The sequence below is a fragment of the Schistocerca gregaria genome, chromosome 6 (genome assembly GCF_023897955.1).
Source record: "Schistocerca gregaria isolate iqSchGreg1 chromosome 6, iqSchGreg1.2, whole genome shotgun sequence".
Lineage (NCBI taxonomy): Eukaryota > Metazoa > Arthropoda > Insecta > Orthoptera > Acrididae > Schistocerca > Schistocerca gregaria.
The window spans coordinates 285,051,390-285,254,510 of record NC_064925.1 but is presented as its reverse complement, the minus strand read 5'-3'; the positions used below and the strand labels follow the sequence as shown (position 1 = coordinate 285,254,510).

At 43.0% G+C, this 203,121-nt stretch overlaps 1 protein-coding gene and 1 pseudogene across 2 annotated transcripts; one reads left to right on the top strand and one right to left on the bottom strand.

The window, feature by feature from the left end:
* Positions 1–8,817: 8,817 nt before the first annotated feature.
* Positions 8,818–181,305, bottom strand: LOC126278407 (sodium-coupled monocarboxylate transporter 1-like). 2 transcript variants are annotated; one of them, XM_049978511.1, is made up of 15 exons: positions 181,141–181,305; positions 170,895–171,111; positions 161,593–161,752; positions 150,443–150,508; positions 146,523–146,574; positions 137,909–137,976; positions 117,491–117,645; positions 85,595–85,735; positions 76,548–76,656; positions 71,303–71,412; positions 55,682–55,871; positions 50,926–51,012; positions 31,721–31,905; positions 14,065–14,257; positions 8,818–9,491 (listed from the first exon to the last, which is right to left on the bottom strand). In XM_049978511.1, the coding sequence occupies exons 2-15, from the start codon at positions 171,086–171,088 to the stop codon at positions 9,429–9,431; spliced, it is 1,773 nt and encodes a 590-aa protein (XP_049834468.1). In that variant the 5' UTR covers positions 171,089–171,111; positions 181,141–181,305; the 3' UTR covers positions 8,818–9,428. The 2 variants fall into 2 exon arrangements, with proteins under 2 accessions (XP_049834468.1, XP_049834467.1); XM_049978510.1 differs by lacking the exon at positions 181,141–181,305 and adding an exon at positions 171,486–171,605 and having other exon boundaries at positions 8,821–9,491.
* Positions 102,889–103,006, top strand: LOC126279158 (5S ribosomal RNA; annotated as a pseudogene).
* Positions 181,306–203,121: the final 21,816 nt, after the last annotated feature.

The following is a 203,121-nucleotide window of genomic DNA, read 5'->3' as shown; positions in this document are numbered from 1 at the left end:
GATGAGAAAGCAAGATTATTCTCCTGATGTCACAGAGGAACAAGGTCACTTATCAAATCCAAGAATCAAGTTTGTAATGGTGGTAGCTTTGTTGTCACAAATTTAAACAATTTCCTCCATCTACCTGATGATACGATTCGCTGACACAGCTCGCATGTTTAAATAATCTTCCCCTACCCCACATGCCTATGGTAAGAGCCCAGTTGCCTTAAGTTTAAAATGGTGTGCTGCTTACGCATTTCCAGTTGGCAGAGACAGGAACAACAGTTTTTCTTAAACAAATGTGGGAGAGTCCCCATGCCACCAGGCCACCCTTGTGACTCACACACTGGCCCTGCACACCATCGTACAATTCTCAGCTACCATCACATATTCACAATCTTAGAATCTAATAGTTTACTCCTGCTGATTACAAATTAGCAGGAAATTCTAGTTTGAAATGTAAATGGGCTACCTACTTGTTGGAGGCTAAGCGACGAACCCCTGCCCCTCCCACCGCTCCTGTAGTGTCATAGACAACAGACAACAGGCATCATGCCACTGACTAGAGGCATCAAGGCTAGAGTTTAGAACCTGAACCCACTTGCCGTAAGTTAAAACTTTTGCGAATTTCAAAAATCCATGTTGGGGGTTCAAATTTTTGCAGTCACTGTGATATTTGTGATGGCGCTGCTGTGTCCTGCACAACCCCTCTGACATCACAGCCCGTGAGATCTAAGCCAAAATGGCGGGAAATTTTGAAAATGCAAGAAGCACACTTATGTTTTTACCCATATTGAAAATGGCGTGACATTCAACGTATACTAAGGTTAAAATTATGTCAATTGCACACTGGAGAACATAAACGTTCTTCAAAGAAATTCAAAAATTCTAGCACCCCTGTCCTCTGGGAGAAGTTGAGCTGCTGAATGTCAGCAGGGATTAAAGTACGGGATGTCTTAACAGCTATTAAACAAGCACCAACCGATATGGTCAGTAGTCTGCCACAAGATCGTCAAAACACGCGAGAGTTATGTGCACCAGGTATGTACCTCATCCATTAGTGAAAAAAAAAGTGTTTATATGAAGCGGACAGCTAAGTCATCACCGTCAAATAAGTTTCAAAAAGAGACGACGAAAAAAGAATGTGTTGCTATGAGAATAGCGGTCTGTAACCTAGCCTTCTGCAGCTTCCTAAGATTGAAATATATCAGTCACAAATGCAGGATCACAGCACATCCGAGCAGCCGATACCCAGACGCTGTCACCGGAAGAGCCACTGATAGGCTAACACTCAGAGGTATTCAGACAGTTGAGTATTTGCCATCTCACAGCAGAGGGTTACAGATTGTGAAGACCGTTAGACAGCTGGCCACTGGAACAACAGAGCATGCCACCGTAGACGCATTCCTCTGCATTCTTCCTCACACACCCAAATGTTGTATACCTTTTCATACTTAAATTCAACTAGCCGTACTGCAACGACCAACTCTTTCTGTTATATGACAATGTGTTTCTATAACCAATGGTGTTTTTTCTATAGGAAGGCTCTGGTGCGATAGAAATTTCTCAGTAGCCATATCAAGGAGAGGTTTATGTCCTACTCCTCTGTCGGCAAAAGATTTTCGATTCGTAATCGATCAGTGTGGAGTAAGGTCCTATTTGCTGGCATGTTCTCTTTTTGGTGAAATGGAAGCGTCCCGCGACTCTTATAAGAACATCGTGAAGTAAACACTGAAACGTGTGACACACTGGGAGGATACTTGGAAAGTGTGATGCATCTGTAAAGATAAGCCAATACCACCAGTTCCTGAACACACACCCAGAGGTTCGCTGTCATGATCAAAAATGTGTTATAGCATTTATCCAACGAATTTATAGACTGGCTGGAAATACAACAGGCCAGTATGTCTACATATAAGCGTATGATCTCAGAATTCAAATTTGTACTTTCAAGGAAAGTACATCATTTAAGATGAATGTTGGTGTGGTTCCCTCAACGAGATCACACTCATCCGTGTCACCTAGCATTTTGTCTCGAATGATCTTGTTGTAGACTATGTTAAACTCTGAATTTTAGTCCTACAAACAGAAAGCAATCTAGTGTTCGTCATAAATTTTAAGTGATTCCTACCATAAATTGTAACGAAAGACTTGGCTTCTGTCTAAGCTGCTTGCAGTTATAAAAGATGTGACAAGAAATGTTGTAGTTCACTTCATCCTCTGACAGAATCTCTCAACAGGATAATGGGCTGGTACAACTTGATTACTTTTTTTTTCAATTCTTAAATTAAATCATTGACTTAAGAATAGAAATCGGTGAAGTCAGTTTTACCTCGCTTTGAAAACATTTGTTATGAAATAAACAAATTTCATATCGAAAACAGAAAATTTCGTGGTGAAATACAAGAATTCTGCATAGAAATCACTCAATTTTGTGTCGAAATCAGTAAATTTTTCGTTGAAATCAGTGAATATTGTGCTGAAATAATTTCGTTTTGTGTCGCTGCAAATATTTTCATTCATACATAACTGCTGCACCCTATATACGATGGCACCCATTAACGTAGTGGGCTGCAGGATTGTCATGGCTGTAGTCCTTAGTATGCCATTAGTGAACTATGTACTTCCTCAAACCAATGTAGTAAGGCTAGTGCCATGTAATACAGCCACCCACCCTGCCAGAAGTATGGTAAATACGTACAGTGAATTTTTATTTTTTTTTCCTGTGCACGTTACTGATATTATATAACTTCACATAAAGAAACTTTTAAAATAAGCATTTTAATACGTATCTCACAGGCACACAATGAAAGAAACTGACATACGCAGAGCAGCATCATCTGAGGTCTTAATTTAAGTTTGGTTCAGATATACTATTAAAGTCATGAGCAAGATCAGAAAATAACATTACCTCATCCTGAAACTACCTGACAGATTAAAACTGCCTTTCGCGGGCAAGTGCTCTACCAACTGAGCTACCCAAGCACGACTCACGCCCCGTCCTCACAGCTTTACTTCCGCCAGCACCTCGTTTCCTACCTTCCAAACTTTACAGAAGCTCTCCAGCGAACCTTGCATAACTAACACTCCTGAAAGGAAGGATATTGCGGAGACATGGCTTAGCCACAGCCTGGGGGATGTTTCCGCAATGAGATTTTCACTCTTCAGCGGAGTGTGCGCTGATATGAAACTTCCTGACAGATTAAAACTGTGTGCCGGACCGAGACTCGAACTCGGGACCTTTACCTTTCGCGGGCAAGTGCTCTACCTCATCCTGTTCTCTCTATCACATAACAGTCACACAAGTGGCTAGCGAAATGTGTACATAGCGCTGACGGAGATGCATATCATGACATTTTATAAAATCTAAGACGCTACAGGAGTGGTGTACTTCACACCATCCATCACTTCTCCGTTTGACAAACTCGAAGATCATTATCGATTACAACTTGGTTTTTCAGTTTCATGCCGAACTCAAGGAAATTTCTATTGAAATAGGCTTCGGTGTTAACAAATTTTTCTTCTTCAAAAACGCTTTTCTTGCCATTGTCAATTTACATTTTATATCCTCTCTTCTTCGGCCATCATTAGTTATTTTGCTGCCCAAATAGTAAAACTTCACTACTACTTTTAGTGTTCCGTTTCCTAATCTAATTCCCTCATCGTTATCTGCCTTAATTCGACTACATTCCGTTAGCCTTGTTTATCTTTTGTTGATGTTCATCTTATATCCTCCTGCCAAGGCGCTGTCCATTTCGGTTAACCGCTTTTCCAAGCCTTCGCTATCTCTGACAAAATTATAACATCAGCAAGCCTCAGTGCTTTTATTTCCTGTCCCTGAACTTTAATTCCTATTCCCAATTTATCTTTGGTTCCATTTATTGCTTGCTTACTGTGCAGATTGAATAACATCGGCAATAGGCTACAACCTTGTCTGATTCCCTTTCCTACCACTGCTTCCTCTTCGTGGTCATGGAGCTGGCGTCTGGTTTCTGCACACATTGTAAATAGCCTATTGGCCAATATATTTTACTTTATATTCAGTTTGGTGACGAAATCAAAGAATTTTGCATTGGCGTTAGCAAATTTCTCTTCTTCAGAATCTCTTTTCTTGCCATTGTCAGTCTACATTTTATATCCTTATTATTTTTCTGCTGCCTTCAGAATTTCAGACATTGTATCCCAGTCAACATTGTCAAAAACTTTCTGCTACCTTACATGAGCTATAAATGTGGGTTTGCCTTTCCTTAACCCGTTTTCTCCTCCCGCCATGAACCATGGACCTTGCCGTTGGTGGGGAGGCTTGCGTGTCTCAGCGATACAGATGGCCGTACCGTAGGTGCAACCACAACGGAGGGGTATCTGTTAAGAGGCCAGACAAACGTGTGGTTCCTGAAGAGGGGCAGCAGCCTTTTCAGTAGTTGCAGGAGCAACAGTCTGGATGATTGACTGATCTGGCCTTGCAGCATTAACCAAAACGGCCTTGCTGTGCTGGTACTGCGAACGGCTGAAAGCAAGGGGAAACTACAGCCGTAATTTTTCCCGAGGACATGCAGCTTTACTGTATGATTAAATGATGATGGCATCCTCTTGGGTAAAATATTCCGGAGGTAAAATAGTCCCCCATTAGGATCTCCGGGAGGGGACTACTCAGGAGGATGTCGTTATCAGGAGAAAGAAAACTGGCGTTCTACGGATCGGAGCGTGGAATGTCAGATCCCTTAATCGGGCAGGTAGGTTAGAAAATTTAAAAAGGGAAATGGATAGGTTAAAGTTAGATATAGTGGGAATTAGTGAAGTTCGGTGGCAGGAGGAACAAGACTTCTGGTCAGGTGACTACAGGGTTATAAACACAAAATCAAATAGGGGTAATGCAGGAGTAGGTTTAATAATGAATAGGAAAATAGGAATGCGGGTAAGCTACTACAAACAGCATAGTGAACGCATTATTGTGGCCAAGATAGATACGAAGCCCACACCTACTACAGTAGTACAAGTTTATATGCCACCTAGCTCTGCAGATGATGAAGAAATTGAAGAAATGTACGATGAAATAAAAGAAATTATTCAGATAGTGAAGGGAGACGAAAATTTAATAGTAATGGGTGACTGGAATTCGAGTGTAGGAAAAGGGAGAGAAGGAAACATAGTAGGTGAATATGGATTGGGGCTAAGAAATGAAAGAGGAAGCCGCCTAGTAGAATTTTGCACAGAGCACAACTTAATCATAGCTAACACTTGGTTCAAGAATCATGAAAGAAGGTTGTATACGTGGAAGAACCCTGGAGATACTAAAAGGTATCAGATAGATTATATAATGGTAAGACAGAGATTTAGGAACCAGGATTTAAGTTGTAAGACATTTCCAGGGGCAGATGTGGACTCTGACCACAATCTATTGGTTATGACCTGTAGATTAAAACTGAAGAAACTGCAAAAATGTGGGAAATTAAGGAGATGGGACCTGGATAAACTGAAAGAACCAGAGGTTGTACAGAGTTTCAGGGAGAGCATAAGGGAACAATTGACAGGAATAGGGGAAAGAAATACAGTAGAAGAAGAATGGGTAGCTCTGAGGGATGTAGTAGTGAATGCAGCAGAGGATAAAGTAGGTACAAAGACGACGGCTGCTAGAAATCCTTGGGTAACAGAAGAAATATTGAATTTAATTGATGAAAGGAGAAAATATAAAAATGCAGGAAATAAAGCAGGCAAAAAGGAATACAAACGTCTCAAAAATGAGATTGACAGGAAGTGCAAAATGGCTAAACAGGGATGGCTAGAGGACAAATGTAAGGATGTAGTAGCTTATCTCACTAGGGGTAAGATAGATACCGCCTACAGGAAAATTAAAGAGACCTTTGGAGAGAAGAGAACCACATGTATGAATATCAAGAGCTCAGATGGCAGCACAGTTCTAAGCAAAGAAGGGAAGGCAGAAAGGTGGAAGGAGTATATAGAAGGTTTATACAAGGGCGATGTACTTGAGGACAATATTATGGAAATAGAAGAGGATTTAGATGAAGACGAAATGGGAGATACGATACTGCGTGAAGAGTTTGACAGAGCACTGAAAGACCTGAGTCGAAACAAGGCCCCCGGAGTAGACAACATTCCATTAGAACTACTGACGGCCTTGGGACAACCAGTCCTGACAAAACTCTACCAGCTGGTGAGCAAGATGTATGAGACAGGCGAAATACCCTCAGACTTCAAGAAGAATATAATAATCCCAATCCCAAAGAAAGCAGGTGCTGACAAATGTGAAAATTACCGAACTATCAGTTTAATAAGCCACGGCTGCAAAATACTAACGCGAATTCTTTACAGACGAATGGAAAAACTGGTAGGTGCAGACCTCGGGGAGGATCAGTTTGGATTCCGTCGAAACGTTGGAACACGTGAGGCAATACTGACCTTACGACTTATCTTAGAAGAAAGATTAAGAAAAGGCAAACCTACGTTTCTAGCATTTGTAGACTTAGAGAAAGCTTTTGACAATGTTGACTGGAATACTCTTTTTCAAATTCTAAAGGTGGCAGGGGTAAAATACAGGGAGCGAAAGGCTATTTATAATTTGTACAGAAACCAGATGGCAGTCATAAGAGTCGAGGGGCATGAAAGGGAAGCAGTGGTTGGGAAAGGAGTGAGACAGGGTTGTAGCCTCTCCCCGATGAGGAGAAAAACAAAAGCAAAACGAGGATAATGGAATGTAGTCAAATTAAATCGGGTGATGCTGAGGGAATTAGATTAGGAAATGAGACACTTAAAGTAGTAAAGGAGTTTTGCTATTTAGGAAGTAAAATAACTGATGATGGTCGAAGTAGAGAGGATCTAAAATGTAGACTGGCAATGGCAAGGAAAGCGTTTCTGAAGAAGAGAAATTTGTTAACATCGAATATAGATTTATGTATCAGGAAGTCGTTTCTGAAAGTATTTGTTTGGAGTGTAGCCATGTATGGAAGTGAAACATGGACGATAACTAGTTTGGACAAGAAGAGAATAGAAGCTTTCGAAATGTGGTGCTACAGAAGAATACTGAAGATAAGGTGGATAGAGCACGTAACTAATGAGGAGGTATTGAATAGGATTGGGGAGAAGAGAAGTTTGTGGCACAACTTGACTAGAAGAAGGGATCGGTTGGTAGGACATGTTTTGAGGCATCAAGGGATCACAAATTTAGCATTGGAGGGCAGCGTGGAGGGTAAAAATCGTAGAGGGAGACCGAGAGATGAGTACACTAAGCAGATTCAGAAGGATGTAGGTTGCAGTAGGTACTGGGAGATGAAGCAGCTTGCACAGGATAGAGTAGCATGGAGAGCTGCATCAAACCAGTCTCAGGACTGAAGACAACAACAACAACAACAACAACAACAACCCGTTTTCTAAGAGAAGCCGTAACATCGGTATTGCCTCTAGTGTTCCTACACTTCTCCCGAATCCAAACTGACCTTCCCCGACTTTTCCATTCTTCTGTAACATATTCGTGTAAGTACTTTGCAAGCATGACTTATTGAAGCGATAGTTCACTAATATTCACACCTTCCAGCACCTGCTTTCTTTGCAACTGAAATTATTACATTTTGCTTGAAGTCTGAAGGTATTTCACCTGTCTGATACATATTCCAAACCAGGTGGAATAGTTTTGTCACTGCTGTTTCCCCCAAGGCTATCAATAGTTCTAATGGAATGTCGTTTACTCCAGCGGCCTTGTTTCGATTTAGTTCTTTCCGTGCTCTGTCAATTTCTTTTCGTAGTGTCATAATTCCTATGGCATCTTCATCTAAATCATAATATCATTCTATAACATTGTCTTCATCTCCCCTCTGTGTACTCCTTCCACCTTTCAGCTTTTTCTTTTTTGCTGTGATAGCGCTGTAGATAGCCGAAAGGAACGCACCAGTTAGAAACTCAAACTTAATCGTCAGTTGACTTCATCCAATGAGCAGCTGTACGACAGTTCAGTGACCACTTACTCCATTTCTTCAAGCTGACCAATATACTCATCGATTCCAACGATACTACATGACACAAACAGAAGGAGCGCCATAGTCGCAAATTCTGACTTTCTTGTGTCAAATAGATGCGTTGACCTCCTTTCGGTCCTAAGAGAAAAAGTTCACACTGAAGGGGTTTAGTTCAGACGGTCTTGACTTCTGTTGTCCCCGTAGAAAAAGCAAGAACTGTAAGAATTTTATAGAATAATGCTGGGCTTTTTGAATATTTGACAGGACAGAGCGAATGACAGTATTTTTAACCAAGTGGTGTTGTACCCAGCGTAGATAACAGCGACTCCTACATTGATTGCGAAATGACGGAAGTTCACAAGATTTCCAGCATAAAGCGTCCAGTCCGAGATATCCACTGCAGCGGAACACTGATTGATACAACGGGGAAACTGGAGTGTCATAGCACAACCAGACGGAGCTCTATTCTTATCATGTGATTTGATCTCGTGGTAAAGGAGACATTGATGCAAGCTGAACCGCCTCATAGAACAGCAGTTCTGAATCGGTCTCTCTGTACCTTCATGCCGTGGACGAACGTGGCTTGTAGACAAGTGGAAACCTCTCGGGCCGTATTTTATGCTAGCATAAACCGATCAGGCCACTCCGCTGATTGCAGTCGTTTGTATGAGTCAACAATTCTTATTCTGTGTCAATAACGGCAACGTCCAGAAAGAAAATCAACAGCTTTACCAATGGCAAAGACAACAAGTCATTACTTGGGATGAAATTTATAAGTTTAATTTCATATGATGTTAATTAGTACTTATATTATGTAAGTACATTGCAGAAAGAATAAAAAAATTGACCAGAATAAGCAGACTACACCTTGCTTTTTCCAGTAACATGCACTTTGTTTATTTGTTCATCAAACTGGTCAGATACAAATTCATATTTACAATTTGTCACTGTCATTAGGAATACGGTTTATATAACGTTATATTTATATGATTATAAATAGCTTATTAAAATTAATTTATGATGAAAACAACTTCATACACACTCATCTGGAAAAATACATACATATAAAATTTTATATGTTATCAATGTTGCCAAGCCGTCGTGCGTATAAATAAATTTTGTTTTCATTGCCCATTTACATTTATCATATTCAGTGAAACAGAAAGTGATTGTTCTTCAAAAAGTTTATATTGCCACTCAATTAACTATGAAAGAAGATTACCTAATAGAGAAGAATGTTTAGTTCTTCTCCGAATGTTAGCTGCCTGCTGCTCTCCTGTACAAATTACGCACACACATACTCAGTGTCTCACTCATCAGTTATTTACAAAACAGCTACTGTAATTGAGGTCAATTGATTGATATAAGTTCCATCAGCATTCAGACGGTGATAATAGAATTTCAGTTCTTAAAGAAGATGATCTGAGCTCCGTAATACTGGTAAGAGGTGCATCTAACGCCAAGATAGATGCTGCTGTTTCAGTCTACGTCTTTCAACTTTCTTCTTTCCTCCTCTGTCGATATTATCCGCATTTCTACCGTCTGGAACAAACGTCATGTGTTATTAATACCCAACGGAAAGATTAACATCGGAAAGCTGACTCATAACAAAATGGGATTCAACGATGTATTTGATCATAGATTGTGTAAAACCAAGCATCTGATTTGTAGACAAGCTGTTCAATTATTCTTACGACTAGCAATAAGGTATTCCGACAATAAGCATGAAACGCTGGAAAAAACTGTAATGAACTTATTATATATGCCAGATAAAGATTTTGTGTTGTCTCGTATTTAAAATACGTGTGTTTTTAAATGAATGATACAGTATTATAAAAATATATCCACAATTATATTATCGGATACATACGTACGAATGCAATGTACAGATGAAATAGCTGGCAAAGAAAAAACGTTCTCAAAGACCTTCATATGTGGTAGCCTCTGAAAAATCCATCTGGAGAACCACCAACTGTCTGCGGGAATGTTGATATTCAAACGACCCTAAAGCTCTGGAGCATCTATTCGAAACTCTTCATCGTGTACCTTGCTGTAACGCCTGCACTTTCTAGAAAATGATCTAGACACGACCTGAGGGAAATCCATCTTCATGTACGAGCACCAAGACTTTCAACACTACTTGAACAGTATACACGAGACTATAAGCTTCCGCCCTAGAGATCAGTTTTAACGCCAAAGCGGGCATGATTCATTTTCTTCATAAATGCAAAGTTTCTTAATTTCTGACATTATGACTTCGCCAGAAATGCTGTAAAACTTATTTTTTCGGTTGATTTCTATCTTTATAAAGCTGACAGTAGTAAGTATAAGGATGGAATTTGGATCGGAAATGTCCTCAGAATTAATCACATTATGTAAAATGTATATATTGTAGATTAAACTTTATCTCGTATAAAGGTACAATGTGCCAAACGCAAATCACTTATTTCCTCAGTGACTGTCGGTCGCTGGCGAATTCGTCTGCAAACAAGGTGCATCTTTCACCATGTGGCATATCTTGCTCGCTCGTGTAAAACTACCATAGGCTACCATAGACTGTCATAAGTAAGTGTAGACAAGGTTAGTTTTCCTGGTAGTCTTCGTCAGTTAAGACGGTTACTACTTTACTTGTACGTTGGGTGCGTTGCATACTAATCGGACATCACCTCATTCCGATCGCTTTGTCTGCGTATGCGATCAGTATCTTACTAAATCACGCTAGAAACCAGAAGCTGTGAACCGTCTAAAAACTGTGCGAGGATATATAAAATGCCAGGTAACTTACGCAAAATTGTTGTTCTGCGCAGTTGTCCTCCTGTCTTTTATTACAAATAAACCGTATTTATAGCAAAACTGAAAGTGTAAATGTTTGTTTGTGGTTTTATTCGAAAATTGTTAATTTGTAACGTGAAACAGAGGGATGATGCACTAAAAATAAAAAAAATAAAAAATAACATTTGTCATTTAGTGCTAGAAAACGTAATTTCCTTTTACATGGTAAAATTGAAAGAAAACGCAAAACAAAAACGTATCAAACATTGCTTCAGTACTTCATTCAGGTTATATGAAACGCATTTCCCTCATTCGTGAACAAGTCTGTCAGTGGTCAACAATAACAGAAAACTCTTGCCTTGATCATGGTAAAGAATGTTCTATTGAGTAATTTCACCAAAAGTAATTGCTTTGATTACACAAAAGCGCAGTAGTTACGCTATCAACTAATTCTTTTAGTTATAAAATGCTATTCATATTTTTGTAAGGGTGAAAAATACACAATAGACTAACACTGAATGATGTACAGTAATAATGATGTGCAAAACAAGCAAATAAAAAAAAAAACCAAGTGAAGTTGTCAGCTGCCAGTTTCTCTCTCACACATTCACTTATGTGTCTTTCCCTACCAATGCTACCAACACTGCTGGAAAGCCAGCTATTTACTAAGTCATTTATGTGTCTCTATCTCCCTGTGTCTCGCACGGACAGAGCGTACATCGCAAGCACAGACTTACACACCAGTATGGCTGACGTTGTAGCACAGCCAAGTAGCAGACTCAATACTGAGGTCGACTTCCTGCGAGAAAAGGGTTCGATGACAGACTTCTGCCGGCCGCTGTGGCCGAGCGGTTCTAGGCGCTTCAGACCGGAAACGTGCGACTGTTACGGTCGCAGGTTCGAATCCTGCCTCGGGCATGGATATGTGTGATGTCCTTAGGTTAGTTAGCTTTAAGTAGTTATAAGCCTAGGGGACTGATGACCTCATATGTTAAGTCCCACAGTGCTCAGAGCCATTTGAATCATGTGAGAGGTCCCATATCACTCCAACTGCACACGCCCCACGCTATTACAGAGCCTCCACCAGCTTTAACAGTTCCCTGCTGACATGCAGGGTCCATGTATTCATGAGGTTTTCTCCGTACCCGTATACGTCCATCATCTCGATACGATCTGAAAAGAAACTCGTCCGGCCAAGCAGCAAGTTTCCAGTCATCAACAGTCCAATGTCGGTGATAACGAGTCCAGGTGAGGCGTGAAAGCTTTGTGTCGTCCAGTCATCAATGGTACACGAGTGCGCATTCGGCTCCGGAAGCCCATATCGATGGTGTTTCGTTGAATGATTCATGCCGCGTCTCTTGTTGATGACCCGGCATTGAAATCTGCAGCAATTTGCGGAAGGATTGTACTCCTTTCACGCTGAACGATTCTCTTCGGTCGTCGTTGGTGTCGTTCTTTTTCCGGCCGCAGAGACATCGGAGATTTGATGTTTTACCGGATTACTGACATTCACGGTGCACTCATGAAATGGTCGTACGGGGAAATCCCCACTTCATCGCTACCACGGAGATGCTGTGTCCCATCGCTCGTGCACCGACTATAACACCACGTTCAATCTCACTTAAATCTTGATAACCTGACACTCTAGCAGCACTAACCTATCTAACAACTGCACCAGACACTTGCTTGCTCAAATGGTTCAAATGACTCTGAGCACTATGGGACTTAACATCTAAGGTCATGCCGGCCGGGGTGGCCGAGCGGTTCTAGGCGCTACAGTCTGGAACCGCGCTACCGCTACGGTCGCAGGTTCGAATCCTGCGTCGGGCATGGATGTGTGTGCTGTCCTTAGGTTAGTTAGGTTTAAGTAGTTCTAAGTTCTAGGGGACTGATGACCTCAGAAGTTAAGTCCCATAGTGCTCAGAGCCATTTTAACCAATCTAAGGTCATCAGTCCCATAGACTTAGAACTACGTAAACCTAACCTAAGGACATCCACACATCCATGCGCGAGACAGGATTCGAACCTGCGACCATAGCAGCCGCGTGGTTCAGGACTGAAGCGCCTAAAACCGCTCGGCCACAACGGCCGACACTTGTTTGCATTTGTAGACGTTGCCAACCGCAGCGCCGTATTCTGCCTGTTTACATATCTCTGTATTTGAATACGCATGTCTATACCAGTATATGGCGCTTCAGTGTATTTTATCCTCCCTAGATTGTTGCCATTTCTATGTTTTGTTTATATAATTTCTCAATCCTTCATGTGTTATTCCTGTTTATTTAGATATACCTGAACATGCAACTCCATCACTGGGAAGCCGGTAGTACTATTAAACGATAATACAACAACTGTTTGCGGTTTATTGTTTCGAGGATCCACACCTTCAGCTGCGGATGCCCGAAGTTTGCTTCCTCATAATTCTGGTGAACAAGTACTGAGTGAAGAATCTAGAGATATTCTTCAGCTTCGTATTTGTCGGTCGTGTAGCGATCGTGAAGGCAAGATTAGACCAATTACAGCATTCAAGGATACCTGTAAGTTGTCATTCCTTCTGCACTCCAAACGTCATTGTAATGGGAAGACACTCTTAACATGTAGTACCATGTCCTGAACAGTAGTTAGAAGAGGTTTGTGATAAACCTTTTGCATTTCTTTTATGTTTTCGTCTTCTTTAAAGGCAAAGAGAAAGAGAAAAGATGAAGCGGTAGCCCATCATAGAGCCTATGCCTACCGTAAGGTATTTGTGATTTTCAGTTGTTAAAAAGCAGAGGAGATTTTCTAGTACTAGTATGAGGAAGGGAGTATTTGTGCTCAGCTAGTGAACGAGTGAGAAGCACGCCATTTCCAGCGAGTGATTGTAGACCGCCCTTTTGGTGACGCTATGAATAAGTGAGGAGTATGCATTTCATATGTGCACCGTTTAGAAAAATACAGTATTGTTTTATTAACAGAAAGGTCGTTTGAGTTGTTATTTCAAATAGTACAATAATTGCAAGAACGGAAGCCCACCTGTGTACTTTGGAAAATTACGATGATCCGATAAGCTTGATGGGGACACGGTCAAGACTTCAAAGGTGAACACGGAGAGAAAACGTAGAATTATAAAGAATGGTAAGCACAAATCTACAGCGGAGAAAGAAACTACTTCGCCCTGAAAAATAATATGAACTAATACGAACTTACTTCCAGGCATAGCTCAGCTTATTGTGCTTGTCATTCCTGCCGAAAAATTAATCTCATTAATTGAATACATTTTAAAAAGCTACGCATTTCAACATTTTATTGTCATCTATTCCATTATATTATAGGCTGTATGCACAAGAGTTGTGCAGGTGTGTACCTTGTAGCCCTTCTCGAGCGGATGTACGGGCAGCCAGCGGCGCACCAGCGGACTGAACAGCTTGGCCCCCGGCCGTGCCTCCTCCTCCCCCGGCGGCACCACGAGGCTCACCAGCAGGGACACCACCAGCATGATCGTCCAGCCCATCATCGTGTACCACATGGGAGACACCCGGTATCCAGACCACACGTCGCTGCGAGCAGTCCACAGCAAATGCTATACACTACGAGCACAAGTACCTTGTTTATTTATTTAACCTGATCAGATTAGGGCCAGAAGGCCCCCTCTTACATCGCACCAAAATTTCACTTTTTTTACATCACAGTTACCTAAGAAGTAACATTTTTGGTGTGACAAATAGTATTAAAATTATTTGAGTCCATAAAGTGGCAGTGTGAGTAAATAATACTGTCCTCTAACAAATAAAGTTAATACTGGCAGTACTTGTATTACAGCAGCTGCTACCAGTAACAGCGATAATATTAATAATAACAGTGCTAATAATAACAAAAATGATAGTACAAACAATTCTGTTGGCGAAACATCTGGAACTGAGCATTATAGCAGAGGTTGAAAATACCGCTTCAGTTGTAAATTACTTTATTTTCACACGACCGGGTTCGGACTCTTATAAGCCCATCCTCAGGTGTCGTAACTGTGCTGTGGCCCCCGATCGCCGCGTGTACCAGGCGCGATATGCTGCCTATGAGCGCTCATAAGCACCTGAGGATGGGCTTATAACAGCCCGAAACCGGTCGTGTGAAAATAAAGTAATTTACAACTGAAGCGGTATTTTCAACCCCTGCAATAATTATATTGGCAGATATAAGAAGAATTTATAGGTGGAAAATATAGATATATTGTGATATAGCGAGTTCTGGGAAAAGGAAATTTAAGGTGAGTACATCGACTAAGAATATTGGAAAATGACGAAGATCAGATTGGAAAGAGGGATGTACGGAGCAAAGAGTGTGTACAGGGACAATGTTCATCCTCATTGTTGTTTTAGCAGATATGCCATTAATTGTCTTCTGAAGTTGGAGGTACTGTTCAGTTCTCTAATATAGCGCGGGAGGTTATTTCAGAGTCGGGTTCCTGCAACTGAAAGGGTTTCGAGGAAGTGGCTCAAACGTGGAGTGAGCCAGAGAGGATTTTTATCTGATGGGAGTGGATTTTTCTGCGGTGTTGTTCTGACGAAAGCGTTATGGTCGAGAAGAGATACGAGGGTCAGTGTACGTTGAAAGGTCAGTAGAGAAGACACAGGGTATGGAAAGTTCTGCACTTGTTTCCATGCAGCCAGGATACCAGTGCATATGATGATGAAATATGGACAAGGAATCGAACATCACATATATAACGAGCACAGGCATTCATAGTTAGTTCCAGGTGCTATAGACTTTCCTAAGAAAGTCCTTGGCGGATAACATCACTGTAATCAATAACTGGAGGTATGTTTGCTCAAGTTTCCTTTTCGGGTCAAGAGCTTTTTATATTTTTGTAGGGCAAGGAGAGATAATGATGCATACTTGAACACTGTAATCACGTGATTAGTTCAATTTAGACTTTCATCTGTTATTACTCCTCGACTTGCTGCTGAAGAGGATAAGTTGATAGTAGGCCCATTTAGGATTAAAGATGGTAGGGATTCCCAATATTTCGGGCCAATGAGCCTAGACTGACTAAACAGCACCGCTTAGGTTTTGGATGGACCGAGTTGTGACCCCGTATTTTGCACCCATTTTCGTAGTGTATAAAGCCGGTAGTCAGATTCTTGAAAGCTGTCTTCAGTTTTGTGGTTTTTCACTTAGATACAGTTGGAGTTCATCTAGTAGATGTGGTATTTGCGATATGAAAAACCTAATACATCACTTACATACAATGAAAAGAGTATGGTACCCAATACCAAACCATGTGGACGCCTGATACTACCCGCCTCCGCTGTGACTGTAAAGTACCGGAAGTGACGCTTCGCAAAGAAGACGCAAGCTATCAGCGAAACCATTGCACTGGACTTGGCGAGTAATTTATACTGCTAAATGTCGTAGTCGGCCGTGTCAAACGCTTTGTAGAAGTCTAAGAAACCCATGATAGCTGCCTTTTGTGCATCCATGGCAATCTTCAGGTCACCTGTTACCTTCATTGTGGCATATTTTCTACTGCGATGTTTACGTAAATCTAGTAATTGTATGTACTTACGTAGTTTCTTAGCTGATCGTGGGCTACATATTCTAATCCCTTGGGCAGTGCAGGAAGAATGCAAATAAGTCTGTAAACAGAGGGTACTGTGGCAACGTCCTTACATCTAATTACATGACAGATTTTGTAGCTTAACCTTATAATGGGATGCAGTTTTTGGCTGGCTGTGTGAAGAACAACAATTACTTAAAAAATTAGGTTTCATTGAAACGATGGTGTAGCTAATAAATGGTTCAGGTCGAGCGGGATGTTACGCTATACAGGGGATCATAGGATGATGGTGATGATGATGAAGAGGGTTTCAAGGGCGCACGACGGCATGGCCTTCAGCGCCCGCTCAATAACAGATTGAGATTGGTGTCAAGAAAAGACTCAGGACAATAAGATAAAACATAACGTAAGACACAGGAACTAGCTTGATAAAATAGGTGTCTACCCACACGGAAACGTGGGACGAAGCATGCCGCCATCAGTAAAACATGGACAGTGCAGGAAGAAAGTGGTAGAGGGAGGTAAAACAATATAGCAGATGGTAGAGGCTGGCTGACAGCAAGGAAAAAAGGGCGGAGCCAGCCACTTTGCAATACACTAAAACCTCCAGCCTAAAAGTTTAGGCCAGAGTCCAGACACATCACAGAACTTTAAAACGCTAGACACACACAACTCACCTTTAGCTAAAACACAGGGCAGATTCCCATCAACTTGTGCTTCTGCCCTTGCATCACGGTATAAAATGCAGCCTGTTAAAATGTGACGGACACGGATGTGCACACCACAAGCATCACAAATCGGGGGATCCTCCCTCAGTAATAGGAAATTGTGTGTGAGAACACGGTACCCAATCCGAAGACGCGCGAGGGTCACTTCTTCCCGGCTGAACAACCGGCAGGAGGAACGCCACGGCCGAGTTGTTGACTTCACCAACCGCAGTTTATTGGCCATCACCGCCAGCCATTCTTCCTCCCACAACTCCGTGCACTTCTTGTGGAGTGCAGAAATGACAGGCTGCAAGGGAATAAGATACTGGACCACATCCTGCTCTCTGTAGGCCTCCTTGGCAGCCCGATCGGGCTGAAGTCACCGCATTTTATGATGGTCCGCTAGACATTACGAAAGGCGTTATATGGTTCTTAATAGGGTGTACGTCCACCACGGACGGCGATGCATGCTCTGCAACGTGCTGCCGAGCTGGCCACAAGGTTAGTGATGAGTTTTTGTGGTAGGGGGCTCCAACAGCCGCGGTTTCCATCTGCTGGATGGTCGTTTATTCATGTGCAATACGACCCACCAACATAACCCACACGTGCTCGATGGGATTTAAGGAGAGGTTTATCCGGAAAAAGCATGTTTTTTGAGAACTTTTTTCTCGGGATTTGTTATAGATACCAATGTCAAATTTGCTCAAAATGTTTTTTGATATTTCCTCTACAGGCTGGAATTTTTTCAACCGAAAATGTCGAAGAGCAAAGGCGGAACTAAATTTCGACGTAGACTTCCACGCGCGGTATGTCACAGGTCAGCCGGCTCGTCTGAAATCAAAATTGAGTTGATGTTAGCGAAGTATATAAGATTCTTTAGGAGCTGTAACTCGCTTAAGTTATTTGGACCATAGCAAACAAAATGGCGGTAATTTGAAAAAATTAGAGTTTCTTTCCTCGATTTTTCGACTTCATCGGCCAAGTAAAAATATTTATAGTTGATGGACCGGAATAAGAGTGGTATAACTCCGAGACAATTTACTTAGCTTCATCGGAAACAAAGAATCGTGCCAATCGGCTCAGTAGATTTGAAGTTACCATACCGCGCGATTAAAAAAAAGTCATTTCGAGAAAAACGCGTTTGAAGTTTTGACCACATATAAATGTAATATTATGCAACGTTCGACGCGCGGAATTATCCGAGCGGTCTGAGGCGCAGCAGTCATGGACTGTGCGGCTGGTCCCGGCGAAGTTGCGAGTCCTCCCTAGGGCTTGGGTGAGTGTGTTTGTCCTTACGATAATTTAGGTTAAGTAGTGTGTAAGCTTAGGGACTGATGACCTTAGCAGTTACGTCCCATAACATTTCACACACATTTGAACATTTTTTTGCAACGTTCAGTCTGCTATTCCGCGTCCATAAACTAGTCCTTCCTCTGCCTCATAGAGGGCGTTGTGCTCCATCTGGGCCATCCTGCACTGCACCAGAGCCACTCGTACTGCCGGTGACAAGCGGTTTTCGGCCGCTTGAATCCGGTGATCGTCCGAACGCCTGGCGAACTGCGTCGAATAGAGTCCCAGGGTGACGTCCATAGTTGTCATGGTCTTCAGAATTGCTGAATACCCGTCCCTGAAGCTACTCACTGCCAGAAAAGTCGCGATCTCTACAGTCATCGCACCAGAATGCAAATGTTTGGGGGCTAACTTCCAAACACACGCATTCAAACTTTCATTTGATTTCGTGTGTTTCCTTCCAAGCACCGGTACATTAACTCGTCCTCCGAAAGGAAAAAACTGGTGCGTGAGAAAGGCCGATTTCAGGTAGGTACATTTTTTTTTGTTCAACCGCGAATAACACACATTTCCGTTCCGTATTCGGTAAAACCGTTTCAGAGGTGGATTCGTAACACTTTCATGGATCCAAAAATGCAATTTTAAAAAAATCGAGTAAACCTCCCCTTCAATAGTGGGAACGGGCACACCGGTCCATTTGTCGAATATCCACCCCTTCCAAGTGCTCCTCCACCTTCATCGTTCAATGTGGTCGCACATAATGATCAGGTGCGAATGCACCACAGAGAAGGCACACATGGAGAAGGAGTACAGTGTCACAATGACGTTGACCGGTGAGTGTATCAGGTTCAAAGATTTGGAGATCAGTATGCGCATGGAACATTATCATTTGCGACCCCATAACACCTGAGCCGTCAAACGATCGTGTTTTACAGTAATGGAATCATCCTCATATGGCGAAAGGTAAGAACACGTAATACTCCCAGGAACATCATCGAATATGATCGTTTCCTTCGTTCAGGTGTTACGCTGTGAAGAAGCATAATATTCCATGCTCGTGCTGACCTCCAAATCTTTAAACACGTTAATGTGACACTGTACTTCTTCCGCATGTTTGTCTCTTCAGGGGTGCATTCGAACCTGATGATTTATGGATGATGTGCTACCGCATTCAACAGTGCAGGTGTAGGAGTTGTTGAAACGAGAGCATATTCGGGGAATGGGTTGGTCTCCGATTACCCCAATTTAAATCCCATAGCACGTTTGCATCTACCAACAACCATCCCTCAGTTATTAACCTCGCTGGTGACAAAAGATACCCCCTAGCACAAGAACTCCATAACAACCTAGTGGCGAGCATGTTACAGAATACGCATTGCCGCCCATGATGATCACACACCGCAGTAAGAAACATGTCTCGCGTTTTGTAATGTCCAAGGGAACATCATAAATCGCAGTCACTTATAATTACAGTATTGGGACAAAAATGTCATTTCTTTTTGCTGCATTGCGAATTTCTTTCAGTTACCTTCTTTACTACACTGTAGCCGTTCGTTCTATCTATGGAAAAGTTTCAGCGAGCTATGTTTCTTCGCAGTGGCACTTCATGCAACACTTACTTTCGTCCTTAAGTTTTGCGCAGAAGTGTAGTAAATATTTTATGAGTTAGTAGTACAGACATATATGGATAAAAAGTATCAAATAACGTGTCCAGTTTTCATTGGTCATAAACGTAGCTGATTGGAGGCAAGTCTTCATTTCAGGTACTGGTGCTCCAGGTGATATAAGTTTATTTGTCGATTGTCATTTTTGCTTCTAAGTTGTGCTTGAGTTGAAAAAGTGGGAGTTTACAACTGTGAGCGTGATTTGTTTGACAATTGTGCTGCATCGTTCAAGCACGCCGCACATATATACAGATTCTTACTATATGAATGTGGCATGTGTGTACGGGTTTTGTAAAGGGAACGCGGTTGCTCGTTGAAGAGAATATGGTAGACTATTCCCAAAGCATGGAGTACTAGCTTCAAGAATGTTTACTAGTGTTTTCACTAAACTGAAAGAGAATGGTGCAGCGAGCAGCAGTCATATTTCGCTGAACATGCAAATGAACAGTGTGTTTATGAAATACACTGATGGGGAAAAAATCATAACAACGCGAAATGATCAAAGCAGAGCAATGGAATTTCGGGAAGACATTCGTCTTGGCAACACATTTAAGCGATTAACATTCCAAGAACACAGGCTAATGTAAGCGCAACATAATCCACTTCAAATGTGAAATATTGGTACATTAATAACCGGTGTAACGGCCAGAATGTTGAATGCAAGAATGGAAACGTGCATCCGTGATGTTATACAGGTACCGGATGTCAGTTCGTGGGACAGAGTTCCGTGCCTGTTGCACTAGGTTGGTCAATGCCAAAATATCGACACTACCTAGGTTAGAACAGCAGTATGAAACTTCCTGGCAGACTAAATCTGTGTGCCGGACCGAGACTCGAACTCGAGACCTTTGCCTTTGGCGGGCAAGTGCTCTACCATCTGAGCTGCCCAAAAACGAGTCACGCCCCGTCCTCACAGCTTTACTTCTGCCAGTATCTCGACTCATTCTAGAATAGCAGTATGTGGACGAGCATTATGCTGACATTCTGGAGTAGTCGGGTGTTCTGCCGGATGTTCGTGTCAAAGTTGCACAATATTTCGACAGTGTGCCTCACTGTCTTCCTCAGGTGCTTCCTGGGACAGAACACCCGACTACTCCAGAATGTCAGCATTTCGCCGGGAAAGCATGAAATCGAGCATTATCCTGTTCGTAGAGATTTAGCTATTGCAGCCGGTCTTCGACGGCTCAGCTGAAGATGACTGGCAGGTGTTCAGCTTAAATATCGTGGAATGAGGTTTACGAGGACCGAATGCAATCCCGAAATTTCTTCTAACATTTAATTCACCGGAAAAATTTTAAACTTCACGTCAAGAGCGTTATCCTGTTGGAAAATACCCCCTCTAATGCTGTTCACGAATGGCGTCAGAACAGGTCGAATCACAAGACTGACGTACTAATCTGCACTCAGGGTGCTTGGGATAACTATTAGAGTGTACCTGCTGTCGTACGAAATCATACCATCGACCATAAATCCAGGTGTAGGTCCAGTGTGCATAACGCGCAAACAGATTGTAGGCCCTCAACTGGCTACCTTCTAACAAACAAACGGTCATAATTGATACCGAGGTAGAAGCAGCTTTTATCAGAAAACACAACAGACCGCCACCCGGGCCCCCAGTGAGCTCATAGTGGACGGCGTTGAAGTTGCAAATGGCGGTGGTTAGGGGTCAGTGGAACGCCTGCTACAGTGCGTCTGGCTCGGAGCTGCCCTCGAAGCAAGCGTATTGTAAATCAGTTCCTTGTGTCACTATGGTGCCGGCTGCTGCTCAGATTTCTGCTGCAGATGCAGTACGATGCGCCAGAGTCATTAGCCAAACGCTATGGTCTACCCTCTCGTTAGTGCCACGTGGACGTTCAGAGCCCAGACTTCTTGTGACCACACGTTCTCATGAGCACCACTCCCAGAAAACATGTACAGTGGCTACATGAGGCCAAGTCTTTCTGCTGTATCACAAAAGCAACAATCAGCTTCCCGTAACCCTATTACACGTCCGAATTCAATAAGGTGTTGATAATGGCGTCTTTGTTGCCTTAAGGGCATTCTTGACTAACATCATCTCACCACGTCCAGTCTCAGGAGTAACTAACTTTCACGACCGTTACAGCTTTTATTTACAGAAAACTTGATTTGCATCGTTATAAAGGCGATAGTAGCCTCACATCTTTCAGAATTAGAAACACGTCTACCAAGTTTCGTTTATGTAGCACAACTTCTTGGTATTCTGATTATTTTCCAACACTGTATTTCATATGTACGTGCAGATGAACAGTGCGTAGATGAAATAGAATTCATTACGCTGTTGGTACTACGTAGTTCTTCAACAAACAGACATTGACTTCTACACGAATACAGGGATATGGCGGACATTAAGTATACTACTGGCCATTATAATTGCTACACCAAGAAAAAATGCAGATGATAAACGGGCATTCATTGAACAAATATAATGGAACTGATATGTGATTACATTTTCACGTAATTAGGGTTCACAGACCCTGAGAAATCAGTACCCAGAGCAACAACCTCTGGCGGTGATAACGGCCTTGATACGCCTGGGCATTGAGTCAAACAGAGCTTGGATGGCGTGTACCATGCAGCTTCAACACGATACCACGGTTCATCAAGAGTAGGGACTGGCGTATTGTGACAAACCATTTGCTCGGCCACCATTGACCAGACGTTTTCAATTGGTCAGAGATCTGGAGAATGTGCTGGCCAGGGCACCAGTCGAACATTTTCTGTATTCAGAAAGGCCCCTACAGGACCTCCAACATGCGGTCGTGCATTATCCTGCTGAAATGTAGGGTTTCGTAGGCATCGAATGTAGGGTAGAGCCACGGGTCGTAACACATCTGAAATGTAACGTCCACTGTTCAAAGTGCCGTCAATGCGAACAAGAGGTGACCGACATGTGTAATCAACGGCACCCCACACCATCACGCTGGGTGATACTCAAGTATGGTGATGACGAATACATGCTTCCAATGTGCGTTCACCGCGATGACTCCAAACACGGATGCAGCCATCATGATGCTGAAAACAGAACCTGGATTCTTGCGAAGAAATGACGTTTTGCCATTCGTGCACCCAGCAGCAGGCGGCCCTGTCTGTGATGCAGCGTCAAGGGTAACCGCAGCCATGGTCGCCGAGCTGATAGTCCATGCTGCTGCAAACGTCGTCGAACTGTTCGTGCAGATGGTTGTTGTCTTGCAAACGTCCCCATCTGTCGACTCAGGGATCGAGACGTGGCTGCACGATCCGTTGCAGCCATGCGGATAAGAAGCCTGTCATCTCGACTGCTAGTGATACAAGGCCGCTGGGATCCAGCTCGGCGTTCCGTAGTACCCTCCTGAACCCACTGATTCCATATGCTGCTAACAGTCATTGGATCTCGACCAACGGGAACAGCAATGTCGCGTTACGATAAACCGCAATCGCAATAGGCTACAATCCGACCTTTATGAAAGTCGGAAACGTGATGGTACGCATTTCTCCTCCTTACACGAAGCATCACAACATTTCACCAGGCAACGCCGTTCAACTGCTGTTTTTATATGAGAAATCGGTTGGAAGCTTTCCTCGTGTCAGCACGTTGTAGGTGTCGCCACCGACGACAATCTTGTGTGAATGCTCTGGAAAGCTAATCATTTGCATATCACAGCTTCTTCTTCCTGTCGGTTCAATTTCGCGTCTGTAGCACGTCATCGTCGTGGTGTAGCAATTTTAATGACCAGTAGTGTATGTATTATCTCTATCATCGTTTACAGTCTTTTCATCACATTCGAGAAGGAGATGAAGGAGAACGACTGAAATTTTCTCGATAGCAAATTGCAGACATGAGAGTAATCCTATTAATAGTGTTTACTAATGAAGCCACTTCACTCTGCCGGCCGGGGTGACCGAGCGGTTCTAGGCGCTACAGTCTGGAATCGCGCGACTGCTACGGGCATGGATGTGTGTGATGTCCTTAGGTCAGTTAGGTTTAAGTAGTTCTAAGTTCTAGGTGACTGATGACCTCAGAAGTTAAGTCCCATAGTGCTCAGAGCTATTTGAACTCATCCTGGAGGAATTCTGCACTTGCTAACGAAGTTGATGTAATTCTTCATGAGACAAGTCACATACTCCCAGGGTGTCTAAGATCAACCCCCCCCCCCCCCCCCCCCCCAACAAGACCTTCATGGGTGCAACACCTCCGGATATAAGAAGTAGCAGCAGAGAATAAAAAGAAGAGGCAATAAATAGAGCCAAGGCGCTCATTGCGTGAAACTCACGCCTATCCACTTCGACTGAAATCGATATAGAGCTTCATACTTACAGCATCACCAATTCCAAGTTCAGCAGAAGCCTGCCAAACTGAGCTGCGGCGTACAAAGTCTCCTGGATGATTAAGAATAGGATGGCACATCCAGCACAGAAAGAGAAACACCCTCAATAGGTTCAGAACAGGGGTGATAACGTGCAAGACTAGCCTGAAGAAGTGGGATATCACTGATGATGAATTTTGCAAATGGCGGCAAGGCAGGGCTCTGAACATTTGCTGGTCGTTACAAACGTGAGCGAAATCTGTGACATTCAGTTGAAGCGTACGAGTGCTCCTTTCTGACTGCTGAAGTCATAAAGTGTACAATTATCTGTAATTAAACATGTAAAATCACGTATCTGAGAGACGTGCAGAAGGAGAATCAGTGAGGTTCTGGAAGGTACCTACAGGGACGTGGAACCATGCCAGCACCAGAGTCTTGGCTAGCAGCGCTAGATATCTCGGTTGAGGATCCATGATGGGAAAAGCCCGATCGAGATGGTCCCACATATTCTCGATTGGGCTTTAATCTGGGGAGTTTGGTGACCAGTTGCGTACAGTAAACCGGTCTTGATGAACATCGAACCACGTATGTACATTGAGAATAGTGTAACACGTTGCATATTCCTGGGGTAGATACCATCCTCCAGTGGAAAACAAACTGCATGTAGGAGTGGATATGATCCCCAAGTATAGATGCATACTTGTGTTGATCCACTGCGCTTTCCAGAATGAAGAAATCAACCAGGTAATGGTACCAAAATATTCCCGAGACCATGATGCTCCCTTCTCCAACAGCAAGAAATTAACTCCAGACAGAACGAGATTGTTCAAGCACATGGAAGTACCAATACGAGCCAGCTACTAATCGTAAACATTACGACGTGGTTAGTCGGTCAAAAAAGGTGCAACACACTTCTGTATGTGAGTGCGAGTGAGCTCATCAGAAAACTGTTAGATGAGTGCAGACCACCCTGCCTCCATTGCTCTCGAAACATGGTACAGCAAGTGCTAAGGAAAATGCAACAACACCCATCAAGGGTGCGACTAACCAGTTAAAACACTGATACAGAGTGGTTAAGCAAATGTAGCAGAACGGAAGAGCGCTAACAACTCGTAAAGAGCAGAATCGATTTGGTCATGAAGAATGATGTCAAGAAGCAGAGTCTCCCTCAGCGCCATAAACAGTCTACCTCGTTAGGCTAGAGTCCGCCAATCAGTAAAAATAAAGACATTCACGTCGTCCGCACTCGATTCTCTGATTGTTGTATGGTAATATATTGTGTCTGAGATTATTATAGTATCAGTCATATTCCTGCCAACTTACGAGATGACCACCGACTCGTAGCAACAAATGATAGAACCCATCCTGCAGAACCAGCCGCTACTGATGGGTAGAATAGGGGCTTACCGACACCTTTAGAGCTGGCAGCACAAACTGCTCTGAACTACAGCATAACTTTGGTCATATAGCCTATAGAAGGCCAGGATCAGCATTCAACACAAGGCATCCGACATCGCGGTCCATCCAATAGGACAACATGGGCAGGCTGTGGGACGTACAGTGTACTCCCAGAACGGCGTGTGAGAAACAACACACCTGCATTGTGGTCACCGCCATCTTCGATCAGAGCTTCCGACTGGATACACGCTCCACACCACAGGCCACAACCTACTTAACTAGAAGTCATTGCTATGGGCGCACGGTTGAGGCAGCGAGATACGTCAGCCTGAGGCAGCCACTGGGTTCAGTAGATTCCTCGTCGGCTTGCTAAGCCACCAGCCACTGCCGAAGACACGGAAACGAGCTGCATTCAGAGAAATAAATGAAGTAATTCTTAATCCTGTTTTACTGCGTCTGGCAACACCTCACAGCTTCCTCGGCCTGCATCCTGACAGACAGCGGAGAGTGGGCAACCTCTACAACACAATGAAGATACTAAAGGAGTGGAAAATATTTCTAGTTTTCATATGACTTCACTACTTCGGAAAGGGGCAGTATTTCAGAACAGGTTGTTAGGGGACTGACATATAATTTTCACATGACACTTGTCCATTGTTTTACATTGTCAGAGCCGTAGAAACAACGTTGTCCACTGTGCTACATTATTTAATCATTTTTCGTTTGATGTCGTTTCCTTCTGGCAGAGCGTGGCCGATCTTGTTTATCTTTAGTTCATCCTTAATTTGTAACTCCTTCTTTTTCGGTACTTTAATGAGGAAATATTGACTTTGAATGTCTATATTTCTGGAATTATTAGTCGTTATGAATCTGTAACGATCATGCTTCATTTAAGAGGCGATTAATTTTTTTCTGAATTTTACGTGTGTGACGAAAGAGTGCGTAATATGGTGGCACGTAGGACAATCTATGTTGTGCATTGCTTGGAGGCCAGAGTGAGAGAACGTCACAAGGAAACCATCTGAGTGGTGGGAGGCGGCAAGGAAGCCAAAATTTAAAGTTCACAGAAATTATAAAAAGGGCATAAAAGTATCAAACCGAAAGTCGATTAGAGAGTCTCTCTCTCTCTCTCTCTCTCTCTCTCTCCCTCCCTCTGGCTGATGGGGGTGTCTAAAGATGATTCCAAACGGTACAGAACGAAATCTATTCAAGGGAAGGAGCAGAAGCGAGACACATCCGCTGAGAAGCATATCCAATAGCCGGACGCCGTGTGGCATTGCGAACGGTAAGCGGGGGCAAGGACATCGAGAAACGGGGACAGGAGTGTGTAAAATAGTATCGGGGCATTAACTTGATTAAATGTCACAGACCACCGATGGATGAAATAATACAAGTGTATTAATTCTTGAAAATGTGTGTAACAAACTTTCTTAAACTTATGAGAAGACTAAAAACTGTGAGTCGGTAATGTGTACGCTGACACGATGTGCCAAAAGTGAAAACAATAGCTATCTTGACCGAGAACCATTTTGATTGATTTTGACTTTAATTGTGGGTGGTATGCGGTAGTTAGGGAGGTAACATTCACGCAGGAATATTCGCTAAAAAGAACGCGCAGATCCTTTCATCACATCATTCGATAGATATTCTTTCCGTACTGACGTGAAGCTGTGCAGTAGCCTCAATAAATTTGGTTCAAAGAGATGAAATTGTGTTGTCCTTGCCACAAACAATACTCCCTTGTCTTCGAAGAATATCCAAATGCTTTGCAGTCCAAAATCACATTTCTAGCACACAAGATAAAGACGAAAGGTAGGGATTACGAAGATGCCGTCTGCTGCGTCTGCCGACGTCCAGAAGGCGCCGCCTGCGAGATCTTAGAGCAGTGCTCTGAGCAACCACCAAATGCCTGTTGAGTGCCCTGTGAGACCGTACTGTGTCAACTCTGGAAGCATAAATAGTAAGCTTCACGTGACCTACGATTCGAAACTGCAGCTCTAGCTACATTCTGTGTCAGGTACTTTAGCCAACAAGCAGTTCACTCACTTTAGTTCCAGGTCCATTACAAAAGATATCCACTACTAATTCTGCCTCTTTTGAAAAGTCTTGACCACTGAAGCACTTTGTAGTTAGTTTTAGCACAGTAATTGTAATAGAAGTACGAAGGGAATCCAAATAAAAATTTGGAGTAACAATTAAAATTGAGGAACAGGAAATAGAAACTTTGAGGTTTGCCGATGACACTGTAATTCTGCCATAGACAGCAACGAACTTGGAGGAGCGGTTGAAGGGAATGTACAGTAGGACATAAGATCAACATTAACTAAAGGATAACAATGATAACCGAATCAGATTAGGAAACAAGACACTAAAGGCAGTAGATGAATTTTGCTGTTTGGACAGCAAAATAAATGATGATGTCCCAAGTAAAAAGGACATAAAATGAAGGCTGGCAACGGCAAGAAAATCGTTTCTAAAGAAGAGAAATTTGTTCACGTCGAATGTAGAGTTAGGCAGTTTGTTATGAAGACATTTTTATGGAGCGTAGCCATGTTTGGAAGCAACACTTTGACGATAAATAGTTTAGACAAAAAGAAGAATAGTAGCTTTTTAAATGTGTTACTACAGAATGACACTGAAAATTAGAGGGGTAGATTACGTAACTAACAAGGAGGTAGAGAACAGAATTGGGGAGACAAGAAATTTGTTGCACAATTTGGCTGTAGGACACATTCCGAAACATCAAGGGGTCACCAGTTTAGTATTGGAGGGAAGTGGATGGGGCGGGGGGTAAGAATCGTAGAGGACGACCAAGAGATGAATACAGCAAGCAGATTCAGAAGGACGTAGATTGCAGTAGTTATCCGGAAGTGAAAAGGCTTGCACAGTTTAGAGAGGCAAGCAGACCTGCATCAAACCGGTCTTCGAACTGATGACCGCAACAACAAAACACAATAGTAAAATAATAGCATACCTGTCGCTCCAAACTCTCCAAATTGGGAATCTGTCTTCTGGCGTAACAGGAACACTGTTACTTTTAACTTGCTCTACTTCATAAATAATCGTCATTTCCACCCAGTAAAAGCAAGTATTTTACGTCTTCGGTTCCCAAAAGTACTGCTAAACATTTGAACTTAGTTTTGACATTAAAAAGCGAAGTTGTCCTCACCTTGGCGGTTGGTTTGCACAGCACAGAACTTTAGTAAGGATCGTCATGTTGCCTATAGTATGCACCTACCTTCTTCCCATTTTAGAACTAACTTACTCACCTTAAGATGAAGTCCGTACCACGGAGAAGCTTCTTAACATTTTTCACACTAACATATCATTGCCAGAGGTGAACGAAAAGAATCCTAGAATCCACTTTGGACCGGAGCCTACCTTTTTGAATCTGAACCCTGGCATAAAATCACTGAGCCACAGAACCATAACTATGGCCTCTCTCTTCTATAGTCTTCTCACAAAAAATGCTATTCTAAGCAGCGCATAAAGTGTGCGACAACACCTACCGTAAAAGACCCTTTTCTTTTTTGTTAAATGACTTGGAACGTTTTTACTTTCATCTATAGATCTATAGTTATACCATACTTGAGAATCGAGTTTTCCAAGATTTTCTGTATGGTGTGGCATGTGGCAGTTGACGCTAAATAACGAAAAGTGTGAGGTGATCCACATGAGTTACAGAAGAAATCCGTTGGAATTCGATTACTCGATAAATAGTACAATTCTCGAGGTTGTCAATTCAACTAAGTACTTGGATGTTAAAATTACGAACAACTTCAGTTGGAAAGACCACATAGATAATATTCTGGAGAAGGCGAGCCAAAGGTTGCGTTTCATTGGCAGGACATTTAGAAGATGCAACAAGTCCACTAAAAAGACAGCTTACACTTCTCTCGTTCGTCCACCTTACCTGGTGGGATTGACAGAGGACATCGAAAGGGTGCAAAAAGGGGCAGCTCGTTTTGTATTATCACGTAATAGGGGAGAGAGTGTGGCAGATATGATACGCGAATTGGGATGGAAGTCATTACAGCAAAGACGTTTTTCGTCGCGGCGAGATCTGTTAACGAAATTTCGGTCACCAACTTTCTCTTCCGAATGCGAAAATATTTTGTTGAGCCCAACGTACATAGGTAGGAATGATCATCAAAATAAAATAAGAGAAATCAGAACTCGAACAGAAAGGTTTAGGTGTTCGTTTTTCCCGCGCGCTGTTCGGGAGTGGAATGGTAGAGAGATAGCATAATTGTGGTTCGATGAACCCACTGCCAAGCACTTAAATGTGAATTGCAGAGTAGTCATGTAGATGTAGATGTAGATGCAGATGCTTGTAATTCTCTTTATTACTATTGTCGGTTTCGGAAGACCTAAGCTGTCATCATCGGATCTCGTAACATTATTAGATGTACATTATTTCTACAACACTGCGAGTCACATATAGTGATGTTGCGTAAAATCGTAATAAAAAGTGGGAAGAGACACCAGCATGTCACAAATACAATACCGCACAATTAAATCATACAACATGTTGTGCCGATGTCCCAGTTGGGAGACAGGAATCACAAGCGATTTTTAATTATTGTAAGACCATACGTGGGGTATCACTATCAAGGATCTGATACATATAGCGTGTTTATTTTAACTGAAGACATTGGACTGTGTCGAAAACGACACATGAGATCACAAAAAAATTATAACATCTTGTTTCTGTTGGAGGGGGACATTCAACGATAACACAGTTGACCCGACCCCCTCCCCCCCCCCCCCCGATCGATTCGTCGTTGGCGAGGAGAGGGGTGGTGGAGGACAGCTTTAAAATCTTCAGTGCAAATCCCCGTTTTTTATTGCAGATTACGATTCTACTGTAAAATCTACATACGTTATGTCCGAAGCATTTTCTTCGTTTCGCCACAGATGGCGCTGTAATCGGAGGAATAGAAATGGGTACGTAATCGCAGTTTACGACATGCTACTCAATGGTCCTTGAATATCGAGTGGCACTTGGGACCCCACCTCCATGCTCCGAGGAGAGGACAGGTCAGTATTTCATATCGCGGAAATCACATCTGCAACACTGTAGTGTGTATTCCTACGACATCTCGAACATGGTACTACTCGACGCGCCATATACATTTTTACGAGATATTGAAAATAAAACAGTAAGTTTTAGACAGTTAAATAATACGCAGGTTTCTTTTGGGTCAGTTTCATACGTCCTTTACGTGCAGCACGGTGATTCCGGCGTTTTAACAGCTTTAGTTCGGCTGAAATTTTTTTCCGCCTGGCATTCCAAATAAAGCATTGTTTTGTTACGCTACGTTGTTCTTTCTGTACGTCTTGTAATATTTCAGATTGAGCGCCTACTTTGTCAGCCAATCCATCTTCGCTATCCTCGTTGTCTGCAGATGAACAAATGGCAATAATTTTGTCATCAGAAAACAATTACATCCAGAATCACTGTGATTTATTTCCTTAACGCCTATGTCTGAGCATTCTGGGCTGTTAAACTTCCCAATACCTTTGAAATTCCAACAGCAGCAATTTCTTTCAACAAATCTCCTTTATTCATTCCACATAGCGTATCTAACTTTTTGTGCACGAACGCTAGTGTCTTCTTTCACTTGATATCATTCCTCGCTCACAACAAACAGGGACATCACAGTACAGATAGTTCAGTGTTGGCTTGTTAACTGGTACAGTACCAGGATCAGTGTATGTCGGTCTGCTCATTTTCAAAGATTTTCATCGTCGACTGTTGCCGCTATTCCTTTCAGAGTATCAAATACTGTACTCTTGGTGACTCGGAAATCGTGATTAATGACAAGCGAGGTTTCTCAGTATTCTAAATCTTGTGCCACCCTTACGTGCAAAAAGATGATTCAGGCATTTTAACAGCTTTAATTCGGCTTAAATTTTTTCCGCCTGGCATTCCAAGTAAACCATTGTTTTGTCTAACAAGTGAATTAACTGATTACGTGCGCAATAGCTAGAGTATTTTTTGAGGATACAGTATTATTTAAGTTTTACATGGCACCCATCCTCGTTGTTAATCCCTAAATTAATTTCATACACTGAACCGTAAGGCACCTGCTGTTCCACTCACCTGTTCTGGTAGTCGACTGTGACGGCGACAGAGCCGTTGTGGACGCGGTCGAAAGCGTAGCGGCAGCCGTCAGTGGAGAGGGGCTTGGTGGCGAAGCGGATGTCGCCGCTCGCCTGGTACGCCTGACCGCCCAGGATCAGCCACGACATCACGGCTACGCTGGTCAAGCCGCCCGCCAGAGCTCCCTGCGCATACATCGCTAACTGAAGAAGTTGTTATTGCATGCCAACTACCCAAAAATACGTTCTTCGTCTCTTAAACTAAGATGAGCAAGACTGAAAAGAAAGCAGATCTTTATTCAAAAAACTTTCTAAGGTGTCAAAAAAGCCAGATGCTGACACGTGAATATTTGTGCCCTTGTAGGCTTTCGCGGTGGTAGGCGTGAATTAAATCTTTGGAGTTTTCAATCGGCGTCACTTGATTCTTGTAGAGAGGCGGGAGCGAAAGTTTCAAGCGTGGCGCTGGCCCTTGTCACCGGTCCTGCGGCATACTGGAGCTGCTACGAGCTGCCCAACTCGCCTTTCCGCGCATGTGTCGACCTTCACTGGAAGGTTCCAGACACTACAGTCCCGCTGTTATAAGCGCAAAACTGTGCCAGCCCCGGTAGTCAGTTGTCTTTTATTGCTGCGACGATGGCGGAGACAGGTCGAAAACTCGAGTATTTTATTTTAAGTTATTTGGCTTGTAAACTAGAAGATTTTATTCAGGTATGAATATTAACGAAATGTCAAATTAAAACATTGATGCAGAATACTAACAGGAATTATTTACAGTCGAATCAAAAGGTTGGTAAATGTCAATCTCAGGTCAGTTCACTTTGGATTCCGAGAAATGCAAGAACAAGAAAGCGATACTGGCACTACAGCTTATCTTAGAAGTCATTTATAGCGTCTGTAGATTTAGAGGACGTGTTTGATAATGTTGACTCTAAAACGAGGCTTGTCCAGAAAGTAAGTTCCAGTCTGTCGCGAAATGGACACCACAGTGAAAACCCGATGAAGCTTTGCACAGATGTGTTGGGTAGTGTCTGCTGTATGACCATCGACCGCATCAAGACGCTCTTTTCAGTTGTAAGCGCCCTGTGAGCGAGTAAAGGTTCCTAGAACAACGACGTCTCCCGCCGAACAGGAGGGCCCGCTGAGAGGCTTCGTCTTAACGAATGCAGCGCGCCTAACACAACCGCCACGCGCTTCCTTCTTCATGGTAATTCTCAGCCGCACACTACAGGGGCAGTGAAGACGCTCCTGCAGCCTTTTCGTTGCCAAGTGTTCGATCACCCACAACACACCCCTTATTGATTCGTCGTGAGTATCATCTCTGTTGACATGAAACGCTGGGTACGAAGACATCACTTGGGCGCAGGCTACGACCACCGTACAGAATAATCGGAAAGCACAAGAGGCTGCCTTCTATGACGATGGTGTTGGGAATTTGGTAAAACGCTCCGACAAAAGTCTAAATCGGTGTGGCGACTATGTAGTGAAGTATCAGGAAAGTGTAGGTAACTCTTGCAAATAAAATGTTTCTGATTTTCACTGTGGTTGCCATTTAGCGACCGATCGGAACTTACTTTCTGGACAACCCTCGTATTTCTTTTCCAGTTGCTGTTCCCGTTTCTTTACAAGTTCGGCATTGTAACACAGATTTTCTCACTGTAACTGCATTTGGTGGCCAGATGCCCTTCAAGAAGCCATCAATGCCCCAAGAAGAATTTCCTTATCCCTATCTATCTGTATCCAGTGTAGATCTCGTGTTTAAGTGTTTCAACGTTGTCTAAATGTTTGCGTAAGGTGCAACTGAGACAGAAAGTCGTTACCAGCCGAGCATTTACCTAGCTGGATGTGGCAAATCGCCTAAAAAAGAGATCCTGTCTGGCTGACTCACCAGCCCTCGTTATTAATCCATGAGATGTATTCGATCCAGGGCTGGTTTATGTCCTCATGTCACAACGGCAACGCGATTTGGCGCACTCAGCTACTCATGCAGGTAGATAACGTTGATAAAATCTTGGAAATTCTGAAGGCAACACATACTTCCCTCCACTACCCAATTAACTACTCCTCGATGCTTCAGGATGTTATGCCATATAACTCCTTTCTCTCCAATCTGATTTAATATGTTTCCGTTAGGGCAAGGAAACCTAAACATGATACAAAATTCATAAGTTTCTTTAAAAGAAAAAAGAGTAACTGTAAAGAAAAAACATAGATGTTAGTGAGTCTAAGCTGATTTGAAACAGCACTCTTTAACTTTTTATAGTTTCGAATGTAGACTAGGAAGTGCATCATTTTTCGAACTGAAATTCTTAAATATGATACACCTTGTCCAAAATTTGATACATATGTAATATTGTTATAACTGTACATAGTAGATCAAAGATTTGGGTCTTAAAAATGAGGTCGAGACCACACAAAACGATAAATACGTATAACTGATAACTGCGGGTGTTCTCTGGAGAGAACTATTGAAATTTCCTCGTTTTTCCTAGTTTTAATCGTATAAAGTTAACTATTTACAATTATACTTAATGTAGTGAGGCTAATGCAAAAATAAGTGATGCGCAAAGAGAATCACTATCTTATACTTTTTTCATGATCATCATCAGGTCTGCAAAGCAAATTCTTCGTTAGATACTTTCCACCCCTGTTGCAACTTGAGGTATAGGCAAGTGTCCTATCACATCTCTGTTATTAATAACAGAAATGTCTTTTTCATTTAATCTGTAGTGTATCGACCGTATTCAATCAGAAAGTATGCCAGAGCGGAAGTGAGTAGCAACATAGCCAGCCGCAGGCACGCAAGAGTGTTATGCGTTGCGAAGCGCAACACAGCCCTCAGGGGGTGCCAAGCACAACCAACTGAGTGCAGTACAGTACGCTAATCGAAGGACAGAAGCTTTTTCTCACTTGCCACCACAGAAGCGTTTAGAGCACGTGCCTAAGCCCTAAATGAACATAGTCTGGAGCGTGTAAGCACTCAGTTATTGGTGTACTAAAATATTCTCATCTCTCGATCACAGTCTGCACAACTACATTCACTGTTTGACCACAGGACAGGGGAGTCTGCCCTGTGTTACGAAAGCAGCCGCCAATAGAGTAGAGAGCTGCTCGCTCGCTGGAGGGAGGTCATGTAACCGTCAGCTGCACTATTGCACTGTCGTCACGGTCACAGCCAGAGACGTCGCTGGCAGTGGTATTCGAGTGACGCCACGCTTGGCCCCGCTCTTTGCACTGTCAGCAATGCTGGACGTCTATTGTTTCATATAAGATGCAACTGGCCGCCTTCACCAAGCTGTTCCTGACGTACTACAGCCGAAGGCTAGAAAGAAGACGTTAATTATCAAATCAACTGTTGTCCTGACATCTCATTTCGCTCTTCATGGGTGACAATCCCTGGATCATCTAACACTCTGAAAAAATCTTTCGTTTATTTACACAGAATGTAGAGGCATAATTTCTAAGTCATTTTGCAGTGTTTTGTTTGAGGTACAGACATATCTGTAGCTGTATGAATTCTTCCTTCATCCGATAAATTTAGCCAAGATGTAATCTCTTCCACCAACATACGATGGAATTGTCAAGACAATAGGATCTACTGTCGGTTCTTCAAAGAGATCGACAACATCCATACTACCGTCGCTCATCAAAGAGATGTCTGCATCTTTTTTGTGTGCTTGCACCAGCTTTGCTCACAGGTATCACCTTCTGACTCTCCTGCGTTTGGCCTACTCCTTTTCTGGTTGGAGGGTTTTCTTTTCCAGCAGTGAAATTACTAAAAATGTTGAAAACATTATCAGCGATCTTTTAAAATTAAAATTTAAAGATTACAAGCAGTCTTTATCGCAACTTTTTATTTCTTTTTTCTTTTTTTATTGGAATCGCAACCGGTCACTCCAATAAAAATAAAAAGTTGCAATCAAGACTGCTTTTAATCTTTAAATTTTAAGTGAAATTACTGCTGGAAATTTTGGCTGTGGCGGTTGGATTGCTGTCGTATGGTAAGGATGGTAACCCATGGTACACCACTGTGAGGCTGGGGGCTGTGACATAGCCGACAATCACTTCTGGGCATGGAGCGTATCATATTAAGGATTATATTGACTGATTAATAATTATCTCAATCCAGTAAATACGACAATAATGAATAATTCAACAAATAGCGCGAAGTTAGTTTTCTGTGCATGTAACACGAATTTGGCGGGTACAAAGTCAATACTTGCATTAGTGTGGCGAACGTTGTACAGCTGCTTGCACATTTATTTTCATTCTGAAAGTGCTGTTTGTCAAAATAATATCTTACTGCCAAATTGAAGCTGCTAAGAGAAAAAATTATGACAAACTATTTCTAACAGTAGGAACATTAATGATGGGTATGGTTGTCTTATGAATAGACTGGAGTATCATTTTCTGGAAAGTATTGCCTGCATCAGTTACAGAACACACTACCCTTCTTATCCAGTTTAGGCGTCTAATTTTCAGTATTCTTCTTTAGCACTATATTTCAAAGGCTATTATTCTCTTCAGGTCTGTACCATTTGTTGTCCACGTTTCTATAGCGTAGGCCGTTCAGTATCATAAATGATGTATTAGTGGTAGGCAGACTTTCAGGGAAGAAATATTTAGATACAAGGATGTTTGATAAATCAATTTTTGGGCTAGGCATCACTGTAGAATGGTGGTGTTTTTATAATATCATATGTTTTGTATATATGAATATAAAGAAATTTTGTTTGTTATATCCATCAGAACACATGGAACGCGTTCAAAGGGAAAAAAATTAAATCTTTAACTAATCTGCAGACAAATTTAATTCCAAGTACCAATAAAATATTTCTTATTGGGTGAAATATGGTAGTGTGAACTGGAGGAAAACAGAGAAAGTATTACGGCTTCAATCTCGCGTTTTTGAGTTATTGCTATTGCGCTCGTATGACAGATGATGTCAAGAGCTAGTAACATCCAATGGAAAGCAGAGAAGATGAGAAAGCTCTACAGTGGACAGCTACTACTTTTATATCATGTATTCTAAATGCTGATTGAGGGGATGAGATACACATGCACTAGACAGAATCAACGGATGCCACACTGCATATAGATAATTTGATTCTACGTACAGTACCTTCTGAAGCTTTAAAACTGTGAAAACCATGGTCAGTGTTTAATAATTCTGTATTTTGCAACTCATTGGTTGTTATTTTCAAACCATTGAAGCTAAGTAAGATCTACCATATCGTATTGGACGGAAGATGATCCGCAGCACAGCAGACCCTGTACTGTCCGACCAACAGAAATATGTGGCTGGGGATGAGGGCGCAGCTGCATCGTATTGTGCTTCAGCGAGAAACACACGTAGTTATTTCTGTATATGGTGGACATGAAAAACTGAGCAATAAGTATAATCTAGTACACATCCTGTACATTGACGAACGGAGCAGTGAAAGAAATAAAAGATAAGTTCAGAAGTGACACTAAAATTCAGTGCAAAAAGACATCACTGATGGTGTACTATCCTCGGTTGAAATGGCGTAGAATTATGATACCTGTTCAATGGAATGTACTATGAAACAAGAGCAGAATATGGTTTGGGAACAAACTAAAGAAAAAAGTTAACACTTACGAGATTAGCGATAAACTTAACAATAACATTGGGAACCACTTAGTACGAAAAAGTGGAGGAACTCTCTTTACTCGCAAGCAAAATAATACATGCCAAGCAGAGCATGGATGACATAAAAAGCAGATTAGCACAGGCAAAGAAGGCATTTGTCCCTAAAATAAATCAACTAGTATCAAACATAGGCCTCAATAGGACGAACAAAGTTCTGGTTATGTAAGGCTGGATCACACCATTGTATGAGAGCGAATCATAACCTGTGGAAAAATCGGAAAATAAGTGTCAAAGCGTTTGAGGTTTGGTGTTATAAAATAGTTAAGTACAGTGATAAGAATGGTCCTTCTCAGAAAAGGCAAGGAAAGGAATACATTAAATACACCGAGTAGAAGAAAATGGCTCTCAGCACTATGGGACTTAACATCTGAGGTCATCAGTCCCATAGAACTTAGAACTACTTAAACCTAACTAACCTAAGGACATTACACACATCCATGCCCGAGGCAGGATTCGAACCTGCGACCGTAGCGGTGGCGCGGTTCCAGACTTAAGCGCCTAGAACCGCTCGGCCGGCCTAAGACTAGAAGAAGAAGTGTGATAATGAGACATATAGATGAGAGAGCCACTGTGGGAAAAATCTCTAGGGTAAGACAGTGGAATGTAATAAATAATCGACGACATTGAATGTAACTCCTACTCTGCTGTGACAAGGTGCACACAGGGGAGGAATCTGTGTCAGACCACATGAAACCAGACAGAAGACTCGCGACGCAAAAGTTTTGTGGCAGTGTGGTTTCTGGAACGAAGGGTTCATTCTCCTAGTGCGCCAAGGTAACTGAGAAGACTTCGTGGAACCCTCGTCCCGTCTGACACATGATGATTTCACACATTTTAGGCCATTGCAAGTGAATGTCACCCATCCACTTCACTAGTTCTCGGACAGATAATGGCATTACATCCTTCAGTGCAATAGGAATCAAGTTCCTCTCCCCTTTGTTTTTATTCGAACTGTATGAGAACCGTCGTTAAAGGTCTGTACACCATAGTGAAAGGAACACAGTTGTTTGGGATCAGATAGTAGGTAATTATTTCACAAGTAATGATAAAAATTTTAGTAACAGGTTAATTAACAGTAATTTTTCTCAACCCCCTCGCCTCCTGCTTTTATTACTTTTTCATTCTTATTCCAAACCCTATAGTGAGAGGATGTAGCACGGCAATCCTACTTAGAAAGTGGCTGGCAATATTACTATGATTGTTGACATAAGACACTTTGGAATAAAACTATGTGACTGACATGAATGAGACCATGATATTTTCTGTAAGCACTCCCTTCTCCCAGTGCTATATACTACAATTTTTCCAATTTTCCGAAAATACCCAAGCTTCCATTCTAAGATATTGTAAAACAATTTCCGCAGTGATAAAATCTAAAAGCAACTGTTCAATGAGTTTCGTACCCATCATCTTCATGTGAAGGACACGTTTTAAATGTGTGTAACATAGTCCCGAGTATAGATCTATGACTCCAAAACTTCAAACAGCATGCCTGCATTCATAACATCCGAGTATCAGTATCATCAAGTAAACTTGAGGATTGTAGGGGGACATAGTATAAGATGGACCGACCTGGGAAGCTAGGACAGGCAGCTGACTAACCTCGTAAGTGCACAAGAAGAAAACGTTTTAAGTGAACCACCTAAGAATTTAAGCTCAAGTGTGTTGTCTCCCTTCAGCATCACATATTAACCGTTGTGTGGCTACCATGATATTGGCAGTTGCCTGGGTGAAACATAATGTACGCTGGGAGAGACATCTAACAGTAAAAAGACAGTGATGCTTATACTTTAATATATATATGCTTTAATAAATATAAGCTGCTAAATTTCCCCCATAAGTAGGTATTTTGGAGATATAGAGAAGTAGTATTTGTACAAAACAATATCAGATTGACTGTTGTAATATGCAGGTATGATTGCTGCTCTCAGACTGCGTTACAATATATTGGGGCTATGTATTAAGTTTTGCTTTAGGATATTATTCTCCACAATACCATAAAAAATAGTCATTACCAAGTTACCATTTTTCCCGCAAACAGCTTTATTCCATAGGTATCAGGAAAGAACATCAATGTGTCGAACAGATTTAAGCTGCATCATATTAAACAAAACTGGAAAACGGAGGAGAGAACTAAAACTTGAACACATGGTGAAAATAACTGCCTTAAAGGAAGGATATAGACTGCTACTGAAAAAGAGCAGGCCATTTATGCTAAGCAATGTACGAGGGTAATCCCAAAAGTTAGGTCTCCTATTTTTTTATAAGTACAGAACTCTGTTTGTGTGGCGGTTTGTCACACTGTTATGAAGAGTGCTTCATGCGCTCTGTGTAAACATGCACACGGCGCGCTGAGACGCGCTGTCTTGGCTTGGCAGCCATAGAGAATGGAGTTACCGTTCGATGTTACCGCCAAGCGCGAATTGCGCGCAGTTATTCGGTTTCTGAACGCAAAGGGCACTGCGCCGATTGAAATCCATCGCCAATTGACGGAAGCGTATGGTGAATCCTGCATGTAATGTCAAAAATGTTAGTAAATGGTGTACAGAGTTTGCAGTTGGTGGACCGAAATTCACGACGAACAAAGGAGCGGGAGACCACCAATTTCTGAGGAGACAGTGTTGAAGGTTGAGCAAAGCATGCGTGAAGATCGGCGGGTCACCCTGAATGATCTCTGTACTTTGGTTCCTGAGGTTTCCCGAAGCACCGCTCACAGAATGTTATCGGAAACACTGACCTACCGGAAGGTGTGCGCAAGATGGGTGCCACGCATGCTGACTGAGGACCACATGCGGCAACGAGTTGATGCTTCCCGCGCATTTCTTCACCGCCTTGCAGCCGAACAGGGCAGCTTTCTGGACTCAACTGTCACGAAACCTGGGCATACCACTTTACACCTGAGACCAAGCAACAATCACGCCAGTTCATAACTTTTTGAACAGAATGACTGCGAGCTGGTATGACATGGGCATACAAAAACTGCCACAGCGTCTACAAAAATGCATCAGCAGAAATGGTGATTATGTCAAAAAGTAGCTAAATGTTCGATCTGTAAACTGATGTAAACCATTGTAGAAAAAACAGGTCAACGTACTTATAAAAATAGGAGACCTTACTTTTGGGATTACCCTTGTAAAATTAGAGTTGCAGCTATAAGGCCTATTTGATCATTGCTCTGGAATGCTATTAATCCATCTTTTCTTATACTCTCGCCATTAACAAATGTATCATTAAAACTACAGTCATTGCGAATTTAATTCATCACACAATTTGTTTAAGTAACTGTACTGAGTGGGCCATTACCACCTAATTATGCCAGAAATATGTCGCATACTTGACATTCCGTAGGTCCTAAGAAAAAAGGTATGAATTGTTATTGTTCCTACAAACATTGTTATTCCTACCATCTTAACTTATAGAGCATATACAGGAGGAGAAATGCAGTACTATTTTATGACACTACTGGTGGAAACAGTAACTACCATAAAATGACTAGGAATAAGCATCTGGAGCAATCTACACTGGAAAGAATACACAAAGAAAAAGTAGGTGTCTTGCTGAGCTAAATCTTATCGAGACGGGACGACACGAGACGTGGTTTACAAACCTCAATTCGATTACTACTTCACAGAGTCTAAATAAAGGTAACATGTTGTGCATACATAGCAGAAGAAATCCAGTACTGTTCTATTACACGACCGGTGAGAACAGTAACTACCGTAAAACACGCAGGAGTAAGCATCCAGAGGGATCTAAAGTGGAATGGCTATATAATGCAACAGCAGATCCCTGGCACAAACAAATCTAAAGGAAATATATTCCATTCACGAAAGAAGTGATTAATAAAACCGATAATCCGTAAATGGTGTTAAGTGGCTTGTTGTGGCTGACCTGTGAAGCAGGAACATCAATATACATTGTCCGGTTACGTTGACGTGACCACCTGTAAAAAGCCTGAATAACCACGTTTTGCAGTATGGACCACCGCAACATGTACAGGAAGAGAGTCAATGGCATTGTGGAAAATACCGACAGGGGTTGTGGAGCCATGCCAACTTCAGTGCCACGGGCAGCTGTGCTACGTTTCTCAGTTGAGTGCCCATGGAATGAACAACATGACCGAGGTTGTCCCACACATCCTCAAAAAAATGGTTCGAATGGCTCTGAGCACTATGGGAACTCAGAACTACTTAAACCTAAGTAACCTAAGGGCATCAAACACACCCATTGCCCTAAGGTAGATGTCATTCTGGCGAGGAAAAACACACTGAATGTAGGGGTGTACACGTACCCTAAAGACAGATGCAAACATATTTGTGTTGGTCCACTGTGCATTTCAGGACGACGAGATCGCCCAGGTGGTGCTATGAAAACGTTCCCCAGACCATAACGCTATTCTCTCAGCCTGGATCGCCGGCCGCGGTGGCCGTGCGGTTCTAGGCGCTGCAGTCGGGAACCACGGGTCTGCTATGGGCGCAGGTTCGAATCCTGCCTCGGGCATGGATGTGTGTGATGTCCTTAGGCTAGTTAGGTTTAAGTAGTTCTAAGTTGTAGGGGATTGATGACCTAAGATGTTAAGTCCCATAGTGCTCAGACCCTTTTTTTTTCAGCCTGGATCCGTCTGATGATTGTTGCAGACTTTTTCTTCCATCTGGCTGATGAAGTATAAAACGTGCTTATTCTGAAAAGGCCGTTTGTCGCCACTCACTGGACGTCTAGTTGCGGTATTGCCGCGGAAATTCCAGCCTTCATCGCTGATGGACAGCAATTAGCGAGGGTGCATACACAAGGTACCTGCTGTGAATGCACATACACAGTAATATTCGCTGAACGGTCCTTGAGGAATCACTGTTGGTATCCCCGTGGTCAGTTGCTCATCAGCTGTCAAAAGTTGATTCTTATTGTAATGCTGATAGCGTTTACTTAAACTTATGAACTGACTTTTTTCAGGTTCATGAACATTTATTTTTATTTATTATGTTGTAATTTCATGTACTGACACGTTCCATGACCTTGGAGATTTGCTCCTCAATTTGGTCCTACGGAACTTGACGTGTAAATAAAATTTTAAAAACCAGTTGTACGTCTATTCGCTCCGTAACTCCATGGCCCATGGTTCACCACTATTTAATGGCTCCACTTTTGAATAGGACCATGTATAAATGTTGGAACACGTGAGGCAATACAGAGCTTACGACTTATCTTAGAAGAGAGATTAAGGAAAGACAAACCTACGTTTCTAGCATTTGTAGACTTAGAGAAAGCTTTTGACAACGCTGACTGGAATAATCTCTTTCAAATTCTAAAGATGGCAGGGGTAAAATACAGGGAGCGAAAGGCTATTTACAATTTGTACAGAAACCAGATGGCAGTTATAAGAGTCGAGGGACATGAAAGGGAGGCAGTGTTTGGGAAGGGAGTGAGACAGGGTTATAGCCTCTCCCCAATGTTATTCAATCTGTATATTGAGCAAGCAGTAAAGGAAACAAAAGAAAAATTCGGAGTAGGTATTAAAATCCAGGGAGAAGAAACTTTGAGGTTTGCCGATGACATTGTAATTCTGTCAGAGACAGCAAAGGACTTGGAAGAGCAGTTGAACGGAATGGACAGTGTCTTGAAAGGAGGATATAAGATGAACATTAACAAAAGCAAAACGAGAATAATGGAATGTAGTCGAATTAAGTCGGGCGATGCTGAGGGAATTAGATTAGGAAATGAGACACTTAAAGTAGTAAAGGAGTTTTGCTATTTGGGGAGCAAAATAACTGATGATGGTCGAAGTAGAGAGGATATAAAATGTAGACTGGCAATGGCAAGGAAAGCGTTTTTGAAGATGACAAATTTGTTAACATCGAGTATAGATTTAAGTGTCAGGAAGTCGTTTCTGAAAGTATTTGTATGGAGTGTAGCCATGTATGGAAGTGAAACATGGACTATAACTAGTTTGGACAAGAAGAGAATAGAAGCTTTCGCAATGTGGTGCTACCGAAGATCGGCTGGTAAGACATGTCCTGAGGCATGAAGGGATCACAAATTTAGCATTGAAGGGCAGTGTGGAGGGTAAAAATCGTAGAGGGAGACCAAGATATGAATACACTAAGCAGTTTCAGAAGAATGTAAGTTGCAGTAGGTACTGGGAGATGAAGAAGCTTGCACAGGATAGATTAGCATGGAGAGCTGCATCAAACCAGTCTCAGGACTCAATCTTCAGCATTCTTCTGTAACACTACATTTCGATAGCTTCTATTCTCTTCTTGTCTAAACTATTCATCGTCCATGTTTCACTTCCATACATGGCTACAATCCATAGAAATACTTTCAGAAACGACTTACTGACACTTATATTTATACTCGATGTTAACAAATTTCTCTTCTTCAGAAATACTTTCCTTGCCATTGCCAGTCTACATTTTATATCCTCTCTACTTCGACCATCATCAGTTATTTTGCTCCCCAAATAGCAAAACTCCTTTACTACTTTAAGTGTCTCATTTTCTAATTTAATTCCCTCAGCATTACCCGACTTAATTCGACTACATTCCATTATCCTTGTTTTGCTTTTGTTGATGTTCATCTTATACCCTCATTTCAAGGCACTGTCCATTCAGTTCAACGGCTCTTCCTAGTCCTTTGCTGTCTCTGACAGAATTACAATGTCATCGGCGAACCTCAAAGTTTCTTCTCCCTGGATTTTAATACCTACTCCAAACCTTTCTTTTGTTTCCTTTACTGCTTGCTCAATATACAGATTGAATAACATCAGGGAGAGGCTACAACCCTGTATTACTCCCTTCCCAACCACTGCTTCTCTTTCACGTCCCTCGATTCTTATAACTGCCACCTGCTTTCTGTACAAATTGTAAATAGCCTTTCGCTCCCTGTATTTTACCCTGCCACCTTCAGAATTTGAAAGAGTGTATTCCAGTCAACATTGTCAAAAGCTTTCTCTAAGTCTACAACTGCTAGAAAATGTAAGTTTGCCTTTCTTTAGTCTAGCTTCCAAGATAAGTCGTAAGATCAGTATTGCCTCACGTGTTCCAACATTTCTACGGAATCCAAACCGATCTTCCCCGAGGTCGGCTTCTACCAATTTTTCCATTCGTCTGTAAAGAATTCACGTTAGTGTTTTGCAGCTGTGACTTATTAAACTGATAGTTCGGTAATTTTCACATCTGTCAACACCTGCTTTCTTTGGGATTGGAATTATTAGACTCTTCTTGAAGTCTGTGGGTACTTCGCCTGTCTCATACATCTTGCTCACCAGATGGTAAAGTTTTGTCAGGACTGGCTCTCCCAAGGCTGTCAGTAGTTCTAATGGAATGTTGTCTACTCCCGGGGCCTTGTTTCGACTTAGGTCTTTCAGTGCTCTGTCAAACTCTTCACGCAGTATCATATCTCCCATTTAATCTTTATCTACATCCTCTTCCATTTCCATAATATTGTCGTCAAGAACACCGCCCCTGTATAGACCCTCTGTATACTCCTTCCACCATTCTGCTTTCCCTTCTATGCTTAGAACTGGGTTTCCATCTGAGCTCTTGATATTCATGCAAGCGGTTCTCTTTTCTCCAAAGGTCTCTTTAATTTTCCTGTAGTATCTACCTTACCCCTAGTGAGATTAGCCTCTACATCCTTACATTTGTCCTCTAGCCATCCCTCCTTAGCCATTTTGCACCACCTGTCGATTTCATTTTTGAGACGTTTGAATTCCTTTTTGCCTGCTTCACTTACTGCATTTTTGTATTTTCTGCTTTCATCAGTTAAATTCAGTATCTCTTCTGTTACCCATTGATTTCTACTAGCCCTCGTCTTTTTACCTACTTGATCCTCTGCTGCCTTTCCTATTTCATTCCTCAAAGCTACCCATTCTTCTTCTACTGTATTTCTTTCCCCCATTCCTGTAAATTGTTCCCTTATGGCTCTCTCTGAAACTCTGTACAACCTCTGGTTTAGTCAGTTTATCCAGGTCCCATATCCTTAAATTCCCACTTTTTTGCAGTTTCTTCAGTTTTAATCTACAGTTCATGACCAATAGACTGTGGTAGGAGTCCACATATGCCCCTGGAAATGTCTTACAATTTAAAACCTGGTTTCTAAATCTCTGTCTTACCATTATATAATCTATCTGAAACCTTCTCTTATTACCAGGGTTGTTCCATGTATACAAGCTTCTTTCATTGATTCTTGAACCAAGTGTTTGCCATGATTATGTTATGTTCTGTGCAACATTCTACCAGGCGGCTTCCTCTTTCATTTCTTAGCCCCAATCCATATTCACCTACTACGTTTCCTTCTCTCCCTTTTCCTACTCTCGAATTCCAGTCACCCATGACTATTACATTTTCGTCTCCATTCACTACCTGAATAATTTATTTTATCTCATCATACATTTCATCAATATCAATATCAATGTCAATAATGCGTTCACTATGCTGTTTGTAGTAGCATAGCCGCATTCCTATTTTTTATTCATTATTAAACCTACGCCTGTATTACCCCTATTTGATTTTGTATTTATAACCCTTCATTCACCTGACCAAAAGTCTTGTTCCTCCTTCCACCGAACTTCACTAATTCCCACTATATCTAACTTTAACCTATCCCTTTCCCTTTTTAAATTTTCTAGCATACCTGCCCGATGAAGGGATCTGACATTCCACGCTCCGATCCGTAGAATGCCAGTTTTCTTTCTCCTGATAACGACATCCTCTTGAGTAGTCCCCGGCCGGAGATTCGAATGGGGGACTATTTTACCTCCGAAATATTTTACCCAAGAGGACGCCATCATCATTTAATCATACAGTAAAGCTGCATGCCCTCGAGAAAATTTACGGCTGTAGTTTCCCCCTGCTTGCAGCCGTTCCCAGTACCACAACAGCAAAGCCGTTTTGGTTAGTGTTATAGAGCCACATCAGTCAATCGTCCAGACTGTTGCCCCTGCAACTACTGAAAAGTAGGTGAAAAGATCTGCTACTCGTGTTTTACGATACTGACGACAAATCACTAGAAATATGTGATGCTAAAGGAACACCAATGGCACACGCCGCAAGAGAGCCGTTATGCATCACTGGGAGGTTTACTGATGCAAAGACCGGAGGGAGCGTGTTGCTTGCAATATATTACTTCCCCACAGCAATGCCTTCTGAAATGTCACAATGTGAAATTATGCTACACACCGGGTAGTGGCAGGCAGCTGTTAGGTATCTGATTTTTGGCTGCTTACTAGAGATTCTAACATGCATCTTATTAAAGAATTATTCTAGCCGTTCAAAGCCTGTCAAATGAGCACCCGGGAAATAGAGAATGAAATTATGCCACTGAAGATGGACATAATTATTCTGTCAGAATAAAATGGGACAAGGGAATGAGAAATCTGGAAATTTCATTCATTTTTGGTCTGGAGTTGATAAACATAAACAAGCAATTCTAATTAACAAAGCACTGAGCTCTTACTGTGCAGGACTATGCATTTTTATGTCACTATTACCATAACTTCTAGGTCCCTGGAGGGTGCTTGGTACAGATTTTAGAATTGGCAGTAGAAGAATTATCGCACAGTCTTCTTCAAATACATATTGCCTACGCTATCAAGTCACCTGAAGTACTAGCTACTCTTTGTGTTTTGATGTCCATGTTAGTACACATCGATCAAACGAATATCGCACTAGACTAACTTGGGGACACTCTATCCAATGACCACGTAAAATTTAGCTTTGAAATCATTTTGTTCATAACAGGAAACAAAACAAGGCTTTGCGTCTACATTGGGCATAGCATTAAAGATGTTATGAACAGTATTTTTTGGGTTACTACTGCAAAAACGAGTTTGCAAATATGAACCGAAGCAGCAGATAAAATGTACCAGATGAGGGTACTCTGATCACTACGATAGTATTAGTATTTCGTATATAAAGGAGCGAAAGTTATCCAGGAGTGAGGTGATCAGATATGGTGTAAACATAACACACTAAACAATTTAATCACATGCTGTCAAAAACGATTACACTATAAGTGGGACGTCTCCCAGATCTATATTTTAATAGAGACAGTCTAGGAACACTCTAAGATACATATGTATATATGCCACATGGATAAATCACGTATCAAAGTAATTATCTGGTCATTGGAATCTCTATGTCCTTTAGTACCTAGAGTTTCTTACACTTCAAATCTGCAACCAAAGTGTGTACTACAGAGGAAGGAAATGTACGTCAGGATGCTTGAATGTCATTAATGCTTCATTTCGGGAAATGTCACCAACAACAGACAAATCAAAAAAAATTATTATGAGTTTATTTTAAGACTGGTGGCTCGCTGCCTGCCTACACAGCAGAGTACTAGCTGTCGCTCATTGTGGTGGCCTTCATGCTGGCGCGAAGAGGAAAGAGGTCTTATCTGGCTATGCGATGGGTGGGGGGAACGGGGGCACGCAGTTAATTGTTTACACACGTATGAGCGCCACCGCTTACGATCTGGCCATCCAAATGGTTGCGCATTACCCATGGCTCTCACTCTCCAGTAGTGTAACTAAATTTGTAATAGGGGAACCACAGCTGCACCAGCGGTTTGAGGCAGTGCGATCTGGTGTGGACAAGTGGCACAGTGGCAGTACGTAGTTTTGGAGTGTACCGCAGAAGAGTTGTTTTTTTTTGCTGTTTTTAAGTAAAGTGCATATTTGTACCACACCTATCCTATCAGAGTGGTGGGCGTAACAGCACAAGTTAAGGAAATCAGCGTAATTTATCAATATCTTTTGTGTGTACATACCTGCCTCTAGAAACACTACTACTTGGGTTTTTCTGATTTCTAGCCGTTATTTACAAATGTACTATAATCTTATAAAGTCAGACTGCTCTTAGGTGTTCTGATAATGACGCACCAGTGTGTAAGCGACTGTTTAAAGACCCTAATAATCCACAGATAAGTTGCTTACAATGAAACATACACTCCTGGAAATTGAAATAAGAACACCGTGAATTCATTGTCCCAGGAAGGGGAAACTTTATTGACACATTCCTGGGATCAGATACATCACATGATCACACTGACAGAACACAGGCACATAGACACAGGCAACAGAGCATGCACAATGTCGGCACTAGTACAGTGTATATCCAGCTTTCGCAGCAATGCAAGCTGCTATTCTCCCATGGAGACGATCGTAGAGATGCTGGATGTAGTCCTGTGGAACGGCTTGCCATGCCATTTCCACCTGGCGCCTCAGTTGGACCAGCGTTCGTGCTGGACTTGCAGACCGCGTGAGCCGACGCTTCATCCAGTCCCAAACATGCTCAATGGGGGACAGATCCGAAGATCTCGCTGGCCAGGGTAGTTGACTTACACCTTCTAGAGCACGTTGGGTGGCACGGGATACATGCGGACGTGCATTGTCCTGTTGGAACAGCAAGTTCCCTTGCCGGTCTAGGAAAGGTAGAACGATGGGTTCGATGACGGTTTGGATGTACCGGGCACTATTCAGTGTCCCCTCGACGATCACCAGAGGTGTACGGCCAGTGTAGGAGATCGCTCCCCACACCATGATGCCTGGTGTTGGCCCTGTGTGCCTCGGTCGTATGCAGTCCTGATTGTGGCGCTCACCTGCACGGCGCCAAACACGCATAAGACCATCATTGGCACCAAGGCAGAAACGACTCTCATCGCTGAAGACGACACGTCTCCATTCGTCCCTCCATTCACGCCTGTCGCGACACCACTGGAGGTGGGCTGCACGATGTTGGGGCGTGAGCGGAAGACGGCCTAACGGTGTGCGGGACCGTAGCCCAGCTTCATGGAGACGGTTGCGAATGGTCCTCGCCGATACCCCAGGAGCAAGTGTCCCTAATTTGCTGGGAAGTGGCGGTGCTTTCCCCTACGGCACTGCGTAGGATCCTACGGTCTTGGCGTGCATCCGTGCGTCGCTGCGGTCCGGTCCCAGGTCGACGGGCACGTGCACCTTCCGCCGACCACTGGCGACAACATCGATGTACTGTGGAGACCTCACGCCCCACGTGTTGAGCAATTCGGCGGTACGTGCACCCGGCCTCCCGCATGCCCACTATACGCCCTCGCTCAAAGTCCGTCAACTGCACATACGGTTCACGTCCACGCTGTCGCGGCATGCTACCAGTGTTAAAGACTGCGATGGAGCTTCGTATGCCATGGCAAACTGGCTGACACTGACGGCGGCGGTGCACAAATGCTGCGCAGCTAGCGCCATTCGACGGCCAACACCGCGGTTCCTGGTGTGCCCGCTGTGCCGTGCGTGTGATCATTGCTTGTACAGCCCTCTCGCATTGTCCGGAGCAAGTATGGTGGGTCTGACACACCGGTGTCAATGTGTTCTTTTTTCCATTTCCAGGAGTTTATATTTGGTATGTAGGAGGAGTGTATTTTTGAATAATGCATTGTAGTTACTGTTACAACAATTACATGTGTATCTTCGCATGGAGAACTTGAAAAGTGAATATTTGGAATACTGGAAGAAAATCTTCAAAACTGAAACAAAATTGCCGTTAACAGTAAAATGTTGCCTGAAAATGGTAAAAGCAATGGAAGGTGGTATTAAACTGAGGTTGTCATTGTCAAAGAGCCTGGCAGCCATGTCATTGTATTTGGGTTATAAATTACAGTAACTAATATAAGAGACATAAATATAGAGGGAGCCATATTTTGACAGTGATCATTGAATGATATTAATTAAGATAAGTGGAATAACATACTGGGTCATTAATTTATAGTAATTAAGATAGGGGTGAAATAAATTTAAGCGATAAGCTAGCTGGGTAATAAATTATAGGTGACATATACTACTATATGTTATCCCATAGAATAACACCCACTTTGAATTTTCTGTTATTTTTACACCACCCAAATGACCTACAGGAGTGGCGACAAAGAGGATATAAAAGGATAGAGGGGGCAGGTTGCAACTCACAAGGCGTCAGATGTATAGAAATCTGGACATAAATAAATAAATGTTAAGAGCATTAGTGCACAGTTTATTTACATTAGCGTTATAAATTACACTTCTGTAAAGATAACTTAAGGGACCATGTGCAGGGTTTGTTACAGTAGGGCCAAGATTAACTGACGTCTTTATTTATAGAGAGGCCACAGCGAAGTAGGTGATTTGTTTACATTAGAGTCTTAAATTACACTAGCATAAACATAACAGTGATATAACTGTTTACAAAAGGAGGTAAAGCCCATTTGTCTCATCTACTTCTGAAGCAAGAAAATTGCACGCCATTGGGGTCATATTCCCACAGCACCACTATTGTTTTATGTTCCTAGTTGGCCAATATGAAGATAAAAAAAATCTGAACTTAGGTTATTTTCTGGAAAAACCACTTTGGGCAATACAAGTTTGCTTTCCATTGGGATTTGCCTATTTATGAATTGTGTTTTATATGGTTTCCATTACTTTACCGTATGACAGCATCTGGTAATGGTGACTACTTCAGTGAATCTGTGAGTTAGTTACATAAGCAAGTGATCTTATTTTGTAAGGTTCTACACCATCATACACCATCTCTTACCTTTGTGTTGATCCACGGGAAGAACATTCCAGCTGTAAACAAGGCCAAGGATGGTCCATTGGTCATTGAACTAAGAGACATGGACATCTGAAAGAGGAGTGCCCAAAAATAAGTCAAATGTATTACACGCAATATATATATATAGTTAATATGAAAATCAGCTTCATAAGTACATAAATCGTAAATTGTTTTAAAGACAGTGTTGAGACTCATATAACACTTTGGCTTCCTTGTTTTCCACTAAGAGTGTTTAACTTAGTCTCACTGTGTAAAAGTATTAAAACAATACCTGTGACATTCAAAAGTATGACTTACGTATTTAGATACGATCACCTCTTATACAGTGAACCAAAAATTATTGATATGGTACGTCTATCGACGGTTTTTTATTATAAGTGGACTGTTTATGAGTGTAGGTGAAATTGGAAACACATGTAGACATTTAAAGTTTAATGAACAGTTATGAAGAAAATACGAAGGAAGGAAACGTTTTGCACTGTATTTTAGGAGACATGCATCAGAATCATTCTTGATGATGTGTGATCTGAGGCTTTCCCGGGCTATATGCTGCTTCCATGCACTCGGGTGTACTGCCAGATCCGATCGTCGAAATTCCATCAAATTTCGGTGGACAACCAATCCGCCATTATAAGGTGATGCTAACAGAATAAATTGTGTGCTGCAGGCTCCAGATATTTGCACCTGCCGGTTCAGAGTTCAGTTCTCGTAAGTCCTGCATCGTACTTGGTTTTGGAGAACAAGCTCGGCTACAACGGTGGAGGGGAGAGTCTCAGTTGCCTTCCGCCCGCCGTCCCTATCGCTTCTCACGTCTGGGTGTCACGTTTTGTTTTGATGGAAGATGAAGGATGGAGAAACAGAGTAGTTTGGAGAGGCTTTTGAGAATGCTACTACAATAATGTCTCAATAAATAGGTTGCCACAACATTTACTAATCCAAATCTAAATGAGGAAGATCTTTTTTACCACAGTAAGTCATATATGGGAGCCAGTCTAAACTTACTAACCACAACAACGATCGCGGAATGTGTTTATAACATAGAGTAGTACAATATTTAAAAATTCCAGAATCTGTTTCGTTGTTTAATTCAGTTCAAACTGCCATTTCCTTAATCAAAATTAAACTTTACATCAATTTCTTATTAAAATGAAGCACACGTCATTAATAAGTGTTTGGATCATGGACAGCATAGCTAAACTGCTTTACATAGTTGAAATACGATAGCCGTCCATATTTCATTTCTTATTCCACTTGCTTATCGTATTCTCTGTGTTGATTGAGCCGATACCTTGAAATATGCTGGTTGGTATCGTGGGTGTGATAGTGAATGTGAACATCGAGCAGGTAACACCCATCTCATTCAGTTTTTTATCTAACAGTCTAGCAGTGTCTTTCCTTAATTAATGAATTGTACATATCCACAGAAGACATGGGTGGTCCACGGAAGGGACTGTCTGGAAGGTCATTTTCAGTCATCAGCCATGTCGATAGGGATGAGGCGACTTCTAAGTAGGGCACACCCCAGTGGACTGCAGTGACCCGAACACATCAGCAGGTAACCCCTGTCGGCAACGCCGCTTCGTCATTGTGGCGCCGGGCAGTTGCATGTGATACCAGGTCTCCAGAATTGCGAATTAACACGGCGGGAGGCACTTGGTAAAAACGGCAGTTTGTGAACAATGCTGTGCATTCAGTCAGTGCAAAGATAATTCTCTTACAAGCCGCTATTCATACTAAAAACAACCTCTTGGCAAGGTCTCCGAAGGAAACTCGAGGAAGCCCTCGTACCAAAATATAGTGATGTCGCCGATTCACGAGGGAAAGTTATGTGGCAGTTACTACTAAACATTTCTTTCTCCCTTTTTGTTGGGATGAACAGCGCCGGCCAGACGAAAAACCACACAAACAATCAGTTTCTCTCTCGCAAAGTGGTGAAGCACCTCAATGCGTAGCTTAAAAAATATTTTCTAGGTTGGATATTGAAGCTCAATTTGTAAGAGCCGTGCGGCGTAGCCGCGTGGTCTATGGCGTCTTGCACAGTCCACGCGGCTTGCCCCGTCGGGGGTTCGACTCCTCCCTCGGGCATGAGTGTGTGTGCCGTCCTTAGCGTAAGTTACTTTAAGTTAGATTAAGTAGTGTGTATGCTTAGAAACCGATGACCTCAGTAGTTTGTTCCCATAAGACCTTACCACAAATTTCCAAAAAATTTTCAGTTTCTAAGAATTTCATTGTTGGACACTCTTCGATCGGCTTTCCCATAAGTGGAGCAGAGTTTGCGCAGGCTTTTGTGCGACACTCTGAAGCAATATGTAACAAAAGGAGAGACTTGTTCAGGGAACGCAAAGTAGCACACTCGATCAGAAGCTGGAGATGAGAGGCGCAGCCTGACAGTCTGAGACAGGGGTTGTTGCTGCCAGCAGGCAGTAGGGGACACAGCTTTCATCGATTCTGGTGAGGATAGTTTGTAGCGCGGACTGTCACGGCAAGAGAATCCTTAGGTGTTTTCGATCCGTTTCTTTTAAACTTGATTAGTCAAGGTGACTTGATGATTGGTCTTCTGACCATGTTCTGCTCCATGAGTGAGTAGGTTACGTATTGGCAGCGTCAGTATTGGGAATATTCTGGGCCTTGCTGTTTCTATTAACTCTGTATCCAGTAAGATGCTGATCTGCAGTTATATAAATAAAGTCTCTTGGGGATCAAACACTGCAGATGTCAACTGTTCGCGAGAAATAATATGTGGATTCTGTTAGGATATCAAGATGTTCTGTACAGTGTTCAATAAGGGTGTATGTCTTCTGTTCAGCAGTAAGTTCTGTTGTGTGATTTTTTAGGATCTTTAGGTCCTGCCGTATCGTTTTATGGTGCTTTGCTGCCTTCTCCGGAATAATCAAGGTTCAAAAATATGTATCTTTTACTTGATGTATGTATAATACATATCCTTGAAACATTTATGTATTCAAATTAGAACAGTTTCTAATAATCCATTTCATGTTAAGTAAGGAGTAAATTAGTTTATGTATGATTGTGGATGTGACTGCTTGACAAAGAAGAGCCCTTAGAGATGAGGCGAATTACGAGGGAAGTCTAGAGCAGAGGAGGGTAGTGCCCTGACCTTGTCCAGCAGGTAGCCTCTGCCTTGTCACTGTGGTGTCGTGCCGTTAGAATTGCGAGATGCGTCCTGCAAGATGTTTATGGTCCCAAGTAGGCAAAAGCGTCATCAAATTATCCTACAAGTTGGAGGTAGCTCCCAAAGTGGTATCAGGACTACTTTATTCGACATTTTGGAACAGCAGTCTGTTGGCACAAAATAACATTCAGGCTGCTATGGAGACAAGTTTAATATCGTTGTTGTTAAACTTGTAGTCTTGGCGGTAACTAGATACAAAGCATTACGAGAGGGGGGCGGGGCATTTATGTGACAGGGAATATGACACATCACTGTATCTTGTCATTTTCTAAACCATTATGTTCCTGAAGGGTTTTGCACTCTAATTACCGTTGATACAATTCGTTGGGCAGCGTAAACAAGACATCAGTTGACGCTGAGGTAGGACAGTGAAATGACGTAAGTTTTGTCACCGTTTCTTGTAATTTTTCTATTGTGATTTGTAAGCGGTATGACTATCTGTGTAATCTGTTATTAAACGCCCGTATAGTAGGAAGAACATATATTTCTACACCCAGAGATAACTGAATAGACTGAATTTGATACTTATTTTTAACGTATTTAGCAAAGAAATGCGCAGTGGGATAATACGGCGGGAAACAGACAAGAATGTGACATAACACCACAGTATTTTATAGTATACTGTTGTTAATAAAGTAATAGATGTAGAGCCACAAACAGAGTAAAGCAATAGTGCACAATTCTGTCAGCTACACGGTACAACCAAGGGTTGAAAATTAACGAACAGACGATCAAAGAAAATAAGAAGATCCAAGCGCAACAAATAATTAGTAATAAGAGAGCAGATCCTGATAAGACAGAACTCACAAATCATAAGAGAAAATTTGAATTTTTTGCCATCTGAATCTCGATCAGAGGTACCCTTAATCATCTCACATGACGACAGTGACTAGATGATATTGATGCAGTTTCGAAACATTGATGGGACAGACTACATAATTATTTATGTGATTCATGTTTACCACAAACAGTAATTAAACTTGGTCAAGACAGGACTTAATGATTAGTTTTCATAGTATACACTGATATGTTCTATTTTTTAGATTATGCTTTACTGGAATTATGAAGTATGCTAAAATATTATGTTACAAAAGAAACCACATAAGGCAAAAAATTTAACATCTCACAATGCCATGTCTGAGGTAAATGGCGGAATGCAAAAATTAGTATAGATGTGGTGTCGTATAAAAATGAGTCATTCAGTAATCATACTATCATAGCACTGAGTTATGGATAAGTGGATGAAAGCTTAGGGGAAAATTCCATGATTTTAAGAATACAATGAGTAGTTAAAATTCCCTAAATTACACCAAATTCCAACCATTCTCCCTCCATGACTCAGTTTACCAACTACTACCAACTTCTGCCAATTCAGAACTAAGCAGCCCAACGTTGCGAAAAAGTTCATCAAATTTGAATGTACCTATAAGTTATAGACTTATTACGTTATAATTCATGTTTTCATTGTGTATAAAGTTTAATATTATTATGCGCATATATACTTATTCTATGTTAATCATTATTGACTCTGGAAACTAGACAAGTTACCTGTAGAACAGCAGAGCCAAGCTTGTCCACCACGAAGACCAGCGCCGTGCAGATGGATCCCAAGACCACCACCACGGCCTTCATCAGGATGTCGGCCTGGCGCTCAGACAGCTGCCGTCGCGGGAAGAACGTTTTAAAGAAGTCCTCAAACACTACGGCCGCCATCGAGTTGAGCGCCGTAGACATTGAGCTGTGCAGCAAAAACAGACAGGCTGACGTGAGAGGTCTCTGATGCACAACGTGGCTTCTTATTTTGTCACGACGACAAGAAAATGAGCTGCTCATTAGTGTTGTTGTTATATGGCATATATTTTTTTCTTGGGTTCTCCTTCATTTTGGTTCTATTCCATTTTACAAAAGATGTCTGAAGTTTGGCCTGATTAACGAGAAAGAGCGCCCTCGGGCCTTCAAAATCGTAAAATCCAGAGAGGAAGCAAACCCATCACCTTCGCAACATATTACTTAAGCGTAACAAATGCATTCGTTATTTAATGTAGGTATGTCGTTTACGTCCGTCTCAAGTGAAAACGTTCTCGGTTATCACATCACGTTGTTCGAATGATGTGGCAGGCCAATGACCTCAATACAGTTGTGCGACTGGATTCGTGATTTCCTGTCAGGAAGGTCGCAGTTCGTAGTAATAGACGGCAAATCATCGAGTAAAACTGAAGTGATATCAGGTGTTCCCCAGGGAAGCGTCCTGGGACCTCTACTGTTCCTGATCTATATAAATGACCTGGGTGACAATCTGAGCAGTTCTCTTAGGTTGTTCGCAGATGATGCTGTAATTTACCGTCTAGTAAGGTCATCCGAAGACCAGTATCAGCTGCAAAGCGATTTAGAAAAGATTGCTGTATGGTGTGTCAGGTGGCAGTTGACGCTAAATAACGAAAAGTGTGAGATGATCCACATGAGTTCCAAAAGAAATCCGTTGGAATTCGATTACTCGATAAATAGTACAATTCTCAAGGCTGTCAATTCAACTAAGTACCTGGGTGTTAAAATTACAAACAACTTCAGTTGGAAGGACCACATAGATAATATTGTCGGGAAGGCGAGCCAAAGGTTGCGTTTCATTGGCAGGACACTTAGAAGATGCAACAAGTCCACTAAAGAGACAGCTTACACTACACTCGTTCGTCCTCTGTTAGAATATTGCTGCGCGGTGTGGGATCCTTACCAGGTGGGATTGACGGAGGACATCGAGAGGGTGCAAAGAAGGGCAGCTCGTTTTGTATTATCGCGTTATAGGGGAGAGAGTGTGGCAGATATGATACACGAGTTGGGATGGAAGTCATTACAGCATAGACGTTTTTCGTCGCGGCGAGACCTTTTTACGAAATTTCAGTCACCAACTTTCTCTTCCGAATGCGAAAATATTTTGTTGAGCCCAACCTACATAGGTAGGAATGATCATCAAAATAAAATAAGAGAAATCAGAGCTCGAACAGAAAGGTTTAGGTGTTCGTTTTTCCCGCTCGCTGTTCGGGAGTGGAATAGTAGAGAGATAGTATGATTGTGGTTCGATGAACCCTCTGCCAAGCACTTAAATGTGAATTGCAGAGTAGTCATGTAGATGTAGATGTAGATGTAGAGAGCTGGCGGTGCGAGCGAGCTGACAAGCTCCTTTTGACAACCTAACCTGGACCATTCCCACAAGTCATACCAGATACACTGTCTTGAGTTCGTTTATGGGAGATAATCTCTTATAAGAGGAGGATTTGGCAAGAGATTCACGGATTTCGATCAAATTAAAAAAAAAATGTGTGTGAAATCTTATGGGACTTAGCTGCTAAGGTCATCAGTCCCAAAGCTTACACACTACTTAACCTAAATTATCCTAAGGACAAACACACACACCCATGCCTGAGGTAGGACTCGAACCTCCGCCGGGACCAGCCGCACAGTCCATGACTGCAGCGCCTAAGACCGCTCGTTCGATCAAGTTTTGCAGGGGCGATCTATACTGAAAATAAAGAGACCCGTCTTTCGGCTTTTTACAAGATACTACTTAGTTTTTGAAAAAATCGAGTTCATAGTTCATGGTCGAAAATCGTATTTTCAACGGTATACATCGAACGTCATCTAAAACCAAACATTTTCATTGATACAACATAGGGTCAAAAGTTAATAATGTTCAAGTTATTAACGTTTTCGTGGTTTTCATGCTGTGGCTAGAGTATCCGTCTCTCTATGCGTCTAGAAGAGTGAAGCCGGCGGTCGAGCAGTGGAGGCCTTGGACTACCGAACCGCTGGTCCGTGTTCGATTCTTGGTCGTGGCTTTTTTTCATTCGATCTTTTTTCAATGTATCTGATCATATGAGTACCTTTCTCTGTTTTTTTAATTAAAACATACAGAGTTGTGATTAATAATCAAATAAGTATACTAATGTGCTGATAGTTATTTTCTTCCTGATACAACACGCGCTACAATATGACTTTGGTAGATGATGATGCTCAGCCGATTTGCACCGTTAATGTGACACCACTGAAAGGTACCTCTTTTTGTAAACCGTGTGACGTTTACATCTTGAGACAGGTAAAGAACTTCACCACACGACTTCAGAATCATGCGAAATCACTGTAGAGCAGAGAATTACAAGACAGAGAGGATTCTATCAAAATTCATACGTTCGTCCATAACCAAATGTCCGCGCCTGTCTTTCAAGATGTGCTTTTATGCGTTTGGCTTGCATAGAAATTGGTATCGGACAACTTTGTTTTTAACAATGTGAATCAGATATGTTTTCCACGAACAATGTACCAGAAAGCATTTCAGTGAGGGCAGACTTCATACGTCTGTTGGGCATGGTACGGAAAACATTTATGTTTTGCCTGTTGCTATGATCAGCTTCACTCCACTGATTGCGAGGACGCGCACAAATAGACGATAAGTTACAATTACCCAATGATATACTTTATATGTACTTTTGTACCATGTATACATGTAGTTATGTGAATATTAATCACAGTTCACGATGTTTTACTTCGAAAAAAGGCAAAGAAAAGTATTCCTATTATCAGAATATTGTCAGACACATCTAACAAAATACCAAATGAAAGAAAGAATACCATTAAAAATTTACCACAGACCAGCAGTTTGGCTGTCTAACGCTTCGATCGCTAGACCGCCAACGTCGCTCTGCTGACAGCGTAGAATGAAGGGCAGCCGAGCTACAGCATAAAACACAGAAAAGCAGCTTATTAAATACGGTTTTCCGTCGTCAACATTAACCCATATTTCTTTTAAGAAACTAGGGACTGTCTAGCAAAGTGCCGAAAAACGTATGTCTATTTTCATTATAGATCGTCCATCGTCCTTGCAAAACATGAATAAAATCGGAGCCCACAAGTCAGATCCTTTTCTTGTTAGCTCGAGTGCTAGCCAGTTAATATAACTTGAAACCAACGGCCACTGGAGGTTCGTAAGTGAAAAGAAACGAATTTTGCTTAAAAGCTTGACGTCATAGCACATGCTAATCCTCTATCATTAACGTTAAAGACTGTAGTTAGGTTTTGATCAATCAAAGCCTGAAAATACGGGCAAGATTCTTGCATGAAATGGACCACAAATTACTTATGAAGGAGAGAAGACCTTCTGAGCGGGCACAGGCTAACGTGAAGATGCAAGAGTGCGACGAATGTGACATTCAGTCATTTAATAAGTCATCTACTTGTGTACTTTCAGTGTATATTTTATAAACAAAAGTATCTGAAAGTGAAAGAAAACTATGCTACTCATGCAACGCAGGCATTTTATACATATGTCAAACACTGTATTTACTAATGAAATTAGCAGATAGATGTTGTATATTGAACTCTTGCTGAATTTTATTTTCAGTCCTATGTTAAAGCTTAGTGTTTGACAAAATAACATCAAATAGGGGCACTTCTGGAATTGCGTGTGTTTCGACTGAAAATTTTTGCAAAAATTCCCTTTGTAGTTACCTTCTAGGCATTAAATATACGAAATATACGAAATAATTCTCAACGGCGTTTTTGTCGAAGAGATTACCTTAGAAACACAGGTGCCACTCTGTAGCAGTCTTGACAATAAATTCAAACCACTTGGTTTGGAATTGCTTTCAATAAGGACCAGCCAACTTTGAAGACTAAGGAACATTTGATTTAAATCTATTTGCTTCAATTTCTATATTTTGATAAAGATACTTCGAGAAGCACAGTCTTATGGTGTATGTTTCCCTGCTCCAGAGGCTTTTTTTAAATTTATTTCTTGTAAATGTTTATCTTTCGTGATGAGTTTATATTTTCATGACACGAAGAAAATGCAGTTAGTGACATTTGAATTTTCTTTATAACTACGTAAGTAGAAACATGATTCTGTGGCTATTCTGAGTCCATGGTATTTGGATTTTAGTATTGTTTTGAAATAATTATACATATCAAATTGTCGTTCATGGTGTCTAGTGTGGTTTTACAGTAACGGCTAAACTGTTTATGGTACACATCTGATATTCTGCCCCAATTAGTCTTCTCGATGAAAGCTCAGAATAAAATGATAAATGTTTATGGTAGACATCTCTTACTCTTTACTTATTAGTCTTCTCAATGAATCTTCCAACTATTCAAAGCATTGAACCTGGGATGGAGGGGGGGGGGGGGGGGGGAGCATCAGATCCCAGACATTATCAGAAAGGGCTTGAACATTTTGTTCCTGCTAAAGTTGAGACTACTTTTGACCATACCTGACTTGAATAGAGAGTTCCTTAATAGAAGTTCTTCGCTGTAACATAAAACTAAAGGCATCATTAGTGCTCTACACAGAGATATTAAAATGACAGCAACAAGAATAATAAATTATTTCCAAACCATAAGAAACAGCAGCAGTGAGTGCTACGACCTGTATCTGAGTATCGTCACAAGTAGCGAGAGCATAAAATGTGACTTTATCAAAGTACATGAATGTTTAAAAGATAATGTGATTTTCTCATGATATGTGTGTCATAGAAGTTGTTAAGAGTAGCTTTATATTTTATGTTATCATAGTTAATACAGTAGCATTAATTATTAAGTTGAAAGTAGAAGTTATTGGTTAATCAGCTAATTTTGTGCAATATTTTATAGAGGAAAATAAACAAGTTTTATCCGATGTTCCCCACTTCAAAAGTAGGGGCTGAGGTACCGATACCCCTCTTCTGTTGAGCCCAAATTGCACACAACTAATTTTTTGTGTCATGGAACCAAAGTAGAGGGGGAAAAAATAATTCAAAATCGAAAAATAAGAACGGCCGTTGTGCTCATGTCACGTGTAGAGGGATCATGTGAACGTTACCAATCGGTGTAAAAATTTTGGGCAGCTTATCGATGAATCAAGAGTGGAACGCAAGTGAAGAAGCCGAAGAACAATGTCATTAGAAAGTCTGATCCATTTATATATCTCAGGCCAAATGAGTTCTAAAGGTGTTATCTGCGACAATTCACTAGCAATAACTTAAGAAGTGAAAACGTTATTGCGTAATCCTGCAACAGAGGCAACAGTTACGCATGCAAGTAATTATATTCTAAAGGACATCACCCAAGTCTGCCTTTGCATGTATTTTTGGAGAAGCAAAGTTCAAATTTTGGTCTAGCCACCATGACACTCCTGAATCACGTCTGTCCCTTCATTCCACGTGCTAAAACGAGGCGATGGTTGGTTTTCTCTCCCATCCTTACCCAATTGAGCTTGTAGGAAAGTTAGTCATAAAGATTTAATTATAACCTCTAAAACATATAATTGAGTGGTTAATTCTTTGTTCGGTTGTAGGTACATGTCTGTAGTCGTGGTATTCACTCAAATTTCTGTCCACAGTACCGTAGTAATCTGGCAGAGGAGACGAAGTGGCCCAATTCATTGATATACTGGAGTACCATGTACTCATTCGTTTTCCACAATTCAATTAATACGGATTTGATGGAAGTGTCCTACATCATAGGAAACCTTAGTGAGGTGGCGTAGAAGCTTCAAGTGTGGTGAAAGTCTGTATGACGAAATACGTAGCGGCGGACCACCTCTCTGAAGAACCGGTAGTCGCAAGAGATGCGAAGGTTCTAGTGCTCGTAGTTAGGCGATAGTGGAAAAAGTGAAAACCAGTCACGGAGGAGTTTTCAAAATCTTGCACTAATCTTTGAACATGACAATTATCGCCGCCCATTGGGTTCCGTAGCTAATCACCCTCATTCGAAAACTCTACCGAACATAAGCAGTACCGGAAATATTACAACTGCGGTTGACCAACCCAGATGACATCTTTACCCTCCTACTGACGGTGGACCAGCGTTTGATGTACCACTATGATCCCGATAGAAAAGAGGAAAGCGAGCAGTGGAAACACGTGGATTCACCACTGCCGAAAAAGGTGCGAAAGCCCGAGTATCTACGTGGGAAGCTAAGCTAACTGCACTAGACCTCGTCATAACTCAGACACATCCTTAAGACCCAGTTTGGGTAAAAATGATCGTAAAGGAATTAAAACGCTATGAGAGTTACGGCCCTAGCAGTGAACTTTAAGTTGGGGAATGACAATTTCATTAATCAATTAATGAATAATGGTGTGGCTATCTACGTTAATTGAAAAGCTAGTTAAATGAACTAATTGGTTTATTACAAAATGTGCACCAAATTACAAAATTTACAATCTTAATAACATTCGAGTGACGTCGATCTACAAAATCAAACATATTAAATCATTATTGAAGCTAACGATTGACAAAGTAATTGGAGGGGTCTGGAATCTTATTGCTCGTTACGCTGTGGGCATTATTGATGCTCGCTACACATTGAATACGGTTGTTGAAAGACGGCTATAAAATGTTATAAGCGAGCCAATGGACCTGAGTCTGTGCTGATAGATTGAAATTTTTCTGATGAAACTTTAAGTATCGACTTCCCAACCTGCCAAACCTTTCACTCCTGCGCAGCCTCATATTAATCGCCTTACGAGCACAGCACTGATGGAGACTGCAGTTGAAACAACAGCCAGTGCAGCCCAAGTCGGACTATTCTGCCCCAGCAATGAAGACGAAGCACTCTCCATCAGATCTGGAGATGAAGTCATTTCTGGCCCAGTGTCGAAGTCTTTTTCCTCATATGTCAAGACTGTAAGGCGCTCCCTCCCGCCAAAAACTACGAGAGTCCATCTCTTGTAAGCTAAAGGTGCTCATTAATGGTATGACTGTCTACCGTTAAACAAACTTCCCTCTATAAATGTAAGATCTTGAGTGCCAATCAAAGCCCCTCTTCCTGTCTTTCCGAAACTGTGTTTGCTACCTTATGTCTATCTGACGCCAGAGAGCTATTGATTAAACGTGGTCTACTGTTAAAAACAGCTAATGAAAGGCTGCGAGAAAGAAGTAGGACAGGATGTAAGGCTATTTCCCCGCTCCCTCTCTTCCACTCCAAACGAGCAACTTCTGTGGGCTTTCAAATAACTTCCGGGAATTCAGCCAGGTAACACTTTCAGCGACCACCGATATTTCAGCAGGAGAACACCCAGCCATTTTCAAGGCATACTGAAACGGACAGAAAACCTCGGTTCTCGGACTGAAGCAGGAAACACACACACACACACACACACACACACACACATACATACACACACACACACACACACACACACTGAACACTAGCGCCACCAAAGATGACCAAAGTCAGAGGTATTGATAGTGAGACTACGAATTCGCAGGTGAGGTAGCATTGAGTCTGACCATCTGTGTTTTGACAAGGGAGAGAGCCGGATTCCAAACAGAGTTTAAACAGAAACCTCCATCCCCGTTAACGAGGTTGCACGCTAATTTAATCTCAACTGCCTCCTTAATAACACTGTCCCAATAGCTGGACGTGCATGCCAATATCTCGGTGTTATTATATAACGTGGAGTGACCATTATCCAAGCAATGTTCCACAGTAGCAGATCTACTTGGCTGCTGTAATCCTGTGTGCCGTTTATGATCAGTACATCGGTCCTTCACGGTCCTGGTAGTTTGACCAATATAAGCAATGCCGCAGCTACAAGTAATACGATATACACCTGCCTTACGCAGACCAAGATCATCCTTAACGGAAATCAAAAGCGCTCTAATTTTAGATGGAGGTCGGAAAACACATTTCACATTTAATTTCCGTAAAATACGACCGATCTTGTTGTACGTGTTTCCTACGTAAGGCAAAAAGGCAATAGACTTAGGTGTTGACTCAGAATTATGTACAGCCGGTCGATAGCGCAATGCACGTTCAATCTGTCTATCACTATAACCATTTTGACGAAATTTACCCGTTTTCCCTTTTGATGAATATTGCGTGTTCTCGCCTCTTCCAATGCTGGACGCCAAGCTGGCGCGTCGTGCTAGAACCTAGAACTTTTGCACTGCTGGAGAATGGCGGAAGTAGCCAGCGTTCACTGCACTGCAAAGCAGCTAATTCCATAGTGGCAAACCTGTCCTCAACACACAGCGCAAGGCGTGAAGTGTCCTCCGTAGGGGGTAGCCAAGTAAACAGTTCAGGTATAAACAAGTAATTTTATTTGAATAGAGAGCAACGCAGTTCAACTTAGTAATGAAAAATCTTGGGATTCATGAAACAAACTGAATTCGTTTCGTTAAGCACAGTTTCTCAAACTACAGAAGGAGAAAATAAAATTTTTACGATTCTTAACTCTCTTAGTGTGATAATGAGGAAAACAAAGTGCTGTACTAAGCCTTCACCCTAAAAGATAGAAAAACGACTCTGATCATGAGTTCTTAACATACTTTAGATAAACACTGTCGGAGTAACATTCTTCTGTCTCCTTGAACAATAAGCCTGTTCAAAGTTCACTATACATTTAGGATAATTACAAGGTCCCACATAAATTCTAAATCAGACAACACTATCCGGTAGTGAATAGTTGGAGTCTAAGTTCAAAATAACAATGTTCTATGTCCGGCGAGGCCAAACAACAGGCACACACGCAGAAATATTACGAAATCAAGAATCAGTCTGCCTGTCGGGGCAGCGTCTCCTGCAAAGAGGCCATGCTGAAGGATTCAGAGAAACGAGGCTAGCTAGAAGGGCGATTGCAGCGTAGTGACGACCCCGGAGTGGGCTCCTGATTTTGAAAAATGTAGTAAGCATTCGGCGCCCGGCCCACGCAGCGAGTTCCCGCAGAACTCGTGCACCACCCTAAGTACAGCTGTCGGTGCCAGGATACATTCAGTCATGCTTCCTGTGACGTGGCCAGCGTAAAAAAAAAAAAGGTCCGTGGCGCCAGCGACCTCTACTAGCGCTTTACTTGCCGTCTTGTGCTCGACTGTGCCGCGACAGCCTTCTGACATCTTCTGCAGGGTAGCAGGCTGCCTGCTTAACTGGAATGTTGTTTGGGTTGCAGGCTTCGTAGGCGCAAGGCCTACCCATAACAAGCACTGCACTAGCCTCTAAAGCGAAAGAATGCCCCATACTAGGTTTTACTGTGTAAATTAAATTAAAATTAGAGCGCTCAATCACTGTACTGTGAGTAAACTATTTCTCTCTCATTTAAAAACAACGTCTATGTATCCTACTGCTTACTGGTTTCGCTATGAATCTGCATAATTACAAATATTTTATGAAATGAGACAGGACAGACGGCTTGCCGCCTTCCAAAAGTGAAGACTTAACGATCGTCAAGGAAGGTGATGACGAGTCTTTTTTGAGACTGGTGTGGTATGGTGCTAACAGATTACACTCGTACGGACGAACTGTCAAAACCATACTACCGAACACTTCCGGTGAAAAGACTGGAGGCATTCCAGACAAAACGCGCGGGAAGCTGTACAAGGGATTTTGTTCCTCTACAACGCCCAAGTTCATTCTGCACAGCACAAAGCCATACATACTACCTCTTTGGGCTATGAAATGCCCCCCTATTCATCTCATTATACTGATTTGGCCCTCCCAGAACTCTTCTTCTTTCTTCTTATGAAAAAATATTGCAGGAAAGAAATTTCCAGAACGACGAAATGGTGATTTTGCTAAACAGCCAAAATGCATACCTCTGAAAACAAAGCCTTCACCAAATCATCGATGGCTGGCAAAAATGGCACACTGAATGTTAATATGCAGAGAATAATTTACGTCAGCCAGTTTTATGTCCATAGTTTGATTTATTCGAGATTATAATTGTAACCGTATGACTAACTCTCGTAAATTCTTTTTAATGATATTGAAGCGCATCGGTACCACACGATCCGACCTGCTTCACAATTCACGGTCTGCACAAGCGTGCTCTTCGCGAGTCACTTGTTTGCAAAGTTAACGAGCCTCAAGCATCAATCGCGGAGGTTAAACTATAGGAGGACGCCCTTACGTCGGAAAAGCAAAGCCTGCCACCGCCATATTTTATGTCTTGCGAAGTACCCGTATTGCAATACTGCTCTTTCATTTCATTTAAAACAGGAACAAAACGTTCGGCAGTTTTGCCATGATGATGGACACCATGCTCGACGAGTGACAATTAACTTAATAAAATAAGTTTTCAACTGTCTTATGATGAGTATTTATCCACGAAAGTATATTGTTTCAAAGGACATACACAGAACGGACTGTTAATACAGTGCATTGACGCTAAGAGAGTAGGTTTAACAGGGGGCTTTAACGGACAAACAGACTTCTCACCAAGATGGTGGACAGGCTTCTGTGCTCGACGGAGATATGTCGTCTCCCGTTGTCAATAGGCAAGTGGGATAGATATATGCACTACCTCGTGAATAATATCTAATTTAGCTCTGGCACTTGGACTGTCGCTAGCCAAAGACAAGACAGGCCACCAAAATTCATTTTCCAACTTTCTGTGAACAAGGATGACAGCCGCTTGCAGTTGGGTTCTATTTCAGTGTAGTTATGGTGATGTTTCGGTGCCTCAGTACGTTGTTTGAGCATGGCTGCTGCTTGCTGTAAGTGCTAATCTCGTAGTTCACTCAAGATCCGTTCATAATCCTCATGTTTCGAGCATATATTTGGAATGATTTTGATTCAAAGCAATTTCTCCAACAGTGTGTTAGACAATTTGCTACAGGACTTAGTGATCCCCTTGTGAGCTATGAGTGTCCACGCGCACATACAGGGGCTGACATCTAGTTATAACTTTTTCCATCTGCGTGCACAACTGGCTTGAGACATCTCTTTCTAGCCCGTACAAGCTGTGTCAATATTTTGTAGGTTTTATTATTGTCTGACAGTTATATGATTTATGAATTTGTGCACCAACTGTGCTAGTGAACTATACTGTCCATGCAGAACTAAAAATTTTCTATTATTTACTCTCAAACATTATATCTTCATTTTCTCATATTTTTCTTTAGTACATTTATTGAAGTAGAGAATATTCCTTTGTTCTCCCATATAGCCAAGAGCCATTACTCTTCTTACTCATCCTAGGTGAGGTATCTATCGTTCAAAAATGTACCAAATTGTTCGTTCCGGCTTTCCCTACAGCATTGTAGTACATTGTAAATAATTAACGTTTGCGCGCTGTATATTCGAGCACCACTGACATGAACGTCGATACTGACTAGCCATGAATAGAAAGAATGAGTAAACTAACGTATCGATATATACACGGTGATTCAGTTGCTCCTACCACTGTCGTTTTATGCAACCAGGAACGTTATAGCTGACACGAGATTGTCACATTCTCTCCTTCACTACGCCCAATCTATTAGTCCCACGGAAAAAATGAACAGAAGCTTTTTGTAGAAAATTTAATGTAGTTAAATTTTGTACGTGGATACATTTTCGCTGGAGACCGTAATTTTCAATATAAACGTACGAAATTGACCTTCAAATGCACCCCATTCTCACACTAAACCCCCACCAGCCAGGATTTCTAGTGCTCCTATGTCGTTCATAGTACTTCCTCCTACCACTGTACAAATATTTGCGACTACGTGAACTATTACCCACATTCGGCCTTTTTTGATGTTCATTAACTGACCTTATTATGCCACCGGCTTACCCCTGCACTTCTTGTTGTTGTGGTCCTCAGGCCATAGACTGGTTTCATGCAGTTCTCCATGCTACTCTATCTTGTGCGATCCTCCTTATCTCCAAACAACTACTGCAATCTATATCTTTCTGAATATATTCACTGTATTCATCTCTTGGTCTCCCTCTACAATTTTACCCCCAACACTATCTTCCAACACTAGTGATCCCTTGATGTTTCAGAATGTCTTCTATTAACCGACCCCTTCTTTTCGTCAAGTTCTGTTACAAATTCTTTGGTCCCCAATCCTATTCAGCACCTGCTCTTTAGTTACATGATCGACCCATTTAATCTTCATCATTCTTCTGCAGCACCACATTTCGAAAGCTTCTACTCTCTTCTTATCTAAATTGTTTATCGTTCATGTTTCACTTCCTTACATGCCACACTGCAAGCAAAACCTCCAGAAAAAAACTTCCTAATACTTAAATCTATATTCGACGGTAACAAATTTCACTTCTTCAGAAACGCCTTTCTTGCCATTTCCAGTCTACTTTTTATATCCTCTTTACTTCGGCCATCATCGGTTACCTTGATACCCAAATAACAAAACTCATCTACAACTTTAAGTGTTTAGTTTCCTAACCTAATTCCCTTAGTATAACCTGATTTAATTCGACTACATTCCATTCCTCTTGTTTTTCTTTTGTTGATGTTTATCTCATATTCTCCTGTCAAGACACTGTCCATTCCGTTAGACTTCTCTTTCAAGTCCTTTACTGTCTTCGACAGAATTACAATGTTATCGGCAAACCTTAAAGTTTTTATTTCTCCTCCATGAACTTTAATTCCTATTCCAAATTTTGATTTCCTTTACTGCTTGTTAAATGTATATATTGAAGAACATAGAATATAGACTACAACCCTGACTCACCCCGTTCTCAACCACCGCTTTCCTTTCATGCCCTTCGACTATCAAACTGCCGTCTGGTTTCTGTAAAAGCTGTAAAAAGCGTTTCGCTACCTGTATTTTACCCCTGTTGCCTTCAGAATTTCAAATAGAGTATTCCAGTCCACATACTCAAAACCTTTCTCTAAGTCCACAAATGCTAAAAATGTAGGTTTGCTTTCCCTTAACCTGTCTTCTACGATAAGTCGTAGGGTCAGTATTGCCTCGAATCTTCCTACATTTCTCCGGAATCGAAACTGATCTTCCCCGAGGCCTACTTCTTCCGGTTTTTCCATTCTTCCGTAAAGAATTCGTGTTAGTATTTTGCAACCATGACTTATTAAACTTATCATTTGGTAATTTTCACATCTGGCAGCAACTGCTGTGTTGGGATTGGAATTATTATATTCGTCTTGAAGTCTGAGGGTATTTCGCCTGTCTCATACATCTTGCTCACCAGGTGGAAGAGTTTTGTCATGGCTGGCTCTCCCAAGGTTATCAGTAGCTCTGACGGAATATGTTCTACTCCCGGGGCCTTCCTTAGACTTAGATCTTTCAAAGCTTTGTCAAATTCTTCTCACAGATCTCCCATCTCATCTTCATCTACGTCCACTTTCCAAGTTCATCTCCCTTGTATAGACCTTCTATATACTCCTTCCTCCTTTGAGTTTTCCCCGCTTCTTTTCTCTCCAAAGGCCTCTTAAATTTTCCTGTAGAGGGCGTCTATCTTACCCATAATGTAATATGCTTCTGAATCCTTACAAATGTCCTCTAGCCATTCATACTTAGCCATTTTGTACTTCATGTCAATCTCAATTTCTAAGGCATTGTATTCACTTTGCCGAACGTTGTGGCCGAGCGGTTCGACCCTGCCTCGGGCATAGATGTGTGTGTTGTCCTTAGGTTAGCTAGGGTTAAGTAATTCTAAGTTCTAGGGGACCTATGACCTCAGATGTTAAGTCCCATAGTGCTCAGAGCCATTTTTTATTCACTTTATCCTGCTTCATTTTCTGTATTTTTAAATTTTCTTCTTTCATCAATTAAATTCAGTATCTCTATGTTATACCTACTTGATCCTCTGCTGATTTCACTATTTCAACCCATTAGTTTTCTACTGAACTCCTTTCCCCTACTCTCTCTGAAGTTCTCAACAATCTCTGGTTCTTTGAAATCATCCAGGTACGATCTCCTTAATTTCCTACCTTTTTCCAATTTCTTCAGTTTTAATATGCAGTTTATAACCCATAAATTGTGGTCAGAGTCCACATCTGTACGTGGAAATGTCTTAGAATTTAAAACCTGGTTCCTAAATCTCTGTCTAACCGTCATATGTATAATCAGTCTGAAACCTTTCGGTGTGTCCAGGTCTCTTCCACGTACACAACTTTCTTTTATGATTCTTAGACGAAGTTTTTGCGATGACAAAATTAGTCTGTGTGAAAAATTCAACTAGGCAGCCTGATCTATCATTCCTTCCCCCCAGTTCATATTCAATTACTATTTTTCCTTCTCTTCCTTTTCCTGCTATCGAATTCGAATCCCCCATCACGATTAAATTTTCGTCTCCTTTATGAATAATTTCTATTATCTCGTCATACATTTCTTCAATGTCTTCATCATCTGCGGATCTAGTTGGCATACAAACCTGTGCTGCTGTGGTAGGGGTGGGCTTCTTGTCTACCTAGGCTACTACAACGTGTTCACTATGCAGTTCATAGTAGCTTACCACCATTCCTGAGTTCCCATTTATTATTAAACCTAATAGTGCATTACCACTATTTTATTTTGTATTGAAATCCTGTATTCACCTGACCAGAAGTCCTGTTACTCGAAGTTCACTAATTCCCACTATATTTAACTTCAACCTATCTATTTCTCTTTTTAAATTTTCTAACCCGAGCACTTACAAATTGTAAAATTGACATTTGTGTAAATTTTACCTAACAATTTAGTGAATTGTAACAGCATAGAAAAGCTAATTACGCCGTTGTATTCGCAGGGACTCCTCACTGCGGAACTACTGTCATTGCAAAGGTTAATTTGGATCGACTTGTCAATGCATTTAGTTTTAGTGTAACGATTACAAAATTCGTTTTTTGTTCATTATCCTCAAGGGCACGTTTAGGTTAATAACATTAACGGTGGCGTAGTACCGTTGTCAACAGAGATCAAAGAAGGTCGAATACCTGGAAGAGATCGTGTAGTCTGAAATTTTTGTACCGTGGTTGGAGGGAGTGCCATGAATAACGAGTTAGGAATCCTGACTAGTGAGGGATGAGTGTGAAGCAAAAGTGCTTCACTTTTCTATGCTTTTCTTGAATAATTCAAAAATCGTAGCCTCTAAAGAAAACATATCCCAATACAAAATGTAACTACATTACATTTCCAACAAAAAGGTTTTGCTCACTTTTTTCTGTGGCACTAACTGTTTGAGAGTGGCAAGCGAGAAAACACGAAACTCTCGCAAGCGGTTTATGAAGGTCAGCTGTAACATCTTGGGTTGCATAAAACAATAGTGATAGGGGCAGCTGAATCACCGAGTGTGTTAGAAATATGGGAGGGCTGAAAGTGTAGCCCTGTGTATACCGTGGATACTGCAGGTGCTGGACTCAACAATTTCACAGAATACGGCGTACAAACAGTCGTATTCCCGCTGGCCAGAGCGACGACGCAGCGACACAAACCGCAGCAGTCCCTGTGTTCAGGTGTGCTGTATACCTCTGGAGCACGTACCTGAGGGCAGCGCTGAAGATGCCGGCCACGAAGACGCCCGTCATCCCGGGAAGACCGCCCAGCGACTCCGCCACCATCAGCGGCAGCAGCTGATCCTTGGCTCGCGCCACCTGTGATCGCAGTGAACCAAGAACAGACTCAAAATCGCCACACGTTCTCAAGTGATATTAAAGACAACAGTTAACTGCCAAATTCACAACAGGGTAATAAAAAGTTGTTGCGTAAATCTAGGACTATACTCGTCTTCATGACGAGTGAGAGTAGTTCATGTGGCTGATTAAATTTGGAGACTTGATGTAAATTATATCCAGATAGCCGCCATTAAAACTAGTTTCTTCAATTCACTTCTCATCCTCAAATGCAACAAAAATCACTTGTTGTAATTTTTTTCTTAATTTACAACAACTGATACTCGTGACATGTAGAAATGAGATGTGAACGCAAGAAACTAGTTATATCTAAATTAAATGACATAAATATAACTGTTTGGAGATAATTTATATGAACTTCCCACAATGGACGATTTCACAACAATAATAACCAATAACCACATCAACAACTGAAAACATCGATTACTTTAAGCTCCACAATAATTTGGGCTTATGTCGATCAGTGAGGCATGTATATATTGTGCACCATCCGTCAAAAAAGTTCCGAAACTGGTCGTATTCCTGACGAGAAACTGACGCCTTTGCAGTAACTACGATGGCAGCTTGAACTAACAATAGTAAAAAACAGATGTACGTTTGATCAGTCAGTTGTGAGCAGTCTAAAAGCGTGTTCCTTATATTTTGTCGAAAATATGTATGTTTACTAGCTGACACTTTTAACTGAGCAACCACGGCAGATCGGTGTTTGCCAAACTTATATATGATACCTGTTACCACCTGAAAGGCATACAAGAGGTTTCAAGTAATACATGTGGATAAGAAAAGAAACAATTTCGACCAAGCAGATCGACGTTAATAGCAACCCAGCCCGATCAGTTTGATAATGTATTTAATTAACAAATTGGCTAGAATCGTAATGCTTTGTTCAATAATAAAAACAGGTTGGCGTTATAACGATAAATGTGAACGATTTTGCACAGATAACCATTGGTGCATTGTCTCTCCACGCCCTCTGTAACAGTTTTGGTATGTTTTGGAACGGCTGTCCTGTTAATCACGGATTTTTTCGAATACTAGGTATATTGTAGAGCGACCAATCCTACGTGTCCTACCTGTAGTACCTGGCTACTGGATTTTCATGCGACGTCCCCTAGTTTCAGAGAAAATCTATTTTCAAGTTTTATACGTCCCCTATGTGATCAAAAGTATCCGGACACCTAGCTGAAAATGACTCACAAGTTCATGGCGCCCTCCATCGGTAATGCTGGAATTCGATATGGTGTTGGCCCACCTTTAGCCTTGATGACAACTCCCACTCTAGCAGGCATACATTCAATCAGGTGCTGGAAGGTTTCTTGGGGAATGGCAAGCCATTCTTCTTGGAGTGCTGCACTGAGGTATCGATGTCAGTCGGTGACACCTGGCGAGAAGTCGGCGTTCATAAACATACCAGAGGTGTTCTATAGGATTCAGATCAGGACTCGGTGCAGGCCAGTCCATTACAGGGATGTTATTGTCGTGTAACCACTCTGTCACAGGCCGCGCATTATGAACAGGTGCTCGATAGTGTTGAAAGATGCAGTCGCCATCTCCGAATTGCTCTTCAACAGTGGGAAGCATGAAGGTGCTTCAAACATCAGTGTAGGCCTGTCCTGTGATAGTGCCACGAAAAACAACAAGAGGTGCAAGCACCCTCCATGAAAAACACGACCACACAATAACACCTCCGCCTCCGAATTTTACTGTTATCACTACACACGCTGACAGATGACTTTCACCGGGCATTCGCCATACCAAACCTCTGCCATCGGATCGCCACATTGTGTACCGTGTGTCGTCACTCCATGCAACGTTTTTCTACTGTTGAATCGTGCAATGTTTACTCTCCTAACACCAAGTGAGGCGTCGTTGGCATTTACCGACGTGATGTGTGTCGTATGAGCAGCTGCTCGAGTATTAAATCCAAGTTTTCTCACCTTTCGCTTAACTGTCAGAATACTTGCAGTGGATCCTGATGCAGTTTGTAATTCCTGTGTGATGATCATACGTTTTGCATAGTATTATCCATGTGAAAGTGCCAGTACGTTTTTCGAAATTTTTGCGAATCGTGTAGCTTAAGCGAGTCCGGATGTGGGAAACCGCCTACAAATAACATCCAGGCTGGCCTACACACCGGTGCTCGTCATTAAGCCACCGTTGTGTAAATCATACTGTGGCATATTTTCGCAATGCTTCAGTGTCATGCCGGCCGGAATGGCCGTGCGGTTCTAGGCGCTACAGTCTGGAACCGAGCGACAGCTACGGTAGCAAGTTCGAATCCTGCCTCGGGCATGGATGTGCGTGATGTTCTTAGGTTAGTTAGGTTTAATTAGTTCTAAGTTCTAGGCGACTGATGACCTCAGAAGTTAAGTCGCATAGTGCTCAGAGCCATTTGAACCATTTTGCGGTGTCATTTCAGTCTACAGTCAATATGATACGTCCTGAGACTGTTGAGTCAATCGGGCAACGACACATCTTTCAGACATTCTTACTGTGGCCTGTTTACTGTATGACCGTTATCCTACCTAGTTGTCAGGATAAAATACGATGGGTAGCACTGCAGATGGTATGTTTATGACATTTTTAATCTGTGTAAATTTTAGTTTCTGCCGTCCGTCCAGGTGTTGAATCATTCCTTCCATTACAAGGGTGTGTTGAAAAGTGATGCCTCCGAATTTTTAATGTGAAAACTCAAAGAGTTTTAAATAAAACAAACACCATTAACATTCTGTAACTTTATTCTACACTTTGTGATCAAAAGTATCCGGACACCCCCAAAAACACACTTTTTTCATATTAGGCGCGTTGTGCTGCCGCCTACTGCCGGGTACTCCATATCAGTGACCTCAGTAGTCATTAGACATCGGGAGAGTGTAGAATGGGGCGCTACCCGGAACTTACAGACTTCGAAGGTGGTCAGGTGATTGGGTGTCACTTGCGTCACAGTCTGTACCTGAGATTTCCACACTCCTAAACATCCCTAGCTCACTGTTTCCGATGTGATAGAGAAGTGGAAACGTGAAGGGACACGTACAGCAGAAAAAAGTACAGGCCCACCTCGTCTGTTGACTGACACAGAACGCCGACAGTTGAAGAGTGTAATAGGCAGACATCTATCCAGACCATCACACAGGTATTCCAAACTGCATCAGGATCCACTGCAAGTATTCTGACAGTTAGACGGGAGGTGAGAAAACTTGTATTTCATGGTCGAGCGGCTGCTCATAGGCCACACATCACGCCGGTAAATGCCAAACGACACACATCACGCCGGTAAATGCCAAACGAAGCCTCGCTTGGTGTAAGGAGAGTAAACATTGGACGATTGAACAGTGGAAAAACGTTGTGTGAAGTAACGAATCACGGTACACAATGTGGCGATCCGATGGCAGGGGGTGGATATGGCGAATGCCCGGTGAACGTCATCTGCCAGCGTGTGTAATGATAACAGTTAAATTCGGAGGCGGAGGTGTTATTGTGTGGTCGTGATTTTCATGGACGGTCCTTGAACCTCTTGTTGTTTTCCGTGGCACTATCACAGGACAGGCCTACACTGATGTTTGAAGCAGCTTCATGCTTCCCACTGTTGAAGAGCAATTCTGAGATGGCGATTCATCTTTCAACACGATCGAGCACCTGTTCATAATGCACGGCATGTGGCCGAGTGGTTACATGACAATAACATCCCTGTAATGGACTGGCCTGCACAGAGTCCTGATCTGAATCTTATAGAACACATTAGGGATGTTTTGGAACGGCGACTTCGTGCCAGGCATCACCGACCGACATCGATACCTCTCCTCAGTGCAGCACTCCGCGAAGAATGGGCTGCCATTGCCCAAGAAACATGCCAGCACCTGATTGAACGTATGCCTGCGAGAGTGGAAGCTGTCATCAAGGCTAAGAATGGGCCAACACCATACTGAATTCCAGCATTACCGATGGATGGCGCGACGAACATCTAAGTCATTTTCAGCCAGGTGTCCCGATACTTTTGATCACATAGTTTATGTCTTTATTCTTCATGTCAAAATATTTGCTACTCTCTGCTGCCAGAGGGCTCCAGTGTGTAACATGGTGGTGAGTAACGTAACTATGTCTCGATGCGTGAGGAACACCGTACTCTAACCGACTATCAAATTCGTCCGCTCATGAAGCACCCTCTCTTTCAGCAAGACAATGCCGGGCCACCGACCAGCGATGCGATATCTGCAACAGTCCGGCGTCTTGTGTACACTGTCGCCAAACCTCCACCCGACGTGGCCCCACCTTATTTTCATCTGTTTCCAAAACTTAAAGAACAACTTCGAGAAAGGATCTCCGTTTGATAGTGATGAAGCGCTGCAAGCAGAGGTGAGTTTGTAACTCCGTCAACAAAGTCAAGCAGTTTGCAGTGACAGTACCAACAAACAGCTATCTCGTTGGGAGAAATGTATCCCGCGCAACGGTGACTATGTTGAGAAATATATACGTAGTCATGAAGAATAAAAGTGTAGACTATAAATACCGTTCATTTATTTAAAAGATTTAAGAGTTTTAAAGCCAAAAATTCGGAGACATTACCTTTCAGCACGCCCTCACGCATTAATTAAAAAAAGTATCGTGTGAGCAGGGAATGCCAATTAACGTCTCACGGTTTTCAAATAAAGTTAGTTTCCACATTCTGGCCCTATGTGGGCCAACCGGACCCGAGCGACCACCATGTCATCCTCTGTCAATGCCGACGTTCAATGCGGTATGGAGAGGCATGTCTCAGTACATCGCTCTCCTGGCCATTCTATTTCTTGACGCTGGAACCGCCACTAATCCGTCGTGTAGCTCCTGAGTTGGCCTCCTAAGGATGAGTGTACCCTGTAACACTACTCGCAACAAGGGAAAATCCTCGGCAGTGCCATGAATCGAACCCGGATCCTTCCCATGGCAGTCAGCCCTGCTGAGCATTCAGTTACAGAGGCCGACTCTTACAGTATTGCCTTAGTGGTATTACAACGCCTTTATTTTTTAAGTGCCGCTTTTTCACACCGTCTTACGGTCTGCAGTTCTACCCAAAGATTTAAATTTCCAGTAGCGCACTGCTTTGCGCTACAAACACGTACCTTGGTGGTGAGAGGATCGCAGTCGAAGTACCTGGCGAAGATTAGGAGGCCGCTGTAGGTGCTCAGCAGGATGAGGCTAGCAGCACCCGCAGTGAATATCCACACCGCTCTGCAAATAAAAGGCATGCGAGGTTCAGATTTCCACAGTTGTAAATTGTCATTTTAAAGAGAAGGTGTTAAGCTATAGTTCCGTAATGTACTTACTCAAAACGTAATTATCTTCACATTCGTAAATTTCTTTGTGAAGTTTGTTTTTCAGCATAATACAAGCGAACAAGCTTTTAATGGAGACGAGTTTTGTATGCACGTTACATGAATTACAAAAAAACAAAACGGGTGCTTCATTAACCTAACTATGGCACAGAAAGGCAAGAAATGTGAAGCTATAACACTCTTTCACATTCTACCCATGGAAATAAAATCTCTGACAGATAACACACGTGTTTTCAAATGTCAAAGACTTACACCATAGAGGAATTTTTAGGCATAGTTAATTATTCATTAAAAACTCTGTAAATGGCCAACACGTAGCCACGTAAATAATATTTTTTTTGTTTTTATTTTTTTATTTGTGTACAACTGTATAATATTTCTTATGGTGATACATTCCCCATTAAAACGTTTATCGTGATTGTGCTCTGTGGAACAAGAAACTAACTAACTAAGACCTCTTGTTTCCCTCACTTAGTTGTCACGTGATTTACTCACCATAGAATACAATACATGGGGCGAGAAGTTATCTGCAACTCATTCAGCAACCAGACAACGGTTTGCAAAACTCCTTATGCATGAAAATGTTTGCCTGAACTAGAAAATTAATTAAGCACCTTTAAACCAAAGCTGTAATTATTGTGCATAATGGAATGGATAATGGAAGAATTTACCGACCTAGCTATGGACCCTAAAGTGGAGAATTACGAATGAATAAATTTGATATGAATGGAAGGTGTTACAAAACAACTTTTGGTTTAACACACTCATTTATTCAATTAAAACATACATTAAACAGGTAATAGTACGAAAGAATGTCAGTTGACTTTACAAAGTCCTTTATGTGAATTCTACCAATTAACTTATCCACATCCACATCTACATTTACGTGGTTACTCTGCAATTCACGGCCGGCCGAAGTGGCCGAGTGGTTCTAGGCGCTACAGTCTGGAGCCGCGCGACCGCTACGGTCGCAGGTTCGAATCCTGCCTCGGGCATGGACGTGTGTGATGTCCTTAGGCTAGTTCGGTTTAAGTTGTTCTAAGTTCTTGGCGACTGATGACCACAGAAGTTAAGTCCCAAAGTGCTCAGAGCCATTTGAACCATTTTTTGCAATTCACACTGAGGTGCCTATCAGAGGGTTCATCGAACCATTTTCGTACTACTTCTCTACCATTCCACTCTCGGATGGCGCCTGGGAAAAAGGAAGATCTAAATCTTTCCGTTCGAGCTCTGATTTCTCGTATTTTAATGATGATCATTTCTCCCTACGTAGGTGGGTGTCAACAAAATATTTTTGCATTCTTAAGAGAAAGTTGGCGATTGAAATTTCGTAAGTAGATCTCGCCGCAAAGAAAACCGCGTTCGTTCGAGTGACTGCCACCCCAAATGCGGTTTCCCCGTAAATGACGTTCTGAAAATTACTCTCGAACTTTTATCTAAACGAACTATAGTAACTGTTGGCCTGATAGTTATTGAAAATATCATACCTCTACTAAAACAATAGATGTCGATGCATGTGTCAGGAAAGGATAGATTCAAAGACCTTGCTAAACACTGAAGTGAGGGAGACCGGGTTTCAGGAGGACTTATCAGTGGGAGATTTATGCAGTTTGAGAAAAAGTAGGATTTTGGAGGTTTTTGGAGGTTTTCCATAGTTGAGGATAGGAACCTGTGGAGTAGATAGTGGTGGAAAGTGTTGCAAAGATGACTAGAAAGGAAAGGGGTGTTCTTTGAGGTGTTGATAAATAACTGATTCGTAACTGCGGAAGTGTTGCGTTTGTTGTGGAGTACTTGTTTTTTTATCGTGCGCTGTAACTGGTGTATTTAAATCTGTTTATTGTTTGGAAGGTGGAATCTGGAAGCCAGGGGTGGTACAGCAGTGTTTGTACGTTCGTGGGTGGTAGGAACAATGAATAATCAAAATGGGAGTTATCAGTGACGGAGAAAATGTCAGAGTCATAGGATGCAAAGCTTTACTCAGGTTGTCAGGTAAGGGGTAGTTGATGTGAAGGAGTGGGTAGTGAGATATAGGATGATCCAGTACTTGCAAGAGTTAATGAGGAGTGCAGTATTGAGTTTGATTGAAGCATGTCTGGCACCAACCCCAGGCGGCTTTTCTTTTTTTTACTAAATTCCTGACTTGTCTCTGATCTTGACAGCGGCGTGTGAGTGCAAGTGTAACCCTGTCACGAGTGCCCAAGAAGGAGCAATGGAACGATACAAGCGACGGGATTCTTGGAGGAAGGACGGAGGATGGTGAGGGGGGGGGGGGGGGGGGATAGATGAAGGAATGAGGGTGGATGTAGCCTCTGAAAAGGTCTGCTGTAGGAAGGACGTGGCATGAGTGGTATCGTCAGGTTGCTGGAAGGTCAGGGGGTGGCTTTGAATCTGGGTTTCTATAAATTCCTCGCAGGCAATCCAGTTGGACTGCAAGTAATCTTGGATAACTTGCATGGAGATTGAGATGGGGTGCAGGGAGAAGAGATTGTGCGTAGGAGATGGTGAGGAGTACAGGTAGGTGGCCACTTCCAATCGGATCGTGGACATCTGCAGGGAGTCGTCCAACGAGATTGGAACACGCTGGGAAGACAGCTGGGGTCGTGTTGCTTTCAGGACGGTTATGGTGTTGGATGGGAACAATACAATCAACCTAGAGGACTCGTCACCATGTAGTAACGTTTGACAGTGTGCCACATGAGTACAAACTGTATAATTAAGAATCTAAGTCGTCTTTACAGTATTTACACATTGTACACTTTGTAATGTTGTTTTCAACATCGTTGTATGCTACTTATGTCTTCTGAAATCTGCTAACAAGCTTATAATAAACATTTTATTGTATTTCCCTTTCGCTTGGCAGCCGTGACACCGATTCAAAATTTCGTCAGTAGCGTCTACATATACACTACTGGCCATTAAAATTGCTACACCACGAAGATGACGTGCTACATACGCGAAATTTAACCGACAGGAAGAAGATGCTGTGATATGCAAATGATTAGCTTTTCAGAGCATTCACACTAGGTTGGCGCCCGTGGCGACACCTACAACGTGCTGACAAGAAGAAAGTTTCCAACCGATTATTCATACGCAAACAGCAGTTGACCGGCGTTGCCTGGTGAAACCTTGTTGTGATGCCTCGTGTAAGGAGGAGAATTGCGTACCATCACGTTACCGACTTTGATAAAGGTGTAATTGTAGCCTATCGCGATTGCAGTTTATCGTATCGTGACATTGCTGCTCGCGTTGGTCGAGATCCAATGACTATTAGCAGGATGGTAATACGGAACGCCGTGCTGGATCCCAACGGCCTCGTATCACTAGCAGTCGAGATGACAGTCATCTTATAAGCATGGCTGTAACGGATCGTGCAGCCACGTCTCGATCCCTGCGTCAACAGATGGGGACGTTTGCAAGAGAACAACATTCTCCACGAACAGGTCGACGACGTTTGGAGCTGCATGGACTATCAGCTTGGAGACCATGGCTGTTGTTAACCTTGACGCTGCATCATAGACAGGAGCGCCTGCGATGATGTACTCAACGACGAAGCTAGGTCCACGAATGGCAAATCGTCATTTTTTCGAATGAATCCAGGTTCTGTTTACAGCATCATGATGATCGCATCCGTGTTTGGCGACACTGCGGTGAACGCACATTGGAAGCGTGTATTCGTCATCGCCATATTGGCGTATCACCCGCCTCTTGTTCGCACTGACGGCACTTATTAAACAGTGGACGTTACATGTCAGATGTATTACGACGCGTGGCTCTACCCTTCATTCGATCCCTGCGAAACCCTACATTTCAGCAGGATAATGCACTACCGCATGTTGCAGGTCCTGTACGGGCCTTGCTGGATACAGAAAATGTTCGACTGCTGCCCTGGCCAGCACATTCTCCAGATCTCTCACCAATTGAAATAGTCTGGTCAATGGTGGCCGAGCAACTGAATCGTCACAATACGCCAATCACTACTCCTGATGAAATGTGGTATCGTGTTGAAGCTGCATGGGCAGCTTTATCTGTACACGCCATCCAAGCTCTGTTTGACTCAATGCCCAGGCGTATCAAGGCCTTTACTACAGCTAGAGGTGGTTGTTCGGGGTACTGATTTCTCAGGATCTATGCACCCAAACTGCGTGAAAATGTAATCACATGTCAGTGCTAGTATAATATATTTGTCCAATGAATACCCATTTATCATCTGCATTTCTTCTTAGTGTAGCAATTTTAATGTCCAGTAGTGTATTTGCACCGATAAGTACATTTTACAATTTTAGGTTATAAAATAAAGTAAGGAAAGATGGATTATAATTTTTGCGAAATTTGTTACTCCTGTTTTAATATTTTATGAAATTAAGTTTTTTAATAAGTTTTAATGTGCTCCACTGTAATGTACTTAACGTATAGGCTACAATTTGTTGCAATGTCTATTTCAATTTATATGCCTCCTGAGAAAATTGTACTTCACTCATCATCATCATCATCATTTAAGACTGATTATGCCTTTCAGCGTTCAGTCTGGAGCATAACCCGCTTATAAAATTCCTCCATGATCCCCTATTCAGTGCTAACATTGGTGCCTCTTCTGATGTTAAACCTATTACTTCAAAATCATTCTTAACCGAATCCAGGTACCTTCTCCTTGGTCTGCCCCGAATCCTCCTACCCTCTACTGCTGAACCCATGAGTCTCTTGGGTAACCTTGCTTCTCCCATGCGTGTAACATGACCCCACCATCTAAGCCTGTTCGCTCTGACTGCTACATCTATAGAGTTCATTCCCAGCTTTTCTTTGATTTCCTCATTGTGGACACCCTCCTGCCATTGTTCCTATCTAGTAGTACCTGCAATCATCGTTGCTACTTTCATATCCGTAACCTCAACCTTATTGATAAGGTAACCTGAAACTAACCAGCTTTCGCTCCCATACAACAAAGTTGGTCGAAAGATTGAACGGTGCACAGATAACTTAGTCTTGGTACTGACTTCCTTCTTGCAGAAGAGAGTAGATCGTAGCTGAGCGCTCACTGCATTAGCTTTGCTACACCACGCTTCCAGTTCTTTCACTATGTTGCCATCCTGTGAGAATATGCATCCTAAGTACTTGAAATTGTCCACCTGTTCTATCTTCGTTCCTCCTATTTGGCACTCAATCCGTTTATATTTCTTTCCCACTGACATTTCTTTCGTTTTGGAGATGATAATCTTCATACCATAGTCCTTACATTTCTGATCTAGCTCTGAAATATTACTTTGCAAACTTTCAATCGAATCTGCCATCACAACTAAGTCATCCGCATATGCAAGACTGCTTATTTTGTGTTCACATATCTTGATCTCACCCAGCTAGTCTATTGTTTTCAACATATGATCCATAAATAATATGAACAACAGTGGAGACAGGTTGCAGCCTTGTCTTACCCCTGAAACTACTCTGAACCATGAACTCAATTTACCGTCAACTCTAACTGCTGCCTGACTATCCATTTAAAGACCTTTAATTGCTTGCAAAAGTTTGCCTCCTATTCCATAATCTCGTAGAACAGACAATAACTTCCTCCTAGGAACCCGGTCATATGCCTTTTCTAGATCTATAAAGCGTAGATACAGTTCCCTGTTCCACTCATAACACTTCTCCATTATTTGCCGTAAGCTAAAGATCTGGTCCTGACAACCTCTAAGAGGCCTAAACCCACACTGATTTTCATCCAATTGGTCCTCAACTAATTCTCGCACTTTCCTTTCAACAATACCTGAGAAGATTTTACCCACAACGCTGATTAAAGAGATACCTCTGTAGTTGTTACAATCTTTTCTGTTTCCATGTTTAAAGATTGGTGTGATTACTGTTTTTGTCCAGTCTGATGGAACCTGCCCCGACTCCCAGGCCATTTCATTTATCCTGTGTAGCCATTTAAGACCTGACGCTCCACTGTATTTGATGAGTTCCGACTTAATTTCATCCACCCCAGCTGCTTTATTGCACTGCAATCTATTGATCATTTTCTCCACTTCCTCAAATGTGATCCTATTTGCATCATCATTCCTATCCCATTCTACCTCGAAATCTGAAACATTGCTGATCGTATTTTCACCTACATTGAGCAACTCTTCAAAATATTCCCTCCATCTGCCCAAGGCATCCACAGGATTCACCAGCAGTTTTCCTGACCTGTCCAAAATACTTGTCATTTCCTTCTTACCTCCCTTTCGAAGACTGCTAATTACACTCTAGAATGGTTTTCCAGCAGCTTGACCCATAGTCTCTAACCTGTTTCCAAAGTCTTCCCAAGATTTCTTCTTGGATGCTGCAATTATCTGTTTGGCTTTGTTTCTTTCTTCAACATAACTTTCTCTGTCTACCTGAGTTCTAGTATGTAGCCATTTTTGATACGTCTTCTTTTTCCTTTTACAGGCTGCCTTGACTGTGTCATTCCACCAAGCTGTTTGCTTCATCCTACTTTTACACACTACTGTTCCAAGACATTCTTTAGCCACTAACAGTACTGTGTCTTTGTACCTTGTCCATTCCTTTTCCAATGACTGTAATTGACTACATTCAACTAACTGGTACCTTTCTGAGATCGCTGTTATGTACTTGTGCCTGATTTCCTTATCCTGAAGTTTCTCCACTCTTATCCTCCTACATATGGACCTGACCTCCTGCACTTTAGGCCTCACAATCCCAATTTCACTGCAGATTAAATAATGATCAGTGTCATCAAACAATCCCCTGCATACACGTGTGTCCCTCACAGCCTTCCTGAATCCCTGATCTGTTATTATATAGTCAATGACAGATCTTGTTTCCCTGCCTTCCCAAGTATACCGGTGAATGTTCTTATGTTTAAAAAAGGAGTTTGTGATTACTAAGCCCATACTGGCACAGAAATCCAAGAGTTGTTTCCCGTTCCTGTTGGCCTCCATATCCTCTCCAAATTTACCCATAACCTTTTCATACCCTTCTGTTCGATTTCCAATCCTGGCATTAAAATCACCCTGAGCAGAACACTGTCCTTGTCCTTTACTCTAACAACTACATCACTGAGTGCCTCATAAAAACTATCCATCTTATCTTGATCTGTCCCTTCACAATGCGAATATACTGACACAATCCTAATTTTCTTGCTAGACACTGTCAAATCTATCCACATCATTCGTTCGTTTACATACCTTACTGTAACTACGCTGGGTTCCATTTCTTTCCATTGTGCTAATCCTGCTTTGACTCCTGACAGGTAGACCTTGTATTCTCCCACTTCCTCTTCTTTCTCACCGCTTACCCGAATGTCACTAACAGCTAAAACGTCCAGCCCCATCTTACTTGCAGCCTCTGTCAGCTCTACCTTCTTCCCAGAGTCGCCCCCATTGATATTAGTAGCTCCCCGTCTCATTACCATTTGTTTGCCAAGTCGTATCTTAGGAGTCCCTGGTTTGTCAGTTAGAGGTGGGACTCCGTCACCTCCAAAGGTCCGAGGCATTTTGCTCTGATTGTTGCCAGCATCATATTTAAAGTATCGGGGATGCAGGCTGCTAGCCTTACTTGCCCCGAGTCCCATTGGGTTTTACCCCTAACGGTTGAGTGACTAACCGCTGGATTTGGTAGTCTTTGCCGTATGAGCACAAAGGTGACCACGACTCAGAATATGTCCGAGATGCCCAGCCTTATTCCAAAGTAAGTGGTATCCCGACTGTCGGGACCACTTACTTGGCCACTCATACGTTGCCCGTGGTTCATGAACTAGGACATGACTACAGGAACCCACACCATGAACCACCAATTCACTATAATTATTATTTCCTTTTATTGCCAAACATAAATTTTACGTTAAGCCATTTTTTTAATATCTGGATAATGGAAATGTTTCAAAATGGTTGAACTGGCTCTAAGCACTATGGGACTTAACATCTGAGGTGATCAGTCAGACTAGAACTACTTAAACCTAACCAACCTAAGGACATCACACACATGCACGCTGGAGGCAGGATTCGAACCTGCGACCGTAGCAGCAGCGCGGTTCCGGACTGAAGCGCCTAATACCTCTCGGCCACAACGGCCGGCATGAAAATGGTTGGCGCTAGCCATCCAACATTGTGTAAACCGAGGCTATTCGTATGGAATCGTAAACAGTAGCCTCCGTTTGATTGATGCTTGTACATGTCTAGGTTATATTGTAACATGTGTCGTTACAGCTATGCCGAGTCTACATGAAAACGGTATGTAGTCGTGCTGTTGGCACTGTGTACAACTGTGATTTGGTTCTTGGTTGGTTCACTTTTTCAACGTCTGATACCTGTGTTATTTTATATTTGTAGCAATAATGGTTGCTGTGCTGTTAGCTTAAATCTAGATCTGTAATAATATAAAGGCTTTCTTTATGTCACGAATTACGTTTTGGTGGTGGTGTACAGTTGCTCCCATGGCATCAAACCTGATGAGTTGTAGGTTCGTTTACCTTTTTCGGCTCAATTTCAGCGTTCCGATTTGTTACATATTTTCTGTCTGTGGTCTGTTATCGCATGAATTCCTTAACATTGTCGTAGTCACTCCTCTTGAACTGCATAACTGCTTCCTACATTATTTCTAGGCCAAGTGGACAAGTTGGCATATTCAGAATATTACTTGAAGTTCTTCCATTGATACGGTGCCAAAATCTCCTGACAGCCTGAGGAGTACTCGTCGCTGCACGCTGTTTACTGCCTGTGCTGGCGTTACCGGTAGCATCCTGTCACCCAAGACGCTTGCACAACAACGCACAATGGCCGTTAACATTGCTTCGTGGTGCAACCTCACTATTGCCTTACGAGAGGTATGGGGTCGGTACTCACATGTTGGCCTTGGTGAGCGTGGGCAGCGCGAGGTACCGCTGGACCATTATCTGGTTGACGCCGGCGTTGTAGAGGTACTGCATGAGGCCGCCCAGCAGCAGGCTGGGCAGCGCCATCCGCACCCTGGGGTCCACATCCAGCCTGTGGGCGAAGCGTCAGCTCTGTCAGCGACACTGCTGCTCTCTGGCGGGCACAGTTTCCTCATTATCCAACACCAACACATGCAGTTCGCCATTAAAATTGCAACTCCAGGAAATACAGCAAATAACGAAATTGTACTTTTGTCTACGCAGTACACTAGTAGGAGTACATGAAAACAATCGTGAGATTACTCTTGAACAAAAACTACGACACGTGGTCGCCTGCAGCGGCTTCTCTGAAATGAGAAAACGTGGACACTTATTTTCTGGAAAGAATCGTCAAGGATGACGAGACTTGTGCTATCAATACGAACCGGTCATAAAATCACAATGTGCAGAATCTGACATGAAGCTCTGACAACGTAACCGAGACTCAATGTATACCGCGCGAGTTAAATAACATGCAAAAGAAAGTCATTTCTGATAGTTTAACCTAGTTGTGTGAACGTTCCATGCATTGTACTCAAGTGGGAGTAGACTCCGTAAAACACCTGATACATTAAATCCACCATTTTAAATTTCCTGTACGAGGGGCGTTTGAAAAGTCCGTGCAAAGTCCGAGAGATGGCACCACTGGCGCCTATCGAGGACATGTTTAGTTAGTAGCATCTTTGGAAAGAACGCACAACAAGTTTCAGCCATATTGGTCTATTTCTTTGTGTTTGGAATTCGTTTGACTGAAGGAAGTCGAGTGATTGTCAAAAAATGGACGAAAAAGAATTTCGTGTGGTGATTACACATTACTTTATGAAAGGCAAAACGCCTCAGGAAACTAAAGGGAAGCTTGATAAACATTACGGTGACTTTGCTCCTTCGATTAGAACAGCTTATAAGCGATTTCAAAATTTTCGGAGTGGGCACATTGGCACAAGTGATGCTGAACGTTCTGGACGCCCTTTGGAGGTTAGGACTCCAGAAATCATTGATAAAATCCGTGATATGGTAATAGATAACAGAAGAGTTAAGGTGCATGAAATTCCTAGTGCTATGGGCAGCTCGAATGAACGGGTACATAATTTTTTGCATAAATATTTGGACATGAGAAAGCTATCCGCAAGTTGGGTTCCGCGCCTGCTTATGCTTGACCAAAAATGGAATCGTGTGAAGTTTTGCAAGGATGGTTTCAGCTGTACAGGAAGAATACGTAGGACTGTGGATGAAACATGGATACATTACTGTACTTCTGAGACCAAAGAACAATCTAAACAATGGGTTACCAAGGGAGACTCTGCACCAAAAAAGGAGAAGACCATTCCTTCGACCGGAAAGGTTATGGCGACTGACTTTTGGGATTCGCAAGGGATAATCCTTATCGACTATCTGTAAAACGGTAAAACTATTAACGTCAATATTATTCATCGTCATCGGACCGTCTGAAAACCGAGCTCCAAGAAAAACGCCGACGATTCGACCGAAAAAAAGTTCTTTTCCGTCACTACAACGCACCAGCACACGCCTCAGCAGTTGTGGTCGCAAAATTAATGGAAATAGGTTTCCAACTCGTTTCACATCCGCCCTGTTCTCCAGACGTGACTCGCTCAGACTACTATTTGTTCCCCAATTTGAAGAAATGGCTGGCGGGACAAAGATTTTATTCAAACGAGGAGGTGATTGCAGCAACTAACAGCTATTTTGCAGACTTGGACAATTCCTATTATTCGGGAGGGATCAACAAATTAGATCAGCGTTGGACGAAGTGTATAAGTCTAAAAGGAGACTATGTCGAAATATAAAAAGGTTTACCCCAAAATGTTAGTAGTTTTTATTTTTGCACGGACTTTTCAAACGCACCTCGTATTTTTTATTAACCCATTCTCGAGGTCTCGAAAGTTCTGTTACCCAAAGAAACACCCTATTGTTATCTGGGAAGTGCGACAGGAACGAGACTATTTTCTTGGTTTGAGTTAGCTTCGGAACACGCACCCACTTAGCAGCTGCTTAGTTGCCGGCTTTTACAAATGTGCACTAGTTTCGTCTGGCGTCAGCATGTTGTAAACAGATTTTGTGTTTCCTCGGTCGAATTTTGCACTCAAGATTTCCCTGCACCAATATTAACAAGAGCCTCAGTTTCATCTCTGGTCACATTGCAAGGAATCCGTCGGTAAGAGATTTTTTTCCAACAAAAAAAAAAATGGTTCAAATGGCTCTGTGCACTATGGCACTTAACATCTATGGCCATCAGTACCCTATAACTTAGAACTACTTAAACCTAACTAACATAAGGACATCACACAACACCCAGTCATCACGAGGCAGAGAAAATCCCTGACTCCGACGGGAATCGAACCCGGGAAAAATCGAACGTTCTGCAGGCTTTGATACGCCTGCGGTGATCCTACGCCACAATAAGTCAAATGCCGAGCTCCTTCAGTAGTTTACGACAACAGCTTTTATTGTTAAAGCAGAGAAAGAGAGAGATGAAACCGGAAGCTCTAGCTGACAATGAGTTCCTACATTTTGAACGTAGATGCAACACGTCTCGGTTCCACGGGGTACAACTATCTCCTTAGAATTGAGTGTGTCTGTCGTCTAAAGAGCGCCGCAGAAGACAACAGTTAACCCTACATTGGGGAGGTCTGGTGATCACTTCTAGGTGTACGGTAACACATTTGTATCGCACCTGCCGTAAACACGTGACTGGCAACTTGTTCTTGTGCGAATTCGTAGCTCATCGTGTATCGTGTATCCTATGCACGAGAATGTTGAAAGAAGGCTGTTGAGCAGAAGGGGTTCACACTCCAGCTCAGCGCTCATCTCACCGCACCACACGCTGGTACAGGCGACAGTTGTTATTATTATTTATACAAAACAGGGCAACAACCGCACACAAAGAGAGACGAGTACACTTCGGTTAGGTTAGCGATTCTTTCGGAAATCTGTCAGCGGGATCGGTCGACTGTCCACACCATAGCAGAAGGTGGAGAGTAGAGACGCTATCCGTGTTTTCTAGAACATAGGATCTCTCGGCGTCAATCACACAGACGCCGAACTTGTTTCGACACGGAATGTTGGCGCGAGAGCATTACTGAGATGCTCAACTAACTACAGTGGCAGATGCTCCAAGAAAGGCGTTGTGCGTCAGGGGGAGAGTCACTATTGAAATTTACTATTGATTTTTACACAACTATTAACAAACTGCAGTTTGCGGTGCCTGACCTAGATGATATGCAACGCAAATCGGAACCTGTAGTCAGTAAATAAAAAGTTGTGACCCAGCCGATGTTATTTACTGTAACAAAAGGGGTACGATTCCTAAGACATGGAGTCATTTATGAAATATCGAAATTTTAGAGAGAGTACTTTCTGGGAAGCGTCGGACAACATGAAAGATTTACACATCGTTACAAATGACTTCTTTCGGAATATTTGCCATTTTGAGCGTTTTTGAATGCCTGACAACACGAGTGACACGCAATGCTTTGGCTACCGGAGTACCAGCAGTAGAGGATGACAGAGTGTGCTGAGCGGACGGTGCGTGAGGGACACTGATGGCCGACATACTGATTAGCAAAAGAATTTTATTTGAAGCGCTCGCTGACGTATTTATGTTTGCAGGTGGGGATATTCAGCCGCCAAATAATTGTTAAAATTCATGGTGAACCTTCAGCTGTCCTTTATTTTGCACAATGTGCTTCGCTACCAGTTTCGGTCAAATTACCGTTATCGGGCATAACTGGGGTGAACGGCTGATGTGACGTAGAATAGAGGATGATGTTGAGGAGATTCCACAGAGTACAGCACATTTGGAAAAAGGTAAGACGAGCAGAGTTTTTATTTGCTACAAGCGCTAGCCGAGTAATTATTGGAGAGATTATATTTTCCTCAACAATAGATTTTGGTATCCAGGGCGAGTCATCATTCACAATTTTACATACCCACCATTCTTAGTTAAAAACAATTTGTAGGGAAAGTAAACAGTAAATTGCAACTTAAACAATCTGGCTGAACCAATGTTTATTGTTTGTGATATTGGAAAGGAAGATAAGAGTCTCATGTTATTACGATTCGCTTCTGTGTCATTAAAAGGATGTTAATGCCACCTTAATTTAAGGCAAGCCCTTGCAATGAGGTGACAAAGGTCATGGGACACCTTCTAATTTCGTGTCGAGTCTCTTTTTGCCCATCGTAGTGCAGTACCTCGATGTGGCACGAACTCAGCAGGTCCTTGGAAGCCCCTGCAGGTGTATTGAGCCACGCTGCCTCCGTGGATGAACATAACTGTGCAAGTATTACGGGAGCAGGATTTTATGAACGAACTGATCTCCCGACAGTGTCCGATAAATGTTCGATGGGATTCATGTTGGGCGTTCAGGGTGGCCAAATCATTTGCTCTGAAATGGAGCATTGTATCCATGAAAATTCAATTGTTCGTTAGGAAAATGAAGTCCATGAATGGCTGCAAATGGTCTGCAAGTAGCTGAACATCAGCATTTCCAGTCAATGATCGGTTCAACTCGACCAGAGAACGCAGTCCATTCCATGTAAACAAAGCCCACACATTTATGGAGCTACCACCAGCTTGCACTATGCCTTGTTGACAATTTGGGTCCTCGAATTCTTAGGGTCTTCGCCACATTCGAACCCAGCCATCAGGTCTTATCAACTGTAATTGGGGCTCATCCGAGCAGGTCACGGTTTTCCAGTAGTCTGTGGGCCAACCGATACGGTCACGAGCCCAGCAGAGGCGCTGCAAGCGATGTCGTGCTTTTAGCAAAGGCACTCAAGTTGGTCGTCTGCTGACATAGCCCATTAATGCCAAATTTCGCCGGACTGTCCTGTCGGATACGTTCGTCGTACGTCGCACGTTCATTCCTGTGGGTATTTGACGCAGTGTTGCTTGTCGGTTAGCGCTGACAACTCTACTCAAACGCCACTGCACTGCTCTCGGTCGTTAAGTGGAGGCCGTCGGGCAATGCGTTATTCGTAGAAAGGTATTGAAATTTGCCAGTCTCAATATCTACATCTACATCTACATGGATACTCTACAAATCACATTTAAGTGCCTGGCAGAGGGTTCATCGAACCACCTTCACAATTCTCTATTATTCCAATCTCGTTTAGCGCGCGGGAAGAATGAACACATGTATCTTTAGGTAGCGAGCTCTGATTTCCCTTATTTTATCGTGGTGATCGTTCCTGCCTATGTAGGTTGGTGTCAACAAAATATTTTCGCATTCGGAGGAGAAAGTTGGTGATTGGAATTTCCTGAGAAGATTCCGTCGCAACGAAAAACACCTTTCTTTTAACTATTTCCAGCCCAAATCCTGTATCATTCCTGTGACACTCTCACCCACATTTCGCGATAATACAAAACGTGCTGCCTTTCCTTGAGCTTTTTCGATGTACTCCGTCAGTCCTATCTGGTAAGGATCCCACACCGCGCAGCAGTATTCTAAAAGAGCTCGAACACTCTTGACACTGTGGATCGCGGAATATTGAATTCCCTAACGATTTCAGAAATGGAATGCTTCATGCGTATAGCTCCAACAACAAAATAGTTCAAATGGCTCTGAGCACTATGGGACTTAACATCTATGGTCATCAGTCCCCTAGAACTTAGAATTACTTAAACCTAACTAACCTAAGGACAGCACACAACACCCAGTCATCACGAGGCAGACACAATCCCTGGACTCGCCGGGAATCGAACCCGGGAACCCGGGCGCGGGAAACGAGAACGCTACAGCACGACCACGAGCTGCGGACCCCTAGAACTTACAATTACGTAAACCTAACTAACCTAAGGACATCACACACATCAATACCCGAGGCAGGATTCGAACCTGCGACCGTAGCGGTCGCGCGGTTCCAGACTGAAGCGCCTAGAACCGCTCGGCCACACCGGCCGGCTCCAACTTCCATTCTGGGTTATAGTCTGTTAAATCCCGCCGTGCGGCCATAAACACGTCGGTAATCTTTTCAAATGAGGAGAAATGACAGCACCTCCAACGCAGGACCCTTTTACACCTTGTGTATTCGATGCTACCAGCATCTCTACATGTGCAGATCGCTATGTCATGACTTTTGTGACCTCAGTGTATTCATTTCGAAACATTTCATTTTCTCCTTTCAGTCTAAAAAGCAAATCTTGTCAGAATTGTACAATCACGTCTTGCACTATTTCGTTAACAGCTAGATTCATTTTTGGAAAGATAGCAAAATTATCATCTGGCTTAAAGTAAATAATAAGGCAATTAGCTGCACAGTGATTTATTTGAGGATCATGCAGTGCAGCACATCATATTTTTATAACTGAACAAGACAGAGCAGAGCTAGTTATCCGTTGCAGATGAAATCAATTTTAGGACCTAAAGGAACGTTTAGAGGCGAAATTAGGAACTGTTCTCATTTTCATATAATTCAGTTCATACGATTTTGTAACAGGACACAGTTCCAATACGCAACAGTTAGCCATTGTGTGTCATTTCATGAGGAAGCCATTCTGCTTATTACCGATAACCATTATTTGTATTCAGTTTCATTATAGATAGGCAGATTCACTTTAGATTAATTGGTACCGCACACCACTAGCAGAAAATTTGGGAAATAAGTCAGTGCAGAGGATTATCAACAGTCTTGCTCCTCATCGCCATTCGCTAGTAGACCAGGGAAAGGGTGGGGGGGGGGGGGGGGGGTGAGGGGTGGATACGTTAGTGGTATCAGCAGTAGCCTCCTCCACTCACCGCCACGTGAATTGCGGAGTATTGATTTAAATGATGTAGATAGATGACGGTCGATCTTCGATGTAGAACTTTGCACTTTCGTCTCTCGCCTCTTCGCAGTTACTGTGGCAGCTACTTTACCTACCGTAGGAGTATAATCTTTATAACGTTTCTCTACGCCTCCATTGCGTTTCTTGAATAGCTGCTCAAGGATAGAAAATGCATATACGTTAAATTTCAGTGTTACTTCATATAAATTTCCTTTCTTCGAAAGTTCATTTATAGCCGTATCCAATACAGCTGCTCATAGGACGCCTGGCCACGTCAGTCCTTGCTTTAATACGACAGGAGATAGAAACTGACTTCTCGTGACGCCTAAAAGTGACGCAGAGAACACGCGATCTCAACAAACCGGCTTTGACCGACCTTCACTGGATTCGCGGCGAACCGGAGCACAATGAAAACTAAATTCTGCAAAATAATTGCAACCAGTCTGTTCTCAGGGTGACTGATTATCCAAAGCCGAAGGAACCGATTCAGCGAGTTCTTACTAAGTTATGCCTTTACAAAAATTAATAAAAGAAAAAATTATCCAACGAATCTTAACTTGAAATTTAATATTTTCATAATCTTATTTCTCCCAAACATCACTGTATTCAAACCAGACGTCCATTTTCTGAGCTGTCATTGTTTTCACGATAACAAATTACAAATTTTAAAACATCAATTTCACATATCAGTATCTCTATCTAGTGATCGTTTGTGAACATCTAAGTGGTGAACATTGTATTTCAAAGTAACATAGGTTAGAAAAAAAAGCAGAGGAAACATATTTACATTAAAGTGCATAAAACCATAAATTATACTAAAATAGTACCCTGGAAATTAATATTATAACCGTGAAAAAATTTACCACAGGTTAGAGCAGTATAGAAGTATAGCAGGATGGCGACCACTTTGTGATGTGGCTTGAAATAATGCAGCCTCTGTCACTGTACCACTACGAGTTTTTCCGCGTCTATGATATATGCTGCAATATATTACGTAACATTGGTCCAGTGGATTTTTTTAAGGAACTATACTACACAGCCTTTATAGATTTCGATGCGCTAAACACAAATATCATGATTAAAATTGTCTCCTTGCTCAAGGTTAGAAGTAACTTGGGATTTTACGTTTCACCTAAACTGCTGCCGTAATCAACAGTATATATACATAAGTGAACTTAGGTTATTCGCTCCGTTTCTGTGCATCCCTCTTGTGTTTGGTGCCTGGAGCATCTTTCTGAAGCATCCAGCAAAAATCACCCAACGTGGCTGCAGACCACCCCCCTGTGTACCGCTGTTACATGAGAATGGCCGGCCGAGTGGCCGAGCGGTTCTAGGCGCTACAGACTGGAACCGCGATACCGTTACGGTAGCAGGTTCGAATCCTGCCTCAGGCATGGATGTGTGTGATGTCCTTAAGTTAGTTAGGTTTAAGTAGTTCTAAGTTCTAGGGGAGTGATGATCTCTGAAGTTAAGTAGCACAGTGTTCAGAGCTATTTGAACCATTTGAGAGGGACCGCTCGCCTTGCTCATCACTGAATGCACAACAGCTCTCTGGGAGCACATTGAGTGGGAATAAAGGAAGTACCTCTTCAGGGTCATGTTGCAGCCAATGACCTTCTAAGCATACATCATTTGGTCCACATGTACCCGTAATTTTAGGCTCACCTGTTTCAAGAGCAATGTTGTCACGTTACAAAAACAATGCCATGGATGCAGCTGATCAGGCGTTAGGATAGACTCAAGTGTGAATCCCCCTACAGATGGCGTATTTGTGCACCAATGAATATCCCGTTTGTGATCTCCTCCTGAATGAGTCATGGAAACTTGGCTTCTTATACAAATACTTAAATACTGCTTCAATCATGTGTAAGTCTTAAAAAATGCTGTCATGAGTCCCAACATAATGTGCAATGGTGGGAGAACTATTTTGTTCTGATTCAGAAGAGGTTCTTCGGCAATATTCGTTTACCCAGGCATGAGAAGTGTTCGTGGAGTCCACCTCTTGTGCGACTGTCCCAGTCACAGAGATAGCATCAGTACCCCCTCTAAAACCCAACAGCGTCGCAATGACTTTGAAATCTCCACATACAGCCATTCATGCATATAGTAATTAACATAACATACGGATTTCAACATTGTATAACTTTATTTAGCTTAGGCAGCGTATGCTACAGGCATGAATGGCCTTTCATTACTTTTGTGTAACAGTACTGCCTTCACACTTGTGTTTGAGCCATGTATAAAGAGTCTCCAATCGTCTTTGTTGTATTTAATGTTCAGATCTTCCAGCGAAACATCACTGTCACTGCAGAATGTACTGTTGCCGTCAGTTTTTTTTCTGATGCACCCGAAACACAGGTACACGTACTGCGTCAGCGAGGAGATTTCACTGCTGCAATCGAGACGTCACGAATCGGTATTACGCTTTGGAAGATCAAAATTCCTAACCGTATCACTGAGTTCATCCTATGGGTTTTGTGTGGTTTCCAGATATCGATGTTGGTGTAAACGTATGGTCGGTGCCACATGTTTTCGGCTGTGTGTGTCTGTTCAGCATCATCGCTATCACTGATTGATGGTGGTACATGTGGGGGAATATGGAATTGCAATCCTTCGCAATGAGCTACAAGGCGAACGACAGATGGGATGCCAGGGTACTGAATACTTCTCTTCCTCTTAATATTGACTCTTTTTCTCAAGAGAGGTACGTACAAAAATAGCAATCCGACGCATGATTTGTGGGTTCATGCCGAATAGCAAGCACACAAAAATTTGCAGACATTTCTCCCACGCATTCAAGCATTCACTGTAGATGAACACGAGGTGGAACACATGTGTGGAGCCTTGATTTGTCTCCAACTCGACAGCCGAAATACAAGGTGCAATCTTGTTTCACTCCTTTTGTCAATAGTCGCCTTCTTGAACCACAAATAACATCTGTACAAATGTAACAAAAGTTATTATGTTTGTTACAGCAAATGCGGACATTTGTGAAAGAGTAGACATGCAGTTCTTCAGTTTCACCTCACATAAATTCACTGCCAACAGCCACGACACTCGTTCCAGTAACAAGTGAACTAAGACAGAACAACACCTCACCACCGCTACAAATGACAATTAAAATTGCGTGCGGTTTCTTCTACATTCGACAATGCTCACGTGACTGGATGGGGCACACATGAGTCAGTGTGAAGCAGTGTTGTCAAATTATACTGAAATTGTCCACCTCACTCACGTATCGCAGAAGAACTTTCATGCCTTTGCATACAGTTTGTTTCCGTGTGTAAAGTACACCAGTGGCAAAAAAACAGTCAATACCGTCACTGCGCGTTAGTTATGGAAATGTTACCGAGGATGGTGTCACTAAAGCGGAGCTACTAAATACAGTTTTCCGTATTTCCTTCACGAAAGAAGACGAAGTAAATATTCTAGAATTCGAAACCAGAACATCTGTTAGCATGGGTGACATAATAGTAGATATCTTAGGTGTTGTGAAACAACTCAAATCACTTAAGAAAGGCAAGTCTTCCGGTCCAGATGGTATACCAGTCAGATTTCTTTCAGAGTATGCAGACACAATAACGCCTTTCTTAGCAATCATATACAACCGCTCTCTTGACGAAAGGTCTGTTCCTAAAGACTGGAAAGTAGCACAGGTCACACCAATATTCAAAAAAGGAAATAGGAGTAACCCACTAATTACAGATCCATATAACTGACTTCAATTTCAGTAAGATTTTGGAGCATATACTGTACTCGAACATTATGAATCACCTTTAAGAAAATGACTTATTGAGACATAACCAACACGGATTCAGAAAATGGCGTTCTTGTGCAACACAGCTAGCTCTTTATTCCCATGAAGTAACGAGTGCTGCCGATAAGGGATCTCAGAGCGATTCCATATTCCTAGATTTCCAGAAGGCTTTTGATACCGTTCCTCACAAGCGAATATTAATCAAATTGCGTGCATATGGAGTATCGCCTCAGTTGTTTGACTGGATTCATTATTTCCCCTGAAAGAGGCCACAGTTCGTAGTGATAGACGGTAAATCATCGAGTAGAACAAAAGTGATATCTGGCGTTCCGCAAAGAAGTTCAAATGGTTCAAATGGCTCTGAGCACTATGGGACTCAACTGCTGTGGTCATTAGTCCCCTAGAACTTAGAACTACTTAGACCTAACTAACCTAAGGACATCACACACATCCATGCCCGAGGCAGGATTCGAACCTGCGACCGTAGCAGTCGCACGGTTTCGGACTGCGAGCCTAGAACCGCGAGACCACCGCGGCCGGCTCCGCAAAGTAGTGTCATAGGCCCTCTGCTGATCGTGATTTACGTAAATGGCCTAGGTGATAATCTGAGCAGCCCCCTTAGATTGTTTGCAGATGACGCTGTAATTTACCGCCTAGTAAAATCATCAGACGATCAATTCCAATTACAAAATGATCTAGAGAGAATTTCTGTATGGTGCGAAAAGTAGCAACTGGCACTAAAGAAAGAAAAGTGAGAGGTCATCCACATGGGTACTAAAAGAAATCCGATAAATTTTGGGTATACGATCAATCGCACAAATCTAAGCGCTGTCAATTCCACTAAACACCTAGCACTTACAATTACGAGCAACTTAAATTGAAAAGACCACATAGATAATATTGTAGAGAAGGCGAAACAAAGACTGCGCTTTGTTGGCAGAACACTTCGAAGATGCGACAAATCCACCAAAGAGACAGCCTACATTACATCTGTCCGTCCTCTGCTGGAATATTGCTGCCCGGTATGGAATGCTTACCAAGTAGGTTTGACGGAGGACATCGAAAAAGTGCAGTGAAGGGCAGCTCTTTTCGTGTTACCGCGCAATAGAGGTGAGAATGTAACTGATATGATATGCAAGTTGAGGTGGCCGTCCTGAAACAAAGGCGGTTTTCTTGTCGACGAGATCTATTTAAGAAATTTCCACCGCCAACTTTTCTTCCGAATGCGAAAATATTTTGTTGTTCATCATCCCACGCGCCATTCGAGAGTGTAATGGTAGAAAAGTAGTATGAAAATGGTTCGATGAACCCTCTGCCAGCACTTAAGTGTGAATTGCAGAGTAACCATGTAGATGTAGAAGAACATGCAAAAAGTTAACAGGATATAGAGGATGCTCCACTGAACAATTTGAGCTAGGGTTCAAATGGTTCAAATGGCTCTGAGCACTATGGGACTCAACTGCTGTGGTCATCAGTCCCCTAGAACTTAGAACTACTTAAACCTAACTAACCTAAGGACATCACACACATCCATGCCCGAGGCAGGATTCGAACCTGCGACCGTAGCAGTCGCACGGTTCCGGACTGCGCGACTAGAACCGCGAGACCACCGCGGCCGGCTTGAGCTAGGGAACCTGGGCTCGGAGAAGCCAGTTTAAGGAGATAATAGGAATAAAATAACATTACTGCATACTTTTTTATTTGCATTAGTTAAGGTTAACTGCAAATCTTACAAAATATGCTGAAACTGGCGGCCATCAACCTCAATGCAAGCATGACATCGGAGAACAAGATGTAACGCACCTCGACAATTATCCCTGGTGAGTTTCGAATCACATCACAGGCAACTGCAAATCTGGCAGCTATCTCCGTATTCACTGGGGTCTCATATACAAGTGACTTTAGATATTCCCATAGGAAATAATCAAGGGGATTCAGTTCAGGTGTCCTCGCAGGCCATGAAACAGGGTTTCCCCTTTCAATCCAGTAAACAGAAAATGCAGCATTTAGGTGATTGCGAACGTCATATTGAATCCACATGGTCTCACAAACTGCCAAGGGTACGTTCTCCAACGTAAACACGATACATCAGAGCCACGTTATGGACAAGTAAAGCAAACAAAACCTGCATCAGGACCTCCTAGCAATCAGGCTCGTCCTGCTTGCATCCTTGCAGGAAATGAAGAAGTACATGTATGTAAACAGCACAGTATGTGTAAATTTGTACTCAAGTTAGTTGTAAATAAGCTGCAAAACAGTCTTGCTAGACGAAACGGTAGACAAGTTTACTTCCATATCTCCTTAAGCTGGCTTCTCCGACACCAGGTTATCAAATTGTTCAGTGGAGCATTTTCTATATCCTGTCACATTTTTGCACGCTCTCACGAAACACCCTGTATTGTCCTTATAATGTCCCACGACTATAAAACGTAAACACCTTACTTACTTGTAACCCTGACCTACGAGACAATTTTAACCTCGATATTCGTGTTTAGTACGTATAAATCTAAAAAGCAAGGTTAATATCGTTCCTGTAAAAGCTAAAAAGTGAAAATTTGTGGACCAGTGTAATTTATTTTTATGCTTGTTAATGAATTTTGTGTTATTAACTTTAGGAAAGACTATTAAATGTTTGTTGGTGTTTTCTGTTTGTCATAAGCTCATCGCGGAGACTTGGCATAAACAGCACGGCAGAATGTTTTCGAGTCGGTCCTCACAAGATGATAGCTGAGCCTTTGTCCAGTATTTCGTTGTCTCTTACTGGCATTCAAAACGATAAAAAAGTTCGTCTTACTTTTGAATCAGTTCTTATTTAGCCACGCTTGCTTTCACCCATACATTCTTTAGCAAAAAAATGGTTCAAATGGCTCTGAGCACTATGGGACTCAACTGCTGTGGTCATCAGTCCCCTAGAACTTAGAACTACTTAAACCTAACTAACCTAAGGACATCACACACATCCATGTGCGAGGCAGGATTCGAACCTGCGACCGTAGCAGTCTCACGGTTACGGACTGCGTGCCTAGAATTCTTTAACAAGTTTAAGTTTTTTATCACGTCGCAGTTCCATGTCTAGTGCTACGTGGAACAAATACGTTCTACTTTCCGGTAATAAAAAATACGTTTTGTGATGAATTAATTGAAGATGTTTAAAAGGAATTATTTTGCGCTACGTCTTTTTGTATGATATTTGCGGTAAATACAAAATCTGAACCAATATGATATGCAAATATTAAGAGAAACTACCTCAGTATGTCATCTGTGATTTTCCATGACATCAATTAAATGACTTTATAAAAAAGCACTTTACGCTTTCCTGAAGCCAAGAATCTACAAGCAGTCCATTAATGAAAAGTACACCGTTTGGTTATCTCAAAAGTAATCAGTGACTGGAAATAGTCAAAAACAAAGATCAAGTTCAATTCAGCTTGAATATCCATTCTACAGGGTGATTCAAAAGTCGTGTCTCGTACGACAAATTCGATATTAGTGGAAACAGCAGAAGTTAGAACGAGAGGCACGACCCACCACTATCACACTTCTGAAAAGACAAGCCGTGTGCAGACGTTGTACCACATGTGCCTGTCGTCCGGGATCCACCAACTAAGGTAGTCCGACAGAAGGATATTAACCCTGCATTGTTACTGTGTTCGTTCATATCTCCTCAGACCCAATTTGCTTTTCTCTCCTATTTTTAATGACTGACAAAAAGGTTGGACACTGATTTGAGTTATATATATAAAGTAAGCAAACACATTTTGTTTAGGATTTTAATAAATTTTTGTTTGTTTTAGTACTTAGTTGAAGTGATAGAGCTAGTTCGTAGCTCGTAAACCAGTTATCCGTGGTTATGGTTCTTGATGGTTTGGATATATGACTACACAATCTTTTCATTACGTCATCCCCATGGTTATTCAGGTTATATGGTGTCCATTTCGTTGCTTTCCTCAATAAACTTCCAAATTTGAGGTGTAAGCTGTTCTTGCACCAGCTAGACTGAACAAAATGGCTCTGAGCACTATGAGACTTAACATCTATGGTCATCAGTCCCCTTAGACCAAACACTTTCATTCCATATTTGCCAAGTTTGGAAGGAATTTTACAAGAATTTCATCTGCCGTCACATATTCTCCAAGAGAACAATGTGCCATGCAGTTTTTTGTGAACAAATCAAAGATATTTCGTATAGGTGCCAATTTATCCCGTATTCCTCTGTCGGACCTAGTTGACTTATTAATAAATCTTATACGCTATACTACCAACCTGAACCTCTGTAGAGTCATTGAACAATATAACATTTCTAATCCTGTACCACCTCTATCCCAGAGGTCTTCTAAATTTACCGTAAGCAGCCTAGTATACGTCACCCAAATACATCAGACCAATAACGCTTTCTATTTCAAGTCTATTTGTCTCATAAATAAAGGACTGAGAAGGAGAGTATCTAGGATTAGCAGAAGTGATATTATCCAGTATTTCATCAGTGAAAAACAACCGCCATATTTCTATTTATGTCTTTTTGTCCTTCGCAGTCCCCCTCTCTCCTGAAATATGTAGTAAAATATCACGTGACCTAGTCGTGATACTAGGACTAGGAGTGTCTTCCATCGCCGGCCGTTGTAGCCGAGCGGTTCTAGGCGCTTCAGTCCGGAACCGCGCTGTTGCTACGGTCGCAGGTTCGAATCCCGCCTGGGGCATGGATGTATGTGATGTCCTTCAAAGTTCTAGGGGACTGACGACCTCAGATGTTAAGTCCCATAGTGCTCAGATCCAGAGCCATTTGTCTTCCATTCATTTGGCATGGCTATCCTTACCAAAAAACGGTTATTATTATTATTCTGATTTGTATCATTGTCATCCCCACTTTCCGTATCGTGCTCACTATATAATTCGGAGTCTGAATCTGCACCTTCTTTACCTGATTCTTCACTAGCCATTTCATTTAGCAATGTATACTTACACAGATCTTCTTTCTCATTCATTTTAGCCCTTTTCTTAAATAAACAGGGTGATTCAGCGTACTGAACATGTGATAAAATCGTATTTGCGTCAGAAAAAAAAAGATGTCACAAGTGCTACTGTGTATCCTGCACACCCAAACAGTACTTTTCTGCTTACTACAGGTGGTTCTGGCAGACCCAGACACATCAAATGCACTCCTAGACAACAGACTTCAACCCATATTCAACAATCAGATTTCACAACGCCGAAAGATAAGAAGTTACACGAAATGTGGCACGGGCATAGTGTTCTAAACGATATAAAAACTAATCGCCAAGATAGTCCTGGGTCTGGGAGATACAACAGTAGCAATGGAAGGTTAAAGGGGCGCCAGTTACGACGGCTGTGTAGTGCTGTTCTGCTCTGCAGTGTAGTGACTCATAACAGCAACGCACAGGCGGAAACGGTGCTCATCCATGCGGCAGGGACGAGTCAGCGGAAAGCAGCAGCAGCGTACCACAGGTGACGTCCAAATCAGCCTAATCGCGGAATGACTGGGGGTTTAACAGGAACGTTCAAGTCTACAGGCAGTGCCCACGACAAAAGACGTTCCGGACGACCGCGCACAGCAACAGGGGACACACAATCATCAGCCACGCTAGCTAAAGCGAAAGAGAGCTCAAAGTCAGTCAGCCAGAAAGGAGGGACAGGAATGCGGCATCAGACAAGCCTCTGTGCCCAGGCTACTGCCCTCTAATCATTTCCATCCCTATCGAATCTACTTTGTTCCAGAACTCCATGGTAATGACGCTGACAGTGTGTTGCAGTTCTGTGAATGCTTGGAAGAAAGACGCACACACCAGCGGAACTTTGAAGCTGTCATTTTCATCGGTGTCAAAGCTAGTTTCCATTTGAATGGGAGGGCGTATCGACATAACGCCATCTATTGAGCAAACAACGATCCCCGTCTCACTGTCGAGTGGTATACATGGGGTATCCTCTTTGGTCTCATATTTTCTAATTTCGCCCTGTGAAGTTGCAGTCAAAAAACGACAGCCAATAAGTAACGAGCACATGGAAGTTTGTCCGCTAAATAACTGTCTTACTGCAGTGCTGTTTCTGTTAGTACAACTTATTATCTTAATAAATAAGTGCCATTACGGTACTCTCAGAGTAGTTGAACACGTGCTTTACCTAGTAAACATCACACAAAACCCGCTTCCAGCCTAACTCCATGGATAGGGTTTCCTTATCTGTCTAGTTACAATTATCTTCAGTTAAATAAATTAGTAACTCCGCTCTTTAGCATAAGAGGCATTAGCTGCGGCAAGATAGCTTAAACACACACACTTCCAGGCGCTCATCGCTGACTAGTATTTTATGGCTATAACTACATAACAGTGGATTTCAGACCTATGATTACCCAGAAAATTTTACCCGTTCGACATTCCTTATCTTAATCTGACCTTACCATGTTGTTTTTCTTCACCCTGTAAAATATGTACAAGAACCAAGAGCGAATAACAAGAATGTAAGACCTAGAGACAAAGGCTCAGATTAAAAATGTAAAAGCGTAAGGGAGGGACGCTATCTTTACACAGCGAGGGAGCAATTGACGAAATAGAAGAGTGACATTCAAGTTGAACGGATATCAGTCATAAAATTCGTTTATGTTGCTGTAAAAGTGAGGAAGAACTATTGGACCTTTTGAATTTAATAAACCCTCTACTAAGTACCGAATACGGCCAACGGCCTTGCCGCAGTGGAAACACCGGTTCCCGTAAGATCACCGAAGTTAAGCGCTGTCGAGCTGGGCTAGCACTTGGATGGGTGACCATCCGGTCTGCCGAGCACTGTTGGCAAGCGGGGTTCTCTCAGCCCCTGTGAGGCAAAACTGAGGAGCTACTTCATTGAGAAGTAGCGGCTCCAGTCTCGTAAACTGACAGATGGCCTGTAGAGCGGTGTGCTGACCATATCCCTCCCTATCCGTATCCGGTGACGCCCGTGGATTGAAGGACGACACGACGGCCGGTTCGTACCATTGGGCCTTCCAAGGCCTGTTCGGACGGAACTTAGTTTTTAAGTACAGAGTATGGTTTCAGTATAGACCAAAAATAGGCTAAAGTGTTAAGGAGCAGTAAAACTGAGATCAAAGAAAGGAGTAAAATTTCATTGGACACTGGATTTCGAAGCAGCCTTTGAGCTATTAACGTGTCTACTGTCCACTGGTCCCATCTTTCCACATTATCATGTGATTCTGGCACTCATGCATTAGGCTGAGTTTTAAGCCAAGAGGTAGATGGGATGGAACATCCAACAGTCTGTATTTCTACACAGCTCAGTAAGGTGAGGAATAATTATTCAGTTAACCACATTTTAATCTTCAGTATCACATATTTTGTTTCCTTTATGGGTGATGTTTTAAGGTCACAACAGATGATGCAGCATTGAAATGACTTTTAGGGCTAAAAGATATGACTAGTAGCTTCACCTGCTCAGCTTCATGGCTAAGCGAATTTGATCTCATGGTTGTACATCATCCAGGGAAATCTCGTGGTAAAATATAAACTTTAGAGTTTATTGGCGTAAGCGCAGCAGAATGGTGCAGAGGCCAAGCTGCTGACCCAGATAGAAGTTCACAAAGAGAGCACAGTTCAGCTGTGGCGCAGAAAACACGGTGTGATCGCTGCATAGTTGTACCAGCACGTTTACAGAATGGGGCACTGAGGCAGGTTTATGATTCAATTTTGGCAGGAAATAGTGGACAATATTCCACAGAGTGCCATGGTTTGTAAGTTATTGGTGAATGGGAAGGAAGCAAGACGTAAAGCGTTACATGAAGAACCGCATTCCTTGCACTCAAAGATTCCAATTACAAAGGTTACTTGTAGCAGACAGACCATTCCAAATGATTGGTGTGGATATTCTTGGTCCATCTGGACAAACACCAGCAGGGAATTGCTTGTATTAAGTATTATTGTTTATTTCTCAAGCTTTGTGGGCATGATCACTATACCAAATCGACAGACGCAGGCTATGGTTAATCAATTGCTACCGGAGTTTGGGACGACAGAATCTCTGATAAATGGCAAAGGCAATAACTTGAATTCTGTATAATTGAAGCAATTGCACTAAATCCACAATAAATGGAAGGACTGCGAGGGTACACAGAATGATAAGAAAAATGCTGATTTATTATGTGAGTAGTCACTATGGTGATAGGGACCATCTACTACCATGTGTAGTATCAGTATGTAGCTCGAAGATCCATGAGAACACTGGTTTATCCCCATACAAGGTTGTTTTTAACCGAAAACTGCCTTTCCTCTTCGAATTATGCAAACCACGCCAGGAGATGATATCTCCTTCATTTGATATTTATATAAAATTTTAAAAGTATCTGGCAGCAGGTTATAATTAGGTAATAGGTTACAGGAACATTCGAATGAAATTTTTATTTTTAATGTTAGTGCAATCTTAGTGTGTCTGATTTAGTTTGGTAGGGGAACATCGATGTTATCTCACACTGTACGTATATTGTTTTATGAAATATGAGGTTTCTGTAAAAGTGGTTGTGCAGATGTGCAACAAGAAATTGGTTGGCGGTAAATGAGATGAGTGGATGTACATGTGTTACACTCTATCTTTTAACTTTAAGGATAAAATTCTTTATAAATTATGTTTGCTAAGTTAATTTAGTCATTTAACATTATGGGGACCTGGGGAAGACCAGAACACTACTCTCCACCAAGGCATTAATACGGTGCCAAACTGGGAAAATCAAAGCCTGCCTCACAAACAGATTCGCACAGTCCCTGGATTATCTAACTTCACCCTCATCCATTGTGAAAAGCACAAGAGTGCCCTAGGGAGGTCATTATGAGTAAGTCCGAATTCTGTCAGGAGATAGGATCACATTGTCTATCTTCACTGGCAAAACTGGCACTCTTTATTTGCACCCTCTACAAGCAAGGTCTTCTGGTAACACACAGAGTGCAATGGTTGGCAATAAATGAGACTTTTAGGACCTACCTTCCGATTACCTGCCTCCAACACTGGAACGACAATCCTAAACATCGCCCAGTCATTTATCTACCTGCTGCACTTACCCTTCGACATCCTGCCCAAGGAAAAACTAACTTTCTGAAGTAGTATACTAGACCCAACCTTTTGCATCTCCTTGGAGTAGATGTTGGGCTCATAAAATGGTCGTTTGGCAATGGAACTCCTGTTCGACCATGTGAAAAAATTCGGATCCGGCATTGTCACCTATTCACCATAAAAGGAAACACTACATGCACTGTCTTGTGTAATTCTGGTGATAATGTGTGTTGTTTACCGCAGCCTCACACACAGAGTTGCCCAAATACCACCTTTATCGTTTAAACTACGGGTCAGTACTTGTCATGTTGGCACCATTGAAGTGTTGACTCAGCCTCAGAGGGTGACATAGAAGCTCCACGTTCGAGTACTGTAGGAGTGAGATGGGGTACATGATGTAATACGCGAAAGGGAAGAAGTGCACGCAACGGTGAAAGTTACTAGAGAAGATTCAAATGGCTCTGATCACTAGGTGACTTAACTTCTGAGGTCATCAGTCGCCTAGAACTTAGAACTACTTAAACCTAACTAGCCTAAAGACATCACGCACATCCATGCCCGAGGCAGGATTCGAACCTGCGACCGTAGCGGTCGCTCGGTTCCAGACTGTAGCGCCTGAAACCGCACGGCCACTCCGGCCGGCTACTAGAGAAGAGTTTTCACTGGAAACGTGCAGGATAATTAAAATGTGAGGACATTGGTTAATGTATTAATGTTCAGTTGCAACTAGTGTCAAGTAGATATCCAGCACGCTGGATTTTTCTAAGGAGGGAAGAAATGTAACAACACTGGCCAAGACAGGGGCCTAGAGCTACAACTAGAGTGTAGCCACCGCCATTTGCCACAGTCAATGACTTGCTGACAAAGCAACTCACTAGGAGCAGGCTGCTTCCATGGTTGAAGCTACTGCTACGTGGCAACTGTCGGGTCTAGGACACAGGCACAATTCGGGAAACTTCCGAATGACAGAGGAATGTGGCAGTGGTTCATCTTCGGTATAATCGGCTCCAGAGACCTGTATTTAAACGCCCACGCCATCCGAGCAGGTCATCAGTACGGCAGTGCTACTTTAAGAGACCCATCGTATGTTCATCACCCTCGGCAGTCCGCCGGATTCTGCTGAGCTGGCCTGCCTAACTCAAGCTGTCGCTCACTGTATCGCTACCCCTCTCCCAATCCCGAGCATGTGGCTGCTGACAATGACAGTGTAAAAGTACCAAAACTGTTCGCCACCTTCCGCCTGCACAGGAAACGCATGTGTCCATGCCAGTGTGCTTGGGTGCAATGCTCACCTCCTGTCATCTACCTGCTTCACGCACCCTGCTCTACACTTATTTGGAAGTAGAGAAATTTAACAACAAATTGGCTGTCTATATCGTCTGCACAATAACCCACCGCCAGCAGAGAGTCGCTCACCCACGTGTTTCTATCGACACCCTTTGCGTTAACTCGGGAACGAAACTTCTGAGAATATATGTCTTCTGTACGGCATTTATGGAAATAAATCATTGTAGGAAAACAGAAAAAAGAGAGAATCGAAGCAGATGAAATGTAGTGTCACAGAAGAATTCTGAAAAGTAATTAAAGTGTTAAAACAAGAAATGATGAGGTTCTCTCCAAAATAAACGAGGAATGAATTTGTAGATACTAACTAGAAAATAGAACAAGATCATCCGACAAGTGTCACCACACCACGGAATAACTGCTAAAGCAGTGATTCCCAACCTTTCTGAGGCCATTACCCGTAAGTGCAGTCGGACATTAGCTGAGGCCCATCCTTCCCTCAACAATCATTAACTTTAGCGGTTCACTAAACTTTCAAATGGAAAGAAATCCTTCAGCACTTTTGTTTCTAAAATGATGAAAGACCAGTTGTAATTAGCTTTTGTAGGTGTTTTATGAAACCATGAACTAATGGGTCAATGAGACAATTGGTACTGCTTATTTCTAATAGCCTTCATTTATAGAATGATGAAGCAATTCTCAGTTAATCGCAAGTACTATCTACAACTCTTACTCAGGAAAGATAACAGTCCATGGTGAGGGTAGACACTTGTTATAAGACACGCTTCGTGCCATCCCACAGTTCTCACATCATGATTACAGGAGATGGAAAAATTTGGAACTCGAGAATTTCCGCTTCCTGTGACCTTCACTACGTCGTCCACAGTTTTGTTTGTTTGTCAGTAACATGCTCCATTACAACTTTTCGTAATGCTAGATATATGTTTGTTTATAGAGTGTAGTGTAATGTTTGTGTTGTATGATTGCGATATGGTGTTGATGATGATGAGAGAAGGGAGACGGTGAAAGCCTACACCCCGCGAATAGCACGGAGAGGGCCGCCAAGCTTAACGCCCCCATCCGACGAACGGATCAAAAAATGGTTCAATTGGCTCTGAGCACTATGGAACTTCAACTTCTGAGGTTATCAGTCCCCTAGAACTTAGAACTACTTAAACCCAACTAACCTAAGGACATCACACACATCCATGCCCGAGGCAGGATTCGAACCTGCGACCGTAGCGATCGCGCGGTTCCAGACTGAAGCGCCTAGAAGGGCTCGGCCACTGCGGCCGGCACGAACGGATCACCATCAACCGTGTCACGTACCCTCACTTCATGAGACACTGCGAAGAGATTTGATAATTAAACCAGGACACTGGCACATGGTCTGGTGATCAGGAACTTAATATCACCAGCTCTCCTCCATTTGTCGACAAAATAGTGACAGTGAAAATGTTCCTCTATTCGCAGGATTCGAATCCACTGACCCCTGGATCGAGCGCCACCGCACTATTATGCGACCTCGGTGACGGAGATAAGTGGTCGTTTACCCCTACGCCGGCAATGTACACTTCTTACCCGGCAATGGAAGAAATTGGATGACTTCAGGATGCCATGCAATGCGTCTCACCACTGGCACTGATAACAAGAGGCACAGCAACAGTCCAGCAGTCATTAACTAGTTACTGTTGTGCTGCCACTTAATTCGTTTATTGTTCTAGAGTAAAAGATAAACCTATTTTTGGTCTATACCTATAATTCGGGGAAGGTATTTTCATGAGATGCTGACGCATATTAATATAGGTGTCTCAAATTTACTGTCATAGATGTATGTTACAAAGCATGCTTGTAGTGGGTAGGCTCTGTGAGGAAGTCTTTCGTACAAGCTGTAACTTGCATTGCATTTTGTTAATGCTATTATTTGAAATAAAAATTTTCATTAATGGGTACAGTTTTACGAAATACTAGTAACAGTAATGCTCTTTTAAAAATAATTTAACTTTGCGACCGAAAGAGAATGAACCCTTCTACTTCACCCCTCACAAAATTAAATTTTTACGCCTAAGGCGATAATAACCCCTCATGTTGGGAACCACAGTACTAGAGAGAACCTAAGAGCGCATAAATTGAAGGAGAAGACAGAGATTGCAATACGTACGGCAAATAAATCAGGGACATTGGGTTTAGACGCATATGTTTAAATCGTAGAAATCTTTCTGACGAGGAATGATCCCTTTTCATGTGCTCGTCTGCTTCTTTAGTCCTCTTTGCGTCTTTCCTTCGCCCATAGCGCATTATTTTGCTTGCAAGGTAGCAGAATTCTTTCACTTCGTCTTCTCTGTGGTCCACAACTGCGATGTTAAGTACGTCGCTAATCTACTCGATGTTACTTTTGTCTTTCTTTCGTTACTGCCCCTCCACATTCTGTGATTATTAAACTGGTCATTCCGTAATTCACTGAGGGTAGCAATGTCATCAGGTAATAATGTATCCGAGGGGATGAGAGTACAAGGGGTACAAGTGACATTTCACAAGAAAATGATCTAAATGCACACTTGGTAAGCTAAAGCGTGAATCCCTTGCGAGTAAAAGAAGTACACGCGATTTCCTGCATAGTGCCGCACTCTGTGACGATAAAGTTTAAGGTCTAAGTCAACGCCCGCACTGCATGTAGAATGCAACTAGTGCAAGAGAATTGACCGACAGAAGCATAAATGCTGCTCTCTTTAATGGAAGTTCAGATATGTGTATTTTAAAAGTACAGCAACAGCCCGACCTTTACGCTTTTAAGGATACTTGTACTAACATTAATGCATGTTTAAATAGATCATATTTTTAAATACTGCTTACACACCTTGAGGAAAATCAGCATATGGACACAATAGGTCATAAGGTCCTTGAACCCAGCCATACATATGTGGAATGTGAAACAGATTTTGGTCTCTCTAAAAGCCAAGGAAACAGCTCAGCCACGTAATTCTTTCGCAAGACAGGACGGAAGCACTGAAGCAGGTTATCCGAAGTTTTAAGTACTTGAAATGAAAACAGAAACCTGTCTTTCAGTTAAAGCCATGAATTCCATAGGAAAGTATAAAGTCTCTAAAGGCTCAGAATGAACCACAGTATAATGGAGGAACACCAGCCGGCTCTGAATCAGCAAAGAAAATCCTGTAACAATGCAGTTCAAGCATTCACTAAATAATGATCTTAAGTTTTCAATGGCGGATTTCAAGAGGCCCAGTATTTGTCCCACATGAGTACCTCTTCTGTAGCCTTTGCATCAATATGAATTTCAAAAAAAAAAAAAAAAAAATGAGAAATGGAAAAAAATCTGATAAAGAACTACATCCCTCCACTTTATAATAAGTGCTATAGTAATGTAGCACATTCCCAGACAGCAGTTATCATGGCTGTAAGAAGAAGGAGTGGAAAAAAAGATGACGTGGTCAAAGAAGGAGTCAAGGAAGACAAAAATGCACAACACACTGGTACAGCGTCACAAGTGTTTCCCAGGAAAGACATCTTCAAGAGATACCACAGAAGGAAATGCAAATGGTCCTACAGATACTGACTATGAGAGGGTTATATAAAGTGACTATGAACAATCGCTGGTATGTATTGGAACCACACTGATATACACTGAAGAGCCGAAGAAAGTGGTACACCAGCTTAATATCTTGTAAAGACCCCCGCGAGCACGCAGAAGTGCCGGAGCACGATTTGGCCCGGACCCGACTAACGTCTGAAGTTGTGCTGAAGGGAACTGACACCATGAATCCTGCAGGGCTGTCCATAAAGCCGCAAGAGTACGAGGAGGTGGAGATCTCTTCTGAAGAGCACGTTGCGAGGCATCCCAGATATGCTCAATAATGTTCAGGTTCCAGAAGTTTGGTGGTCAGAGGAAGTTCTGAAACTCAGAACAGTATTCCTGGAGCCACTCTGTAGCAACTGTGGACGTTTGGGCGTGTCACATTGTATTAGAATTGCCCAAGTCCGTCGCAATGCACAAAGGACATTTATGGATGCAGGTGACCAGACAGGATGCTTACGTACGTGTCACCTGTCAGAGTCGTATCTTGATATCCCCTGCTAACATACAGAGTCCCTGGATTCAGAAGGTTGTCTCCATACCCGTACACGTCCATCCGCTAGATACACTTTGAAACGAGAGTCGACTGACCAGGCAACTTGTTTCCCGTCATCAACAGTCCAATGTCGGTGTTGACGGGCACAGACGAGGCGTAAAGCTTTGTGTCGTGCAGTCATCAAGGGTACATGAGTGGACCTTCGGCTCCGAAAGCCCATATCGATGATGTTTCATTGAATGATCCGCACGCTGACACTTGTTGATGGCCCAGCATTGAAATCTGCAGCAATTTGCTGGAGGATTGCACTCCTGTCACGTTGAACGACTGTCGTAGTTCCCTTTCTTGCAGGATCTTTTTCCGTCCGCAGCAATGCCGGAGATTTGATGTTTTACCGTATTCCCGATATTCACGGTACAGTCGTGAAATGGTCGTAAGGGAAAATCCCCACATTATTGCTGCCTCTGAAATGCTGTGCCCCATCTCTCGTGCGCCGACTATAACACCTCGTTCAAACTCAATTAAATCTCGATAACCTGCCATTGTAGCAGCAGTAACCGATCTAACAACTGCTCCAGACACTTGTGTTATATATGCGTTCCGACCGCAGCGCCGTATCCTGCCTGTTTACGTATCTCTGTATTTGAATACGCATGCCTATACCAGTTTATCTGGCGTTCAGTGTCTTTTCGGTTTGTTATTTTAATTTTATTTTGTGTTTACCTATAGGTTTTCAGCTTTAATTACTCACATATCATTATTTTATAATGAAAAAATGTATCGTATTATGTATATAATGTTTGTCGTACCACAAAACCTACAAAACGTAGCACGGTAAATAAAAAGTTTTTGCACTTGTATCCGTTTTACTCTAACACGTTTTGAGACTGAAGAAGTATATTTTTAATTTATGTTCTATATAAAAAAAATCAGTTGTCACATGTACGAAAGATAATCACTAGACAACAGTTCGAGCGACTTGGCTGATTTTTTATATAAATCTCAACGAAAGAAATGTGACGGTCGGTTTGACTGTTCTGCTGTCACATGCTTTCATAAAAAATGTGACGTTCAGTTTGACAGACACCTCTAGATAACGTTTGCAGGCAAATACTTGCAAATAAGAATTTCTCAAGCCTGATCTATTTTGACTCCAGAACAACAGTACTGTCGATATCAACTCTCTCAGTTGGAGCTTATGCACAAAATAACTTGGAACCTCGACAAAACAGACGCCAAACGTGACAATTCGAACTGAACGTTTGGTGTTCAGATACGATCCTACGCCGCGGAGGTATCGGTCGGCTTTGGAACAATTAATAATGTTTGTCAACGCTTCAATGCTTTTAGGTTTCGACACGAATCGCCAGAATTATGTTTTGCGAGCGAAAAGATCAAATTATCACGACTGACACCGCAATGAGAGTCACTGGCGTCATTGCTTTCTGGCCAAGAACCTCGATCGAAGTCTTTCTTGCGGAATACACAAAAGTACAACAGTTCCTTCGAAATGACATCATTTGGGGCGAATCCTACCTGTTCGTAGATCTACATTTACATCTACGTGATACGCTGCTATTCACAATAAATACCAAGGGGTATGGTTCAATGAATCACCTTCAAGCTGTCTCTCTACCGTTCCATTCTCGAATGGAGCACGGGAAAAACGAGCACTTCAATTTTTCTGTGCGAGCTCTGATTTGTCTTATTTTATCGTGATGATCATTTCTCCCTATGTAGGTGGGTGCCAACAGTATGTTTTCGCAATCGGAGGAGAAAACTGTTGATTGCAATTTCATGAGAAGATCCAGCCGCAACGGAAAACGTCTTTGTTTTAATGATTGCCACTCCAATTCACGTATCATGTCTGGGCACTAATTACCCTAATACAAAACGAGCTGCCCTTCTCTGAACTTTTTCTATGTCATCAGTCAGTCCCACCTGATGCCGATCCCACACCTCACAGCAATAATCCAGAATAGGGTGGACAACCGTGGTGTAAGCAGTCTCTTTAGTAGAGCTGTTACATCTTCTAAGTGTTCTGACAGTGACTCGCAGTCTTTGGTTTGCTCTGCCCACAATATAATGTATGTGATCGTTCCAATTTAGGTTATTTGTAATTGTAATCCCTAAGTATTTAGTTGAATTTACAGCCTTTAGATTTGTGTGACTTATAGCGTAATCGAAATTTAGCGGATTTCTTTTAGTACTCATGTGAATAACTTCATATTTTTCTTTATTCAGGGTCAATTGCCACTTTTCGCACCATACAGATCTCTTATCTAAATCATTTTGGAATTCGTTTTGATCATCTGATGACTTTACAAGACGGTAAATATAGCATCATCTGCAAATAATCTAAGAGGGCTACTTAGATTGTCTCCAAAAACGTTTATATAGGTGAGGAAAAACAAAGGGCCTATAACACTTTCTTGGGGAACGCCGGATATTATTTATGTTTTACTCGATGACTTTCCGTCTATTACTACGAATCGTGACCTTTCTGACAGGAAATCACGAATCCAGTCGCACAATTGAGTCGATATTCCATAGGCACGTAGTTTGGTTAGAAGACGGAGGAATGGTGTCGAAAGCCTTCTGGAAATCCAAAAATATGGAATGAATTCTTCATGAGTATAGAGAGCTAGTTGTGTTTCATAAGAACGATATTTTCTGAATCTGTGCCGACTGTGTGTCAATAAATCGTTTTCTTCGAGGTAATTCATAATGTTCGTAGATTAAAACCATGTGAAATACATTCATTAAAGCCACTGTTCTCACACATCCAGATGCTGGAAAGGTTCTTTCATACTCCATGTACTAATGATTTCAACCGATTAACCCATTCATTTTGACTTCTATGCCCAACCAAAGTCCCGTTTTCAATAATAATAAATAAGGTCAGAGAATAGGGGAGGAGGTGATGGACAGAGGAGGGTGAGGAAACGGATATAGAGAAGGGGAAGCAGGATATGGTCAGAGAGATCATGGAGGAGGAGATGGATGGAGAGAGTGTGGGATAAAAGATGTACAGGGAGTGGGAGGAAGGTTGGAAAACACCGTTGTCTCCTGACATTCATTGCTTACATATTCCGCCCTCACAATCATATTCCGCACATCAAGACGCTTCATTCGAACCCCAACTCGATAAGATAAAGTAAATGTTGTATGAATTCATGTAAACGATATGCAAATAACAAGTGCGCACTCGAGGCTGGTGTACAAACATACATTGTAGACACAACGGTCACAGGAGCTTTTAGTTCGAGAGAGGCAGACCACACACTGGGTGGCCGATCCCTTCAGAGGACGAATCAACCTCGGCCACCCGTGGAGCAGACAGTGTGTGCCCGAGTAAAAGGGGGAACGACTCCGTGTTCGGCTTAAAAGCAAATTCCGCTACATTGTGTGGGAGCGCCCAGGCCATGCATTCTTTACACATAGCATGCAGTTTCAGAGATTTTCACAGGGAGACAGCAAACGCCAAACGCCGATACTACAGATTTCCGGATTGGTCGCCTTAAACTAAATGTCATTCTCCCGTTTTAGAAGAGCAATGCTGATTGGCAGACGATATTCCTGACGCCTTGACCTGAAGGAGTAATGTAAGAGACCGAAAGATATTGCCCTTCATGTCTGGCGTGGAGAGGCACCGTTCCATTGTCGGTCTTGGAGCGAGGAACAAGTTTCTCCTCAGTACTTCACTGGGAGAGCACCTCTGCCGAGAGCGAATCGAAGTGCGACTCTATACTGAGTCCTTGCGATTAAGCGATGTTCACTGTGTTGGCCGACACACTTATTGTGCAGTGTGAACAGACAGAGTTATAGTCAAACGCCTGCGAGCGAATTTTTGAGTGGCATCACAGTGGACTGGTTATCTGACCGGTGTACCATGCCAATAGTAAGCCTAGGGGCGAATAGGAATCCTTGACTTCATCAAGGAATAGGGAGAGTTTGATTGGCGAAGGTCAATCCAGATACAACGAGAGTTATCTTATTTGTCAGCAGCGAGCGGCGCAGACAGCAGTCATCGCAGCTTACGGCATTGTGCACTACAGATATTGCGAGCCCCATATTTCCTCCACAACAGTACACTTCATTGCATTTCACACAGCCTCAACCGTACCTAGCAACATTCTAAAGGATGATTATTCAAGTTGAGTAGGCGCGCCTCTCAGTCATTCTGCCAAGTCAATAACAATCTTAAACTTTGTATAGAAATTTCATTAGCGAATCCTATCCTTGAGAGGTAACTTCACATTCCGAAAAGAACCAGGATGTAACTTGTTCAATTCATAACTAAAAGTGCCATTGCGATTTCTCAGAATTTTAGCATAATAAATAATAATTTTCGTTAGTTTCATGTTTTTCTTACACTAACTAGCACTACTCCAGTACCCAAGTATCCCACTAGTTACGTAAAATTTTTGTGTCATTTCCTTACAGTGGACGACTCCAGAAGATATTTATTGCTGAATGTTTTTCAGGCATTTCTCTTTAGAACGTTAGGAGCGTCTGTCTGACTTCTGTAGAAGTGTGGGGGTGGAAATTACATCTTTCAGGAGCCACAGGGCCGCGCGGGATTAGCCGAGCGGTCTTTGGTGCTGCAGTGAAGGACTGTACGGCTGGTCCTGACGGAGGTTCGAGTCCTCCCTCGGGCATGGGTGTGTGTGTTTGTCCTTAGGATAATTTAGGTTAATTAGCGTGTAAACTTAGGGACTGATGATCTTAGCAGCTAAGTGCTATAAGATTTTACACACACACATAAGAGCCAGAGGGTAAAGGGTACATCTCAGATTAATCCGTTGCGCAGATTAACAGAATAGCAGTTCAACCCCAAGCTCACAAGGTGATTGACAAAGATGGGTGGGAGGAAGGCATGGACAAAGAGAGGGGGAGGAGGAGACATGCAGGGAGAAGCTGATTAGGATGTATATCTAATTTCCATACATGTATAGCAATCGCTAAGCATTGCCAGGCTCGCTACTAGAACTATACGCAGACTGACTGACCACTGGGCAAAAGTATGTTATGCTTTGAGAGTAATTCACATAATTTACAAACAGTCATCTAACTCTGGCCGTCATTTACTCAGTTTGCTTCAGCAAGCGATTGTACCACTTGTATTCTCAGCCCCCTCGGTTGATGGCTTCCAAACTGAACTTTAATCCCTTTTCCTGAACATTTATTGTGTGGCTTCTTGTACATAAAGGTTGGACAGTAGAAGAGAAAGGCTGCCTCGCTATCTTAACGTCCTTCGTTCTTTCCGTATTGGATTTCACCAAAATAATTTCAGAGGTCATTCAGGAATATTTTCGGATTATTTTGGTACAAGGGATCAGAGGCCCACAGGTTAATTGCATTTCGTTCGATATCTCACTCTCTCTTATCTTTGTATTTTGTGTTTCTCCGAAAATATCTGCACAACAATCAAATTTTGACACTTTGCACTGTGTGAGTTGTTTGAAGACAATCATGTTGCATTCAGCCACAGCACTTTCTGTTGTTAACTGTAATGTCTACTTTACTCTTCACCCTCAAGCTCGCATACGGTATCTGCGCCGAAAGTGTAGGTGTTTCGCCTCGAGGGTGTTGCACGTGTTTATGTTACACGTTTTGGTAAGTGCATAATATGAAGGGCGATAAAAAAGCTTCCGTTTGAGGGAGATGCTGCAACGTATATGCGATATAGCGCAACTCCGATGCGGGTATATAAGCATCGAAATGTAGGCAAGGGATTAGAGTGGCATTTGTATCTTTCCGACGTGCATCCGGTAAACGCGTAAACGAGAACTATCGCGACGTCATTGCCGAATGCTCCAAAGCAAGGCCAACGTGCTATTAGTCTTTTCTTGGCTGTCGAACGACATACACCGGAGACATCACTCGGAGGAAGAAGCAGTAGGCACCATGACTGTCAAAAATCACTGTTGACGTAAAACTGCGACAAGGGGTGCTGCCTGCTAGTTCGTGATAATGCAAGGCGCAAATGTCGTAATTAGCCAACGCAAGTGGCAGAGACTCAAGGACCTGCCCTGTAGTTCTGATCTATCCCCACACGATTATCACCCATTCGATCCCTGAAAAAAAGGCCTCGAAGGGTCGACAATTCCTGGCGGACGAGGATGTGCGACAGGCAGTTACTGACTTCTTCACGCAGCAGGAGTCGGCGTTTTATCGAACAGATATCTTCAACTTGGTGCGTCGGTGGGATGATTGCCTCAACGTTCAAGGAGATTTTCCCTGTTTGGCAAATCGATTCTGGAGCATACGCCCTTCGAAAGTAAACCTTTTGATCGACCGTTGTAGACTAGAAGTCTCATCACTGTTGTGGAACTCTTTTTCACAAACTGAAAAATAACTGTAATAAGAAACCGAATAAATCATAATTGCATCATTACTAACGAGCTACCGGAGACCACACGTCTCTTATACAAAACCACTCAATACCCCAGAACAACACCCGAAATCTTGCCAGTGCACGTTACGTTAACCGTGTTTATCAAATGTCTTTCGTTATTGTCTTAGAATTCCAAACATATGCACCACATGGTTCAAATGTCTCTGAGCACTATGGGACTTAACATCTGAGGTCATCAGTCCCCTAGAACTTACAACTACTTAAACCTAACTAACCTAAGGACATCACACACATCCATGCCCAAGGTTCCGGACTGAAGCTCCTAGAACCGCTCGGCCATCGCGGCCGGCCATATGCACCACTCTACGCTGACGACATATCGTTTGAAAGGGGCTGTTCTTAAATCTTGTTTCCATTATGAAGTGTAATTTCAGGACTGACTCACTTTACCTTTCCTAAAACCAGGGGTATATTGACATCGAGTGGGAGAGAGGAGAGTGGAGTGTACTCACAGCGGTGGCTCGATGCGGCCCGTTTCGACGTTGCGGCTCCAGACGACGGCCAGTCCGCCAACGTCGACGGTGCCCTTGATGACGACCACCAGCACCGACCCGAACATCACCAGCGACTGCACCACGTCTGTCCACACCACCGCCCTGATGCCGCCCTTGTACAGTGACAAACAAAACACACTGCCTTCACTGCCAAGCAGTTCTGAAAGATATCTACACTACCTAACCGAAAGCATCCAGACACGTGTTAGTGGGCATTAATGTGGAGTGTGTCAATGTGTCGTCTTTATGAGGGTTGATCTCTGCTTAGCCTTGCCGCAGTGGATACACCGGGTCCCGTGAGCTCACCAAAGTTAAGCGCTGTCGGGCGTGGCCGGCACTTGGATGGGTGACCATCCAGGCCTCCATGCGCTGTTGACATTTTTCGGGGTGCACTCAGCCTCGTGGTGCCAATTCAGGAGCTACTCGACCGAATAGTAGCGGCTTCGGTCAAGAATACCATCATAACGACCAGGAGAGTGGTGTGCTGACCCCACGCCCTTCCTAACTGCAACCTCCACAGAGGATGACATGGCGGTCGGATGGTCCCGGTAGGCCACTAGTGGCCTGAAAACGGAGTGAGTGGTTTCATTATAAGCATTCCAAATGCCTTCGAACCTCATGTATTTGCTACCGTAATAGCAGCCCTTTCTTCCTCAGCATTTTGCACGGTGGGGTCTGGAGCGAAGTCGACGTTCTAGCTCATCCCAAAGGTGTTCAATTGGATGCAGATCGAGACTCTAGACCATTTCAGGTATGCTGTTGTCCACAAACCACTGCCTCACGAATGCTGCTTTATAACATGTTTCATTCTCATGCTGTTACAATCGTCGTTCTCGAACTGTGCCTCTTACTGCACACAGTTCACAATGCTGCAAGATATATTCGTATCCTTCTGCGTTTACCGTTTTCTTCAGCTCTGTAAGGGGACCACGCGGTTACCGCAAGTAACATCTCTATACCATAACTCCACCTCCTCCGTATTCACTATTGGCATTACACATACTGGACTCTCATTCGGAACGACGAGGGTTCAAACTCGCGTCCGGCCTTCCTGATTTAGGTTTTCCGTGACTTCCCTAAATCACTCCAGGCAAATTCCGGGATGATTCCCTTGAAAGGGCACGGCCGACTTACTTCCCCGTCCTTCCCTAAACCGATTATACCTATGACCTCGCTGTCTAGTCACTTCCCCAAGCAACCCAACTACACATGACGTTACGTAAAATTCAACATTCGCCATGCATATACCAAACTCAAACCCCTCCATGTTATAGCATGATTCCAAACTTCAAACCACTCGTTTCCAGTTATCCACTTCCCTATGGCGTCACTCTTCATGCCACCTCAAGCGTCGCTTCGCACTGACTTCAGAAATGTGTGACTTATGGGGAGCAGCACGAGCATTAAACCCAGTTATTTTTAACTCCCTATGAACAGTCACTGCGCTAGCTAGACTGCTTGTGACTCTCGAAACTACCGAGTAATTCATAACGCTGATTTCATTCGATTTTTTTTTTTTTTTTTTTTTTTTTACAACCACACACTCCTCAGTGCTCGACGGTTCCTGTTCGTCAGTACACGAGGTCTGCCTGGCCTTGATTTAGGATGGCAACTTTAGAATGCCTGAAATGTCTCTGATGAATCTGTTACACAGTCAATGACTAGTCCACGTCCAAAGTCACTGAGCTCTGCTGACAGACCCATTCTGCTGTTACGACCCCTCTACCGACAACACAGTACGCCTCAGCACCTTTTAAACTAGCAGGTCCGCCCTTCGTGACGTCTAGTGGACAACTCCACATGGTACAAGGTTGTCCAGATGCTTTCGATCATACAGTGTAGATTAGTTACTTATTTATTATTCATTATTTATTCTTCATAATTACAGCACAATATCTAAAAAGCTAAAATAGGCCATAAAGATCACATTTCCTTGGACAATGATAAGTTAAGTATTAATTATTATTTCTGATACTTAAAAAAAAAGAAGATAAAAAGATAAGCTACAACTACTTCTTCTACTACTACTACTACAAAACTACATTAAAACCCCTAAGCAGTTACCCAACTACTACGCTACAATTTGTTTGTTCATTTATTTTGGTGCATTTAACTTGTACGTGGTTGTTTCTGCTACTCGTGGTATTCCGGCCAACAACCATAGGCTATTGGAGTCCTTGGTCATCAGGCACCACGTCAGCAGCGTTTCCACTGCAGCGAGTAATTCCACGCATCACTGTTACTTCTTAAAGTCCACACTTCCATAATCACTTGCATCAACGCAATATACAGGGTATTACAAAAAAGTACGGCCAAACTTTCAGGAAACATTCCTCACACACAAATAAAGAAAGGATGTTATGTGGACATGTGTCCGGAAACGCTTAAGTTCCATGTTAGAGCTCATTTTAGTTTCGTCAGTATGGAGCACGTTATCATGATTTCATACGGGATACTCTACCTGTGCTGCTAGAACATGTGCCTTTACAAGTACGACACAACATGTGGTTCATGCACGATGGAGCTCCTGCACATTTCAGTCGAAGTGTTCGTACGCTTCTCAACAACAGATTCGGTGACTGATGGATTGGTAGAGGCGGACCAATTCCGTGGCCTCCACACTCTCCTGACCTCAACCCTCTTCACTTTCATTTATGGAGGCATTTGAACGCTCTTGACTACGCAACCCCGGTACCAAATGTAGAGACTCTTCCTGCTCGTATTGTGGACGGCTGTGATACAATACGCCATTCTCCAGGGATTCATCAGCGCACCAAGGATTCCATGCGACGGATGCATGTATCCTAGCTAACGGAGGACATTTTGAACATTTCCTGTAACAAAGTGTTTGAAGTCAACGCTGGTACGTTCTGTTGCTGTGTGTTTCCATTCCATGATTAGTGTGAGAAGTAATAAAATGAGCTCTAAGATGGAAAGTAAGCGTTTCCGGACACATGTCCTCATAACATATTTTCTTTCTTTGTGTGCGAGGAATGTCTCCTGAAAGTTTGGCCGTACCTTTTTGTAACACCCTGTAGATGCTTAGGACACTATTTCACACGATGGTCGCCAACCTCAGTCGTCTTCCCTCCATCTGCAGATTATGCTGTCCAGCCTGTAGGGAACATTGATGACTTATGGTCGAATGCTCTGCTACCGCGCGCCGCGGAATTTGAATGCCTGCCAGACGGCATGGAGGTAGAAGACCCCTAGAGGTCTCCGCAACATCGTGGCGTAAGCCGTGGCGGCGCGCGCCTCCTGGCCCACATTTAGTTTGAGGGCGCCACAGTGGAACACGTGGTCCCAGCGGCCAATAGCGGCGCCCCGATCGTGTATTTAAGCGCCTGCCTCTCGCTCAGCCATCCAGTCTCACGCCATGACGCACACTCATGCACTCCGCTGCTCGACTCGCTGCGGCTCACACCGTTACCGTTACGCCACTAGCCCATCGCCATGTCCGGACGCGGAAAGGGAGGCAAACTTGCAGCTGTCACAAAGCTTCTTCTCACGCTGGCAGGAGACGGCCGCGGCAGCAACAAGAAGAAGAGGCGAAGCAGACCGCAGCACAAGAGGCAGTGTTACCGCTGCCAAAAGGTTGGGCACGTCGCCATGACGTGCAGGGAGGCAGTTGCGTGCTTGAAGTGCGCTAAGGCGCATGACACACGCGACTGCGACAGGCCACAGCACATGGCGCCCACGTGCGCCAACTGTGGGGGCGAGCATGCTGCAAACTCGCGCATCTGCGCGTACCTAAAGCAGAGGACGCAAGGCGCCGCAAGAAAAGCGGCAAATAAGGAAGAGGTTGGGGCCTCCACAAGGACCGCGCCAACAAGATGCCGGCGAGGCGGGAATCCCCCCCAGCGCCGCCACCGACGACGCAGCGGCTGCTCTCAAAGCCGCAATGGTGGCAGAGAGGGCAGCCACTCAGAAGGAGCTCGTCGCCGCCCACCGGCAGCTCCAACAGCTGCGGGAGGAACTCAGGCTGGCGACGAAGAAGAAGACATCTGTCCCCGACGCCACCCCCACGGTGGCTCGACAAGCATGGGTGGACGCGGCGACGCAGACGAGTGTTTCGCCGCGGACGGACGCAGCAACACAAACGGACGTCGCCCCGGAACCTGGAGACCAGGAGACGCCCATGGACGTTGCGCCGTCCTCCCCTTCCCCAACTTCCGACGGGAAGTTGAAACGAAAGGGGAAACAAGACGAAGAGCGTGGGAAGCTGTACTCCGACGTCACACCCTTCCCTGACAGCAGCAACATGCTCGTGGTACTGACGAAGATTGCCACCAGGTTGCGGGACGGGCGCTTCAATGCGCAGCTAAACACCTACCCCTTCGCCCAGGTAGAAGGGATACAGAAGCCCTCGCTACCCCACAAGTCGTTGGACTTCCGTGGCGGACAGAGAGCAATCATGCTTGAGTTCGCCACGAGAAAGGATCTCAACACCATCAACGCGAACCCCGTATTCACGCCGTGCGACTGGGAATTCATCCTGGGAGATGCAGTCGCACGGCTGAGGAAAGAGGTTCGCGACGGGGAACAACAGCTCACAGCAGATCTCGAGACAGCTATCCAGCAAGCCGCGCGCGAGGTAATGAAGACGCAGAAGAACAAAGTACACCGCTAGCATGTTCGCATCCTAGCAGCCAGGTGACATCGACAACCAACGCCAGGACAAACCATCACTAGAGGATATACCATCAGACACCCAGCAAGGAACAGGAGGATAGGCCGTAACAGGCCAGAACTCCAACAACCTCGGGCCAAGGATAAGGCCCGTCACGTTAGCGTCAGCCAGCCAGTCTAATCTTGCGTGAGTCCCTGGACATACTGCCTTGCCTTAGACAGCGTATTTACTTTCTTGTTCTGTGTACGAGTGGACGTAGTTTTCTTGTGATTGTGTTGTTTCGATCTTGTTGTTGTTCGTTAGGTCCTTCGTTGCTCGTGTCCATCCTTTTCCGTTTAAGTTGTTGTTCGCGGGCCGCTCTGTGGGTCCCGCCGCGATGAAAACAAATGCCTCGTGAAGTCTTCTTTGGCCTTCCTAGATACTGCAATATTGTCCAAGATGCACCAGATTGACCAGCTCCTTAGTGCTGCTTTGGGATTCTACATCCTTATTACCTGACGTCCATTACCCAGTGCATCTTCATAGAGCTGGCAGTCCCACAATGTGTGTTCTGGCGTGCCCACACTGCTGCACGCGCAGATATCATTTATTTGATTTTCTATAGATACGTGGCATAAAGGCAAGTCAGGTAATGTAGCAGTCCATTTTACGGGTTAAGAAATCTCATTTTTAATCTCTCCCTGATGTTAGGGAGAAGTTCGTATGTTCTCCTGCTAGTACCTGAAGCGTACCATTCATTTTGGCACAGTTGTAATATGCGATTATTTATTGCCTTTTTCGAACTGGCCTCAGTTCCAAGCACCCTTCGTACTTCCATTTGATTGCCTTTCTGTAACAAGTAAAAGTCTCTAGTGGACATAGTAATAAAATTACTAGCAAAGTATCGTTGGGGTTAGTGCCGTAAGCCCCCGTTAATCTTATTAGCACGGCTCGTTGAACTCTTCTCACTATTGAGGCTTGCTTTACTACCTGCAGTTTATCATCGCAGACTCTCCCACTATGTCCTACGACTGATGTTAATATAGATCGGTGGTATACTCTAATTGACTTGTAGGGAAGCCGAAATTGCCTAATTTCAATGGTTATAATTTTATTCGTTACCTTTCCTGCCTGGATCCTCTACAAAGTTACGACGTTCGTCCAGAAATACGCCTACACATCACGTTACTGCCCTTCTTCTAATCGTTATATCATTTAATTTTATTTTAGGGATTCTTATTAAGTTCCCTTCCAGCAGGAGGTACATTGTTTTCTGACATGCTAGTGACAATTTAACACTTCGACGCCATCCCTCAAGTTCGTGGAGGGCCGCATTCCATTTGTCTTCTATAATTCTTCTTGAGTCATCACTTACGACTAACAGCACGTCATCTCTAAATGCTACCAAACCGCTTATGTTACCGCTTTCATGTAACTTCTGCAGTATGGGGTCATGTGCTACATCCCAAAACAGTGCACCACACACTGGTCCCTGCGAACAACCTTTTGTTATTGTCTTTCCTGGGCATGTTAAAGAAGCATGTCGCCCGTCACAATAATCTGTCAGGCAACTATACAGCGCTTCTGGACGCTCCAAGTCTCTAAGGCGAGCAAAGAAAGACGGTCACCATAGGTTATCAAAAGCTCAGCAACATCAATCATTATCGACAGAACGTACGTAGAATGAGTTATCTGTCGATAGCGAAATCGCCTTGTTACTTGCGTCTTCAGTTGACTTGCCTCTTCTAAACCTCTACTGGTGAGAGCTCATCCCGTGTAGTAGTCTCTGATCTTGTAATCTTTTATATAATAGTTGACGAGATCGAAAGACAAATTGATGTGTAGGGCTTGGGTACCATTGGATCTTTATCATGCTCTTTACTAATTATTACCACCTCAAAGTTCTTCCACGATGCAGGGGCCCTTCCTTGTAAAAGACACTCACTGTACAGATCGCACAAATAACTAGTTGGTCACATAAGGCTTGTATTACTTCGGCAGGGACCCGTCCTGTCCTGGAGATTTTTTTCTTTTTCGGCGTTAAAATTATATGCAAAATTTCTTCTTGTGCGAAGGGGTACACAAGTATAGTGTTCCTATATTCGTCCCCTAACATTTTCCGTAATCTATGCTGATCATCTGTCTCGCCTCCTTCTCCAACGACAGAAAATATTGTTTCCATTAGCAGGGCAGCTATCTGTTTATTTAATCTGACGAACGTTAACAAATGCAGTGAGATCATGTCCTAGAATGTTCCGGAGGTAAAATAGTCCCCCTTTCGGATCTCCTGGCGGGGACTACTCAAGAGGATGTCGTTATCAGGAGGAAAAAAACTGGCGTTCCACGGATCGGAGCGTGGAATGTCAGATGCCTTAATCGGGGAGGTAGGTTAGAAAATTTAAAAAGGGAAATGGATAGGTTAAAGTTAGATATAGTGGGAATTAGTGAAGTTCGGTGGCAGGAGGAACAAGACTTCTGGTCAGGTGACTTCAGGGTTATACACACAAAATCAAATAGGGGTAATGCAGGGATAGATTTAATAATGAATAGGAAAATAGGAATGCTGGTAAGTTACTACAAACAGCATAGTGAACGCATTATTGTGGCCAAGATAGATACGAAGCCCACACCTATTACAGTAGTACAAGTTTGTATGCCAACTAGCTCTGCAGATGACGAAGAAATGTATGATGAAATAAAAGAAATTATTCAGATAGTGAAGCGTGACGAAAATTTAATAGTCATGGGAGACTGGAAATCGGTAGTAGGAAAAGGGAGAGAAGGAAACGTAGTAGGTGAATATGGATTGGGGCTAAGAAATGAAAGAGGAAGCCGTCTGGTAGAATTTTGCACAGAGCATAACTTAATCATAGCTAACACTTGGTTCAAGAATCATAAAAGAAGACTGTATACATGGAAGAAGCTTGGAGATACTGACAGGTCTCAGATAGATTATATAACGGTAAGACAGAGATTTAGGAACCAGGTTTTAAAATGTAAGACATTTCCAGGGGCAGATGTGAACTCTGACCACAATCTGTTGGTTATGACCTGTAGATTAAAACTGAAGAAACTGCAAAAAGGTGGGCATTTGAGGAGATGGGACCAGGATAAACTGAAAGAACCAGAGGTTGACAGAGTTTCAGGGAGAGCATAAGTGAACAATTAACAGGAATGGGGGAAATAAATACAGTAGAATAAGAATGGGTAGCTTTGATGGATGAAATAGTGAAGGCAGCACAGGATCATGTAGGTAAAAAGACGAGGGCTAGTAGCAATCCTTGGGTAACAGAAGAAATATTGAATTTAATTGATGAAAGGAGAAAATATAAAAATGCAGTAAATGAAGCAGGCAAAAAGGAATACAAACGTCTCAAAAATGAGATCGACAAGAAGTGCAAAATGGCTAAGCAGGGATGGCTAGAGGACAAATGTAAGGATGTAGAGGCTTATCTCACTAGGGGTAAGATAGATACTGCCTACAGGAAAATTAAAGAGACCTTTGGAGAAAAGAGGACCACTTGTATGAACATCAAGAGCTCAGATGGAAACCCAGTTCTAAGCAAAGAAGAGAAAGCAGAAAGGTGAAAGGAGTATATAGAGGGTCTATACAAGGGCGATGTACTGGAGGACAACATTATAGAAATGGAAGAGGATATAGATGAAGATGAAATGGGAGATACGATACTGCGTGAAGAGTTTGACGGAGCACTTAAAGACCTGAATAGAAACAAGGCCCCCGGAGTAGACAACATTTCATTGGAACTACTGACGGTCTTGGGAGAGCCAGTCATGACAAAACTCTACCATCTGGTGAGCAAGATGTATGAAACAGGCGAAATACCCTCAGACTTCAAGAAAAATATAATAATTCCAATCCCAAGGAAAGCAGGTGTTGACAGATGTGAAAATTACCGAACTATCAGTTTAACAAGTCACAGCTGCAAAATACTAACGCGAATTCTATACAGACGAATGGGAAAACTAGTAGAAGCCGACCTCGGGGAAGATCAGTTTGGATTCCGTAGAAATGTTGAAACACGTGAGGCAATACCGACCCTACGACTTATCTTAGAAGAAATATTGAGGAAAGGCAAACCTACTTCTCTAGCGTTTGTAGACTTAGAGAAAGCTTTTGACAATGTTGACTGGAGTACTCTCTTTCAAATACTAAAGGTGGCAACGGTAAAATAAAGGAAGCTAAAGGCTATTTACAATTTGTACAGAAATCAGAATTCAGTTGTAAGTAGCCGGCCGCGGTGGTCTCGCGGTTAAGGCGCTCAGTCCGGAACCGCGTGACTGCTACGGTCGCAGGTTCGAATCCTGCCTCGGGCATGGATGTGTGTGATGTCCTTAGGTTAGTTAGGTTTAAGTAGTTCTAAGTTCTAGGGGACTGATGACCACAGATGTTAAGTCCCATAGTGCTCAGAACGATTCGAACCATTCGCAGTTGTAAGTGTCGTGGGACATGAAAGGGAAGCAGTGGTTGGGAAGGGAGTGAGACACGGTTGTAGTCTCTCCCGATGTTATTCAATCTGCATATTGAGCAAGCAGTGAAGAAAACAAAAGAAAAATTCGGAGTAGGTATTAAAATCCATGGAGAAGAAATAAAAACTTTGAGGTTCGCCGATGACATCGTAATTCTGTCAGAGACAGCAAAGGACTTGGAAGAGCAGTTGAACGGAATGGATAGTGTCTTGAAATGAGGATGTAAGACGAACATCAACAAAAGCAAAACGAGGATAATGGAATGTGGTCGGATTAAGTCGGGTGATGCTGAGGGAATTAGATTAGGAAGTGAGACACTTAAAGTAGTAAAGGGGTTTTGCTATTTGGGGAGCAAAACAGCAGATGATAGTCCAAGCAGAGAGGATATAAAATGTAGATTGGCAATGGCAAGGAAAGCGTTTCTGAAGAAGAGAAATTTGTTAACATCGAGTATAGATTTAAGTGTCAGGAAGTCATTTCTGAAAGTATTTGTATGGAGTGTAGCCATGTATGAAAGTGAAACATGGACTATAAATAGTTTGGACAAGAAGAGAATAGAAGCTTTCGAAATGTGGTGCTACAGAAGAATGCCGAAGATTAGATGGGTAGATCACATAACTAATGAGGAAGTATTGAATCGGATTGGGGAGAAGAGAAGTTTGTGGCACAGCTTGACTAGAAGAAGGGATCGGTTGGTAGGACATGTTCTGAGGCATCAAGGGATCACCAATTTAGTATTGGAGGAGAGCGTGGAGGGTAAAAATCGTAGAGGGAGACCAAGAGATGAATACACCAAGCAGATTCAGAAGGATGTAGCTTGCAGTAGGTTCTGGGAGACGAAGAAGCTTGCACAGGACAGAGTAGCACGGAGAGCTGCATCAGACTAGTCTCAGGACTGAAGACCACAACAACACCAACATCTCCTAGAAACTTTAGACTGTGGAGAGAGAGTTTTCTGTGAAGTTATAAGAGCCATGAACTGTATGAGCATGCTTAATGACTACCAGCTAGGCTTTGAATTTGCTAGGCTAGGGACTGAACCAATATTTGGCGTAACCAGAACTGAACGTGCTCTGCTCCGAAACATGTTTTCTCGTTATGCGGCGAACTTACCGTTTTAGCTGAAAGAAATATCATTCATATAGCAGCTTTCTGTGGTCGCTGCGTAATTTATCACCAACAAGTATGTCTGAGAGCATGAAGACTATGTAGAGGGAATGTGCATAATTGTGCTTGGGATGAGCAAATTGATCAGGAACAGCTTTCGTTTAACCATTGTACATTAAACGAATAAAATAAAGAGGAACTGGTGGCCCAATGTGCATTTAAGTTCTTAATATACAATGGTGATCAAAAAAATTATGAACACTGTCCATCATGAGATTCAATACTACTTGTGGTGTTGCATGTACGTGACGCAGTAAGGAAAATACACAGCTTGACAACTGCTAAGGAACAACTGACACTTTGCTAAGGAGTAACTGCCAATTGCTATGGAACAACAGACAATTGCTACGGAACACACGACCAATTACAGTAAAAGGAAATTTAGAGGGCGAGACGTGTTAACTTCAGCAAAACCTGTGCACGAACGTTGTGTATGCATTCGACAGTTCGTGCAGTATTGTGTTCGAAGAAGTTATTGTTGTACCTGTTAGTGCGACATTCTGTGTGGTACGGCAACTTGTTTGCAAGACATCATATGTGAGCTTATAATCATGGACGAGCAGTTCGACAGCTCGAATACTGTCAAAGTATCAGCACTGTGGTCACAGCAATGGGCGTGTCCAAAAGTGTCATCTCCCGATCAAACAGTGCCACTGAAGGTGTAAGTGATATGTGAAAGCATGCTGGTTATCGTAGACTGACCACCACATAGCAAGAGGATCGATACGTAGCCCTAGTGGCGAAAAAGAACAGACATCTCACTTCTAGGCAGATCGCTGCAAATCCTGAAACCGCTACCGGCACACGTGTCTCTGCCATAATCATATCACGGCAATTTGCTCAGGTGTCTTCATGCTCCGATGCCTGTTAAATGCATCCTACTGCAGTCAACCCATCGACGAGAAAGAGTTCGTTGATGCAGGGAACATGTTGGTTTGGACCGGAGTGCGTTCTGCAATGAATCTAGCTTCACTGTGGCAAGTGATTCTGGCCACCAGTTATTGTGGTGAGAGAGGACAAGTTACTCTCTCATCTATTTTTCGTATACAGAAAATGATTAAAGATTTTGTTAGAACTTCACCTTGAGCGAGACTCTAGAGAGATATCGGCCTGAGCAGATGTTGATGGAGCCTGGTAGGGCGCTAAAAGCATGAGGTATTTTTATGGTTCTTAGCTCATGGAAACAGCATGTTTGAAGTTGAAAGCAATTGGTGGCGAGCCCATCCCTCAGTAAATCTTGCCAGACAGGTCCACAGCCACACAGGGCAGACAGAGCAGCCCCTCACTGAGACAGGTCTCCAGCCGAACAATGCCACTATACGTGCACTGGCGCCAGCCGAAGGCTGGGCTGCGGGCGATGAACTGAAGGGATGCATCTGCACAGTGGATTCGTAAACCGGGCAGTGTGTGCAGAGCCAGGCGTAGTAAAAATTCGCAAGGTTTTGGGTTCGCCAATACTGCAAATAGGCCTGTGACCCACTTCCATTGGCCGCCTCAGTTGTATAAGAAACTCCAGCGTCTCAGAAACGTTTAGAGATAGAATCTTTATTACACCTCATAGCTAAGACTAACAAGCTCCAAGGCATAGGCGATTTAGATAAAGATGTTTAAGATTGTATCTGTTCGGTCGTTGCTGCGGGAATCAACGCGACTTCGGAAAAAATTATCATCCCCCTCTGCAAAAACTGAAAAAAGCTATTAATTGGCGGTTTCTTCTTTATCCAGAGACGCAGGTTTCTTAGCTCTTGCCCTGGTTCGACAGGAGTTTGTGCTGTCGTGTAGGAGTGGAGATTTAGCGCCTCTAGAGCCCAGTGATTGGCTCAAGATGGCGTGAAGGCGGTGTCGTTCGTGCACTTTGCGGGAAAACGGATTCTTTCTCTGAAGTGGTGCGAAGCACTTGGGTGCTGGACTTTGGTCTGGTAAGACGACCTCTGGTCGATGCTCTGGCATGTGTGATTGGTGCTTGCGACCTGTCCTGAGACTGACTGCACTTGCGAGTATTTTAGACTGAGGACTCTGTGGTGAAGTTCTTACTGTACCAACAGTGTGACTTAAACGTCTCGGACTACTCGTTTGCCGAGGGCACACTTATTCGTTTTTAGTTTACCAGTCTTGACATTTGGTATCCTTGTGCACTCTGTCTATAAGTGAGCGATATTGGTCCTTGGTACGACCAGTGAACGGATGTGTCACACACTGAAATCTACCGTGATTTCAGGGCTCTGGTAGAGAGTAAATTGCGATCTGTCTGCCTGATCGCTAGACCGTGAGATTTTTGCGTTTCTTTCGTGGCCGCGATCGATTCACAGGTGCCACCTTACGTCTCGCCTCCGCCACACACATCTCGCCAGCTGCAAGTTACATCGTTGCTTGAAGAAAACAGGGTAACGTACTGCTGCTCCGGCCCTTGTCAGGGCGTACAGAGGTCATTCGCCACTTGCTCTCAGCTGCACCTATATAAACTTCTGTAGATTTGAAAAATCAAAGTCTGCTCAGCATCAGATCAATTCAGATTGCGTTATCCACATTTTTAGAACCAGAGTACTTGTGGGATCACTTCTGCTCCCCAGGATCCTCGCCCATTGTGTTCTTAATCCTGCTGTTAGTTGTTTACGGTATCCAATCGCAACTTGTTTAGCATTATTTATGTCTGTCTTTGTTTTGGGAAAATAATGTTGTCAGCAAACTAAATTTTGCATACATTGTCAATCATTTTATGCAGTCAGCCCTATGGTTTAACTTTCACTGGAGACACTGGAGAACACTTTACACATCACAGTTTGGTCATGAATATCATAGGTATGGACTCTGCGTTATGATGTTGGCAGGCATTACACTCAATGGAAAAACACTGCAGCATTTCCTTGCACGAGGTACCGTTCCACCACTGTGGTATTGCAGGGAGATTGTTCTGGATCATGCGCATCTATGTAGGAAGCATTTCCCGATTTTTTGTTTATGAAGACAATTCCCTCTCTCACCGGACCGCTGAGGCGCCGGACCTATTGGAAAATGAAGATACCAAAAGTATAAAACGGCCTGCATACTCCCCGGATCTAAACACTACAGAACATGCATCCCTTGGCAGACGTGTTCCTCAACGAATAGCTCCTCCCTGAACTGTGCAAGAACTATAATCCACCTTGAGAGATGAGTGGGACAGTAGCCTCTGAGGACTCCACAACAGCTTATTAGGCAGCATCAAAAATAGGTGCAAAATGTGCATTAGTAACTAAGGAGGGCATCTTCGTTACTGAGAGTGCGGTATCAACCTTTATGTTGTAAGTCCGGCATGTGTCAAACATGAACGTTATTTGTTATCGTGCTTTCCAATGTGGCGAAATCTTTATCATTTTTCGTTATAAATCTACCACTCCACGGATGTACTGTGGTTCATGTTGTCCAACATTATCTGAGACCACCCCTGTCCAGCAGTGTTTCTGTTCCTTAGTAGTTGTCAGTGTGTGTGAGCGGAACAGAGATAAATTGAGCATCATTCTGACGTCGACAAGGTCTGCAAATGGGGAAATCCACTGACATAAGCGACTTTAAGAATGTAGATTTGTGTGGCCTAGTTCCTGGGAACGAACAGCTCGGAAACGGCAAAGCTGTTCGTTTCTTTCCAAGGTACTGTCGTCGGTATATGTGGGATCTGGTGGTAGTCATTGGGAATCACGAGTAGTCAACAAACTGTTCGACATCCACACCTCACCGCAAAACGTGGAGGTCAGAGGCTCGCTCGCTCTTTTAAGCGGGATAGAAGTCGATCACTGGTAGATCTGTCGACAGAGTATAGTGTTGCTACTGTTATAAGTGCTTTGGAACACCATCCAGTGCAAATAGTTAAACAAGGGGCTATGCGACAAAGGCCCCTATTTGAATCAACTGCATTGTTAATTACGATTATGGTGGGTGCGGTACTCCCACGATTGGCCCATGGAGCAATGAAAACATGTTACTTAGATAGAATCACATTTCTTGTTAGACTATGTAGATGGGTGTGTGTTTGGATACACCATCATGCAGAGGAACGACTGCTCAAAACACGCACCGCAGCATGGGTACAGGAAGGTGGGGTGTAGTATCATGTTAAAGGAAACATTCATTGGGCTTCTGCATGACCTATGGTAGTAAGCGAAATCACTATGACAGCTGTAGATTTCATCAACCGCACCCCTCCCTCCCTTCATGCTTAGTATCTTTCCCAACAGCGATGGCGTTTTCCAACAGGATAACTTCTAATAATTTCCGGGTATGCAGCCGGATCCCGTCGACATTCTGCCACGATATTTCGACCCAGAGACGTCCGGCCATCATCAGGTGAGTACACAATTACTGAAGAACCCAGGTGCAGTCGCAGTATTTATGCCGATTCTCGCGCACGTCAAGCTGCCAGCTGCGTCAAGCTGCCACCACCCAGCACAAATAGCAAGTGTTCTCAGTACCTTAATACATCGAGCGCATGTAATATCGGACGATGAAAACCTCCACGCAGAATTAGAACACTTGGAGAAGGTTTTTAAAGAGAATGGCTACATTTCACACCAAATAAGAAAGGCCATGCGCAACTGTCATAACAAGAAGCAGCACACTGAGGACGCTGATGACGACTTTAAATCAACTGCGTTTCTTCCATACACCGGGAATGTGTCGTCGAAAATAGGCCGATTACTGAAGAAGAATAAAATCAAGGTTATCTACCGTCCACCAGCAAAGAACCGGGCCCTGGTTGGATCCGTTAAAGACGATTTACAGCTGAAGAAAGCAGGCGTCTACAAAATTCCCTGTGAATGTGGCTCTGCATATATTGGCCAGACGACAAGAACTGTCCATGAACGATGTACAGAACATGAAAGACACACCCGTCTGCGGCAACCGTCAAAATCGGCAGTAGCAGGGCACTGTATTTCATTGGGATATTCAATGGAATACAATGGAACAAAAATTTTATCTCCGGTTTCCGGATTTTGGGATTCCGTAATCAAGGAATCAGTGGAAATTCGTCTTGCCGATAATCTTATAAATCGTGACAACGGCTTTCAACTGGATAAAAATTGGAATCCTGTTATTAAAATTATACATTCACAGCGGAATAGACAGCGCCATTCGATACTCAATGACTAGATGATCTTTTACTTTCACCACCGATGGCAGCACGTACAACTCGGCTATACCGCGCATGTCAACACGTGACGCATGCGCTGTAGGATGCCAGTACATTTAGCATGCGCGAGATTCGGCATAAATACCGCGACTGCACCTGGGCTCTTCAGTAGTTGTGTACTCACCTGATGATGGCCGGACGTCTCTGGGCCGAAATATCGTGGCAGAATGTCGACGGGATCCGGCTGCATACCCGGAAATTATTAGAAGAACAAATACGCCGGGAAAATTTCAGAAGTCACATCAACAGGATAACTGTCTGTGTCACAAGACCAGAACCGTACTACAGTGATTTGAGGAGAATGATCATCCCGTTGATTTTTAGGCACCAAATTCCCCTGATACGAAACTGATGGGACACCACAGGGTGCCCCATGCACCCCGTAAATCAGCAGCCTGCAATTTTGCGGGAACTGCGTGACTGTGCGTACCACTGGAAACCTGCCTAGGATTTGTCGAATTCATGTGAAGTGGAATCGCTGCTATTTTGCTTCCAAAAACGGTCCATGACGCTGGTAAGCAGGTGGTCACAATGTTTTGGCTGACCAGTGCACATGGCAAATGGCTGATAACTCACAAATACGTGATGGCAGGTTACTTAAGCAAGATCTGTTCAGAAATGTTTTAGTTACTACAAGTGACTGAAAAACTAAGATGAATCAAATATCTGGCTGCACTTGAATTACCGATCAACCGTACCATAAATTTTGATACAACTCAATGCCATATGATCCCTAACTAGCCACAAATCTAGCTTGGTAATTTGGTCAGATTATGAATTTACTCACCTACAACAATTAACAGGAGGGAACAGAGTATGTACAAAGGTATTGGCACCACGATAAGATAATGCGTGAATCCTTTATTTGGATAAAACCGTACACACGACCTGGGATTCAGGACGTAAATCCCATCTTCAGGCGCTACAAAAGACAAGGGTGACTACTAGGGACAGTATATAAAACTATATAACTCAAAAAAGGGTCCATACAAATGTGTATATTCGGTAATAGCTTGGTTGTGTGCGAGAAAATCGTGCTAGTCGTATCAAAAATCAAGGGACATGCGAGATCCCATGCGGGTAAGTCATGAAAAGATTCGTTGAGTCAACCATCACCATATCGGATAAACAGGGCCTCAGCGGAAAAAAAGAGGAAATGAAACAACAAATAAACACTCATTGCCACGATAGCGCAACCTACGAACGAAATACGAATGGCCAGGAATGTTTCATAAGCTATAAAAAAGTAAAATGAAGGCATACAAGCCACAGAATGCCAATTTTGAACCTCTGAAGTAGCGTACATTCAAAAAAATTGGCTTTAGAACGGTAATGAGATGCCTCAGTACATATATAAGCCTTAGAAAGGTCGTCGCCAGAACTAATACCGAGAACGGGAGGGACAACCGAAGAAAATGTAGCTATCAACAGGTCACACCACCATCTTTCCTCCCAAACGACACCCACTACTCATAGCGCAAAAACTATGTTACTGAACGAATGGCGTCAACTAAGATAAGCCTGGTACAGAGCGAACAATGACTGGTACGATTTGCCGGTACGCATTCAAAGTATGGCCTGAAGTTCTCTTGTTTTTTATAGCTTCTGAAGATTGGATTTATATCCTGAGACCAGGGTAATGTCTATGATTTTATCCCAATACAGGCTTCGTCAGTTACAACTGGTGCGGATTTATTCGTCATGAAAATTTTCACTTACTGGAAGGCAGTGCGGGAAATTATCACAGTATTTACATTCCCGTCTGCACACCCGTGAGAAACGCTGAAGGCAGTTTCGTGGTGTGTGCACTACTGAAAATTTTGTTGACAATTCTTTGGCGTGTGGCGCAAGCAACGTCCTCAAACGACACGAACAGATCCTCTTGTTTCGGATGAGCAACAAGAACGTTATTCGCAAAGAATTTAACCTAGGAACCATTAGCGGAAGATGACATCACGTGCCTAACCACTGCAACACCACAGAACAAGTCTAACGACCATTGTCAAGGCCCAATGTACATAACTTTGTATTTTACTCTTATCATATGCGAGCAGTAAGAGCGCCAATATACAAGGGTCATTCAATAAAAAGTCGGAATTTGTTTTAAAGAATCCAGGGAGAGGATGGAATACAACATGTATATCTCCTCGAGTTTTATACGCTTGCGCCAGCACTGAACAAGTTTCTCAAATCCAGGTGCAAAGAATTATTGGGGGTAGGGGGTGGGGGAGCGTGTGTAAACAGTTATGCACTGCTTCCTGGACTTCCTCTTAATCAGCAAGCCTTGAATCGCTAATAGCTTGTTTCAGTCGGTCGAAAATGTGGTAGTCTGATGATGCCAGATGCGGGAATGCGGTTGGTGGGGCAAGCAGACGGACTTCTGGTCTAACTGCACGCATCCATGAACCTTTCTTTCATTAGTAAAGTCAAATGTTTTGGAACCCACCTCTCACACACTTCCTTGAACATCAGTACGTCATGGACAATATGGAGGGGAGATTCTTATTAATGTTCACCATTGTTGCAATATCACTCACCGTAATACGACTGTTTTCCCGTATCAACTCATCGACTCTCGCTTTGTTCTCCTCCGTGACAACACAGGTCTGAATCTTCAACACTCTCAAAAACATTGGAAGAATAGGACCTCTGACCAGGTCGCCGTCATTCGCAGCAACGATGGTCATCCAGGTGGTGCAGAACTGCGATTCACTGCTGCACACAATGCGACACCACTCCCCCTAACGACGCCTCTCCAAACGCATCCGTTTCTGTTGTGCTGTTAGCGGCAGCCCCCGAATGGGACGGTGATTCTGCAGTCTGGCTGCTTCTAGTGTAGGGCCAACAGCGCTACTGTGACGTAAGATTGTTGGGGGCCCGTTATTTGTTCTCGGATAGCAATCGCAAAGCTGAAGGGGCTACCATGTGCTTGTGCACAATACGGCGATGTTCTTGTGTGGCGATTAGATGTGATCGACTGGACCCTTGACTGGGAGTATCCCTGCTCTCATGTTCCCACGCCGTCGCACTGTCACTTGCTAATACCCGACAAATCTGGGTGACCTGTGATTGGTCCAGCTGTCCATATGGAGACCCACTTTCAAAATCGGTCGCGTGCTGATAACTATATCTCACATGTGCACGTGGTATCTCCATGTCCTTCACAAAGATCATTGAACATCTGACACCGTTCACATCCATTATATACCCTACTAGGCCTGGTAATAGCACTAATGAGGAACAACACTAATGTACTCTGGTGGACGTCTTGGCACAGAGAATGGCAATGCTAATCATTCACATAAACATCGATGGTGTAAGAGTAGGCTTCCGCAGCCGTTGTCACTATCAATAGAATTCTTCTGGGCTGTTCACCGCACTGACTGCATATAAAATTGTCTGACATTTCGGCCATTACTGCAAACGGCCTTCCTCAGAGCTCTGTGCTGAGTTAACTAACAGTCAGTCAGCAATTTTATATACTGACAATACTGTCGACAGCCCAGAAGAATTCTATTGACGGATGGAATGTACGTGTACAAAGCTACATCCACATCCAGCCCTGCCCTGTGAGTGCTTAATTTCCTTTGTCACGGAGTATTTTTGGAACCCAATATACGAGTGTCGTTCAATTAGTAATTTCCCTACTTTTTTTTAAAAAACCCATTAATATAGAGAGAGAAACATCTTTGTCGGTGCTTCACATTTGATGTTTGTGCTGTGCGCTGGTGAAGTTTGTAACCGTTCTGGCATGTGGAAGAGCCGTAGTACAACGTCAGAATAGCAAAGTGCTGTTATTGAATTCTTGCGTGCAGCAAAAGAATCCGTGGTGAACAATCGTAAACGTTTGTGTAGTGTATGGCGATGCTGCAGTTGATAGGAGTACAGTTTGGAGATCGGTAAAGAAAGTTACAGCCTCTGTAAATGCAGAAACAGAGCTCCATGATCATCCATGCTCGGGTCGTACTGTCACAGCCACTGCTCCAGACATGCTGAATCGTTAGGACGCCATTATTGGTGCCGAACGGCGCATCACAACTCGACAAGTGGCTCTACAGTTGTCGGTCAGCACTGGAAGTACGTCTGCAATGATTATAGACTCTCGGATATTCAAAGAGGTGCTCACAATGGGTTCCACGAATGCTCACAGTGGACCACATGATTCAAAGAAAGGCCATTTTATCTGAATTGTTGGAGAGTTTTTTGACCGACGGAGAGGCCTTTCTGTCATGAATCGTTACGGGGGACAAAAGCTGGGTGCATCACTTAGTGCCGGAAACAAAATGGCAGTCCATGGAGCGGCATCATCATCATTCACCACAAAAGAAGAAATTCAAGACAACCCCCTCTGCCAGAAAAATGATGGTGACAGTCTTCTGGGGTTGTGATGGAATCGGTGTGATGCCAAGGTCAACCACCAATTCAGAGGCTCACGTGAAGACTCTGAATAAACTCAAGAACCGTTCCCGACGTGTTTGATCGGACAAAAATCCAACAGAAATCTTGCTCCAACATGATAGTGCACGCCTACACAAGTCTGAGAACCCGGGATCATATCGCAAAATGGGGTTGGGCATCGTTGCCTCGTCCACCCTACAGTCCAGACCGGACACCCTCGGACTTCCATCTCTTTGGGCCGCTTTAAGATTCTCTACGGGGAAATCACTTGGAAGATGACGGGAGTGTCAGTCATGCAGTGAAAACATGGCTACACCTACAGGACAAGAGCTTTTACCAACAGGGATTACATGTTCTTCCACAAGGTTGGCGTACGATCATGATGGAGACGACGTAGAAAATTAGGACATGGACAAAACATACTGATTTATATTGTCACCAAATTCTGATTCAACAATAAATATGTTCTGAGACAAACAATGTGAGCCATTACTTATTGAACGACCCTCGTACACTAATGCTTAAAAGAAGTAGTTGTAGGCAAACTTACCAAGCATGTGTAGAAAATGCAGACAATGCAGACTACAGGAGAAATGATGCGGAGATCGACGCCAGTAACTAAAAATAAAACAAAATTATGATAACAATACTACAATGATAATGTTGATCAGAGAGAACGAAAGGTAATCAAGAAAATGTTAGATCCAAATTATACTGAAGAAGGAACAAATAGATTAAGATGATAATAGAATAAGGGCAACTTAGAAATGGGAAAGTGTATCAACATTTATTCGCTTTCTATCCAGGCTACAATTTTATGGGCATATTAAAAGAATAAAACTAAGCTAACCGACTAGAAATTTCATGGTATTCTACGAAAGCAAAGCAAAAACTGAAACAATAAAATAGAGCAGCCAACAATAGAAAACCTGAAGGAAGCAAGGATAGCGCAACATGATATCGAATATTTTTTCAGGTGACTGTAAGCTGCACATACACTGTCCAGTCACGTTAATGCGACCACCTGTCAGAAACCTGAATAACCACCTTTTACAGCGCAGAGATGCAGGAAGGAAGTCAATGGAATTCTGTAAGTCACCGACAAGGATGTGGAGCCATGCTGACTCCAGTGCTGTGGCCAGCTGTGCTAGATTTCCCGATTGAGGATCAAATTGTTCAAATGGCTGTGATCACTATGAGACTTAACATCTGAGGCCCTCAGACCCCTAGAGCTTAGAACTACTTAAACCTAACTAACCTAAGGAGATCACACACATCCATGCCCGAGGCAGGATTTGAACCTGCGACCGTAGCGGTCCCGCGGTTCCGGACTGTAGCGCCGACAACCGCTCGACCACACCGTCCCGCTGGTTGAGGATCCATGGTGGGAACAGCCCGATGAGACGGTCCCTCGTTTGGATCTAAATCCGGAGAGTTTCGTAGCCAGGGGAGAAGGTAAAATCATCCTAATGTTCGAATCACGTATGTTCTCGTACAATGGAGGTTGTATGAAACGTTGCATTGACCTGCTTGTAGGTGCCATGGTGCCGAAGAAAAAACAAACTGCATGTATGGATGGATAGACGCATTGTTGTGTTGATCCATTCTACCTTTCAGAATATCGAAATCACCCAGGGAATACCATGAAAACATTCCCCAGATCATAACGCTCCCTCCACGGGCCTGGACTCTTCTGATTGCTCCAGGGTCGTACACACTAACGGCCATCTGTGCGATGGAGCATAAAACGTTATTCGTGTGAAAATGCCACCTGTCGCCACTCAGTGAAAGTCCGCTTGTGGTACTGGGGTACAAATTCCGGCCATCGTAGCCAATGAACAGCAATCAGCATGTGTACATCACCCAGGCACTTGCTGCAGAGGCCCATATGCAGACACTTTCGCCGAACAGTCGATGAGGAGACACTGTAGGTAGCCCTTTGCTTCGTCTGGGTCGTCAGTTGCTCAATAGTTGCACATCTATTCGCCTGTACGCACGTCTTCAGCCTTCGTTGATCCCTGTCATCTATGGCCTGTGATACACCACAGTTAACCTCGGCGTCGGTTTTGGGTACCGCCATTTTGCCATTCACGGTATACTTTATCCATGGCGGCACGCGAAAAGTTTACAAACTTGACAATTTTGGAAATTCTTCCATGATTGGCACGAAATCCAATGACCATGCCCCTTTGGACGTCAGATAAATCGCTGTGCTTCCGCATTACGACTATGACTGCACTTTTTCCACGACCACCGACATACTTCATATAACCTCCATTGCTAGTGCTGCCACCTGTCGTCTGTCACTCATTATTGCACGCTGACGTCGTACACAGGCGGTGGTTGTATAAATGTGACTTGACCGTGTGTATACTTGGAAAAATCGGCGAAGCAGTGCTGTCTTGTGATACGTATTTACGCTGAGTTGGCAAGTCATGGAATAGAGATACGCCCATATACAGATGGCGGAACTGTCATTTGTACTCAGGTGGTTCATCTGGAAATGTTTCCGACGTGATGACTACCGCACGACGGTAATTAACAGACTCTGAACGCGGAATAGTAGTTGGAACTCATGCTCATAAAATAAGGATAATTGCAGAATGTGGTGCCACATAATGCGGCACTACACAAAACTGGCGCTATAGCATAGGCACATAGGGAACGCACATGACACAGATCTGTAAGTCCACGGTATTGGTGATAAGTTGAGAAAACCGTCCCGAAACACATGTGCTACAAAACGCCACTGTTTCCTGCGCATGTACCCCGACATCAATATGGGATATGCTCACCATGCACATGTACCCAGGCCGCACAACGGGTTGGCATACTCTGGATCAGGCGGTCGAGCAGTTGCTGTGGTATAGTTTCCCATTCTTGCACTAGTGCCTGTAGGAGCTCCTGGAGTGTCGTAGGGGTTTGAAGACGTGCAGCGATACGTCGACCTAGAGCATCCCAGACGTGCTCGATGGGGTTTAGGTTTGGAGAACAGGCAGGCCGCTACAATCACCTGATATCTTCTGTTTCAAGGTGCTCCTCCACGATGGCAGCTCGGTAAGGCCGTGCGTTACCATCCATCAGGAGGAAGTTGGGACCCACTGCACCCCTGAAAAGGCGGACATACTAGTGGAAAATGACGTTCCGACACACCTGACCTGTTACAGTTCCTCTGTCAAAGACATGCAGGGATGTACGTGCACCAATCATAATCGCACCCTACACCATCAAACCACGACCTCCATACAGGTCCCTATCAAGGACATTAAGAGATTGGTCTGGTTCCTGGTTCACGCCAGATGAAAACCCGGCGAGAATCACTGTTCAGACTATACCTGGACTCGTCCATGAACATAACCTGGGACCACTGTTCCAGTGACCATGTACCGTGTTCTCGACACCACGCTTGAAGGCCTCTCCTGTGACCAGGGGTCAGTGGAATGCACCTTGCGGGTCTCCGAGAGAATAAACCATGTATGTTCAGTCATCTGTAGACTGTATGTCTGGAGACAACCGTTCCAGTGGCTCCAGTAAGGTGCAAAGTAAGACTACTTGCAGTACTCCGTGACCGTCTGCGGGCACTGATGGTGAGATATGGATATTCTTGTGGTGTTGTACACTGTTGACGTCCCGTACTGTAGCGCCTGGAGACGTTTCCTGTCTGCTGGAATCGTTCCTATAATCTCGAGATCACACCTTGTGGCACACGGAGGGCCAGTGCTACGACCTGCTGTGTTTGACCAGCCTCCAGTCGCCCTAGTATTCTACTCCTCACAACGTCATCAATATGTGTTCTTTGAGCCATTTTCAACACACAGTCACCATTAGCACCTCTGAAAACGAATGCACACTTACTCACTGCACTGTACTCTGACATGCACCAACACACCTCTGCGTATGTGGACTGCTGCCAGCGCCACCTTGCGACGACCGCAGGTCAAACGCACCGCATGGTCATACCCCGAGGTGATTTAAATCCCTCCAACCGCCCACCAGGGTGTTTTTTCACCATGTATTAGCACTATCTTTAATTCCTGAGCATGAGTGTAGATACATGAGACATTCCATTTCGGAAATAGTTAGGGAATTCAGTATTACGAGATCCACAGTGTCATACTGTGCCGAAAATACAAAATTTCAGGCATCACCTTCCACCAATGGCGGTGCAGTAGCTGACGGCCTTCACTTAACGACCGAGAGCTGTGGCGTTTGTGTACAGTTGTCAGTTAAAATTGTTCAAATGGCTCTGAGCACTATGGGACTCAACTGCTGTGGTCATCAGTCCCCTAGAACTTAGAACTACTTAAACCTAACTAACCTAAGGACATCACACACATCCATGCCCGAGGCAGGATTCGAACCTGCGACCGTAGCAGTCGCACGGTTCCGGACTGCGCGCCTAGAACCGCGAGACCACCGCGGCCGGCCAGTTGTCAGTGTTAACAGATTAACAGACAAGCAACCCAGTGTGAAATAATCACAGAAATCAATGTGGTATGTACGACAAACGTATCCGTTAGGACAGTGCGGCGAAATTTAGTGTTAATGGGCTGTGACAGCAGTCGACCGATGCGAGTGCCTTTGCTAACAGCACGACATCGCCTGCAACGCCTCTCCTGGGCACATGACAATGTCGTTTGCACCCTAGACGACTGGAAAACCGTGACCTGGTCAAATGAGTCCCGATTTCAGTTTGTTCGAGTGTGGCGCAGATCACCCGAAGCCACCTCAAGTTGTCAACAAGGCACTGTTCAACCTGGTGGTGGCTTCATAATGGTGTGGGCTACGTTTATATGAATTGGACCGAGTCTTCTAGTCCAGGTGAACCGATCATTGACTAGGTTACTTATGGAGAATTTCATCGGTACATATCGCCGCGTAACAATGTATTCATGGAATGTAATAGACCGAGCGGTCTCAGGCGCTGCAGTCATGGACTGTGCGGCTGGTCCCGGCGGAGGTTCGAGTCCTCCCTCGAGCATGGGTGTGTTTTTGTCCTTAGGATAATTTAGGTTAAGTAGTGTGTAAACTTAGGGACTGATGACCTTAGCAGTTAAGTCCCATAACATTTCACTCACATTTGAACATTTTTAATGTAATCGAGAGGTCAGTTCGTGCGCAACATCCCTCACCGGTAACACCGTCGCAAATTTGGACGGCCATAGAGGAAGCATGGTTCATTATTCCAACGACTTGTTGAGACCTTGCAACGTCGAGTTGCTGCAGTGTGCCGGGCAAAACGAGGTCCCATGACTTTTGTCACATTTGGAACTTCTTTATTTAAATGTGTGTGTCTGTACTTAAATTGCTGAATGACTGAGACCCACAATATCCTAGCGCAAAGCAAGCACTTACCTCACAAAAATCTTCATTACGCGAACTACTGCAATACAGCGAGCGTCAATACTGCGGGCTAAATAAAGGCTTCCAACTACTAAAGCCACTAACTACTAATAGGCATATGGTTAGCAAAGGAAACATTTTGTTGCAAACGAAATAACGTATTTTTTTTTTACCTCAATAATGTGACATCCAGTTCAGACACGAAAATAAATCGTCATTGACATCTACTACAAAGGTATATAATCATGAATAATATTCAGTCTCCAAGTCGAACATGTACAGATCGTTAACCTACGCTAACACTTGAGACCTCTACCCTCCATCAACGTTAACTTCTCACACCCAACAGTACTTCCATCACTGCTGCCGACTAACTTCCAACTGCCCAACACTACTGGCGATAAACTTCCAACAACGAGTCCAACCAGTCACAGAGTCTCTTACAAAGAATTCCCAGTCAGAGATCCATTGTAAAGCGCTACACAACGCTGCAAGTACACAAGTAGCCCTCTTACACGTCAGTGTATTACGATCGGTTTCGGTCGTTAACAATCCTCAAGGTACTGTACAAACGGCAAAATAGAAGTAAAACGCGTTGTAACATAAGAACAGAATACAAGATCCAATGACATTAACAGTCAACTTCAAATACTTACGAAAAATAAAAGTGTTATCAATACTTTAGCTTCGTCGTAATTGACATTACTACTGAGATAGCTGAATGAGCATTGACCGGGAGCTATCAAATTGAAAAGAAAAAAAAAGGAACATTGGATTGACGGCGTTGCAGTTCGGGCCATGATCGTTACTGTCCTCTCATAGTGCCCCCTACAGAAGCTGTGTTTCTGTGTCACATCTGTACAAGTATTCGTTTTTCACCAATGTAATTAGTATCTAGCGTATAATCTTTTTTTCATTAAGTACGAACTACGACAAAATATAAGTGGGCGATCAAAAATTTTCCGTTCGAAGGACGTACAATCTAGACTCAGCCTGCCACACAATGACCCTTGAGGCGATCATCCCGCCAACGCATCACATTGAAGATACCGCTTTCGTAAGCCATTGCCCTGCTGCACATCCTCGTGCGACAGGAACTACCGATAGTTCACGGCCTTTTTCAAGGGACCGAAGGCGCGATAACCACATAGGGAGAGATCAGACTAAAGGATGGGTGCTCGAGCGAGTCCCATTTCAGCTGGCGTAACTTCTGGGAGACATATTGAGCTGAATCGCGACCAGCACACAACTTGGTGCACCACTACAGAACGGTGGTTTCCAATAGAAGTGCTGCCCCATACACATTTTTCATTCTCCTATGTATGTCTATCAGTGTTTGTATTTTGGCAGCTAAGAAAAGAATAACAGCACGTCGGTCCTGCTTGGAAGCATTTGGTAATAACATCGCCGTAGTTCAGATTTCCGCATTAAACACACACATTTCGGAAGGACAAGAATGCCACACTGATCCCGTGCCTGTATGTCGGTGCTTATAGAAGCGAACCGGAGTCGCGCTACGTCGCATACATTCTGCAGCAACACCCTCAAACAAAAATTTTTTGATCGCCCCTTGTAGAAGTGATTGACATAGTAGGGGACTGCTCGGTTTATTAACAAATGTGTTATACTACGCACGTACTGAAGGCCATCAACAGTAACCGATGTTGGAATGCTGTGTTAAACAGAAAATAGGTTCCATTTCAAACGCAGTGAAGATGGTTCCTCCTGTGTTCGGAGGCCCAAAATATCAAAGCAGTGGTACTGTGTTTAATCGGGATAAACGTGTCCGCTGCTGAGATAAGATTAATTATTTTCGATTCGATGCGCCAGAGTTATGGGTGCTAGTAAGAAATTCGTCTCTCCAGTGGATGTACGATATTTACAATTAGGTCTGTCAAATGGCGAATTCCCCGGAATATTCAGAAGCTTATGGAGGAACGTGGTCCTAATTATTGCAGAAGTGCCTACATATTCTCTGTTTAATTGAAAAATTGTCATGAAGCCTTATAGGTGTAAAAGTTTAAATTACAAGAATAACTACCACAGTCTTTCTTATAGTTTTATATGTTTTGCGAACTATTACTCTAGACTTAAAGCGTCATAATATACACTATGGCCTTTAAAAATGCTACACCAAGAAGAAATGCAGATGATAAACGGGTATTCATTGCACAAATATATTATACTAGAACTGACATATGATAACATTTTCACGCAGTTTGGGTGCATAAATCCTGAGATATCAGTACCCTGGACAACCACCTCTGGCCGTAATAACGGCCTTGATACGCCTGGGCATTGAGTCAAACAGAGCTAGGATGGCGTGTGCAGGTACAGCTGCCCATGGAGATTCTACACGATACCACAGTTCATCAAGAGTACTGACTGGGGTATTGTGACGAGCCAGTTGCTCGGCCATCATTGACCAGACGTTTTCAATTGGTGAGAGATCTGACCAGGGCAGCAGTCGAACATTTTCTGAATCCAGAAAGGCCCGTACAGGACCTGGAACATGCAGTCGTGCATTATCCTGCTGAAATGTAGGGTTTCGCAGGGATCGAATGAAGGGTAGAGCCACGGGTCGTAACACACCTGAAATGTAACGTCCATTGTTCAAAGTGCCGTCAATGCGAACAAGAGGTGACCGAGACATGTAACCAATGGCAACCCCTACCATCACGCCGGGTGATACGTCAGTATGACGATGACGAATACACATTTCCAATGTGCATTCACCGCGATGTCGCCAAACACGGATGCGACCATCATGATGCTGAAAACAGAACCTGGATTCATCCGAAAAAATTACGTTTTGCCATTCGTGCACCCAGGTTCGTCGTTGAGTACACCATCACAGGCGGTCCTGTCTTTGAGGCAGCGTCAAGGGTAACATCAGCCATGGTCTCCGAGCTGGTAGTCCATGCTGCTGCAAACGTCGTCGAACTGTTCGTTCAGATGGTTGTTGTCTTGCAAACGTCCCCATCTGTTCACTCAGGGATCGAGGCTTGGCTGCACGATCCGTTACAGCCATGCGGATAAGATGCCTGTCATCTCGACTGCTAGTGATACGATGCCGTTGGGATCCCGCACGACGTTCCGTATTACCCTGCTGAACCCACCGACTCCATATTCTGCTAAAAGTCATTGGATCTCGACCAACGCGATACTATAAACCGCAATCGCGATAGGCTACAATCCGACCTTTATCAAAGTCGGAAACGTGATGGTACGCATTTCTCCTCCTTACACGAGGCATCACAACAACGTTTCACCAGGCAACGCTGGTCAACTGCTGTTTATGTATGAGAAATCAGTTGGAAACTTTCCTCATGTCAGCACGTTGTAGGTGTCGCCACCGGCGCCAACCTTGTGTGAATGCTCTGAAAAGCTAATCATTTGCATATCACAGCATCATCTTCCTGTCGGTTAAATTTTGCGTCTGTAGCACGTCATCTTCGTCGTGTAGCAATTTTAATGGCCAGTAGTGTACTCTTTTAAGTATTAACGACATTGCTGAAGATAATCAAGCTGTTATTGGAATAAATGTCACAGTCAACCTTTTTTGTTGAAACACGTGAGCCAAGACGTAAAAAGGTAAAGTCGAAGTCAAAAAAGAATATTATCAGCTACTTATCTAGCGAGCTTCACTATGTCAACACTCTACATTTGAACTTAGATCTTGTGTTTTTGTGGAGAGTTCTGTAATATAAACTACTGTGCAAAGCTGTTCAGTTTTAAGTTACATGCGTAATGTATTTTAAGACATTGCACCAAGGATATTTTACCAGAAAAGCAAATATGATATTGGCGTCTGACATTACCTTGGTTTAAAGCTATTGCGGGCAGGTAAATGACGATAGGGATCCAGGTGACCTGCAACAGTCACAATAATTCTGCTTAGTGTTAGGTTACACATATTGGACTTAACAATTAAAGAAGCAGTGTGCAGTACTTGGTATTGGAATGCCAACCATGAATAAGTAATAGTAAAATATGAAACTGGAGATGTCAGATACATTATCACTTGATGCTTTGTATCCATTCAACTACATGGTGGTACAAAATTGGTGTTAGAAAGTCTTTGTCTACTGTGATTTAATTGTATGCCGTAAACGATTCTTCTTTTGATATTCATACATTGTAGCTCTGTCTCAGCTCACATTTCAGAATGGAAGCACTAACAATGTAACTTTGTTTGTTGATCGTAAGGGCATTTCAGGCAAAGTCTGGACTTACAATTACGGTGAGACACGCATACAGTAGCATTTGGTTCAAGAGCAGCACCATCCGAAAAGACCATTTCCTGGTGACATTACAGTATAGAACTGAAATCAAATTAGAGGTGACAAAGTTTAAGCATCCTCTGATACAAATTTTCTGTAATGTATTCAGTGTTTTTTTTTAACATTGTGATGAAATGTTTTGAGGAGGCTAGGTTCCTACATGATTACATGAAGGGTTCAATCAGGACGACCAGCCTCAGGTGTAACCTTGGAGAATGTGGAACGACATCTAACCTTATTCGATGAGGAACTCCCTACATCAACAAGACAAGCAGCTCAGCAACCCAGCATGTCACAACAGTGTCTCCAGAGGATAATGGAGGACAAACGTAGCCTTTTTCCCTCTCAGAATTCAACGTTACCAACCTTTGAAGGACAGGGATGTGGAGCGGCTATTTTTTTAATGAGATGATTGAGGCCTTTGAAAATGGAACAGTTGATACGGATCAGATCTGGTTTACCCATGTGGCAAACCTCCATCTACGTATGCCGCAGGGGAGTGTCATAGGACCGTTGCCATTCACAATATACATAAATGACCTGGTGGATGACATCGGAAGTTCACTGAGGCTTTTTGCAGATGATGCTGTGGTGTATCGAGAGGTTGCAACAATGGAAAATTGTACTGAAATGCAGAAGAATCTGCAGCGAATTGACGCATGGTGCACGGAAAGGCAATTGAATCTCAATGTAGACAAGTGTAATGTGATGCAAATACATAGAAAGATAGGTCCCTTATCATTTAGCTACAAAATAGCAGGTCAGCAACTGGAAGCAGTTAATTCCATAAATTATCTGGGAGTACGCATTAGGAATGATTTAAAATGGAATGATCATATAAAGTTGATCGTCGGTAAAGCAGATGCCAGACTGAGATTCATTGGAAGAATCCTAAGGAAATGCAATCCGACAACAAAGGAAGTAGGTTACAGTACGCTTGTTCGCCCACTGCTTGAATACTGCTCAGCAGTGTGGGATCCGCACCAGATAGGGTTGATAGAAGAGATAGAGAAGATCCAACGGAGAGCAGCGCGCTTCGTTACATGATCATTTAGTAATCGCGAAAGCGTTACGGAGATGATAGATAAACTCCAGTGGAAGACTCTGCAGGAGAGACGCTCAGTAGCTCGGTACGGGCTTTTGTTAAAATTCCGAGAACATACCTTCACCAAAGAGTCAAGCAGTATATTGCTCCCTCCTACGTATATCTCGCGAAGAGACCATGAGGATAAAATCAGAGAGATTAGAGCCCACACAGAATCATACCGACAATCCTTCTTTCCGCGTACAATACGAGACTGGAATAGAAGGGAGAACCGATAGAGGTACTCAGGGTACCCTCCGCTACACACCGTCAGGTGGCTTGCGGAGTATGGATGTAGATGTAGATGTAGATTACGTGTGTACGTCAACAAACAGAAATGGTGCCACTGGACTACTGAGAATGTTCAACCTGCTGATCCATCTCATTAAAAAAAAAAAGTCACTGTTCGGTGCGCAGCCAATGCACAGTGCTTTACTGAGCCATTTTTAGTGAGGAACCTGTCACAGCAGACAAATACAGTCAGATACGGGAACATGAATATGCGCCGGCTGCAAGACGAGGCTGAATGCTTCGAAACTACTGGTTCAATCAGGCTGTAGCACGTGCACTCCGTATTACAGACGTCTTCGATTCCTTTCAGGAGGCTGTGAGATGTGATGGTTGTCCTGAACACCCTAGTAATCACTGGACGCAGCGTGGAATGGCCCCCTTATAGTCCTGGTCGTAACCCGCGTGGTTATGTCTTACGGAGTTATCTGAAGGACCCACTCTTGAAAGAGGCGTCTGCAACACCCCAGGTTGCTGTTACCGCAGTTTCCCGAGATATTGCTGCCGTCTAAAATTACGTTCTTCAAAAAATCATCACGGAAGGTTCTACATACTCATTGCTACAGAAGGAAACCACTTTGAAAACCGTAATAAACTGAAACACCTTCAGCCGTCGTTTCGATGTTGTTCATTATGTAGCATCCACTGTCGTTGAGTCAGTACACCATCTTCATGCCTTAACTGACGCTGATGGAGTGAACTCCAATCGTATACACGATCCCATCAATGGCTAACATTTATAAATCGGTTTTAGTAGAATACTGTAACAGCGATGTTGTGTCTGCAGCCATCAACTACCAACTAATTGATTTCACTCCCTCAGCGTCGGTTAAGGCGTGAAGATGGCGTATTGACTCACCGAAACTGGTTGCTATATAATAAATAACGTGGAAAGGACGGCTTCAGGTGTTTTATTTTATTACGTAAATAAACGACCGAAATCCCATAAAGCATCTGTCAGAAGGTAATACAAAATGATCATACAAAACCTTTCAAAACCTTCTGCATTAAATTTCAGGTTATCTGCTTTATCGTAAGTATAACACTCATGTATCACTCGATATTGTCTTAGCAGACAAAAACTATATAAAATCTATTCTGTGCCATTCTGTGTGATCACCAGAATTAAAACTGTTCCCTGCCGTTTAAAGAAAAATACAGTCTTGCTGACATATTTAGGAATCTCCTATATCTAGAAGAAAACATCGCATCACGACGACGCTTGGTGGACTAAATTATGATGGTACGACTTAGAACAAACATACTTTCCTCGTAAGGCAAACTTAATCTCCAAAATTCAAAATCAAACAAACTTCGAACGACTGAGAAAACTACAAGGCCGGTTTGTCTGCATCAAAATCCTGACTTTTCTTCATAACCAATTATCCACAGCTGCGGCCTTCCGTTGTCGGGTTGGAGAAGACAGGGTAGTGAATCAGCCGCTGTCCTTTTGAGGGAACCTGTTGAATCCTGTTTTTTTCTTAACTATTCCTTTTACTTGTATGTTGACATAACTGGGACATTCCTTGTCATCAGTATGGGTCTTGGACTTCAATCATTGTGCAGTTAACACTTTAACCTGCCCTTGAAATACGACGGTTGACCTAGTTGTTAAGCTGAACGGTGCTAGCCACCATTACAGAAAGTACTGACAAAACTCGACGCTATTCATATAGCTAGTGTATCGTCCACATCAAGTCTATTTCTTACCAATAATGAATATTTTCCCTGCAGTGCTTCTTCAATTAGTGCTCTTTTCGCAGACGTTTCAAGTCATCTCTGCTGTTACTCTTCTGTTTAGAATACTCTGATGCTCACAAATATAAAAAATAGCACAAACAGAAAGACAAAAATAGATGGGTGATAAACGATAAACAATGTCCTGGCAGCAAATTCTTCCGCACGCTAACTAAATTGCTACAAACTTATGCAGCAACGCAATATTTCAGCAGATAGATCAGATACAAAGACAGTGCTATCTACTACATAAGCTTTGAGACACCTTATCCAGTATTTTAATCAATGACATAAACATACATTTATAGACTGAAGTCTAAGAGGGTATGAAGATTAATTCATCACTCACCATATTAATGATGAAGAAGAAGGACCCCAGGATTCTGACGCTTTTACCAAATCTCATATCCAAGTACTGGAAAAGAAAAACTTAAATTATAAAGGAACTGATAAAACTCGAACATTCTAACAAAAAATATTTGAGTAATATTCTGACAGAACAACGTTAGTATGGTGTAATACTGGGTAGGTCAAAATTATGCAGCTGGTCAACGCCGTATAGCAAATCGGTAAATGCAATAGTCAGAAGCATATAACGATTCGTTTCGGTAGCTATCCCCCATTTCCTGCAATTTGAGTACGTACTGTACTCTTGGTATGCAATGAAGCACACTCGTGATTTGTTTCATAAGGAAATTTGGCACAGTCTATACACCAACGACATTTTTTCCATTAAGTAAACAAAACACGGCGTATGTCGCTTATCAGCATCGACATCAGCGGAAGCAGCAGACGCATCAGCACCGACTTCCATCATTAAATGATGGGGACTATCCAAGTTCTGAGCTCGGGTATCTTTCAATGTATTTTTTTCCATAAGGAACGGCTTTGAGTGACATTCAACCATTTGACTCCAGAAATCTTGCGCATGTCTTTGTCCCATCGGTCTGGCAGTCTTCCTCGGGGCCTGAGTCTCTTGGACTCCATTCCAAACTGCCTTTTGTCGGCCATCATTACTTTTGGCAACATGGCCGGCCCATCGCCATTTCATAGTGGCTATTTTCACCAGAATGTCCTCTACATATGTAATTCATATCATATCTTCCGCCCTCTTTCCTTGTTTTATTCCAAATCCCAACATACTCCTTACGATGCTTCGCTGTGCAGTTCGACACTACTGGCCATTAAAATTGCTGCACCAGGAAGATGACGTGCTACATACGCGAAATTTAACCGACAGGAAGAAGATGCTGTGATATGCATATGATTAGCTTTTCAGAGCATTCACACAAGGTTGACGCCGGTGGCGACACCTGCAACGTGCTGACATGAGGAAAGTTTCCAGCAGTTGACCGGCGTTGCCAGGTAAAACGTTGTTGTGATGACTCGTGTAAGTAGGAGAAATAAATACCATCATGTTTCCGACTTTGATAAAGGTCGGATTGTATCCTATCGCGATTGTGGTTTATCGTATCGCGACATTACTGCTCGCGTTGGTCGAGATCCAATGACTGTTAGCAGAATATGGAATCGTTGGGTTCAGCAGGGTAATGCGGAAGGCCGCATCACTCGCAGTCGATAGGCATCTTATCCGCATGGCTGTAAAGGATTGTGCAGCCACGTCTCGATCCATGAGTCAACAGATGGGGACGTTTGAAAGACGACGACCTTCTGCACGAACAGTTCGATGACGTTTACAGCACCATGGACTATAAGCTAGGAGACCATGGGGGCAGTTACTCTTGAGGCTGCATCACAGACAGGAGCGCCTGCGATGGTGTACTCAACGGCGAACCTGCGTGCACGAATGGCAGAACGTCATTTTATCGGATCAATCCAGGTTCTGTTTACAGAATCATGATGGACGCATCCGTGTTTGGTGACATCGCGGTGAACGCACATTGGAAGCATGTCTTCGTCATTGACATACTGACTTATCACCCAGCCTGATGGTATGGGATGCCATTGGCTACACGTCCCGGTCACCTCTTGTTCGCATTGATGGCACTTTGAACAGTGGACGTTACGACCAGTGGCTCTACCGTTCATTCCACCCCTGTGAAACCCTACATTTCATCAGGATAATGCACGACCGCATGTTGCAGGTCCTGTACGGGCCTTTCTAGATATAGAAAATGTTCAACTGCTGCCCTGGCCAGCACATTCTCCAGATCTCTCACCAATTGAAAACGTCTGCTCAATGGTGGCCGAGCAACTGGCTCGTCACAATACGCCAGTCACTACTCTTGATGACCTGTGGTATCGTGTTGAAGCTGCATGGGCCGCTGTACCTGTACACGCCATCCAAGCTCTGTTTGACTCAATGTCCAGTCGTATCAAGGCCATTATTACGGCCAGAGGTGGTTGTTCTGGGTACTGAATCCTTAGGATCTATGGACCCAAATTGCGTGAAAATGTAATCACATGACAGTTCTAGTACTATATATATTTGTGTAATGAATTCCGTTTATTATCTGCGTTTCTTCTCGGTGTAGCAATTTTAATGGCCAGTAGTGTAAGTTTCCGACTTGTGTATTCATGGATGTATCCAAGTCTCAGAATTATGTCAGAATAGGGGGGGGGACTCTTTGATCAAAACGTATTTTTACAGTTTCAGTGCCATTTTGACCTGAATCTAGTTGAATTATTTTCCAAATGCTCGCCAGCCCAGATTAATGTGTCGAAAGATTTCCAGTCTTATGTCTCCTGTCATATTTACAAGCTGGCCAAAGCTCTGAGAGTGTCCAGTAATGTGCTTTATGAGCTATACATTTCTTATGCTGCTTCATTTATCAGGCATAAATTTTGTTTTGGAATGTTTAATGTTCAATCCCACTTCCTGATATTCCGATGTGAGATCCTATACCAAAATCTTGCTTTCGTTAAACTGTTTCTCAAGGGCTACACATGCTGTTTGGCATCGCTGGTGGGAGGTTGAGGTGGATACAGGAGGATATGAACAGATAGAAGTGGGAGGATGAGGTGGACAGAGACAGGTTGAAGACTATGACACAGAGAGGGGGATAAGGAGATGGACAGAGGATGAGGGAGGAGAGGAGATGGGCAAACAGACAGGGGATAGGAGGTGTAGATGTGTGTAATATACGAGGTGTGTTAAGAAAGCAATGAGGGTGATATTTTATCTACTTTTGTTTTTCAAACAACAATATTGTCCCCTTCAAAGTAGTTCCCTTTGGCAGATATACGCCGACGGAGTCGCGTTGTTCCCAGCCTTGGAATCAGCCCAGAAAGCCTTCAACAGGAAGGACCTTTAACATGTCCGATGTATTCTTTTGAATGTTGTCCAGAACCCGAAAATTACGCCCTTTTAAGATATTTTTTATTTTGGGAAAAGAAAAAAGTTATAAGTATTCAGATCAAGTGGGGGCTTTGGAACGACGGGAATATCTTTCGATATCAAACATTCCGTGATGGAAGTGACCATGTGACATGGGGCACTGTCGTGATGGAGACATTAACCATTCGCATGAGCTAAACTACGATCAAAATTTGATGTACGGTGAAAGAGTTTAAATTTAACTGGTCTCCCATCATCCTTACTGTTAAACATCGGACTGATCTCACAAGAGAACGTACACATTCGACGTTTTCGTCGGTTTTTGAAGTTGAAGATCCAAGTGACATTCATCTTCAATGAGTTCTCAGTCTACACACATGATCTGCGCCAGCGAAAAACCTGTGCTTTTGATAAGGAATGTTCCCTATGAACCTATTTCAACATTTCAAGGGTCACACTGGCGGATTCCCCAAGTTCAACACAAAACTTGATGGCATAACGTTCCTCTAAATTCCACTGTTTCATTTTCGTAACACACAACAAAAATACAAAATCACTGATGGCGTTCTCAGGCATCACAATGACTGTACGAAGCCAAAATTCGGACTGAGCATCTGGAAGGGACGAACACGCCGGCCTACATGAGTAGAACAACACAGTGTTGCCAAATCGCTCGCAGTGTTGTCAGTAGTAGCGGCTGCTGTGTATGTGCACAAGAGCACGTTAACGCCCTAACTTTTGACGCCTTGCCGATTTATTGTTTATTTTTCTTTGAATGCTTTTAAAGGTAACGTAAATGCTGCAATCTGAAAGATACGGCGCTTAAATTTACCACGATACTGCTCCCCTAGGCTCTGTGACACTTGGTATCAGGTTCGCGAGTACACCTTCCCTTGTGCATGTTCTAAGAAGCACAGCTCGCGTGACGTAATTGCCTTACGGGCCAAATAGATACGGATTTGAAAAACAACTCTCACTGTTCACGATGTGCACAGCTAATGCTTGCCACTCAACTAGAAGTTTACGTGAGTGTCATCAGGTGGTAGCACACAGCAACAGACTTTAATTCCCATTCGCTCAGCATAAATCCTGCTAGGTGATAGCACACTCCTCAGATATGCTATTTCGCTCACTATGTACTATAATAAAATTTGATCGGACTTCAGTATATGTTAAAGCTGAACTGACAGTAAAGCTATTTTGTGGGTTTCTAAGTGAAATTTTATCACACAATAGTCTATCTGAGGCGTTGAGAATCAAAAGGGCCTAAAGAATATCACAGTCGTGGGACTGTAGCATTTATTCGTGCTTGCGAAGTAGTTGATCTTATGGTGGGTCAGGTTTATATATACTGTGGGCCCACACTGTGTATATGAAAATCCACGAAAAGCTGTATCACTGGTTTCTCTGATATTCACGTGCATGTGGGATCGACGGCGGTGTGCTTTAGGCCCTTATGGATATCAGCGCCCCGTCTGTATTCTAGTCCAGTGACCATGGTTTGGTAAAAATTACTACTTGAGTTTAATGATTTCCACAAACGGCGCTTTGTGTTTGGAGTGTATTGTTTACTGTGTGGGAATCGGCTTTCGTGTGCAGTGTAAGCATGAACTATGTTAAATCTATTTTATATGCTAACAGAAAAGTAAATCTGTGAAGATGGGTCGTGAGTGGCGAGTCGTGCTTGGGTGGCTCAGTCTGTAGAGCACTTTCCCACGAAAGGCAAAGGTCCCTAGTTCGAGTCTCGGTCCGGCACACAGCTATAATTTGTCAGGAAGTTTCAAATCAGCGCACACTCCGCTCTCTCACTCTCAGAATAGAAAAGTAAATTACCAGGAAAACAGGCGAAAAAGAACTGGGTCCTCTGAGAACAGATCCATTGATTGAGAGTGTGGCCAAGTCAAATAAGCATGACTACAAGCGAACATTTAACAGCGAAATATGCAGTTAGCAAAAGTTGTTGTGTAGGTACAACGTAAGAATAACTGATTTTCAGGCCAGAAGTAATTTCGCTAACAAATACATCTGTTAGGGATGATGTACATTTGTCCGAAAAAATGAGCACGAAAACTCCCACTTACACAAAAATGCGAAATGGAGAGCTGCGAAAGCTTACACATTTGTCATTATTGCTCTAAACTGTACCTAATTATGCACAAAACAACAAAATTCCGCAAAAACAATTCTTTCTTTTGGCAGATAAGTTATGCCTCTTATTATTATTACTATTATTATTGCTTTGTTACTATAATTGGGAGTGGCTGAACTTGTATGAACTTGTTGGTAAGCATAACTGTTACACAGCACATGTTACTAATTTCACACTGTCAGGTTTATCTGAATTTAAAAATTTGTGAGCACCCACAATGTATACTCGCGAGTTGTCAGTCTCATAACTTTTCTCACACGCCTTGTATGTGTCAAACGCATGCGCGATCAATGCTATGGAGAAAAGGCTAACAATTAATATTTCCGTCGTTAAGCAAATAGTAAACCCTTTCTTTCCTTAAAGAATCGAACTCCCATATATAAAACAGTCTCACATGTCTGACTACCTTACAAATGATTAATTTGTTAAATATTTTACATTAAGCATGTAAAAGAGAAAAAGTTCAGAAAAGGGTTGATATTTTGTATAAAGTTCGTTGGAAGATGCTAAGTGTTCTCACTATCTGTTACTGGATGAATATAGTGTGCGTGATTCGTACTTCATTTTAAGCAAAAGCTAGTTTTTCACTCATCTCAATGTTTATGATGTTCGTACCTCCTGAACTACATGTCGCACAAAGATATAATTCAGCAGGTACATTCAGGAGCATATGGGGATATTTTCTGCAAAGTATGTAGCGAACCGAGTCACTAGTTAAGAAGTAGCAAATTTAGGCGTCATACCTAATGTTAAACTTTTACTGCAAGAACAGCGAAATTCTAGTAAGTAATAAACTGTTTTCATTTCATGATTTTTCAGTGAGTATCTACGAGAACAGGAGGGTACAGATTTGATATTATGTTTCAAGTTTGTTGGAAGTCGCTACGTGCTCACACTCACAAATACTGAAGGAATGTCATCGGGATATTTTCGCACAGTGAGTTACGATGCCTGCAGACATACACGCATATCCTAACTATATTACTTGTTTTATTGCGTTAAACCTATAACGTATTATTATACCTCTTAATGACTACATATTTTACAATTTCCAAATTCACTCAGTAACTATTTGAAATACTGGAAATCTGATTTCCGTTGCCCCTTGTCATTATATAGGTAACTTGCAACTGGGGCGATGGACCATAAATCATCAACCGTAAAATGGGATATCTGCTGTCATAGATATATTACAAGTTTCTATTTCAAGGATAATAATTTCAGGAATCTAACGACACAAGAGATCAACACAAGATGCCGCCCCAATAGAAAAACAACAACCTTCTCACAATGAGCCACAATAATAGACAACATAAGGTTTGATAAAATGCATACATATATTACATAAATAAAATAATCTTGGTTCGGCCGAGAATGACTGGACATGAGGTCTCCAAAATGAAATGACAACTTGGTTCTCCCCGTCATTAACTTTGCAAGCCGGCCGGTTTTAGACGGTTCTAGGTGAAGGTTCGAATCCTGCCTCGAGCATGGATGTGTGTGATGTCCTTAGGTTAGTTAGGTTTAAGTAGTTCTGGCAACGGCCTTGCCGCAGTGGATACCCCGGTTCCCGTGAGATCACCGAAGTTAAGCGCTGTTGGGCGTGGCCGGCACTTGGATGGGTCACCATCCTGCTGCCATGCACTGTTGCCATTTTTCGGGGTTTACTCAGCCTCGTGATGCCAATTGAGGAGCTACTCGACCGAATAGTAGCGGCTTCGGTCAACAATTCCATCATAACGACCGTGAGAGCAGTGTGCTGACCCCACGCCCCTCCTATCCACAAACCTCCTCTGAGGATGCCACGGGGGTCGGATGGTCCCGGTAGGCCACTCGTGGCCTGAAGACGGAGTGCTTTTTAAGTAGTTCTAAGTTCTAGGGGACTGATGACCTCAGATGTTAAGTCTCATAGTGCTCAGAGCCATTTGAACCATTTGATTTAACTTTGCAAGCAAACACACTAAAATAAAGTAGGACAAGGAACTGACTGACTATACTACTTCCGACTGGTCCTACAGATAAAACAACCACACAGAACTGTCACTACTGTACCTACCAGAAGAAAATGCAGATAAGCAAAGACAAAAAACAGAAAATAGAAGTAAGTGAAAGATATAATAACTTCTTGCTGTCATTGTACAAAAGCCTCGCTATGTGCACAGTATCACAGTCCAGATGTCACACTGTAAGCCTCCGCAGCCACATCGTGCAAAACACTTGAAAACAATTTTGGCACAGTCAGATTCTTCTTGGTCTCGCCATGCTTTCACACACAGCAACCAGAATCGAGGTGACGTGACCTATCCCGATATACACCAAGGCACTTTAATCTAATCGGACGAACTCTGGAAACCACCTGGTTACCTATAGTAAATACATTCCACGAATACAGACATCATTTTATGCTTTCCACTTTCTTGCCATAACCAACTTCTCTACCATTCCTCTTCACTGACAATCAGCTACCGTCTTCTCCTGGACACCAACAGGAAGACACCATGGGAGGACCCAGTTCAGTGAAGCCCACTTTACAGCTGGCCATGCCCCATTTCCATGATGCTCTTCTGTCTAGGGTGGTTGTCCATGAGCTGCACCTCACTGAATACCTGCATAGTATGTCAACTCCCTGGCCACCTCTGTCAGTACAAGGCCAGTCCGGCCAGTGTGCTAACAATGTCCTGACGCTTCCCCCCTATTAGTCCAATGCTGCTCACAGCATCCTCTGGCGTTGGCGTTAGACGGTGAGGCTGCTCCCGTCCCTTACTGCTAACTCCCCCGCCATTACTGATGACTGCTTCCTGTGATGACTCCTTACATCTACATCTACATCTACATACATATTCCGCAATCCACCATACTGTGCGTGGCGGAGGGAACCTCGTACCACAACTAACATCTTCTCTCCCTGTTCCACTCCCAAACAGAACGAGGGAAAAATGACTGCCTATATCCCTCTGTACGAGCCCTAATCTCTCTTATCTTATCTTTGTGGTCTTTCCGCGAAATGTAAGTTGGCGGCAGTAAAATTGTACTGCAGTCAGCCTCAAATGCTGGTTCTCTAAATTTCCTCAGTAGCGATTCACGAAAAGAACGCCTCATTTCCTCTAGAGACTCCCACCCGAGTTCCTGAAGCACTTCCGTAACACTCGCGTGATGATCAAACCTACCAATAACAAATCTAGCAGCCCGCCTCTGAATTGCTTCTATGTCCTCCCTCAATACAATCTGATAGGGATCCCAAACGCTCGAGCAGTACTCAAGAATAGGTCGTATTAGCGTTTTATAAGCGGTCTCCTTTACAGGCGAACCACATCTTCCCAAAATTCTCCAATGAACCGAAGGCGACTATCCGCCTTCCCCACAACTGCCATTACATGCTTGTCCCACTTCATATCGCTGTGCAGTGTTACGCCTAAATATTTAATCGACGTGACTGTGTCAAGTGCTACACTACAATTGGAGTATTTAAACATTACAGGATTCTTTTTCCTATTCCTCTGCATTAATTTACATTTATCTATATTTAGACTTGGCTACCATTCTTTACACCAATCACAAATCCTGTCCAAGTCATCTTGTATCCTCCTACAGTCACTCAACGACGACACTTTCTCGTACACCACAGCATCATCAGCAAACAGCCGCACATTGCTATCCACCCTATCCAAAAGATCATTTATGTAGATAGAAAACAACAGCGGACCTACCACACTTCCCTGGAGCACTCCAGATGATACCTCCGATGAACACTCACCATCGAGGACAACGTACTGGGTTCTATTACCTGGGCCAGCTATGTCAACGCAAAACAAGTGTGGCCGGTGCAAAATACCAGGTTCTCAGTGCTGACTCACAAACGGCCAGCTGCTGCCCACTGTGTCCTCTGGCACTTGCGCAAGTCGATGTTGCCGCTTCCTCTCAGCACTGCTGACTGCACACCATCGTGTCCCGCTGCCAGAACAAATCCCTGCATGGCGTTGCCTTCTCAAACTCCTCGCTATATGCACCCTCTGAGGAAACCTGCGTGCTTGCCCCGCACCTGCACAACCAGTAGCATGTGTGGAAAAACACTTGCTCCACAAAATTTCAATTTCACAGCACAAGGCCTACTCCTGTAACAATTAATGGGTGGACATAATTAAACTTGCTGTGTTCCGAGTACTTCAGCGCAGGCTGTATGTCTGTACTTTGGAGAATGCTGAAACACCATACGCATGTTCATTAATCAGTGCGCTTCCGGGTTGGTGAGAAAAATAATAGTTCAGCTTTCTGCCACCAAGTGAACAAATGGCACTGTAGCAGTCAGAATGTGAAATGTTTCCCGTTTTGACATCACTCACTTGCTGGCGCTTGTTGATTTCTTCTGTCAAGTGACACACGGAGTAGAGGGTAAAGATGGTTTCAGTTTCCCGTACAAAATGTAGTGCCTATTGAGAGGGAAGACCAGATATTGCTGATAAAGTTGTTTTATCAGAACAGCAGCAATGGTAGCGCTTCACTGCGGGAATATCGCCGATAGTAATACCTGCGCAGGGGCAGCATGTTAATAAATGGACTAAAGGATATGATCAAGAAATTTGAAGAAACAGGTGAATTAGGTGGTGCAGCAGGGAGAGGGAGGGGGCTTACGCTCATCTTAGTTGCTGATGAAGTTGCTCTGGCTGTAGCTGATCATATAGCACATGCGTCAAATTCGGCGGCCAGTGCTCCAGTCGTGTCATGGAAATTGTCTTTCCCCTGGTCAACAATTTAAAAACTGAGACGTGGCCCTTAGATTTTTGGTACGCATGGAAATGAATGACATGTGCTCGAGGAATATTCTTTGGACGGACGAGGCACATTTCACCCTGCACGGTGTCGTGAATGCACAGAACTGTTGCATATAGGGCTCTACTCTGGCACTTGTTGTGCAGGAACATCCATTGAATCAGCTTATTTGATTCGGTGGAGTGGTTTCACAAGCTCCTTCATTCTTGGTCTTCTTTGAAGAGATGACATCTGATGAGCACGACTTGTGGACGTGTTTTAACCTTGGTTTTACCACATGTTGAAGGCACTCACCACAGCACTCCTAAAACACCGGACAAGTCGTGCAGTTTCCGAAATGCTCGTGCTGAGCCCTCGGTCAGAGTCAGATAGATTGCCCGCCTTCCCTGCTCTACACACGGACAGCACGCTCACTGATACTACCTGAACCGTGCGTGTCTCTCTGACTAGCAGCCATTCCTCGCCAGGTGACGCTGCTAGCGCCTTCACGGGTGTATATCGGCAGTAGGTCGGTGGTCATAATGTTGCTCCTGGTCAGTGTATTAGAGTCATGGAGTCAGTTCTCTGTTTCCAACTTCATTTCCAAGTTCTTCAAATAAAACAAACACCGAAGGTACTAATAAATACATATTTCTGTTCTGATGAACACACAAACACAAAACAAAAAGAAAAACAATTCAGTGACGGTACACGTGTAGAATGACAGGTCATTCAAAGTTTAAAAGCGTTAAGCAGGAAAAGAAATTATAAAAGAAGCCACTGACCCATCTGAATGTGAGAGAGTAACCCATCGAGAACCACCATGGATCAATAAACGTGTGCAACTGTACAAGATCTACAGGTGATTGTGTGCTATTCAGTGATAAGAATGAATAATTATAACAATCCTCGGTGTTCTTTTTACTGGAATAACTTTAAAACTAAGATTGATACTGACAACTAATTATGTCCACAAAAAGAAACTCTTATCTATTTCTTTGTAACCTTGATTATAATTATGTAAACTTGCGAAATGTGTTGTGGAAGAAAATAAAAATTGACAGAGATAATTTTTTAAATTTCTCTTTTATACCCTTAATCTGCTCTAAGATGTAATTAGTGGTTCTGATCTAGTTATTAGTAGAGTCACCTTTTGCAGTTATGACTACATCGAAAATAACAGGAAGCTGAAAGTTTCAAATTAGCCACAGAACAAAGACTATTATTAAGCAAGTTTTTGAGATATCTCTTTCAAAAACAACGGCATTAGGGGCGTGTTATTGTAACAGGATTAATACGAACATACCTCGTAAGTAGATGTGATGTGGAGGTCGTAGAAGACTGGCAGGAAAGCAAGTGCATTTACAATGGAGCTGATGATGAGACCCAAACAGACGTAGCTGAACTGGATGCCGTACAGATAGGCTTCAGTCGCCATCCCCAGCAGCGTCACACCCGACACAAAGCTGTTGACACAAATGTCTGCTCCAGTACTCCCGTAATGACTTATATCTGTCATGTAGTTGCAAAGTGTACTTCTGTATGAACTAAGGACAATTACTTCCTGTAGGGTTTGGTGGTGTACCATTTCAAAACCTAACTGCTATATTTTTCACTAAAGAAATATTCTGAAGGAGTGACTCGAGATTTTCATATCCAGTGTGATTGAGTTATAGCACATGCATTAGATAATGGAGCGATTGAGATGACATTTTTAAATGTCACTGTTAAATTGTACGTGTGGCAAAATGCAACAACTAAAATATTGTTTGTTCTCTATGACTCGTGACCAGTAGCAGTGCCACCACAGTGAGTGAAAATACGAGGGTTGTTAGGAAAGTGAGGAAATATCGGTAACGAAATGGAAACCACAGTGAAAATCAAACTGTTTTCTTTGCACATTTCTTCCAGGTACTTCTCTACAAAGTCGTCGCTCCGACTTAGAAATTTGTCGGAGCGTTATACCAAATTTCCAACAACTTCGTTATAGAAGGCAGCCGCCTGTGCTTTCTGATAATTCTCTACACTGGCCGAAAGCGCGTAGCCTGCGCCCAAGTGTTGTCTTCGTACCCAGCGTTTCATGTCAACAGAGATGATACTCAGGACGAGCCAATTAGGGCTGTGTTGTTGTTGATCGAAGACTTCCCATAGAAAAGGGTGCAGGAGCGTCTTCACTGCCGTGCAGTGTGTGGCTGAGAATTACCATGAAGAATGAAGCGCGTGGCAGTTGTGTTAGGTGGGCTGCATTCATTAAGGCGAAGTCTCTCAGCGGACCCACCTAGTTGGCGGGAGACATTGTTGTTCTAGGCACCTTACTCACAGTTCTCTCACAACTGAAAAGAGCGTCTTGATGCCATCAACGGGCATACTAGAGACACTGCCCCAAACGTCTGTGAAAAGCCTCGTCAGATTTTCACAGTTGTTTCCATTTCGCTGCCGCTCGTTCCTCACTTTCCGAATAGCCCTCGTATTTGTGATATGGCGAATATATTACTCTTCTGAAAACAGCAGCTTTTATTTCTTACTAGTGAAAAAGAAATGATGACGCTAGTAAAGGCTTCACCATAAATAACTGTAAACAGCAAAACGAAAATATCAGTTTGAGTACTGTTATGGCCTGTTCACAATAATGTATGCTGTTTGAAGGTTTTTTACTAAAGAAAAAACACTGCTTGATTGTAGATGTAAAAATGGAGTATTTATTTTAAGTCTGGCTCTGGCTCTTTAAGACATAGTTTTTTACAAAGCTGACATAGAAGATTTTTGCCACTTGACTGTGACTATAAGCATTTGTAAAGTTGGCTGGCTGAGCAAATGGTAACATCGTAATAGTCAGGATTTGCGGACTTCATCTTGAGATCACCTTTAAATTATCATGAACATGTTTCTTAGATAATGTAAGCTGAGAACAGACTCGTTAAACCATAGCATTATAAATGGTTTCATATGTAATACGCAATAAATCTAGAACATTAACAAAATTGACTTTTTGATTGTAGTTTTCATTCATTTCACTTGATCATTTAATTTCATTTGATAGTACAGCTAAAGTGACTTTGTCTGGCCTTTCGTTCTCAGTACTGCACTTACTTCACTGTCATTATTCTGCCCTCACCCTTCTGTCACAGACTTTCAAGCAGGGCAAGAGTACATAATGTTTCATTAAAAACTGGTGTGGGAAACTGCCTTGTGCATCGATTCTTGTGTCATATGTACACCACTTGACTTTGAGTCTACCTCGTGTTACTTTACATAAAGGTGTTACAACAAAATATCTTACTGTACTTGACAAACAAGGCACTGATTCAAGCTGCACTGAAGTGCCTAAGAAACTGGTATAGGCATGAGTATTCAAATACAGAGATGTATATACAGGCAGAAACAGCGCTGCGGTCGGCAATGCCTATATAGGACAACAAGTGTCCGCGCAGTTGTTACATCGGTTACTGTTCTTACATTGTCAGGTTATCATGATTTAAGTGAGTTTGAACCTGGTGTTATAGTCGGTGCAAGAGCGATGGGGGACAGCATCTTCGAGGTAGCGCTGAAGAAGGGATTTTCCCGTATGGCCATTTCACGAGCGTACAGTAGAAGAAGAATGGGTAGCTCTGAGGGATGAAGTAGTGAAGGCAGCAGACGATCAAGTAGGTAAAAAGACGAGGGCTAGTAGAAATCCTAGGGTAACAGAAGAAATATTGAATTTAGTTGATGAAAGAAGAAAAAAAAATGCAGTAAATGAAGCAGGCAAAAAGGAATACAAACGTCTCAAAAATGATACCGACAGGAAGTGCAAAATGGCTAATCAGGGAAGGCTAGAGGACAAATGTAAGGATGTAGAGGATTATCTCACTAGGGGTAAGATAGATACTGCTTACAGGAAAATTAAAGAGACCTTTGGAGAAAAGAGAACCACTTGCATGAATATCAAGAGCTCAGATGGAAACCCAGTTCTAAGCAAAGAAGGGAAAGCAGAAAGGTGGAAGGAGTATATAGAGGGTCTATACAAGGGCAATGTACTTGAGGACAATGTTATGGAAATGGAAGAGGATGTAGATGAAGATGAAACGGGAGATACAATACTGCTTGACCAGTTTGACAGAGCACTGACCACGTGGTTGGAGGTGCAGGCGGCTGAATTTTACGACGAAGGAATTTCCAAGCTCGTCCATCGCTACGATAAGTGCCTTAATTTAAATGGCAACTATGTAGAAAGGTAATATTTAAGTGTGACTTTCATCTGTATATAATTAAAAAATTCCAATACTTTATTTATTTTTAATTCCAAAGCGTAATGTACTTTATGGATAGCCCTCGTAGCAAACATAAAACCAGTAAAGACAAGAGGCAATCCTTAAGTACCAGCATTTTTTCACTCTAATCTTGCTACAGCTTTACGTGGCGTGCTTTCCTTGCTGCGAAAGAATCTGTTACCTCATGAAAATTCGTCAAGGGGTTTGCTACACGAAAAATCAAAATGTCTAATAATGAAAAAGCTGTTAATACGAATAATACCTAAGACTGTTGTGGTTTCTCCATCTTATTACTTCTATTTTGTCACTCCTAGATAAAACGAAATAGGCCTTTCTAATATTGCAACAATTGTAACACACGCCAAAAAAGCGAAACTGTTTTGGCACAAATGGTCATTTTTATCTACGTCATTTACATAAATAAAACGACAGAATATTATTCACGAAGTACTCATATCAAATGCATATTAGGTACACTACAAGCAAAAAATTTTATGTTAGGAAATAGTTTCACATTTCATTCATATGCTCCACTTTCTCAAGCATGAGATCGAAAAGTAGTTGAATTACGAAATTTTTAAGTAAATTTGGAATTGTCATATTCTTCGACATAATTTGTGTGATGTCCCCGTTTCTTCTCCTTCCTCGTTCTAACAAACAATCTAGTCACAACTCATTCTGTAATATTTCTGCCATTGTTAAAACTTATTCTCCGGTTAACTTCACTAACCCTGCCAGAATCCCTGGTTCTGTTGTCCCCGTTTATTCTCCGGTTAGGCGTCATTATGTGTTCGTACAAGGCGTTTTCCACAGTATTCCAAGAATAGAACTTAAGCGGCTGCTAACTGGGGACTTTATAACTGACCCTTCGTAGTGTATCGTTCCGGCAAAAAATTTCTGTTAAAATTTCGTTTCCTTGAATATACTGAGAAGACAATATGTAATGTTTCTTGCCTGTTATTCCTGCTAGTCGTTTATTTCCACTGTGGTAGTCTGAATCTATTGATTTCGCTAGTAATTGTAACAACGCTTATCATCCGCACATCCAGTCATCCACACAAACAAACAACGATTGCCATTCACCCGTTCGGGTTTATTCGGCTCAGCTCATACAGCCCCGTCCCCTTTTTGTCTGCGAGAAATCTTTTTATTTCTTGATGCATGTACACTACTCACGCATTCAAAAATCAACTTATGATTCGTTCAAAAATCAACTGTGTCAAAAAAATGTTCAAAAAGCAACAAGGATGCGTTTCAAAACCATATGAATAATCGAAAGACCAACGGCGCTGGATGGTAGGCGATTTGTGAAACAAGCTTTTTTTTTAAGAATACGAATTTGGCGCCCCCTGAAATTACCGCCCGGATCAGGTACCTCGGTTTGTCCCCCGATCCCAGTAGATCCAGGCCTGTAGATGATTACAGGCAGAAAGGAAAGTCGTATGGAGTGCCCCTTCTGAAGAGTATTTGAATAAAAATTCGAGATCTGCTGCCTGAGCGTCAAGTGCTATACGAAAATCTCTGTAAGTTTAGAGGCAGAAAAACTAAGAAGAATAAGCCAAAAATTTATGAAAAGTGTAGATCTATGTGAAAACTGTAGGCGAATATTGATGCTATCGCGACTTAAAAGCACAATAACTGAGGAGCCTGACATTTGAACAAAAGAAGTGTTGGGGTATGTTTAGCTCCTCAAAAAAAAAACTACTAAAAATTGAGGTGAAGTGCACTGATGATGCAAAACCACAAAATAGAAAATACAACCTCCGTTCTAGTAGATTCTGTTGTCTATGAAATTCCCAAATTTGTCAAATGCGAGGGAGTTCAGCTATACATCTTTCATGATGAAAGTTGTGTGAACAAATGAAACATAAATGACACACTGAAAGTTAATAGACGTCCACATAACGACTAAGAACCCACCTTCAATATTTCTCACTTTCAGGAATAATCACTGAAATGCTTGTATTGTAATGAGGAATAAATGATTCAAACTGGTATACAAGTCGCTTTTTACTAGCTAACTAAATTTTACTACCAGCCTGATCGCTGCAGTTTCTCAAGCAGAGAATCTAAAATCTCGCTGTGACCTCCTTTGAAATTTGCAGACAAAACGTTGCTATTACGTACTTCGTATTTCTCGTACCTCTGTTATTTAGGTACTTCTTTATCTACAGTCGTTTTTGTGTTTGCTTTTTCTGTCGCCTTTTCATTACAATGAACGCAACAGAAGCTCCCAAGCAAAGGAGGGAATTCATAGCAGATGCTTGCACGACGAGACAACGTGTGGGCACGAGAACGCAGAAGCGTACAATTGTTGTTTCCACACATTTTTGTGTGTGCCCTTTTATTCCCATGCGTGTGCGATTGCGCACGACGACAGAGGCATCGTGTGGACATATCGTAAGATTATACATGACATCGCACGTTTATATTTTTATTTCGTCTTGCAATGACACTGCCGATTTGGGCCGCTGGTATCGTATGCTATAGGGTACACGCTCGCCATCTGTCACTTGTTTCACATTCTCAACGATCCCAGCATGTGGCAACCGGGTTCGGTAGTAGCGAATTTTGTACTGCAACGACAAGTGAAACAACAAAGGTAAATTAAACAGCTTTATCAATTGTTATTACTTCGGATGTTTTTGTATCTTGTATTTAAAATCCCTTCGAACTAACATGACGCAAAATCCAGAGCTTGAAAGTGATATTACAATTACTAAGGAACAGTTTTGTGCATTGTATCACCCAATATACCCCGGGACTCTATTACTACAGTAGCATATGCTAGCCATATCAATTTACTCGTACAGGTGTGCGCTGAAATAATTACTCCTAAATATCAAGTATGTGTTTTCTTACGTTGACGAAGTGCATAATTGAGGTTACATTCATACTCTTATTTGCTGCAGGACTGTCTAAAAATGAAAGAAGAATGCAAAACTTGAGCATTTCTAGGACAAACGCTATTGTACAATTATTTTGTGGACGGATTAGATCTATTTGTCAGGGTTGTAGGGAAGTACGCAATGAGAGGGAAAACAAAAAAGTGGACAGTAAGAATAATACATCATTTTGTGGACTTCGCAATTACGGCTGCTTCGATAGAATGCAGATGGGATGCAATAGAAAATAAATGGGCAAGAAGGGATATAATGCAATATTACGCATTGAAACTTGATAGAACTCAAAATTCGACCTACTATGAGAGACCTGCTGTACAAAGTGATAACAGTTCAGAAGAGGCCGATGGACAGCAAGAGTACCTCAGGCGATGTTATCAGTTCAGTCTAGGTCATCAAACGCTTTAGACTTGCCACAGACGAGAAATTCTCACCAGAAGCGCTCATCGAGTTGTAGATACACAAGATGTGAGCGTCTCACCTTTAATCTTTGTAGAGCATTAGAGGTATTTTAATGCATCACAAGTGAAAGCAACTGTTTCTTGAAGTTTCAGAGTATGTAATCAGAAAATCACACTAGTTAAAGATTAAATTTTCAAAATAAGAACATAATGTGTTTTTCTTTCCTTTCATGTAAATTATGTAATACTTGAGTCCCCAGGAATGAAACATGATCTAAACTCCCTCCGAACAGGCCCTGAAGGCCTAGCTGTACTTGTAAAATTTAATAAAAAAAAAATTTAAAACCAAAAATATTTTGTTTTATACATGAAATAGATTTTCATTAAAGTAGGAGATTGTATGTGCCTTCCGGACACAGGAGGATAAGAAATACATTTAAAACAAAATTGTATCGTTGAACACTTAGTCATGGAACTGTTTAATAATTTTCTGTTCCAAGTGACGGTTGAAGATAGCTACACTCCTGGAAATGGAAAAAAGAACACATTGACACCGGTGTGTCAGACCCACCATACTTGCTCCGGACACTGCGAGAGGGCTGTACAAGCAATGATCACACGCACGGCACAGCGGACACACCAGGAACCGCGGTGTTGGCCGTCGAATTGCGCTAGCTGCGCAGCATTTGTGCACCGCCGCCGTCAGTGTCAGCCAGTTTGCCGTCGCATACGGAGCTCCATCGCAGTCTTTAACACTGGTAGCATGCCGCGACAGCGTGGACGTGAACCGTATGTGCAGTTGACGGACTTTGAGCGAGGGCGTATAGTGGGCATGCGGGAGGCCGGGTGGACGTACCGCCGAATTGCTCAACACGTGGGGCGTGAGGTCTCCACAGTACATCGATGTTGTCGCCAGTGGTCGGCGGAAGGTGCACGTTCCCGTCGACCTGGGACCGGACCGCAGCGACGCACGGATGCACGCCAAGACCGTAGGATCCTACGCAGTGCCGTAGGGGACAGCACCGCCACTTCCCAGCAAATTAGGGACACTGTTGCTCCTGGGGTATCGGCGAGGACCATTCGCAACCGTCTCCATGAAGCTGGGCTACGGTCCCGCACACCGTTAGGCCGTCTTCCGCTCACGCCCCAACATCGTGCAGCCAGACTCCAGTGGTGTCGCGACAGGCGTGAATGGAGGGACGAATGGAGACGTGTCGTCTTCAGCGATGAGAGTCGCTGCTGCCTTGGTGCCAATGATGGTCGTATGCGTGTTTGGCGCCGTGCAGGTGAGCGCCACAATCAGGACTGCATACGACCGAGGCACACAGGGCCAACACCCGGCATCATGGTGTGGGGAGCGATCTCCTACACTGGCCGTACACCTCTGGTGATCGTCGAGGGGACACTGAATAGTGCACGGTACATCCAAACCGTCATCGAACCCATCGTTCTACCATTCCTAGATCGGCAAGGGAACTTGCTGTTCCAACAGCACAATGCACGTCCGCACGTATCCCGTGCCACCCAACGTGCTCTAGAAGGTCTAAGTCAACTACCCTGGCCAGCAAGATCTCCGGATCTGTCCCCCATTGAGCATGTTTTGGACTGGAGGAAGCGTCGTCTCACGCGGTCTGCACGTCCAGCACGAACGCTGGTCCAACTGAGGCGCCAGGTGGAAATGGCATGGCAAGCCGTTCCACAGGACTACATCCAGCATCTTTACGATCGTCTCCATGGGAGAATATGAGCCTGCATTGCTGCGAAAGCTGGATATACACTGTACTAGTGCCGACATTGTGCATGCTCTGTTGCCTGTGTCTATGTGCCTGTGGTTCTGTCAGTGTGATCATGTGATGTATCTGACCCTAGGAATGTGTCAATAAAGTTTCCCCTTCCTGGGACAATGAATTCACGGTGTCCTTATTTCAATTTCCAGGAGTGTATTTGCTGGCCAGCAAAAGAAATAAACCCGAAGAATAAAAACTGCCTGTTGATCTTGAAGAACAGTTTTATCAAACGCATGACTTACCTTCGAAAAATATTAGGAAAGTGTTTATCTATAGGAAATCATGCAGATATATTTGTAAAGATATTAAAACCTCGCCTCTTATAGTATTTTATGTGTGTAAATGTGTATATTTACTAAAATTGCTTAGGGAGTTAAGAAGCCTAACAAAATTGCCTTCAAGTATTGCAGAAGCGTGTAGAAACAACCCTTGCAAAAGATGAATAAAATTACGAGTGAATAAAGCAGCATGAAAGGGATAACTAGCATAAACTATAACTGTGTACAAAAAGAGATAAAATATTGTAATACTACATACAGTGTAAATAAAATTGTGATTTCCTTATGTACTATCCTGTATTACTTCAATTTTATGATACCAGTAAGTAAAATAATACGATTATATACCGCGTGATATTTGTCGACTTTTTCCGCTGCTACGGAGTCCCTACGAAAGTCTTAAACACAGAGATGTCAGTTATGTATATGGTACAAATGTAGCAGCCTCCCATGAGAGAGTATTGGTTAGCACACTGTGCTCGCATTCGACAGGACGACGGTTCAACCCCGCGTCCAGCCATCCTGATTTAGGTTTACCATGATTTCCCTTAATCGCTTCAGACAAATGCTGGGACGGTTCCTTTCAAAGGGCACAGTCGGTCTCTTTTCCTATCCTTCCCTAAACCGAGCTTATACTCCGTCACTAATGACCTCACTGTCGACGGGACGTTAAACACTAATATCTCTTCCTCCTCCTCCCACGAGTCAGCCATCGCAACAATGATGGTCGCACAGAAGCTGTACTTCAGAGAAGTTTACTTGCATGTCATTGATCAATAGAGTTATTGGAACAGAGCCATGGAGCAGCCTCCAACGAGATAATGGTCGCCACTGGTTGGCACGCAGGCACGAACCAACGTATAGAGAAAGACACTCACCTGTCGAACAATGTGGCTACGAGGAAATTGTTCGTGATGCAGTTTCCAACGAGGTTGTCATAGGCGCCGGCGGCAGTCGCGCAGAGTCGTAGCATAGAGAAATGTTCTCACCTGGCGATGAGTGACATGGCTATGGGGAAGGTCTTCATGGAGCGGCCTCCCATGAGGTACTCGTCAGCGCTGGATGCGGGCGCGCAGAAGCCGTAGTAGACGCCGATGGCTGCACTAACTCCCAGCATGAAAGCGAACACGGCGTAGTCGACGCCGCCCATCAGGGCTGCAGCTGCTGCCGTCGACGTCTCCATCGCACCCCACTGGTGGTACTCGTCTGCAAACGAGGAAGCAAAGCATTAGGTTGGTGCATAAGTTCGTAGTGCTTTCCCGTAAGTCACAACAGATACACGTATGAAACGTCCCCTTAGAAAAATTATATATGACTGTGCTTAAACTGACACACAATATTTTTTAGCGCAACGCAATCTGGCTCAAAAATCCCTACAAAAGAATGGCCCTGACTAACAATAACCTATACCTTTCATGAATCACTTACCTCACAAAAATCTTCGTTACTTGAACTACTGCAATACAGCGAGCGCCACCACTGGCAGCTAAGTAAAAGATTCTAACTACTGAAGGCACTAACTACTGATAGGCATAGTTAGCAAATGAAAGATTTTGATAGAGAACAAACAATGTATTTACCTTCAGTTCATGACATCCAGTATTACAAATTTATTGTCTCTGATGGACACACGTCCAGATCATCCACTCTCAAAACTCCGCCATCTCTCTCCCCACATCCACCACTGCTGGCGGCTCACCTCCAACTGCGCAACGCTACGCGCTGTTACAGCCAACTGCCCAACACTAGAATAGCAAATTCCAATAATGCAAACCAGCCACAGACTGCACACAGCACAGCCAGTGATTTTCATATGGAGCGCTGCATTGCTTTACCAACATAAAAAACTTAAACAGCCTACTTTCACACGTAACAGAGGCTTTAGTAATCAACAATATATTCTTCCTTACTATTTGCAATAGTCTGCCAATGCTAGGGTAACTTTTAGATTCAGCGAATGTAGAAATCACGTGGTTTTGAGGCGAAGAACTCGCCATGTTTGGAGCGCAATTTCATCTGGGAAGGAAGTTCCTTGAGCTCCTTTTCATCCGGAAAGGAAGTTCCTTGAAGGATGTTTGACAGGGAGCGATAAAGGTGAAAACCTGGGGGGGCAAGGTTGGGTGAATAAGGTGGGTGCGAAATGACTTCCCAGTCCAACTGTATAGTCCTTTTTGTCAGTACAGCAGAATGCTGGCGGGCGTTATCGCCGAGTACCATCACTTCACGCAGTCTTCCTGGTCGTTGTTCTTGGATTGCATCTGCAAAACGTTCCAGCTGTTGGCATTAAATTCCAGCAGTGATGGTTACGTTTGGAACAAGCAATTCGTAGTACACCACACAGTCGCTGACCCACCAGATGCATAACATCACCTTTTGTGGCTGTGAGCAGGTCTCTGTACACGGAGTTTCTCCTTGGGCTCAACCAATCCTTCCTTGTCCTTATGTTGCCATAAAGACGCCATTTCTCGTCGTCAGTAACAATACAGGATAGGAACGGTCGTTGTTGTACACAAGCCAATTAATGACGAGCAAGGAGACATGCACGTATGCTCACCCACCGATTTTTGGCTTAGAGCATGCAGCACCTGTTATACCGGAGCCAAGGTAGGCCCTGAGGGCCGGCAACCCATATTACACCACAGAGGACGAGGTTGTATATGTCCAAGTGCTCAAGACGTACCAAAAGCACCATGGTAAACACCGGCTATTTACAATCAAGATAATAGACATTCCAAGCACTAATTCCTGAAGGGGGACCTCGAGCCACGGCCTGCAGGAAGTATCACTACGCCAAAACCTGATTGGCTGGAGACAGCTGTATAGGGGCTAGAACCAGCCCCGAAGGCAGTTCACGTCGGATGCCGACCTCGTGCACTGCGTACGCTGAAGATTACTTCTTCGTCTCGGAATTGGGCAGTTACTAGTGTGTGAGTGTGTTATCACGAACCTTTGTGGAAAATTAGAAGTGAACTTTTATTTGCAACAATTAGGAGACTTTTTTCGTTATTGATACCTTTCGTTTGTATGTTCAGTCATCAACCTTGTGAACTTACATCAATAAAAGTTATGTTTGTGAAAAATTGCGAATTGTCGTTCACAACAGCACCCATTTTTCAAATGTCGCACGAAGGTAAAATGATCAGTTCATCACATTTACCAGTTCCCGAGCACACTGACGAGCGTCATTGTGGGTTAATGCGCTTAAACGATATTAATCAAACCCCAATGATCTTCCTGAACATCGAGAGTCCCTAATGCCAAAGCGATCCTCCTCAAAACAAGAAAATCATTTTCTTGGCGCGCTGTGCCCAATGGCATTATCCCCACACACAGCGCAAATGTTTTTGGTTGCCCCTGCTGCTGTCACCCCTCTATTGAACTCAAACACATGAACATGTTGTAAATGTTACGATTTCTTCACTTGTCAATCCATTTTTTAGCGTCCACAGCTCCACCCACTATCTCCAAATGGTGAAATGACAATATGTTAACTCATGTAGCAACAGTGCACTACAAATGACAATCGGTAAATAAACCCACAACAACCGGAATACCAAAATGCAAAACAGAAACACTAAGAACTTATGCATCATCTTAGTAGTATACCGGCTGAGGCAACTTCACAACTTTGCTATCAGCATATTTCCAAACTGTAACACCAACAATTTATGTTATTTATAATTCTGGAGCATTTATTGACTATGATCTATCTATAGTTGTGTATATTTTGTATTAAGCATGAAGCATTTGTGTACGTATGTAATAAAACCTGTGAAAACATAGTATGGTCATACGTTTATTTAAAGGGCTGATAAAACTATAACGACAGACTATGAAAACTTGGAGGGATGTCCCTGTTAGTCAAGGAGACAAAAGCTCGCCAATGGAACAGGTAGAATGCGGGTGCCGCGCGACAACTGAGGACAAATCATCACTGAGCAGTCAGCCATCATAGTGGACACGTTCAGATCGAATACAAGGCTGAAATATATGAAACTCCATGAGAATATTGGCTTCGGTCATCGTTGGCTCTGACATTAAAGATGTGGAATGTGCAAACAGAGATCCAGTGCAATTGGTAATTAAAATAAAGAGCCACGTTTGAGCCTTGTAAAGCTGAGTGAAGAAGAATCAGATGATCTGCTGAACGCAATGAACAATCTAATGAGTACAGAATATGGATTGAGAGCAAATCGAAGAAAGACGAAAGTAATGAGAAGTAGCAGAAATGAGAACAGCGAGAAACTTAACATCAGGATTGATGGTCACGAAGTAGATGGTTAAGGAATTCACCTACCTAGGCAGCAAAATAACCGATGGCGGAAGGATTAAGGAGGACTTCAAAAGCAGACTGGAAATGGCAAAAAGGGCATTCCTGGCCAAGAGATGTCTACTAGTATCAAACATAGATCTCAATTTGTGGAAGAAATTTCTCAGAACGTACATCTGGGATACAGCATTGTATGGTAGTGAAACTTGGACTGCACGAAAACCGGAACTGGAGAGAATCGAAGCATTTGAGACATGCTGCTACTGAAGAATGTTAAAAATTAGGTGGATTGATAAGGTAAGTAATGAGGAGGCAAAATCGAAGAGGAAAGTAATATGTGCAAAACACTGATAAGGAGAAGGATGATAGGACATTTGTTAAGACATGAGGGAATGACTTTCACGTTACTAGAGGGAACTGTAGAGGGCAAAAACTGTAGAGGAAGACAGAGATTGGAATACATTCAGCAGATAATTGAGTTTGTAGGTTGCAAGCGCTACTCTGAGATGAAAAAGTTGGCACAGGAGAGTAATTCGTAGTGGGCCGCATCAAACCAGTCAGAAGACTGATGACCCCAAAACAAAAAAAATCGCTGAGATTGAAACTACCCAATATTCGATGAACCCGACGTAGTGCTTCGCACTTTCGCTTCCAGTGCATGCACTCTGATCTTTAGAATTGTAAATCACTATTTGTTATGGGTTCTTTTACCAATACAGTTTAAGTTACAGGGAGTGGACAAAAATATGTAAAGCTAACAAACACAACACATTACCTTGCCTATTACGATGTAGGAAAAGTGTTGGCATCCGAAACAGCTTCAAGTCATCTTGGAATGGATAAATATAGGACCTGTGTAGTTTTCGAGGGAATATTCTATCATCCTGCCAGAGAAATAGTGGCAGGTCGAAGTAACGACGATGGAGGTGGATAGCGACTGCGCACCTTTCTCTTCAAAGCAGACCACAAAGGCTCAGTAATATTGAGATCTGGTGCCCGGTGGCCAGTGGGGATGCGACCATTCATCCTGGTGCTCACGGTACGAGTATTTGAGGATCTGAGCTGAGTGAACAGGGGCCCCGTCGTCTTTGAACGCAACAACGCCGTTGGAGAGCAAACATTGTACCATGGGGTGGGCCCGATCAACAAAAATGGTCACATACTCGTGGACAGTAACACGACGTTCCAGGGTACCGATGAGTCCCCTGGGATACCACGATACGACTGCCCAATCTTCACCGAACCCAGTCATCTTGTTAGTTTTTTGATTTGTCGAAATAAAAGTACTAAGAAAAATTTTTGGACCTGTACACGACGAAAATAACATGGAATGGAGAATAAGAAGAAATGAAGAATTAAGAGGGCTGTACAAACACCGTAACATCGTCGAAGTACTCAAGAGGAGAAGGTTGAATTGGGCAGGCCATATAGTAAGAATGGCAGAGAATAGGCTACCTAGAATGGCATTCAGCAGAGCAATAGATGGAACGACAGGAAGAGGGAGACCCAGACTCAGATGGCGGCATAACATTCGGGAGGACATAACAAGGATTAACAGCAACAGCAACTGGACAAACAGCGCATTGGACAGGCAGAAGTGGAAGAGGCTCATAGAGCAGGTGTATGGTCGATAAGGCCCTTGTCACATGTAAAGTAAGTCGAAAATAATCTATAAAATTTAAATAGTATGAATCTAGAATAGAAAAATGTAGAAAAAGCTACAATATATTACACTATGCTCTTAAAACAAGTGAACCCATGAGCGTGCATTCTAAATTCGAATCAATATTCCGCTCTCCTCATTACAAGATCAGAGTGCGTGACGTGTTCAGCGAGCTCTTCCTGATCCTCCGCCCCCACCCTTTCTCTCCCATGTCCACATAACTTCACCGCTCCCACCCTTTCTCCTGTCGCACTCAAGAATGATGCACCAGATGAACGACAGCCGGTATGCTTAGTGTAAGTTCGAGTACTGATTTTACCGTCATAGTCATTTCATGAGGTACAGAACGAGAAGTACTTCGATGGCTAAGTGGTCTACGAAGAACAATGTGCGACCTGGAACTGTACATAGAAAGCGCTGGTCCTCAATAGCAGGACCGCGCGGGACCTCATGCCGAAAGAGAATGCATTGATATCAGACTGGAGATTTTTTTTCCGTGTCCAAAAATGAATATTACGTACGGATTCTTACACGTTTTTTAACTTATGTCTTATGCAAAAGAAATCCAAACACTTGATAGTGCAACTACTGTGAGCTTTAAATAGAGTGGTTAATGCAAAATAAGTTCAATCACAAGTAAGTGGAAACATTTCCAGATTTCCTCTTGATTACGCTACGTGCATCATAACTATTACTCATCTACACACATTGACTCAACGTTAGGTTTTCATTTCCAGTAAAGCTTTTAGTTTCAGGAATAGTTTTGGTTTAAAGAACGATTTTAATTTGAAGAAGAATTGTAGCTTTTAAGGAGAATTTGAGTTGTCAAGGAGGGTTTTAGTTTTCACGAAGCTTTTAGTTTTCTATATTTTTTCAGTTTTCAAGCCTTTTTTTTAATTTTTTAGGAAGTTTTTTAGTTTTCAAGAAGTTCTTTATTTCAAGTACATTTTTAGTATTTATAAAGCTTTTTAGTGTTCAACAAGATCTTTAGTCGCCACGAAGTTAGTTTACTTTTAAATGTCGAGTTTATTTTACATCTGAAGGCTAGTTTTAGCTTTTAACGTCCCATCGGTTAAGAGATCATTAAGGTTGAAATACTGTTTCGGAGTAAGGAACCAAAGAGATAAGGACCTCACCGACATCTTTCTTCTGCTGTTTATGGAAACCGCGGTAAGCCTAAATCCATATTTTTGGGGAAGAACTAAGTCCAGCTCTGCCCAGTAAAATCGTCGTGACGACTGCAACACTTAGTCACCTAACACTGCAAAATAGAAACTGTCGACTGACGAGCAATAGAACGGAGAAGGTGGAATACATTTCCTGAGAATTCTTCAAATGGATCTCACTCTGGCATCTTTCCGACACATTTTTTTATCTGGTAGGAATTTTCGTATTAGATTTTTTACGGTTGTGGCTGTTTCGTGTGCTTGTTGGTCTCCAGTGGTACAATAAAACAATAATGGGGTCTTTCCGACTGTTTACGTTCATAATGTTGACATTCACATGTTAATGCAGAATTATACTAACAAACAAATGTTGTAATCGGGTGGCTCAAGATGAGTACGTCAGTGTGTGTGTGTGTGTGTGTGTGTGAGAGAGAGAGAGAGAGAGAGAGAGAGAGAGAGAGAGAGACAGAGACAGAGACAAAGAATGCTTGTGTTTTCCTGAAATATGATATCTAGATTAATTGTATTATTGTAATCAATTAAGTGGCAGGCATGTAGCCATAGTAGCACTTTAAACAGGTACCATATACGCTGCCTTTATAATATTTTTACATCATAACGGGTTATCGTACACATTATGCTTAGTTAAAACAGGAAATAATACATTTATTTATTGTAATTCTTTCTATAACGACAAAGCAAAACAAACTATACATTTCTGCCAGGAATGAAATGCTGGCCTAATTACAGGTCGTGTGACGTCCCCCATATGAGCACTTAAAGGAGTCCTTTAAATTTCAGTTACTCAATAAATCACACTCTCATTTACAAGTTGTCAGTTCAAGTAAATACCTAGGAATTACAATTACCAACAACTTACACTGATGAGCCAAAACAGTACGGCCACCTGTTTAATAGCTTGTTTGTCTGTCTTTGGAACGAAATACATCACTGATTCTGCATATCATGGATCCGACAGTTATTTGGTAAGTTTGTGGAGGTACGTGACATTAGATGTCTACGAACAGGCCATGTAATTCACGTAAATAAGGGGCTGCTGATATGCGTACGCAGTAATGGAGCCCGATAGTGACCCACGGGTTTCATAAGATTTACATCAGGCGAATTTGGTGAACAAAACGTCAACATGAATTCACTATAATGCTCCTCAAACGGCTGTAGCACGGTTGAGACAGCGAGACACGAACAATTACCCGGCGGCACGTGTCAGGCTACAAACTTAGCCACTTCGGAAATGCTTCCAGCCTTGGCCGAAAGCCATCAGTAAATCGCTCCGTGTCCGCATTACGACAACGATTGCACTGTTGCCGGCGTCCCCCGAGTTGCTTCATAGGCAGTGGTCATGTTAATGCGTCCGGGCCGTGTAAAACAAAGGCGTTTTGACGCGGCGAGATGTCTTCGTGATACTTCAGCCACCAACTTTCTCTTCCGAATGCGAAATATTTTGTTGACACCTACCAACATAAGGAGAAATGACCATCAAAATACTGTAGAATGAGAGAAGTCAAAGGTAGTACAAAATATTTAGCTGCTCAAAAGTGGAACGGTAGACAATCTGAAAGTGGTTCAATGAACCTTCTGCCAAGGGTGAATTACAGAATATTCATGTACAAGTAGAGGTAGGTGTTTTCCTGTCCTGGCTGACAAATGGTAGCATTGTTTTTGTACTGAGTCCGGTTCACCATGTGGAGAAATAAATACGTAAACACTAAAAATTAAGTTGTACATGTAAACAACATTTATTTTACTTAAAAAATTTTAAGACATTTCGCATCAAAAATTCGGAGCCGTTATTTTTCAGCAAAGCTCTCGTAGATCTGACAAAACATTTGTAATTTTTTTAATATAGTTCTTCCTTTTAGACTACATAACCTGCGAAAAGACTAAGGTTACTATTATCTTTGTATGGAGCGTAATTAATATATAATATGAACAATACGCGGCCCAACACATTTCCCTGAAGCAGACCTGGAGGCACTTCTAGATATGTCGAACACTTTCGCCCAATATTTCCTCCCTACCGAGAAATCCTAAATCCAGTCACAAATTTTGTTAATATTCCATACGGCCGTACTTTCGTTAATAAGAGAAAGTGTGGTTCTAAGCCAAAAGCCTTTCGGAAATCAAGAAAAACTGCATCTACCTGTCTTGATCGGTGGCTTTCAGGATGTCCTAGAGAAATGCACGAGCTGTTTTTCTCAGGATCGATGTTGTCTGCATCCATGGTGACAGGCATTAATTAGATCATTGTGTTCGTGATAATTTCCTCATAAACCTACATCTACATCCACATCCTTACTACGCAAGACATCGTACAGTGCTTGGCGGAGCGTGTCCTGTACCACTACTAGTCATTTTATTTCCTGTTACACTCGGAAATACAGCGAGGGGAAAACGACTGTCTATACACCTCGGTACGAGCCCTAATCTCTGTGGTCTTATCTTCGTGGTCATTTAGTGAAATGTACCTTTGCGGCAGTTGAATCGTTCTTAGTCAGCTTCAGATACCTGTTCTCTAAATTTTCTAGTTTTCCTCGATAAATCAGTCTAATCTAAAAGCCGTAAATTCAACTAAATACCTGGGTATTACAATTACGAACAACTTAAATTGAAAGGAACACATAGAAAATGTTGTTGGGAAGGCTAACCAGAGACTGCGTTTTATTGGATGGACACTTAGAAAATGTAACAGACCTACCAAGGAGGCTGCCTACACTACGCTTGTCAGCCCTCTTTTAGAATACTGCTGCGTGGTACCAGATAGGACTGACGGAGTGCATCGAAAAAGTTCAGAGAAAGGCAGCACGTTTTGTATTATCGCGAAAATTGGGAGAGAGTATCACATAAATGATACAGGATTTGGTCTGGACATCATTAATAGAAGGGCGTTTTTCGTTGTGACGGAATCTTCTCACAAAATTCCAACCACCAACTTTCTCCTCCAAATGCGAAAATATGTTGTTGAGACCGACTTCCATAGGAAGGAAACATCACCACGATAAAATAAGGGAAATCAGAGCTCGTACGGAAAGATATAGGTGTTCATTCTTTCCGCGTGCTATACGAGATTGGAATAAAAGAGAATTGTGAAGGTGGTTCGATGAACCCTCTGCCAGGCACTTTGATTTTAAGAGTGTCCATGTCGATGTAGATGTAGATGTACATGCAGATGAAGGTCGCCTTCCGTCCAGGATTCCAATTTGAGTTGCCGAAGAATTTCCTTAACACTTGGACGTTGTTCGAACCTACCGGTAACAAATCTAGTATCCCGTCTCTGGATTGTTTCAATGTTTTCCTTTTGTACGACCTGAATTAGATGAATTTGGTGAGGATTCCAAACACTCGAGTAATACTCGACAATGGATCTCACTAGCGTCCTATTTGTGATGTCCTTTACAAATGAACCACAGTTTCCTAAAATTCTCCCAATAAACCGACCTCAACCATTCGCCTTCCCTACTACTGCCCTTACATGGTTGTTCCATTTCATACTTCTTTGCAACGTTAAGCCTAGATATTTAATCGGGCAGCACACTATTAATACTGTATTCGAATATGACGGATTTGTTTCTCCTACTCATCTGCATTACCTTATATTGTCTGTGCATTTAGAGGTAGGCATCATTCATTGCACCAACTAAAAATGTTGTCTAACTGATCTTGTATCCTCCTTACTCATGACGACGCCTTCCCGTACCCCACAGCATCACCAGTAAACAGCCGCAGATTGCTGCTCATCCAGTCCGTCAAGTCATTTATGCATGCAGAGAATAATAGTGATGCTATCATACTTTCGTGCGCCACTCCTGACGATACCCTTGTCTCTGATGAACACTCGCCAATCGAGGACAACGTACTGGCTTATGCTACTTAAGAAGTCTTCGAACCATTCACATATCTGGGAACGTATTCCGTATGCTCGTAACTTCTGCAGTGGTGCACCCTGTCAATTGCTTTTCGAAAATCTAGGCATATGGAAACTGGCTGTTTCCCTACGTCAATGGTTCGCAGTACATCGTGCGAGAAAATGGCATGCATATATACGCATTAACGTAATAATGACGTTGGCGGAGTGAAAACGTCGTATGAAACTTGTGCCACTTTGGTGAGCGTACCTAAGTGTCGGTGCCACACAGGAGCGGGTCGCTCCAGCCGCTTGCAGCACACACAGTGAGCCACCAGCCGCAGCCACCAGCCAGTCAGATCCGCATCAGTCTGCCCTCCGCACTGACAGCTGGTTCCGAGACCCGCTGCACAGCGTGGCTGACAGCACACAGATAACGCTTGTTTTCGCGTCTATGCGGCGTCCTGGTGATGGGTTGCTCAGTTTACTTACGGATCTCCAACACTTTCTTCAGACGCCGCCACACGTGTGACATGCAACGGCCTTTCATAATCGTTGAGGGCAGAAGCTGCTACGCGTCAGGCAGGAACCAAAACCTATGTCTTCACACTGTAATCAAATCAGTAATTCCAATCGTATTGCATTTGCACACTGAACGCTGTAAAAAGTTAATGTCCTCATGACTCTTTATGCGCTCTAATAATGCTTGTTTTATTCTCAAGAGATCTATGCGGGATACAAGTTAGTGGCAGTGTCTTCATTGGATATTCGTTCTTTAAATTAATTCAACGGGAGACAGCAACATCACCTTTCTTGCAAATATTCCCATTCAGGCTTCCCGCCTATCACTGTTGAAGTTTCGTACTGCATATACCGACCTTTTACGATACTATATCTACATCTACATCTACATGATTACTCTGCAGTTCACAATCAAATGCCTGGCAGAGGCCTCATCAAACCACCTTCAAGATATTTCTCCACCGTTCCACTGTCGAAAAGCAAGCGGGAAAAACGAAAACTTAAATCTTTTCGTGATAGCTCTAGTTTCTCTTTTTTGATTAAAGTTATCTCATTTCTTCCGACGAAGGCAGATCTCAGCAAAATATGTTCGCATTCGGACGGTGCAGTTGGTGACTGAAATTTCATGAGAAGCCTCCGCCGCAACGAAAAACACCTTTCTTTTAGTGATTCCCGCCCCATTTCATGTATCATATCCGTGGCATTCTCTCCCCTGTTTCGCGATAGTATAATATGAGCTGCCCTACTTTGAACTTTTCCGATGTGGCCTGGCAATCATATCCAATGTGGATCCCATACCGCGCAACAATATTCCAGAAGAGTACGGACAGTAGGCAGTCTCTTTTGCAGACCTGCTGTATGTTCGATGTGCTCTGCTAATAAATTAGTATTTAGACTCTTGTGATTTATCGCTTAACCGAAGTTTAGCATATTCCTTTTACTATTCGTGTGTATGACAAGCACTTCTCATAATATAGAGTCAATTGTAGCTTTTCGCACCGTACAGATACTTCTCTAAAGCATTTTGCAATTTGTTTTGATCATATGATGACTTTACAAGACGGTAAGTGGCAGCATCACCCGTAAACAGTCTAGCAGAGCTGCTCATTTAGTCTCCCAAATCGTTTACATAGATCAGGAGGACCAGCAGAGGGACCATTGTACGTCCCTGGGAAACGCCTAATGTTACTTCTATTTTACTACCAACTGCGACCTTTCTGACAATAAATCACTAATACAGTCCCACAACTGAGCCGGTACTCCGTAGGCATGCAGTTTGATTACGAGTCTCTTGTGAGGAACGGTGCAAAAGCCTTCTGAAAACCTAAAAATATGGAACCAGTTTGATATCCGGTGTCGACAGCACTCACTGGTTCGTGAGAACGATGAGCTAGTTGTGTTTTACAAGAACGATATTTTCTGAATCAGTGGTGGCTACTTGCCAATAAATCATTGTCTTCGAGATAATTCGTAATGTTCGAACACAGTATATGTTCCAAAATCCTACTGCAAATCGTCGTTAGAGATACCGCTCTATAATTCAGTGAGTTACTCCTATTTTCTTTCTTGGGTTTGGGTGTGACCTGTGCAGCTTTTCAGTCTTTATTTACGAGTCTTTCTACGAGCGAACGGTTGCATATGATATCTAAGTAGGGAGCTATTGTATGAGCATACTCTGAAAGAAACCTAACTGGTATACAGTCTGGACCGGAGGCCTTTCCTTCATTAAGTGATTTAAGATACTTCGTTACACCGAGGGTATCTTCTACTAAGTTACTCATATTGGCAGTTGTTGTTGATACGAATTCTGGACTATCTACTTCCTCTCCTATGGTGGCACAATATCGGAAAACCGTGTTTAGTAACTCAGCTTTAGTGGTACTGTCTTCAGTAAGATTAGTATTGCTATCGCACACTTAAGTTATTTCTTGCGTCTTGCCGCTGATGTGCCTTTTCTACCACCAGAATCTCTTAGGGTTTTCTGCCAGATATCCAGACAAAGATTCGTTGTGAAAATTATTAAAAGTGTCTCTCAATGAATATTGCGCTAAATTTAAAGCGTCTGTAAAAATTCACCCGTCCTGCGAATTTTGAGTTCCTTTGGCGTGCTTTACCCGTTCCTTCTGCAATATTTTTCCGACCTGTTCTGTGTACCATGGTGGATACATACAATCTCTTATTAATTTATTTGGTATATACACTAAGTGATCAAAAGTATTCGGACACCTGGCTGAAAATGACTTACAAGTTCGTGGCGCCCTCCATCGGTAATGGTATGGTATGGTATTGAACCATCCTTAGCCTTGATGACATCTTATATTCTCGCAGGTATACGTTCAATTAGGTGCTGGAAGGTTTCTTGAGGAATTGCAGCCCACTCTTCACGGAGTGCTGCACTGAGGAGAGGTATCGATGTCGGTCGGTGAAGCCTGACACGAACGTGGCGTTCCAAGGCCTCCCACAGTTGTTTTATAGGATTCAGGTCAGGGCTCTGTGCACGCCAGTTCATTACAGGGATGTTATTGTCGAGTAACCACTCAGCCACAGGCTGTGCATTATGAACAGGTGCTCGATCGTGTTGAAAGATGCAATCGCCATCCCCGAATTGCTCTTCAACAGTGAGAAGCAAGAAGGTGCGTAAAACATCAATGTAGGCCTGTGCTGTGATAGTGCCACGCAAAACAACAATGGGTGCAAGTCCCCTCCATGAAAAACACAACCATACAATAACACCACCGCCTTCGAATTTTACTGTTGGCACTACAAACACTGGCAGATGACATTCACCAGTCATTCGCCATACCCACACCCTGCCATCAGATCTCCATATTGTGTACCGGGATTCGTCACTGCACACAACTCATTTCCACTGTTCAATCGTCCAATGTTTACTCTCCTTACACCAAGCGAGGCGCCGTTTGGATTTTACCGGAGTGACGTGTGGCTTATGAGCAGCTGCTCAAACATGAAATCCAAGTTTTCTCACCTCCTGCCTAATTGTCATCGTATTTGCAGTGGAACCTGATGCAGTTTGGAATTCCTGTGTGATGGTCTAGATAGATGTCAACAGACGAGGTCAGCCTGTACACTTTTGTGCTGTACGGCCCCTTCACGTTTCCACATCACTATGACATCGGAAACAGTGGAACTACGGATCTTTAGGAGTGTGGAAATCTCATGTTCAGACGTATGACACAAGTGACATCCAATCACCTGACCACGTTCGAAGTCCGTGAGTTTCCCGGAACGCCTCATTCTGCTCTTTCACAATGTCTAATGACTACTAAGGTCGCTGATGTAGAGTACCTGGCAGAAGGTGGCAGCACAATGTACCTAATATGAAAAACGTATTTTTGGGGGGTATCCGGATACTTTTGACCATATAGTGTATCTCCCAATTGCCTTTGATAATATTTCTTTGAATTTGAAGCACCTCTCGTCTACGCTTACGTAGTCAGATCCGGAGGGATGGAGACTCCCTCTCAGTAAGGCGTCAATCGAATTTTTACCTGATTTTTAAATAGATGTATTTTGCGTTTAGTTTTGTGTCTGAATTCTTTTGAGGTCCGTTGTCGTGCTGCTTGACAGAGACTCCTGAGAGTAATTCAAATGGTTCAAATGGCTCTGAGCACTATGGGGCTTAACATCTGAGGTCATCAGTCCCCTAGAACTTAGAACTACTTAAACCTAGCTAACCTAAAGGCATCACAAGCATCCATGCCCAAGGCAGGATTCGAACCTGCGACCGTAGCGGTCGCGAGGTTAGAGACTGAAGCGCCTAGAACCGCTCGGCCACACCGACCGACAGAGTAATTCAGAATGCACTTTCACTCTGCAGCGGAGAGTGCATCGATGTGAATATTCCTGACAGATTAACACTGTGCGATGGGCACTTGCCCGCAGAAGGCAAAAGTCTTGGTTTCCAGTTATGACCCGGTTCACGCTTTTAATCTGCCAGGAAATACCACTCGAATAATTGACCACCCTAGCGTCCTATATTTGATTTGCTTTTCAGATGTTGGGAATTTTCTCAGAAATCTTCCATTAGCTCTCAGTTGTCCATACGTCGTAACTGTGACTGCTTTCACTTTTCGTCACGTTCCATATTATCGCTTCTTAGTACTGCCCCTAAATAGTTTAACGATGTAACATGTTCAGATGTTCGTCAGCAATCTTACCATAAATATTTCGGGCTCTTTCCCTTTTCTACAATCATTATATTGTATTCATCCACATTTAAATAGAGCTGCCACACCATGCGGACTTTTTGCAGGTCTTTCTGCATTAACGTATGGTCATCTAAGGATGATTGTATCATCAGCATCGCCTGATGGGGGGACCATAACGAGAAACAAAACAATAATAGATATTACATCTACAGGTGTACTCTCCAAGCCAACTTACACAGTGTGTCGGAAGGTACTTACGGTACCACTACCTGATTCACCCCCCCCCCCCCCCCCCCCAGGTTTCCACATTCCTTGTTCCCTATTCAAAAGGGGCCTGGGAAGACTGACTGTCGGCAGTAAACCTTCGTATTAGCTTTAATTTCCCCTTGTTATGGTGATTTCACGAGAAATATGGGAGAGAACGTGTATGGGCCGATAGAAAGATTCCGTTTGAGGGCGTTACTGTAGTTACATACAACATAGCATGGCTCCAATGCAAGTTTATAAGCTCCGACACGTAGGAGAGGGGTTAGTGTGGCATTCGTATCTATCCGACATGCGTTCAATAAATGCAGGAACGTTAAGTACGGCAACGTTATTACCAAATGTGTGCAAACAGGACGAACGTGCTGTTATTCTTTCCGTGGATGCCGAAGGACAAACATAGATAGATGTCCGTCGGGGAATGAAGAATGTGTATGGGACAGTATGTCTGTAGAAAATCACCATTGTGGAAACGGTGCGCCAAGTTCAGCACTGGTCTCGGTTCGACACAGACGCCAGTTAACAAGGAAAGCCCGTCTCCTCCATCTAGGACAACTTTTAAGCACCCGCCCTAGAGTCCTGATATCTCCCCATGCAATTATCACACCTTCGACGATTCCTGTCGGATGAGGATGTGTAGCAGGACGTCTTCACGCAGCAGGCCACGGGGTTTTATCAAATCAGATCTACAACCTGGTGCGTCAGTAAAATGATTGTCTCAATGCTCACTGCGATTTTACCTGATTTGCATGGTGATTCTGGGCTGTATGGCATTCGAGCGGAAACTTCTCGATCACCCCTTATAGTATAAGGTGTCCATAAAGTTCCACAATCATTTCAAAAATCATAACTTAAGAACAATTAGAGAAAGAGATTCGAGGTTTGTCGTAAAACATATAGCTGCTCTCACAGGTTTTCTTCCTTTGTCCTTTGTTGCAGGTTTGACCTGGAATGCACCAAAATGGCCACAAACCAGAAGAAGGCGCAGTCTGTCATCTGGTATGCAGAATCCAAATCTGTGACAACGGTACTTCAGAGTTATCGACAGTATAGGGGGCACCACCAGCTAAAACAAGCATAAGGAGGTAATTCAAAAACCTTAGAGAGATATACAGTGTTAAAGATCTTCCCCGAAGTGGACGTCCCCCTGTGTCTCAAGAATGTGGTGAAAGACTACAGCCAGCCGCTTCAGTCCAGAACCGCGCTGCTGCTACAGTCGCAGGTTCGAATCCTGCCTCGGGTATGGATGTGTGTGATGTCCTTAGATTAGCTAGGTTTAAGTAGTTCCACGTCTATGGGACTGATGACCTCAGATGTTAAGTCCCATTGTGCTTAGAACCATTTGAACCATTTGAAAGACTGCAAACTGCGTTTCATTGCAGTCCCCAGAAGTCAAGTTGCCATGCATCTCGCGAAGTGCAGGAAGCAAGATCACCATCCATAAAGTGTTACATACGCGGTTACGTTTTTTGCTTACAATGTGCACAAACTATTATCCTCTGCATTATACACTCGCGTGTTCCATGCTGGCTCAAATGGCTCTGAGCACTATGGGATTTAACTGCTGAGGTCATCAGTCCCCTAGAACTTAGAACTACTTAAACCTAACTAACCTAAAGACATCACACACATCCATGTCCGAGGCAGGATTCGAACCTGCGACCGTAGCGGTCTCGGGGCTCCAGACTGTAGTGCCTAGAACAGTTCGGCCACTCCATGCTGGTCTTCATATTTTCTGACAAAGACTACCCGAAAACGCGGCTTTTTTAAGATGAAGGAATGTTCCACAGTTCAGGACATGTGAATTGGCACGTCATTAATATTTGAGACTACGAAAACCCACACAACACATGTGAACATATTCATGTATTTATTTGAGCTGTCTGTTCTCTCGGACATGTCCGACAGGAAAGACACCTCATTTCAATGTGTATATGAGCGAGGACGGCTCTATGTTCTTTCAATGAGGATGCACCATATCTTTTTGGTCCCTGCGTGACTTAGCGAATGCTATAGGTAGTGGAGTTATCGGAGGACATCACTACTTGCGCGTGACAGGTTAAGAATTTGGGTCGACGGTGAACCGTGTCCGGATGGTCGAGGCGGTTGAAGCAACTGACCTAGAGCAGCAGAGCGTCAGGATACGAGTCCCAGTCTGGTACACGTATTCAACCTTCAACAATGATTTATTACAGTGCCCGTTAGATGGCTCAAGTCCCGTTTCTCGTAATATTTCATCCGTGCTACTCAGCTTCTTCTGCGACATTGTTCCGTCCTTAAGAGAACAGCGCCTCGGTGTTACGTCCTCCTAGTCCGGGAACGAATCATCCGTCCTGCATACTCCGGCTCCCGATGACTGATGTTCGTCCTGGAGGAGATCTCCTTAGAACTTCCTTTGTCGCTACGCTCTTCGTCACCTTTCCGCTTGTTGCCTGTCGCTGGACCTTCGAATTTACCCTGGGTTGCAGGATCCTTATAGGGCTCCATTCGAAGGACGTGGACCGTATCTCTGATCTTTCGTCGTCTTGTGTCGGGGTCGAAATCTTCAACTTCATAAATAACATCAGACAACTGTCTTACAACCTTATAAGATCCAGAGTAGCACCAAAGGAGCTTCTCATACAGACCAGCCTTCCGAACAGAAGATCCAGACGAGGTCACTAGTCTGGTAGACAACAGGGCGTTGGCTCGAGTCATACCTTTGGCCATCGTTTTCTTGAGCCTGTAGCTTGCAGAGTCGAAATAACTGCCGAGCTTCCTCAGCTCTGGTTAACACCTGGCCGATGTAGTCGTCGTCCACCTCATCAGAATGTAACGGAAACACAGTGTCCAACGTAGCAGTCGCTTTACGCCCATGCACCAGGAAAAGTGGCGAAAATCCTGTGGACGAACATTGATACCATGTCGGCCATGGTCTTATTAAGGCGTTCAGTAAGCCCGTTAGTTTGCGGATGCGGCTTCCGCAACTGGCAACCGTACTTCTCCGAAATTACTGAATATGATGCTCCACAATAGCTTGGGCTGGTCGGCCATCCATGAGGATATCGACGTAGTTTCCTACCATTTTTGTAGTGATCGACGACGGAGGATTTTTCTCTTCGGCGGCCTCACTTCCAAGGAAGGTCGCACCCTTTAGTTTTCCAGGTTGTGGCGATTAGGTGATCGGCTGGAGCTTCTGAAAGGCGATGGAGACCTTGATCGGCGTGTTGGGGAGCGTCCTCTCGAGAGGCTAGCTTGCGCCGATGGTGACCTACCTCGTCCTGCACCCAGATCTTCTTGCTCATCTTCGTCGCCCCGGAGTTGGCGTCGCCTAAGATCGGTCTGCTGTCTTCTGGCGCGGGCCTCATCAAATATCCGCCGTCTTTCTCGACAACAGCGTACCACATGTCCCAGTCGTCCGCAGTGGAAACACGCTGGGTGGTTATACTGAGTCCTCCAGTCTTCCTTGGTGCCCAAACAGGTTCCTCATGCGGCATTGCACGAACCTAACTTCGCCTAGGCCTCGACTTTTTTGCCGTTTCAAAGAGAAACGAAGGACGAGAGATTGAGTTCAATGTCTGTTCCACTTCCTCCCTTATGACCTCTTGAATCGTCTCTGTTTTTTGCTCGCCGTGCAATCCAAGTGCCATCTGAATTTCATCTCTCACTATCTGACGAAGAACACTTGTGAAATCAGTTTCTTCCTCCATCACAAACATCGATACGATGTTTGGAAGCCGTTCAAACTTCTTGTGTGTAATACTTTTTTGATGCATTGTCTCGATATACTGGCACCATTTTATGAAGTCATCTGCTGCCGAAACCTCCTTCAGGAGTATGGCTTGATACATGTCCTCAGCAACACCCTTCATGAAATGTGCAACCTTATCTTCCTCCTTCATTCTAGGATCAACTATTTTACACAGCTCCAAGACGTCTTGAATATAGGACGCTGTAGTTTCTCCTGGACGCTGTGCCCTGCACTTTAATTTGTCTTCAGCTTTGCACTTCTGTCGTTGTATGTCGTCGAAATACTTGCATAGTTCCGCCTGGAATACTTCCCAGCTTGTGAACTTCTTCTCATTGTTCTCATACCATTGCTTGGCAGTGCCCTCCAAGTAGAAAAATACGGGGCCAAACACACGGTGTCATCCCATTTGTTAAATTTGACTATACGCTCATACACCTTCAGCCACTTGTTTGGATCTTGGCCATCGTCACCAGAGAACCCGGAAGGATGTCTCATGTGGTGACACACACCTGCTGTCATCGTACCGTCCTCTTCTTCTTCTGTCTCCGATAGATTGCGATCTGTTGAATACAGCTCGAACTCTGGTTTCTCGTCACGTAAACGGCGGCTCTGTAGTGGCCTGATGGGAGCCACTGTGTCGTCGATAATGTGCGCTATAACAAGTTCCAATACCCACTTCCTCCACCAGAACAATGTCACGTAGAAGAAGGTGTAATTAGATGAATGACGAACACTAACTTCACTTAACGTAGGTTTATTCGAAACTTGCACACACAAGAGCTCGGAGCGATATGCCTCCAGCCAGAACACATACGGTATATGTACAGTTACAGAAAATTCCAGTATAATGACTCCTGATATTTGTGGAGACTTCTAGAATGTCCTCGAACCGCATATATAAATTAAAGTTTTACACTTCAGGTGAGTTTGAACCGACGACCCTCCATGCAACAGTCTTGTATCATAACCGTTCCACCACAGTGACGGTGCTACTCAGCTTCTTTTTCGACAATGTGTTTGGTTCATTGACGTTGCTAACTCTTCCCTGATAACGTCTCTTTCTTGACAACTGAAGTGTTCTCGCTGTTTAAACTCCGTAAACTTCTACTTAATCAAATAGAATTGTTAGGAATCATAGGTGTAGCTAATGACTGGTTCCGATCATATCTATCAGGCAGAGTGCAAAGAGTAGAGATAACACAAGTATCAAACAAGGCTAAACTTTTATTTAAACACTTATCAGAACCAAAATACATTAGTATAGTAATTCTTTAGTGTCAAATATTATGCTACAGTATTGTTCCTGATTTATCAATGTCTTTCTCCACAATAATATAATATTCGTTCTCAGCTCAACTTCTCGCTTGTTATGGAGGGATGGTGAATCAGTTTTACAAGCAACCAAATAGGATGTTATGCCCGCCCAGCTAGCCGCGCGGTCTAAAGCACTGCTTCCCGAGCTGGAAGGCGTGCCGTGGCACGAACCCGCCCTGCGGATTTGTGTCGAGGTCGGGTGTGCCGGCCAGCCGGTGGTTGGTTTTTGAGGTGGTTTTCCATCTGCCTCGGCAAATGTTGGCTTGTTCCCCTTATTCCACCTCAGTTACACTATGTCTATGATTGCTGCGCAAACACTGTCGTCATATACAAGTACATCATAATTACTCTAACCCTGGGTTCGGTGTGAGGCGGCGGTGGGGTGAGTGGACTGCTGTGGCCTGTTGTGGGGTTGTGAACCACTGAGGGCTACGGCGGGACGAAGCCTCCCTGTCGTTTCTAGATCCTTGGTTCAATACACAATACAAATGGGATTTACAGTGCACAGAACAGAAACCAAACACCGTCACCAAGTTCCTGGCGAGAACTGACTGTGTAGCGCTACATTCATCACCATCATCTCCTTGCATAGATTAGGTGTTGCAATCATTTGTTCCGGTCTGTATCATCCATCCATCCCTCTCTTAAGAGGTCTGCCTAGTTCTCTCTTTCCAGCCGACCGATAATTCACTACCTTTTTTCTTTTTTGCCCAATCTATTTTCTGTCATTCTGTCAACATGACCCTTCCATTACATTCTATTCTCTTCTATCTCAAAATATTTTTAAATCTAATCTTATTGTTTCATCTCTTATTTTATCGATCTCTGTTGTTTGTATACGTGACTTTCCTTTTTTTTTTTTTGTTACTGTCCATGATTCGGGACGATCTACAAGAGTAGTTACAGCCACAATTTTATAGAATTTAATTTGTGCCTATATTCCTATTTTTGTTTCCAGAGTTCTTAAAATTGTTCTGCAGATAGCTTGGTATTTGTTAACCTTCTTCTCAATGTCTTTGTCACAGTTAAAACTAATATCACATCCTAGGTAACTGAAATGGGAAGCTTTCTCTAAGATTTTCTCATTTATTATTATTTTCGATCTGACTGGATTCTTTCCTTTGAAAGCCATTATCTCTGTCTTATTTGCAGATATAGTTAAATTTTAATATATTGTGTTTTGGATCAATCTACTGCGCTTTGTGAATTATCTTCCGTTTCCTGTATAATGATCTGGTCATCAACACATAACAGTGTATTTAATGAAACACTAGATCCTATTTTTATTCTAAGTGTATTTCATCTTTTAACTTCACAACTAGGTCTTCGATGTGCAAATTAAATGGGTAATAGACTGCTCCCTTGATGAACACCTTGATTTACTGGAATTTCATCCAACATTTTCGAACCCGAACTTTTAACTGTATTTGTATTTACATATAGGCTGCTTATTATATTAAAAATACGTCTAGGAAAATCTTTTATTTGCAATATTTTCTACAAAAGGGGTCTTTTTACCTTGTCAAAGGCTTTCTCAAAATCAGTAAATGATAACATGATTCTACGCCGAATTCCTGACTTTTTCAGTAATTTGGGTTATTATAAATATATTATCGTTACATTAACGTCCCTTTCTGAAGCCTGATTGCTCTTCTGAGGTTATGGCATCAGCGATAGTTTGTAGCCTTTGCTTAAGAATTTTCCAGTAAATTTTATATCTTGAATTTAGTATACGTATTCCTCTAAAATTTCCTCTGACTTTCATATTGCCTTTTTTAAATACGGAATAATTGTAGCTGTGTTCCATTCTTCAGGTACAAAACAGTTGTTCCTACACATATTTAAGAAATGGAGGAAGCAAAATTCTAAAATGGTTTCTACATATTTGATTAATTTAGCAATAACGCCATCCAGGCCAGTAGCTTTTCTATTTTTTGTTACATTTAGGGGTGCTTTTAAATTTTGTTGTGTCTGTTTGACCTACAGAGTTATTATCAATTTTTATAGAATAACTTTCTTCACTGTCTCCATTACACCATGAATTTTTTAATGGTTTATCCATTGATTTTCCATTATTATATTAATGTTTTCAGTACATTTCTCCATTTTATACATAGGTTTCATAAGTTTGAATCTGTCTCCCATGAACATCATGTTAAATGTTAGCAATGAATCTCACCAAGTATTCACTATGGTATCTTTTTATTTATGTCCTTCCTGAAGAAGGAGTTTATAATTTTTAGCTGATTAAACGTAGCAAAATTTCTTATTGTCTCCCCGGTACATTTCCAATTCTTGCGCTTAGGTCTCCTAAAATTAACAAATGATGTGTTTTATTATATTTATGTACTTGTTTTTTTTTCAGCTCTTCATAAAATATTTCACAATCTTTGTGTTTTCCTGCTTCAGATGTATATACTCCTACGAAACATAGATGTTCTCTATCACTTCTGAATCTAGCAATTACTATCCTTTCAATTACATAGTATAAAAATCCATTCTTCTCTTCCATTTTTCATCTATAAAAATGGCTACTCACAGGAAATGGCTACACAGGTAGAGGGGACTGTGTGGACATGACTGAGCAATTTTTGAGGTTAGAGGGTCTCGCGAAACTGCAGAAAGGGCATCAGTGTAAAAGGGTGCAGGAAAAATACAGGAAAGTAAAGCTAGAAGCAATCAGTATTGTAGTTGTAAATTGTCATAGCTATGTTGGAAAAAAGCAGAGCTCCAAGAGCTAATAGAACCCACTGAACCTCAAATAATTATTACGGATACAGAGATATGGCTAAATCCGGAAATACGTTCAACCGACATTTTTACAAGGAACCTGACCGTGTTCAGAAAGGATAAATTCAGTTGGTGGTGGAGTGTTTATGCTGTCAGAAGTAGTTTACCTTGTAGTGAAATCGAAGTAGATAATCTATGTGAGTTAGCTTGGGCAGAGGTTATATTTGACAACCGGAATAAATGAGTAATTGGGTCTTTTCACCGACCACCCCCTAACCACGCCCGATTCAGATGATACAGTTGTTGAACACGTCAAAGAAAACTTGATTCTCATTTCAAACAGGTACCCCACTCATACAGTTATAATTGGTAGTGGCTTCAATATACTCTCGATATGTTGGCGAAAATACAGCTTCAAAGGCGGAGGTAGGCATGAAACGTCGTGCAGAATCGTTCTAGTAGTAGTAGTAGTAGTAGTAGTAGTAGTTTTATTCATCCGTAGATCTCTTTTTACAAGGATATAGGACATGTCAAAGTATTTACAAGCTTAGATCAATTTACAATAAGCTAATTCGTATACACATATCGTTCTCAGAAAATTATTTTGGACAGTTAATTCAGAAGGCAACTCGAGGTGCGAATGTTTGCGGAAACATACTTGATCTCCTAGAAACAAATAATCCTGAACAAATAGGGATCATCAAGACAATTATTCAAAAACAGTTTCCTGCCGTTATGTAGACAGGAGTGACACCAGCAGTAGTCGATCAATTGAAGATGACCCCTACGTCGGGTTGAAACCGGTTGGCGGTACAATAATAATAAATGCGATTAAGATTGTTTTTGAATAATTCATTAATCATACTAATCGCTGCCGGCCACGGTGGTCTCGCGGTTCTAGGCGCGCAGTCCGGAGCCGTGCGACTGCTACGGTCGCAGGTTCGAATCCTGCCTCGGGTATGGATGTGTGTGATGTCCTTAGGTTAGTTAGGTTTAAGTAGTTCTAAGTTCTAGGGGACTGATGACCACAACAGTTGAGTCCCATAGCGCTCAGAGCCATACTAATCGCTGTTTCATCTCCACAACCATGTTGTACACAAATCATCAAGACAGATTCAGGAATTAGTGACCACAAGATTGTTATACCGAGACTGAATGCCGTAACATCCAAACCGACCAAAAAGAAACGCAAAATAGATCTATTTTAAAAAATCTGATAAAAATTCCCTTGAGTCCTTCTGAAGAGACAGTCTCCACTCGTTCCAGTCTGAATATGTAAGCGTAGACCAGACGTGGTTTAAACTCAAAGAAATGATATAGACGGCTATCGGGAGACATACATCAGTTAAATTAATAAGAGATGGTAGTGATCTCCTATGGTAGACTAAACATGTCAGAGCACTGTCGAGAAGCAACGATAAAAGCATACGAAATTTAAAAGACAGCAAAACCCTCAAGACTGGCGTAGTTTGACAGAAACTCCAAATTTAGCGCGAGCTACTATGCGAGATACTTTTAGTACTTTCCACAATTGGACCCATTACAGGTTTTAGATATTTGTGCAACATCGACTTTAGTCCACTCGTTCCACGCAGCACCATTGGGTTCCAGTGTGCAAATTGGATCACTAGATGGCAGCACCAATAGGATAACGAGTACTGGGTCGTATGCACTAATTCAAAAAAAACTTTGAAATCATATTAATGTGTTGCTAAAAGAATTATAAGGCAAAAGTAACGTTTTAATTTTTTTCTAATGCGACATAAAATTTAGGCTGGAAAGATTTAATAGTTTCTACAACAAAACTCTGTCTGGAAATATTCTAGAAAATCCAAAGAGATTCTGGTCGTACGTAAAGTACACCAGTGGGAAGATACAATCAATACCTCAGCTGCGCGATAACAACGGTGATGCTATTGATAGAGCCATTAAAGGAGAATTACTGAATATAATTTTCCGAAACTCCTTCACCAAGGGAGACGAATTAAATATTCCAAAAATTCGAACGAAGAACAACTGCCAACACTTAGAGGTGGATTTCCTCGGTGTAGCAAAACAGCTCAAATCACTTAATAAACGCAAGGTCTCCGGTCCTGATTGTCTACCAGTCGTGTACCTCTCAGAGTATGCTGATATAATAATTCCCTGTTTAGCAATCATATACAACCGAGCCCTCGTTGAAAGATCGGTAACCAAAGAGAGGAAAGTTACACAAGTCACAGCAAAACCCAAGAAAGGAAATAGAAATAACCCGCTGAATTACAGACCCATGTCGATAACGTCAATTTACAGTAGGATTTTGGAACATACGCTGTGTATGATCATTATGAATTATCTCAAAGGAAAAGATTTATTGATAAACAGTCAACATGTATTCAGAAAATATAGTTCTAGTGAGACACAACTAGCCAACCATTCTCACGAAGTTATCAGTGCTGTCGACACCAGATATCAAACTGATTCCATACTTTCAGATTTTCAGAAGGCTTTTGAACGGTTCCTCACAAGAGATTCCTAATCAAATTGTGTGCCTATGAAGTATCGTCTCAGTTGTGAGACTGAAGTTGTGATTTCCTGTCAGAAAGGTCACAGTTAGTAGTAACTGACGGAAAGTCATCGAGGAAAACAGAAGTAATATCTGACGTTTCCCCAAGGAAGTGTTACAGGCCCTCTGCCGTTCCTGGTCTATATTGTCGCAGCAGAAGCTAAGTAGCACAGTGGTGTAGTGTATATGATACTTAACTGTTGCCTCGAAGAGCGTGAGTTCAAAACTCACCTGGGCTGTACAGTTTTTATATCTATATTCGGTTACAGTACATTCTAGAATTATCCACTAATGTCAAGAATCATTGTACTCGAATGTTTTGTAGTTGTAAATATACTGTATGTGTTCTGGCAGGAGGCAGTTCGCTCCGCGATCTTGTATGTGCAAGTGCCGCATAAACCTTCGTTAAGTGAAGTTAGTGTTCGTTATTCATCTAATTACACCTTCTACATCTACATCTACATCCATACTCCGCAAGCCACCTGACGGTGTGTGGCGGAGGGTACCCTGAGTACCTCTATCGGTTCTCCCTTCTATTCCAGTCTCGTATTGTACGTGGAAAGAAGGATTGTCGGTATGCTTCTGTGTGGGCTCTAATCTCTCTGATTTTATCCTCATGGTCTCTCCGCGAGATATACGTAGGAGGGAGCAATATACTGCTTGACTCTTCGGTGAAGGTATGTTCTAGAAACATTAACAAAAGCCCGTACCGAGCTACTGAGCGTCCCTCCTGCAGAGTCTTCCACTGGAGTTTATCTATCATCTCCGTAACGCTTTCGCGATTACTAAATGATCCTGTAACGAAGCGCGCTGCTCTCCGTTGGATCTTCTCTATCTCTTCTATCAACCCTATCTGGTGCGGATCCCACACTGCTGAGCAGTATTCAAGCATTGGGCGAACAAGCGTACTGTAACCCACTTCCTTTGTTGTCGGATTGCATTTCCTTAGGATTCTTCCAATGAATCTCAATCTGGCATCTGCTTTACCGACGATCAACTTTATATGATCATTCCATCTTAAATCACTCCTAATGCGTACTCCCAGATAATTTATGGAATTAACTGCTTCCTGTTGCTGACCTGCTATTTTGTAGCTAAATGATAAGGGACCTATCTTTCTATGTATTCGCATCACTTTACACTTGTCTACATTGAGATTCAATTGCCATTCCCTGCACCATGCGTCAATTCGCTGCAGATTCTTCTGCATTTCAGTACAATTTTCCATTGTTGCAACCTCTACATATACTACAGCATCAACTGCAAAAAGCCTCAGTGAACTTCCGATGTCATCCACCAGGTCATTTATGTATATTGTGAATAGCAACGGTCCTATGACACTCCCCTGCGACACACCTGAAATCACTCTTACTGCGGAAGACTTCTCTCCATTGAGAATGACATGCTGCGTTCTGTTATCTAGGAACTCCTCAATCCAATCACACAATTGATCTGATAGTCCGTATGCTCTTACTTTGTTCATTAAACGACTGTGGGGAACTGTGTGAAACGCCTTGCGGAAGTCAAGAAACACGACATCTACCTGTGAACCCGTGTCTAAGGCCCTCTGAGTGTCGTGGACGAATAGCGCGAGCTGGGTTTCACACGACCGTCTTTTTCGAAACCCATGCTGATTCCTACAGAGTAGATTTCTAGTCTCTAGAAAAGACATTATACTCGAACATAATACGTGTTCAAAAATTCTACAACTGATCGACGTTAGAGAGATAGGTCTATAGTTCTGCACATCTGTTCGACGTCCCTTCTTGAAAACAGGGATGACCTGTGCCCTTTTCCAATCCTTTGGAACGCTTCGCTCTTCTAGAGACCTACGGTAAACCGCTGCAAGAAGGGGGGCAAGTTCCTTCGCGTACTCTGTGTAAAATCGAACTGGTATCCCATCAGGACCAGCGGCCTTTCCTCTTTTGACCGATTTTAATTGTTTCTCTATCCCTCTGTCGTCTATTTCGATATCTACCATTTTGTCAACTGTGCAACAATCTAGAGAAGGAAGCACAGTGCAGTCTTCCTCTGTGAAACACCTTTGGAAGAAGACATTTGGTATTTCGACCTGCTTCTGCGTGACAATATTAACGATTTAGGAGGTAATCAGAGCAGCTCTCTTAGATTGTTTGCAGATGATGCTGTCATTTACGGTCTTGTGAATTCGTCATATGATCAAAACTAATTGTAAAATGATTTAGAAAAGCTATCTGAATTGTGCGAAAAGTGGCAATTGACTCTAAATAACGAAGAGTGTGACGTCATCCATTTGAGTACCAAAGGGAATTCGCTAAATTTCTGTTAGACGATAAATCCTGTGATCTCTATACAACCTGAATGTAGAAGTCTAGTCCCAGAATATACACTGCTGGAAATGGAAAAAAGAACACATTGACACCGGTGTGTCAGACCCACCATACTTGCTCCGGACACTGCGAGAGGGCTGAACAAGTAATGATCACACGCACGGCACAGCGGACACACCAGGAACCGCGGTGTTGGCCATCGAATGGCGCTAGCTGCGCAGCATTTGTGCACCGCCGCCGTCAGTGTCAGCCAGTTTGCCGTGGCATACGGAGCTCCATCGCAGTCTTTAACACTGGTAGCATGCCGCGACAGCGTGGACGTGAACCGTATATGCATTTGACGGACTTTGAGCGAGGGCGTATAGTGGGCATGCGGGAGGCCGGGTGGACGTGCCGCCGAATTGCTCAACACGTGGGGCGTGAGGTCTCCACAGTACATCGATGTTGTCGCCAGTGGTCGGCGGAAGATGCACGTGCCCGTCGACCTGGGACCGGACCGCAGCGACGTACGGATGCACGCCAAGACCGTAGGATCCTACGCAGTGCCGTAGGGGACTGCACCGCCACTTCCCAGCAAATTAGGGACACTGTTGCTCCTGGGGTATCGGCGAGGACCATTCGCAACCGTCTCCATGAAGCTGGGCTACGGTCCCGCACACCGTTAGGCCGTCTTCCGCTCACGACCCAACATCGTGCAGCCCGCCTCCAGTGGTGTCGCGACAGGCGTGAATGGAGGGACGAATGGAGACATGTCGTCTTCAGCGATGAGAGTCGCTTCTGCCTTGGTGCCAATGATGGTCTTATGCGTGTTTGGCGCCGTGCAGGTGAGCGCCACAATCAGGACTGCATACGACCGAGGCACACAGGGCCAACACCCGGCATCATGGTGTGGGCAGCGATCTCCTACACTGGCCGTACACCTCTGGTGATCGTCGAGGGGACACTGAGTAGTGCACGGTACATCCAAACCGTCATCGAACCCATCGTTCTACCATTCCTAGACCGGCACGGAAACTTGCTGTTCCAACAGGACAATGCACGTCCGCATGTATCCCGTGCCACCCAACGTGCTCTAGAAGGTGTAAGTCAACTACCCTGGCCTGCAAGATCTCCGGATCTGTCCCCCATTGAGCATGTTTGGGACTGGATGAAGCGTCGTCTCAAGCGGTCTGCACGTCCAGCACGAACGTTGGTCCAACTGAGGCGCCAGGTGGAAATGGCATGGCAAGCCGCTCCACAGGACTACATCCAGCATCTCTACGATCGTCTCCATGGGAGAATATGAGCCTGCATTGCTGCGAAAGCTGGATATACACTGTACTAGTGCCGACATTGTGCATGCTCTGTTGCCTGTGTCTATGTGCCTGTGGTTCTGTCAGTGTGATCATGTGATGTATCTGACCCCAGGAATGTGTCAATAAAGTTTCCCCTTCCTGGAACAATGAATTCACGGTGTTCTTATTTCAATTTCCAGGAGTGTAGAACAGCAGCGTGTCTGCAAATACACGTGCTTTGCATCGTCATTCATATTGTAGTTTGACAAACAAATTTCCATCGGTCTGCATGTGACAACGAATTGCAGACTGATTTCTTGTTTTGAACTTTATGTCAACATATGAAGTAATAGGCTTAAGAGGGAGAGGAATTGAAAAGTATTTGCTTTTCGTGTTCTAGTGACATTTCCTAGCAGCCATGTTGTAGTTTGGCAAGAAACGAAATACGAGCGTCTATGGCTGGCACGATATAATGGCTGAAGTTCAACATCCACGTAGCACAGAGATCACTGGATAAATCACATAAATCTAAAGGCTGTGAATTCAACTTAATTCTTTAGGGATTACAATTACGAATAACTTAAACTGGAACGCTGACAGAGATAATGTTGTGAGGAAAGCAAACCAAAGACTGCAATTTATTGGCAGAACACTTAAAACTTGAAACATGTGTGCTAAAGAAACTGTATACATTACGCTCGTCCTTCCTATTCTGTAGTGTTGCTAAGCGGTATGGAATCCGCATCATATAGGATTCACGGACACCATCGGAAAAGTATAAGCCCGCAGCTCGTATTGTATTATTCCGAAATAGGGGAGGGAATACTGCTGATAAATACGTGAATCGGGGTTGCAATCATTAAAGGAAAGGCGTTTACCGTTGTGGCAGAGGCGTCTCATGAAAATTCAGTTACCAACACTCTCCTCCGAATGAAAATATATTTTGAGTCCTGGCTATGTCGGGAGTACTGATCATCTTAATGAAATAAGAGAAACCATAGGTCGTTCAAAAAGATTTAAGTGTTCGTTTCTCCCTCGCGCTGTTGGAGAGTGGAACGGTAGAGAAACATCTTGAAGGTGGCTCAATAAACCTTCTGCCAGGAATTTAATTGTGAATTTCAGAGTAGTCTCCATTTAGTGCTCGTTTCGTTTGTTCGAATCCACTGTAAATTAATGTGTAATTATTTAAATCTTTTCTTTCTCTCAGTTTCCTATTTGTTTCTGTTATTACAACAATTGAGTCGTGCTGCGGCTCGCGTTGGTACTGTTTGCAAGTTTCCGACTACGGAGGCCAGACCATATCCTTTAGTTGCCATGGTTGCGGTTGTTTGTCTTCTTCTCGTCTTGACTGGTGCCACATCCCCCCCCCCCCCTTAAGCGTTGCCTGTCTGCTAGTGGCAGCAGCGGCGGTTATCGACATGTAGTAACTGTTGCCCTAGCTTTGGGGTGACGTCGATGTTTTTGCATGTCGTGGCAGTTCGATTGGGTGGAGTCTGGAACCGCAGGACCGCATGCCTCGGGCATGGATGTGTGTGATGTTCTTAGGTTAGTTAGGTTTAAGTAGTTCTAAGTTCTAGGGGACTGATGACCTCGGCTTCTAAGTCCCATAGGGCTCAGAGCCATTTGAACCATTTTGAACAGCTGGTGGCGCTCACGAACTGCCGGCTGTGGTCACGAGGGTGAACGACCTCATCGTAAACCAGCAGTCTTTAAGATGAGTACATTTCAATTGAAGTAGAGAAGCCTCCAACATTGCGACATCTCGCGATTCTCCAGTGACTTGGGTTCATGTTGCTGCTCGTAGTGTCGCTGAGGCGGAGCAACGAGAGGAGTGCTTGAGGAAAGCGGATCTGATTAGCTTTCCTCGACGTCTTATTACTATTTACTGCGTTCAAACTGTTACAATTTGTTAAGTTCAACCTTCGGTAATTTTACTTGTCTGGTGGCCCAGTTACTTGCCCTGGGGGTTAATGTATGTAGCGGCAGTGTACGTTTCCTCGCCTTGCCGCTGCTGTCCGGTAAGACGCGTAGTTTTGACAGCTTTCTTGATTGTAGGCCGTTTGTGTTTCTTCTCCTCTGGTGGTAGTGATTCCTTTCTCGTTCCGGGTGCTCTAAGCACAGTATTCTTGGGTCGTGTTTCTCCATTCTTGCATTTGGTTTATTGGATGTCTGATAGCTTCAGCAAGATTGTCATTACTCATTCGTTAGACTGCCCTAGTCTGAGTTACCATCTTGTGAAGTGAATGCAACTCTTGGCCGCCTATATCATTGCCCGCGAAAGTGTTTGTTGCCGGACCTTCTCAGAGGTCCATTCCTGGAACACCGTCTGTGCGTACATTCAAAGGTTATGTATGTCTAGTCAATAGTTCCGATCGCCTTTTTAAATAAATCTAGCAGTGTAATGGTTGTGTTTCAAGGTTATCATCATTTTATTTCACCCGTTTGGTGGTTAGTTGCTTGTTTCTTTTAATTAACCTTTGCTTGTATTTGCTGTTTTACAGCGGGTTTCTAAGTTTTTTATACAGGGTGGTCCATTGATAGTGACTGGGCCAAATATCTCACGGAATAAGCATCAAACGAAAAAACAACGAAGAACGAAACTCGTCTGGCTTGAAGGGGGAAACCATATGGCGCTAGATGGCGCTGCCATAGGTCAAAAGGATATCAACTGCGTTTTCTCAAATAGGAACCCCCATTTCTTATTACATATTCATGTAGTACGTAAAGAAATATGAATTTTTTAGTTGGAGCACTTTTTTCGCTTCGTGATAGATGGCGCTGTAATAGTCACAAACGTAGAAGTTCGTTGTATCACGTAACATTCCGCCAGTGCTGACGGTATTTGCTTCGTGATACATTATCCGTGTTAAAATGGATCGTTTAGCAATTGCCGAAAAGGTCGATATCGTTTGATGTATGGCTATTCTGATCAAAATACCTAACGGGCGTCTGCTATGTATGCTGCTCGGTATCCTGGATGACATCATACAAGTGTCCGGACCCTCCGCCGGATACTTACGTTATTTAAGGAAATAGGAAGTGTTCAGCCACATGTGAAACGTCAACCACGACCTGCAACAAATGATGATTCCCAACTAGGTATTTAGCTGCTGTCGCGGCTAATCCGCACATCAGTAGCAGACAAATTGCGCGAGAATCGGGAATCTCAAAAACGTCGGTGTTGAGAATGCTACATCAACATCGATTGCACCCGAAACATATTTCTATACACTAGGAATTGCATGGCGACGACTTTGAACGCCGTGTACAGTTCTGCCACTGGGCACAAGAGAAATTACGGGACGACAACAGATTTTTAAACGCGTTCTATTTAGCGACGAAGTGTCATTCACCAACAGCGGTAACGTAAACCGGCATAATAACCACTATTGGGC

What these genes read in the sequence shown, in the direction of transcription:
- LOC126278407 (XM_049978511.1), bottom strand. Translation starts at nt 171,088, where the DNA reads ATGGAGACGTCGACGGCAGCAGCTGCAGCCCTGATGGGCGGCGTCGAC. An exon ending in GCCATGTCACTCATCGCCAG is followed by an intron (nt 161,753 to 170,894) that starts GTGAGAACATTT and finishes TTGTGTCAACAG; the next exon opens with CTTTGTGTCGGGTGTGACGC. An exon ending in ACGCTCACCAAGGCCAACAT is followed by an intron (nt 76,657 to 85,594) that starts GTGAGTACCGAC and finishes TTTTATTTGCAG; the next exon opens with AGCGGTGTGGATATTCACTG.